Source organism: Choloepus didactylus, chromosome 15, assembly GCF_015220235.1.
Source record: "Choloepus didactylus isolate mChoDid1 chromosome 15, mChoDid1.pri, whole genome shotgun sequence".
In the NCBI taxonomy this organism is placed as follows: domain Eukaryota; kingdom Metazoa; phylum Chordata; class Mammalia; order Pilosa; family Megalonychidae; genus Choloepus; species Choloepus didactylus.
The window spans coordinates 17193449-17481806 of record NC_051321.1 but is presented as its reverse complement, the minus strand read 5'-3'; the positions used below and the strand labels follow the sequence as shown (position 1 = coordinate 17481806).

The 288358-nt window shown below is 43.5% G+C and overlaps 2 protein-coding genes across 8 annotated transcripts; one reads left to right on the top strand and one right to left on the bottom strand.

Annotated features, from left to right (window-relative positions):
• Positions 1 to 77018: 77018 nt before the first annotated feature.
• GFRA1 (GDNF family receptor alpha 1) lies at positions 77019 to 284650 on the bottom strand. 7 transcript variants are annotated; one of them, XM_037804732.1, is made up of 11 exons: positions 284536 to 284650; positions 282664 to 282964; positions 281448 to 281741; positions 280162 to 280245; positions 214344 to 214358; positions 134928 to 135264; positions 109029 to 109138; positions 106161 to 106295; positions 102271 to 102452; positions 80436 to 80489; positions 77019 to 79272 (listed from the first exon to the last, which is right to left on the bottom strand). In XM_037804732.1, exons 2-11 carry the CDS (start codon positions 282785 to 282787, stop codon positions 79117 to 79119), a joined length of 1491 nt encoding a protein of 496 aa, XP_037660660.1. In that variant the 5' UTR covers positions 282788 to 282964; positions 284536 to 284650; the 3' UTR covers positions 77019 to 79116. The 7 variants fall into 7 exon arrangements, with proteins under 7 accessions (XP_037660660.1, XP_037660655.1, XP_037660657.1 ...); XM_037804727.1 differs by lacking the exon at positions 284536 to 284650 and adding an exon at positions 283916 to 284199; XM_037804729.1 differs by lacking the exon at positions 284536 to 284650 and adding an exon at positions 283799 to 283925.
• LOC119510659 (DNA polymerase epsilon subunit 2-like) lies at positions 215814 to 218249 on the top strand. The gene is made up of 3 exons (XM_037805067.1): positions 215814 to 215886; positions 216718 to 216889; positions 216968 to 218249. The coding sequence occupies exons 1-3, from the start codon at positions 215814 to 215816 to the stop codon at positions 218247 to 218249; spliced, it is 1527 nt and encodes a 508-aa protein (XP_037660995.1).
• Positions 284651 to 288358: the final 3708 nt, after the last annotated feature.

Below are 288358 nucleotides of genomic sequence, written 5' to 3'. Positions count from 1 at the left end.
TCCAAACCAGAAACGCTACAAAAACCAAGTGTTAACTCCCCATTCCCCACACTTCCTCTGACTCTGGTAAACTGTATTATAATTTCAGACTCTATAAATTCACAAATTTTAATTATTTCTTATAAGAGAGATCATACCTAGGCAGGTTTTTAACAATAGACACCCAAGTCCCAACCTCAGCCTTGGGAGACGTGGTGGGAGGGGTGGACTGTGTGTGTTGATGGTGAGACCCGCTGGTGAGAGCGATGCAGACACTTGTTCAATGTCTGTGTCTCCTGCTCAAGTCTGTAAACTCTTGGGAGCTTGTTTCTTCCCAGGGCCAGATGTATTCCTTGGCAACACATAGCAGACTCCGGAAACATTTGTAGAATTGAATAGATCAAACTATCATCTTACATCTCATTTTCTCATTTCTACTGCTAAAGAAACAGACCAGGGGAAGAACAATTCTGTAGCCTCTAAACTGTGTGGATTTGATCCATTTAAAATCCAAATTTAAACAACGTAGCCCAAGTTAATCACCCTGAGGCTATTAGTCATTCAAAATCTCTCTCCAATGGGAGGAGAGGGCATGCATTTACAACATATGGATTTTATGAATCATTGTTTCTTCTTCAATGTGAGCTTGGGTTTTCTAAATAAAAAATCCCATGATTTTCCCCCACCTGATTGGAAGCCACTATTCACACTGGGAGAATTCTCAGCTATTTCATTAATAGCTCTGGCTTCTTCGACCTTTCATCTCTGCTCTTGTACTTATTATACCCCTAGACATGGTGGAAAAGTCCAGAGTGACTGTTCATCAAATGGCCTCCAGGAGGACCTGGCTTTTGGGCTCGCTGACTGCATTTTCTAGTGTTCTTGCCTGTTAAATGCTCCTAAGAAAACAGCCAGCACCACTGGTCATTAGGGAAGCTGTGGATGGTGAGCCCGTGCATCAGTCCAATTACAGGGCCATGTCCAGCAGGCTTTGCATTCTGGGCTGAGGCTCACAGCACTCCAAGTGTAATCGGTTCCGCTGGCAGCCCAAGAATTTGTTTTAGACTTAATTGGCCCAAGGCTGGTACATGGTCCCAGCTTTGTCTACTAAAGCGAAGCACGCAGCCTTTCAGTCTGAGAGCACATGAGCTGCTTCAGGGAGGCCCTTTACATCACAAGTAAAGCCTCGGTGTTTGCTGCATCAAAGGCACACAGCAGAGACCACCTGCCTACCAGTACACCTTGGGCTCACTGTGTGACGTGGTGTGCCGAAGTGCCTGAGATGACAAAAACAGGCTGCTTTTCAATCTTCAGCTGCAATCGGCTGCTTTCACTTGATTTTTTTTTCTCCCGTAAATCAGCCTCAATAATACACAAACACTTCTTAGCAGCCTTTCCACTTTGTAGTAAAATAAAGGACAGTGTTCTCCCCACCCTACTGTCCTGTCCATGGGTGAAAGGAGCCCTGGACATGAAATCAGACTGATGGACTGTCGCCCTAGCTCTGCCGCCAGTGTACCATGTGACTTTGGGGTTGATATTTAACCTGCTCGAGCCTCAGTTTACCCATCATAAAAATGCTAACAATACTGCCTGTCCTGGGAGGAATCTAGGCTAATCAGAAAAATTGAGCATAAGCATTTCTGAGAAGCACAAAATTATCCATATGCATCATGTTATTAATTTTACTACTGGACTGGGTGTTTTTTCCTTCAGATGAAGATGTGAGGAACTTGGATGGTGGACCATTTGTCATCATGTACAGAAAGCTTCAGAGGCAGTGTGTCTGGCAGCAGAAGTGCAGCTCACCTTCCTCATCTGTCACCATTTGTTACGTTTTCTAAAGAAGATCTCCCTAGATCATGCGACAATTTGTGGGGGTCAGATATCCATCGAGGCAGAACCTGGATTGTTCATCTTTAGACCTGGCAGCTGCTGCAGACACTGCACCAAAGGGCTATGAAATGACAGAAACATCTCTTCTGAGACCCTGCAACATGTGAAGTGTGCATTCAGGAAAGACTTTCCAAAGAGAGAAGGCATATTTGGGTTACTGCAAAACATAAAACAAAACCCAACCCTTTCCTGTGTATCTCTTGCCCAGGAAGGGTTGGTCTGCGGACATTCTGGTCCCATTGCCAGAGATCCTAAGTGTCGACATTATAGTTAATATCTGGTTCATAGAATTTATGGAAAGTTCAGCTGAGGCTTTGTGTGACAACTCAAAATCTGTGGAATTATAAATAATTTGTGCAGTGCATGTTTGAGTGCCTGCTTGGTTTTGGGGGTGTAATGGTGAATGAGCCAGACAGAGCCTTTGTTCCAGGGACCTGACTCAGTCTGGGGGTAGGTCAAGATGACAAATAACAAGTAATCACTGTATAATATGGCTCTGGGGCATATTGGGGACTTTAGGAGCATCTAGAAAGGACTACTGACCTGGTGGTGGAGAATCAGGGAAGCTGAGAGCAAAGGATGATTAAAAGTTAACCAGGTAGGAGGAGTGTGGGGTAGAGGAGAGCTCAAGGAAAGGGGAGAGCTGGTGTGAGGTCCAAAGTGGAGGGAAAGCATGCAGAGAGCAGTGCTTCTCCAGCTCCTCCGAGTGTGGTTTCCAGATCAGCAGCCTCAGCATCCCCTGGGAATGTGTTAGAAATGCGAATTCTTGGGCCCCACCCCAGACCTACTGAATCAGAAACTCTATGGGTGGAGTCCAACAATGTGTGTTTTCACAGGCCTTCAGGTGATCCTGATCCATCCAAATTTGAGAACCCCAGTAATGGAAGAAACAGAGGCGTTTGGACTAGAGTTTAGCCCAACCAAGTATCTTTCCTTCTAGAAGAGGCATACCCCATCTTCTGCCACTGTGATGAGACCCCCTCCTCACAGCCATGCATCACATTGTTTCTCAAAGCTGCTGTCCTTCCCTGCAGTGTTTAACCTGTGTTTTGTTCATCAGCCCCTGGCCAGGGGGGCAGCATTCAGCCTTCCAGATTCCACACTCCCCTTCCCCAAAGAACAGCAAGTGAAATAGGCACATCCACTATTGTAGTGGGAGATTTCATCACCCTTTTCTCAATAATTGATAGAAAAAAAACAGGAAGTCAGTAAGGACATAGAAGACTTGAATAGCAACTTGACCTAATTGACATTTATAGAACACTTTTCCCAGTATAGCAGAATACACATTCATTTCAGTGCACACAGAACATTTGCCAAGATAGACCATATTCTGGGTTATAAAGCAAGTCTCAAAAAATGCAAAAGGATTTAAATCATACAGAGTGTTTTTCAGACCACAGTGAAATTAAATTAGAGATCAATTTCAGAAAAATATCTGGAAAATCCCCCAAGTATTTGGAAACTAAATAACATACCTCTAAATATCACATGGGTCAAGAAAGAATCAAAAGGAAAATTAGAAAATATTTTGAACTGAATGAAAAGGAAAACACAGCACATCAAAATATGTAGAATGCAACTAAAGCAGTATTTAGAGGGGCATTCACAGCATGAAACACCCATAACAGGAAAGAAGAAAATACTAAAATAAATTACCTCAGTTTCACCTTAAGAAAGTATAAAAATAAAGGCAAATTAAATCAAAAGTAAGCAGAAGGAATGAAAAAATAAAAATGAGTGTAAACCAATGAAATAGGAAACAGAGAAACAATAAAGTCAATGAAACCAAAAGCTAGTTCTTTGAGATATCAATAAACTTTGTTAAGTCTCTAGCCAGACTAGTTAGGAAAAATCAAAGAGAGAGAAAGAGAAAATGTACTAATTACTGATATCAGGAATGAGAGAGGTGATGTTACCACATATTCTACAGGTATTACAAGGATAATAAGGGATTATCATGAAAATGTTAATGCCAATAAATTTGACACCTTGGATGAAATGGACAAATTCCTTTAAAGACACAAACTACCAAAGCTCACTCAAGAAGAAATAGATCACCTAAGTAGCCCTACACCTATTGAATAAATTGAATTTGTAGTTTAAAAATTTCCCACCAAAAATAAATAAATAAATAAATATAAACCACCACCTACATACCCTGAAGTCTTCACTGGTGAATTCTAGCCAAACACTTAAGGAGCAAATAATATTAATTCTACACAAACTCTTCCGGATAATAGAAGAGGAGAGAATCCTTCCCGACTCATTCTGGGGGACCAGTGACCAAAATCAGACAAAGATATTACAAGAAAAGAAAACTACTGACCAATCTGCCTCATAAATATATATGTAAAATTCTTAACAAAATTTTAGCAAAGAGAATTAAATAGCTGTTTTGGTTTGCTAAAGCTAACAAAATGCGTTACACCAGAAATGGACTGGCTTTTAACAATGGGTATTTACTAGCTTGCAAGTTTACAGTTCTAAAGCTGTGAAAATGTCCAAATGAAGGCATCAAAAGGATAATACCTTCTCCCCAAAGACAGGCTGCTGGCAATCCAGAACACCTCTGTCACATGGGAAGGCACATAGTCACATTGGCTAGTCTTTCTCTCCTGGGTTTCCTTGCTTTTGGTTTCTGGCTTCAGTGGCTTCCTCTCTCAGCATCTCTGGCTCTCTTAGCTTCTCTGGGTGTTTCCCTCTGTGTTTTCTGGATATCCTTAATCTTCTTATAAGGAACTCCAGTCAGAGGATTAAGATCCACCTTGAATGAGGTGGGTCACTTCTCAACTGAAATAACATAATCAAAAGGTCCTACCTACAATAGGTCTGCACCCACAGGAATGGATTAAAAGAACAGGATCTTTTCTTGGGTGCGTAACAGCTTCAAACCATCACAATAACATACCACAAATATAATACAACATAAGTGGGGTTTATGCCGGGAATACAAGATTGGTTTGACATTTGAAAATCAATGTAATATACCATAGAAACAGACTAAAAAGGAAAAACTATAAAATCTTCTCAATAGATGCAGAAAAAACATTTTACAGAAATTCAGTATTTATTTCTAATAAAAATTCTCAGCAAATTAGGAATAGAAGGAAACTTCCTGATCCTGATAAAGAGCATCTAAGAAAAACCTGTAGCTAATATCATACTAAATGGTAATATATTGATTGCTTTACCCCCAACATCTGAACAAGGAGGAGGTTCACTCTCTTCACTTCTGTTCAGTGTTAATACTAGAAGTCCTAGCCAGTGCGGTAACACAAGAGAAAGTTACAAAATGTATCAAGATTGGAAATGAGGAAATGAAACTGAAACTCTCTTTTTTCACAGATATGACTGTCTGCATAAAAATTACTATGGAACCTATACATGCACACAAATAAAACCCTACTAAAACTAATAAATGAGTTCGACAAGGTTGCAGAATACAGGATCAATATTAAAACATCAATTATATTTTATATACTAGAAACAGTCAAAAATTGAAATTTAAAATGCCATTTACAATAGCATCAAAAATAGGGATAAATCTGGCAATAAGATTTGCAAAACCATACACTAAAAATGACAAGCATTACTGAGAGGAATTAAAGAAAATACACCCAAATAAATGGAGAGATATACTTTGTTAAAGGAGTGGAAGACTAAATATTGTTAAGATGTCAATTCTTCCCAGATTGAAATATAGATTCAAAGCAATTTAATCAAAATCTCCACAGGGTTTATTTTATTTTGTTTTGTTTTGTTTTTGTAGAAATTGAATAGATAGAATGGGCCCCCAAAGATGTCCATGCCCTTTTCACATGTAATCAAGGTAATCCTCAGATAGGGAAAATATCCTAGAGTATCTGGCTAGCCCTCCCTAATCACAGGAGTCCTCAAATCAGAGAACTATCTTTAGTTGAAAGGAGAAGAGGAAGCAGAAGAGAGCTATGGCAGAAAGGGGAGTCAGAGAGATTCCAAAGACGAGAAGGATTCAGTGCAACATTACTGGTTCTGAAATGCAGGGACCCAAGTGTAAGGACCAGAAGGAATCTTCTAGAACTTAAAGGTAGCCCCCAAAACTGACAGCCAGCAAGGAAACGGACACCTCAGTCTTACCACTGCGAGGAACTGGATTCTACCAAGAGTTTGAATGAGCTTGGAGGCAGAGTGTCCCCACTGCCTCCAGTAAAGGATACAGTCTTACCAGCACCTTAATTTCAGTCCATTGAAGCCCATGTCAGACATCTAACCTACAGAATTGTGAGATAATAAATGTGTGTTGTTTTAAGCAGCTAAATTTGTGATAATTTGTTACAGCAGCAATAGAGAACTAATACAATTGACAAACTGATTCTAAAATATATCTAGAAATGCAGAGGGCCAGAATAGTGGGGGTGGTGGGTGGGGTGGGGGTGGGAGTAAAAATAAAAACTTTGAAAATAATGTTGCAGGACTTATACTACCTCTCTTCAAGATTTAATCAAGATGGTGGTGTATGGCATCAAGATAGACAAATATATCAACAGAATAGAGTGCAGAAATAGACTCCACGCATATATGGTTAAAGGTACAAAGACGGTTCAGTGGGAAAAGAGCAGTCTCTTCAATAAATGTTGTGGGAAGAATTTGATACTCACATGCGAAAAAAAAAAGTGAACTTTGATTCCCATCTCACATAATCATAATATGATAAAATTAACTCAAACTGGATCATAGACCTAAATGTAAAACCTAAAATTAAAAAACATCTAGAAGACAATATAAGAACAAGTCTTTGTGACTTTGATTATGCAAAGAGTTTTAGATATGACACCAAAAGGATGATCCACCAAAGCAAAAATGGCTACATGGACATCTCCAAACTAGTGCTCTTAAAATGGAACTGTAAGGAAAACGAAAAGATGAGTAACAGGCTGGGAGAAAATATTTGCAAATTATATATCTGAAAAAGGACTTCTATTCCAAACATATAAAGAAATGTCAAACCTCAATACATAAAAGCAAATAATCCAATGAAAAGGCCAAATGATTTAAATAGACACTTCATCAAAGACAATATACAGACAGCAGGTAAAGGTTAAAAGATGCTCAAACATTATAAATCAATAGGAAAATTTAAATTAAATCCACAATGAAATTCCAATTAATAATGAAATGATTAAGCAAATTTATCATTTCATTAGATTGCTTAAATGAAAAAGATTGACCAAGTGTTAGCAAGGATATGGAGCAATTGGAACTCGCATGCATTGCTTGTACAAATGTAAAATGACACAACAACTTTAGAAAATATTTTCTCAGTTTCTTAAAAAGTTAAACGTACTCCTACCATACAACCCAGGTAGTCCATTTATGGGTATTTACCCAAGAAAAATAAAAGCATGTGTCTGTAAAAAGACATGAATGTTCAAAAGAGCTTTATCTGTAAAGGCAAAAATTAGAAATAACTCAAATGTCCATCAACATATGAATGGATAAGGACATTGAGGCATGTCCATACAATGGAAAACTGTTCAGCAACCAAAAGGAATGAACTATTAATAAGCCCAACCGCATGTATTAATCTCAAAATAATTATGCTGAGTGAAATAAGCCAGACTGAAAGGTGCATATTATATGAGTCTACTTATTTAAAATTCCAGAAAATGCAAACTAATCTATAGTGACAGAAGGCAGATCAGTGGTTGCCTGGGGATGAGGCAGGGGTGGGCAGAGCTGAAGGGAGGGATTTTAAAAGGACATGAGAAAACTTTGGGGCGGGTGATGTGCATGTTCATTAACTTGATTATGGTGATGGTTTCATGGGTGAATCAATGTCAGAACTTATTAAACTGTGTACTTTAAACATTTGCAGTTTATTATATGTTGATTATACTTCAATAAAGCTGTTTAGAATGTTTAAAAACATATAAAGACATGGATTCTTGTGAAGTACGCGTGTATTTTTTTAAGTGTTTGAAAAATGTATCTTCAAGTTTACTTGGAAGAATAAACTAATGGACATAGCCCTTCCTATACCTTGTATGCAAGTCACTCTCTTCCTCACAAAAAGCAGCCCAGCACAACCTTTTTCAATACACTTGTTCGTTATTTGTCTCTCTTAACTTTTGAGTTCCCACCACAGCCCACCTGTCATGTTAAGTGGTGGAGCTCCAAAGTGGGGGGAGCACCAGTTACACAAGGAACACAGGAGGAAATGGGGGGAAAACTCCCCCCAGTTCTTCTAGGACTCTTGCAGTAATATTTCACTTAAATCTTGAGAAATGTGTAGGATGTCAGAGGATAAGTGGAGAGGGGATTTTCCAGAGACGTGGACAAAAGCATGAAGATGGGACAATACAGAGTAGTTTGTAGAAAGGCTCTGTAAAGGATGCATCAAGAAATGGGAAGATAGCAAGAAATTAAGCTGGCAATTTAGTTTAGTGCTAAATCAAGCACATCCTCAAACACCGGGCCAAAGGTTTGGGTTTGTTCTAAAGGCAATGGGATACCCGTTCATGTTTCTAAACAAAGGAGAGAGGGGTTCAGATCAGTGCCTTTAGAAACTGTGTAGTATCCACATGGTAGATAAATTCAGAGGGAAGAGATTGCACTGAGGACCCCAAATCTGGAGCTATTGTAACTGCCCAGGTAAGATGTAAGGAGTGAGAGCCCAGAGGGAGGGACGGGGCATGGCTGAATTTCGAGGAGGTGCCCTGCTTGGATGACTGGTTGGAAGAATTGAAGATGAACCTGAGGTTTTGAGCTTGGCTTACAGAAGGTATAGTGATGATATTAACCAACAGAGAAAGCAAACAGAGCAGCTGGTTGTTTTAGGGGCTCGGGCCTCAGAATGTGGGAATTGAATGTGGCTGTAAAAATCGAATTCTGTTATGAGTCATATGGAACACCCCAATTGTTTCAGAGAGGTTAAGGGACAGCAGCTCTCCTGGAGGCCAGCCTGGCACTTTTACCGCAGCTCTGCGCTGATTCCTGTGGGCAGCTGTCAACAGGGAGCTGGAAACCAGGAAAGAAACTGAGACTGCACATGTGGGTTTGGGGATCAGTTCCATATCAGGGATCCTTGGCTGGGCCGGGATGGGGACTTGGATGCGCTAATGAATGCAGAAAGGCAACTGCTTTCTTTTTCCCTTACATTTTGTTGGACTGGGCTGCACGCCTGTTCCTGAAACAGTCAACAGCAAGGGGATGGAATTTGTGTGTTGGTCTCAGACCAACCCGGCAGTGGAAGTCAACACTCCACCCGGTGCATGTCTGCGCCAATGGGACTTGTGGGTCGCCGAGAGAAGGCACAGAGTGCCCGTTCCCCAATCTGGCTGAAACACAGAACAAATTTTATACACCCAATTTGGGGAAGGCTGCCCTTCAGAGGCAGTAGCAAAGTTGTCTCTAGGTAAATGATTGAGAAGGAATCCAGAGCCCACAATTTCAGGCATGTCAGGCCCAGAAGGAGTTTTAAAGAAACAGACACTTTCTCTAAAGACTCTATTTAACCTTCACCCAAAAGGAAGTTGCACGTGTTAGCCTCAGGTAATGAATATCTGTGTTATAAAAAGCCCTCAACTCCTTCCCACTGGCTCCTCCCCACCCCATCTATGTCCCATCTGTCTGCCTTAAGAGATCCCACAGGCCAGGAGATTGCACTACATTGCACTGGCCAGAAGAAAAACAGCATCCAAAGTCCTGGGCCTCAATGGTCTGAGTGGCTGTGTTCTGGAGGAGGAGCATGCATGCACGCATTACCCATCACAGATGCAGGTCTTTTGCAGAATAGGAGAGAGGCAGAATTGCCATGAAGCAAGTTAATGGCCAAGGTTGGCACTATTCCTGTTCCCACAGAGAGTGCACAGAGCTCAGCAAAGTTCACAGATGGAGCTCACTTAAGCAAAATGGCACCTCCTAAAACCCAGTCTGGCAGGCATGCTAATTGGCAATCGGGTGGGAGCGTTGAGGCAGACAGCGAGGCTGTTATAGAGCCAGAGGGACCCATGGTGGTCTCCTGACTCTGAAGGAGGGCTGCTCCCGGACCTGCTCAACTGCAGACACACACAGAAGGAGATCATGCTCCTTGGAGCGGCTATTCCAGGCCTGATACTCCCTGCCCATTGCTTCTCCAACCCAGGTGTCCTCCCTTGGCCTACAGCAAGTGGCCCAGTCGCAGTCCACAAGGCTCGTCTGTTTTCTCAGTCAGCTGCCTTGTTTTAGAAACCTGAGGGGGTTAATGATGGGAAAATGTGCTTGGTGTGTGCACTTCTGATAGGTGCGGGGTCTCTTGCCTGCACATACACAAACTGCATTGTTGCTAAATGGGTTTTTCTCCCAATGAGACAGAGATTAATTACAGGAGGCAAGTGAAGAATCCCATTCATGAATTTGGGGCTGTGCAGTGGCAAAGACAGAGACAAATTAGGTGGGCCTACACCCGTGATGCCTGTCAGAAGACAACGCCAACAGATGGGGCTTTAAATGCATGTACTTCAGAGGGTTATTTCCTCCTCCTTGGCAGAAAGTGCATCCACCAGACTTTCTAAGGAGCCTGTACCTGGATACAGGACAATAATGTCCACCATCTGCATTCCAAAGTCTCTACAGATGATGGCTCAGGAATTGAAAGAGACGTTTGCATAACTCTCTCATGGAAGTCACTTTCAATCATTGCTCTTGAAGACTGGCTCATCAGTCAAAGCAACAACTGTTCCTGACACACAGCTTGCATAAATCCGGTACTAAAATATAGCCAAGAGACCCCATCCCTCTGAATTCACTTCAGCCCATTAAGCTACTTCCAGTGAAAGGGAGCTGGTGACCTTGGACAGGGAGCATGATGAAGCTAATGAAAAGACTGCACTGACCTTGTAAGAAGTGGGGTGCTGGGACACTGGCATGGCAGTGCCTCTCTGAGGCAAGTCTCCTCCATGATACATGGCTGAGTATTGACAAAGACCCATCCCTTTCTAAGGCACATGTCTCTAGAGACTGCTGGGATTCTGGAGTCAGAGGTTCCTGTTCTCCCCAACTCCTAGAGCAAGAAAACGGAGGGGTCAAAAGGGCAGAGCAGGCCCCTTGTACCCACACCTGGACTGGGCCTTAGCTCCAATGAACCACAAGCCAAGGGGAGCCCTTGGCCCCCTGGGAAGATGGATCCAGCTGTCCTCTGGGGAGGAAGGATCATATAGTGAAGTTGGATGAGGCTAGAGTAGGGGTGAGTAAGGGGGGCCTGGGAAAGGGAGAACCAGCTAGGTTTTAATGTATCTTCTCCCCACTAAATCCTAAGCTCTGCATCTGTTTTGTTTATCAGTTTCTCCAACACACTGAACAGTAGCTGGCCCACAGTAGGTTGTTACATGAACAACTGTGCTCCTCTCCCCAAAGTCTTTCCGTAGAGCTCAGTTCTTAAACCCCAGAACTCGTCCATAGACTCTACCACAGATCTATTGGATTGGAGTCCGGGGGTGGGGATGGGAAATGGGACTAAAATCTACGTTTTAACAAAAGCTCCAAAGGCTAGTCTGCAGTGCCCTTTTCGAGGAACATTGTGTAGGTTAAGACAAGCTTTGTTTCTGGAATGCAAAAGGTAATGAGACACTCAGGAGCTGGGACATTTACAGAGAACTGCAAAGCATAGCATTTTGTTCTTGATTTTGATTTATCTCCACAAGCCAGTCAGTCATTATTCACTCATCAAAACAGACAGTTAGAAGGAAGGGAGGCATTAGGCTGTCTCTCTATCTTGTACTGTGAATAAGCTCTTGTATATTCTCTTTAACAACACTGTTCAAATTAATCAAAGTGAGAATGTCCTGTTTGATTACAGGAGCCTTTCTTGAATGAGAGCCCTTACACGAAACATTGGCTCCAAGCAGTGGTGTGCTTGGGCTGAACTGACTGAGGTTCAGTGAAGTTCTGTTGGTAGCTTGAAATCAGCCATGGCAGGAGTGTTTACACCACAGAAATTGGCAAGCAAGCACTGCCAAATCAGGGTTTTAGCTAATCATCTAAATTTAGCTAATCATCTAAATTAGCTAATCATCTAAATGTGCTGGCCGGCCACATCTGTTCATAAGGTACAAATACTTACTTGGAAGCTCAAGCTTCTAGAATTCCACACCATCTCTGGTCAGGGCTAAAAGCACAGCCTGGTGTGTCCCTACAGGATGTGGGAAGGGCCAACTTGACTTGTGCTGTCCCGTGGAGCCTTCTGGGCACCCCTCACACATTTCTGCCCAGTGTTCCCCCCTTGAACCCATCCACACTTACCCTCTCTGTTCATCCTGTTAATCAGCACCATCTGCTAACAAGCCTTTCCTGAATGCTTGTGTGCCTATCCCATGCCTGACCCAGTTCTCAAAGAAATTAGAGTAGGAGTAGAAAGTAGAACTAAAACCTGTGAACTAATTCACAAACAATGAGGTGAGAAACATCCTGAAGTGCAAAACCCATGGAAATCATGATGCACTAGAGCCCCTGAATTAGGCCCCTGATCCTCTAGGATCCATGGACACTTTTGCCTTCCTCCTTATGCCACCAACCTCACCATTCTAAGCTCTGTTCCCTCCTGCTTCCTCCGCTCCAGCTCCTGGGAGTGTCACAAAACAGCACTGGGGTCTCACTGTCTTTTTACCTGCTCTGTACATCATGGGGTCTGGCAAGATGCCTTACACCCAGCAAGCAGTGGTGGATGGAGGGGGCAGTGGATGGGGCCTGAAGAATGTGCAGGGCTCAAAAGTCAGCAATGAGCTGGAATTCCAGGCAGGAAAGCAGCATAAACAAAGTACCTGGAAAAGAATTAACTCTCAGCTGGAGCCAGAGACACTGAAGCTGGAAGAGCAGGTTGGGAGAGAGAGGGTGCAGGGGAGGGCACGGGGGAGGGTGCGGGGAGAGGGCCTTGCAGAGGGGAATGAGATTGAAGGAGCAAGTGAGATGCCAATGAGCTTGGATCTGACCAAGCAGGCCAGAGATTTCCCAATTATGTTCTTCGAAAGAACCCCAGGGCACTGCAGAAGAGCTTCAGGGGCTCTGTGAATAATTTAAATTTAATTTTCCGAGTTACATATTTTACACAGTAATACGATTACACCGGCACTCACAAATTTGCTTTACACTAAATTTTAACACACTGTCAACCTCCAGTGGGTTAACTTGTGCTAGCTACCAGATCAATTCTCTGAATAAAGCTCTGGCCACGGTTGTTTAATTGAAGACTATCCTGAGATTGCAGTATGTGCTATTAAGCTGTAAATGGTATCAGTTTCACTGATGTGAAACAAGGTTTTCTCCATTTTATGCAACTTAAATCAAGTGCAGAAATAAATTACATGCTGAGGCTGATATAAGATTGCCATTTTCTTCCATAAACCCAGATTTCAAATTTTTATGTTCATCAAAACAGCCTCATTATTCTCATTGACTGACTTCCTTGTATTCACAGTGTTTAATAATTTGAACTCATGAATTAAATTTATATTAATGTTGCAAAGTACCTCAGCAAAACAAAGACTCTCCCAAATTTTGAAATCATATTAGGTTGAAGAGAAACAGCAACCAAAAAACCCAACCTGCCCTTTAAAAGTCAAAAAGTGGTTATCTTGTCAAAACTCCTTTGGAGTAAACAGTTTCTTGTTTTAGGGAACGCACCCAACTGGGGTCTTTAATCGTGGAAATTTAGAGACTCTCTTCCTAAATGGAGATGTTTGAGACCTAAGCTGTAGCTTTAAGAAGGTAAAAACAGTTTCTGGAGTAGAGAAGGAAGTTGGGTGGGGGTGGGGGTTAGGCCAGGGCTGCTCTTGGAGAAGAGGATGGAGGGTGTGGGGGTATCTGTTGCCCAACTAGGCCCATGGCAGGAGTGGAGCCCCTGGGGCTGGAAGGAGAGGGGCAGCGCCTGGGGGGAAGGCCTGAGGTTCTCAGAGCACAGGGCAGTGCTTCAGACTCAGCTTCATCATATATTGAGATCCTACCCGAAATTGGCTGAAAAAGGCATTCTGATATTGAAAAGAACTCATGTGGTAGACCATAGGGAAGTTTCCGGCTTTAGGGTCGTGAAACAAAAGTGGCATTTTAGGAAATCCATCTGCTGGTGTGATGCAGTGCGGCTGGAGTGAGAAGAGAAGAAGGCCGAAATCAACTTAGGAGCTGGGGGGACACAGACCTGGGCCATGGGTGATGCCCCCGAAATACATGCTCTTGGGTTGAATAGTTAGTGCTTGGGGTGAGTTGGCGGTGGTGGAGTGAGAGGGTCCAATGCAGGGCACCTTTAGTGGCTTGGGCATGCTTAGCCCGGAGCACAGAATTGCGTAGAAAAGCATTCTGGACGCCAGGCAGGGGACAGAGTCAAGCCTGCCCCTTGCTGCTGAGCTCTTGAGACCATCAGTAAAATGAAGGGTGGTTCCCCCCTAGGCGGGACTCCCAGGGGTGCAAATTTCCCTGGCAATGCAGGATATGACTCCCAGGGATGAATCTGGACCCGGCATCGTGGGATGGAGAACATCTTCTTGACCAAAAGAGGGCTGTGAAATGAAACAAAATAAAGATTCATTGGCTGAGAGATTCCATATGGAGTTGAGAGGTCACTCTGGTGGACATTCTTATGCTTTATATAGATAACCCTTTTTAAGTTTTAATGCATTGGAATAGCTAGAAGTAAATACTTGAAACTGTCAAACTGCAACCCAGTAGCCTTGACTCCTGAAGACGATTGTATAACAATGTAGATTACAAAGGGTGACAGTGTGATTGTGAAAACCTTGTGGATCACACTCCCTTTATCCAGTTTATGGATGGATGAGTAGAAAAATGGGGACAAAAAACTAAATGAAAAATAGGGTGGAGGGGGTGATTTGGGTGTTCTTTTTTACTTTAATTTTTTATTCTTATTTTTACTTTTTCCGGTATAAGGAAAACGTTCAAAAAAATAGATTGGGGTGATGAATGCACAACTACATGATGGTACTGAGAACAGGTGATTGTATGGTATGTGAACATATCTCAATAAAACTGAATTTTTAAAAAAATGAAGGGTGTAGCGACTGGAGAGGGTGTCTGCTCAGGGCTGCTCGGGCTTTTCTGTTCAGGATTCTCTCCAGCTGGTAACCTTGACAAAGGGGGGGCCTCTGGGTCCTGGGTGTCCTGTCCCTGACACGGGCTCTTCTCTTTAATCCACAGACAGCAAGGGCAGGGCCGGGCTGGAGAGTGAATCTGAAAGGGTGACTGTGCTGATGGCTTCTGAGGACCCCTTCCCAGGGATCTGGGTCCCCCTGAGTAGCAACGGTTACTTTAACCTGGGCTCAGGGAGGCCCCCTTTAAATGGATATGAGGTCGCCAGGCTCCTGGTCAGCACTGCTGGCTGCTGGCTGCTGAGTCTGGGCACCCCTTGGTGTCACAGAAACAGTCACACAGCCTAGGTGTTATAGCACAGTCCTGACCTTAGGTCAGTCTTACTCTTTACTGAAAGAAAGTTTAAGATGTGCACAATTCCATGTGATTTCATGTTTATACTTTATAGGGCTTTGCATGAAGCTTCATACACAAACATCCTTTGTCAGTCCTGGTGTCTCAAATCTGGTTCAAAAACAAAATCGGTGTGTGTTAGTCTCGTGGCCAGAGCACTGGAAGTCAGAGCCAGAAGATGTGGTGTTAGAAAGGAGTTCATGAGACTTCTGCATCATCAGACAGAGTTTTGCGGGGCTCAAAGGCAACACTTTGCAACTTACAAAGTGTTGTGCCCACGTAAGGATTTGCTGTTCGGCAGACACGCCATTACTAGGCAGCTTCATAAACGACCTGCACACCCTTTAGTGCATTGGGTTTCGCCTGGTGGTTTTGCTTGATTTCCACACTTGACTTCCTCCCTGCACATCTATGCCTGGTCCTTGCGATTGCTCACTGGTGAGGCAACATTATCTATTCAGACTTAAATAAATTCAAGAGAACACAGATCCCCAAAGAAGGAAGGTGGTGCTTATGCTGCTAGGTATGGGCAGGTCACCTACCTGGTGGCTTCTTAGGGCTGGACAGAGTGGCAGCCCATAGGTGAGATTTGAGGGTCTCCCCATTCTAGAGCATCTGACCCATGGACCAGCGCCAGGACCAGAATTCCCACCAACGTGGTGAGACTTTAGGTTAATGAATTGGCTTATCGAGTTTGTGGAGAGGGCAGATCTGTTTTCTTGGATCTGGGGTAGCTGCTGAAGTTGTTGGTTCTTCACCCTTCACTGCTAAGCATGCACACACACACACACACACACACACACACACCCTACACACACACATACTCATGGGGCTGGGACAGGTGAACTTGAACCAAAGGAGAGAGGATGGCAAGGGGCACCCAACACAGGTGTCAGGCATTTAAGGTTCTTCCTGCCCAGCCTTGCCCCATCTCCAGACCTGAGGGGTGAACTGGGTGCCCCCAGCCCTACCCTCTCCTGCCCTCTCCTGCTTACAGCCCTTAGCCTTTGACCAAGCACTTAATTATGTGCTGATTGTTGCACACGTAAAGGGCATTGGCCTTGGGCTCTCTTAGCCCCCTTACTTTAGTTCCATCCTTTTCCTGTGGGAAGGGGTAGGAATGTGCGAGCATGGGGGATAGGCTTTAATTTGTCTCGGTGCAGCCAGAACCATGAAAGAAGAAAGTCCTGAATCCCTTGGCCCCATTTTCCTGAGCAGACCTGCTAGTCAGTCACAGTGACCTCTGTTCCCCACGTGCTTCCTGTGTCTGGGCTGTTCTAAGAGTTCATTAATTTGACTCCCAGAGTATGCAGTGCAATATGGTAACCACTAGCCACATGTGGTAGCGAGCATTTGAAATGTGGCCAGTCTGATCTGTGATGTGCTGTAAGTATAAAATCCATACCAGAATTTGAAGGCTTGGTACGAAAAAAGCATCTCATTAATAATTTTTTTTATATTTATTACCAATTGAAAGTCTATTTTGGATCTGTTGGGCTAAATAAAATGTAATTAAAATAATTTCACCTGTTTTCTTTTTACCTTTTTTTGATGTTGCTACTAGAAAACTACAAATTACACGCGTGGCTTGTATTTGTGGCTGTCATTGTGTTTCTGTCAGACAGCGCTGCTGTAGCGCAATTATCACAGGTGCCGGTATTTGCATTTTACCGGTGAGGACAGTCTGCTCAGAGAGATTAATAAATGACCCAAGGTCACATGGGCTGTAATTGGAGGAGCTGGGATTAGACCCCAGGACTGGCTGGCTCTGGACATCATATTCACAACCACAGTGTTTCACTGCCTTCTAAATTTATAACTCACTAAGGGTGTTTTCTTTTTAAGCGAGAGCTTAAAGCCCACCCATGGCCAGTGAATGGGGGGTATTTACACTCTTTCACACGTCAGTATCATGTGCCATGAAAATCTCATCACTCCCTGGGCCAGCCTCAGCCAAGTCCAACCCCTGGGTCTGAGGCGGCTCTCGGCAGCTCACCCCACCGTGGAGATTTGTTCATTTCCCTCTCCCAGCAGCAGCAAATGGAGCACTGAATATAGTAGTCGCTCCATGCATATCTGTTGATTGATGAAGCAATGAGTGGAGTGAATTTTGCATTGAAATATTCATGAGGTCAGACAGAGGTCAGAGTGACAACTGTCCTGGGCAGACAAAACGACCAGGCCAGGGACACACTTAGACTGGGAATCCTGTTAAGACCTTCCAGCCTATCATTCCAATTCATCAGCCTTTAATCAAAGGCGTTTCCTGCTCCCTGATGGTGGAGGAGCAATAGATATAAAATATCTGTGGTTTGGGATCTGACGGGAAATTAGTATTTCCCCAGGGAGTCTGGCTGGGGGAAAAGGAGAGAGAATGAATCACCACCTGAAATCTGCCAGCATTTTCTAGATGTTTTCCAGAGCACCTTTATTTCTAGAAAAGGCAAGAACGATCCAGCCTTTGAAGGCAGAGCTTTTACTGCTCGCTTCAAATATATCGAAATGCAGTGAGTATACATGTGTCGCAGAAGAGATTAGATTTCTCTTTTTCCCCTGCAAGAACAAATGTTTATAAGTGTGTCATTTGCTAGGTCCCATGGTAAGGAACATAAAGAAAAGGTTTTGCTTTCTTTCCACACAGAGCAAAAAATGAGTGAAAACTGGGGAGCATGTGTATTTTGGGAGTTGGGGCCTAGACGTGGCTTATGGGGGAGTACAAAAGAAAAGCTCCCCCTTTCCCCTTTTATCTGCCTGGCTAAAAAACCAGTCAAAATTTCCTGCCCATTTGTGGGGCTGCTGACAGCAGCCTCCATGTCGCTGAACTTTGGCTGCTGTCCTACTCCCAGGAGAACCATGGGACTTCTACACTGGCCGGGGTCTTATAAGGGCCTCGGGGGATGGAGCTGTACAGGTTGCCAGGGGCTCTGATCCACTGTGTTCATTCATTTTTCTTGGTTTTCCCTGACATGTTTGCTGTCAGCAGCGGAGCTAAATACTGAGGCATTCTGAGGTGGTTAACTTCTGCTGAAGCTGAGAAAATAGCTTCTGGAGCCCCTTATCACCAAATCAATCTCTCTGGTAAATCCCTGAAACTAAAATAATCTGTTTTCACAAATTCCCTTCTGGTGTTTGATGGCCAGGGAAGTTATTTTTTCAATTTAGTGTTATTTTTTTCTCTCTCTCCCTCTGTCTCTCTCATTCTCTTTCTCTTTTATTTTTGCAAATTGAATTCTTATTTCCCTTGTCCATTATTCAAAACTCCTTTGGAGCCTCGTGTGGATTTTTCTTGGTGTTAGCCCAATGCTGCCCTGCCCCTGACTCCCCTCTGGCCTTGTGTACTGAGAGGGAAACAGCTTCCAGGAGACCCAAGCTCAGAGAACCTGGGGGCTGTCCCTCCAGGGTGCTTTGGTTAGACTCCCCAGCCCTAGGGACCTGTCACCTTGGGCAGTCAGTGCTGGAGAGCTGCCAGGGTAGGGGACAACTGAGTCAGACAACTGACTCACACTCACAGAGTAGGGGAGGGGAGCTAGAAACTCACAGGATGTTGCAAGGGGCTGGGTGGGGTATGGAGACCTGAGTCAGTGCTGTCCAGGAGGAAAATAACAGAGCCATATGGGTAACCACAAATGTTTTCATAGCCTCATTAGAAAATGTAAAAAGAAACATGTGACATTAATTTTAATAATATATTTTATTTAACCCAATTATTCAAAATATTATTTCAACATGGGATAAGTAAAAACAAATCTTGAGTGAGATATTTGGCATTCCTTTTTTAAAATTAAGTCTGTGAAACCCATTGTGTCTGACACTTAAAATGCATCTCAGTTCAGACTAGCCATATTTCCAGTGCTCATTCACCACAGGTGTCTGGAAGCTACATCTGGCATCTCAGGTCTAAATGCCCAGGGCTCTGCCCTCTCAGTGCCAACTGGCTGGTTGAGAAGAGCCACGCAATGGTTTAAGGCAGATTGTGCCGCGTCAGCATGTGATATGGATGATACGTCCTCACTGAATTACAAGGGAGGGATGCATAGGGTGTCGGGCATTGGAGGCTGGAGTTGCCCAGAAAGGTTCCCCGGAGGAGGCAGGACACAGAAGATACCATGAGTTAACCAGGGACAGCAGAATCTGTCAGCTGGGCTCACAGCAACAGTGTCGGGATCCCGAGGCAGAGAAAAAGGGCCTGGACTCCCCCACCCCACCCCACTTCTCAACCCAAGTCTCAGCCCCCAGGGAAGGCCTCCCTCACACACTGCATGACCAGGGTCATCCCCTTCGTCCAGGGTGGTGCCGAGGACCTAGCAGGTCTGGCAATGGCACCCAAGACAGTCATGGGTGCCCGACCTGCACTTTGAGGCCAGCTGTCCTGAGGACAAATCTTGGCTTTGCCACTTTGTCACTAACCTTTCTGAGTTTCCATGAAGAGGACAACAGTGGTACCTATATCAGAGGGTAGTTGTGGGTGTTAAATGGAGACCTTGGCCCAGGGCCCGGCCCCCAGCATGGTAACGCTACTGTATTGTTCAGAACTGTGTCACCGGAGGCGAGCGTTGGTTTCTGTTGGGGGCAGCCTTAGCAGGCAGCATATATGCTTCTGGCTGCAGGGGAGATGTCCTCAAGTTCCTGAATGATAGGAGAGAAGAAGCGAGCCCCACTAGAGGTGGCTCTGTTGCTTCCTTTTTGTGGTTTGGATGGAAAGGTCCAGGGCTATACTCCATTCATGCATGCTTTGCTGCCTTTCAGGCTACATTTTCTTCCCATACCACATTTCTGATCAGTTCTGCTCATGTGCTTGTCCTCTTCAGAACCAAGGACCAAAAAGAGAGAGGAAAGTATTTCCTCCTTTTAGAAGGGGAAAGCGATGCTGGGAATGATCAGTCTGGTATAATCGGTGTGACTGTGTGAGTATGTTCGTGTCTGAGAAATGGGAACTGACCCCATAGGGGTTATGATTTTTTTCACAGTACCTGCGTTACTTCTGTATTTCTTAGAATTTAGTTTCTGCTTCCCTTACGTAGTTGTGTTTCCAGCTCGATCCGGCCTCCAGGTCCCCTCTGCACCTTCGTGAATCCGCAGGCAGGAGGAAGATTGGGTAGGCCACCTCTCCATTGCTTGGCCCTTGCCCCCTAGGACTGCGACACAGTGTCATGAGGCCAGCTTGGCAAAGCCCCTCAAAGTCAAGAAACCAGGCCCACTTCCCCAGGTCAGAGGCTGCAAAGGCTTTTATCTCCACTTGGCAAGTCCCTGTAGTCATCCTTAGCTTTATCATCTCCACCACGAAGCTCTTACTATGTGCCAAGCAGTTACATGCATTTTCTTAAATTCTCATAATAGTTGTACAAGGTGGTTATGATTATGCCTATTACATAGGTCTCTAACCACATGACCAACCCATGACTCTCATGGGGTCACTCACCACACGCTTCTAAGCCTTTGAGTGATGTCTGTAACCTCCAGCGAGAAATCAGCTTTGTTAAGATATGATTCTGTGGCGAAATTGACTGCTTCCCTGCTTTTGTCTGCTCTGGGCACCACAATTTTGACTGCAAAGTCAGGCAGGGTCTGCTCAGTTCAGATACTTTCCTGTAGCAGCATGCAGAATGTGCTTTTCCTGGGGACTTCGTAAAGACAGCCCGGCAAATTAATTGAGAACAACCGAAAACATAGTGTGCTGGAAAAGCCACATGCTTTTTACCATCATCAACAATGATAGTTACTATGACTACTCTTCTTTTTTTTTTTTTTTTTTTTTTTACTTTCCATAACCTTTTATTAAGAACAAACTAATAATTTAAGAAAGTTTCATTATTATAATAGAAAGAAAACTAAATTTTAGTTTTACATGAATACATGTTTGATATAACAGCTTTTTATCAAATCCTAGTTAGCATTGACAACAACAAATAAAATTCATTTCTATAAACCTTTTATAGCCTTTTTTTTTTTCATTTTTATTGAGATTGTTCAGATACCATACAATTATCCAAAGATCCAAAGTGTACAATCACTTGCCCCTGGGTACCCTCATACAGCTGTGCATCCATCACCACACTTAATTTTTGTTCAATTTTTAGAAACTTTTCATTACTCCAGACAAGAAATAAAGTGAAAGATGAAAAAAGAAAAAAAGAAAAGGAAACTCTAAACCTCCCCTATCCCTAACCAACCCCCCTCAATTGTTGACTCCTAGTATTGATATAGTACATTTGTTACTGTTTATGAAAAAATGTTGAAATACTACTAACTGTAGTATATAGTTTGTAATAGGTATATAGTTCTTCCCTATATGCCCCTCTATTATTAACTTCTAATTGTATTGTCATACATTTGTTCTGGTTCACGAAGTGATTTCTAGTATTTGTACAGTTGATCATGGACATTGCCCACCATAGGATTCAGTTTTATACATTCCCATCTTTTGACTTCCAACTTTCCTTCCAGTGACATATATGTCTCTGAGCTTCCCCTTTCTACCTCATTCACACACCATTCGGCGCTGTTAGTTATTCTCACATCTTGCTACCAACACCCCTGTTCATTTCCAAACATTTAAGTTCATCCTAGTTGAAAATTCAGCTCATATTAAGCAAGAGCATCTACATTTCTTCCACAAGGCAGGAGGGAGAGTCAAGGAAGGTAGAGAGGCAAAAGGAAGAGGAAACAAACAAACAAAAATGACAGCTAGGAAGCAGCAAAAGGAAAAATAACTTTAAATCAAAGTAGAATAAAGAATCAGACAATACCACCAATGTCAAGTGTCTAACATGCCTCCCCTATCCCCCCCTCTTATCTGCATTTAACTTGGTATATCACCTTTGTTACATTAAAGGAGCATAATACAATGATTCTATTAGTTACAGTCTCTAGTTTATGCTGATTGCATCCCTCCCCCAATGCCTCCCCATTTTTAACACCTTGCAAGGTTGACATTTGCTTGTTCTCCCTTGTAAAAGAACATATTTGTACATTTTATCACAATTGTTGAATACTCTAGATTTCACCAAGTTACACAGCCCCAGTCTTTATCTTTCCTCCTCTCTTGTGGTGTCTCACATGCTCCCCACCTTCCTCTCTCGACCATATTCATAGTTACCTTTGTTCAGTGTACTTACATTGTTGTGCTACCATCTCCCAAAATTGTGTTCCAAACCACGCACTCCTGTCTTCTATCACCCTGTAGTGCTCCCTGTAGTATTTCCTGTAGGGCAGGTGTCTTGTTCACAAAGTCTCTCATTGTCTGTTTGTATGACTACACTTCTTAATATTCATCTTCCTCTTTCTCCTTCTTTTCCTTCTCCTCCTCCCCTTTCTTCTTCTTCTCTTCCACCTTCTCCTTCCTCCTCCTTGTCCTTCTCATTAATATCAGCTTTGGTATTTATGAGGCTCTGATTAATTTCTAGTTCTTTTTTGCTAAAGAACTAGTAAAACTCACAACAAAAGTGGCTAAAAAGAAGAGAGACTTCATGGCAAAAGCCTTTTATGCCTTTTCAGGCACTAAGTTCTGAGATTCTCTGTGTGTGTGTCTCACCCTTTTCTTATCTTCTCTCACTGACACTCAAATTTTACTTCATTGTATGAAGCATCTTACTCTCAGCCTCTGCTTTTGAACTTGCTCACATTTAAGTACAGATTTTATCAATCCCATCACACAGGAGGCTCTGCCTTCCTTCAAAACAGCCCACTGAAATCCTGCCGCCACTTTTCTCATTTCCCCAAGCCTGGCTGCTCACACTCCCAGCTCCATGCACAGCTCATCTGAGTGCCCTGGACCTGTATTTGTTTTCTTTACATACTGCCTGGTCTTGGTTTCCTTGCTCCTGTGACAAATGCCACACGATGTGTTGGCTTCAACAATGGGACTATATTGGCTCACATTTTTGAGGCTAGGAGAAGTCTAAAATCAAGGCATCAGCAAGGCGGTGCTTTTTCCTCAAAGTCTATAATATTCTGGTGCTGGCTGCCTGTGATCCTTGGGGTTCCCTGGCTTGATATCTGCCTTGCACCAAATGGTGATGTCCTATCCTTTCTCTTCTGGGTTCCATTGACTTCCAGCTTCCAGCTCCTCCATGGTTTTCTCTTTTTATGGCCTTCAGTAACCTTGACTAAGACCTACCCTCATTCAGTTGGGCCACACTTTAAATAAAAATAGGTCCTATTTACAATGAGTTCATACCCACAGGGACTAGGATTAAGATTAAGAACACTGTCTAAATTGGGGTACATAATTCAATCTACCACACGGCCCAATGTCATGATGTGAGGACATGTTAAAGATCTTTTGGGATTTAAACTGAAAATTATATCTCCCACTGGACAAAAATATAAAGACCCTATGTGACACTATTAAACATTTTTCCTCCTAGATGCAGAAGCTCAGGGGGTCTTCTTGCCTTAAAATTTTATGCTCACTTGCACATCAGAGCGGTCAGCATGAGTGGAGGGTGGACATAGAGTCTCACTGTTGTCACCCATTCACTTTGTGGCTGGTAAGGCATTGGATGAACTGAGGGTAGAGGAAAGAGACTAGTACACAGTGTTCTCAATCAAAAGCTCACAATCTAGACAAGCCAGAGGATACCATATGTTCAAGAGCAGCATTTCATCCAGCACCAGTGAGCACCACAGATGAGCATCTTCTGGGAAACAAGTAAGGTGGAAGCACCATTGACTGGACTATCAGTAAAGCTTCTGGAAAGAGGTGGGATAAGGATTGGACCTAGGGTGGTGGGTAGGCTTTGGATTAGTAGAGGAGTGCAGTAAGGGCAGCCAGAGGAAAGGAATAAGTGAAGAATGACAATCTTCAGTGACAAGCCCCATTCCAAAAAGAGGGAAGCAATCAGGCTGGCTGGGGAAGAGGGTTCACACTAAGGACAAGCAGCAGAAATGGTTGGAAAGACAGACCAGGGCCCATCAGGACTGTGCTGCCCAATACAGCAGTCAGTAGCCACATAGAGGTATTTAAATTAATTAAATTAAAGCTTCACTTCCTTGGTTGCACTAGCCACACTGCAAGTGCTCTATACTCACATGTGTTATTCTGGACAGTGCAGACGCAGGAAGTTCTAATGGGCATCCCTGGATACTGAATACCAAGCTGAGAAATCTAGACTTTTTCCTGAGGCCGTTGGGGAAAGATTTAAGGTGTTTATACAGGTAACATGAGGGTAAAGTAGCTTAATTTTTAAAAACAAACGTGTTGAAGATTTTATTTAGCTCATTAATTCATGAAGACACCAGTAAGATGCTACAGCCATTCAGTAATTGATTTTTTAATTGAGACGAAATTCACATAACATAAAATCTACCATTTTAAAATGAGGAGTGCAATTTTTAATTGTTGCTGAGAAATAGTTTTAAAATATTAGCATGATGACCCTGTGAAGGATGCACTGGTGGGATGAAGACAGAAAAGCCAGCTGGAGGTTGGCTGCAGGGCATCCAGGGCTGAGGGGCTGAGGCTTGTACCAAGGAGGCCAAGTGGGGAGAAGTGAGTGAGAAAAGAGAGGGCAGCGTTTAAAGAACGGGCCACCCAGAACTATTGCCTGGGTGGAGGAAAAAGTGAGACTCAAGAGTCAAATATTCCTGGGAGGGAGGAGATGGCTGGTTTGGAGGAGAAGATGAGTTCAGACAAGCTCTCGCTGCGGCAGTGATGGTGGGTCATCCAAGGAACAGTTTCCACAAAACATGGGAGGTGGAGTGGGAGGGTGAGCAGCCTGTGGGTCAGGCACGGGGGAGAGGTACATGGCTGTGACCACGCGGAGAAGGATAGAACAGCAGAACCTGAGAGTTAAGGAACATCCACAGCCAAGGGGAAGAGGAGAAGAGGGTGCTGAAGAAAAGGAGCAGGTGGAGAAGTGGGAGGGAGGAGTAGAGCTTGGTTCGTTCAGTAAAAATGTCTCAAGCACCTGCTGGATGCCAAGGATGTGCTGGTGCTGAGGATAGGGTTGTGGTGAGCAAAAACCAGACAGGGAAGAGGTCAGCACTCCCCAAGGCTGCAAGCAGCCAATGAGGAATAGGAACACCCAGTCAAGCCTTTGGGCTTGGCGAGAAGACGGCGTCTCGCCAGGGCTGTGGAGAAGTGACAATCCTGATCCCTGGAGAGTGTGAAGGCAGAGGCCAGATTTCAGAGGAGTGACTGGTGGGCTGGGAAATGGACACAGCCGGCGTTCCTCCCTACCGTTCCAGGAGGTTAATCAGTGAGAAGAGAAGGAGAAAAGTGATCTCTGCAGGAGGGAGCAGATCTGAGCAGGGGCTTTGAGGGGGGCTGTGATCTTCTGAGGGCTGAGGGGAAGAGGCTGGTGAGGAAGAAGCAGTGGAAATACTAGAGAGGGAGGAGCTAAGTGTGGTGGTGATATTATTGGAGTTGGGAAAGGATGAAATCTAGTGTGCATGGGAAAAGTTTTTTTTTTTTTTTTTTTTAGTGAAAATTCTATGCATGCTCACAGTAAAAAGTCAGAGAATAAAAAGGCGTGTCACTTCCACCTTTCCCAGAAGCAACTGTATCCTGCCAGAAACGCTCTACTGCTCTATGCATATATGTGCATCCAGGTGGATGTGTACAATCCCAGTAGCTTTTTCATTAACAAACTTAGGAGCACACGCTGTTTTGCATCTGGCTTTTTTCCAGTTTACAGGTAAGCTTTGGGGATCATCTCCTTTCAGTACCTAGGGAGTACCTAATTACTTGTAATGACTGCATAGATTTTTAATGTGCTGTAAGTTTTGTACCAGCCCCAAATTTACAGACACTTAGGCTATTTCTGGTCTTTGAGTATTACACACAGACATTGCAAGGAATATCTTATAAGAATATTTTAAAAGATAGGATAAATCCCTGTCTGTAGAATTGCCAGGTCAAAGGACCTGGATGCATTTGAATTTTTTACACATACACAAGTTGCCCTCAAGAGGTGAGGTGGTATTGGTTCTATCAATGCGTGCTCCCACTAGTGGTTCATTAGACATTTTGAAAACTATTGAAGTATTAAATATATATAGAATATTAAATATTAAATATATATAAATCAATCCTTTAATTTTGATTTTTTTTACAGTTTATATATTCATATTCATTTTTCTTTTTATATTAATAATTGGTATAATATAAACTGTACATATTTAAAAGAAAATTTTGTTGAATTTGACATATGACATATGTCCAAGATAATGCTTGAACACTTGCTATGGTCAGGCTTTAATCATCCCAGTGGGTGTTTAGTGGTATCCCAATGTGTTTGTTTTTCCCTAATCACTAATGATGTCGAGCATCTTTTCATAAGCTTATTTGCCATCCATATATATTCTCTGGTGAAGTAGCTTGTCTGTCCTCTTGATATTGAATATTAAGAGTTCTTTATATAATTGAGATACAAGTCCTTTTTTGGATGTTAGTTATATAAATATTTTCTCCCATGCTGTGGGTTGCCTTTCTGTTTTCATAACAGTGTTTTTTGAAAAGCCAAAGGTTTAATTTTTGATGAAATCCAATTTGTTGATTTCATTTCTTTTTTCGATTGTGCTTTGTGTGTCTTATTTAAGGAATCCTTGTGAAACCCAAAGTCACTTAGATTTTCTCGTATCTTTACTTTTAAAAGTTCTAGCATTTACATTTAGGTCTATGATCTATTTTGAGTTTTTTTTTGTAAATGGTGTGAGACAAGGGTCATGTAAGGTTCATTTTTTTGCATACAGCTATCCAGTGGGTCTAGCACCATTTGTTAAAAAGATTATTCTTTCTCCATCGAATTGGCTTGGCACTTTTGTCAGAATCAAATAGAAATAGTAGGTCTATTTCTATGCCATATATTCTGTTACATTAACCTGTAAGTATATCTTACACCAATACAACACTGTCTTCACTACTGTAGCTTTATAATAATTCTTGAGATCATTTAGTGTTAAGTCCTCCAACTTTGTTCTTCTTGGTCGATTTTTTTTTTTTTTTTTTTTTTTTTTTTGGCTGTTCTAGGTCTTCTGCAATGCACAATACTGTTAGCAATGTTGAAAAGAAGTGATGAGAGCAGACATGCTTGCTTTATTCCTGAATGTGGGGGAAGAATTTAGTCTTTCACCATTAAGTGTGATATTAGCTATAGGTTTTCATAGATGCCCTTTATTATGTTGAGGATGTTCTCTTTTATTCATAGTTTGTTGGAAGTTTTTTTTAACCAGTAATGATGTTGAAGTTTTTCAAATATTTTTCCTACATCTATCAAGATGATCATTTTTTCCCTCTGTTAACATGGTGACTTACAGTGACTGATTTTCAATTATTAAACCAACAATATAATCCTGGGTTAAACCCAACTTGGTCATATTTCTTTTATTTGTGGGACTTGATTTGCTAAAATTTTGTTTAGAATTTTTGTATCTGTTGTGCATGAGGGATATTGATCTATAGTTTTCTTATTTTGTAAAATTAGGCTTAGTTCTGATATCAGGGTAATGCTGGCTTCACAGAATGAGTTGGAAAGTAGTCTCTCCTCTTGAATTTTCTAGAAAAATTTATGTACAATTAGTATTATTTTTTTCTTACATGTTTGGTATAATTCCTCCAGTGGAGCTGTCTGGGTCTAAAATTTTCTTGTGGGAAAAAATTTAAGTACAAATTCAAATCCTTTATTATCTGTAGGGCTTTTCAATTATGTATACATTCTTGAATGTCCTTCGGTGATTTGTGTCTTTAAGAGAATTTGTCCATTTCATCTAAGTTGTCAAATTTATTAGCATTAAGTTGGTCATCATATCCATTATTATCCTCTGTATGTCTTCATGACCGATAGTAATATGCTCTCTCTCGTTCCTCATATTGGTAATTTGTGTTTTTTTTCCTTTTTCCTGCTCAGTCTGACAAGAGGCTTAAGATTTTATTAATCTTCTCAAAGAACCAGTTTTTGGTTTTATTGATGTTCTCTGTCATTTTTCTCTTTCTATTTCATTGTTTTATGCTCTTTCTTTATTATTTCCTTTGTTCTGCTTACTTTTGGCTTAATTTGCTGTTCTTTTTGTAACTTTTTTAGATGGATGCTTAGGTCATTGATTTAAGTCTTGTCTTCTAATACAGGCACATAGTGTTGTAAGTTTCCTTCTAAGCACTGCTTTAACAGCATCCTACAAATTTTGATTTGTTGTTTCCCATTTTGTTAGTTCAAATGCTTTCTGATTTCCTCTTTCATTTCCTCTTTGTGCCTGGGTTATTCAGACATATGTTATTTAGTTTCCAAATATTGGAGATTTTCCAGATAACTTTCTGTTATCGATTTCTATTTTAATTCCATTGTAGAATAAAAATATACTTTGTATGACTTGCATAATTGTGTGGCCTTGAAAAGAAAGTATATTCTGATGTTGTTGAGTAGAGTGCTTTATAATTGGCAATTAGGTCAGTTTGGTTGATAGTGTTTTCCTGTTTTCTAAATGCTTACTGATTTCCCATCTATTTGCTCTATCAAATATTTAGAGAAATCTCAGACTATAATTAGAGTTGTCTGTTTCATTTTTCAGTTCTACCAGTTTTTCATTTATGTGCTGTGAAACTCTTATTAGGTGCATAATCATTTAGGATTGTTGTGTCCTTTTCATAAATAAACTCTGTATCATTATAAAATGTCCCTCTTTATCCTTGGAAATTTTTTTTTTTTTCAGAAATCTACTTAGTCTGACATTTATGTAGCTCTGCCAGGTTTCTTCTGATTACTGTTAGCATGATCTCTGTAATTTTATTTTATTTTTTTTTGCATTTATAAATTTTATTTTTGCACTTCCATCGAGAAATAATTCACCTTTTTGAAGCTTTCAATTTAGTGGGACTTGGTATATTTCCAAAGTTGAGCAGCCATCACCACTATGTAGTTCCAGAAAATTTTCTCTGTCCACTCCACCTTGCAAAAAAATAACTGTACCCATTGGTAGTCACTCTCCATTCCCTCATCCCTCTAGCCACTGGCAACTGCTAATCTACTTTCTGTCTCCGGCTTCTTTCACTTAGCATAATGTTTTCAAAGTTCATCCATGTTGTGGCATGTATCAGTACTTCATTCCTTTTTTATAGCCAAATAATATTCTGTTTTATAGATCTACCACATTTTGTTTATCCATTCATCAGTTGACGGACATTTGGATGGACATTTTGCTATTATGAACAATGGTTTTATGAATATTTATGTACCAGTTTTAGCGTGGATATATGATTTAAATTCTCTTGACACAGGTACCTAGGAGTAGAATTGCAGATCATTCTACTTTATGTTTAACCTTTTGAGAAACTGCCAAGCTGTTTTCCAAAACAGCTGCATATTTTTACATTGCCACCATTAATCTGTGAATGTCCTGATTTCTCCACATCCTCATCAACACTTGCTATTGGCTGTCTTTGTTTATTACGTTCATATTAGTGAGTATGAAGTGCTATCAATTTGCATTTTCCTAATGACTAAAAATGTTGAGCTTCTTTTCATGTGCTTATTGGCCATTTGTATATCTTCTTTGGAGAAATGTGTACTCAAATCCTTTGCCCATTTCTGAATTTGATTCTTTTCTCTTTTTGTTGTTGTGTTATGAGTCCTTTATATATTCTGGATACTAGACCCTCATCAATTAAATGATTTGCAAATATTTTCTTCCATTTTATGGGTTGTCTTCTTACTTTCTTGACAGTATTCCTGGAAGTGCAAAGGTTTTTAATTTTGATGAAGTCCAATTTTTCTATTTTTTTCTTTGCTTACTTGAGCTTTTGGTGTCATGTCTATGTAATCAGTGCCTAATATAAGGTCAAAAAATTTACACCTATGTTTTTTTCTAAGTGTTTTATAGTTTTAGCTCTTACCTTTATATCTTTGCTCCATTTTGAGTCAATTTTTGTATACGATATCGGGTAGGGGTCCAATTTCATTCTTTCGCATTTGGTTATCTAGTTATTGCACCATTTGTTGAAAAGACCAGTCTTTCTTTACTATATTCTTTTGGCACCCTGTCAAAACTCAATTGACCATAAATATATGGGGTTATATCTAGACTCCCAATTATATTCTGTTGATTTATATGTCTATCCTTATACCAGTATGACACAGTCTCTACTACTATGGCTTTTTAATAAATTTTAAAATCTGAAATGTGAGTTCTCCAACTTTGTATTTTTTACCAAAATTGTTTTGGCTATTCATGTATAATTCATACATTATTCTTATGAATTGTAGGATCAACTTATCAACCTCTGCCAAAAAAAAAAAAAAAAATCAGTTGCGATTTTGATAGAGGTTGCATTGAACCTGTAGATCAGTTTGGAGGTTATTGTCATCTTAATAACTTTGCCTTCCATTCCATGAGCATGTGGTATCTTTCAATTTATTTAGGTCTTTTAAAATTTCAGTGATGTTTTATGGTTTTCAGTGTATGAGTCATGTACTTCTTTTGTTAAATATATTCCCAAGAATTTATTGTTTTTAGCTTTAATAGTTTTGTTTTTTGGGGTGGACTCTTTAACATCTTCTATATATAGAAAATCAGGTCATCTGCAAATAGAGGTAGTTTTACTTCTTTCTTTCCAGTTTGGATAATTTGTATTTCTTATTTCTAAGGGGTGTTGATCTGTAGATTTTTTTACTTATAATGTCTTTGGTTTTGGTATCAGGGTAATAATTGCCTCATAAAATGAGTTTTAAAATGTTTTGTCTCATTTTTTGGAAGATTTTTGAAGTATTGGCATTAATTCTTCTTTAAATTTTTGGTAGAATTCACTAGTGAAGCTATTTGTTCCTGAACTTTTCTTTGTAGGAAGCTTTTTGTTTACTAACTCAATCTCTTGTCATAGGTCTATTCAGATATTTTTCTTCTTCATGAATCAATTTTGGTAGCTTGTGTATCTCTAGGTTATCTACTTTCTTGTAATACAATTAATCATAATGTTCCTTTTTAATCCTTTTTTGTTTATGTAAGGTTGTTGGTAATATCTCCTCTTTCCTTAATTTAACAACTTGAATCTTATTTTTATCTTGGTCAGGCTAGCTAGAATTTTGTCAATTTTGTTGTTCTTTTAAAAGAGCAAACTTTTGTTTCATTTATTTTCTCTGTTGTTTTTATTCTCTATTTCATTAATTTCTACTCTAACCAGTATTGGGTTGGGTTTGGTTTTCTCTATCTAGTGTCATTTATTTTATTTTGCAGTATTTTCTAATTTCCCTTGTGAATTTTTCTTTGACCCATTGGTCAAAGAAAAGAATTTTTGACCAAGAAAAGAATTTTTCTTTTGACCCATGCAAGAGTATGTTGGTTATTAACATAATTTTGAATTTCTGCAATTTCCTTGTCTTAGTGATTTCTAATTTAATTCCATTGTGATTGGAGAACATATTTTGTATAATTTTAATCTTTTAAAATTTATTATGACCCAAAATATTATTTTTCCTGGAGAATGTTCCATGTGCACTTGAGAAGAATATGTATTCTGCTGTAGTTGGATGGCGTGTTCTATAAATATCTGTCAGGTCTAGTTGGTTTATAGTGTTGTTCAAGTCTTCTACTTCCTTGTTGATACTCTGTCTAGTTGTTATGTCCATTATTGAAATTGGAATGTTGAAGTCTCCTAATATTGCTGTTGATTTGTTGATTTCACCCTTCAATTCTGTCAGGTTTTGCTCATGTATTCCAGAGTTCTTTTGTTAGGGACATATATGTTTATAATTCTTATCTTCTTCCTTTATTGGGCCTTTTCTCACTAATAACAATTTTTGTCTTACAATCTACTTTTTCTTTTTTTTGGTTACTGTTTGCATTGAATATCTTTTGCCATCCTTTCATTCTCAATCTATTTGTGTCTTTGAATCTAAAGTGACTTTCTTGTTGACAGCATGTAGTTGAATCATGATTTTTTTATATCCATTCTACCTTTTAATTGGTGTGTCTAATCCTTTTAAGATACTTACTGATCAATTAGGATGAATAGCTGCCATTTTTCTTTTCCGTATTTCTTATGTCTTTTTGTTATTCTATTCCTCCATTACTGCCTTCTTTTGTGTGAAATAGCTGTTTTCTAGTTTACCATTTTAATTTCCTTGTTTCTTTGACTATATATTTTTGTGTTGTTAGTGGTTACACTGTAGGTTACAATTAACATCGTAATTTATAACAATCTAGTTTGTATTAATAGCAACTTAGTTTCCATAATACACAAATAATTGCTCCTGCATAGCTTCATTTCCTCCCCCTCCTTCGTGCTGTTATTTTCATACAAATACATCCTTATACATTTTATGGTGCTCAACCTAGATTTATAATTATTGCTTTATTGTGTTGTCTTATCTCCCCTCCCTGTCACTCTCTGTGCTCTGGGGACACCATTCTTCTTTCCATTCCTTGTGGGGGCCACATACTCTCACCACAGCCTAACTGCACAATTTGAAGCATCCCGTTCCTTTGTTCAGGCTTTTCCTATTCATCCTTCGGAGCTCAGAATTACCTTCTTTCCCCATGAATGCCTTCCCTTAGCCTCTGGACTGGGTAGGTTCTCTGTACACTCTCCCACAGCATCATGCCCTTTCCTTCCTATGACACCATCATGGTTACAATTGCTTGTTGGATGGCCACGGCTCTCTACTGCTGAGCTGGAGGCTCCAAGTGAACAGAAACCAGGAGTGCTGTGCCTCTGCTGGCTACCCAGCACCTAGTGGACTACTTGGTGAGTTGCAGGTGCTCAGAAAGTACTTGTCAAGTGAATAAGCAAATGGATGAACCAATGAACAGATGAACAGGACAACACTCAGATGACCTTGTTTCAGTTATACATTTCTGTGTACCCCAAGAGTTGATGGCTTAAAACAACAACCATTGTATTACATCACATAATTCTATTGATTACTAAATTCCACCTGATGGTTCTTTTGCTGTTTTCACTTGGGTCTCTCAAGTGGTTACAGTCAAAAGGCAATTGGGTCTGGAGCAACCTGGAGATCTATTGGAATGCCTGGGTGTCTGGGTCTCACTCCATCCCCAGGTATCCTTAGGGCGTCTCCTTTCTGCATGGCCTCTGCATGTTCTCTCTAGCAGGGTAGTCAGACGTCTTACGTGGTAGTTCAGTCCCCCCCCCCCAAAAACACTCAGTATAGGAGGGAAGAATCCAAAGTTGCCAGCCCTCCTAAAGGCTACAGCCAGACATGGCTCAGGGTGACTTCCACAGCCTTCTGTTGGTTAGGTTGTCACAGGAACAGCCCAGATTCAAGGGAGAGGAAAGGAACTGTACCTTTGATATAGCACCTTTAATGCACTTCACCCTTCAAAAAGGCCCTGATCTCAAATGTTCTTTGTCTTTGATGGACTCATCTGTTTTAGATTTAGCTACACTCTCAGTAGGAAGGCCAGGAGGGCCTCTAGTCTTAGCACTTTCTCCTCTGGGTAGCCTTACTGGGGGATGCCTGCAGCCATGGCTTCAGGGCTAGACACAGAGTTCCAGCTCAACATTCCAAACAAGGGCTGACCTTACCCTGTGTTCTAAGTGGAGTGCTGGTTTGCTACACACCCTGGACAATGATTAGTTTGCATGCCGTTGCTTTTAGAAATCCTGGCATTTGGAACCAATTTCTTTCTTTCTTTGTTGACCTTTCATCTGACTTATGAATTTGCCTTGAATCTGGTATAGTTCTCATTTTTGTGAAAAATGCCCTTCGTTTTCTTTTTTTTAAATATATTTTTTATTGTAAATTTCAACATATATACATAACAGTGATAACTTTCAAAGTACGATTCAACAAGTAGACAGAGAGCAAATTTCTAAGAATGTCATGGGTCACAATTCTACAACTTCAGCTACTTTCATTGTTGTAAAATATATCATACACAGACAAAGGTGTTAACCTATTTTTCTTGACTAGTGTTTACTTCTTAAATCTTCACATGATTTGGATAGTATACTAGATAATTAAAAATAATAATAATAATAACATATTTAGGACTGCTAGGATTGGAAGGGTCTTGGAAAAAGTCCTTTCCTAGCTCTTTGCCAAATCTTAATTCAGGGAGAAAAAAAACCCCAATGAAAAACCAAGTTTTTCTCCAATACCATAACACCATGCAGGCAAGGATAAGGGCCGTGAAGCCCACAGCACCTCCTACCACAAGCATTTAAGAACTTGAGGTTCGCTTGTCAGAGCTGATGTTAACCAGAGACCTGACGGCCTCCAGGAGTTTTCTTTGGTTTCATTTCCTCACTGGAAAACGAGAATCACAGTCCCTCAGACCCAGATGTCCTGATCCTCAGCCTTTCTCTCTGAGGTCACCAGAAGTTCAACTGAACTGACTAGAAAATACACCTTTACAGAGGTTTACATTTATTCCACAGGAGATATTTTCTGGAAGAGCTGGGCTTTTCAAGTTGTATTATTTTTCTACCTGAAAATTCTGGCTCCATACAGTCAGTAACGGAGATGCATGCTTGCTTTCTATTAGATGTAAAAAGAAAGCCACTTTTTCATCTGTAGAGATTTATACCCCATCAGTCAAGTCCTCTTCCCTGGAGAGATTATCTGATGAATAAATTAGCCTTCTACAAATATATGTTGCAAGCATTCTTGCACCATTCAGAGCTATTATTATAATTCATCAATGCAAGTACATAAATGGGGCAACTGCATTAAGAAGGGAAGAATTAAAAATAAGGGTTTTTTTTGTCTACATGTTTGAGCAGATCTCTGCCTTCAAATTGGTACCTGCCGAAGTGGGAGCTTAACAGCATCCTTGAAAAATATAGAGATCCCATACCTGGCCACCTTCCCACTTTCTTGACCTTTTACCTGGGATTGCATACGATGGGTGATATTTTCTGTTAGCTAATGCCTTGAGCAATTTTTTAAACTGAGCACTTAAGCTGATAAGAGTCATATTTTTCCCATCTGTATTTCCAACATATTGCCAGAGGTTCTGGGCAATAGATATGTTTTTGAGTAAACAGAATATGAAATGGAGGCAATAGATCATAAGTTTAAGGCAACAAGGTTCTCTCTTCCCATCCAATAAAAAAGGTCACTGGACAATGAGAAAGAAATGGAATGGTGGGAGACAAAAAGGTTTAATAATGCAGTCATTGGAAAGATCAGTCAAGCTTTTCTTCCTCCTCCTGGACCAGGGAAGATAAAGTCCTCGTCAGAGCACAGGAAATATGCCTATTACCATCCCAGACGACGGGTGGTTCTGGGGTATAGATCACAGCAGTCTCTGCTCTCATCTGAAATCCATCAAACTTGTCTCTCCTGGGTTCGCGGCTGGAGTCATTGCCTTGAAGAGGTACGGGGATGCACCCATATTGGCCTTTTTATGTGCATGTAAAACAAATGGGACCCACTCAATCTTACCGGGCAGGCCTACTTTCTGTCAGCTGTGGGGCTTTCACTTGTATCTCTTTGCCTTTGGGGGAGGACTTGGAACAGAACAGAATAAAGGAAGTGCCCTATCTTATGTGGCTGCATCGGTGAAAATCGGGTGTAGAAACGAGAGAAGAGGCCAGAAAACGTCCTCACCCCACTTCTGTCCTGACTACACGCCCAGCCTCTGTGCATGGTCTGCATTTAGATGCCAGGAAGGACCCAGGTGAAGAAAACTCTTGGTCAGGAGGGGCCAGAGGGATCGATGGGAGAGAAGGAAAAAACCACCAGATGCAGGTGCTCTCCCTGCCTTTTCCTCTTTTGGCTGCCATTATCACCCCACCTCACAAGCTTAAAATTCTGAACTCTGGCTTTGTTTTCTCCAAAGACATTGTTAAAAAGAGTAGTTGATTTTTTTTTTTAAATAAATTCAGCAACAGTGGCAAATGATGGTGATTGTGAATGACCTTTTGCAGTGCAGATGCTGCTGTTAGAGAGTTCTGTTGATCAAATAAACAAATAACTTTTTCCTGTAATAGTTCCTAGCTCTATGGTGGCTTAATTCTACTTGTTGTTTATGCATTTATTTTTAGAAGCAATAGGCCGTAATACACTGTCTTGAGAAGTTAGCTTCTGTCCTGAGTTTAACTGGCGTCTGTAGTTTAATTCTGCTAATTTTTTTCAAACTTTCTTTTTCTCCATCCTACTGCTTCTAAGCTTTACGTGATGTTTTATTTAATGTGGCATGCAAGATTTTGGTCTTCAGTCCAAATTGCAATTTCACATCAAAACTGAGTCTCCTGACAGTTGGACATGGATGGTCTGTGTGTGAAGTTTACATGCTGTCCTGGTTCTTGAGGGGGAAATGGAGCATCTCAGCTACCTGGTGGCTTTGTACATAATAAAAACAGATTTTCTCCCTAACCAGTGTGATGCAATTTACTAGTATCCTTTAATTGCTTTGGTGTAATAAAGATCATGTTAAAATACTGCAGATATTTCCCAAGAAACAGGTCAATCAGCATCCCTAATGTTAGCAAGAATCTGGGGTAACTGAAGCAATTATCTATGAATTTCTGAGTTTCTTCCTTGCAAGATCTGGGTCCTGCATCACCTCCCATTTCTTTGTGGAGAGTGCCACTTGATCAGAGTTTCATTGATCAGTCTTGTTAGTGACAGTTGGGCCAAAGACAATGAAAGAAAAATTTAAAACTTGCTTGCTGGGTATCTTTTCAGCTCTAATAGTAGCCTATCAAATGTGTTCCAAAATGGTTGATTATGAAAAATAAAATTGCACTTTACATAGCGCATGAATCATTGTTCTTAAGGTCAAAATGAACACAAATGCCCTAATTCTCTACAGAACACTATGGGAAGGCATTCAGTTCTCTCTAAGGTGTGACCCCAATTAGCCTCCCATTTTTTTATCTCCCTGTGTCCCAATTTGTTGATTTATTTATTCATTCTGTGACAACCAATATGCATTGAGTACCAGACAACATGCTGTGTGCTGAACAAAACCTTTCTACCTATTTGAATCCACCTTTCTTCAAGGCCAAAGATCATTTCCACTTCTTCTTGTACCTTGTTGGATGCCTCCAGGCTATGGGGTCGGGGCATGTGGGGTCTCTCCTGCCTGCTCTGAATTCCCTCGTGGCTGATTTTGCATGTATTCTCCCTTGTCCTATGTAAGTCATCCATGTTTTTATATTCTGAGTCACCTACAAGATTGTTAACTCCTTAAAAGCTAGGGTTTCTTCTTTGTGTCTCTCACATGTAGGGGCTCAGCATGTGTTTAAGTGATTTGTTGTTAGCATCCCATTGTCCCTACTCCCAACCATCCTTGATGTCCCTCCAAGCACACTCCTGCTCAGAGGCTTTGCGCTCTCTGTTCCCACTGTCTGAATGCTCTTCCCTTCATTATCTGCCGCCCTTCCTTCAAGTCTCTTCCCACTGTCACCTCATCAGAGACACATCCTCTAACACTAACCACATTAATCATATTATTTATTTGTTAGTCTGTCTGTCACCCCTCACTAGAATGTAAGCTCCTTGGTGTAATGGAAATTGCCTCTTCTCTTCACTGCTGTATCTTGAGCACCTAGAACAGAGTCTGGTTCATGGGAGGTGCTCGTAAATACTTGTTGAGTGAATGAATGAAAAAGCATTTTTCAGGACACTTTTGGCTCTTGGTGTGGCTCCCTCCTAAAGGACTTGAAAGGTAACATGGTGATTGTCAGCACCCACCCTTGGGTGCCCAGCTTCAGCTGGACTTGAACCTAGCCAGTATTGTCAGCTGAGCTTCAGAGTCTGCTAACCTGCCCAAGTCCCACATCTGGTCCATCGATGTGTTCTCTGGCAAATTAACTTCTCCCGTCCTCAGAGTCCTTGCCTGCAAAATGGGAATCCTCACTGTTGTAAAGAAGAAATAAGGAACTGCATGCAAAGTTGCTAGCACAGTGCCTGACATACAGTAAATGCTTGTCAATGGTAGTTATTACTATAGTAAGCAGAGGAGCTCAGGTAAGTTCTCATTACATGTTAATTGCTAGAGGACAGTGTTGGCTCTGGAATGTTCTTCCTTTGTGAGTTTTTGAAAATATGGAGGTAAAGTGTTGTTAATGTTCCAAAACTCTACCCAGAATGGGGGCAGGTCTTTTAATGATAAGTCTGTGGATTGTCAGTCCGCTGCACTAATAAGAAGCATCAGAGCCATAAATTTGGCTGTGCCCTTCAAGGAGAGTCATCGTTCTCATCGACCCTGAAAACCCAAGTTTTGGGGGGTGGAAAGTTCTGGGTTTGTCATTGGTTGCTACTGGTATGACAGAGATAGTAGAAGAGGAGTTGGAAGAAAATGCCAATGTCAAAGGTGATACAAATTTTTGAACTGATTGATTTTGGGACATTCTCTGTCTATTTTAACTACACAGACAATTCAATTAAAAAAACAAAAGTTCCTGTCATTGCTTTTGTTCAGAAGAGGCAAGGGAGACAAGATCTAGTTTTTTCCTCATGACAGCTTTCTGTCTTGTTCTCATATAAGTGCAAGTCTATCTTCTTGCAACATAACTTAACAGAGTTTATTATAACCTGAAAACGCACCCAGGACCTTTGGTCTAGCAGTACCTGCATGTGCATGTCAAAAACTTGGCATTAACCATGTTAAGGATTGAATCATGTCTCCTGTAAAGACATGTTTAAGTCTTAATCCATGTTCCTGTTGGTGTAAACCTATTTATAAATAGGATTTTTGAAGATGTTAGTTAAGGTGAGGACTCCTCATATGTGGATTGGATCTTTGAAGATCCTATTTAGATGAGGCCAAATTGAATCAGGGTGGTCCTTAATCCATACAACTAAATTCAGACACAGTCAATCAAAGAAAGCTGCAAGAGGAGATCAAGGAGATACATCACCATGTGATGGAGGCAGAGATGCAAACCAAGGGACTCCAGGGATTGCAGCAAACCAGCTCCAGAATACCACAGACGTCAGGGAATAAGCATGGCCTGATGAGACCTTGATTTTGGACTTCTAAACTCCCAGACCTTGATTGTTTGTTATTTATCACATTGTATTTGTACCCATTGTATGCTATTTTTCATAGCAGCCCTGGTGAACTAAGACAAACCAGCATAGGCATCAAAGCAGAACTAACTCAGAGCCCTCCCGTTGTGTCAAATAGTGTGTGTATCTCTTCACACAGTGCTTATTTTTGTCATTAGCTAAGTTTAGCAATTGGCTAATTCTCCTAATAACTCTAAAAAAAGATTGAAGTTCTTTTTTCTATTGCCTAGCATTAGAATGCCGAAAAGTCATTTTCCTTTAGTGATTCAAATATTCTTCAAAGACTAATTTGACCTTGAGAAGAGTCATTTTCATAGACAATTTGATAGTAGATTTGAAAAATCACCTCTGTGTGTTCTAACACAGGCAGTACCTTTGGGAAAAGCCAAGAAAAGCTGAGAAATGATATGTAGACTCTCTTCAATCATGTTTTCTCTTAAGGCATATCTAATCTTGATGTGACGGAGCCTGGGGAAGAAGATCAAGTTTAAAACAACAAAATGAAAGGCTAACGGTGTTTTATTTCTCTGGTCAAGTTGAGACATGGTGGTCAGACTTCTCTCTGCCATGCTACTATGTGGGCATTATTTCATACTTAGCAGGAATTTAAATAAAAAAGAAAGAAAACCATCAACTATCAGTTTCTTGCAGCAACTCATGTCTTATGGACACTCACTTTTCTCTCAAATTTGGATGACCAGCCAGAGCTATGGCACACTGGAGAGGCAAACGATTGATTGCTGACGCTTTGGCAACCTCCGTGTTCTCAGTCTGTATTGACTTGCGCTTCACTGAGAATCTCCAGATTTCAGAGAATTTTATGAGATGAGATCACTGAATAATAGAAAGTGTGAGGCAGTAATATTTGTAGATGTGAAGAGGGCAGGCTCTGGAAACTGATGGCCTGTGTTTAAATGCAGGTTTTTCCAAGCAGTTTGTTCTTTCTGTTTCTGTGTCTTCCCCATTAAAGCGGAGATGGTGATTCCTCCTACAGGAGTATGAGAGGCTGAAATGAGATAATATGACCATGGCCCTAGGATAGGGCCTGACCGTTTACAGTTCAGATGTTGCTGGAACTGCTGTCGTTGCAGATCCCAGTGGTTTTAACAACAGATTTGATCTCGGGGAATCTGGGATGGCAGGATTCTTGGAAGCAGCGCTTTGACCAATGGAGGCTACTTTTAAGGCATAAATTCAAAGACACACACACATTGTTTGGCTTCTACTTTTCATATTTCCATGCTAGAGTTAAAGTCTGGATTATGATTTTGAAGACCACACATTGACAATCCTGGGAACGCTAATGTTGGAGACCACAGAGCTATCTGAATTGAATTTGAATGTTTGACACAGGCCGTCTAAACACCCTCCCCACATCCCAGCACTCTCTCCCCAGGGAAAGGAATCAGGGCTTCCGTCCCCTCTGTCTGGGAAGTCAAGGCTTCATGGTCATGATTTTGCAAACTTCAAGTCATTTTCAACCATCCTCATGCTCCCGCCGCGTTATTACCTGTGCTGCTATTTGCTTATTGTTATTCTTTACATTTCCTTAAACACACTCACTTGTATTACTTTTGCCTCATCATAAGTAATCCTACCTCTGAAATTGCACTTGGATGCACTAATTATATTTTTAATAATACACAAGAAAGCAACTACATAGCGATTAAAATAAAATCCACATCTGTTTTCACCTAAAATGATCTCGCACACCACACAAAGCACCCTTTGGGGGGACCCAGCCTCAAGGATCCAGGGGACAATGAGTTTCTACAAAAGGAATGTTCTATTTGAGGCAAAGGTTCCCCACAAAACCGAGTGTCGGGGCCCATTGGTTTTGCTGTACTGTCAGCCCAGAGCCGGGGACTTGGGAAGGACAAACTTGGAGGGGCCGTTTGCTGTCAGTGACAAGAAAGTGCGCCTCAGACAGCTGTCACTGAGCAACTAATCTTCAGAATGAGAGCCCAATTACCAAGCATGTGTTCTCATGAGCAAGGCCCTATTCCCATCATCCAGAGCCGCTGTGAGACAAAAAATAATATATACGCTTTCCATTCATAATTATCTCCTCTTAATGCAGTTTCAATGATTATGATGTATGCCATCTCTGTTGACTCCTCACAGTTGGAATTGTTAACATATTGTGAAAATATGCAGAAAATCACTCTTTCCAAGCTGACTTTTACTGTTAAAATTAGAAAGACCAATATGAGTTTGAACAGCATGAATAGACATGGTAGACGATCAATTCTTGTGCTTGGAAATGCAATTGCATCTCTGGTGCCAGGATTTCTTGCTTTCACATCTTCTATCTTCTTGTGCTTATTATAATAAAGACAATAAAATAAAATGAAAGAGGGTGGAGGCTGAGAGGAAGTAATGGAATATTTTAGTATAAAATGATTTTGATTTTAATATCTTTCTATTTGTATTAACAAATAGACTTTGCTGTTAGAAACTTGACACAAATGAAATGCATTTGGTTTTTCTGGGGGTTTTGAAGTGAATTTTAATTCTAATATCCATTGATTTGTTGCTCATCCAGCTGCAAATTAGTAGAGGGTAGCAGTATTGAAAATTAAAAGGAAAATCCAGACACTGTGCACATTTAAAAAAAAAATTGTCACTAAAATTAAGCACATATCTATTGAACTGACAAAGGCCAAACCCATTTGTTCAGATCTGCAACTTGGCAGTGGTGTCTACCCAGAGACTAAAGAGCCCTTTGATTTGTTAATACCAATTAGGATTTCTGTTTTAACAATAGAAACTGGATGAAAACCACTTTCTTGCCCCATTAGGAAAATAACCAATTTCCGTTCTTTCTCCCATCCTCATTAAGAATCTCAATGGTTTCCTGCCTGGGATTGTTTTTCTTTTCTCCACCATTCCACGGACATTTTGTTCTGTGTACAATTAGGGGAACAGGTCAGTCATTCACAGATGCTGCAGTCAAGTTTGTTTTGAGCTTTTCATTCAGGGAACGTTCTGTGACCCTCAAATCCCAGGACTGAGGTCCAAAAGCCACCCCCTACTCGCCACCAGGGTGAAAGCTCAAGTCATTCCTTCCCAACAGCTGACCCTAATAAGACCCTATGAAGAGGGGCAATGATGCCATCTTCCCTGCGGGGGGCTCCAGTGTTGACAGAGCACCTTGTCCCAAGAGTCTATTGGGCCTGACATCTGGAAATTAGAAGCCTGCCTTGGAGAACCCCCAGACTTGCTCTGAAATATCAATGCTTTCCTTGTTTTAAATCACAAGAACAGATCAGCAGAGAGCTGACTGCACTCCCTGCCTCAAAGTGGTATTTTAAAACATGAGTTTTTACTCATACCCAGCACGAAGGAGAACTGGAGAATTACAGGGAGAGAGAGAGTTCACGTATGCACATATTATGCAAAATTATTGTCATCCAAACCAGACCACCCAGGCAGGAAACATGTCTCCTACAACAAATGAGGGGTGGGGTGAGGTGCTTCTACTCGATGTTTCAATTCTCCACCCAGATCTGCATTAAAGCATTGAGTAATTAAAAAAAAAAGCAAAAAAATTTGATTTTCCTATGGGTATTTTGCAAAGACAACATGATGTTTTGCTTAACATCAGGGTCTGCATCAATAATTAGTTTCACAGAGGCTGGGTTTAGGGCTTGGAGCTCTGTACGGGAAAGGAGCTACCAAATCTCAACTACAGTCATTCTCTTTGGAAGACTTTTTAAATTGCATAGAAGAATATATTACTTAAAATTGCACATAGTGTTTTAAGAAAACATACTTTCAAAGTTAGGATAATCTAGTTATAAACATTTGTGTCTATGTTTCACTAAAAATCTCTGCAGAATAGGACTTTCGGGACTAGAGACCTGAAGATCAAGAAAGTTCTTAAGAGAGCGCTCAGGTTTGATCTGATGTTGGTGCGTGGGACATCTTTGCTGAAGCACTTCCCTTGGTGGGATATTGATTAGAAGCTGCCTACGTGTTTTTACTTGATGTTCTGACCATTACAATGGATTAAATGTATTTCAAATAGATAAACGGGAAGATGGGTTTTTAAATATGCAGAACAACAGAGCAGGAAGTCCATATGGCAGGGAATAAAGATACACACACTTCTGAAAACTTAAAAGGCTGTCATCTGCTAAACCAGCCCGTAATAGCCACTCTCAAAGATAATTGCCACCCATGTGTCCTTGATAAAAGTGCATCGTGATGCCCAGGAAATTGGCTTAAACGGCAACAGGAAAGATTTAGAGCAGCCAAGGAGAACTTCCTGCCTGTGTGCTCTAGGGCTAGGAGAGTGACCCAGCCCCGGGCCTCAATCAGAGAGGAGCAGGGCGTGGATCGTAGATGAGCCGTGTCCTCAGATTCCATCCCTCCTCCTTCTCTTTGGCCTTAAACTCCTCCCTGAGCTGTGGACACAACGGGGTCATTACTGTCTCCAGCTAGTTGGACATGTGGGACAAATAATTTTAAGGCCCTTGGCTTATTTCCTCACTTCCCACTTGTCCAACTGTGACAGATGCTGATGCAGTCCACGCACAAACACGGACTGAGACCTGCTCAAAGATGCTGGGCACTGTTTTGGGGGCTGGGTGCCCCCGACAGCTCATCATCTGGCTGAGGAGGCAAGCCAGGGGCAACAGGCAACCTCACACCACAGGCAGAGCTGCAAAAGTTCAGCGAAGGGACGGTGAAGGCCACGGGGACCAACCAGGAAAAGGTTCCACCCACAGAGTAGGTCACTCTCAGGAAGTGTAGACAGGAGCCCAGGTAAGGCTAAAGGGGACCAGTGGATGAATGGCGAGACTTGAACTCAGGAGTTTCCCATCCGTGCCTGCAGGAGCGGGGGCTGGGGCCAGGTTACCCAGAGGGAAGCAGCCCGGGTGTAAGAGCCCACATCCTCAGCGGGGTCGGGCACTCAGCCAGCACGCAGCCCCAAGAACTAGGATTACCAGGTAGACCAGAGATGTGCATTTTTAGGTGAAAGCTTTTGATTTTTAAGTGTTTTCCTGAATCACTTGAACCTGTAAGACAAACAAAACCCATCTGTGGCCCGGCCACCCACAGCTTTGCCACTTCTGTTCATAGTTAACGTCCCGTTAAACCTATTCCAGGATCCCCTAAAAATACGGGCGGGCAGACCAGATGCTGGTGACTTTTGTCGATGCCTGGGGTTGCTTCTGAGCTCAGAGCACTTTCATCCTGGGAGCCCTGCCATCTGCTCCAGTAGTTCACAGAGGGCTAAGAGGGGACTCTTCGGGAAGCGGGGTGCCACCAGGCCCCATACCTGGAGGTCTGGGGCAGTCACAGCAGCTCATTCTCCTCCATGAGCCACACTGGCTTTTCCTGCCCAGCATTCCTGGGCACCCGTCCAGGTCTTCCAGGGTGGGGCGTGCCAGGGCAGCCCCAGTGCCAGACCCTTCCCTGGCCCCGCATCCCGTCCCAGTGCAGGGTACAGGCAGTGGATGCAGATGGAGCTCAGCCGCATCCTGCCAGCCGGGCACCGGGATTTGCCCGCCAGGCCCCGGGAGTGGGCTGGGCAGTCCTGGCAAATGCCCTTGAGGTGTTTAATTTGCACTCCTGCTTCAGAGACCACAGGATTAGAATTATAAACACCCCTCTCTGGCCATTCTGAGTTATTTTGCCTATTTGGGATAATAATTCTCATTATGCTTTGTGGTTCTTTTTAATAAAAATGACATTCCCCTTATCTTTAAAGGTTGAAATCTCAGCCTAATGTATGACCCACACCATCCTTGGAGAGTTATAAAAATTAGATTATATAACCTCACATTTCCCGCTAATGAACATGGCGATGCTTTGGCCCAATGAGAGGAAGACAAGAGATGGGAATTTATGCTTTAATAATCCTGCTTAGATTGGTGTGCGTGGCTGCGGGCAGCCGGCCTCCGGCAGGCGCAGCAGGCACTGCGGCTCTCCTGGCCAGCAGGGCAATATTTTTTATGGCTGTAAATCTCTCTGCACTGAGGGCTTCTTACATTGCACCAGGGGACAGCTGCCGCAGTGGTTTAGTGTATGAAATTGCTTTGAAAATAAGACTATTCTTATCATTGAGAAAAATAATGCCTGGACCTATGTTCTTGGGGTCTTAATGTGTTGATGCTTCCAGGGGCTCCCACTGAAGCTGGGCTCGATGCTGGCTGCCATGCATACATTTATTCCCCACAATCTCCCTATAAGGTAGGCACTGTTAGCGTTTTAGACTGGGACCCAGGCCCTCAAGAAGTGTTCCCTGCAGACAGGCTGATGCTGCCCTGGCCCAGCTGCCACCTCCCTCGTGGGCTGAGTACACAAGATCTCAGATGGGGGTAAACAGGTCCTTTCCTTATTATGTGCCTCAAAGTCATGCAGATTCTGAAGACGAGGGACTGGTGGTTGGGACTCTGTGTAGCCCAACACCAGGGAGAGCCATGTGAATGAAGAGCACGTCTTCATTTCAGTATCCACAGTGCTCGGGACAGTGCTGGGGTCACAGCAGGTGGTTAATAAATGCTGCTGAATGAGTGACGTGAATGAGTGAGTTACCCAATATGTTCTCAGGTGTGGACTGCATGCGAAGCACCAGGGGAGTTTTTTAAAAAAATACTGAGTCTCTGGGACCCTATCTACAGATAGTCTAATATAATTGTTCAGGGTGTAGGTAGGAGATCAGTATTTTTAAAACTCCCCAGGTAGCTAATCAAAACCACAATGAGATACCACTTCACATCCACTAGGGTGGCTATACCAAAAGAGACAGATAATAAGTATTGTGGAGGAGATGGAGAAATTGGAGCCCTTCTCCATTAATGGTGGGAATATAAAATGATGCAGCTGTGGAAAACAGTCTGGCAGTTCCTGAAAGAGTTAACATGAGCTGGCATTTGACTCAGCAATTCCACTCACAGGTATACAGTCTATACCTGAGAAAGCTGAAAACATATATTCAGTCAAAAACTTGGACACCAGTGCTCTTAACAGTATTCTTCGTAAGAGCCAAAAGGTGGAAACAACCCACATGTTCATTCACTGATGAATGGATGAACAAAATGTGAAGTAGCTACACAATGGAATGTTATTTGGCCATGAAAAGGAATAAAATACTGATACATGCTACAACATGGCTGAACCTTGAAACCTTATGCTAAGTCAAAGAAGCCAGTCACAAAGGACCACATAGAATGTGATTCCATTTATATGACATATCCAGAATAGGCAAATCCATCGTGACAGAAAGGAGAGTATTGGTTGCCTTCGAGATGGGGGAAGAGGGGAATGGGAAGTGAGTGCTACAAGATGTGAAGTTTCTTTTTTGAGATGATAAAATTATTCTAAAATTAATTATGGTGAAGGACACACAATTCTGTGAATATACTAAAAAACCATTGAAATTTATAGTGTAAATGGGTAAATTATGTGGTATATTGAATTATATCACAATAAAGCTGATAAGAGAAAAAAAACTCTCCAACTGATTCTCATGTAGCCTTGATTTGAAAGGCACTTGCTACTCAAAGCCTGGTCTACAGATGAGCGACACTGGCCTCACCTGGGAGCTTGTTAGAAATGCAGATTCTCAGGCTCCACCCTAGACCTGCTGGCTCAGAGCCTGCATTTTTTAACAGAACTGCAGGTGATTCCTGTGCACATTCAAGTTTGAAAGGCATCTACTGAAATAGGCTTTCCCAGGCCTCTGGAGCCTCCCCCTCCTCTGTCATCTTGACAGCCTCATCCGTCTCCTGCTGAGTGTTCTGGATGTTTTGGAAAAATTCTCCAAGGGGGAGGAAGTCACTGGGCCGGCTTCTCGGGAGTATAATTTGCTGGAAATGTCTATATTATATTTGGGCAATTTTTGGTTATAAAAAGTGATGACCCTTCTTCTGCCAGTTTTCAACTCTTGAGGGGATAAACAGTGAGAGGGCAAAGAAGAAAGTCAGAGAAGCCCCCTAGGAGGGGTCCACCTGCTCTCTCTGCCTCTGGGAAACAGGGGAGCTCATGCTTGGATTCAGAGGCCAGCCCCTCCACTCATTGCCCTCCTGGGGCTCTGAAGGTGAGGAGCTCTAGTCCAGACAGGTGTTGGGTAAGTCATTCATTCATTCAGGTGAGCCTTTCGTGAGTAGGAAACACCTGATGGCTCCCGACCACCTGGCCCCAGACCTGGGGAGTGTTTGAATGATGAAAATGTCCGTGGCATTTCCACAGAGGGTTTCCTCTGTGCCAAGCCCTGTGCTGAGTGCGTCACATCAGCCCTCCCCCTTACACTTCACCACGGTGCCCGGAGGTGGAGGGGCTGCCACCTTCAAATCTGTTTGGCAGATGAGAAAAACAGAGGCTCAGAAGTTGTCCAGTGACACTCAGCTAATACATGGCAGGACCAAGATTCAAATCCAGTCTTTCTGACTGCAGTGGGTAAGAGGATGGTAGGTTAATTTGGTTGGTTTGGGTTTCTTGGTGTCTGAGAGTGGGGCAGGGGTTAGGAAAGAGTAATTCCTTAGGGGCTATCCACAGGGGATTCTGTGAGAGCTGGAAAGCTGAGGCTGGTACCAGGGGAGGTTGGCCAGTTCCACCCATACCCCATCCCCAGTGCCCATTGGCTGGGGACAAATGAGGAAGCTGGTCTGTCCTTCCACCCACTCGTCAGGGCAATGCCTGGTCCCCACCACTTCCCCCAAGGAAATCCCAGTAACTCCTGATGTCCCCTACACAGACAAATACACACACACACACACATACACACTATACTAGATCATAAGCATGTTGAAAGTTAAATCCCACACAGATCCTTGTTCTTTGCAGTTCTGTTTGTTGGAACGCTGAGCCCCTGACAAGAGAGGCCAGTGCAGCAGATGGTATTTTAGAGGAGCACCTGCAAAGTGCAAACCTCCTGCTTTGATCCTGCTGATTGTTAGCAGCAGATTTCCATCCCACTAATTGAAGGAAAAGTGCCCCTGAATGAGTGACTGGTGGTGTCCCTGGTTTTCTGCAGCCTCCACTTAGCAAAGTCATTCCACAGGCTCTGTGCTCAGGGTTTTGATCTGGTAGGACTCAGCAGTCAGGGGTCGAGTCTGAGTTGGCTGCCCCAAGCCCGGCTGGGAAGTGGGGGTGGCAAACCTGGCCCGCCCACCCTCCTCTGGGCACCCTGTGCGTAACCTGCCCCCGATCCCTGCCCAAAGTACTGCTGTTTCCTGAAAATTACATTCCAGCACATGAGCTGGTTCTGTGCATCTCAGAGGATTTCCAGGCCTTGAAGTCTGTCCAGTTGAAAGAAAAGTGACCACAGATGCTGGGATTGTCCCTCCGCTACTTTTCCCTGTACCTCAGGCAGCCCCAACACGAGCAGGGGCTGGGTCCCCGCCTTCCACAGGTCCTCAGCCTGTGCCTGTTCCACTGGGCTTCCAGCCTTGCCCCTCACCAATTGAATCAAATAACAGTTGCTCCATTCTTAGCGGCTGAAAACAACCACCATTAATTTGGATCACAACGCTAGGGCTTGGTACTTCGGGCTGGTCTGGCTGGATGGCTGTTCGGTCTTGTCTGGGCGAATGATGTGATTAGCTGCTGGACCTGCTGCGGAAGGCCTCAGTGGTGACCCCTGGTCTCTGCTGGGCGTGATCTCCCACCCTCCATCGAGCCAGCCAGGCTCGTTAGCGGCTGCCAGGCTCCCGAGAGGTGCAGAGGGCTCCGAGCCTCCTGAAGCCTGAGCTCAGGTCCAGCCCGGCTGGCGGGTCCCTCTCACTGCTGTGCTGGCCACAGTGTGACACGAGGCCAGGCCTGATTCAAGGAGGGGCAGGAGGGGGCTGGTTGGATACCACTCTTGAAGGGAGAAGCTGCAAAATCCCTCTAACAGGTGGGGAGACAGGGAGGTGTGGCCCTTGAGTGACAAAAAGCAGGTTACTTAAACCTGCATGGGTACCAACTTAATAGAAATAAACTTACTTAGAAGTCAACATCTATAAATTTTTAAAAGACCCTGTAGGGAGAGGAGTCTAAAACCACATTTGCTAATAGTAAAATTGCAGGCACAGTGAAGAAGTTAAAAGCACAGGCTCTTGACTAGTCAGAGGGCCTGGGTCTGAATCTTGTATTCTTCACTTCTTGGCTGTGGGAACGTTGCTTCCCCTCCCCGTGCCTCAGTTTCCTCTCCTATGAACTGGGATAAACTAGTTCCTAGGATTGTGGGGAGGGTGGCATGAGCTAGTATTTGTGACTTGCTTAGGATACTGCAGGGTACCTGGAACAAGCTCACCTAGTGCTGTGGATGAGGCATCTGGCTGGGGAGCTGCAGGGCAGGGGTGTGCAGAGGGAAGGGTTTCCCCAGGAATCTTCAGATCTAACCCTGCAACTTATTCACTGATTGATGATTTCACCTGTCTGTGGTGAGGGATACACCAAGGCAGTTGCAGACTAAGCCCACAGAGACCTCCTCTCCCAGGAGGACCAGGCCCTTCTGAAATGCACCCCGTGGGGCTGGCCCCTGGTTTCACATTTCCCTGTGCTGAGGAGCCCCTAGGGCACTCAGGCTGGAGGGTCATCCCTGTGGACCAGCTGGGGCTGCCCTGGCCCAGCTGACACCTCCTGCATGTGCTCTAGGCCAAGCGCACCTGGATCTCACCTGGTGGGCGAGCAGCTCCTTTCCTTAGGTACCTGAAAGTGGTGTCGAGTCTGAAAACCAGGGGCTGGGGCTGGGACTTTATGGAGCCCCCTCTCCTTCAGCTACACTGGCCTCCTTTCTGTTTCTCATGCACACCTAAGCCCATCTTTGGGCCTTCACCCAAGCTGAGCCCCCTGCCTGGGATGATCTTCCCTGAGATCTTGTCACTTGGGTCTTGGCTTAAATGTCCCCTCCTCAGGGAAGCCACACAACCTAAAGCAGTTCCCTAGGTTCTCTAGCATCTTTCCCTATTTTAAGATTCTGCATAGCACTTATCATAATCTTATTTCTTCTTATGTTTTTATTCCTTTATGGGGTTGGTTGTGTCCCTGCTGCCCCCACCTCCCTCACAGGAATGTCAACTCCGAGATGGCAGGGATCTTGTCCTGTTCATCACCTGGTGTCTAGAACTTGAATAGATGCTCATTAAATATCTGCTGGCTGGGTGGGTGGGTGGACAGATAAATGCAGAGCATTTTAAGCAGGGCAGTGATAGGCTCTTATCTTTGAAACGAGGTCCAGGATGAGGGAATAAAGTTTTCCTTATTTAAATGATCACTGTGGCTGCAATGCTGTAGCCAGTTTTACTCCCAGTAACATACTTTGTCTCTAGGAATTTAATTTGGTCCAAAGTCCACAGTGCTTATTCTACAAGAGTAACGTATAGTTCTCTTATTTCCAAGATTTGCAGAACACGATAACCTCAGCTGTGTTCTGCTAGAATCACTGTTGCCACCTGCCTGCCAGGCTCTCATTAAACTGAGACTCCAAGTGGACAGAAAAGTCCTTTCTAGAGCCATCCCTCAAATTCCTCCTGGAAAGTGGGGCTCGCAGTGGGGAGGGGGAGGTTCAAATTACCTGTTTACGGAATAACCAAAATACGAGAGGCAGGTGGATCATGGTATCACTAAAGAGGCTACTCATCCAGAAAGAATTTCCCGTGGACCACAGCACAGTTATTGGGGGGGGGGGGTATTCCCCATTACTGTGAATCAGCTCCCTTTTATCATCTACCAATTTAGAATTAAAAGGATAGATTATAAATGTTTGTTAAGTGAGTGGGAAGGAATTGACGAAGCACCTTCACATGCTCTTGTTGCCCTGTCCCCAGCAGGGAACCCTCTAAAAATATCTCGTGTCTAAAGATTTCTTCTGTCATTGCTTACCGATGGCTTGCGGATGACTTAAAACCAGTCCTCTCTGCAATGCTTCCCAGAAAATATGCATCCTCTCAGCATGTACCTGATTTCGCAAGGACTGCCAAATACAGTCGAAATAACGAAAAACAAACAAGCTAATACAAACCAAAACAACAACAAAAGTGCCACGTTTCTGTTTTAACAAGTGAAATGAAAACCAGGATCTCATTAAAATTTAAAGCTTCACATAGATTTCTCATTCCCTCCAAGAACTTAGATGAAATTAACCTCTATGGGAAGGCTGAGGTTGGCAGTCAGATTCGGTTATGAGAGAGCTTTCTGGAATGCAGTTAACTGATGTAAACCTGTTGAGAGGATTGTAGGTGGCCCAGATTTTGAATGATACCTGGGAGGCATGTTCACAGCTTAAGAAAACAAAGTTAAGTTATTGCTTCAGAAGTAGTCCTAGACAAGTAATATTGCCTTTTATTGTGTAATTGGCCAAAAAACTCAAGCTCTATAAATGCTCCAGGTGTGATTTCTAGTCCTTACAGCTCATCAAAGACAACTCTGAACTGTGGACTCCTGTTCTTTCTAACTTACCTTTACCAACCCCTCAAGTATGGTCCCACCTTACTGTTTCATTATTTTTAACAAAGGGCATTTTTTTTCCTTTATTTAAATTGTGAATTATTTCATACTTTTCAGAAGAGGATATAAACATATATGTACAGTTTAAAGACTAATAATGAAAAACGCTTGAGTGCTCCCACCTAGGTTAAGACGCTTACCTGTGCCTTGGCATTTACTTCATTGTTCACATCCCTCTCCTTCTCGGACCCCAGAGGAAACCAGCATCTTGGTTTTTATATCAACGCTTCTCCTATTCCTCTCTACTTTTATCACTTATATTTGTTTTGAACTTCTTCATTAGTGGGACCAGTGGATTTATGGTGTTTATATTATTCTGGGACTTGCTTCTTTCAACTGGGATGATTTCTGAGACTCATTTATGTTGATCTATGTAGCCATAGTTCTTTCCTTTTCACTACTGTATAGTCTTCCATTGTTTGACTATAGCATAATTTACGTATTCATTCTACTGTTGAGGGGCACTTGGGTTATCCCCAGCTTTTATGATTTTTTTGTTTTTTTCTATTATGAATAATGACAGAAATATTTATTCATCATAAATAAAATATTATTTATTTTATAATAATAAACAAGAATTGAGAATATTCTTTTACATGTGCTCTTAATATATGTGTGCTAGAATTTCTGTAAGTGAAGTGTTATCCAGTAGCAATAGAATGTGAGCCACAAATGTGAGCCACACATGTAATTTTAAATTTTCTAACAGCAACACTAAAAAAAAGTACCAGAAACAAAATCAATTTTTAAAATGTCTGTAATTTAGTCCAATGTCAAAAATATTATTTCAGCATGTAACTAATATAAAAATTATTGAGATACTTTACACTAATTTTTTACCATACTATGTCTTTGAAATTCAATGTGTAGTATGCACTTCCAACACATCTCTACTCAGATTAGCCACATTTCATGGGTTCAGTTGTCACACTAGGGTATAAACATAAAAGTAGAATTGTGGGATCATAGAGCATTTACATGTTCAACTTTACTCGACAATGCCAAACTATTTCCAAAATAGTAACTCTATTCCCACTGATGTGTTTGTTCCCAATGGACCGCATCCTTGGTGATACTTTAACATTTTTGCTTGTGTTGTGTGTTGTAATGGTATTTCATTGCGATTTTTATGTGCATTTCCCATTTACTAATGAAGTTAACTCTCTTCTCATATGTTTGTGTTCTACAGGTTTTCAGTGAGGAGGCTATAGAATTTTTCTTTTGCTATATTTTTCTACTGAATTCTTTGTCTTTTCATTATGTATTTTTTTATATTATTTTTATTAATCACATTTGATGTAAATATCTTTTTTCCATTCTGTGACTTGTCTTTTTACTTTTTGAATGGGGTCTTTTTGTTGTTGTTTTTTATTTATTTACTTTTATTTTTTAACAGCCATATGGATATAATTCATATACCAAAGAATTCATCAATTTAAAATGTGCAATTTAATGGTTTTTAGTATATCCACAAAGTTGTGCCACCATTACCACAATAAATTATAGCACATTTTCATCAAAAGAAATGCCACACCTATAAGTAGTCAGTCACTTCCCAGTTTTACAGAGATTGTTAACCACTACAAGTAAAGCGTCCATAATCTTGGAAACTGCTAGTTGTTCACTCAGGATGGCTCATCCATAGGTTGCAAATGGAGAGTGATGCTGGTGAGGTTAGCAAAAGTCAGATCTTGAAGAGACTTGCATGGCCTGGGATTTTTGAGGAGGTGCTGAAGAATTCTAAACAGAGAAGTAATTTCCCAATATTTTCATAAATTTTCACTCTAATATTTATTATTTCCTTCCTTCTTCCTGCCTTGGATTTAGTTTGCTCTTCTTTTCCCAGTGTCTGGGAGGTACAAGGTTACATTATTGATTTGAGATCTTTTTTAATTTAAGCATTTAAAGCTATAAATTTACCTCTAAGCACTGCTTATAGCTGCATCACATAAGTTTTGTTGTGTTTTGCTTTCATTCGCATTTATCATAAAGTATTTCTAATTTCTCTTGTGATTTATTCTTTGACACACTGGTTATTTAGGAGTGTGTTGTTTGATTTCCACATGTTTATGAATTTCCCAAATTTCTTTCTGTTACTGATTTCTAAATTTATTCTACGTGATTGAGAACATACTTTGTATTGTTGAATTTATTGAGATTTGTCTTATGACCTAGGATATGGTCTATCCTGGAAAATGCTCCTGGAAAATACACATTCTGTTGTTGTGAGTGGAGTTTTCTGTAGCTGTCTGTTAAATCTAATTGGTTTATAGTATTATTCCTGGTTATTCTATGCATTATTAAAGGTGGGGGGGTATTGATGCCTCCAACTATTATTGTCGAATCATTGATTTCTCCCTTTCATTCTGTCAGTTTTTGTTTCATGTGTTTTGGGGCTCTTTTGTTGGGTGCATATATATCTATAACAATTACATGTTCCTGACGGATTGACCCTTTTGTCTTGTTTCATTTACCTAATACTCTCCCCACCATATTATTTTGAACCAAATCACAGATATCACATCATTTATCCAAAAATATTTAATATGAAGCTTTAAAACTTTATAAAGACATAAAAGAAACATAACCACAATGCCATTATAACATCTAAAAATTTAAAAATATTCCTTAATATCAAATATCCTCTGATGTGTTGCAGTTTCATCGTGATTTGTCTAGGTGTGACTTTCTAAAAAGAAATATCTTTTGGGAGGATTTATTGGGATTGGTTTCATCATTGCTTCAATATTACTCCTGCCTACCATTCTTCGTAAACTCTAAATCTGTACTCCATGTAGACCAGGGTTTCCCAGCCTGAACACTAATGACATAATTCTTTGTTGTGCGGGGCTGTCCACATTGTAGGATGTTTAGCAGCATCGCTTCCCTCTATCTACTGGTGGCACAACCTTCCCTTCCCCCCACAGATAGGACAACCAAAAATATCTCCAGATATTATCAAATGTCCCTGGGAGGGTAGAGTGGGGGGAGGTTCCCTGGTTGAGGACCAGTGATTTTGACATATGCTAAATCTTGTTTCTCCATCTTCCATGTTTTTTAATATCTCTTTTATATATTCCAAATCTTTTCTATCTCTGGACATCAATTGAGATAATGTTTTCATGAATTCTCTGTTCCATCCATATAGTAATTTTATAGTTTATTATATGCTTATATTAAAGCTTATATTTTATTTCTATAAACATAATCAGTTAATGTTCTGCTCCTGAAATTTCCAGTATCTGAAGTCATTGTTACTGACTTTTGTTTCTGCTGATTCTTACTTATGATATCTTATTTTCTTGTGTGCTCAGCAAGTGAGTTTTTCAGTTCCTTTGGGACTTTATGGATGGGAATGGGATAGAGGGGGTTTCTCCAGGGGGGATTTACTATGGGTGTGAGGTTTTTCAGACTGCCAGGTCATAAGAGTTTTGGCTGCAAAGTTGAGCGAGGGCCAGTTTCTGAGTAATAATTTTCAGAGCTCTTTTTCTCTTTCCCTCTGTTCCATGGTTCAAGAGAGACAATGTTTCCAGCGATTCCACTGGTGTAAGAAGTCATGGAATTATTTCAAGTTCCCCCTTACAACTGAGCGTCTAGCCCTTGGTACCCTGGTTTTATTAGTCAGGGTCTCCTATTCAACTTCCTCCTCCCAGATGCACCTCCCTGGTGCCCTGTGAGGTTGTGAAAAACCAAGCTCAATATATCTGGTTCTGCAAATGCCCCCAGGGTGAAAGCTGTTCAGTTTTCTGCTTACTTCTGGGGTTCACACCATCACTGTGTTTTGCCTTAGTGTTCCTTACTTTGTTGCCAGCTCATCAATGCACTTCAGAAGGTGTTTACAATTTTTTTGGTCAGCATTTAAAGCTACTTTCAGTGGGAAAATTGGTCAAGGTAACTAGTTAGCTATTTTGCAGGCAATGGATATGGGGTTACCCTTTTTCTTTCCCTAGTTACAGACCAATTAGTTTATTGGGCGTGTCATTTAAAAACAACACCCGTTGTCTCCTCAGTGCACTACTAGCCTCAATGTCTTAGGTCTGTTTTACAGGTGTTGCACTTGGGGAAATAAACCAGGCGCACTATTAGATGCCGTTTTCACAGAACTTTCCTTCACCTTTGACTCTGGCTGGAACCAATTATAGGCCAACATGTGTGAACTTAATGCAGTCCCCAGGTTACTGGAGATTGCCCAGAACATACACCGGGATACCCCTGAGTAAATCACCATCTCATCACAAATGGTCTCTGGGCTCATCAGTTAATAATCTCCAGCATTATGGAAACAATTTCTGGCACCCGTGTCTTTTTAAGTTGTCCCAGAGAGACTACATGCCACTTTTGAATGAATTTGGAGTGTGTCCACCTGCAATGAAGAATAGAAAAGTATTCCAGGGAGACAGTTTTCTGTTATTAGCTAGGAATAACCGATGGCAATAATAATAATGATCATAATGAGCCTGATGATGGTGACAGTAGAGTTTACTCTGTGCCATGAACCATGCTTGGAGACTTACCTGGATTAATCAATTCAAATAATCTCATCTAATTAGTCTCATGAACACACGGTCTTGCTCTTTAGTCATTGCCAGAATCAAAACTGATTATTAACTGCTTTACAGCTAATAAACCACATCAGTGACTCACCTCATTCACTCATTTTGTAGTAATTTTTGCAACTGGCTCACATAGATGGGATCCTCAGCACATAGCATTGACCCTTGAGGACTCTCAATTATGCATTTTTATGGATGAGGTGGGTATTTAGATTTCCTACGTCAAAAGCATCCTAAGATAAGAATATTGCTGTACTGTATGACATGTAACTTTAAGTTTTGATTCTGTATTTGTCTGTAAGAGAAAATGTTTTGGGGCATGCTGTAAGGAAAACATTGACTCCATCTACAAGTGTGTCTTGGATCATCTCTGGGTGGAAATAGAATAGCCTCTTCTTCCAGCTACAGATCCTCAATTTGCAGTCCACCAATCTGCTAGATTAGAGAATTTTCAACTTCTTGTGAAACGATCACAAACTTAACCAAAAAAGTTTGGCAAGTCCAGTGCAAATAACATTTTTTTATCCTGAAGTAGCTGGGAGCAAGTTGCTGATGTGATGCCCCATCATCCCTGAATACTTTTTTTGTATATTTCCTCTACATAATGACATTTCCCCACATTATCACAGTACAAGCAACAAAATCAGGAAGTTAGCCTTGATATATTACTAATCCTTAGACTTTCTTCAAATTTCATGAATCATCCCAATAATGTCTTTTATACTGAAAAGATCCTGTTCAGAATCACATATTGCATTTGTTGTCATGACATTTAATGTCTTTCTCCTTAGTCTTTCCTAAACTTTTAGGACTTTGACATTTTGAAAATTAGAGACCAGATATTTTATAGAATGTGTCTAAATTTGGGTTAGTCTGATGTTTCCTCGTGATTAGATTTGTGCTACGCATCTTTGGCAAGAACGTCACAGAAGTGACCCCGAGTTCTTCCTATGCTCCCCATCAGGTGATATGTAACATTGATTCATCCCAGACCCATTAATGTCAACTTTCGTCACTGCGTCAAGGGGTTGCATGTCAAGTTTCTACACAGTAAAGTTACTTTTCCCCCACTTTGTAATTAAAAAGTGTTTTATGGGGTGGTATTTGAGACAATGTAAATATTCCATTTCTCATCAAACTTTCAAGTTATCCATGTGTTTATATCAATACAGTTCCATGGCTTCCTATTTTATTCTTATTTATATATTTGCTGTTCACATTTGCCAGGGTTGGCCCATAGGAGCCTCTCCAAGTTGGCGTCTGTATCCTTTTGATATGCCCCTTCAGTCTCTGGGCACTTCCTTTCTGACACAACAAGATATTCCAGGCTCATCTTGTACTTTCCTTGCCCCAGTCCTAGAATCAGCTGTTTATCCAAGGAGCCCCGATTTCTTTTGGTGGAGAATGGTATTTAGAAACCAAGATGTGAGCAGTGTGTTCCTGTTATTGGCGTGTTGCTGTGCCCAGGCTCTCTGATGGGACAGAGCAAGGGATTATGTTATGTGTATCTATATACACACATTTACACTTACATTTATTTTAATCTCTGTATGAATATTATATTAATATCTATATATTGAAAACCATGAGTTTACTGACAATTCCAATTCCAATCAAACACCACGAAGTTCATTCTAATGTTCTCCCTTTCCATATTTATAACTCCCTACTCTGACAACGACACACGTGACTCCTGTGGACTTATTTGATGAGTTACCTCTATGAAACCAACCTCCTGTTGCCCTGTCTCTGCTCCCTATCCACACACGGCCTCCGTCCTCATCCCACCCCTGCTTCAGCACCCTGCACCATGGTGCCCTGCCACACAAAAGCCCTCCTCGCTCTGCCCAGGCCCTGACACCCTGTGCCAGGCTGACCTCTAGTAGGGTTTCCCGGCTCCCCCGATTAGGCTCTGACTGCCAACTCTGGGCTGCCCCCGACGCCGAAGCTCCCCTCACCCTCCTTGGGCTCTGATTCCCAATGCCAGGCCGTCACTTCCCCATTCAATTCAATTTAGATTATTCAATAGATAAATTCTATTTATCCTTGAAATATTTTTTCTTTTCAATTTATTTACATTTTTCACCTATTCAAACTCAATCTTGTCCTTAATGAATTTTGGTTAATGAGGTTTTCCTATAGCTGATTTTTCTCTCGGCACACTTACTATGGAGTTGGCTTATTTCCATTTTGGTTTCTGAACTGTTTCATTCACAAGCTCCTAGCCCTGTTCTGTTATGTGAATGCTGAAAGACTCCTATAAAACTTTGTACGTTGAACAATTACATAAAACCAAAAAAACAAAAAAAAAAAAAAAGGAAGGTATTCCAGTTTTTTAATGCTGCTATTACGCAAAATACCAGAAATGGACTGACTTTTATAAAAGGAGGTTTATTTGGTTAAACAGTTACAATCTTAAAGGCCATAAAGTGTCCAAGGTAAGGCATCAACAATCAGGTACCTTCACTGGAGGATGGCCAGTGGTGTCTGGAAAACCTCTGTTAGCTGGGAAGGGACGTGGTTGGCGTCTGCTCCAGAGTTCTGGTTTCAAAATGGCTTTCTCCTACAATGTTCCTCTCTAGGCATCTGCTTGCTCCTGGGTTGCATTCTTCAAAATGTCTCTGTAAGCTGCAGCTCCTCTCTCAGCTCCTGTGCATTCTCCAAAGTGTTCCTCTTAGCTGTAGCAAGCTCACTCCTTCTGTCTGAGCTTATATTGTGCTCTAGTAAACTAATCAAGGCCAATTCAGCATGGGGGGTGGGGTGGGGGGCTGTGGTTTGTGCCTTTAAGGGAAAGCCCCAGGAGAAGCACAGCTGATGGCACTGAGGACATTGATCGTTATTAGTCACCTGCGGGAGGCACTATATAATCTCAGCACTATATAATCTCTAGTAAACTAGATTTCCTCCATGGAAATTATCTAATCAGAGTTATCACCTACAGTTGGGTGGATTGCACCTCCATGGAAACACTCAAAGAATTACAATCTAATCAACACTAATACATCTGCCCACAAAAGACTGCATCAAAGATAATGGAGTTTTGGGGGCCCTAATACATTCAAACTGGCACAGAAGGCAATCGATAGATTGGACAGGTGGGAGAAGAAAGTAGCTGGAAGGACTTCAGCAACTCCTGAATGCATGTCCCAAACTGTAGTGGAAAACTCAGGGCCTTCCCCTCTAGAGTTGTTCAGCGATCCAACTTGGTGGCAAAGCCTTACCCACCGTGGGTGTCCCTATTATTGCTGATAAGTTTATAAAGTGATAAATTTTTTGAAACATAGTTTGATGTTTTTTAAATTATATAAACTGTTCAATATGGAACATTTAAAACTTATAGAAAAGTAGAAACCACACACAGTCCTGACTCTTGGACAGAACCAGTATGATGCTGTGCCACTTCTGGAGACTTCCAGGGCAAAATCCATCAGAGACTGCGGCACTGAGGACTGTGCGGGGAGGCTCCTTGTTCTGATGGACGTGGACCCACCTGGACCCCACTGGTGTGCCCAGGCTCCAAAAGAGCTTTGGTTTTTGTTTGTTTTTTAAAATTCAGTTTTATTGAGATATGTTCACATGCCATACAATCATCCATGGTGTATAATCAACTGTTCACAGTACCATCATATAGTTGTGCATTCAGAGCTTTGGGTTTGATCAGCTCAGGCTGAGTCCTGTGTGTGCTCCAGGGCCTCTGCCTTCGGCCCCGGCCTGGGCTGCGGCTTTCCCTCCAGTCTCACCCTAGGGGCTTCCTGATTTGGACTTTGATAACAGAAAAGGCTGTGCCACTGAGAAGCAGCCCCATGATGAAGGAGGTGGGAGAGAGGGAACCCTCCTCCTCTGTCTGTGTTAAGATCCCTGCCGGCTCTATCTTTTGCTGCCAGTGCGGCAGCAGGAATAAAACAATCCCTCTAAACCAGGCTGGAAAATGGACATAACTGCGCCTCCATCAGAGGGCATGGCTCTAGTAGCAGCATCCATCGTGCACAGTTAGCACTCAAGAAAGAGTAGCTTTTAATTGTTGTTTTTGCCATTTAACGTGAAGTCAGGGGCTGGTATAGTTTGTAGAACTAAACATGTCAGGGGCCTCAGCCTGAGAGGGGTACCCCCTCGTCAAAGCCCTCCCACCTGGGGCTCGGGCAGTAGGTCAGCTCAGCTCCTCTGTCTTTGGAAACATGTTTCCCTGCAGCTATTTGCAGATTTTACCTTCTCATTATTTTTGTTTCTCCACTGGCAGATTCTTTTTTTTTTTTTTAAATTGAGTTTTATTGAAATATATTCACATACCATACAATCATCCATGGTATACAATCAACTGTTCACAGTATGATCATATAGTTATGCATTCATCACCACAATCTATTTCTGAACATTTTCCTTACATCAGAAAGAATCAGGATAAGAATAAAAAATAAAAGTAAAAAAAGAACACTCAAACCATCCCCCATCCCACCCTATTTGTCATTTAGTTTTTGTCCCCATTTTTCTGCTCATCCATTCATATACTAGATAAAGGGAGTGTGATCCACACGGTTTTCACAGTCACACTGTCACCCCTTGTAATCTACATTATCATACAATCATCTTCAGGGGTCCAGACTACTGGGTTGGAGTTGGTAGTTTCAAGTATTTACTTCTAGCTATTCCAATACATTAAAACCTAAGAGGTGTTATCTATATAGTGCATAAGAATGTCCACCAGAGTGACTTCTCGACTCCATTTGAAATCTCTCAACCACTGAAACTATATCATCTCATTTTGCATCCCCCTTTTGGTCAAGAAGATATTCTCAATCCCACGATGCCGGGTGCAGATTCATCCCTGGGAGTCATATCCTGCATTGCCAGGGAGATTTACACCCCTGGGAGTCGGGTCCCACATAGGGGGGAGGGCAGTGAGTTCACCTGCTGAGGTGGCTCAGTTAGAGACAGAGAGAGAGAGGGCCACATCTGAGCAACAAAGAGGTACTCAGGGCGAGACTCTTAGGCACAATTATATGCAAGTTTAGCCTCTCCTTTACAGTAACAAGCTTCATAAGGGCAAGTTCCACGATAGAGGGCTCGGCACATCAAACCGCCAGTCCCAATGTTTGTGACAACATCAACACCAGTCCAGGTGAGGAAGTCCAACACTTCTGCACCTTCCCCCAGCTCCTTGGTGTATGTGTGTGTGTGTGTGGGGGGGGTGCTGTAAATATATTTTTTATTCTCTGCCCAAATTAATTTGGGATGTGCCACTATTTCACTCTAACCTATACTAACCCACCATATCTCACTTCCTATCCAAAGTTCCATGTAATTGTGGTGTTTGAACAAACTGACTGTAGAGTTATGCTGTTTAGAAACTATAGATCCTGCACCAAATAGACATCTCTTCCCTTTGTTTCACATAGAAGTTGAAGTTTTAAAACACAGTCAGTTTCGACCTTTACCCTTTGGCCCAGTTTGCCCTAGTCTTAACCAGATCTGCTTCATTCATATCACTAATTGAAGTCTGGGCTCTTTTTCAGCTTTTTTAAAACAGTTGCTGTATGCACTAATACCGACATTCATATCTGCCAAGCGCTAGCTCTGGGTTTTGGGTGTCTCAGAGATATGCATTGTTCCAGAGACCCATCAGGTTATACACTAAGGGATTAGCATCTCAAAGTTTAGAGATAGGCATTACAATTCAGGGATAGAGTTGACTGCTGTAAGAGCTTACAATCTAAGGACTATTACAATAATCATGTCCACATTAGGCTATGTTCTAAGATTCAATTCTGAGTTTACAAATTGTAGTTAGTCCATATTGGTGAGGCATTATAGTGTTTGCCTTTATTTCTGTTATACTTCACTCAAATAGTGTGTACAGGATCCATTCACTTCGTTGTGTGTCTCACAGCTTCACTCCTTCTCGTAGTTGCTCAATATTCTATCGTATGCATACAGCACAGTTCACCATTCTGTTCCTCAGTCTATGTACCCTTAGGTCACCTCCACCCATTGCAAATCATGATTACTGCCTCCATGAACACCAGTTTGCAAACGTCCATTCACGTCTCTGCTCTCAGATCTTCAAATGACATACCCCATAAAGAGGTTGCAAGACCTTATGATCCCCACATACTTAACTTTTTGTGGAACCACCTCACTGACCTTCAGAAAGGCTACACCATTCTACCTGCTCATCAACAGTAGATAGGTACATCCCTCTCACCATGTTTTCTCCAACACTTTTACTCCTATATATATTTTTTCCTACAATTTTATAGAGTTATATTCATATGCCATACATTTATCCACAGTGTACAATCAGTTGTTCATGGTATCATCATAAAGTTGTACATTTATCACCACAATCAGCACTTGAACATACTGATTACTACAAGAAAAATTGTTTTTTGTCTTCTAGTCACTTATCACTTTTGCCTCCCATGTGGTGAAAGATCAAGGAAAACTTAGTGAGGGAAAGGCCAGATGACACCAGTCTTGCCAGAATAAGGGGAATGACCGTATCTGAACTCAGCAGCGTTTTCCATTGGGGTTTGGCTCTTCTCCCGTCCTTCGCAAGCACAGATGAGGCTCCAGGTGGGTATTTGAGGGGCAAGGATACTGCAGGCCAGTTGTAAGGTCTGAGACGTGGTAGTGAAAAGCTTTTCAGAAAGCTCTGGGAATACTCACAGCTTCACATTGAATAATGCGATGATTAAGGAGAAAGTTACCTTTCTTAGGTATGTTTTCCAGTGAAGGTGTTTGGTAAGAAATGAGAAATGCCTTGCCCATTTTCAGATTCCATATCCTTTCCCTGTTTCTCCAACCATCTTGGGTATGACTTCTGCTTCCTGGACCTTTTTCATCTACTCTTGTATTCTGAGAACCTGCCTCTCTGCAGGAGGGGTGACCCTGAGCTAGAGTAGACTTTGAGAAGTGCCCAAATGTCCCAGCTGTGTTGTTGTAAAGTAGCATAATGGGCAGGTCCCATCTGTCCGGTGTATTATGTGTTACTGAAGCTGCTCTACCTTTTGTTGCCTGATTCTTAAGACATATTTGGGTCTGATCTGTGTCATCATGGGTAGAGACGAAAGAACATGAGCTTTGGAATCTCATTTCCTAACATGCTCACTTAGGACAAAGGGGGGAATAATTGTGTGTTCCTCATGGGCTGCCCGAAGGAGTTAATGAGATGCTCTTAAAGGGCTTTGCCAGTGCTTGGCACATGGTGGGTGCCCAGTGTGTGTGAGTTGAGCCATGGATGGTGGTACTTGAACTCAACGAGCCTTCTCTGCCAAGTGGGCACAGTACAGACCTCCTGGGGCTGGGGAGATGATGATGGTCCCTGGAACAATACCCAGCTCAGAGCAGGCACTTGGGTCCTTCTCAGCCTCACTCAGAAACTGGTTGCCTTCTAGAGCAGTGATTACCTGGCTGCAGGGGATTCCAAAATAAATGCCCACCCCCCACCCCAACTCCCAACTTCTCTTCTTATCTTCAAATGTACTTTCCCACCCCAAATCCCTCGCCAGCAGATTAAACACCCTGGGCCTGACATCCTAGTGCCCCTTTCCTTGCTTGCCCTGAGCCAGGGATTTTCGAATGTTTTATCACAAGACAGTGTTCACAGTTTGTCACATGGCAGTGTTCACAAAAAGTGAATAAGAGAAAGAGAGAGAGAGAGTGAGTGTAGTGGAAGGACAATCGAATGACGGACCCTACCTAACTCTCCATCTTCTGCATTGACCCTGGAGCACACCCCAAAGTCTCCAGGTCCCTGGGGAGCATTGGAAAGCCACTGCCATGGACAGTTGAAACTGTCTCCTGAAGATCCCCCCGGTCCGTCCCCTACCTTGCTGCACACCGCTGTTACTGGAGACATCTTTAGCACTCTGCTCCTGTCCCTCCCCTCCCTACAGCCTGCCTCCACAGAGCCCACTTCTTACCCTGGCATTGCCACTTGCTGGCTGCCTGTCCTTGGACGAGTTACTTAATCTGTAATTCAGTTCCCACATCTGAAAATGGGGTTGTAGTGAGTTTAATTTCAATTGTGCATGTAAAATGCCCAGCTCTGTGTCAGGAAATCTTAGGTGATGATGTTATATTTGTTATTTATATACATATCATACATTTCTTACTTGACTGTAAACTTAATTTAGAAAATGTACAATCTAGTGCTTAACATAAGTATTTGCTCAGTGAGAATTTTGCCTCCTACATAGTTTTGCTGAATGATGGCTTGGGACTTTTAGATCATTATTTCTCAAAGCATGGCCACAGCCCACCTACATCCGAATAAGTCTGAGTGCATGCAGATGCCCAGGCCCTATTCCAGATCTAAAGAGCTAATGGATCTAAATTTCTGGGGGCAGGGTCCAGGAATCTGCATTTTTAACATAATCCCCTAGTGATTCAGATGTGCCCTGCAGGTTGAGAACCCAATGAGATTCTTAAGCCACTGTCCCTCTGGTTCCCTTCCAAGCTCACAGCTCAGCCTTGAGTTGGTAATTCTTTGGCCCGATCCCCACCAATCCATCTGCATCAACATTTAATCGTATTTCAAAAGCCTCCACCCATCCCACACTGTCATAAAGTCAACCCTGTGCTAGAAATATTGATGTCAACCCAGCAAATTCTTGCAGTTAGTTCTCCTCTGGCTTAAGTCAAGATGTTTTTTTTTGAGATCGGTGCTGTTTGAGTGCCCAGGTCTCACTATTTAACAGTTCACTAATATTAACAAAAGGCTCTTCATTTTTCATTCATTTACTTTCATGGTGAAGGGTTAGTTTGGTTGTACAGCATCAACTAATTAATTATCTGCTATTCTTTTGTGTTTTTACCATTAGGTCAAATTTATGTTGCAGAAGAAGCCATCCATACAAAATGTGTCATAATTACTGTTTTGCAATTTCACACCAGCAAAAATTTATTAAAACTTCATGACTCATTAATAGTAAGTGATCATAATCGCTTAATAGAAAAGGAAACTGTGCTAATGACAGCAGCTTTGATTAACGTATTTGACCTTAAGTCACTAAGTCAAGTGAAATTAATATTGCTGAGTGTTGAACATAAGGTTATTTACAGTGCACATCATTTCAATCTTCATAAAAGGCAAACTAGTTTTGAGTTTGGCTAGATTTGAAAGCCTTTTAACTGTTCACAACAAATTAAGGGAACATAATGAACTCCTCTACAGTGCCAATTAAGTGATAGGATGTGAATAGACACAAAAATGGTTCTTGTCTGCCAAGTTCCAGAGCAATGTCATTCAGCCGGCTGGGTAAACACGCAGAGATGTTACTCGGGTCTGTCTCAAAAGAATTCAGTATGGTAGGCAGGGGCTTGCCAATCTTTTGACAACTTTAACCTATCCTAATAAGATAAATGGATGGGAGTATATGAGGCATTACAATCCAGAAGAATCTTAATTCCACTTATAAGAGCCAGCTACTCCTCTGGATGTCACAGACTCTGTCATATGTCCTGGATGTAGATCCAAGCATGGGCTGTTCCCCTGCCTGCAGTGCTGTCTCCCCACTTCTGGCACCTTCTCAACATATAGACTTCACAGCCGACAATACCTCCTCAGAGAGTCTTTCTCTGGTCAACAAACCAAAGCCACCCCCAGCTCCTCCCCATCCTGGCACCCTGTTTATTTCACAATAGTGATCACCTCCAGCTATTGAGTCCTTCACCATTCGCCCCACGTGGTGGGTTCCTTACCTGTATTATTGCATGTAATCCTCAGAATCACTCAATGGTGGGTGCTGTTGTCCTCTCCCTTTTACAGGTGAGGAAACAGAGCACTTGTCACTGTCAAATTTTCTTTGTTTATGACCCTAAATGTCACCCCCCCCCCATTGCTAGGTAAACTCAATGAGAGGAAAGACTTGTTCTCTTTTATCCATTGTATCCTCTGAGCTCCCCAAAGATGCTTCTCACTGGGTAGGTATTAATGCATGTTAGAGAAGCAGGCAGAGGGATGAGGGGAGCTGGCTTTGTGCAGGAAGGTGGGAAACATGGGTCCGGAAGCCGGGAGGGGGCACACTGAAGGCTGCACTCGTGTCAGCTGGTCTAGTTGACAAAAGCAGCTGGGGAGCTGAGGAATCAACAAGCTCTACCAAGGGGAGAGGAAAGTGAGAAAAGAGCAGAGGTCCAGGAATGGAACCTTCCAGAGTGAGCTGTATGAGAAGATATACAGGCAAAGATTGAAGTCAGAACTCATTAAACTGTTGCCAATGAGATGGCTGCCTAAAGGACCGTTCTTTTGTGCTGCCAATAAATCCCAAATTAAGAAAGAAATCCAAATATATATGTCGGCTATTTATATTGCAAACGGATTGCCAATTTAAAACCTCAGGTGTTCTTAAAGATCTAATTCCTTCATGGCTTTGGAAAGTGGTGTGATTTGTGGGAAGCCCCTTCTGGAGCTGGGCTGTGGCAGGATAACATCGACGCCACAAGGCAGACGCTGGGATCAGACTGCCTGGGTTCGAAGTCTGGGGTCACCTCTGACTCATGGGACTTCAGACAAGTTACTTAATCTCTGAACTTATTTTCTCATCTGCAAAATGAGGTTGCTGTGAGGAGCAAACAAAGTCATGGATGTTACTTAGCAAGCACTCCATAAATGAGGGTGCCCAGGGGAAATGAAAGTCTTCGACTCCAGATGTGACTAGACAGGGGCCAAGCAGGGACCAGAACAGAAGCAGACTCGGTGATGGGCAGACCTGATGGGACCTGAGTCACCTGGGCTTTGCTGGCTCTGGGCTAGGTCTGCGGGTGAAGCAAAGCTGAATGCAGGGCCCCCGGGGGGCAGGGCGAGGCCAGCTCTCCCAGCGCCTGGAGGGAACGTGGGCACCCAGAAACAGCGCGGGCGCCTGCCTCCTTGCCCCTCCCCCACACCTTGGCTTCCAGCCTTGGGGCATTTTAGTATCCAGTGAGGAAGTGGAAGCTGCTCTCCCTTCCCTCTGCATCGTTTTTCCTTTTTTTTTTTTTTTTTTTTAATTCACAAGGGCTGAGCCTTATCAGCAAGTGACCGCCCGGCAGCCTCACCATGTGTGGCTGAAGTTGGCTATCCTCTAAATTACAGAAGGTGTTATTCAAAGAACACTTAACACCCTGTAAAAATTGCCTGAAAAAACTCAGTGGAATAGAAAAATAGAGTATATGAGTATATGGATGTGCTTGGCTAAAGCTGAAATAGTCTGCAATCCCCCTGTGCATGGGAGGACTCGAGAGGAGGAAGACGGGAAGCGGAAGAAGGTCACGTCTTGGAAGGGCTAGAGGAAAACTGCTGGGCTGCAGGGACCCTCTGGCCTGGACGGGACAGAGGTGCTTTGGGCCTCTTTGTGCATTCGTAAAATGGAGGTGATCAAGTAGCTCCCCACCCATCAGTGCAAGGATCAAAGGAGAACGTGTGTGAAAGTGCTCTGTCAACTGTGACGCACGTCTAGATTCAGGGGACATTACATGAATACTTGACACATCCTCCAGGGACAGAAATTATCTGGAAGAAATCAGCTTTGTGCTAGAGTGTGGTTGCTTTTATGTTGAGTACTTACGGATGATGGATGTGTCAGGGATTCATTTTCAGTTGACTAGAGAGGGGAGCAAGCTTAGATTAGAAACATATCACAGAAGCAACCGTTTTCTTATTACCTCTTTTGCATTTTCTTCTCAATTTGGGTAGTATTTCTGAAAATCCTTTCCCGAAGTTGGAATGAAATGCTTGCAAATCAAGGAATGAGACTCACATTCCGTTCACTGATTGCAGTTGGCCCCAGTCCTGCTGTAACAGGGATAGAAACTGCTTCTACTGTTTGATAAAGTCCCTCAAAGGTAGGGTTCCCTAAACTGTAATGCTCTCTTCTCCTTACGTTTTGGAGGTGTGGAGCAGAAGTGGGCACTGCCAAAATTTGGAGAGAGAGAGAAAAACTAGGGACTGAAAGGTTTTCCCGAACCAGCCATTCTGCTAGGGGTCTGGTCTCTCGAGGCGAAAACACAAGCCTGGGCCTCCCCTCTCCACGATGACAAGAGCTCTGCTGTTATCCCACTGATGCCAGAAAGGGCAAGGAGGGTGACAGCTAGACGGGGGTCAGGCAAGGGCCACAGGGTGCACTGCAAAGTCAGAGCTGGCTAAGGTGCTTCCAAGGTTGTCCATAACAGGCAAGCTCTGTTTTTCTGGGCACGGTTCTGTGGGTAAATTGGATCTCGAAAACGCGAAGGCAGGCTTTTGTCACTTGGTGTTAACTGTGTACGTTGCTACTACTTTAATTGGCATCATGTCTGAATGAGGGACTGGAAGTGAGACTCCTAAGGGAGCAGTCCTGGCACTCAGATGTGTTGTCATCCTTCTTTTATAATCTGTTGTTCTTTTCCTTAAGGCGAGGGAAGTAATCTAATTATCTTTTGAAGACAAGTTCATGCCGCAGTATGTCAGCTTGGGCTGCTCTGGTAACATGGCTGCAAGCATTGGTGGGAGGGAAACAGGGCAGGGATGCGTGTGTACCTGGGAGCTCTCCTGGCCAGAAGCCAGGAGACTTTCTTTCCACGAGGACTGAGAGCCAAGCAAACTAGCTTAAATTGTTGCTGGCATCAGAAAATTGAATTTAAGTTGTGCTCTGCCTCCACTGCCTGTGTGACTTTGCATCACTCGCTTGCCCTCTCTGAGCTTCAGTCTCCATTGCAAACTCAGGTTAATTCTATTTCAGAGCTGCTGTGAGGACTGAATGAGATCATGCACAGGGGGCCCATCCATTCCTGTGCTTCACTAATGATGTGCACCCAAAAGCCAGCAGCCTTCATTATCAGGAATCCCCTAAGGGCACCCTCTGAAGGCAAGGCTGACCCTTGACACTTTTGTCATTGAAACAGCTGATCCAGACTCCCCTTGGGCTGGGCAGGCCCTGCATGGAGACAGCTCACCCGTGTTGCCAACCACAGGGTGAGGAATTATTTAAAAACCCTCCTGCACACGCAGTGGACCGCAGGTGACCAGAAGCTGTTTCTTCCCCAAATTGAGACAATTAGTCTAGCAAGAGGTTCTGTGGGGGTTCCTTGGGCCGTGTAGGGTTTTCCTGGTGACAGCAGGAAGCTCCAGGTGGGGGTGTGCTCTGTGCCAGGGCCGTGACACCCTCTTTCCTCCAAAGAGCAGGGCTCTGAATCAGAGGCTGGGCTCCAGGACTTCCACAGCTCATCCTCGCTTTGCTTTTTATTTTTAAAAATACAGTTGGCAAGAATAATATATGGATATAATAAAAAATAAATATATCTCCAGGTACTATTCATATTACATACGCATGTATGTATGTATATATAACTTCTTAAAATATATACAAATGGGACATTTTCTTTTGCCCTGGACTGTGCCTTTTCAAGGTTAATATACCTTATACCACTTTCAATTTCAGTGGATGTCCATCTACTTTTTTAAAAACAGTTGCATACTATTCCCTTATCTAGATGCATTGTTCTTTAACCAGTTCTCTTTTGATGGACATTCAGGTTGCTTCAAGTTTGTTCCTGGGTTTTTTGTTTTGTTTTGTCTTGTTTTTTTGCTGTTAAAAATTATTCTGTGATGAAAATCCTGCTGCATGATGGATCTGGGCTAACTATGCAAGAATGTGGGTGAATTACTGGCAGTTGGCATTATTGGTTCAAAGGATAAGTGGATTTCAACTTCTGACACATATTGTCAAACAGTTTTTGTGAAAACGATTCTTCCTCTTTCTACACCCACCCAAGATGTACTATGTAAGAGCGCCGGTTTCTCAGGCCAATCGTGTGCCTTCTAAACTTGGTGAATTCATTGTCTACCGGCTTGGGTGAGAGAAGCCAATCTTCCTGGGGATAAAACCTATCGGTGCAGCGGCTCTCTGGGTTTATATGACTTTTATGAATACTTCTGCTTATATCTTTCACATCACTGCGTTTTCATTTATGCTTTACTTATATCACCAAACGCAAGCAGTCTTGTATCTGTTCCTGTCACGGTTTTTATTCACTTTCTTGGTATTTCTCTCAGGGTTTTATTAGTTGTTTTTTGTTCCAGCTCCTAAAATCCCTACCACCTGCGTCCTGGGGACTGGGTCGTGTTCAGAAGGTGACTGGAGCATGACGGGCGCCCTCCCCATTTCTGTCGGGTCAATCAGGGGACAGCCTAGTTCTGCTCCTCCCACTGGCCCAGCCCTGCTGGTGCTGACATGGTGGAGACGTCCTTTCTCTGTAAATGAAAACTTGGGATTTCTGCAAAGTTCCCAAACACATACCCTCACCCCCACCCCTGGAGAAGCCCAGAGCTAGGTGAGCTTCCGGGATCTGGGTTTCGTTATACCTTAAAATGCCAAGTCCAGATCCAAACACTTTCAAACTTTTATCCAAATCAACTTGGGGATTCTGTGGATTCTGACCAAAATCATTCTAAACTTGGTCATTTGAAAGTAGGCCCAGGAAGCAAAGGAGTAGGAAAATCCAGCTGCATGAAAAATCACAAAGAGAACAAAAGCTTGTCCTGCAGAATCCCAAGTAAAGTACAGGCTTCTGTCTTACAGACTGTCGGTTCTTTCTTGCTGTCGAGCAGACCGTAAGTTGCACACTGAAGCAAACAACAGTGGTGAAATTACCCTTTTGTGTTTTAGTATTTTGCCTTAAAAATAAGTCCTGGTGGTGACAAAGATTTAGAGATTATAACTTCCCCCAGGGATGTGGGGGAATAAACTTTTAAGCAACAGGATCATGACAAATTCAAAGGGATAAAATCTGGCCTCATGTGATGTCAAGTGACTTCTTTCCCAGGCAGCAGCCTAGATGCTCAAGTAAGAAAAGCAGCCCATTCTGAGCCAACCTTTTGTCAAAGCACTTACTATTTGTAAGTTTATACAAATAGGTCAATAAAAGTGTGATGGTAACTGCAGAATTCACCAACCTAACCATTAATCAAAAATTGCACTTTAAGGACATAAAATAAATATTAGATGTGGCCCATACACTGGAAACTGATTGTGTGAGGTACTCAGAAGTGAGCTATTAGGTTGGGTCTAAAACAGGGATCTCAACCTGGGGTGGTTTTAACTTTCAGGGGACACTTGGCAGATTCTAGAGATTCTTTTGGTCTCACTGGTTAGGGGGCGGGGAAGAAGCCAGGGGGAAATTGCTACTGGCTTCTACTAGGGAAGAGGCCAGGGAGCTGCCAAACAGCCCACCATACACAGGACAGCCCTCACGACAGAGTCATCTGGCTCTGAGAATCCCTGACTTAAAGAAAAACATCCAGGCCAGCCACCTCAGTGGTCCTTACAAATCTTACCTCCTCTACTGTCACAAAATCCCAATATCTTGACACTGGAGCTCTTCATGTGTTTGTAGAGGGAAGTTTATTTTCCAATTGATTAGCATAAAAAAAAAAAAAACAGACACCACGATAATCTTTATTTTTTTTTTTTTAATAAAGAAAACAATGTTTATTAGGATATTCTCGAGTGGGAGGATGGTCAAGGGATGGCGTACATTCTGTAGTGCTCAAGCAATATGCTAACAGAGAATTCAAACATCACAAAACCACTTCCAAAGTCCAAATAGCAAAACTTGTATTTCTGCACACAGAGGTTCTTTCTGCACACACGGGTGCTAGAAATCAAGTGCTTTGCAAGACAGCTGAGCGAGGGTTTTGTGGGGGACTGACCCCAGGAGAGTGTGCAGGTTTCTTTGGAAAAGCAGATACACAAGACAATGAGATAAATGTATTGTCTTCCACAAGTGGAAAACTAGGTAAACCCACAATATAAAATGGAGACCAGAGGGAAAGTCGCTCATCTGCAGCCTCCTCTTAATTGGAGGCTTCAACAAAGCTCATTCTACCCCTGGTGAGGCTGGGTGTCTGAACCCCTATCCCAGGACAGAATTCTAAAAATAAACTAAAAGCAGAAACCTTATTCTATTCCACCTGTACCGTTAACCTGCATGAAACAGAATGAATGTAAGCTGAGACATACCTTTGGGTTAAGAGTAAAAAATGCAACATCATCCAAAAGAGTTAAAAAAAAAAAATCCCAGATCCTAAATCTCACACAGCTTTCTCAGCAGGAGTTGGATTAAACAGAAAAAACAATTTCAATATCAAGGGATAAAGCACCCAAGATGGTAAAATGCTTTAAAGAAAACTCCATGGTGAAAAGTGTTTCCCCTGATCCCTTGAGGGGAGGCAGGGAGAAAAGAGAAAAGATAGCTAATTGGGAAAAGTATAAGGCCCTGGATTTCAGGCTTCTGAAGACATATCTTCAACCCTCTGAGGACAATCAGCTATTTCAGAATCCAGTAAAGCACATCAGAAATGTCTGATTACAGTAAGACCACAGCCAAATAAGGCAGGGCAATCTGTGATTTGGTTCTATGGTTTCCATTCCTCTTTTTTTCCACATTTCAGAAATGCCTTCAGCTAAAGCTAAAACATAAAAAAATTCCAGATCAAGCACGCTTTGCATGCCAGAAACATAATGCTGGATCACACAGCCCTGCAGCCATTGCGACACAGAGAGAGCGTTATTGATCAAGCCTCGGGTGCCAGCGAGCCAAGAGGCCCAGGCTGCCTTCTCCTGTACCTGCAGCAGACACTCTGGGTAGCCCCTCAGCCGATCTTTACCCACTTCTAATACCCCTGGGCTTCCTATATCCAGGGCATCCACTGGGTTTTCCAATTCTTCATCCTACTCCACTCTAGTTCTGTGATATACAGTGTGTTTGACAGGCATCAGGGTCACTGTGCACATTCAAAGTCTTGCTATTTTGAACAAGCTCTGCTGACTGCCTTCCTTGGTTAGAGCAGCCCTGGTGTCTCACCGGGCCAAGTTCAGGGTCCTCTGAGCCTCAGTGGTGTGACCCCACTGGGTTCTACGTGGTGGCCTTCAGGCTGAAGTTGATAGTGGATATGTTTGCCTTGTCATAATGGGTGGGCTGGGTGGGTGGGTAGGTGGCTAAACGCAGGTGGGCTTGAACTTACTTCTCCAAGACTGAGTCTGGAGAAGAGCCTCATGGGCTATTTATAAAGCAAGCTTAGTTTCTCGGAAAGATGTTAAGCCATAGGATTCTGCCAATCTGGAAAAGATAGGTGTTTCCCTCGGCTGCTGTCAGAGAGTCTTATATTCTCAAGAAACTGGTCAGGGAGCTTCAGTCCAAAAGATGGTTCATTCATCCAGAGTAAGTGTCCAATCAATGTGTGGAATTGGTAAGCACTTGACCTTGCGTCTCAGGATGCTGATAGGGGGATGCCATCCTGGGACGGTGGAGTGATCGACCTTCCTTGCTAGCCTCCTGCACTTGAGGCACATTGAAATCTCAAGTCCTTCAGAAGATCCACTGGCTAATTTCCCACAAAGCTCACCCCATTTCGGGTCCTCTTCTTTCTGGTGAATGTGGTGACCTTGCTGGGACTGGCCAGTCATGCTCAGCTCCTTGTAGGGACAAGTGCTATTTTTTCATCTCTCAGCAGGACACACAGCGGGCAGACTTAAAGCTTCTTTGATTCTAATGCTTTATTAGACCTTTATTCTTCAAGGTCACCTTCAATAACCTCAGGGAGACACATTCAATGTCAATATATAACAGCTCAATGCCAATATGACTAGGCAGATAGGTCAGTTCTTGCTACCACAAATGAAGCCTTTTGAAGTCCCCAAGCTTCTCATTCAACCATTGTTTATTAAGTACCTGCTATGTAGCATGCTTCCTGGGAGCAAAAGGCTGGCTGAGCAGGAGGAAATGTCACAGCCAAGGGACAGACTCATGGGGTCTGTGTCCAGTCTCCTGGCACAACTGGGGGTGGAGGGACATTTGATAAGAAAGTGCCACCTGGGGTGGGAGGAAGAGAAGAAAATTGGGGGAAGCCTTCTATTAATGCTGGTGCTGGGCTTGGCAGCTGCCCTTGAGCAAAAATGAACTCCTCATGGCAGTGGGACAAGATGCTGATATTGGCACCTGCAAAGAGGCAAACAGCCGAAGTTGCAGCTGTGCTGGTCAAATGAGCTTGGAGACCTTAGGGGGCTGGGACCTCGATGACTATCAGCCGGCTGCGGTCCTCTGCAGGCGGTTTATTGAAGTGGGGCTGGGAGGCCTTCCCCGCCACTCTGGGCTGGGTCTCAGCTCAATCAGAAGTGCAGGTGGCACGTCCTGCTGAGCAGCCGATCCTCCACCCCCACCTCCTTGCAACCCCCATCTCCCCGACCCCGTGTTGCCTTGGGAGGGAGGAGAAGCTCATCAGAGAGCACTGGGAGCCAACAAAGGGATTCTTGGCAAGGATGTGGCAGACAAGACAATCCCAAAGCTAAGAGGAAGGAGCTCAAGGGAGGATTAGGTAGACAAACCTCCAACTTGGGGATTAGCATCATCTGCAGATCTGGCTCCTGAGGGAAGTTTCTGCCTCTTCAAAAAGCTGTAGTTAAGTGTACTGGCATCAGATGGAACAGAATTCATTTGGGCAGGCCTAATTTAGAGTGGTTAGGATGAAGAATTGACGGGAAGGGACACTGTTACATATTTAGGCAATAAAGAACAAGGCAAGGGTGGGGGCATCAATAACTGATACAAAAGAGAACTGACTATCTTAAGACAACTAGCCTTGCAAAACAGCCCACCAAATATATCCCAGGATGGACGTGGTGGCAAAACCGACAGATTTAAGGCCTCTCCAGGGAGAACATGCTTCAGAAGTACAGTTCTCACAAAGAATTCCAGACAACAGATGAAAACAAACCGCCACTTGAGAAGAACGCTGTGTCAGAGTCAAGAGCTGTCAGGTATATACACAAGGTGCCTATCTTAGGCATAAGAGAAAAACTTAGCTTCTAAGGGTATCCAACCAAATCCCTAGCTGTTTTATTTCCTTTTCAGAATTTCTAAAGAGGAATTCCTTTTTCTGTCATCCAGATACTAGCTCTGACTTCCTTCCAGGGTGCCAAGGAACTGCTTATCTAATTCAAGGGACTCTGGGTGTTCTGTTTGGAAAAGTTGCCTGTTCTGATCAACAAGGCACATCAACAGCCTGTGTGACCCATTCACCCACGACATGTGGTTTCTTGTCGCACCTTGATTTCACTTCATCTCTCAAAACTCCCGGAGCTCAGTGAATCCAGGACTTTCTGCTATAACTGTGCCTGGGTCGCTGGTAATTCACTTGCGTCTGTTACCATTGCTTTTAGGTATTGTTTGAATACTACCGAAGCCCCTGATCTTTACTCATTATGACCCCAGAACATGGGTCTCACATGGTCCCCTCTTCTTTATCAAAGAGCAGAAGCAAGAGCAATAGAAGTCACAGGGTAAGAATCTAGGTGATCAACAAGAGCGTTGATGGAGAATTAGAAAATGTGAACTCATGTAAGCATCCCTTTTCTGGTGCACGATTTATTGACTCCAATAAGTGGTGCATGTCTGACTGCAGAATGGAAACTTGTTTTCCAAAATATGACTCCAAGGCCACTATTTTGTAAATAATAACCACAGTAATACATTCTAAGCTGGATTCTAAGAAACGGATTTGCTAATTATATAAACTCCCACTGCTCTTACATCTTTTTTTTTCCCCCAAGTAGTTTACACTGATTCAAAAATGCTTCTGCTCTCCCACTTACCTAGTTCAGCAGACAGAGTGTTTGGGTGTCTCTGCTTTAGAGTACAAAGAGGCATGTGGGAAATATGAAGCAAATGCAGACGAGGCAGCCTGGGATTGTACGCAAGGGTGCACAGAGCAAACCCAAGCCATGGCGGCTCTGAAGGAACCCTCTCCTTTGTTGGAAGAACTCAAAGACACAGCTTCTAATACATTTTTTTTTCATTACAGGATAAAGAATTTTAAAAAACTAACAAATAGAAACTACACTCCTATCACACTTTGGGTACGTCTTTTATACTTAAAAAATAACCTCTGTGAGTCTCAACTTATACTTTTTCTTTTTCTGTTAGAGGCTTGAAAAAACTCTGATATGGAAAAATAAGTACTCAGTAGGCATTCTGCATTCCCTCTTTATGTTGTGCATGCCTTCCTTCGTGTGCTCTATCAAAAAGAAGCTCAAACATATACTGGTCAAAAATATTCAACATCAAGGTGGAATGAATGTGCTTCTAATCAGTTTGGCAAAATTGCCCCTTTGATTTCTTTTTCTGAAATAAGTAGGGCATGGCAGGGCTTATCTGGGAAGTCATGGTCTCCATGGACGTAAGTTACTGTTTTTGTTTTGTTAAAATCACCTACAAAGATGAGAGGCTTTTTCTGAGAAGCCCAAACCTCAGCAGATTGCCCCTGTGTTTGGTTTCACCCTAAATGCAGGGACTTGAGGACAGGAAGTAACGAATCGTTTTGCTTTCTTAGCACTCCAAGGAGGAAGCCAGATAGGTAAGAGATTTAAACATCTGTCTACTCCAGTCCTGTGCACACGATGGTGTCTCAAGTTTGCCATGTTAAAGGGACATCACACTGAATGGCAGAAATGTTTGTCTTGATTTTATGAGAATCATAAACCTCCTTCCTCCTGTTTATTTAATAAGCAATTTATTTTCAAACTGAGGATTTGGTAACCCTAGTATGCTTTTATCGCTGAAGAAAACCGAGGTCTTTGTTGATGATAGACGAGGCTTTTCAAAATTTACTTTATGTGTTGCACACCCATGAGTTCTTCATCGAAAGCTACTCTTGTTAGCGCTGATAACTTCCATTTCCTCTCTGGTCAGCTGAAGCTAATTAGAGCTGCTGTTTACTGCAGAAGTAATCAATAGCTGTCCAGAGTGGATCACACGGAATCAGACCCCTATGGAATTAGTCCAGTTTAGATACAGAGAGATACTTTAATTTAAACAAAATATGCTCAGTGACAGATATATTCTCATAGCTGACACATTCCAAATATTCCAACACACATAATGTGTTTTTCAACCCAAGAGTCTTGATGAAACTTTTCACTTATCAAACACTGTTTGGCGTTTGATGAATTTCCCTTGAAAATATTTGGAAGTGAAAAAAGTCAGTACTTAGTATTATATATTTGTGTTTATTAACATTTGAATATAAATGCACTTCAAATACCAAGAGAGCTAAAAGACTACGCCTTTAACTTGGATTTAATAGATTTCCCCCCAGTAATCTGATTGATTCTTACAAGGAAAGCATCAGTGGGCAAAGGGGATCGGTATGAAATGTGCACAGGGGACTCCTCCTCCAACCCCTCCACTGATGTGGAAAGAAAGCTAATGTTCCTTTCCTTTATTCAGTTTTGGAGAAACGTGACACTAGCACTCAATCATTGTTGATTCCGAATCTTGCCACCGAGACCCAGACTCCGAAAGTGCACTTTAGTGTAAGGAAGAGGACCAGGGAAGATGTTCAGCTACCAAAGCCCGAGGTCCGATAACAAGGATCCTGTTTCAGTTCTGTTTATCTGGGCCCACTAACTAGTCTCTACAGACCTAATGCTGAACCTCTTGATCCACACACCTTCCTTCTTTTTTGCATAGTCACAGTACATCCTGGAGGACATGCAACAAGATGCAAGTAGATTCCTGATGATCTTCAGACCAAACAGCTCTAAACAGCGACCAAGCCATCACAGTTGGGAGTAATAACAATCCTTAGGGAAAGAACTGTGTACCCTGGGATGGAATTGTTTGAAAAGAGAAGGTGGGACACTCCCCCTGCCCCCCCCCCCCATTCCAACCAGCACTGCCTTTGTCAGTAACATGAAAACCAAAGTACTGGATTCCGTTACCTGGCAATGTGCCATTAGATGCTGCGGAACATTTACAAGTGGCCGCTGGTTTCCTCACAGGTGTATGTACTTGCTTTTCAAGAAATTATAGAAGACCAAGCCAGGTTGCTCTGCTTCCTCCTGCCTGTCCACAATAACATGATGCAGAACTTTCTGCTAAAGCACAAGGCTGCTCGGGGTCAGCTTTTGAAGAGTTGTATTTGTGAAGTAAATACTGGGGATAACACTGTTGCATGTGAGGAAAACGAGCTCCATGAATTTTGTATTAAACCATCAGTAAAAAATGAAGACAATATCATTACTTTCAAAATATAGAAAGCCAATAGTTGAAATCATTTAGTAGTAAAATTTTTTTCTACATATAACCTCATAGGTGTAAAGAGTATGACGGTGAAGCTTGAGCTATATGTGACTCTTGTTAGTTTAAGGGCTTCTCACTAAGGTAAGGCTTAGGATAGTGCCATTCAATGACCAAGATACTGTGAGGTTTCAAGCTCACACTCACCATTGTGACTCAAAGACACATACTACATTTGGAGGTGACAGGTGTTTTTTGTTTTGTGGGAGAGTGCAGGACTGTTTACGATACACAACTATGAGCAAGGAAAATGCTAGTACATATAGAAAGGTGAGCATCTGTACAAGCTTATTTTCACAAAGTCTACCCTTGGCGAGAATCTTCACTTTGTGACAAAAAAGCTTGGCATCCAAGTCTGTGTCATTAGAAATCAAAGCCATTACATGAGAGATGGAAGATTCTTTAGAAATACTAACTCATTCTCTGGCTAGTACAGGCCAGAGTTAAAATTGTTAAAACCATTATCATCCTTATCACCATCATCATCATCCCCGTCATGACAAACATGACCCCGGTTTGTTTTACAGCCATTTCAATTATAGCATGCCCCAATGCCTTTTGAGTTTAGAATGAAGCACTGCATCAACTATTCCACAGAAGCTCCTAAGTACCACAGGAAGTTTTCTTTAAACAAACAAACAAACAAACAACAAAATTCCAGTTGAATGAAACCGTTTTTGCAGTGTCTCAAACTGAGCTCCTAAAACTGGAATTTCAGAGAAACAAGAGAACAGGAAACAGATAACTTGTTTTTTTTTTTTTTTTTTGTCTTTTTACATGTCCATAGTGGTTTGTAAATGCAGCTACGATGCTTCTGCTGAAGTTAAAGATAAGAGGGTGGACAGGGCTGGGACCACCAGAACCAGCAGTGAGCTCGGATTGCAGCCTGGGGAAGCAGCCACTGATTTTATGGTTATGTGGCTGGAAGCACCAGCGAGACCATCCTTCTCATAGTCACGCTGTAAGAAAGAATGTTTCCATTATCATCCACTACGTGTATTTCTTTCATCACAGTTACATTTTAACCGCAGTCTCTCTCCTCCACCCCTCACCCTCACTGGCTGTATCACTCCCCAAAGCTGAGCCAAGATTTTCCCCCTGGAACTTCAATTCACTGACTTGTAGTTTTTATGGAACGGAACCACAAAACTGGGTAATTTTGATAATCTGTCTGGCCAATGCTTACTTTTCACTCCAGTTATGGATTATTTAAATCCACCAGGGGATAAGATTTGAGCTCAGGTATCCATGCCATTCTCTACTCCCACTCCCTAGATCCCCCGGTGACTGTGTAACATGAACGCTTCTCCTTCTGGATACCATCACTTGAGAAGGAATGCTCCCAGTCCCTCCCATTAGGGAAGGAGGACAGGAAGAATCACCTCGGAAAACATGCCCAGGCAGAGATGTATGTCAAATAGCATCCAGGACAGGCTGCGCAGGCAGGAGCCTTTCCCTCCATCAGCCAGTTCAACCCCAGATTTTACGGATGAGGACTCAGACAGGGCAAGGAGCGTGCTCTGCTTGTCAGTGGGAGAGCCCAGCCCAGAACCCGGGCTTCTGGACTCCCAGCCAGCACGACCATCTGGCCCCGGGACTGTCTCTTCCATCTCCCCTTCGCCGGCGCCTGCTCCATCCCATAGTGTCACATCCCCACACAGTGACCTAGAATGGTCACTTAATGGAATAATCGATCTTCTCACCTGTAACTGGGAGAGTGCTGGGACCAGCCCTATCTACATCTGGAAGGCTCTGGATGGTCAAAGGAACTGTGGCTACAGGACAGCTGGGCGAACACTGAGAGCTTCCTGCATCTTCTCTGTGCCAATGTTTTTGCCTGACTGTGATCACAGAGTCTTGGGGCATTGGAAGGATGGTGTTTGAACTCGGCCCAGCTCAGAGGTGAAGATCTGGGGACCCCCACTAGGTTCCCACCTTTTGCACTGTGATCTGGAGTCTGTGCCTTGCTCAAAGGGCAGAGGGACATGGAGGGCAGCAGCTTAGCTTTATTCTGGACCTTAAACCTTGGTGTCTCTGAGCCCTTCACAGACTACCTTACCCTAGCAGCTCAAAGGCTATGTCTCTATAAATGAAGAGAGACCCAGAAAGAAACATAACTTACGTCAGAAAGACAGAGGTGCGTACTGCCCGACACATTGGATTTCAGCTTCTGAGCCTGAGAGAGAGAGAGAGAAAAAAAAAGCTCATACATATAATGTGGAAGAGTAATTACTGATGATCCATTAACTGTCTAGGGCACTGCCATCCAACAGAAATACATGAACCACAAGTGTCAGCCACAAGGGTAATTTTAAATTTTAGGAGCCACAGAAGTAAAAGTCAGGTTAATATTTATTTAACCCAGTATATGATCATTTCAATAGGTAATAAAAATAAAAATTATTAATGAGATACTTCGCATTCCTTTTTTCATATTCAGTCTTCAAAATCCGGTGCGTCTGACACAGCACATCTCAATTTGGACTGGCCCCATTTAAAGGGCTCCAAAGCTACCTGTGGCCAGTGGTTAACTGTAGATGCAGGTCACTAAAGAACATTTTTTAAATGATCACTCATTTATATTTCTGAATGCTGATTTTTGAGAACAGTCTTCTTGTAAGTAAAAATGTTGCAACAAAAATTCCCATTCATCAGTACTACAGAGCTAGGTCTTCCTGAAGCTTGTTTGTTCACTCATTTATTTCTTGCTCCATTTGAAAATTACTTCTCAAGTGCCTACTATTTTCTAGGGCTGAGCAAGCAATGAGGAACAAAAATGATGTGTCCCTGAGTTTCTGGGGTTCCCCTCTAGTGAGTAAATCACTCCCTGCCTGGGAGCTGAGGCACAAGGCAGGGACTCTACGAGATGAGTACCCTCAAGAAATTGTGCAAGGCATTCCAGATCTTCAATCCTAAAATTTGAAAACTGCTCCCAGGGTGGTCGCAAGGAAGTTGAACTGTGAAGACCATAAGCTCCCTATTTCCCCTCAACTAGAACAATTCTATGCTGGGCTTCTATCTGAGACTTTAATTGAAGGACAGGATCTGTTGCTCAAACAACTATGCTGGAAACACTTCTGAAGGCTACTGACTCAATACAACCCTCTCCTGTTATAAAGGAGTACAATTAGAGCCCAGAGAAGTTAAGTGATTTGTTCAAGGTCACACAGCAATTTATAGAGTAAGGCCAGGTCTCTTCAACTCTTGATTGAAAACGTGCTTTTTCCTGCTTTACAGTGTTCCTCCCAGGCAAACTCAGTGTGCTTGATGCTTCACTCCCCATCCTCTCCAAAATCCACATGAAGAAACTCTCCCCAAATCCCTCCAAGTTAGGAGTCCTTTGGCAATGACAGAGATCATTTTCCAACAGGGTGAGCCCTGGTGAAGCAGCACACCTAAGTCAAGGAATATCCAGGTGACCAGCTCTGTGTGAACAGCACTGGTAGACTAGACTTCCTGTTGCAGGAAGACTTTTTCTGCAACTAGCATGTTCACCCAAGGAGTAATTTACTGACCACAGTGCTACTAGGGGGGCATCATAATCGTTGTCTATATATGCATATGCCAGCTGTGAATATGAAATAGAAACCTTTAAACAGGCATCAAGAATAAGACACTGTAAAGCATCCCTGGGCTGTTAAAAGGTCACTAAATGTTATTTATAAGAAGATCAAAAAGGGAATTGGAAGAGAAATTGAACCTTACTCAAAAGTCTACTTTTAATCTATATTAATAGCAAATATGGTCCATTGACTTGTTAACCTACAGAAAATCACACACAGAACTTTACATGTTTTATTTCTGTTCCAGACTGGAATTGTGCCCAGATACCAAAGGGGCCCTAAAACATCACATTCTGCCTTTCTTTTCTAGGACATAATCTACAAAGGCTAAGGGCCTTTGCATAAATAGGTTCACTAAATTGTGCAGAGAAGGCAGCATGCCTTCAAGTTGTTTCTATGCTGAGGTCACAGCTCAGCTGCCCTCACCACCCCAGATCACAGTGGCCTCTGGGGGCCCTAAGGGCTGGGTAGGCCTCCTTCCTCTTTGTTCTGTCTGATTAGTACCAGAATGCGATTTTACCTGTCATATATAGAATCGGGGCTACTCACTAGCTACACTTCTCGGTCTCCCAGGAACCTGTTGAAACACTAGTATAATACCCACCATGATTAAATGACCTCAGCAGGGGCTTCCATCAACAGACTAGAAAAGGCCTCTATCCACAGATTTTCTTAAGTGGACTCTGTATCTGTAGAGATAGATTTCCAACCCTTGGTGGTCACTGGGAGTTTCTTGTTGTGTACAGGATTTAGAAGCATGCAACCAGGTACACATGCATGGGTCTAAATTCCCATGCTCTGCCCCTCCCTCTGGGACTGGCTGGGATCACTGTGCAATCACACAGGAAAATGCATCTGTGCCAGCTCTCAGTGTACAAAGACACTGGGCTCTTCTTCCCACAGAGCGGGTATCCCATTAGCCTCTCTATAAAGGAAATGTTAACATCTGGCCTTGCCACCCTGCAGCATCCTTGGTCCTGAAGATAGCTGGAGGCAGCAGCCCCCAGGCTCATCAAGCCCTGAGGACTGTTCTGGTTGGCACCATGGGATGAGCTGCTGAGCAGAAATCATGATGTGCAACCAGGCCCCCATGCACGCTCTGAGAAAACTGGTCTCTTCTGTCGAACCCCTTCCTAACCCACAGAAGTGCTCAGAACTCCCGAGGCTGAGCAGTCCATACTCGGGCCTTTTAGTACTCAACTTACATGGTGTGTTAACCCACCTTCCTAGGGGGATGTCTGGGAGCCCGGGAAGCCACTGTGGCTGCAGAACGGAGGTCCACAGCAACCCTGGAGTTCTGCCTAAACCTAGTGCCGACCCCAGTAAGGTCTGTGAGACTGATTCGAAGGTGAAGGGCAAGGGTACCGGTTATTGGAGTGGCAGGGGAGGGTAGAACGGCACAGGGCTAACAGAATCAAAGGATGGCATGTAGACGTTGAGATCTCTTTAAATCCCACGCCAGGCCTATGCTGCCTTTTAAGAGACGAGGGGCAGCCTATGCTGCCAAGACTGAAGGGCAGCAACTGCGGGCAGAGCAACCTCCTGCTGGGCGTCCAGGGCTTCCAACGGTGCGCGAGCTGCAGATGGAGGGGCAGGGCTTGCGAATTTACCCGATGCACATCTACCTGGCTGCATGCTTATAAATCCTTAACATGGGTGAGACTCGCAGTGACCATCAAGGGTCAGAAACCTACCTCTGCAGATAAAAAGTCCACTTAAAATCTGGTTCTTACAGCTCATTTTAGAAGCTTTAGCCACCTGTTATTTCCATATTCTAAGGGCTTTTATCCTGAGTATTTTTGAAAATATCATCAAGCTATCACGGTCTGGCTAGCTAGGAATGACAAATGCAAGCAGATAAAATTACAGGGCTTTCCCCCCACTTTCAACAATCACAGAGAGTACGTACATGCTTTAAACGATGCCTTTTAAGATGAAAATTGGGAAGGCCCCAGAAAAATAAGAAAAAGGAAATAAAACCTTCTAAGCTGAAACCTTGTAAGGTATAAGGCACGTCAGAAATTGGAAGACCACATTTGAATCTCTAACCCAGGGTATTATAATGGAATAATAATGCTGAGCCCTGCGGCCTGCTGATGGGATGGACGCACAGGAGCACAACACGGAGCTTAGCCAGCCTGTCTATCTGGACACCAAACCTTATGTTTGTGGTTTTAGAGTACAATGTCTCTTTAAAAAGAGAGATTAAGAGAAGAAAAGGGAACATAAATTTGATTTTCCCCAGTCAATTTGAAACACTGGTACAGGTTGAAAAAAATGAATTATTTAATCTCTTTTATGAAAGAGTGTTTCATAACAGCTAATTTATGGTTCCAGGGTATAGGGGAGGCCGCCTGATTCCGCATCAGCGGAAACAACAACAAAACGCAGCACTGCAGGGTTTGCCATCTTGGGAATGGGAAGATGAAAAGGATCCTGGAGAATCCTGCGAGCCTGGTCCCAAGCCATTAGCCCTCCCCTTCCCCTGGAAAACCGGGGAACCCCGCTCTTTAGGCACTCCGTAACCCTCGACTCTCCACCAGTTGTTGCTCTTGTGTTATAAAATTGTCACCGGTGGTCATCCAGAAGTCTAGGCACGTCACGTAATAGAATCTCCACTGCACTGTAATTGCAGGGCCAGACCTCACCAGTCCCTGGCACCAGAGGGTTAATAAATGCATTAAATGCTGTTAACCTTTGCTACCTGGAGTCAGAGCAGTGACTCTCCTGCCTTTTACTCCAGTGATTAGCATTTGAAAAGCCTGCCACGGTGCCAAAGGCTTTCCTGTACAAAACACACGGGTGTACACTTAATTTATAGCTCTCGGTCGAGCCCGCGCTTCGGCCACCACTTCTGCACACGGCTTCTGCTTGCAGCAGGAGCTCCCTCCCCGAGCCTCGAGGACGGGTCAGGCTGGCAGGCAGCACACTCGCTCTGTGTACGGTATTAGAGACTTAAAAGCGCACCCGCTTGCAGCCCGGCCTTTGTGGCCCCAGGACTCCATTTCTGTATAGAAGCCAGCGTTTAATCTCAGGTTTTTAGGCAGCTGTCAGCCGGCAGGACATGGAACATTTCTCTACTCTCCTCCCTGCATAAGAAAAGCCCATTTCTGCTCTACCTCCAGAAAATGAAACCAGCGGAAGTTGCCCAATCCAATAGCAACAGACTGTCCAGGCTGTAGCCAAATAGTCATAATTAATGATGCTTCTGGTTCTTTTCTCCCTTGCTTTACTGATTAGAGAGATTTGCTATATTAGGAACCTGTTTGCTTAATGACAGAATACAAGCAATAAACAGAAATATACAGACTGTAAAACGCAATCAACTTTGCTCTCCAGCACTCTGTAAGTACCTAGCCACATCTATCACAGTTGTCAATACCAGTTTATTAGCATACTAGTCTCTTCTGCACGATAAATCAGACTGGCGCTGGGGAAAACCAATGTACAAGTTCTTCCCCAAATAGTCCAGAAACGAAAGTCCAGAATTCAAAGCCACTTCTCAACACAAATCCACACAGCTTACATTTTCCCAGAAGGGAAAACATAGGAAGGGAGGTGTCCATCTAATTCTGAAGCAAAGTAATGTGCGTCAGAATTTGCATTTTTCACACTTCAATAAAATAGCTTCACCTGATTATAGACTTTTATGGGTAGTACTTACCATATAACAATTCTATTGCATAATTGATATGTATTTGCCCAAGTTAATTTCTGCCCATAAAAAAAGACAGAAAATAGAAGCTGCCCATTCGTGACTCCAAGCTGAGTAATGGTGGTCTGCCAAGTGCCCTGCGGCCTTATAATCTTTTCAACTTTTCTGACTTGGCCTGTTGACTTTGGGAGAAACAGGGGAGGTTTTATTACTGGTCTGGTCATAAGCAGTTAGCCAGCCTTTCTAAAACCCCCGTGACTCTATTTTGAAACTCACCTTTCTGGTGATTTGCTTTTCTTACAAACTTGGTAAGAACCACTTGCAACCACTGGCCTGAATGATGTGCAGTTAAGTCAGCTGCGGAAAACAAGTGGACACATAAATAAGGCCTGCTCTGAGCCCCTGGGCTTCGGTGTTTGTCTTCCAGAGCCTGTCCTCCACAGGGGAGGGATCCATTTTCTCGAAACTGATTTCTGCCAAGCCCCAAAGGACAAGGGTACAGGCCAGGGCAGCAGACGAGGGGTTGAGAGGAGAGCGAGAAGGGGTGGGGAAGTTAGTTCTTGGGCAGATTTTCTACCACCAAGCCTGGAACTGTCTCGTTCCTCTACCTACTCCCTCGCCAAGGCACCCTGCATACATTTTGCCTGCATACAAGGTCATAGATTCCTGGCACCGTTGGGATGTTCAGAGTCTGTACAATTTAGGTTGAGCTTAGGGCCAAACCTCTAGCAGAAACCCTCTTAGTGGACAGGATTGGACATTGGGCCTGTAGGTGACTGGCCAATTGAGAAAGTAAGTTAAAGCAGAGAATCATTTAACATTTTATTTTAAATCTAAATGCTACTTATTCCCAATTTTTACATACCTGACCAAGGCTGCTTTTTTTTTCCCCCAAAGAAGGGGTCTGTCCTTTGGAGTTCCTGCTCTTAAGTTTTGCATCAATTACACTACAGAGCATGGTTTCCAATTTCTGGTTGCAGTGTTTTCCAACTGGGAGTGAGGTTTGTTAGACACTTGCAGAGGGGTTTAAGTGCAGAATCTCTTTCCATTTTTATAATTTTTCCCAGTCTTTTACAATTGTGTCACTCACATCCAATCCAACAGCATTTTTTAAAAAGGAATTTGCCTTAAGCCTTTTCTAACGATTCAACTTTGTTTTCATTGAAACGACTATGTTTTCTTTTGCACTCATATTTCAACCATTCAAGTAATATTTCATTAAATTATATATGCAAAATAACAAATACAAATGGCATAAAAAGGTCTGAGAATGAACATACTTCACCCTGGGTAAGCCTGCATCTTACCAGGCGAGGGCAGAAGGCTGAGGGCTCCAAGTGTGCAGAGCAAGAGGCCCTGCTAGCTGGCAGCACTCAGTGTGCCTTTAATATTACAGGCGACTAGAGAGGTTGGCTTCTCTGGTGAGTTAATTAAATGAGGGTCAGCAGGGGGAGCTTCTACCATAACTTAAACCTGCTCCTGGTGCGGGCTGGGCTGGCAGGTACGGTAAAAAAAACACAGATGAAAAGGCTTCTAGTCCTGGCTTCTCCAGTATCCAAGCCGTAGTTATGATCCCTGTCCTGCTGTCTGCCTCAAGGACTTGCTATGAGAATCAAATGTGATACTCTCCACGGAAATACTTTTAAAATTCAAATCGCAGTTGATGTTCTCTTAGACTCTCGGTTGGTTTGTCTACATCAACTGCAGTTCTTATGCGATGGGGGGCAGGAATGGGAAAAACGCAAAAACCCTCAAGCTATTTTGTTTGTGAAGATTATACTGGATGTAACTGGTTCAGGATCTTCCACAATCCCTTGGATTTAAAAATGAATGCAATGAAAGAGATACAGTCCAGTAAGATACATCAACAGTCCTCCATTAGCTAAGCAGTCCCTGGGGCTTCCCAGTCAGTCTCCAGCACACCATAAAAAGGATGCCTGCAGCCTGGCACTTGTAATTTAACACTAATGGCAAGATGGCAAGGAGCGCTGTGTGCAGACATGGTCTACAGCAGGCAGATAAATGCAGTGCTCTAGCTGAGTTTTCCTCTTCTTTTCATAACTTCCCAGGATCATTTTACACTTTTCCCTAAGTTGGGGCAAATGCAGTTTGCAAAATGTATCAGAGAACTGTGTGTTTTTGTTCATAGTTAACTTGCGTGATTAGTAAAATATTCATATAAGAAGCAATTATGGGCAGTATTTTAGAATATTACGCCCAATTAACAATATCTGAAAGACATTTTGGGTTGGGGTAAGGCAGTGTTTTGTAGAGCACACATTCAGTAATCAAGGTATAAAGGCAACTAGGGGGACGGCTCTAAAAAGAAACATTTGTTTTCTCAAAATGTGCAGTTGGAAATGTAAATGGGCAAGAGCAACAGAGAAGATTCATTGATGTCCCTGATGAGAAGTGCATGAAGCCTAGCTCATCCGACACGCATCCTCATCACCATCAGATAATATTTATTAAGCCTCCCATTCTCCTGTGCATTTATGTGCAGCTGAGTGCAGCCCTGTAATGACTCAGTGACTTATGATTGCAACTAAGGTTTGATATAAAATGCCATATCTGGAGACAAAACAGACCCGGGGCTTTTGTTCTCCTCTGGTTCAGAAGATAGAGCATGCTCTTGGTGCTGTAAAAAACAAGGTAAAAGGAAAAAATTAAAAAATCTTTTAAAAAACTGTTTTTAGTAGACAGAGGAAGGCAGTCCAGAAAATACAGGAAAAGCAAGTAGACTTATAATGACGATGATTGTGATGATGACTAGTAATAACAGCCTCCATTGATAATGACATCACACTTAGACTTCCCATCAGGCATTTTATTGAATACTCAACAATGACTCTCATAGGGACACCTATTGTTCTCCCCTTCCGTACAGATCAGGAAATAGGGGTTTCATCTGCGAGGCTGTGACTTGCCCAAGTCTCCCCAGCCTGGAGTGGCTGCACTGGGATTTGAACCTGGTTCCTTTGGCACTAAAGCCCATGCAATATTCACTCCGTGCCTGATGCTGCATATCTTAACCTCACATAATCCTTAGAAATCTCTCATTATCCTGCTGACAGCTGAGGAAGGGTCTGAGAGGTGCAGTAACAAGCCTGGGGTAGCAAGGCCAGCCCAGAACAGAGCCAGCTCAGGCAGCCCAGAAGCCAGGGCTGGCTGGGCACAAACCACTAAGGGGTCCTTCCAAGTTTCACCCCAGAAACCAGAGGCAACTCGTGCAACTGCGGCTTCTGCCAGAAGTCAGAGGTCAAGCTGGGCAGCCAAGGCCAGTGGTTTCTGCTACCCCAAGAGCACCCAGAGGTGAGAGCCTGTCATATCATATCTGAGGCCCCTGCAGCCAAGAAGCAGGCAGTGAACCATCACTCTGGAGAAAAGTCCCACATGGTTGGCCCAATCCACACCATCCCAAGCTTCTTTAGCCATGATGAGGGTAAAGGGGAGGGAAGTCCTTTGCTCTTCATCAAGCCTCACCCCCTATGATAACCAGAACCTTCTCCCCCATACACCTGAGCTCCAGGTTTCCAGCACAAGGCAGAGTCTATTATTCAGGGGAGGCATGGTTGATTAGAAGTCCTAAAGATAAAAGGTCAGTAGGGGATACAGGGAATTGGATTTATTTATAGTAAGTGATAGAAGTGTGTTCAGAGGTATTCTCGTAGGTTGCCTGAATGAGAGAGCATATTTACGGCCAAGACAGTGCAGACGTCCTACTCCTTTTTATTAAGCATGTTTATTACCCAGCAATTGGGTTAAGCAATTGTCCAACTGCTGAGTTATTGTCCCTCAGAAGGGCCAGCCTCCCTGCCCTCTAGACCCCAGGTGCAGGAGCCTTAATAGCTCTTTCCAGAATGCCCTGAGTGGGGCCTCCTCTTCCCCATTGCCATCCTTAAGTTGCTCCTCTAATGTTTTGGAGAAAAGTGGTCAAAAAGATGCTTGAGAGAAGGCATTATAAGTGGATTATTATAACAAATTGGCTCAATCTAAGACCCACTTCTGCAGGATTACACAGCCCGAATGATGCCCACGTTCACTGCCAGATGAATTTTGGGGGCAAGGGCACCAGAGGCCCCTCTGCATGTGCTCCTCCTCTCTCACAGAACACCTAGGAGGATAAAATAATGATAGAAATAGCTACTGTGCTAGAGCCTCTGTAGGTTTTAATTTGATTAATTATTACAACCCTCTTATGTGGTGATGTTCATTATTCCCATATTACAGATGATAAATCCAAGGATTCAGGAGATTAAACTACTCTCCATCTTAGTCCACAGGACGGTTCGATTTTCACTGTGGCAAGAACCTGCCCCTCAGTATCCTATAATCCTAAACACAATTGCCTCCTTTTCTTGAAATAACAACTCCGAGAACGAACCATCCCATTATTAGCCTGTGTATTGTTTGCATGATCCTTCGTCAAACATTGGCACAGTCAACACTGTATTTTGCTTGAGCTAAATAGTAAAGTGGGTTTGGTTTTGGAGTAAAATGAATGACGGTGTTGCCTTCACAACCCCCCATTCCAACCCCACCCCCTGTTATAACATAGTGGGGGTCCCGTGTGCGGGGGAAGAAAATCGGTGGAAACAGCAGCTAAAGCAATGAACAGACGCCTGTCCCTGGGAAGCAAGAGTGGCTTCCAGCTTTGGCACCTCTGCTGAGATGACCATGCCCTGCCAAAGGATGCCCAAACGCAGACATGGGCAGCCTGAAGTTGTGCCCAAGCAAACCAAATTTCAGCCAGAAACACCCTGGGGCCCAGCTGACAAAGAAGGGCAAGGCAAGCAGAGAGCTGAGCGAGACCCAGAGTAAAGGAGGCCCATTATCAAGTCAGGGTGCTGAAACCTGCTGCCCGTGACTTCTCCTACCCCACTGTCCACACATGGGGCATCCTAGTTTACGACCGAGAGCGGTAAGGGGCTGTGAGCTCCAGGCCCCTGCACTGCACCCCAGAGGAAGGAGCTCAGCCACACGGGACTTGCCCTGACTGATGCCATCTTGGTGTAACAGAAACGAGGCTCCAAACCACAGCTTCTGTGCCTCAGAGCCACGCTGCACCCAGGGCTCCCGGGACATATTTCCCACGGCGAGCTCCACGTGCTTCGCCAAACCATGTTTGCCTGCCTGGCCCGAGGACACCTCTTTTATTTACTGTAATTGTCTGACAACGTAGCCTTGGCAAATCCCATAAAAATAATAACAAACTGTAATTCCAGTGACAATATGAGTGAGTGCCTCCTCCCCAATGCTATATGCTAACACTTTTTATTACTCGCAATGATAGTATAAAATTAAATTATAATGTAGGGCTCCCCATTTTGCCACTCACTTCACAGGATGGTGAAGTATGGGTTCTTCGGAGGAGTTAATAAGTGACTTTATTAAAGTGAGGAGCTGGCAACAAGGCTGTGGGGCCATCTGTAAAACAAAGAACCTTCTCAAGAGAGAACCAAGTTCACTCCTGACTGCACAGAAGCTCTTCTGACCGAGCTGGTTTTCACCTTGGGCTTGGCAACTCCGCTTATTCTAGCTACAGAAGATTGGGGATTAAAAAAGAAAACTTAGAACTCAGAGATACTGTACTCTGTGTGCTTAATTTGTAGGGCATCTGGCTCCTTTGTATTTGGGAACAATAGATTCCACAAACTTGCCTTTGTCGGAAAGGTGAAATCTGGATTCATTACAGGGGTGCAACAGATTCTGATGAATGCTGTTTTTCTAAGCCATTAAATTGGTTTTTAGGAACTTTACACCCTCCTTCATTTAAACAATTATTAACCTATAAAATAGAATTGCACAATTGCTAAAACTGTAATCTGAAATTTTACAGCCAACTATAAAATGTTGTATTATTAAAATATACTGAAGATGCTCAAGACCATTACAACTTTTTAAATGAATTACAGAATCCTTTACTGCTGATAAAATAATCTTAAATTACAGTATTATGTATTCTAACAACACATTGAACCAAAGTTTGCTACAATGCAAACATGCCAATCACAAAGAAACCGTTACCTGAATGAAGTTTGCAGAAGTGTGTGATCTGATGGCAGCACTTCAGCCTGGCAGCCCAGCGCTTCTAGTGCCTTCCCCCAGGTCCTTCCACCACAGGACTGGCCAAAAGCCACAGCCTCTCATGTTTAAAGGCTGCACAAATGACACTTAGTAGGACCCCGGGGAATGAGGACAGGCTGTGGCAAATTTTTTTTCCTGCCTTAAGTCTCCCCATAAATGAGATTTTATAAACATGAAATGCTTGGTTGCTGGGTACCTACCTACCACTTCTGTGCATGATTCCACACTCTGATGGAAGCTGATCCATACGCGTAGCTTCCATGAAGCCCGGCCCCCAAATGCTTTCCCAGTTGGTATCTTATCCTCAGTTTAAATTCCTATTTTTTTTTTTTTTTTTTTTTTTTTTTTTTTTTTTGGTGCCAGTTATACCCTGCAAGCTTCCCTTTCCAATGGGGTCCGAAGAGACAACTGAAAATACATTCCAGCATGCTGGATTGCATGGCCGCCTTAACGGAGTAAGATCCAATTGTTGAGCTCCGAATTCAAGCACTCTCCTGGATCAAGGGCTTTGAAAACGCTCTATAAGCAGTTATTTCAGAAAATGTTTTTACAACAGGCTCTTTCCTCCCAGAGCTAAGGTGGGTGGATTCTGGGGTGCAGGCTCCCTCTGAGCCCATCTCCTGGAGCCTGGAATTAGGAATATTAAGTCCAAAGAGGCCAGCGGCAGCCTCTCCATGCTGGGAGCTGCCAGGCCCCTCACCCAGGGCCCCCGGGCCACCTGGCACCTGGTCCAGTGCGCCACTGTGAGGCTCCCAAGGGAGCCCTGAAGCAGCCTGGGTGGGGCCCTGAGGCTTAGCACACTGACAGGAGAGGCTCCCCCCCAGCTCATTCTTCCCAGAGTGAGGAAATAAATTCACTCTGAGCAGGAATGCATTACGCAAAACAAAACGCTAAGTGTAGCCAAGGTTTGAATTGCTGTTTTTTTGTTTGTTTGTTTGTTATCTGTTTATTTTTATGAGACAAAAACAACAGTGGGTGCTAGAAAGCACTTTGCTTTATACAGAAATGATGGAAACCTCCCAAAGACCACAAATAACATGTTGCGCAAAGACCATTTTCTCAAACAAAAGGCCTAGAAATTGGTGTCCGTGTTGCCACGGTCATTTAGGTTCAGCCCTGATACTAAGAGCTCAACACTGATATGCCTGGTGCCGGCGTTACAACCCAACTCAGCCCCCACCGCTCCCGGGGCTCATCCATCCTCAAACCCATGAGCAAGGAGCCCACGTGCGGTTTGCTGTAAACACCGCCATCCGCTGTGGTTGAGTGACAGATGTCTCCTTTAAATGTCATCTGCAGATTACACATCTGAGGGCTGGATGGGTGAAAATGTCACTCAGAAGAGGGCAATGGGGTGAGGCCCTGGAAGGTTCTGGACTCTGCAGGTCTTTGAATGATGAGAACCGGCTCAAGAGCCTAAGTTAACTCATTCCTCTTTGAGGGGAGAGATGCCGTGGGAGACTTAATGATTTCCCAAAGTGGGTTTTTGGTGGCTCCCTTTCCTTGTTCTTGCCCACACCACCTAGGGAAGATGGGTCAGAAGTACCGGTTCACACTTACATACGCTCACTATATAAGAAGGGGGCAGCCTGTGAGGACTCTCAAACATTTCCCTTTTCCATGCTAGGATAAAGGAAAGAGGGGGTCTTTGAGACCCTAGCTTCCTGGGCAGTGGTTCTCAACCAAGTGGAGGTGCCCCACCTCCACAGGGACATATGACAATTTCGAGGGACATTTTTTATTGTCATATTGGGGGAATGTATTATTGGCATCTAGAGGGTAATGGCCAGGGAAGCTGCCAAACATCCAACAATGCATGGGACAGCCCCCCCACCTCCACCTCATAACAGAGAATTACCTGGCCTAAAATGTCTGTAGTGCCAATGCTGAGCAAGCCTGGCCTTGGGGAACTGTTTTCAATTCATGGCAAATAAGTTACTACACCATCCTCATCTAAGTTTCCCAGGTTGGCACAGGGATGTGCAGCCCACCCGCAGCAAAGAATGCCAAGAGAAGGAAGTGACTTCCCCTGGTCAAGCAGCTGACTCTAAGTTACATTTCAAAGCCACCACTCTGGGAAGGCCTCCTCATCTTTTCTTAACCATAGGGAGTCTACTCTACACATGCAACTCTCCTCAGACCACCTGCAGGAAGGCAGGACCCCGAACGCAATGCATAGCTCAGCCTGGGCCCTGAGAGTACCTTCCTGCTACTAAAGGTGGGCAGACGGGAAGTGATAACCGAGTGCCAAAAGCCCACTGAAACTGAGAACTAATGAAACCTTACACACTACTCTCTCTGTGGGGTGCTGTGCTGAGAGGGCCTTATGTGCAGAAGCACAGTTAACCCCAAAGCAATCCCATGATTGCTCTGCTACTGTCAGCCCTTCATTACAGATGTGGAAACTGAGGCGGGGAGGATAAGTAATGTGCCCAAATGTCACAGCTGATAAGTGATGATGTGAACCCATGCTCAAACTTCCAACTCTGGTTCCCTTATAAGAAGCTTCACAGTGTAATTAAAATTGCATTTCCAAACAACCCTTTTTGCTGGTTTGTGAACCAGTCTAACAACTCATCTGCCAGATATTCAAGAACTTAGGGACTGATTTAACTTACGGTGATGAAAAACATAACCCAGAACAAAATGCTAAAGTGCTCTGATTTAGGTAACACAGTGCAGCCACTTAAATGCCAGAGAGGGAAGGAAAAAATAAAAAGCCTGCTTTGCTATTTCTCTGCTCTTGATCAAGCCTCTCTGTATCACAGGTTTCTTGTCTGAAAAATGAGAATAATAATAGTACTGCCTTCATGAGGTTATTGTGAGGATCCAATGAGTTAATATATATAATGCGCTTAAAACAGCGTTTGACTCCTGGGAAGTGTTTTATGTATGCCAGCTTTATTAATGCCGAACTTAAAGAGCAGAGGTGACAGAAGTTATCAAAGCAATTAGTTCTTGGTTCTGTCACATGATTAGATTGTTTATACTGTTTCCCAAAGTAGGGTCTGGGGACCACTGGTGGCATAGGAAATTATTTTAGGTGGCACCCCAAGTTTTTGTTGTTTTAATTTTAATATTTATACTATTATTTTAATATACAGAGAGCTAGCACACTGAACCCATGATTTCACATATGTTATTAACAGCTTGGGATGAGTTTAAAAGGCAATTATATATAAATAAGTATACACAGCAATTGAGTTTAAAGAAAAGTGTAAAGTAAATAACAGTACAGGAGGAATGCAGACATGCCAAGTACTGGTCTTTAAAGCTATGCAGCAGGGCTAGCTCTCATGCACCATGTATTCTGCAGCTAGGAGCTTGCTCCTGTTTACAAATGTGTCACCTCGTCCCAAGGCCTATGATGATTAAAAAGATGTGGCCACGGTTCCCGGCAAACAGTCCCACACTGGTTACCAGGCTGGACCAAGTTCTGACTACTGTTTGGCTCCAAGTCACAGCTCCAAGAAGCAACTGGTTAGGATGAAGCCCCCATAGAAAAACAGGATTTGGAACAGTTCTAAGACCTAACAGCCTGTTTCTTTTCTTTCTTTTCTTTTTAGTTTCCTTTCCTTCCTAGCCTGATGACCAGATAAAGGACATGTCCTCCCTGAGTCTTTTTGTCAGCGACCACATCAGAGAACTGGAAGGATATCATTTGGTTTAAACCCTTATTATAAATTAAAAAATCCAGACCTAGAGAGCTCCATCTTTCTTCTCCCGTTGCCCCCCAGCCCCTTGGAAGCGGCTCCCCCTTTATAGTCTCAGTGTCTGGAATCAGAGCTCTAAGGCCACCACATCTCACCAGTCATGACACTGTGGCAGCCGCTTCCTGAGTGCCGAGGGTTAGCCAGTCGTTGTGTGTAATGGCATTAACCCTTTAATCCTCCTAACAGGCCCGAGAGACTGGTGGCATCCTTGGAATGTTACAGCTGAGGTTCAGAGAGGGTAAGGAACATGCCCAGGTCACAGAGCAATAGGTAGCGAGTCAGGATTCTCACGCAGGTCCAACTAACTCCAAAGCTCATGTTCTCCCTAGCAAGCCAAGTCCTCAGCTACCAACCACAGGTTCAAAAGGAAGCTTAGGAAGTGCCCTTTGGGTAGCAACACCCCACTGGGAGGGCTGGGATGTGTACAGGGGATGACCTTCCCCACGCCAGGGCCCTGGTGGGGGAGTAAGGCCCCTCTCCCTCTCAGCCTCCATCTTCCAAGGGCTTGTCCTCCAACAAGCCATCCTGTGCAAAATCCTCACCACCCTGGCCTTGCTCTAAGTACCTCTTCTCTGGTGGAAGATTAACGGGACACCAATGCACCCCATTGCTCTGCTAGCATAAATTGCAAGAAAAACATTTAGAATATTGATTAAGTGCTTCATGCTAGAAGATTTAAATTTACCTCCTGTATTTCCAGGATTAGCTGACATAATGGGGTCAGTCTGCTGGCACAAATGATTTACAGAACACCCATTGGCAGCTTTCCTTTTAAAACTCAACACTTACAATTTTCACTTGGTCACAGCCAGCGGAGTCCTGGATACTTAGCAGGTTTGGGTAATTGCCTTCCTGCCACATCTAGACTTTGGGGGTTTGGCTCTCAGGAAGAGTTACAAAATTGTTTCTGGCCTGGCCCTGTCAGGCACACGTGGACTTTTGCATCTGATGAAGCACTGGGGCAGGGAGGGGAAGGGGAAAGCGAACTGGGATGTCGTTGTTCCCAGATGGAAAGCCCAGGCTGGGATATCAATTATTTTCAATATTCGAATATGCAATATGCAGGAATTAAATGGATTATGAGGCGGTGTTAGAGACGGGCAAATCCTGCCCAACTTCTGCTCCCTACCCCCTCATCAACCTGTAGACACTGTGCTACATCTCACCAGTGCCAACCTGCACTCTGGAAAGAGAAGGAAACATTGAGGATTTCCTGGGAGTCCAGGGAGGTGTGAACCTAGACTGAAATCCAGAGTTTGTTCAGGTCCTCAGCATCAGGCAAGATGCCCACCCATGGCCTCTACCTCTCCTGCCCACAGAGAGACCAGTGGGGTCCCTGCTGTCACGCCTGACCCTGGGTGGACCCCTCAGGGCTGGGGCAGTCTGACAACCAAAGGAGAAGATTTGATCTGGGGGGATGGGGTGCAGGTGGCTCCTCCATTGCTGATTTTAGAAGTAAGCATTCTCACAAAGCCTAATGTCTATTTTATGATTATCTGCTTTGCTGGTTCCTTTCTAGAATGCCTTAAAATTTCTAACAGGGTGAGGAGAGGAGCCCTGAAGCTGAGATCTACAACTGCTGGCCCCCCATGTCTCACCCCCAGATGTGCTTTCTTTGGCTCATAAAACCTGACTTGGATAAGACTTGCATTGTCCACAAGAGCTCCCAGCACCTGCCCATGGCAATCCCACACACATCCCACTGGCCCCTGGTTCTGCACATGTGGCCCCTGACCCATCAGACTTTCTCCTCCCAACCAGCCATCATGTCACTTTCAGGGGAGAGGGGCAGAGGCAGTGAAACCTTCTCAGGGGCTCCTGAGCTCTGTATTTCTCAATCACTATGACTCTATTCAACCACAAAATCAGAGGTCTACAAAAACCACATTAAGAGGGCTTCACTTTAAGCCTCCCGAGTTAAGTAATGCACAATGATGCAAAATAGAAATGTTTCAAACACTTACTTACATCTCTCAAAGATATTTACTTTAAATAAGCGACAAGTACAGTCCATTTTGTTTAAATATCCTCAGCTTTTTCCAGCTACCAGACCACTCAAGTGCACAGAAGATTAAGTAACTGGTAGAATTATTAATGTTTCTGTGTTTTTCATTTGGCCACTTTGTACGAGCCCCAGGAATATGCCAACAATAGCACAGCCTACATCATGTTTATTACTGATGTGACTGCCAATTAATCCTGACATGGGAGCTTGGCAGGTTACCCAAAACCCTGTATTTTATCACCTCAGGGGGTTATGGCACTTGGACATTTCTATGACATTTTATGCTAATCAATCAATTTTCCTTTTTTAAAGCAGAGTCCTTTCTTAGGAACCACAGATGAGCCCTAGACACCCCACCCCCAGGGCCGCCCATATCCCCAAACATAATTGAACAGACTTTTGAAAATGTTTGTTCTTATTTCTTCTCTTCCAAGGGGGAAATATATCTCAAATGTTAAGACAGAAACTCCAAGTCCCTGAGAGTTTTCTCATATTATTGTATATTTTAAAATATTACAGGAGGGTGCTTCTCGAGGGAAGTGAACTTTAGAGCTGCCAACGATGGTTGACTTTCTCCAAATCTGTTACCAAAGAATCCCAAGCTGATTTCAGTCAGTTCTATTCTGAGTAATGACACACACGGCTGGGATGAACGCCATTCTAAGATATTTCTAGGACCCCCTGGCAAATGTAATTCATCTGGAGACAGGCAGGCAGGCAAAGGAAGGACAGATGGAGACAGAATGAGTCTCCTGGGGCAGAGGCAGGAGTCCTAAATCAGCATGAGGAACAAGTTCTCAGGGGAAAGGCCTTCCTCATTGCACCTTCATCCCCCCAATACTCTGGCCTCAAGTGATGCTTTCAACCATTCTTAATACAGTGTTACCCCAAAAGACTGTCAAGCTGCAAAAAGGTTTACTGGCAAAGTGTCAGTCCTTCCTCTATACCCTGCCTCCTGGAATCGAGGCAGCCAGTCCGAAGTGGTGTGAGCTTTTTTATTTGTCCCCTTCATTCACGTCACTGATCTTCAGGAAGAACGAGGATATCTGATGCCTCCAAACCCAGCTCTGCCTTTCCACCTTTTCTGTTTTCTTCTCTCTGCTCATTCCTAACTCAAGGAAGGAGCCCAGGACATCCATGGATCATGCAGCAAGGCAAAAGTACAATGGACTTGGAATCAGAGATCCCAGCCCATCAGAGAATTACTGGGTGATCTCCGTTGTCACTAGCTGTCCCTGCCTCCATTGCTTCCATTGTAAAAGGGAAGGATGCCTACCAGGCCTGGCTCATGGGGAGGAGTAAAGGGGACAAAGCGCGGGAATGTCTTAAAGAATATACTGCACTGTACACTTACTGGTGCGACCTCACATTAATGTTCCTTAGCAACCCTCAACATCCACTCCCAAGTAAGCCACCTCGCTACCAGCCATCTGCTGTAAAGAATCAATAGGCCAACAAATTTGGGACCGGGCTCCACACATGACGTTTTAAAGTACCATTCTAGAGCGTTCACTCTTCATCAAGTACTTGAAGCATCACTTTATTGAATCCACCCAACTCTACCAGGAAGGCCATGCCATGTTCTGTGGATGAGACACCAAGCCTTGGAGAGGTTAGCACAGCTAGGGTCCGAGCACAAAGCCTTTCCCCATGCCTCATGTCACAAAAATGGCTCACGCAGGTAGTCGCCTTAGGAGCAAAGGTAAGGCTCCGTGGAACCCTGAAGAACTTCCTGGACGCGAGATACTATTTAGCTCCAAAGTACGTGGGTCCTGTGTGAGTGTGTACGCGTGTGTGTGTGTGTGTGTGTGTGTGTGTGTCGTGGGCAAGTGAGGCAGGGCTATTACTAGGGAATAGAGCTCAGGTGTTCTTTTGTGTTGCCAGGGCAACCCTGAGGGGAGGGGTGGTCAGGCAGGTTTGTGTTGGAGGCAAAATGTGTCGGAGGTTGTCTGTGTGGCCGAACCACACACTTTGCCACTGGAAGCCAGAGTTCGGTGCTGCAACCGAGCTGGGGGAAACGCCTCCTGACAGCTGACAGACGCCTCTCCTGCTCGGTGGGGGATATTCTAATTTTGTGTGTTTCCAATGATGGCTATTCCCATGATGAGATGTCACACGGTATCTTAGTCTGACCTTTCAAAAATGTTGACAAGCTGCATGTTGGCAACTATACTGTAAATTCACTGAGAGAATTCACTTTGAATGCTCATCTCCACCAAGTTTCCAGAACTCGGAAGGGACTTAATAAAAGGCTGAATGCTGGCTCTGCAGTCACATTCTTTCTGTGCACTTAAGCATGGGCAGCAAAGAACCTGGTTTTGCTGCAGCCAGAGCTCACTTTTTCTACCATCCAGGAACCATCAATGACCCAACTTTATCACCTTATGATAACAGGCTCCCATTCCTCATCCAGCCTCTTGTCTTTCCAGACATGGAAATCTGAGTGGACCCAAAGAGAATGGAAAGCTGGCCTAAGAGGAAGCAGGATGCTGAGAAACCACTGACCGGAGATGAAGATGAGCCCCTAGCCCTGTTAGAGCTGTGTCTGACCCTCCATCTACCTCTGACTGGCTGGACTTTCCCTCTCTGAACCTCAGAGACCTGCTACAAGATAGAGGAGTTAGGTGCCATGGGATTCCACAACCCTCTTCCTAGTTCTAGCATTCTTTGCCTAGCACTTTGGAGATGGTGAATGCTCAGGAAGTGCTTTTGAAATATGGCGAATATTTGGTCAACCTTAGACTGTGGTTTCCCCATCTACCTTCTCCTTAGTGTTGTGTGTGTGTGTCTAAGGGTGAGTGTTGTTGTGTGGAAGCCCAGAAGGACAGAGGACAGAGATCAAAGCTCAGATGGATGGCATGTAAGATATCCAAGCAGAAGTGGTGACACACTGGGAGTGAGAAGCAATCAAACAAATCAGAGAGGGTAGAAAAACTGCCCCAACAATTCCTAGGGAACAAAATCAGTCATGGTCAGGGTAGTATGTGGCCAAAGAAGGCTTCTGGTGAGCATTCTAGTGAGGCTGATCTTAAGGCGCAGTGAAGGAGGGGAAGATACACTCCAGCAACAAGTGTGAAGCATCTGGCATGTGCTTAGCACATGAGCCATGCAAGTGTCACCTGCCTTAGCATCATTGGGGGGTGGTGGTGGTGACCCGAATTTATCGTGTGACCACCAACGCCACCGGGTCCAAGAATAACTGTGAGAAGAATGAGGCTCCTGGATTCCCAGCCCTGGTTCTGTGAGTCACCGGCTCTGCAGCCTCCAGCAAAACTGTTAACCTCTCTGAGCCCATTTCCTCAAATTCAAGAACAAGGCTAACTACTCTAAAATAACAGCATCAGAAGAATGCTACCCAAAGAGGTAAAGTATATGAAAATAAGTTGTGAACATACAGATATATATTGCTTTGTCAAATAATGGAATATGCAATTCTATGAAAAATCAAATAATTAGGCAGTATAAATGCTCTACTCTTACTCAAAGAAGGAAATCACCATTTGTATATTGGGACTCTGCCCCTGGAGACCCAGCTTAACCCCAAAGAAGTTTCTTGGTCATTCTCATTGGCCTCTATTTATGTGAGGGGTTTTCTAGGCAACACAGCGCCTTACAACTCTGCTGACTGCCCAGGAACATTTGCTTTACCTTCCTAAAGAACGAATCCACCTGGGACTTTAAATCTGAGTTAACACTTAATGAGTAATGCCATCTCTGGTTTACCTTTAGGAACTGTTAAATACTCCTCTTTTTGTTTAAATGGCAGTGATGGCAACAACCCCATGAGCTCTTCTAATACGTTGCTGCTTTACAGATAGCATAGAATGAGTATAATACATAAATAAAGAGCCAACCCAACCCTAAACTCCCCAAAAAAGAAACCTTAAGAATTTCTGCCCAGCTCAGATGTGGCCCTCTCTCTCTCTCTCTCTCTCTCTCTAACTAAGCCACCTTGGCAGGTGAACTTACTGCCCTCCCCCTATGTGGGACCCGACTCCCAGGGATGTAAATCTCCCTGGCAATGCAGGATATGACTCCCGGGGATGAATGCGGACCCGGCATCCTGGGACTGAGAACATCTTCTTGACTGAAAGGGTGATGTAAAATGAAACGAAATAAAGTTTCAGTGGCTGAGAGACTTCAGATGGGAGTCAAGCGGTCACTCTGGTGGACATTCTTATGCACTGTATAGATAACACCTCTTAGGTTTCAATGTATTGGAATAACTAGAAGTAAATACCTGAAACTATCAAACTCCAACCTAGTAGTCTGGACTTCTGAAGATGATTGTATAACAATGTAGCTCACAAGGGGTGACAGTGTGATTGTGGAAACCTTGTGGATCACACCCCCTTTACCCAGTGTATAGATGGATGAGTAGAAAAATGGGGACAAAAATGAAATGAAAAATAGGGTGGGATGGGGGGGATGATTGGGTGTTTTTTTTTCACTTTTATTTTTTATTCTGATTCTGATTCTTTCGGATGTAAGGAAAATGTTCAAAAATAGATCGGGGTGATGAATGCACAACTATATAATGGTATTGTGAACAGCTGACTGTACACCTACACCATGGATGATTGTATGGTATGTGAATATATTTCAATAACACTGAATTTAACTAAAAAAAAAAAAAAAGGCAAAAAAAAAAGAATTTCTGCCCAGCTTCCTCATTTTACAGGTGAAGAAAACAAGGCCATATACATCAAGTGACTGGATCAAAGCTACACCCCTAGTAAATGGCAAGGTCAAGTTCCAAAGTCTGTCTTTCTCCCCAGTACATGGCACTTCACAGCTTCCAAATGTTTAAAATGGAGTTTTAAGATTCAAACCTGAGCAGCAGTCACCATCTATCTATAAATGTAGACTGGACAATGGGTTGCTGTTCTCCCCCAGAAGAGAGTTCCGACAGGGAGGACAGACCCAGTTCTTACCTGTAAATTTGCACAAGGTGGTAAAACATGAGTGGGGATTTCATTCTCGGACCCTGCTGGCTCCAGGGGCTTGTTCTTGATCCGGAAGGCTGTGGTGGCGGTGGCAGTGGTGGTCTGTACTGGGAGGGCTGGCTGCCACACAGTCACGTCGGAGCCATTGCCGAAGGCTTGAATTGCATTTTCTGCAGTAAAACAGGAGGAAATCCAATTTCAAAGTCAAGCAGCAAATGTAACAGACAGGATACACACAGCCAGAGAGACACATTAGAAATTCTGATTATAGCATTGGACTTCTCTGAACAAAACCCATCCATCCATCCACCCTATACTTGCTGAGGGCAAGTCCTTAGGTCAGGTGATCAAAAATCAATTCATTGGTTAAACACTGAGCTAAACACTTAGCTGTGCTCCAGATGCAACAAATATTCATTGTGTTCCTATTTTTGTGCCATGTGCTGAGCTAGATCCATCCCTTGAAATACTCATCGGTCCAGCCCTTTGAAACTCAGCCTCAGACTCGTTACTTGGACTCATAATTACTATCCCATCTTCCAAGAAAATCTTTGTGCCCTGTCAAAATTCTACACTAAAAGCAAACTAATTGGGGCTTCTTTTTTTCTGAGTACAGCATCCCTAACTATAAGACTGAGACAATTCACCTTCTAATTTGGCAGGCAGTAAAAGAAAACAGCAAAAAAAAGTCAGTCATTACAAAAAAGCATCTACTATGTGCCAGGCTTTGCCCAAAGTACAACCAGTTTCTTGAGAAGAAAAATCTACCCCAAACCTCATCAGAACATGGTGCAAGTTTAAGTAAGATTATTTTTCCCCTTTCTGCTCCAATCTTCCAAACAAACCCTGCATAATTTGGTAGGAGCAGTCCTGCTTAAATGAAAAGTCTAAAATGTAGAACTTCAAAAGCATATTACAATTTCATGGGATTAGATTGTTTTTATGGCAAGAGTAAATTGGTTGTGTGTTGCTCCCCTCCCCAAAATGAATAAAAAACAGTTTTTAATCAGGTCTTTGGGGATTTGGCCTGGATTTAGGAATTTTTTTATCTCATATTCATTGTATAAGAAATCAAACTCCTCCATGTGGGACCTGAATGTGCAAATTGTTAATATATGACTCTTAGCTGGCATTTCTCGATATGCAAGACAGAATAATTTAAGCCTAATCTTCCTCTTAGAAGTGACATTTTGCTATAAAATTGTTATCCTTTAAGGTCTAACAAATTGGAAGCTTGTTTTTGAAAACTTTACATTTTTTTTTTTAGGATGCGAGAAATGGCTGCAAATTAATACAAATGCTCCATATGCTCCTAGCCATGTTACATGGCTTCAAGGGTTAGTGGTATGTAAAGGAAGAGGTACACAGGGGACCAGTTTCCTTAAATGAATCCAGAACAAAAATAAAGCCTTCCTTTTTCTTGTTAAGACAAGTAGATTCAAGAGATCCTTGACATTTATTGAAACTATCCGTGCTTTCCGGCCGTGTTTGCTCTGCCAGTTCGGGAGTTCATTTCATCTGTCCACCTGTTCATTCATGCATTCATTCATTCATTCATTCAAATGTCAACAGACTACCTACTATGTGCCACACATTGCTCCCTGTGCTGAATAACAACAGCAACGAGACAAAAGTCCCTACCCTTCATGGAGGTCACATTCTGTTTGGGAAGCAAATAAGTAAAACATAATATATAAGGTGATGAGAAATGCCTTGGAGAAAATGAAGCAAAGTGGGGCTCAGGGTTTGCAGGTGGGAACAGGGAGCTGCAATTTAGATAAAGTGATTAGGGGAGGGTGACGTCTGAACACAGAATTGAATAGCAGCAACTGTCATTCTCCCTCCACCTCCACTCATTCTTCTCTTTTCTCCCTTCTATCTGCCATTCACTTGGCTTAAAAATATTTGTTTCCTACCCAAGAACCAGAAGTAAACATTTAGTTGAAGTGGTGTTGACGACAGGGGAATCAGGGAGCGGTTCGGCTTCATCTGAAGGGAGTAGAATTGGGTTACTGCATTTGGGTTGGGATCAACAAATTCCAATTCCTTCTACTCCAGGGTCTTTTGCAAGAGACTGAATCTATAGCCCCATGTATTGGTAGGCTGTACACCTTCTAATGAAAGTACAAATGGAATGACTGTGAAAAATTCTGGCTGGCTTTGGCCTCTGTTGCAGACCAAATGCATTTATTTTTATTGAAAAGTCGTTAGCAATAAGATACCAGACTATTCTTCCCTTCACCAAAATGTTATTAAGCAAGGACAACTTTAATTCCTCATGAAGGAAGGGTTTTCCAGCCAGTGTGAGTACAATCTTTTCTCACACTGACCTCTAGAGTCATTGCTTTATCTCCATTAAAACTTGTATTCTACCAGAAGAGCACAGGATGTGAAAAAGAGGGGCTATATCGCTTTGTTTTGTCGTTTAACCAAAGATCCAAGGTAGAGTTCTTTGCTTTAGTATCAGCCCAATGTCTTGGTGAATGCCTCCACACTCGAGTCTGGTTTCATGAGTTTGAATTTCACACAGAAAGGTCCAGAAAACAAGTTGGCCAAAGGAATTGGGTACAGTCATATTATCTCAAGTACCCAGTGAACAAATGACTTAGATGTTTCTTTTCAACAAAGAAAACAGTGAGGAGGATTTAGAAGCGTAAAAGCTTTTTCATGTGTACATAGTGAATTGTTAGCTTATCCTTTAAAAAATTAGCCACCATAGAGCAAAACATCATGGGGAAACTTTCGCTTGAGGACCTGGCTCTCAGAGGGGTGGCTCAACTTTGATTCCTAGAAACTTGATCCACACTTCCCACCAGGAAGTCATACCTGATCCTTGATGTTAGGGCCTATGTTCTTGTCCATTGGGCCCTTCAATATCAGGCATGAAACAAAAGCCTCAGGGAAACAAGACGGCTGCAGGGGAAGGAATTTGGGCTTTGGATCCTAACTCGGGCACAAATGGTCTTTGTGAATACCAGCCCTTTACGCAACAGTAAAACAGAGATAATAATACTTACATCTCCAAGGGCCCTCATACAGATCCTAGTAAGTGAGTAATGCATATATGACACTCTCTATACTCCATAAATGGTAGGTGCACAAGCTCTAAGTGCAGGGACTGAAATGTCCCAGCTGGATTTTGAAATGGAGCATGCACATCTTAGTGGTCAGAAGGAAGATCTGGCATGGTGCATTTGTAGTGTGATGAAAGCCCATTGTTCATATCCATATATTTCTCTCCATCCTCCTCCCTTTGGGAAAAATGTTTCCAGGTTGCCTAAAGGACACTGCAAGCATAATCAGTACTGTTTCCAATCCAGAGCCCCACACTGCTCATCATGTCTCCTGAGATACCCGGTGGCCTGAGTCTGCTGGCTGTGTCACCAGCTTGTCCCACTCAAGAATTGTTGCTTCTCCTTTGAGCCAACCCTGAACATCCAAGGGGTATTGATGTTAACATTCTAATTTTTCTCTGCGAGTCCTTGGAGGCTCTCCATCTAATTTGTCTGAACTTCCTGCATTGTATATTCCACCCAGGTTTTAAGAACCTTTGGAACAGACTCTCTTGTGTTTGCCAAGATCAGAATTTGATCTGCGGGTAGGAGAGTTCTTTCCCACATAATGTGCCCTCAGTTACATGAATCTCTTGCTCTCTCAGGCCTTTGAATTCACAGCCTTGGCAGCACCCAGTTCATCACTTGCCCTGTTCTCTGCTGCATTCCCCAGTGTGGCCAAAAAGGAGATGGATTCGTCGTCAGTGCTCAGGAAAAAAAGGCATTGCAACAGAGAGACAGAGTAAGCAGACACAAGAAACAAGAAGGTACAGCTGGAGCTCAGGGAGGGGAAAAAAATTGCATTTAAAAAAAAAAACAACTCACTAAGACATGTATTGTCCTTGAAGAAGTTCAAAAATTTCAAGCACTCATCTAGGTCATTCCCACTGTTGTTGCAGTCGCACCAGGGAGCCACGCTGAGGCTACTGGAGTCTATGTAGTTAGGGGTCATGACTGTACCTAAAGGAATGAAAACAAGGCATTTCAGTTTTGTGTGATGATATTGACTTTTCTCCAGCCTGAAAAGAAACAAATGTTCCTCCAATGACGGATGTGCCACAGATAATTACAAACATTGTGTTTGCTGACTGAGAAATCATGTTCAGCAATGCATTTTCTTGGCAATTTATCTTGAGCACATAAAATATTTTATATGTCTACTTTAAAAAGTATAACCTAACTCCTTGAGCTGTACTCGGTGCATTTTTTTTTCCTGCACAAATGGTATGGATGACATGGAGTAGGAGAGAATTAACTTAGATCGCATGAGTTGCCAAATCCCTTGCATTTTCTTGAAAATGTCATTAATCTTCATAAATAGAGCTGGTTTTACATACCTTAAAAATCCTTTTAGGATTTTGAATCCACTTTCCTCAGAAGCAAATGGCTTCCTTGGAGTAACACAGAGAAGCTTGGAAGCTCTCCTTGTGGGCCACCCCATGTCCTGAAAGCATGTAACAGGGACCCTGCTCATCAGCCTCTTGGCTGATTTAAATAAAGTCTTCCAAGTTGTGAAGGAATTGGAAACAAATGGTGGAAATTCTCTAAGCCAGTGGCTTCTGCATATTGTCAGTGGATCCTCAAAAGTCTTCAAAGAAATGCTTGGTGGTCTGTCCTGCCTGCAACTTCCGGTATCTGTGGTTTTTCTGATGAGTTCTCTACTGGCACAAATAAACAATACATTTATACTTAATACAAACCAAATGTCTTCTCCTGGGTGGCTCACACCAAGCAACGCCCACTGATGTCAAGTAACCTTCTGTTTTTAATATATTTTTCAGAAGTAATAGGTGATCAGTGATCCACAGGGCGTACTTGGTATACAAACAGGAAAATATTCATAAGCTCCCATGGGTCAAGGGCATATCTTCTTTGCCCTGTATTGCTCACTGACTTGAACAAAACATACTCCATTACACCTTGGGATGAGAGCTGCATCCCACAACACAGGGGAAACCTCTATCTTTTCTCCAGAAAGGTCTTCTAAGGAGCAGCCACCCCAAACATAGTTGGGGAAAGACATGTCTACTAAGCACCCACCGAATGCCTGGCACCATAGTGGACCCTGGTCTATGCAAGAAGTAAGAGCAACCTCTGCTCTGAAAGTTAGAATCCAATGACCAGGTATCAGAGCTGAAGAAGAGGTCCATACCCAAGAGGGAAATAAATTTGGGGTTGGACACTGCATTTCCTTCACCCAGTTCCCTTGATTTCATAATCCTCAGCCATGTAAGGATTTGCCATGCCTGGGCACAATCTCATTGGAATGCCTGGCCATGAATGGATGACTGGAGGAGTCGACAAATATACATGCCTGGAAAGACACAAACTAAAGTGTTAGAAATGGTTGCATGTGAGGAGCGGGGCTGTAGATCTTTAACATTTACTCCTTTGGATGTCCCTCTCTCTCTTTATATAAAAAAAAATATATATACTTAACCTTTTACAATGAGCATGCCTTAGTTTTGCAATTAGAACAAACACACAGTGTTGTTTCTTAAACCTGTAATTCCATAGTTGATAAGTAATCCCTGATAAAATTTACCATATTTAAGAAAGGGAAAGAGGAGAGCGAATGCAAATTTAGCATATTGACTGAAGAAAGATACAGTCATTGGAAATACCAGTGGAAATGGCACATAACTGGTGACAGGTATTATCCAAGAGAACACAGGTATTCTTTCAAAACAGTTGGAGTAGCAAGTGTGCCAGGGACCTGCAATATCCCTTCATTAAATCCTGCTGATTTTCTCAATGGGTCTTGCTGAAGAAACTCCAGTGTGAAAGGATTCTTGCTGGGAAGTTCTTCCTCCCACCAAACCTGGTGACTTGTGTGATGCTCACACAGACACTGGTGGGAACACACAGCCTGGCAGAGCCATCACGCTCCTGAAAACTGTGATTTCCCTCACCCTTCCACAGCCTTCACTACGTATTCCTTCTCAGATGCCAAATGTGGCAGAACCTTGAACCAAGACTTCTGCAGTCCCTGCCTTTTCTCCTGCCTGCCCCATTATCCACGGGCACAAATTATCTCCCTTCTGGCTCTCTTCCCACTCACTAGCATCTTATTTAATTGTGCTTGTCTTGAATGCTCAGAACCTTGTTCTTCCAAAGCCTCAAGTCTTGAAAAACAGCAAATAAACCCTCTACTATGTCTGTTTTCAGGAAAAAATTTAGCCTAAATCCCTGCCTGCATTCCAGGAGTTGAATTACCAAGAATACCAAGGGAGAGAAGGAGCCCAGTTATCTAGGGTTTTTATTTCCAAAGGGCCATTCCTGGGAAACAGGCTTTTTGATTTCCCCACACTGAATGACATCCTGGTCATCTTTCTCCGAAGTTCCCTAACTCAATTAACTTTGTTTGACTTGCTCTCTTCTTCCATAACTGCTCTTTTTCTCCTACTCTCGTTCTTTGCAATCAGTTTGCCAACTGAGACGCTTCACGTCTTCACCCTTGCAGCCTTCCTGCTCTTTAATAATCCCTGCTTCCTGCCTTTGGCTTTTGCACATCCGTTATCCTTTTCTTTTTTTTTAAACAGGCAAGTCCTAACGGACTTAACATCAAAACTTGAAACCAGAAGGTTACTGGGAGATTTTTACTTTTACAGACATCTGGCAGGTTGCAACGGAAAGTCCATGGGTATTTGCAAACCAGACTTTTCTCCCATCCCCACTTCTCCCCCATCTTACCAATAAGCCCCGAATAGGCGAGGAGGCAGTCAGCGTAGTTTTCCTTTAGACAGCTGCTGACAGACCTCAACTCTGGCTGGCAGTTGGTAAAAAAATCCGCAAGGCGAGATCTGCAACGTGAAGAAAAGAGAGAAATGTGCTTTAAAGAAGCCTGAGCCTCTGGACAGATGTAATTTTTCTTCGCTCCTTTGTTGATATGTCTTTCTCCACCAAAAAATACAGAAAACATGAAATATTAAAATATTAGCATCCTTTCTTATTTACTTCTCTCCCCACAACAGTTCCCTCCTCTGGGCTCTCACCCACCTGTGTGTCTGCTTATTTGGAGAGAAGTCTTCAGGGCCTCTAACTGTGGAGAGCTTGATGCTTTGAAGTTTCCATTCAATATTTATTTCTGACTAGGCTTATTTGCATCTTTAGGAAATAAGCTTCTCCACACACTCACCGGAGATCCACACTGGGAAAATATTTACTTTATACAGAAACATGTCCCTGGCATCAAAACAGGATCCTACAGCCCATCTGTTCCCGTAATCCCTACTGGCTCTAAAAATACGTGTATCTGTCTTGGAAGTCATCTCTCTTCTACCAGCCCGGGAGGCAGTGATTTATTCCAGTCAAGTCACGATGAGGGGGCTCACCCTTCCAGGGTAGATGGGAAAGGCAGGAGGGCTCGGCAAAGCTCTCCCTAGGTGGGGTTCACCAACGTTGACCAGAGCGAAGGGCCTATGGTTCGGGGCAGGGCCTAGAGAGTCCACTGATGGACAGCGCAGTGTCTAGAACTATCTGGGAACTCTCCAGGGCCAGCTCCGGACAATCAGTTGGAAACCCTGGGTGGCAGTGAGGTTGCAGAGACCCAGACAGGGAGACGTGCCACAAACAGGCAGCTTGGGGGAAGAAGAGGGCTCCTTGCGGCCAGCTGGCTGTTTTCAAATCTGAAGAGGATATTGTCAGAGAAATTCTCAATGAGAGTTGGGCACCTCTGAGGTCATCTCAGCAGACAACAGGCTCTGTTTCTATGTGAAGAGCACAATGGACTTCAAGAGAATTTAAATTATCTGGCAATTACTGGAGACAATGGAAGGTTGTCCCAGCTTTCTCCTGTCTTTAGCTCACTGAGTTGGCAGCTGACATACCCAGAGCTGTTTTTTACTTCTTTCCACCCAAGAAACTAGTATTTACTTAGCACACTTTATGATGAAAACAGCTTGGGTTTGGTGGAGCAGAGTGGGGAAGGATGAGAAGGGATCACAAAGACACATTCCGCATCCCTTTACTGCAGTTTTAATTTGAAGGGGGATTAAAAGGCCTGATGAAGCTTGTGAAGTTCGTGGTGCACTGCCAAGCTGCACGGCATCTGTGTGGTTGGCTATCTCCACGAACCCTTGTGAACAAGGCGTGCCCCCCGTATGCCCCAGGTGCCTGGCTCGACTGCCGTGAATCCCCCTGGAGATGCTGGGGTCCGCTTTATTTTCTTTGCAGAGCACCTGACACTCCTTGGAGAGGCCCTTTATAACAGTTCCAGAGCAAGGCCACATTCTGACGCTAAGTGGCTTGGCAGTGCCCTCCAGGCCAGATGCATGTGTGTGCATGTGTGTGCCACAGCCCGTGCCTCGCTGGTTCTCCCCGATTCTAATTGAACACACTCAAGGGTATAAAACCTGGCCATTTTCTGTAGCCCGGTGAGAGGATTTATTTTTCAGAGGAAATCCCTGAAGGTAGTTCAGGCTTACTCAACTGGCTCCAATCACATCCAGCTTGGATAGTCTGTTAATTTTCATGGTCATGAAAGTTAATGATCTCGTGGTAACTGGGCTTCTAGCTCTGTACATGCCAAATGTGGCCCAGGCAGCTGGGTTCTGGTTCTGCACACGGCCTGGCTGCTGAGCAGCTCCCTGACCTGGCAGCCCAGGCTCCTGGCCCCCGGGGCCCACCAAAGGTCGCACTGTCTCCTGTCTCCTGTTCCTCCCAGTCTCCGGAGCAGACTATTAACTGAACAACACCGAGACGTAGATGACTGTCCTTCGGCGTGAGGCTAATGCCACCAGGCTCATTTTGCTTAACAACCTCAGAATTGACTCACAATTGGACTCTGGAATGAAAGGCTAATTGAGTCAGTCTGCTGCAGAACACAGCCCTGATTGGAAGGATAAAATGAAATTTACTGCTCCGAGCAGAACCCCGGGCAGGCTGCTTTTTGAGAGAAGATTGTCAGCACAGATCCCGGCCCGAAGAGAAGCTCAGCCAGAGGATGGCAAGAGGGTTTCAAAATGTATGGAGCACATGGGGTATCACCAAAGGACTGAAGTTTCCAGAGTTCCTGCACATTTGATCCACCTCTCCCTGATGTTTGTGCTTGGAGATGGGATGATCACATTATGGGATTCTCATTTTACAGGTGGAAAAAACTGAAGTAAGATCTTTCTACAGGGGTGTCCAGGGGCCAGCCCATAACTGGCTGATTGGTAAATTTTCAGGAATTTTGCGAGTTGTTTAACATCCCAGGGGTTGCTTGAAATTGGCCATGGTGGGAATATTTACTCCATGAAAAGCAGCAAAATGCTACAAATCAGTGCTGTGTGTCATTCTGGGAGAACCAGTTGTTAAATGTTTACCAGCACACTCCAGTTCAAGGTGTATGTTTTCATAGTCAACCCCACTGATGAAGAATACAACATGTCCCAAAGTCGAGTCCCAGCCCCTCTGGAACGGGCTTCCTCTCCCATCCCCATTACCTTTGTGCCAGACAGAAGTGTGTAGGATCAATTAAGCCATCGTCTGTATTTCTTGCAGAGAAAGGAAACAGTCCCCTCCTCCTCCAAGATTCTTCTTAGCTAACATCTACTTGTCTTACCATCACAGTCTCCTAAAACCTCTTAGTGTTTGCAAATGTTTACATGTATTGACAAAGCAGCTGAATTGTAGTCCATTCCACTGACAGAATGTAGTAGCAAGTGCTTGTGATATAACAATGAATAAGACCCTGTTCCTGAACTTAAGTAACCAGCAGTCTAGAAGTAGAGACAAACAGGTAAAAAGATTACAGTAATTTCATGGCTAGTTCATGATAAAAGGTAAGAAAGGCTGCTAATAAAACTAATACCTAACATGAATTAAGGAGTTAGTATATATTGCTATGTTTTAAGCACTGTATATTTTTTCTTGGTAATTCTAATGAGGTAGGTACTATTATTATCCTAATTTTACAAATGGGGAAACCACGGCTTACAGAGGTTAGACTAGAGAGCCCAAGTGGCAATAGAACCAGGAGTTAAAACCATACATTCTGACTCTACAACTTAAGCTGTTAACTTCTCCACTAAATAGCTTCAGGAACTGGTTTCAGAGAGGCTATGATATTGGGACAGAGACTTGGAAGATGGGTAGGATATGTCAGGAAGAAGTGGGAGAGGGTATTGCAGGTAGAAGGAAGCAGCACATGACAAAATAACCATGCTCATAATAATCTTGGAGTAACCTTCGTGGAGTATTTGTTTGTACATGCCAAGAACTGATTTGAGTCCTTGACAAGTATCTACACATTTAATCCTCACAACAAGCTTCCTAGATGATACTATTAGCCCCATTCTACAGATGAAGAAACTGAGGCACAGAGAGGTTAACTCCCTTCAGGTCATAGAGCTGGAAAGTGACCCTATTCAATCTGACTCCAGAGCCATAGATGGTTCTTAACCCTGAGGCTTAAAATGTGCGGCATCTGGAAAACCGCTGGTTGTTCTAGTAGGGGTGGCTGGGCCACGTGATGCAAATGGGGAGTGACAGGAGGTGATGCTGATGAGGTGCACAAAGGTCAGATCGCGAAGAACCTGGATGACCTGGGAGTTTGGCTTTTATCCCACAAGCAGTGGGAGCCATTAAAGGATTTTAAACCCAGAGGTAACATGATCAGATCTGCATGGAAGGAAGGCTCTTCTGTCTCATTTATTCAGCAAAGCTCTGCTTAAGACCTGCTCTGTGCTCCCAACTGTTCTAGCGGTGATGGGGAGAGGGCCTGAAGCAGGAAACAGGCCAAAGCGGGGAGGAATGGTTACCTAGGAGACTGCAGTGGTGAGCCAGAGGAAAGCACCGAGGGCTTGTGGGGGAGAAAGAAAGGACGGTGCGCCGAGCAGTGGGTGCCACTAAATGGACATAAAGACTGCAGAAAGGCAGGGGTAGAGTCAGGGTTCAGGCGCTCAGCACACAGGGATGTTGTCATAGGAGTCAGAGGGGAGATCAGGTTTGCAAAGACAGTGACGTCGTTGTGGCTGTACTGAGTTCACAGTACCCAGGGGGAGCCATGAGTCCGGAAGGATCCTGCGTCTGCCCAACTGCCACCTGAGCATCTACTACCTGCCCCACCCGGCTGGCACGTCCCACGTCAGCATCCCAGGCCAGCCCAGTACCCACACACTCCCGCCACCCACCCCGGTTTTGAATGGTGCTGTGATATTTTTCAACAGCTTCCCGGCCTGGTCTGTAGTGATCCAAACAAGACGGCGAAAACGTCCAGCATGGGATTAACAGAGAAACTCATAATTGGATTTCTTTTGGAGATACGAAATCGCCATGACTACAGTTCATGATGAACCCTGATTGTTTTTCTCTGGGAAAATGAAAAGGAAATGAATAGGCACTAATGTCGAAATGTATTTCCCTCAGAAAGAGACAATCTTCCCCCCTTAAAGAGGAGGAAAATGCTGGCAAGTGCCACGTTGGCCTTAGGAAATGTGCTGAAGAGAAAAACAGTGGTTTATGCAGTAAATATCGCATTAAAGTAAGCATGCTGCTAACTGGAAATAGAAAAATGATTACAATGACAAAATCCAGGAAAGTCTTCTCAAACAGCAGATGGTCTTTTGACAGTGGGAAGAAAATCATTTACCTAATTTTTCTGTAACAGATTAAGAAAATAGTTTCATGGCAAAAAGGTAAAGAACATACGAGTCATGCCCGGTTTAACTCCTTTTGGATTGTCATAATCCTTTAAATGATTTTCCAAGACAAATCTCATCCTTGGACCCAAGCCATGTGGTTGGTGGAACTGAGCCCTGGAGGAGGGACTGTGAGATCCTGACTGAGATTAGCTCGAGTCCCTGAGCATTTTGCTAAACTCCTTAGCTCTTGGATTCCCTTCCTTCCTCCTATGCAATCTATGGTGCACTTGGAAAAAACATTTCTTTTCAAAGCATTATTATTTTTACCCATGACTCCATTCTGTCAGTACTCATGATTTTGGTGTCAAAGCACTTGGCTTCTTTGAGTCCGGAGACCAAGATTTTTCTGGTGCATTCCTTCATCTCACACACAAGAAAACCGAGGGCCTAAGAGGTTAAGTGCCTGCTCGGTCGCATGGTGTGTGGTGGCATAAGGCATTCACCGGGCAAAGAATTACCCACCACCTGTACAAGCCCCAGAGGGGAGAAGTATATAGGTCTTTGACTTTAGTTTCCCTGAGATTTTCTTTAAATCATCAGGTGTTTAGCTGCTCTCCATGCCATCACTGGGCAGAAATATTCTTCAGTTTCTCCCTAACGTGCCACTGACTTGACACATGCAGTGAGCACTCTGAACGCAATGCATGAGCACCAAGGAGTGAAAGGATGCAGGATGGATTCTGAACCGAGGGTGGTGATTTGATCAATGAATTGGGCTCCCACTGTGAAAGGGTCTTTTGGACCCCACCAACATGGCAAGTAGAAACCCAGAAACTTGCAGCACGATCCCTTTATTAATCTGCTTGTGTTAAAAGAAATAGCTGGGATTTTTTCTGAACCAGGTGTGAACATAAAGATTTCAAAGTCTTGGTTATCATTTCAAGACATTTAGTTTCTGAAAAGTTTCTTATTGGGTCAATTAGAGACAGCAAAGTATGAAGATACGAAAGAGCAGGGGCTTGGGAGAGACACACCAGTCTCTAATCCCAGTTCTGCCTTTTATACTCTTACACCATAGCTGCTTGTTTAATTCCTCCAACCCTCAGTCTCTCCACGTGGAAAAGGGGCCCACTGCTACCTCCAGTTTTTTTAAATGGCTATGGTAAGAGTTAAATGACCATTCTAGAAAGTGCCTCACCCAGAACCCAGAATCTACCAGTTGTCCGATGCATATTTTACTTCCTGTCCCTTCATCTTTTCTCTCTAATTTTTGGCTCATTCGAATGCTAAGCCCTTGCAGCAAAAACACAAAACAAATTCAACACAGAGAAACGTATGTCTTATTCCAGCTTCTGCTGGATGTTACTTTACACACTTAGAACCGGCTTCATCTGTAGCCATTGAAGGCAGCAACTTCGACCAAAACCAATAAGGTAAATCCAAGGCTAAGGTCCTGTGGTGTTACTTGAAACCTCTCAGTCATGTGAGTGAGCTCATAGAATAAAGTCATTTGAAGAAAGGCTACCTTTTCCCAGGGACTTAGGGGAAAAATATACGTATTTTTTACATGATGAAATGTCACTAAGTTTTGTTAATATTGCTAATCTCTTATACAGAATAAAAACAATTTGCAAAACATGCTGCTAATATTAGATGCAGGACGACAAGCCAGGAGCACTGGAATGGTAATTTTCAATAGAGTGACACAAAACAGATCTTTTCTCTGTTTTTAGAAAATTACTTTATCCTTTATTTTCCAAAAACCTACTCACTGGAGAGCACATCTGGAAAGCATCCTTCAGGAAATCAGAACCTACATAGAATATGTTCTGGAGGGAGTGTTTCCCTGCATTGCCGTTGTTTGCTTTGTACAGTAGATTCTGGGTTCTGGGAACAAAGGCCCAGCATTGGCCTGTGGAGCTGGAGGTCTGACTCCACCCTTCAGAAAGCCCAGATGCCATCCCACCGCCCTTGCCGGGAGTGGGTGTGGGAGCAAGCAAATCAGTGTGGCTGCCCTGGAGCAAAGGCCCTGGGGCAGGTTCACACGCACCCGCACATCTTGTGTTCATCAGCCCTTTAAAACGGGTCCCCACCCAAGGTGGGATCATGAAAGCCTCAGCCAACTGAGATACTTCGAGGTGAGTTTGCCAGACCACATGTTGTTGGGAAAGAGCGCTACAAGGTCCAAGAAGCCTTTCCTAATACCCTTGTTTCTTGGGAGAGAAGGCTTCTCTGACCAAGGGGAAATCAATGCCTGTTCCTGAAAATTCCCTGCCTAGCCTCATCCTGATATTTGGGAGGCTACAATTAGTTTGCCCCAGAGGCCCTGATCACTGATGCTCATCTAGCTCAAGTTCTCCTTGCAGGGTGTCCAGCACACGGTGTACAAGACGCTGCAGCCTCTGCTCTCTGAGCTTGCCCCACAGGAGCTCCAATCACACATCACCACTGAAGAAGTAGTTCAGGGAGTGCAGGCGCAGCATGCATGGTTTTAGTTCCTTCATCCAGCCTCAGGTATCTCTCCATAATGAGGGTGAAGGGAGAGCAGGTTACATGGCAGAGATGAGAAGCTTCCTTAGCTTTTCTGCTCCCATGAGGCTGCTATGCAGCCCTTTGACTGCAGCAGTCCCCAGAGGGAAGTCTGGGTCAGTGTCTGATCAGTGTCGGCATCTCTCATGAAGCCACCTTGCATGGACACTGACAGCCATCAATCAGCATCTGCAGTGTGGCTGACAGGTCTTGACAGCTAATCTCTACCCAGCAAATTCAAAGCTAGTTATGGCAGCTGGTAAGGGAATCCATTCCAACCAGAAGGGGCTTTAGGCAACTTCTCATCCCATGCCCCAGAGCGGCCCCTCTCCAGGTCTCCCCTTCCATCACCCTCAGCCAATTTCTCCAAATGCACAAACTGATGCTCACGGTATAAGCAAACTCTAACTAGTAATGGGAACACAGAAAAATCACAAACAACCTATAATGCATTGCCGAGTCAAAAAAAGTTGTTTTGTATTACCCAGGCTAGGCTAGGTCCATTAGTACAGAAAATCTAGCTTTGACAGTACTTATTTTTAGGGGAAGAAAATGAGGGAGAAAAGAAATTAGAGGTTTTCTGGATGATAAAACGATCATAAAGCTCTCAGATATCCAACAGTTGCCTCCTGGGATAAATGCAGTTGACAAATACGCTGAAACTATTTAAGAATAAATCTTATCCACTAAGTCTTTAAGATTTCTGCAGGGAAACTGAGAAATCAGCTTTGTGGTTTCTGCCCACAAGGAGAAATAGAAATTTGGATGCTCAGCGAGTCTTGTCCCAGTAGAGTTTCACCTTAAAACTACAGACCAACGTGGTGTGAATTTGCTTTATGTGGAATTCTGCAGGCACCTCCAATTTCAGGAGGAAATTGCAGAAGTTGCCTTGTATTCATCTTGGAACTCAAAGAAATGCCCGCTCAACTGCCTGGGAACCCTGGCAATAAAGGTCACTCACCATGGCTTAATTTAATGATGTATTCCTACCCTTGCTTCAGAAAGAATTTTGAGAATAGTCAGATATAGCTGTAACGCAACATAATAAAAGTAAAAACCAGTGCGAGAATTAGCAAAAAAGGCAAGATGGAGGTAGAGGTGCAGCTGGTACAAAATGCAGACCTACCCCTGGCTAAATGAAAGCTATGTATTTGGCTCTGAGCTTTCTAGCAATCACAGGGAAGAGGGGGAAAGTAAGTAGTTACAAAATTCATGACATTTATAAAATTACAAACAAGGTAAATCTCATAAGGAAACTATTTATCATAAGCAAAGATATCGACACTCTATCCCTGGGACCGGTGAATAGGTTACCTTTCATGGCAAAAGACACTTTGCAGATGAGATTAAGGTTAAAGACCCTGGGATAGGGAAGGTTAACCTGGATTTCCCAGGTGGGCTCAATGTGATCACAAGGGTCCTTAGAGTGGAAGAGGGAGGCAGAAGAGTAAGGCCATGTGATGTGAGTAACACAGAGTGAGAAAGGCTCGACTGGCCACGGCTGGCCTTGAGGAAGACAGCAGAGACCACGAGCGAGGAAAGCCAGCACCTCTAGAAGCTGGAAAAGGCAAGGAAATGGATTCTCCCTCAAGCCTCCAGAAAGGAATGCGAACCGGTGCTGGACTTCCAAGGTCCAGATCTGTGAGATAAGTGTGTGTTGTTTTAAGCCACTGGGTATGTGGTAACTTGTTATAAAAAGCAACAGAAAAGTAAAATACAAATGAAAAGCAGTATACAGTAGGGGTTTTCATCACAGAATTGGAAGATGGGCCAGGAGTTAAATTTCAATTCAACCACTTAACTAACCATGAAATTTTGGGCAAGTCCCTTAACTTCTCTGAAGCTTAATTTACTCAGATTGAGTAATAGTGAGTCCCTCCAAGAGGGACTGGGAGGGTCAGATGGGCCTGGACCTGGCACTTGTTGGCAGCTGCTGCTGATTCCCGGATGAGGACAATCCCTCATCAGTGACAGTGTCGTCCACTCTGCTCTGGACCAACCTGGGTCTGAGATGACCAAACTGACATTTTCCCTAGAATTCACCTGCTAATCAACTTGGCATATGAAATGCTTTTTTCTGAGGTTATTGATCCATGTGTTCAAGGTCTGTACATGGTCAATAAGCTCCCAATTATTATCAAGTTTATGCCTATCATTAAGATCAAAGAGAGATTTCTCCCGAGAGTCCTCAACATATTCCGTAGAACAACGCATGTCATAGGCCAATGGAATCACACCCATGGAAAGAGGTCAAGGCAATCCACAGGTCACTCACTATGTGTGGTCGGGGCACACTGCCCTTTGCTGGCCTGACAACTGGGGTGTCAGACCCATGTTAAGTGAAGGAGATGCTGTCTGCACCCTCGAGAGGAAATGCTTGAGCTAGGCAACTCAGCATTGCAATGCTTACAGCCAGAGGAATCAAGTTCTCATTAGTGTAGGGAAAGGCAGGTAAATCCTAGAAACTATCCCAAAGGCTGCCTGGCCTCCTTCAGTCCAACCTTGCCCTCTTTGGGAGTTCCCAGAAGATGAAAAATTAATCAAATTGCACAGTCTCTTGACTTTAATATTTTGAAAATTTCTTCCCCGTACTCAAGTACCACCTCCAAAGGACAAGCACTACATATCTCTGAGGTGCTCTGCTCAGCAGAATATTAATTTACCTTCAGCAAATTAAAGGAGCCTAGTTTCTAGGTTCCCTGGGACAGGGTGGAGAAAGACGAAAGGAAATGGATGTCTGAATGGCTAACAACCCACATATGAACAAACAGACTTTAAGTAGAAACATATGAAAATAAGATCCCCCATTAATCTTTAATAGGGTTGAAGACTTCCTAAGGAAAATGATATTCAATAGTAAATACACACTAGGTCATTTTTCTTCCAGGCAAGTTGTTTTAAGGTCAACAGAGACTTCGAGCTTAGCAAACAGCACGTCCCTAATATCTTCCTTCTTAGATAGAGCACGAAGAATATCACTATTGCTCCAGAGTTGGGGAATTGTGGTGTTACATGTCAAAAGGGACCATAATAAATCACTTATTCTATTGCCATCAGATGATAATTCCTCATTTTTCAGGAAATCCGTCCTCTTAGTAACCATTCTCATGTCTGACATCCTCCTTTCAACAGCCTCTCTGCCAATTTTCTACATTTTACCTAAAGTGCTCATGGCTGAATTGAAAACTAATTTTTTCCCCTTTTTCCTTCCAGGCAGAGGATCTGATTTCTATGGTCTATATAAGCCAATAAACTGTCTCCTCAGCCTACTCCCTCCCCTCCAAGCAAGTCATCCCACGACTGACTTCAACCCACCCAGAGTGATCTTCAGGGTCTCCTTTGAGCCCCCCCACCAACTACCCCTCACTGCTCTGAGTCTCAGGCAGGGCGGGAGCTTCAGCCTTCTTGCTCACATGACCTCCTGCCCATTGCTTTCTAATTCACCTCTTTACATTGTTTATAGTCTGAATCCACTAAGAGAACATAAGCTCCCAGAATTATGTCTGGCACAAATACTTGGATGAATGAATGAATGAATGAATGAATGAATGAACATGAGTACCACACCTGCAGACCAAAACTCATCTCTGTAACAGATGCCAATGAGGAGAAACAGCAGCACAAGTCTCAGTGCTCCAGGGACTGTACTGAGAACAATTCCATTTACTTAGGGCCGGCACTGAGCCCACTGCTGCCCAGGCCGGTGTCATTTAACCCACAGTAACTCATGAGCCAGGCCAGCCTTATTTTACATTATATTACAGATGAGGACAACTGAGGCCCAGAAAGATCAACAACCAGTCCAAAGCCATGGTGCTGAGACTGAAAACAAGCCCACAGATTCCCAACCTCACACTCAACCCTCTAGCTCCGGGAGAAGAAATCATATTCCATCTCTTAACTTAGTTCTTGGACTTTCGAGATGTTGCTGTGAATTGTGTGCTCAAGAAGCCAAAATCTGATTTAGGTGGATATAAGTGATCTTTACGAGGCCCAATAAAGTGTAATGACAGAATTAGCCGACATTCTTTGGTATAATACTGCTTGCGGTTTGAAAACGTAATAAAGTAGTATCTGTTGTTACTGTTCAGTAGGCCTCAAAAGCAATTCCACCCTGCAGAATTTGCCAACTTGTGTTAGACTAGGCCTTCTCCTCGCTGACCACCCCTTCCCGGGCCGTGTACCTCGTCACTCCCAGAGGGTGTCACAGAAGTCAAGAAATGAGAGGCACACAAGTCCATCTGCACACTGGGAATCCGAACCCCCCAAGCACACCTGGTGAGACCAGAAGCCCCCGGCCCACTCCTTTCCTTGCTGCAGGGACCACTCCTGGGGGTCCTGACCCTGGTGCCTCCCCCAACCCACAGAGCAGACCCTCCCCAGAGCTGGCGGGTGCTGTGTGCAGTGGGGGAAGGAGGCTGAGCACTGACGTCAGACCATCCTGTTCCGATCCCAATTTCCCCTGCAGCTGTGCCGCCCCTACTCCTTGGTCTCCCCGGCAATCAAATGTGGACACTGACAGCACTGCCTCCAGGGGAGTGTGGGGAGCTTCAGTCCTTAACCCTGTGCCTGGTGCAGAGTGAAGTGCTCACAAAGGGCTGGAGTGAAGGCTACTATTAGGGCTCTTAGGTGTTTTCACGCCAGCTGCATCTCTCCCAACCACAGCCCTGTGAGGTAGGTAACCAGGCAGGTGCTAGGCCTCCGTCACATGAGGCAACAGGTGCAGAGGAATCTAGTGGATTCCCAAGGATCCTCAGCCCAGGGGGGACAGACCTGGGATGGGAGCGAGACTTCAGCTGGGACCCAGAGGCCCCTGAGGCCAGCACACTCTGTCCCCCAGGTGAACAAGGGACACTTGGTGTGGCTTCCTTCAGAGGGTGCTCTCCCATGCACGTTGGTAACAGTTCCAGGGACAGGCATTGTTTGGTGGCACCTCTTACATACCCAAAAAACACCCCTTCCTGCTTTCTCAGAATCTCGGAATGCAGCCTACAGAGGGCTGTGGGGCTAGGCTTTCGGGGTGTACTCTAAAAAGTGCCTCAGCCCCCAGGCACCCGGGACAGAGACTGGCCCTTCTTCAGCTTTGTAGTCCAGCACACAACACAGGGCCTGACATGTACTGCACAGGGGTTCAACAAAGGCAACCCACCTTTCAATCACCAAGGTTCCTAGGCACTTACAATGCAAGACGCTGTGTGTGAAGTGGAGGACGGTGGGGCAGGAATAAAGATGAAGGACATACAGTCCCCTTGGCATGCTGCTTCTGACTTCCCACCACCTGCATCCCATCACCTGCATCCAACCTGCACACCTGCAACCAACCTCCCACCATTTGCACCCGACTTGCGCCACCTGCATCCAACCCCCAGTGAACTGAGAGATGAGACACAGCACCATTGACTTATACAGGTCAAGTTTCCTGGAAACCTGGCTCATGGAATCAGTGCTTTTGATTCTCAAGCCTCCATGAGTGTCTGTGTGAGCAATGTGGGTGACAGCCCCACTGAGGCCCTGCTTCCAGACCTTGCCCATCCCACGTTCCCTCCTGACAGCCAAGAATGTGTCCACATGGAAAAAGTAACAAGAAGAGAATGGCAAAAATTGTCAGCCTTCCTTATTTGTATAGCCCAGCTCAGAGACTGCGCTGAAGGCCATTGTGGAAGGAGAATTTATTTTCAAACAATTGCCTTAAAACCGTCTGTTTTGCTTCGCATTTTCAGGCATCATTCAGCCAAACAGACTCCAATCTCAGGCTGTGCTCAGGGTATGGACAGGTGATTGGCTTGTGCGTAACGAGGGACATGAGAGCCTTTACAGTGACACCCCACACCTTTCCAAATGGAGCAACTTTCCTACGACAAAGATCTCCTATCTGCTATGCCACCCTCCTGGGGCAACACCCTATACCCAGCCACAGCGCCGTGCTGTCCTCTCCTAAGTCTCAATGCCTGTGCGAGGCCCATCTGGCTGTCCACTCCTCTGCATCCTCAGCTCTGCAGACCCCTTTGAGAGCCAGGGAGGCCCATCAGCCTAGGTCACCTGTCAGATTCCCTAAGGTAGTGGTTCTCCACACGTGGGCCCCAGATAAGCAGCAGCAGCACCACGGAATGCTCTAGAAAGGCACATCCTCAGGCCCACTCCAGACCTCAGGAATCAGAAACTGATCCCGCTGCAGGGCTCAGCTTGAGGACCTCTGCCCAAGCTATGCCTCCTCCGAGAAGTCTCCCCTGACCCCATCCTCCTCCCGAGGCTCTGCTAGCACAGCACCCATGAATGTCCCCATGCCAAGGGTGCCTCACTCAGCAACGTGCCCTCAGTGCCCAGGAAAGCACCTGGCACTTTAGACTTGTTATATCCCTGAATGAACCGATTACCAACAGTGACAAAACCACTAGCCAGTACAGTAAGCAGAAAGCAAACTTCCCCAAATCATATACCTACTGTTCCAACTTGAATTTTTTTGAATATGGAAGAGGCATTTTCCCCTTGCTTTCTAAGAGGACCATGTCAGGATCCACTGCTGGAGTAAACATTCTTGGAGAGATGGCATTCTCTCTCCCAGTCTAAGAAGTTCAAAGCTGTTAGATGAAGCCAGCTAACTCCATCAGACCATCCTGCTCCGATCCCAATTGCCCCTGCAGCTGTGCCGCCCCTGCTCCTCGGTCTCCCCGGCAATCAAATGTGGACACTGACAGCACAGGAAGTCCAACTGCTGGGTGCCCATGGGAAACCTGGAGCTTCCTGGCATGTCCGATGCTAAGGGTTAGCCCAGGTCCCAAGTCACGGCCATCCTCCAGTTCACACTGGGGCAAATGACCAAGAGCAGGAAGCACAGCGAGGGACTGCACCCGAGTGGCCAGCACCAAGGCACACCCCACAACCCAGCACCCCAAGGTGCGAGGTTTACCTGTGGCCTCTCCCCAAAGCCAAGAGAAAAGCTCCACTGGGTCTTTCGGGACAATTCAGCCCGAAGTTCAACCTGACTGAGTTGCACAGAATGATGAAATCCTTTGGAGTGCTAGGAAGGAGAAGAGCCGTATGTGAAGGCGTTGCCCGTCGGGAGGGGAGGACATCTCTCACGGCAAGAAGCCAAGCTGTGTGGCAGTCTCCGAGGAAGGCCAGTGGATGGCAGAGGCTCAGCAGTTCCCTGATCACCTGGACCCATTTCCACCCGGAAGAGCTCCAGCGTCCGGGCTCTGACAGACCCCCCAGCCCCTGCAGAGCTGAGCTGGCTGGACCCGAGCCAGGCGCACACACTCAGCCCGTCTCAGTTCAAGGAGTCGCAAGACTGCAGGTGCACACACACGGCCCCAGCCCAGCACGGTTCTGCTCCTTCCAGGGCATCGGATCTCAAAGTGAGAGCTAGGACCCTGGCAGTCTCAGAGAGCCTTTTCAGGGGGTTCGCAAAGTCAAAACTATTTTCATAATGATATTAGGATCTTATTTACCTTTTTCATTCTCATTCTCTCACAAGCACAGCCAAGTCTTTCCAGAGTCTGCATGACACGGGATATTACCATGAATTAAATACAGAAGCAGATACGAGAATCCAGCCATCTTCCAGCCAGACATTAAACAGATGGGCAAAAATGTAAAACAATGCCACACTTCTTACTACTTTTTTTTGTAGTTGTTTGGGAAAACAAAGTTTTTTTTAATACATAAAAATATGTCTCTCATGGTAACTAATGGGGTTTATTTTTAAGTGAATTAATCATTATGTAAACATTTCTTCAGCTTTAATTTCTAATATCAACATAGATTTAAGCCACAAAAACCAAAGCCCTCTGGGATGCCTAATAAGTTTTAAAAGTGTAAAGGAGTCCTGAAACCAAATAGTTTAAGGATTGCTATTTTAATGGGAAAATGAAACACGTTTGGTGAGAGGCACTTAAACCCCTATTGTGACAAAATTCAGAAGCCTGTTATTTTACAAATTTCATTTAAAAATAAATAGATAAAAAGAGAAGACAAAGTCACCTCCAGTAACCAATTCCACACACCCTGAGAGTCTCTGGAAAATTACGTAGGTGGTTTACGAGACACACACACTGTACAAGGAGCAGGTGGCACAGCAGAAGAAAACATGGGCCAATCAGGCTCTCTAGGTCCGGGCTGCCACGTCCCCCGGATGACTCTGTGGAAGTTGTCCAAGATCTCACCTCCTCATCCGAGAACAAGGAGCACAGTATCAGACCCCACTTGCGAGGCTGTTGTGAAGGGCTTGGCATGGTGACTGGCACTCACTAAATGTCAAGTAAATGTTGCTCTCCTTGTCATCATCCTCATCAGCATCACCATCACCCACAAATTCCTGCAATGATGCCCCCTGCCCCGCTGTGGCTTGCTTCCTAAGTGCATGATCTGATGATTCAGAGCACAGAATCATCTAGAAGAGAAGGAGGTTCAGATCAGTCACCCTGAGTCAGTGACTGCCCTTTGCAGGATCCCTCATGTCACTGACTCAGACACTAGCACCTCTGAGAATACTGTATTCCTGGGTACTCAGGGTCACAGAACTGACACGTGTCCCAGGAGGCAGCCTGCCAGCAACCCCCACTCACGATTCAGTTAAAACAATAGTGAATCTCACCAGTCCATGCCCAACAGTCTCGGGGCCAGCACCACTCACTCTTACCGTGGATCTTTGCAGATCGGTAATTATATATTCTGGACAGGAATGTTCTCGAGATGACACATGCTCCAAACACCTCTGGACTCTGTCCCCTGCTCCCCAACTCCCAGCGTTCCCTAATGATACCAAGTCTGAAAGCTGATGATGTACAAAACTTAGCAATGTGGCCTTACACGACGGCGTTGGCATTTCCTCATTCTGCTCAAAGCTGTGGGTGCGTAAAAGTGTAAAGCAATAAGAATCTGCTCCCCCACCCGTTCCCCACCCCACACACAAATCCTACTTTAAAGGTCTCTTTGTCTGCTACTGGAGAGAAAAAAGGTTACATCTTGAATCTTAAGCTTTCTTTGTCCTCTTCGATAAAAACTTGTGCAAAAAGCCAGGGAGGAGGAGGGATATATTTATTGCTTGTTTTTGGTGCCCATGCAGGTGCATGGCCAACACCCCCTCCCAGGTATCTCATTCGATCCTCCCAGTAGCCCTGGGAAGATGGGGTCACCACCTCCACTGTACAGATGTGAAAACTGAGGCCTTGGGCCGCCCAATTCTTAGAATTACCAAAGCCACGATGTGAGCCCAGGTCTGTCTCACTCGCAAACATTTACAGTGACAGGAATCAAGGAAAGAAGAAAGGGTAAATCCCAAGATTCTGCTCAGTGTGGTACTTTTCACACTGATGATTCTTTTAAATTCTTGTTTATCTTGGGTGCAAAATTTTCTGCATAATTAAATGCTTTTGGAAATTACAGAGTGATTTCCCATTCACTGGGTTGGAAATGTCCTGTAGAAATGTAATTGCCAAGCTGACTGCAGGATATATCACTTGGGGTAATGCCTAGGATGGGGGCGAGGGTCTGGGGCTCCTTGGGTGGAGCAGGACTCGTAGCCTGGCTGTGGGAGCCAGGCCCACACTGGCCTTGGAGGTGGGGAGAGGGTGGGAGGAGTGACTCCCAACTCCCTGCCACGTGGAGGAGAGCCCAGGCTGGTTTCCCAGGCTGGTGGACACAGGGTGAGAAGAGATCATTTGCAGCTAGTCAGCTGTGGCTGAGCAGGCACTGTGGGGTTCAGAGAGCCTGGCCCAGCCCTGGCCTCCAGGGGACCCTTCTGAAGCCAGTGGGTTCTAATTCAACACAGAACATGATCCCCTTCTTCCATATAAGACAACGCCCAGCAAATGACGGGGCAGGTCTCCACACACAAAGATGCGACTGCACTGGTTCCAAGGCTGTGGGTGCTTTAGTCAACTGCAAACCATAAACCAGGACCCAAAAGAGGAGTCCTGCCCCTGGCCGGGACGTGGGCAGCTCCCTAGGAAGGCTGGAGGCCCCCGTCTCCCCATTCTTGTCTATCCCATTCTTTGCTCAGTGGATGAAACACATTTGAAGAAAGAGCTACACAAAACGGAAGCATCCCCTTCCCATGGAATTAAACAGAAAAGAGAGAGTGAAATCTCTCTGGTTGGGTTTAGGTATGGGTTTCAGAGGAGGATGCTAGTTTTTCTCTGTGAACTTCACGGTTCCTAGTACAAGAAATTGCCAGTGGGCAGATCCGAAAGGGGCCCCTTTGAAGAGGAGCAGTCGAGGGCATCAGTCCAGCCCTGCCTCAGTTGCCCAACATCTCAGATGAGGTCGTCTGGGTAAGAGGAGCCCAGAGACCTGCTTCGCCCCACCCCCACCTCATCACTTCCAGGAATGATTCCAAGGTCTCATCCCTGCACTCTGACCAGGACTGTAGTCAAGATGCAATCCACACACCTGACGTTTCTCCTAATGATTAATGAAATGGCCACAGGGCAGAGAGAAGGCAGAAGCAAAACACCTGGCTGACCCCAACCTGCTAGCAAAACCACAGATTATTTAGAGCCGGTTGTCACTCTGTGACAGCCAAGAATCCATCTAGCCCGTGACACATGCAGCCAAGTCGCAGATACCCACCGCCTCTGGGCAGGTGAGGGCCAAGGACTTGGACTTGAGTGACTGTTCGGCAGGGCACGAAGGAAGCCAAGCCAGGGGAGGGGAGCTCCTGGGAGATGGACACATGACTTGCACATCTTGGTACCCTGGATGTCAAGCAGACTGTGCCCAATAAATGTGCCCTGAGTGAAGGATTGAATTAAAAATTAAAAAAAAAAAAAAAAAAATGTGATCTGGGAGTATTTTTCCTATTTGTAGAAACGATTCCTTTGAAATCAGTAAGCTGTCACAGAAAAACCACTCCATAATAAGCAATGAATGCTTGGAAGGAAATTAGATAAAGAACTTAATGACCATGTATTACCTGAGTGTTTTTTTTTTCTTTTTAATGATGCTAAGAGGCTCTGATGGACATTAGGTTCTAACTCGCTATGAAAACTGTCTTTAAAACTGATGCTGTCTGGATTCAGAAGCTGGCAGGATGATTATGCTGGTTGTCTGGAACTAAAGGTAGTCAGGCTGAACAGGTAAGAACATTGTATTCTTGTCCTGAAAGACAGTTTTGGGTAACAGTGACAGAAATCAGGTTGCAGAGTTAGCAAGAGGATTAAATGCCACCTCTTCCACTTGGGAAGGTGATCCCTGGGCTAGTCACTCCCCTGGCCGACCCCTCCCAGGGCGGCTGGGCTGATCAGAAAGCACATTTGTGAGGTGTGTAGCCTGGCACTGTTCACCATCAATGCCCAGCAAATGGGTCGTCGTCGTACCTCCCACACTTCATTCAAACCCACAGCCCTACGCCTCTCCCGATGAGACCACAGCTGCTCTCTTCCGCACCATCACCCTTCCAGCCCCAGTTCTGATGTCAGCTCTTCTAGGGAGTCTTGAGGACTCACCGGCTGGGTTAGTTGTTCTCACCTCTGTTCTCCCATAGCACCGTGCACCTTCCCCACCACAGACTAGCTGTAACAACCGCGTATCTGCCTGCCTTCCTCTCTGCACTGTAGGAGAAAACCAGGTCTTAATTCTTGGCACAGCACATGCAGGCCAGATGGATAGATCGATGGACAGACAGACGGACTCCCTATGAGCTAAATCCAGGGTCACTCTGAGTTCTCTCTCTGATTGCATAGTTGATATCAATGGCCATACCCCCTTCTTCTCCAGACTAACAGGTTCATTGGGTAGAGTCCCTTTACCTCTTTGATCAGAAGGTGGTAGGATGTGTGTGTGGACTTGCTGGTGAGTAGGCTCACTGAAGAGGAGGAAACAGACAAGCAGAAAGAAGGAGCAAGTGAGAGTGGGTTGCAGTGGCACTGAGCCCTCGGTCCTGGCTGCCTCTCTCCCTCCCTCCCCAGGAATAAGAGTCAGTAAATGCCCTCTTGTATGCCTACACAAGTTTAAACTAGGTTTCTCTCACGGATCAAAAGAGTCCTGATGAACACACCCCTCAAATGCAGCCTGGCCAAAACAATGTATAATCTTCTCCCCCTGCCTCCTACCCCCAAGTGACAACTCTGCCTCTCTTTCCTCTGGACCCCTTCCTGGCTCCCAGCACCATCATCTGCCCAGTCACTGGGTAAGAAATGGCCACAATATCCTCCTTCTATCCCAGGCATGGAATACATCACATCCTCCTTCCAAGGTGCCTCCTGAGGTTCCCCACTTCCCATCCTGCTCTCTCTGGCCACTGTCTTCATCACCTCTCAGTCTGCTGCAAGAGCCTCCTCACTGGCCTGCTGGCTACCAACTTCAGTCCCGCTCTCCACACGGTTACCTGGGGACTCTCTCATGCCCAGCTGATCAGGTCTCTCTCTTGAAAGCCTTACACCTTGAGCATGGCACTCGAGGCCTCCAATGTCTTGCTTTTAGAGAATGCTGAGTTTCTCCCTTTGCCTCCAAGATAATCCCCAAAGTTCCTACCTGGAAAGTTCCAACCCCACACTGCATCCACCCAAATTTTCCTTCTACTTGACTGTCCCTATTTTTCAGCCACAGAGGCCTGACCTGAAAATGGTTCCCAAGACCCTCTACTATGAAACCTCCTACGCTCAAGAAAAATGGGACTCTCCAGGCTTCCTGGGTGGAATTAATTCCATTTCTTTCCTATCCAATTTCAAACTCAAAGACTGTAAAAGGCAATTCTGGCCGCCAAGACTCCATTTGTCCACATGGACCCGATAACTGACAACATATGCAAATGCAGAAGAAAGGGAGTCCCAGGTTCTTTCCATCTCAGAGCCAAGAGTGTCAAAAAGTGTCTTGGGTGAGGACGTGGTGAAAGAAGGGGCGAGAGAAATGAGGCAGAGATCTACGCCTGCGCAGGCACAGGGAGGGGGCTGGATGGAGAGAGGGAGAACGTGGAGTAAAGCTAGATAGGCATTTTTTAGAGACAGGCTCCAACAGGAACAGACAAATGGCTTCACATCGCCTCTGCCAAAAGAGAGATAAGGAAAGAGATACAAGGCGACAAGACAGGGTGAGCACGTTGTAGCTGGCTCCCGTCTGATTCATGGCTCAGGTTACCCCTGATGGGAAGATGGGCTCTGACTGTTTAGCTGATGCTGAGCAGCTGCGCATCCAGAGGTGCAGGCTGGGAGTGGAGGCCCTGGAAGATCCAACAAGAAGGATGCTCATCCCCACCTGGAGCAGTCAAAGAAGAAGATAAGCAAGAGATGTCAGGGGACATCCTTGCAATGTTCGCCACCCACAGGCCTCCAGCACAGTGACAAGGTGGCAGGGGCACACACAAGTGGGATGCATTAGAAGCCAGCCATTCAGTGCTCTGAGCCCGGTGCTAAAGACACCCATGTAATCATTTGAAATGAAAACTGCTCAAACGAACTGGAAAATGTTTTACTTGTATGTTCTCATATTCCCAAACCTTTCTTTCCATGGTTCAGAAGTTTGCATTGTCTAATTGCTGATTTCCATTTGTGAATGAATCGGCATAAAATAAAATTAAGTGCCAAATTAATCTACCCATCTAGTTTTAGGCATTAATTATCCTCTGAGCCATTTTCTCCTGCGCTTGCCACATGTCAAGACAAGCCTGGGTACGGTGATGCAGAATCCAGCTTTCTACCCAGAAATTTAGCCCCAGCAGTCAAGGATGTCCTTGATCTCTAACATCAGCAGTTAGCTGTGCAAAAAGGATCTGGTTCCAGAACAAGGAAACATGTCTCTCAGGTGTAAGCCACATTTTCTTGTGTTTCTCACTGATAAACCAAGTGAGTTACTAGAGCAGTAACATGCTACATGGTTTTCTCACATATTTCCTCAATAGCCCCAGTTAACACATTAAAAACTATATATTTCCTCTAAATATAACAGATTCATCCCCAGTGTGGAAAATGTGATGCTGGCTAGGGCAGAATTTTGAAAATTGCATGTGCTGTTCTTCTGGAGCTGTACCAAGGGAGGGCTTCTTGGTTCTGCCAAAAGTCCCTGAGTCTCTAGGATACAATATAAGACACTTGGTCCCTGGAGAAGGGTAGAGCCAGCTGGTGTGTATCTTGATCAAAGCCACCACTCTTGGAGACGATGGGAATTCAGAGGCTGGGACCAGCAGGAGTGAGTATATCTCCAGGGGGATTAAGAAGGCCTTGGGGACAAAGGATGTAGGGACCCTGATCCCTTCCCTTTCAGTGTTCAGCATTATCAGAACCTTTCTAAAAGGAATCAGGTAGGCCTTGATCAAACACCGTTGGCAAGAAAGAATGCAAAAGCAATGCTGAATTCCACCGAGGAATGCACTCCGGGGAAAAGGGGAGTCTAGCCTATTGGTCTTCAAGGAGAGGGAAGCCTCTGGCTGGAGCCCCATAGGGTCCAGCCCACTAGGTAAAGGTTCTGCCTTGGGCAACAGTGGCTGCATCCATGAGTGTGGACCAGGAGTTGTAACTCTGGTGCCCCAGGATGCAGCACGTCTGCTGCGTGTGCAGAATGGGCCAAGAAGGCACAGCCAACTACCCACAATGCTACCTCTGGGTCATGCTCAGCAGCGACACCAGGTAGTAGCAGCTAAAGCAACAAGGCTGCCCCTCTCTGCCTGGCACTGGAAGCCACGTGGATTTTGAAGTACACACCTGTGACTCTTAGATGAAAAGAGGAGGGGGCATGCTCAAGAGGAAGATTCTAGATCTCCTGCTAATTAAGAAAGCTGGGGTGCCTGAATGATTCATTAGGGAAAAAAAAAAAAGAGATGAACATATTTGTGAGACCCTGAGCCAGTGCTCATGTGCTATTATTTTAGATGTCAGAGTTTGGGGGAAAGGAGGTAAGGTGTAAATTTAAATTATGTACATACAACAACTTGCATCAGGAATGAAAGCATCTGCTTTCAAAATGGCCAAACACAGTCCTGACATTCTTCTAGGCACTACGGAGAGCAAGCAGAAGAAAACTAGCAAGGGAGATGCTGCGCTTCAGGGGAAGAATGGGAGGCTGTTAAATTCCATCACACTCCTCTAATACTACCTTTCATTTGTTTTTCTGTAGACAAGCTTGGAAGCCCAAACAGGCCAGCTATCGCCTCCCCCCAATCACCCCAAGAGGAAAGAAAGCTGTCAGCATCCCTAAAAGGGAAAAGGAAAATGAAAAACAAAGTCAAAAAGGAAACCTAGAGTTGATTCTCATCTGTTTGAAGGCACAAGGAAAAGAGAGACAGGCTTTGGGCAGAGGCACAGTCGGAGCCTGGGGAAAGCAAACTTGGATGCCATGAGTTGGAAAACATTAAGTGCGGGGAAGGTTTAATGAGCTTGAGCAGATCTTTGATAGTCGCCGATGTTGAGATGGAAATGCGGCATCTGAAAGTGTGATCTTCCCCAAAATATTTTTTAGGGAGCAATTTTCCCTCTTGCCATTGCTTCCCTTTGGGAATACTCAAGTTAGGCCTTAAGGCATCATGTCAGCCGGTGCCAGTGCCTCCCCCTGGAGGTGTGGGCTTAGAGCTCCTGTAACATGGGACCTGCAGAAGCCTCTGCTCCAGCTAGTACCAGCTGCCGCCCTGGACAGGAATATCAACAACCGCCTCCAACCGAGATGGATGGAGAAAGGCTGGAATAAAAGGCATAAAATTAAAGACAAGATTAATAAAATCTGATGAACAAAAATGCCATTAGCCAACCTAGCTACTCAAATTACATTTACTGCATCTGATGGGGAAGGGGTAATCATGAGTCATAAATCCAGGCTCTGGAAAGAAATTATGATCTAAATAACTTAACAATGGGGGCAACACCAAGGGGAGGCACTGACTCACCTTCCCAGGAAAAGACTCAAGATAGGGTATAAAAGCCATAATCACACTGAGCTAAATTTCACGGGGTAGGGCCCTTGGCTCATCTAGGATGTGGATTCCTTAATAGCCCCCAGGTTCTACCCAGAGCCAAACCTGGGACAGCAGCATAAACATCACCTCCAGCCTCCCTTCCAGTCCAGCTGGCCATCACCCCACAGCACGGTGGCCATTGTGCACTACATCCAGTCCTTGGTATGATCAGGAAGAATCAGTTATTAGGCAAGCACTGTCCCGTGGCCTGCTGTATATTTCTGTCCCTTCAGCTGAGTCCACTCTCTGCTCTTGGGGAAATCTCAGCAGAAAGGGTCCCTGGAACTTGTCCTTCCTACAAGGTCACTCTGAGCCCCAAATAGCATTCAAATCGCCCTGTGATCTGCAGGTTATGTTCCTCCTGCCTACCACCCTCAGAGCACCCGAGTTCCCAAATTCCCAGCTATTTTTCACTATTGCTTAGCAGGAAAAATTAGGACTTAACTAATTCATTACAATCCTCCAAGGAGTCTCTCTCTTTAGAAGAGTAGGCCAGGTAATGCAAATTAACCACTAGGGTGGGCTTTCTGCCCATGTAGGAGAGGTCACGGACCTTCTCTGGACCCCTACATGTAAGATGAACCTTGTGAGAAGAGAAGACAAAGCCTTCTCCCACGCCCCAGCAATGGCTCAATTGAGGGAGGGCTCATTCACTGCTCCTCCCTGAAAGCTCCCATTCTCAAGGCAGGACCAAAAGCCCAAGTTTCTTGGCCTGGACCCACCAGTGAACAGGATGACATCTTTTTGTAGAGGTTTGGAGGGGCTGCGTGGCCTTACACCAAGTAAGACTCTGGAACCCCAGTCCTGCTCCTGGAAGAAGGAGCTCTTCTGCCTCAAGACTACAGGGGAACAGGAATCCATGCTTCAGATCCAGGGTCTTCAGAGGAGGGCCCAGAATATCCGCTCCATCCCATCCCCACACCTTGAGTGCAGCTTCTCCCCTGTACCCAGCTTTCCCCCGGTGCCTTCACCTGCAGGAGCAGGGATGACTTTGACTCACTGGCTGAGTGGCTACCCCAGTTACTGGCTGTGGTGGGGCCCTGAATTCATCCTCAAGACCTTTCAAGACCCCTCTACACAACCATCCCTGGCTCTTGCCCACAGTTAAAAGGGTTTCAATGGAGCATGGACTTGGAAGTGAGGAAGATTATTCAGAAGAAGTGTTGTTGGAACCCTTGACTCCTCCCAAGACACAAAGTCCACACAGAGAACGCTTGATCAACTGAGTTCTTCCTCATATCCCAGGTCACCTGCTTCCAACTTAAAAAGAACAAGGTGAAAGGACATTACGCCCAGAAAAATCTCAATGTGAGAGGGTTACACAGATAATGAAAATTTTTATTTTTCTTTGGTTAGTATTAGAGCTGGTTTAAGGAAAGAATGGGATCCCATTCCACCAGAATAAAACTTAAATTGACCAGAAATCCAACTAGCCAGAATTCTCAAGATATTAGATATTTTTTCCTTCTCTCTAGGGAACCTATAAGATAACAAGCACATAGTCACACCCTTCTCCAATTTATGTGTCCATCTGTCCAGCATTTACTGAGTACATGGAATTTTGTCAGAGATGGACACTTGAAGGCTCCTGGCTTCCATCCGGGGGACAAAGCACAGGTGTCGTCTGATAGGAGGTCACGTCTGAAACTCCAGCCTGGGATCTACCTGCTTTTCTGAATGAGGCATCAGTGCAACCTCCATCTCCAAAGATGCACGTCTCGGCTCACCAAAGTCCACCTGCTTTGTTCAGCGACTGAACTCAGCCCTCAGTTCCAGAAGGATACACATCCCACTGTTAGTTGTAGTCACTGTGCTCGGGCTTTTATTGGGATCTTAGCATTTACCCAGCAATGCTGGGAGCCCTGATCAACTCTCTGATTTGAGGCTAATAATCTTATGAGTTCATGACAAGAAGAAAGGGATGGGGACTTTTTTATTTTACTCTATATAACCTTACATTGCTTATTTTTTTTTACACAGAGAATGTATTCATGGACTACTTCCAACATTAAAATAATTCAATAAATGGCCAAAAAGAAAAAGGAAGTAATGTTTTTAACAGCACAGTCGTGGCTCTGCAGGGTTTCTGATGGATGCTGAGTTACCTGGAAGCATGGCTGAGTGGGAAGGTACCCATTCTTCTTAGCCAGAAGAGACCTAGGATGCTCAAAGTTCTCCTCGGCAGGGCTGCACACAGCTCCCTGCTGTGGTCATGAACCTCCGTATCTCCAGCCAACTCCTCTCTTGATTTACCCCCTGGCAACCACTGCCAGCCACTCAGGGCGTGAGAAGGGGGCACCTGCCTTCCAGCTCACCTCGCCTCAGGTGATGCTCTAGGCTTACTAAGTGCAGTCATCTTTTATTTCCTCCCAGCACTGCCCAAAGCATCCTCCGTGTTAAAGGCTGGGACCTTCCTCCGCATGAGGGCCAGAACCATTTCTGCAGGACCGTGTGGCAAATGCAGAGGTCAGCTTTTGCCAATCCATCCAAATCAGCGGCCCTCCCCCTCTCCCCTCTCCCCTGGTAGAAATACAGAAAACCGGTGCTTGGCAACTGAAGCAGTGGCGAAGGTTCTCCCCGCCACCTCATTAATCACCCCTCTGCCGGGCTCCCACTTACCTGCAGATGTAATTCGTCTTGCAGGAGTCCTGCAAGTTCAAACAGTTGGGCTTCTCTCTCTCTTCATAGGAGCACACGGGCACGATGGTCTGCCGCCTGCGCTCCGTGCAGGCAACGTCCCTGCAGGAGCAGAACAGCATCCCGTAGCTGTGCTTGGCGGGGACCTTGTCAAAGAACTGCCGGAGGGCCTTGTGGCACTTGCGTCGGTTGCAGACGTCGTTGGACATGCTGCTGGTACATGGAGTGATGTACGCAGACCTGTACTTCTTGCACGTGTCGTCGAGGTTGCAGGCCTTGGCAGCGTCCAGGCAGTTGTTGCCTTTGGGGATGTGCTCCACTGCAAAAGGAGAGAAAGGCAGCCGTGATCACCAGGCGCAGGCTCCGGGTCTGCTCACGCCAACTTGGCTTTAACTGAGATCTCGCCATTTACCTGGCAATGCTGGGACAGATAATCAACTCTCTGTTCTGAGGCTAATAACAAGTTCATGAGAAGGAGAAAGCATTAGTAGTGCAAAGGCTGGGATCCAGGGCAGCACCCAAGCTGCTAGTATTCTTTTGTATTAGGAGGAATTGAGTGAGGCAAAGGGAGCTCAGGCACCTGCCTGACTACGTGCATATGGGGCAACAGGAGAGTAAGTTTCCAGCTCCTGGTTTGTAAACTGAAAGTGGGATAAAAGGGAAAAGCAACAAATTATATACTTGTTCATTATACAGTATATAAAATGATATGCTGAATCCAAGTATAATTACCATGCAATCCTCTAGGAATATAATTATGTAATAAATGCATATAGTGCATGCGAATTACTATATGATTACAGAGTAATTACATGGTTATTTGAGCCCAGAAGACAAAATATTATGCCAGTCTCTCTAAACAGGAAGAAGCAACTACAATGAAGCTGTATTTAAGTTCTAGCTCACAGGCCATTGGAAGAAAACAAGAATACATTACACAGAAATTTGCAAACCTCAATTCCCATTTAACACACCACATACAAAATGTGGGCTCAACAAGTCGTGAGGCTTCAGATTTAAAAAATTCAGCTAGTATTCTGGATAGAATTTCAGTGATCTTAAATAAAAGCCATAGGCTTTAGGAATTTTACAAAACCTAGGCTGCCTTCTGCCCAGCCCCTCTGTTCTCAGGCTCTCAGAGGAATCAGAAGTGATGGAAAATCCTTCCAGAGCCAAGTTATAAGGTGATCCCTGAAAGAATGATAATTAGGTGTGCCAGTGACCCTCAGGAGATGGCAGGGACGTGGCAGACAAGCACCACCCCAGCGAGTTCCTACACAGGCCTCAGCCCCTCCGTGGATTTGTGACTCCCTTTGATTCTGCCTGTGTGCCCCCCGTAGAGGGGGACCAGGAAGGCCTCCAAGCAATTACAGGAGGATTGACAAGAGAGGGGGAAGCACGGGTGGACTGGGCGGAACTGAAGGATGAGGCAGTGCATTTAGTATATAGGTTTGAAGGGCACACAAAGCGAAACCAACACTTCAGGAAAAGAAAATTCTCCCTGGTCTACTGAAGATGCACCTTGCTTTTAAAAAATTCAATGTGCAAACATCTGAAATGATAAAATTATACCCTGGCACCATAAGCAATATTTTGTCATGCCCTAGGTTCGTGTTTCTGCCTACGACACCTGAGTCTCACAAATTTAACGTCGAAGGCAATAACCACAACACGCAAGCCCTTCTCAGGCGATCAGTGCAGAAACCGAGCAGCCGCCCACACCTCCCTGCTGGTTTGACAAGCACACCTGGTACTACTTTCCCATCACCCTATTGACTTCATGCTCAGGCTCCTCAAGACTTGAGGGTGAAGATGATGGCCACGGGCCCTGAAGTGGGGGTCCAGGCTTTGATAACCCCCTAGGCTTCTCCACTTCTGAGACGTCTGATGTTGCTAGGGCAGTGATTTCCATTCTTGAAGGTTTACGGTTCTTTAGCAGATTCCTAAATTGTGCATTTTCATTTAGATGAGAATCTAAAGTAAATGAATATGGTCATATTCTGGATCATCCGGATTAGCATCTTGAGGCTGGGTTTTGGTACAAAATTTCACTACCTGAATTTACACTTGCATTGATGTCAAGTGGTACTTTATAATTCCTGGTTAAAAAGAAAGAATAGAGAAACAGAGGTGGACTTAAATGATATAGACAGTAATAGATGAACAAATACTTGATGTTAGTGCAAATGGAGGAAAATGGCAGGCAAACTAAGTCAATCGCATGCCATCCAGTAATACAGGCTTGCCAAATTCAAAAGTATCTGAGCGGAAGCAGAGTAATACATTCCGATTTAGTTTCAGCAAAACAATACCATCCTTTTCATTAAATTAATGTTACTAAATTACATTTCATTGTTTTCAAAGTTTTGTTCATAGTTAATTTATGTATGCTGCTTTTATAGTTTTATAAAAACAGAATATGAGCTTATAGTTTTGTTTATAAATGTCAAATAACATTATAATAAAAACAATAAAAGTCAACACATGATGTCCAGGAATTTTTTCCCTCTCTCTCTCTGACAGTAGTCCATAAAATACAGAAAATTTTTAAAAAATTGGCCAGGGTACGTTCTTTGTACTAATAATGATAGTTTTCTTTTAAAGTTGTTAAAACTATATAAGCTAGTAATCAAGTATTTCTTATTAATATTAGAAAATAAATAAATAAAAATATTTTAAAGGAAAGGCTTTGTATTAAGTGGGAACAGGGTCCCAACCAACTGCTCCAAGTTTACCCTTTAACCAATGGCTGTGACATAGCCTTGCTTTGTGCTGATTTCACTTTCATCAATATATAACTCTCTGCACAACCTGGCACATTCTGAAAGGTAAAAATTATTAATTCATTCCCACCTCACAAATCAGTGTCAGCTTCCATTTTGTTTCTGACTCCCATTCACCAAGACATTCACATGACCCTTTGCAACTTGATATATGAGACCAGTATAACCCAAATACCAGAAAATTACAGACCATTATTATTCATGAATATAGATGCAAAGGTTGGATTGACATTTAAAAATTGATGCACTTTACCATATTAATAGAATACAGGGGGAAAACAATATGATTTTCTAATAAACAAAGAAAAAACATTCAACAACTTTCAACACACAATCATGATTAAAACTCTTAGAAAACTAGGAATAGAAAAGAACTTGCTCAATCTGATAAAGTACATCTATGAAAACCCTAAAGCTAAAATCATATTTTATGGTGAAATATTGACTGTTTCCCCCTAAGATCAAAAGAAGGATGTCCATTCTTACTACTTGTAGTCAACACTGTAATAGAGGTCTGAGCCATTGCAATAAAGCAATGGAAGGAAATAAAAGGCATAAAGATTGACAAGGAATACATAAAACTATCTATTTTAAGATGGCTTGAAAATTCCCAAGGAATATACAAAACAACTACCAGAACTAATAAGTGAATTTAGCAAGGTCGCAAAAGACACAAGATTATACAAAATTCAACAAAAAAAAATTTAGAAATTGATATTTACAGCCATGATTCTACTTACAATAGCACCACAAAAACATAAACCATTTAGGAATCAATTTAACAAAATACATGCAAGACCTCTACACTGAAAACTACAAAACATTACAGAGAACAATTAAATAAAACTAAACAGGGTACATACCATGTTCATGGATTGGAAGACTCAAAATTTTTGAGATGTCAATTATCCCCCCGCAAAAAAAAAGAACAGCCAGAGCAATTTGAAAAAACAACAAAGTTGAAGGACTTGCTAACTGACTTCAGGCTTTCTGTAAAGACGTAGTTGTCAAGATAGGGTAGTATGGCATAGGCATAGAAAAACTGAACAATAAAAGAGAAGACAGAACTCAGAAACACACACACACATATATAGCCATTTGATTTTTGATAAAGGTGCTACGACAAGCCAATGGGAAAAAAAGTCTTTTCAACAAACAAGGCCAGAATCACTAAATAACAATGTCGAAAAAAATAAACCTCAACCTTTACTTCACCCCATCTACAAAAATTACTATAAGATGTATCACAGACATAAACATAAAATCTAAAATCATAACATTTTTAGAAGAAAATATAAGAGAATTTGGGGGGGTAAGCAAAGGTTTCTTAGGACATAGAAAGCGATAACCATAAAAGAAAAATTGGTAAGGTCGATTTCATCAAAATAAAAACTTCTGCTCATCAAAAGACAGTTAAGAAAATGAAAAGACAAACCACAGACTAGGAGAAAATATTTGCAAAACATGTATACGACAAAGGACTGGGACCTAAAATATAGAGAGAATACCTAAAACTCAATAATAAAAGAGAAAAGCAATATAAAAACAGGCCAAATATTTGAACAGATACTTGTAAAAGAAGATATATGAATGATCAGTAAGCACACTGAACAACCTTATCAAAGAAACAAAAATTAAAATCACAATGAGATACTGGTACACAAGAACCACAATGGTTAAAATTAAAGACAGATAACACCAAAGACAAGGATGTGGAGCTCCTGGATTCCTCATACTGTTGATGGGAATGTAAAATGATCCAACCACTTTGGGAAAAATGTCTGTCAGTATCTTATAAAAGTACACATATACCTACCCTATGACAAAGAAGTCCAGTCCTAGGTATTTACCCAAAAGAAATGAGAACATATATGAATAAGAAGACTCATGCAAGAATGTCGTATCAGCCATATTGACAATGGCCCCAAACCAAAAACAGCCCACATATGCATCTACAGGTAAGCTGGGTCCTCCTACACAAAGCGATACCACTCAGCAATAAAAGCAGATGAACTCCTGTTACACACAATAGTATGGATGAACTCAAAAGCATTATGTTGAGTGAAAAAAAAAGCCTTTCTCAAAATAAAAGAGAGTATGCACCATATGATTCCATATATGTGGAGTTCTAGAATAGGAAAAACTAATTTATGATGAAAAAAATCAGAACAGTAGTTGCTTATAAGGGATTGGGGGTGGGGACTGGCTGGGAAACTATAAGAGGGGACTTTCTGGAGTGACGATAATGTTCTCTTCTTGCTGAAGGTTTGCGTTGCACAGGTGCAAGTATTTGCCAAAACTCAGAGAATGGTATACTTACATAGGCGTATGTAAAATTTACCTCCAAAGGAAAAAATTGTAAACAAATATGGAACACTGGTTAATGATTTGCATGCTGAAGTATTTAAGGAAAGTATACCTATGTAGTAATTTACTAAGATGCGCATAAGAAAACTTAAATGGATTAACAGATAAACAGAGGGATGGATAAATGGATAGATAGTTGATAAATGGACAGATAAGTGATAAGGCATTCAAATGCTAATGGTAGACTCTAGGTGGTGGGAATATGGGTTCAATGTAGAGTTTTTTCCACTTTTCTGTATGTTCGACAATGTTCATAATAAAATATTGGAAAAAATATTTTCACGTATACCCATATTATTGCTGTTTTAAAAACGGAGTTTCACATGGACAATTACACACAGCATTGGCAACTCGTAGGCTCCTCTTTTGCTTCCCTCCTCAGTCCCCTCACAAAGCCCCCTCCAACTCTCTCTGGCTCCAAAGCTGCATATCCTGCTGCAAAGAAGTCCAAGAAGCCCTGCTGAAATTACAAGATGTTTAAGTTAGAGTTGATTTTTCACCTGGTAGTTAGACTGATTCCACACATCTATTAAATGCATCTCTCAGTGCACAAAAACAAGGCCACCTTGCTCCCTTGCTGACTCGAAGGGGTGAAGGAGGGAAGGGGAGAAGGAACCTACATAAACCACTCGAGCCACACCCAATCCTCCTTCCACTCAGGCGCTGCGCCCACCAGCAGGTGTGCGCCTGTATTACACTTTGGGCACAAGCCCTTGCTTGCCTGTGTGGGAAGGCTTCTGAACAGCTTTGCCATAACTCTTTAGTGCCATCCTAGCCCCAGTTCATTTTAGAGCTGTGCATGAAAATGCTGCTCTCCCTCCCCTCCCCCTCTAATCTCTCCCTCCATCTGCTGTTACTCATTCTTTAACTTGGTAGAATGATGTCTGGGATGCTGTCTGAATGGGAAGCACTCTCAGAAGGAAGGCTGTTTACTAGAAATCCTTTCTTCTTGGAGGGAAGGCAGAAGTGTGTCTTGACTCATGCTCTCCTCTCTAGCATCAGCACCAGGATCACACTACGGAGAATTTCATTTAGCCAGCTTCTCGTTTCAAAGTTAGATATAACCACGTCGTTACTTTGCAGGTTACACACTGAATATCCTGCTGCTTTCTTTATCATTTGAAGCCTCTCTGGCTGTGATCACATCTGATTGTGACATGTTTTCTGTTTTCCTGGGCATGGGAGGTAGAACCCCAGGGGCCAGATCCCAGAATATGGAATAAACAGAGTCAGAGGCGGCTGAAGGAGCAACGAATTAGGATCAGGGGGATTAAGGTTTTAAATTTAGTCCCATCATCTGCGTATCTGTACAAGTCAGCTTTCACCCTGTGGGCCTCAGTTTCCCCATTTGTGAGATAATGTAACTACATTTCCTTCATACTTTACGGTTTTCTGATTCGGTGCTTACACTATCATTTGCCTTTTCTGATTATAACTTCAAGTATTTAGGATGAAACTTAATGTAAAGCCTCAGCCAGAGGTTTACCCACTTGAAGGCACTGGCCTGTGGGCTGTGTGCTGCTTCAAGAAGACATGGACCAATGATTTTAATCCAAACCTGCAGGCAGAGCCAATGGAAAAGGTCCATCCAACACAGGCAGACATGGAGATGTCAGGGATGAGTTATGCCCTGGGTGAAGCTTTCATAGTCTAAATTCCTCTGGGGCAAGGAACTGCCTTTATCCCCAATACAGTCCTCACTCTGTCCCAAATCAAAGAGGCTATCACTGCGGCCGGCAGCCCCTCATTATTTATAGTTAGAAAATGCCACCATTATTGGCAAATGCCAAGGCCGGCTAACCAGTTGAAATAATTCAGAATGAAACACAGATGCATGCAACTAGAAATCCATTTCTATAGATTATGAGGTAGAAGAAAACAGTAAATATATTAAATCTGCGTGGCTTGCATGAGATGTGAGTTACTAAGCAGAAAGTTCACAAGACATAGTGCAAGAACATTGTGTACAAAAGCTTGCCAATTTCCGGGAGTCTTTCCGCCTTTCTTTTCAGGGCTATAGAATTGAATTCACAACTTGTTTCCTCTTTCTTTCTGACTTGATTAATTACCATGTTAGCAAACTACCGATCGTCTTCTAATAGGCTCCTCTAACATGTAATCCCAGCAATAAAAAATGGGTGAAACCCTCCAAGGTCTTCAGGGGAGATGGCAGGTTTTTCTGGAAACTCACATTTACAGTCTGGTCTTTCTGATGCCCACGTGGATCAGGTGGCAAATCTGATCACACAAGGTTGTGACCCTTGCAATCAATCTTTCAAGAGTTTGGCCTTTTCCAGCTGGGGTGCTAAAAAATTACATTTAAAAAGCACATGTAGGTTCTTTGGAACCCATTTTGTCATTCACACACCGTTTCAGACATATCGTATTACAAGATGATGAATTTCCTCCTACTCTCGTTTTTTTTTTCATACCTTACACAACTACATTAAAGCTTCAAGTCTTATCCCAGTTTCCTCTGGGGTTCACAAGTGACTGAATTACTTTGAATCCCAGTGAATTTGAAAAGAATCCATTTGTCTACTAAAGACAGTTCCCGATGTTAACCGCAAGTCATGGGCTAGCCTCATCTTTTAGAGCTTCCATTTCCTTAATACACACACTGTTGGGGCCACCCCATACCTTAAAAAATTAGATGTCTCCTGTAAGTGCTGTGCAAATCACACGCTTGCCACTGCACAGTGATTAATAGTGATGTCTCAGCAAATGGGATCATTACATTTTTAATTAACCTTTCCAACCTCCTTCACCTTTTCCTTTTGTTAGACATTGGATCTCTGAAGTTTTATACTTGTTTATGTTCAACTAGGTTTAAAACAAAGGCATGAAAAACGACGACAGGTGATGCAGGATTCGAGGCCCCTATAGGCAGCCAGGTGAAGATGCCTGGCTGGTCTCATTGTACATCGGATATGGAGACAGGCACTCAGAACTTGGTGGCTGGGTTCCCACCTAATTTTTGCTTTGGCAGCTTAGTGTTATTTAATGGCCTTGGCTACCAGGAAACTGGCTTTTTAGAATCTCTTTCAACCTAATTATAATTACTGTGTATAAATCATACAATGATCAATTATAAAAATCTCAGGTTCATAAATATTTAACTTAGCATTTAAATCCACACTGCAGGAGTGCATGAAATTTCTGAGCCCATCTCTCTGCAAACAACTGCTTTATTACAGTTCCAATGCAATTACGGAAAACTGAACCAAGTTTGTCTTGCAACACACCCAAGCACATATTTGAGCGTAATGTCTTTTCCATATAATAAGATGGCACACTTTATTTATTTCTAAAATATGCATGCCTCCCATTAAAAAGATATTTTGCAAAGTCTTCCAACGCCATCTTTTCATTCGTCAAGTATGGAGAGGCACAATTATGATATTAGACATAAAACACTCATTAAAATATATTTTATCTAATGTAAGATTGATTTGGAGATAATTGAGGCCAGATTTGTTTGGAAAATGTATTGTGACATGTGCGAATGCTAATGCAAAGAGGAAATGATCATCTACAAGGACTCCAGTAAAACAGCTAAATATTTTTCAGCAAAATCATAAAGCCGTAATTGGATTTCAATTTAGTAATAGTCGGCCTAAGACAGGCCATTTTTAATAATCTAATTATGTGTTCAGGGTCTACCCCAGAACTCGACTGCTTCGGATCTATTAATTGTACTCAATCCTGTCGCATCTTCAACCATGAAATTTGCTATTACATGTAGGACTGCCTCTCAGTTATGGGTATTTTTTTTTTCCAATCTCAGATAATGTTTATAACTTCCAAAAAATGCCTAGTCCTTTAATTTCCGAAAAGCAAAATCTTTTAATGACTTTTTCTAGACCAGAACACTTGATCCCTAGGAGCTCAGATTCATGGTCCTTTTATAGACAAAATACACAATGAGATCTACAAACATTTTCCCTATTTTTATGAACACACAGTGAGCAGCCCTTGCTTTTGTCTGATATTCGTTAATTAAAGGTATTTAATTGCTAACATCTCATTAGGAGTAAAATTAATGAGCACTTCAACTACAGAAAAGATCTGCATGATAATATAAACCTAATTCATTTTATGGGGTAGAAACTATACCTCCACTTATATTTAGCCATTTCAATGGTAAAAGATTAAATTAGTCTTCAAAACCAGTGCTCACTCTCCCCAGAGGAAACAACAAGCGTGGACCCAGCAAGTGATGAAGAATCAGAGTCCTCCCCACCCCCCACTTTCCCACCACCATATTGCCATGGGAGAGGACTAATTGAAAGGGGGATATGGAGTGGTTTGTTTTTTAGTATTTTCTAAGATACCATTAAATAAAAAGGCATCCTTAATGTGCCTGAGCTTTTGAAATAGCACACCCAAACTTAGGAATATCTAAGTGTGTGCTTTGCAAAGTCATTGCTTTGGGATGCTGGACACCCACTCCAAGGAGGCTGCCAGCACTCAGGCCATTTCATGGAACTCTTCCCTGGGAGCCTGAGACATGTTCTTTGGAATACCCTGAACAACAGTGAATCCAAATGCTATTTAGCATCAAGCATGGTGAATGAAGTAGGTGATGCTTTGGGTCAATGCTTTGAGATATAAAATAAGGGGTGAATATACGTAAGGAGTTTTTTGTATGGGTGACTTATAAATCTGTTCTGAAAATAATCACTGAAGTGGTTTTCCTGAAAGGGGTGTGAGCCAAAACTGGCATTGGTATATGTGTTTTGCTTTTCAAAGGACAATATTCACTTGGCTGTATATGTTCTTGGTAGCTCATTGTCCACAGTCACATGGCATTTGCTGTGTTCTCCAACTGGATGGCACAAAAGGAAGCCACTTGGAAGACGGGAGGCCTGGATGCCACTTCTCCTACTCAATCTACCAAAATTGTTCTGGTCTCCAGTATCATAGAGAGATGAAAAGTATGGATTCTAAAGCCAAAGAATCAGCTGAAACAATGAAAAGTGAAGAGGCTGAAAACCTATTAAGTAGCCTGGATGACGCTGAGATAATAATGAATCATTGATGATGTTGGTGGTTGTCAGGGCCCTCACAGTGCAGATTTCAGCAAAGATAAGCTAAATATCAAGTCTTTATTTTTAGCTAAAGAGCATAAAATTCAATGCTTTTCCTCCCATGAGCCTATTTACATACCTGCTGGGATACCTATTTGCCTTCACCTGCTTCCCAATTAATACCCCATTAAGCCGCTCCACCTGCAGTGGCTTTTACCTTAGCCACAGCTCTGCAACCATCACTCATCTGCTACAGCTCAATTGTTTCCTTTGGGAAGATAAACAAAAACTGTGTGAATAACAATGGCAGCGCTTTGCATTTACAGAGTGCACATTCTCCAAAGACAGTAGCCAAAAGCTTAGACCACTTTCAGGGAGAGAGAGCCCCTAGCTGGTGGCTGGGCTGAATGTCTAGAATAAGTATAGCCATATTCCAGAAGATTGGGGGGAGGGAACAAGGAATGTTAATTTTAATTAGGTGTGAACTCAGGAATATATACATATATATGTAATATGTATAATACATATTATGTCATAAATAGACAGAAATATATAAATAATGTATATTAAATTTATAATGATAGTTCAATGATATTTTGCTTCATTCAAGAAGGTGCTGCCGGTCAAACCGGGTTAATAAAATTTCGTTTGGTTAAGGGCTTTTAGGTGACCTATTTTCATGAAGAATAGAACATTATTTTGCTTTTATACAAACAGGTTGTAAGTGTTTGAAAAGTTGGTTCCTTCAAGCGGTAGCAACAGAAGGCCCTGGAGAACAAACATTAAAAAAACAAACAGAAAACAACAACAGATTCCTGGGTTCCACAACACCCACTGAGAATCTCCGATAATTTTTAAAAACTCTCAGGTACTTATGATCAGACTTGGAATTTGCTGATCTTTGGTAGGTTAAACCCCTCAGTTTTAGTACTCCTGACCCCCACTTTTTTTGTTTTTTTTAAAATAAATCCTGGCATTCTGTTCAAATTCTCATGAACTCAGTCCTTAGGAGTTGCCGTCTAGTGGGAAGCTCATACAGCCCTCATTCCATAGCATTTTCTTTGCCCATGTTTCCGGTGTAACTTCTAAGTCCAGACTAGATTTATCAGGTGGCCCTAGCACATAGATTTCCAAGATGGGCTAAAACAAAGCAGAATAGTAGGACCCCTCCCAGTCTCCTATGGGTGCGGGAGGAAGAAGGCAACAGAAAGGGGGTGCGTGCCCCCCATGGACATGCCTCACTGAGCTTTCATGGTTTATTTTAATGGTGCGTTGGCAAGTCTTTCTGCTCATTTCATTTCTAGCTTTAAATTGGTTCCAAATGCATTCCCACATTTGAGCCCTGGTATAACTTGTTATTTCCCCATTCGAAGAATTACATCAAGGATTAAGTTAAAATCCCAGAATTTTTACATTAAAATTCCTTAGTCGGGACCTCCATTGGTCATAATCCGCACTTGAGGCTCCCGCAGGAATTGCGGAGTAAACGTGGCTCTGTCCTTCTGGTGCCTCGGGCACCCAGCCCCCTCAGCGGAGACACTCTCTCCTGGCTCCGGTTCGCGGATGACTCTGCTGAGGAAGGTCTAGAGGCAGGGGAGAACCCAGCACTTTGGGGCTGCTTCTGGAATCTGACTTTCCTCAGCTGGTCGCACAAGCGTGTCAGTCAAGGGGATGTTGTGTCCCTGATGTGCACGGGTACCCCATAAATTAGGAACCCTGGGTTTCAGTGAGATCAGTCCCAGCACCTAGAGCCTGATAATCCCACCTAACAATTTGCACAGCAAAAAGGCAGGCCTAATTTAGGCCAAAATGCACATGTTCCACCCCAAAACTCCCTCAATCTTCAAAGTGTGCTTTTTCTGATAGAAATTTGGACTTGCACACTAGCCAATTTTTTTGAGAAGCAGATACTTGAACAGCTACATTTAGCCCTGGGTGAGGCTGACGTGTGACTGTGAGTGCTGGGGTCAGCCTTACTTGGAGAGATCAGGGTGACATTCTGCACCAGGGCCAGGGTTCAGGTCGACAGGAGTTGTCCTTTGGCCAAGGGCATTCAAGGTCAACAGAACTGAGAAAGGTGTGTTTGTTTGTTTGTTTTATTGTCCTGCCAGGCTGCACTTTGGTTGGGAAGGGATGGAGGGGTGAAAAGCAGCAGTGAATTTCTGCCTTGTAAGGGGATGGCCTGGGTCCCCGAACACCCCAGCACTAATGGAGAGGCTCTGTGTTGCAGAAAATCCTGCTTTAAGACACAGGAAGAATCACAAGGAGCCAGACCTTGTATCTCTGTGACTTAGCAGTCTTACCATGATACTGCCAAACACAGGTATTAGCCTTTTACCTTCTGACCTTAAAAAGTGAGAAATGAATGGACCCTGAGAATGTGCCCTGATGTGCCTAGGCTAGGGCTGCCCGCTATTATCAGGGAAGACTGGACAGTTTCCTCTCTGTGGCATTAGCTAATGAACTGTCCCCAGAGAACCGTGGAAGTGCCTAAGGTAGACAATACAACAGAAATATGGTTCCTAACGCAGAAACATGGAGGTGGAAGTGGGGACTGGTTTAATTCAGTAAGGAAGCTAGCATCCCCATGGGATTCAACGTGCCCTCGAGGTACTGCTTGAATTAAAAAAAAAAAAAAAAAAAAGGAAGTCCAGTTGGCTTTTTGGTGGGAAACAATTTCACAAAGTTTGGATTTTATTTATTGTGGGGAACAGATGCTATTCACTGCCAGACTTAAGAGTTCTTAGTTTTCTTGAAAGGAAACCCATCCCCTCAAGTCAAGTCCTTCAAGTATTTCACGTGAGATATTCTGTTAAATACCATCAGTGGGACCATATTTAATGAAGTTTGGGGTTGTCATGGTGATAGTAGTGGAGGTTTTATGCAATCCAGAGATTTTGGCTTAGGAATACATTTGTAAGAACCTGAAACTTAAGTGTGGCTTTAGGAAAGATAAGCCAAATAGCACAGTAACAGAGAGCCAAAGTTTGGAAATCTAACATATACCCTGAAATGGGGGAATTTATTGCTGATCTGGTGTCTGTGTGCCAGGAAAAAAAAAAAAAGAAGCAAACATCTAAATCTCTTTTTTTGACATGAACACGAGGTCCTCTTTGTGCACTCTATCAAGTGCCAATAACTCAGGAGTGCTTCTGCATTTTGAGAGAGAACAGAAAGGAAACTCTGAATGTAATTACAAGCCCCACACAGTCTTGTAGGAAAGGGATCACACTCACTTGCTAAAACCGAACACTGCAGAAGGTGGAAAAGGTATCTGCAGGAAATTAGTGTGTCAGTAAATACATAAAGTACAAAAGTCCCACATATTTGACATCTGAAGAACAAAGCTATCCATCAATGCCCTGGCCCAGATCGATCAAACAGAATGCTGCTGCTGAAAACCTAAGAGTCTGATGGTAATAATGTAACCATAAAATCTCTAGTCTATAATTGACTGCTTCCACTTGAAGCTAACGTGTCTAAAACAGTGACTAATGTTCACCTAAAGATTCCACTTGTGTTGAATGACTATCGGTTACACCTCACACTATTCTCAGTGGAGGCCTCGTGCTGGGTAAGGCCCAGGGAGACACAGGCTGGGAATGGCGGGAGAGTCTACCCTGAAAGGAGCCATGGAGGTAAGGGATGCTGAAATGTGGTTCTCAGGTACATCTCCTCTTGGCCGCCTCCTTTAGATGTGATGAGGTCCATCACTTTCTGACAAAGTATCCAATTAGCAATGCACGAGGCTGTGAGTCTACTACCATTACAGCAGCCTCCTTAGGGCTTCTACATCTTAGTGGTAGTCAAATTTTGTTTAGTGAGCATATTACTGTAAATCACATGCCCAGACCCTAAGAGCTTATGCTCTATCTCCTTGAAATGAGTAAGTAAACACACGGAACCCAGGGGTGGGGGCAGGGGGTGGCAGTGGTACAGCGTACACAAGTCTTAGCTATTGACCCTCTGACTTTTTTTTTTTTTTTTTGAGCTCCTGGACCACGTGTGGGTGTTGGCTGACATTCTGACAAATAGTTTGGTTAGGTGTGTCTTCCTTGACTAGAGGTGTGGCTGGGCTGTTGGTGGTGAGAACTGAAGTTTGAAAGGGAAGCTTATTGCTGCTTGATGACCAAACAAAACATCGTTACTTATCTCTCAGTACAAAGTCAGAACCTTCCATTAATGTGAATGGCTGCTCAGTGGGCAGGGACCATGCAGTGTGTGATTATTCACTGCGGACAACTGCCTGCAACCATTACACACATTGTGGTTGTATGCTTTTTGTTTTATTAAAATTTCAAGTGGTGTTATACCTGCACTACCTGAAATCTCTACCATTTAAGTAATACTCAATTTCAAAATATAACAATTCTTCCCTTTCTATCAACACACACACACACACACACACACACACACACACACACACACACACACAGGAGAGAAGTTCTCTGAATCTCAGAGTTCACAGTCCTGAGTAAAAGCCCTTTATGTACCAAATGCAAGTAATATGAAATCATCCTGGGATTTCAGTATGGCTAAAATTGCCATGACGTTCCTGTACCCCAAAATGCATTTGCAACATTCAGCTTCTCAGTTCACCAGTCGCTATTTGTTGCCAAAGCAGAAATTTTTATGCCCAATGAAAGGTTCATTGTAACAAAAAATTTTAATTAATATGTCTGGTGGCTTCTAATGGGCTTTCAAGTATATGTCAGATTGCTTTGGGCCCTTTGATATATATACTTAAAGGTAATTGGGCAGTCTTACTGATGTATTTTTAAAGAGCAAACTATTGATTAATAATGTTTCAGTATTAATATAACCACTTTGTGTGGATCAGAAGCATCAATGGTAGAAAACCCATATTTATCTACAAATTAACAATTATATATGGATCTCTTACTTGAAGTTAAATGGGGTGCATCCACTCATTACAGTCCAACAGGGACTAGACTCCTCAGGGAAAAGATTAAAGCTGAAGTTTGCCTTATTCTTCCACTGCTTGAAATGAATGTTATCCACCACTTCATGCCTTAGTGGAGCTGAACAATAGCCACAGTAAAGCCCAGGTCCACTTCCCCCTCCGACAGGCCGATATATTTAATGCCTTACTCGATGAAAACATTTTATACTTTGGGGGTTTTCATTGCTGCCACTGCTGAACAGGCTGAAATAAATAATGACTGTGCCTTACAGGATGGAGGTGGGGATGATCCCAGCTTTATCCCTACTTCAAACCAGTTGTATGGTTCATATATTCTAAGTGTATGTTCATTCAATTTGAATTACTGCAAAGAGTAAACAGCTGGAGTATTCTGGGCAAGGATCTCCCCAAACAAACTGAATTGTCAGTTCTGTTTTGTTTTGTGATACCTAGAAGGCTTACTAACTGCTCTAAAGAGAACGGCTTGAATAAAATGCCTTGGTTGTCTTTAGAGTAGGACGGTGGGTCGACTCACCCTCAGGAGGTCTGTGTCAACAGCTGGTCAGGCAGCCAAGACAACCCGCAAACAGCAGCAATGACAACTGCTAGGATTCCAAGCCAAATTTCTGAAAGGGTCACTCTGCTCTGAGTTGATAGCAAAATTCCATACATTGCCACTGCTACCTGAATGTTATTTAGATTTACGGAGAGAGAAAAAGATAACAGTTGGCGGGGTTTCCTGTCCTAGTTTAATTCTCTCTCATCCCCTACAACAAATATAGCAAATTTATCTGTATTCTAACAAGCTGGAAGAGCCACAGATGGGAAATTAACATATGATAACTAAGGAGCTTGCACCAGGTCACACGATAAGTTAACAGCATCCTCAGAAGAGGACTGGAATATCAGACTCAAGTGTTCTGATCCCAGGCCAAAGTTCTCTCCACTCTAAGGTGTTATGATCAGCAAGTATTGATGACTTTGCTAAAGGTGGGGTGCTGGCATAAACGTCCCTCGTCACTGCTCCATTTGGCAGCACATCTGAATGGGAGGGCTGAATGACATCCCATTAAACCAGTGGTTCTTAATTGTGTGTGTGTGTGTGTGAGTGTAAGAAACTGCTGAGGAGCCTGGCGCCCAGTCCCATAGACTCTGACTCTGTGGGTCTGGGGTGAGACCAAGATATCTGCATTTTTAAATACTTCTCAAGTGATTCTGTTAGACCATATTTGGAGAAACCACGCCTTTCTAAAAGAAAATGGCTTCCTAGAAAGCTACATCCATTGATGAGATACATTTTCTCCATCTAAAAGTATAAGAAAATCTAATAATAATCTAAGTTATAGCAAGTGTTTTTAATAATTCTACCACATCATTCATGTCTTCATAGTGTTTACACTAACATTTATGGTGTTTCCTATCAAGCCAGGCCACATAAATATTCATCTTATTATTCCAAGACCAACCTACTCATTCAAATCCAGGTCGAGTTAGTGGATACTCTAAACAAATGGCATAGTGTAGTATGTTATGTTGTGCTGATTACCTATAAAGAATGCAAGATATGTCAGTGTGGTGGTTTGAAGCTGTACGTACCTCAGAAAAACACGTTCCTAAATCTAATCCATTCCTGTGGGTGTAAACCCACTGTAAGTAGGATCTTTGATGAGGCTACTTTAGTTAATGTGTGACCCCCTCATTCAGGATGGGGCTTAATCCTACTACTGGAGCCCTTTTTTAAGAGAGTGAAATTCAGACACACAGAGAGAAAGCCACGGAAGCAAGAAGCTGAAATCAACGAAACCCAGAAGAAAAGGGAGAGACCGGTAGATGCACCACGTGCCTTGCCATGTGACACAGGAGCCGAGGATCGCCGGCAGCCAGTCTTCAGGGAGAAGGCACTGCCTTGACGACGCCTTGATCTGGACATTTTCCTGGCCTCAAAACTGTACGCAAATAAATTCCAATTGTTTCACCCGACCTATTTCATGGAATTGGCTTTGAGCAGCCTAGAAAACTAAAACATCCACTAAACTGAAACTAAATGTATCCCCAACTCAACTTCCCCTTAGCCAAATCCTCAAATATCAGAGGCCTCTTCAATGCCAATGATAAAAGAGGAAATGTGTGAGGGAGGAAAAGTCAGAGTGGAAAGAGAAGGTGGTCTTCACCAATTTCAGCTACAGTGTCTTACTTTTGCAAATTTTACAGAAACATGTAATTTCATAAACACAGCTAGGGCCCCTCCTAGACCTGGAAGCGAGGTTGCAAGGAGGGGGGGGCACAGAATCTTACACTTCGTTAGCTTCACAGTAAATCCACCCCTCTAGAGGATGAAGGGGTTTGTGTGTGTGTGTGTGTGTGTGTGTGTATGTGAGAGGGGTGGGGTTAAAGAGAGAGAGAAGTCAGATGATAAAGCTGGGTTCTTGGGTAATAGTACGTACATTTACATTATTGTTTACACTTATTTATGTATTTGAAATATTCCATTAAAAGACAGATCCCGTGACAGCTGTCAATCACCAAAGGTCAAAGCCATCTGCGGCACTGGTCGGAGCTGGTGGCTCATAGGGCACCATCTCGCCTAAAAATGTATGTGGTGACACATCCTTTTTTCCTAAGAGAGACCGGCTTATGCCCCCACCCCTGAGTCCCCACCAAAAAGGCTACCTGTTTTACCAAGACAAAAGAAATCTCTAGCGCCAAGTGTGACTCTGTCATCACATGTCACTTCACATTGGCTGGCACATGTCAAAGAATGACACAAAAATCTGCCACCTGCCATCCTCTCACCAAGCACATCAAACTTCTTTTTGCGAAACCCTTCAACAGCAACTGAGAGAAAATTTTCTTTATGTGCCAGATGTCATTTCTGTGAATGAGAGCGAGGTGAAATCTCATTTCCTAGAAGTGGAGACAACAGAGGAAGCAACGCTGCAAAGTTAAAAATAGGTACTTTATGAATCCTACCCACAAAATTTCCCCCCTTGATATTTACTTCCTGGGGATCACAGCAAAGGTGTCAACAAACCACATGTAGCCTTTTCTGCCCAAAATGCAGGATATCATAGGATGCAACAGTTGAGATTATTTCCACTGTGGCTTCACTGGGTATGGATAACAAAGAAAATGGTTTGGGCTGGGGTGTGGTGGGGGGTGGAGAGCTGGTAGAGGAGGAGTTGTTTTGAAAATTTTGACTTTTGCCTTCTGTTTTAATCCTGGAACACTTTAAGAATAACTAATAAGAAGTATAAAATTTTAGAGCCAAATGTGACCTAAGAGATAAGCTAGCCCAATATTCTAATTTAAAAGTGAGGGAAAGCAGCCACACACCTGAAGCCACACAGCTAGCCAATGGCAGAGGCAGGAGAAGAACCCAAGTCTTCCCACAACCAGTAAACATCAACAGTGCAGAGCAGTTATTTTTTGCACAGACTCTCAAAGCAGACTCCTGGGGCTGCACCCCAACTCTGACCACTAAAATCACATGTGACCTTAGGCAAGTTGCTTTACCGCTGTGTCATCATGTCCTCATCTGTTAAATGGGGGTCTGGTAACAATAGTATGAACCTTGTAAGGTTGTTTTGGGGATTAAATGAGATGATATATGTCTAGTACATAGCAAGCGTTAATAATCCACTTCCTACATCCACTCCATCATGACGCCTACAGGCACAGACATTGTTCCAGAAAGAGATTTTCTGAGGGTCCTTGTTGACAACCTAATAAATGCATAATGACCATTTCCATATGATGACTTTTGTAAAATAACTGGCTTTGATCTTAAGAAAAAGAATCATTAAACATGAGGATGAAGTTTGTTCCAGGATAAAAGAGAGGAAGGAGGAGAGAATGAGTTGTGAGAATTAGAAATGTGATGAGTGAAAAAAATGTGTCTGTGTTCTAATGGGATCAATTTTAACTTGATTCAAATTAAATTTGAAACATATCATTTTTTAAAGGAAAGAAATTGTTGTAATAACAAGAACACACTGGTGGTTTGATGGGTTGAACCCTCTACCACAGGACTTGCCCTTGGGAAGACTGTTGCTACAAAGGAGAGGCTAGGCCTCCCTATAATTGTGCCTAAGAGCTTCCTCCCAAATGCCTCTTTGTTGCTCAGATGTGGCCCTCTCTCTCTAGCGAAGCCAACTTGAAAGGTGAAATCACTGCCCTCCCCTCTATGTGGGATCTGACACCCGGGGGAGTGGATCTGCCTGGCAACGTGGAATATGACTCCCGGAGAGGAACGTAGACCTGGTGTCGTGGGACGGAGAACATCTTCTTGACCAAAAGGGGGATGTGAAAGGAAATGAAATAAGCTTCAGTGGCAGAGAGATTCCAAAAGGAGCCGAGAGGTCACTCTGGTGGGCACTCTTACGCACAATTTAGACAACCCTTTTTAGGTTCTAAAGAATTGGGGTAGCTGGTGGTGGATACCTGAAACTATCAAACTACAACCCAGAACCCATGAATCTCGAAGACAATTGTATAAAAATGTAGCTTATAAGGGGTGACAATGGGATTGGGAAAGCCATAAGGACCACACTCCACTTTGTCTAGTTTATGGATGGATGAGTAGAAAAATAGGGGAAGGAAACAAACAAACAAACAGACAAAGGTACCCAGTGTTCTTTTTTACTTCAATTGCTCTTTTTCACTTTAATTATTATTCTTGTTATTTTTGTGTGTGTGCTAATGAAGGTGTCAGGGATTGATTTAGGTGATGAATGTACAACTATGTAAAGGTACTGTGAACAATCGAATGTACGATTTGTTTTGTAAGACTGCGTGGTATGTGAATATATCTCAATAAAATGAAGATTAAAAAAAAAAAAAAAAAAAAAAAGAACACACCGGGTCTAAGGATTGCTGTATACATCCAGACAAGGGGCTGGCTGCGCCCCATTGCCACACATGTTCCCACAAGCCTAGGGGATCACCAGCAAATTATATGGATCAACTACCTCTAACATTTTGCATGTCTTTAAAATATGCTTCCTAGATGGTCCTGCAAGACAGAGGTACCGTTGGAGAAACTACAACAAATTAATAAGGATTGCTACATACTTGGCATAGAACAGAGAAGTCACTATTTATCTCTTCAAGTTCTGAGAAAGCAAGTAATAGCACAATAAAAAAATCTTTCATAATAGTTGATTAGAAAATATGGCCTGCGGAAAATCCAGCTCTGCGGAAAATCCAGCTCTCACCTCACTTTTGCACATTAAAAATCCAAATACATTAGAGAAACTTGGATTTTTAGCCCCCTGCAGCTTTAACACAAAGGATCAAATTAATAAGGTACAATTTAGATTTGCATGTTTTTAATAAGCTGGGGATCAAAGGGGAAGCATAGCTCAAGGGGTGTTAAGCTGTGTGCACACAAACTGCTCATCACCCACTGAAGGAAGACACATTTCCCCCCTGCAGGAAGACACCTATAATTTTAGAAATAAAAAATGTATTCTTTCTGTGGTGCATCATTACAACTGAACAATTTCCAGAAATTTCTAATAGGTCCAGGTAGAATTCATGTGCAGATCTACTTAATGGACTCAGTCTGTTCTAACGTCAGATTCCAACATGTTTTAATTGAGGACGTCAATGGATGAATTAATTTAGGACTTCTCTTCTTATGTACATTTCCAGCTATGTAAAGACAAGAATCAGTGTCTTAATTCCTCAGGTCAGATAGGATACGACTGTGGTTTACTACTTTGCCGCCCATTTCATTATCATTAAAAAGCAAAACCACTACCATTTTAAAGCTTGAAATCAGGACCCCAGGGGCCAGGAGAGACTCACATGGAGACCTCCTTCTTCATGTGTTTCAAGATTAATGATTATATTAGTTAATATTTACTGAGGGCTTATTATGTGTCCAGCATGGTACCAATCAAGCACACTACAGGCATTATCTTATTCTATTTTTCCGCTCATTTTAAAGATGAGGAGGCAGACGAATACCAGGGCCTCACCTCTGAACCCACTGTCTTCCTGAAAGCCTACATTTTCTCCTACCCACTCGTGCACCTGCCACCCCGCCCCAGCCCATCATATTCCAAGCCATCTCAATGGTGGTGATTTTCAGAGTCTGGATGGCTCCTGCTTCCTAGTGGGGAATGAGCTTCCTACAACCTCCTTAGTTATCCCTCTGCTCTTCATTAAAGAGAAACCCTAACCACACTGAATTTCTTTCAGGAACCTTCCCAGATCAAGGCTGGCCATCCTTTCTTGATGATGCTCCTGCCCCAGACTGTGGTCTCTTAGGCAAGGGACATAGAAACGGCTCTGATGGGTTCCACAGGAGGTCCCCTACTGAATGTCTACAAAGCCTACACCTCCCAAAGAACTATTCTGCCCATTCAAAAAGCAACCCCCTTGCAGCATCTCAACTATCCCAGCCCCATCTGATTAAGCCAGGGGTCACCACCTGGGATCAAATACTCCTTCCCAGAAACCTGGTGTCAGCACTGTGTGCCAACCGTGTCAGCTGAATCAGGCAAGTCAAGGCCCCTTATGAGGCCCAGATGTGCTCCCTGCTCTTAGCTTTCCATAACACACCCATGGGTCCTTATAATAAATTCTTCTCTGTCAGTTGAGTGAGTTCAGTTGGTGTCTGTCATCTGCAACGAGACCACTAACTAAGAAACATTCCAAAGGGAAGCCCTAGTAGTAAAATAAGCTGAGCTGATGCCATGAGGTCCCCATCTGCTGCAAGGTCAGATGTGGAGGGGACACAACCCCAGAACCACGAGCTCTTCTTTGGGAGGAGAAGGTTGGCAAAGGGATCATTGACATGAGATTGGAGCAGGGATTTTTGTCACTGGATAAAATGGGATTTAAGGAGAGACTTGTGCGGAAACAGTGGATCTGCTAGGGAGGTGAGAGGCTTCAGGTTCCTATAGCAAGATGAAAGGAAGAGGGACCATCTGGGACTTGAGAACGACATTGAATGGGGCAGAGAGCAGGGCCTGGTGGTTAGTAAGGGAAGGAGGTGGAGGAGATATACAACCCAATGAAGACCTGGCAGGCTGATGGTCCTCAAAATCCAGGATAAGGAGAGGCTGAGAACAGTCATTCATTTACTCATTTATTGAGCATCTCCATGCTAGAAGTGAGCTAGAGAGTTGAAATTCCAGTGGGAGAGAGAAAAACAAGGAAAACAAGCAAATAGATAAACAAGATACGTATTATGGAGGGAGTAACATCACAATATGATGAGGACTCAACTCTACCACTCAAGGTTAGGGAGAGTAGTCAGGGAGGAGCTCTCAGAGAAGGCAAGTGTTGAGCCAAGCCCTGGGGCAGGGAAAAACTGAGAGATTGGGAGAAACCAGGAAGGGTACTATTGCGTCTGGAGTGGAGGGACAGTGGTAGGACATGCTGTTGCAAAGGCTGGCCAGGGCTAGATCAGGCACAGACTCATAAGCAGGGAATGGAATTTAGGTATTATCCTAAGTGCAATGAGAAATCATTTCAGGGTTCTGAGCAGGGAAGTGACCTGATACGATTCATGTTTTTAAAAGAGATCATTTTGTGTGCTGGGTAGAGTATGCATGGGTGTGGCAGTGTAAGATGGACCAGAAAAGGCAGGGGTCCCAGTTGGAGGTTACTGCAGCAATTCAGTACTCCATGCTGGGTAATCACACAGTATCATCTTCACAAACCCCCAATTAAAAATGTTCACCAAAAGACACCTCTCTACTATGCATTCATCCACTCAGCAGCAGGCAGGTATACTCCAATTCAAAAAACAAAAAACAAAAAACAAAACGTAATGCAGTGTCTGTGTGTGTGTGTGTGTGTGTGTGTGTGTATTTCAAAATGACACACATTTTGCTACACTGATCATAAGACAATGCAGCACTGCAGTCATCTTAACATAATTTAGATATATTTTAATATCTGTTATACTAGATCCACTAAGCTGATGACATTATGCAGCAAGTAATTACTACATGTTAGGAATCAAGTGGAAGAGAAATACTTTTCTTGAGCACTGAATTACGTGCCAGGCACTGGACTAAGTGTTTTATAAACTTAAGAGTTACTCAATGGTCATCACAATCAACCAAGCAACCAGCCATCCACTGGGTCCATCTATTCAACAAATAGATACTCCAGGCAGTCTTCTTTATTGACCCAATTTTACAAAGAGTCAGGCTCAGAACAGTTAAGTGGTTTACTTAACACTACAAAGCCTGTGATCTGCAGGGTTCTCAAAAGATGCAGAGAAAAGGGTGAGCCAGGGGGCTGCTGAACAAGGGATGCAGAAGCCTTTCCCACATGCCCCCCTCCCTTTACACGTATTTCTAGAATTCCTGGAGCAGGCACAGGTTTGTATAGAGGAGGACTAGGGCACTTCTGAAAAGTGAGCAGTCTCCTATGGTTACCTGGTCAGGGGAACTGAAGAACATCAGAACTTTGTCAAATACATGCCACTTAAACAACTCTAGAGTTCCTGACAGGTTGGAAGTTAAACCTCCATCACCTCAAGACATTAATTTGAATAGCTTTCCATTTATTTGAGAGCTCTTTATAAAACACCGATTCCACTAACTGTGAAATGTAAATAATAAAGCACCTAAAAAACAGGAAAATGTATTCATAATCTTATGGTAAGTAAACATTTCTAAAATAAAACAAAAAGGTTACAAAACATAATGGAAAAATTTGTAAGTTGGACTACATTAAATAAACAAACTTGTTCATCAAAAGATATTACTGAAAAAGTAAAAGGCAAGCTATAGTGTGGGAATAGATATTAGATATTTACAATACATATACCTGCCAAAGGACTTGTATTCAGATTTTAAAAAGCACTCTGACAAATCAGTAAGAAAAAGACAGATAAGCCAATAGAACAGCAAAAACAACAACAACAACAACAAGAACATTTCACAAAAGAGGACATTTAGATGGCCAAAAAAACATACGGAGAGGTGTTTATCATCATTAGTCACTGTGATAAATGCAAGATAAAACCAGGAGATACGATAACACACTCATCAAGATGGCTAAAATGAGAAATAATGACAAAGCAGACATGAGTGAAAGTAGGAAGCACCCAGCACTCCTGTAGCCTGCTGGTGGGAGCAACAACTGGTACAATTACTTTGGAAAACTAAGCTGTTTGCTAGTACTAAAGCTGAAAATGAATATTCTTTATTTCCCAACAATTTTGCTCAACAGAAATGTGTGTATATATATATGTATATATATACATATATTTAACAAACATGTGTGCAATAATTTTCATTGTAGCATTACTCATTGCTCCAAACTGGATACAAAGAAATGCTCAGCAGCAGAATGGATAAATTGTGAGACAGTCACACGATGGAATACTATACAGGAATGAACATGAACAATTATTATATGCAACAATGTGGCTGAATCTCATGAATACAATAAGGTTGAGGAAAAATAAAAAAGCACCAGTTTCAAAAAATACATACTGTATGGTTCTATTTATGTAAAACTGAAATAAGCAAACCTAATCCACGGTGACCTAAGTCAGAATGGCAATTGTCTTTGCAGGTGTCAGTGACTAGAGAGAGCTAGCAAGGAACTTCTGGATCCTGGTAATGTCATGTTTCTTGGTTGGGTGATACTTCCGTGGCTGTATTCACTTGGTCAAATTGCACCTAGCCATATAGTTATGATTTGTTGACTCTTCTGTATGTAGTTTATTTCCGTAAAAGAAACTCACTTAAAAAAACAATGATTCCTAACACCTCCATCAGAAGCACTTATTGAGTACTGATGATATACATGTCCTGGGCTGGGCAGAGGGGAGAGGGGATCTGCAGACATCTAAATCATGTCCCGGTCCCTGTGGACTTCCAAACTTTGAATCCTTGGGCCTCTCCACCCTCAGCTATTGCTTTCTAATCCACAGAAACTGTGGCGTGCACAGGGGAAGACCTACTCATATGACTAACCACCCGGGACCTTGTTTGGTTTCTAGAAAGGTACTTATGTATCAGATATAGTAAAGATGAAAACACGTGCCAATTCTTGGCCCATTTTAAAGTAACAGTAAAACTGCTGTTAATAGCTTCTTAGAACACTTACATGTCAAGAATGTTATCTCATTTAATGCTCACAGCAATCCTATGAGGAATGTATTATTAGTTCCATATTTAAAATAGGAAAATTGATTTAAAACCGGTGAAACAACTTGCTCAAGGTCATGGAGCTAGTGACTGGCAGAGCACAATGGAGCAAACCCAGTTCCTCTGGGCTCCCATGGCCTTTTACCAAACGGTGGCACTGCTCCCAACACAGAGACACTCTGTCCCCCTAAATCTTTCACCCTATGGTGGAGGGAGGGGAGAAGCAGGCAACACACAGCAGCTGCCACCTGCATCTCACCAACCGGGTACCGACGGGAAGTCCCAAGACGAGCATGATTTGCTTCAAGTCAACTGCTAACATCTAGAGAAGGCCCCAGTGAAAACAGAGATCTTTCCCCCAGAACCTAGAAACTGATAAAACATAAATGGAATAAAAAAATTATAGAATATGATTTTACATTTCACCTCCAATTCTCCGATTTGCCGATCAGTTTGTATCCTTAAAGCTGTTAGGTTCAGCGACACATGGTCACAAAGGCAAATCTCTGAAAGCAATGTGTAGAGGAAAAACAAAATTAGTCCTCCAGCACTCCATGAAAAATTGAAGGTTTGGCTGTTGGGGTGTAAACAGCCCTGCGTTTGTGCCACCAAATCATCCCGCTACACGCATGCAATGATGGCAGGCAGTGCCAGGGCCATCGAGGTTTATTAACTTGGTAACGAATATATGGTTGTAAAAACCAACTCTGGTTTATGAATTTAGTGGGTTGGAAAGGGAGGGGGTCTCTGTCGATTTGGTCTCTGCAGCACACCCGCTGAAAGCAAATTCTAGAAAACAAAGAAGGCCACCCTCCCACACAGGCCTGAGCAGCCCAGATAAATCAGCTCCCCTGAAGCAGGTACCAAATTAGCGGCCATTTCCACTCACAAATGCTTCTCTTTAGCCACCCAAAGAAGCAAGGCAGGACCCCACATCAAACCAAACAGAGCAAAGTGTGCTCCTAAAAAAAAGGAAGGATCCATAGCTTTCTGAATGATTCCTGGTTAGCCATTATAGATGGCAGAAGGGTAAAGACAACAAAAGAATATTCCTTTTAATGAGAATAATCTATCACCACTACATCAATCTGATTAATGTAATGGGACCATTTCAAAGGGAGGAAATTGCAGGTCATTAGAAGTAATTTCAAATTAAGTTATGGGTTTAAATGATTTTCTTCAGTTTTCTGGGGAATTTACCCAGAATTTTATTTTGCATGTTTCACCCAGAGAACAAGTAATGTTTCCATGATTTTACAAACTACACACGCACAAAGAACTGTGCGGAGGCCAGAATGTTAGAAAACAACTAGAACGGTTTCAAAACTCTGTCTCGCCCCTCCACATCTCCTATGCGTTTTTCTGGTTCGCTCTAACATCTCTATATATTCTTTATTTTATTCAGTGATAAAACAAACACCTCACTTTCCAGGTTGTTTACAAAACAGTTTGATAATCTGATTTCAATTAAATGGCTAAGAACTACAATAAGAACAAAAGCATAAATCATGTTAACCATCTGTTTTTGGCTGACAAAAGGCGGCGAACGGAAAGGTTAAGTTGATATTCCGCATTTAATCTCTGTTATTGTGAAAGGCAAACCCAATTAGGATGGTATTTCAATGCAGGCTTTACACTGTTTCCTTTTTGTTCTTTAATTTGAGTTATACCTATTGTGTTACCAAACCAGGGGGAGGGTTCATTATCTCCTCCCCCTCCCCTTGGCAAGGGGCTCCCTGATTATAAATTTAACAATACAAATGCCGGCTATTTATAAGCAGCTACTCTCCACTGCAGAATAAGTCCTTCTCAGAGCTTAGCAGCATAACTGTTTCACTTGCCTTGAAAAAATCAGACTACAGTGGACTCAACTGTAACCCAGATTCCTCAACCAGGTAGAATGAATAAGGTGGGAACTCAGTGAAAAGGTACTTTTCAACATTAAAAATGTAACTGAAAGGTTCATCCAAATATTCTCTCTGGCATTAGCTTTCTGGGTGCCATTTGCAAGGGGACAATGAATTCTGGAGGTAGAACATTTGGAAGGAGCTTTTTGAGGAAATGCTGCTAGATGGCTTGAATTCAAATAGTCCTCAATGTGAATTCCAAAGTCAAATTTTAGTGATTTCTTCTCAGGGTCCCAGGAAGCTATTAGGTCCACGGAGCAAAGGTCCAGAGGGCAGATGTGCCGTTTCTTGCACCTCTCCGAGTCAGCGGCACGGCGGCACTGGTGCACACCCAGCAGGCAGCTGGCCGGTGACTGGCAGCGGGAGGCGCCTCTGCCCACAGCCCTCCGCCTGCCAGCGCCACGGAAAGGTTTAGAGCTTCTGCGTGTCCCAGCCTCCACACTCCGTGCACGCTGTCTCTATGCCTTAAGAGCCTCCTTGTCATCCTTCAAAAAAAGCCCTCCCTGCCCTCCTCACCATCCTGCCCTCTCCACCCACGGGGGTCTCCCTCCTTTGGCACCACCAATGGCACTGATGCCACTTGTCACAATATCTGCTCATTAAGTCTGTCTCTTCTGCTCAACTGGAAATTCCTTGCCACAGAACTACCTTATTAAGCTTTATATTCCTGGCTCCAAATACGATGGATGACTGCCTGATGAAGAAATGAATGAAGGAATGAAGGAATGAACAAACTTCAATAGTCCAGATTCTTGACTCAAATCCCAAGGATGAGGTTGAGTTGGCATCTCTGAAATGCTCTCATGTGCTCCTGGCTTTGCACAGATACTGCAGCTGAACAGACAAGGGCCTGCGATTCCTGACTTGGTTAAATGTGGCGGGTCTGAAAATCTTCATTACAGCAAGGCCCCTTGTCTCGGGGTTACTCCCACTAACTAGTCCTGGTGGCATAAGACTTGTCTTCCCTCCTTCGTCGGAGATTGCCCTAGGGTTGTGTTGACACAGAGCTCCCACCAGATCCATCCCTGCCACCAGTGGAAGCAGCAAGATGGACTCTGAAAGGGTGAATGGCCATGGGACCGGATGGAAGGAGTCAGCGTGCTGTCCAGAAAGCAATTCAGTGAGTTACTTTATAATCGAGGTCTCCCTTCCTCACAGTGATCACTAAGCGCCTCTGGAAACTACAGGATCAGATCGCTGGACTGTAAGGTCTGCGAGGCTGGGACATGGCTGGACAGAGAGCCTGGCTCAAAAAATGATTTGATGAATAAACAAATGACTCAGGCAGAAAACTTGGAGGGTGAACTGAAAAGGTGGTTTTCTCTCCATTTTATTCATGAGAAAACTCTGCAGGCCCAAAGAGGTTGCCCTGTGGTAGCTGGAGTTAAACCTCAGGAACACCAGTGGCAAGGCTCGAGGGTGTCTGAAGGCCCTGGAATAAGGCCAGTCCACCAGAATGAAGACCGATATTCCAGAGAAAAGGCAAGAGGAGGTGCTAGGAGGAGGCGGCAGCATAAGCAAGTGGTGTCTATCCACTGCTCCGAGGATGCTGGGGCCACCGAAAGTAAGGAAGCCAGAGAGATCCCCCCCTCCAAGGGCACCCAGAGTGAGCAAAAGAACAAGGTCTTCAGCAGAAAGCTGGAGCCCTGGGTCAGAGGGGTCACTGTTGAGGCAAACGCAGTAGGTGCCGAGGGAGCCCGAGGCTCTCCCAACAGTGCCGAAGCCACTGACAGTGGCACAAGACCTCCGGCCCCGTGAGCAGTGCACAAGGCCCTTCCAACTTTGGCTCGCACACGGACCCTGGTCCCACCCGGCCTGCCTGTCCTCTGCAGCAGAGGCTCTGCTCTTGGTGGAAAAATGCACTGTCACCCTGGGATTCGGAGGTTGTACTGGTTCTTTAGGGCTGCCGTAACAAATACCATAAACTGGGTGGCCTGAATCAACAAAATTTATTCTCTCATGGTTCTAGAGGCTGAAAGTCTGAAATCAAGGTGTCAGAAGGGCTGATTCCTTCTGGAGGCACCACACCTTTCTCCTGTCTTCTAGCATCTGGGGTTGCTGGCAGTCCTGGGTGTTCCTCGGCCTGTAGGTACATCCCTCCGATCTCTGCCTCCATCTTCACAAGGCGCTCTCTTCTGTGTCTAAATGCACCTCTTCTTATGAGGACACCAGGCACTGCAGCAGGGCCCACCCTAATCCAGGATGACCTCTTAACTTGATCATACCTGCAAAAACCCTAGTTCCTAATAAGGTCACATGCACAGGTACTAGGGCTTAGGATTTGGACATGTCTTTTGGGGGGATACAATCAACCCATGACAGAGTGTGATATGGCTACATACAAAAACAGCCAACATGTATCCTGGCCATATTCAAGCATGGATGGTTCAACCAGGGATGAAGAATAAATGTACCAAAATGGTGGAGGGAAAACAAACTGGTTTCTAACACAACTTCAAGGTCACTAATATGAGAATCCCAAAGAGGCAACATTAGTTACCTTTTTCCCCTGCCTCGGCATGCAAGAAGAGGAGCCAGAACCCCAGCTGTGTCCCAGCTCAACCTAGACTCATCTATCCTCTAACCCAACAGTTCCTGGGTATGCTCCTCAGAATTGGATATTAAGGAGTCATGTGAAAAAGGTTTTCTGGTCATATAAACTTGGGAAGTCCTGGTTTAAAGAAAGTTAAGCATATTTCATTCCTGCAGAACTTGTCAGAGCCTTTATATATGCTACCACATCACGGATCCCCAAGGCAGCAACACTGTGTACTATGCTGTGTCCCCCACCTCAAGCTGCTCTAACCCCATGTGCAGAGCTCTGTGTCCCGAGAACCTTCTTTGCAGTAGGAGGCTCATTTCAGAGTATAAAGCTCTGTGAGCCCTGGGTCCGGTGTCTGGCTGTGGACTTCAAGGGCTGGCCTGAAGCAAGCACTCTTATCTTGCAATGCACACTGCACTGCTGTAGCACCCACCCCTCCAGGGACAAATGATGTGAGAGACTTTGGTTGTGGGGGAGGCTAGAGAAGGAAGCCTGTTCCACTGACCTCCAGGCTCCCCATGTGACATGTAGGTGACCACACACGGGGGTCCAAAGGGACAGCATGTCCTCCCCTTCCTCCTCCCACCAGCACTGACTGCTCTTAGGTCAATTCAGAAAACCAAAAAGTAAAGACCACCTACAATATTACAACTTGCAAATCATGTAAGTTAGTAATTCTATCTCCCACTGACGACTGATTTAAGATTCTGATGTGCAGAAATTTTTTTCTTTAGCAAAACAGAATCACATGAAACTTAGTTTTTCTTACTGGCCAGTGTATCGGGACATCTCTCCTGGCTGACACATGGAACTGCCTCGTCTAAGCGATCAGCTTCATTCCACTTCATTGTAAGAACTGTCACTTTATTCCCCAGTCCCTTATTGCTGGACAGAAAAGGCTTTTGATTTTTGTTGTTGCAAATAATGTTGGAGCAAATATTCTGGAATTTATGTCTTTGGGTATTACATTTCTGTAAACTAAATTCCTAGAAATTGGATAGCAGAGTCAAAGGTAAGGATATTTTTTAATTTTAATAGACAGGGTCCAAAACCGTTATAACCGTTTTACATTCTCACCAATGTTAGAGAAGGAGGGTGCTTGGCACTTTCTTGTCCTAGTTACCTGGGTATCCATCTTATTTCTGTGACCAGTCAGAAAATACCTGGAAGGCAGCAAACATCCCTTATCCATCCCTGTGTATTCATGTGCCTGGCATTTCATCTCACTCACTGTAGATACTCAAGGAATATTTGCTGGATGAATGTCAGTAAGAAATCATTAGCCATCATTCAAGTGCCTGGGATGAAACCATAATCCACAAGCAATAAACTAAGATCCAGTGTTATACAACATGACAAAGGCATACAATTATCTCTAAGAATAACTGTCCTAAATGGGCTTGAGATCAATGACCAATTAATGGGCAATATAAGTTTCACAAAAGGATGTACTGCCTTTAACAAATCATGCATTTAGACAACCCCCAAGTGGGGGGGGGGGTCCACCAGGCACACAGCCACAAATAGATCGGGATATCCACTGATATGCCACATTCAATTCTACACAAGCCGTGTGGGTTCCTGAACTACTTGGAAGGAGGGTACCTGTCAATAACAACAATGAATTATTAATTCTTTGGTTATAGGATCTTAATTTACTGCTCACCTTCTCATAGGAAATCCATGCACAAGTAGAAACCAGGACATACCCGGGTTTGTGTCTCCTTCTCAGGGGAATTCTGGGCAAGATGCCTCAGGTAACCAGAGGGACCAGACGGGCTCCTTCCTGGAGGCTGGGCCTGGGAGGCAGAGCTCAAGCTGCAGGCCTAGGAGCCATGATGCTAACTGGGAGCTGGGAGGTGAGCATGGATGCCTGATGCTTCCTCTATAAGGCCGACTGGATGGAGCGGAGGGATGGGACAGGCATCTTTAAGCACAGGCTGGGGAAGTTTCAACTAGGGACAGGCTATCCACGATCTTCTCAAACCCCAGGTTTTCCCCGGTGTGGTCAATGGATTGTCAGTTCCCCAGCCTGGCACTCCTGCCTTCAGTAGTTGATGTGCTTATGTTTATTCTGCTGGATTCTGAACCTAAGACCCTCACTTTCTAACTCAAGAACATAAAGGTTCTCATTTATGATGAATCCTAACATGTCCTACAAGAACCAATTTGGAAACAGCGGAATTTCTGCAATTAAACCATGAGACTGGCGGTGATGCGAAACAGTGCAGCTGCTGTGGAAGACAGTTTGATGGTTCCTCAGAAAGTTAAGTAGAGCATTACATATGACCAGACAATCCCACTACTACCCAAAGAATTGAAAGCAGGGACTTCAGATATTTACACATTGATGTCCATAGCGGCATTATTCACAATTGCCAAAAGATGGAAGCAACCGAAGTGTCTATCAACTGATGAATGGATAAACAAAATGCAGTATATACATACAGTGGAGTATTATTCAGCCACAAAAAATGAATGAAGTCCTGATACATTCAACAACATGGATGAACCTTGAAGACATCATACTGTATGACAAATATTGTATGATCTCACTGCTTTGAAACAATTAGAATAAGGAAACTCATGGAGACAGAATCTAGAATATAGGTTACCAGGGCATGGGGTGGGGATAGGGAATGGGAAGTCAAGACTTAAAATGTACAGGGTTTCTATTTTGAATGATGGGAATGTTTTGGCAACAGATGGTGATGATGGTAGCACAACACTGTGAACACAATTAATAACACTGAAATATATATCTGAACATGATTAAAAGGGAAAATGTTAGATTGTATATATGGTAACAGAACAAAAAATTAAAAAAAAAAATCCATGTAACAATACTACAGAAACAATGAACCTAAGTTAAATGAACTTTAATAGTACAATTATAAAAATGTGTTATCATAAATTGTAACAAATGTTCCATACCAATGCAAGGTGTTGGTGGTGGGGTAGATATGGGAATCTTGTATTTTATTCATGATTGTTCTGTAAACCCACAAATTCTCTAATAAGAGGAGGGAGGAGGGCATGAGAAACCACTGACATCAAGAAAGAAATTGATTACAACTATGTCATGAAAATGCGTATCCTATACATTACTCGTGAAAAAAAAGTGACAGGCCAATCTGCAAATGGGTCACTTGGCCATGTTCAAACAAGAAGCAGCATTTAGGGCCATTTAAAATATTTAGCATAATTTTAGACTTCAATCTCAGATAATACTGCAATGGCTAGGAAAGGGCTAGTCTCCCTGGCTGTTTTCTGTTTACCAACTCTTTCTCAAACTGTCGGGATTATCTTTCCTGCCTTTGTTTCCTGGGATTAATCTCAAGTGTGACCACATCATGTTTTATCAGCATTCCCAGATTCCAGAAGGCACCACGACTGTCTTAAGCAGCAAGAGTTGGAGCTGGAGTCATCTGGCCCACATCATGGTTTGAGCAAGAAGACGTCAAGCCAGGCCAGTGCAAGGACCCGGGCCTAGGGAGAGATGCCAGACGCCCGAGAGCAGTTATGAGAGCTGTCTTAACTCTGGTCTCAGCCCAGGGGGTGTATTTCTCCACCAGCTGAGCGCTGCATCAACTGTGGTCAGAAGGTGGCTGGTGGGGTGAGGCTGCCCTGACAGCCTCCCTGCAGTGCTGGCCTCCAGGCAGGACTTCTCCACCCCAGCTGGCTCTGGGCTCCCCTCTTGCCAAGCTCATGTGATCAAGTTTCACAGCTTATTCTGAAGAGGCTCCTCTGCAAGGGCTCTGGGGGAGCACGTGCACACACATGCAAACAAATGCACACCCACATGCACAGGCGTGCACACACACAGGCATGCATAGGTACAGGCACTTCACTTAATAGGAAAAGCTCACAGCAAAAAACCCATGTTGAAAACGTTCAACGAACATAATCGATTTTAAAAAGGCAATTATTCTATTGTTCAAAAGGACTCTGGGTGATGACGGCTGCACAATCTTGTGAATATACTAAAACCCACTGAACTGTACACTTTTTAAAAGGGTGTATTCTGTGGTGTATGGATTAAATCTCACTTTAAAAACACAAAAGGACCCTGACTTAGAAAAGATTTCCTTGCAAGGCTCCTTTTGGTGGTGCATGCCTTTAGTAGGTGGACAATATGATTAGATTCACAAAGACAGACTTGGGATCTGAATTGCTTCTCTACAAAAAGTAATATATACCTGCATGTGGAATGGGGGGGAAGGACGGCCACTTCCCCCATGCTGATGGCCACAAGCTGCAGACCCCACAGCTGTCCGTGCTGGCAAGTGACCCACGGTACACAGTATGGAAAGGCCAAGTGCCTCACTCTTAATCTCCCAGGGCCTGGATGAGGAAAATCAATGTAATGACCCATAAGAGGAAACCACTCATAAAGAAGGTCACTAAACACCTCTAGTTATTCCCTGACTCTCTAGGAAAGAAAATACCATAAAAATCTATGAGTAGGGCATAACCCCAAGCTGCAATAACAAATGTGATTTGGGGAGGAGAAAGACCCACGGGCTTTTGTGCAAACATTTTCTTCCAGATTTCTGTCCAAACCAGCTGTCCTTGCTTGTAGTCACCCAGCACTCACTAAGAGTCCACACACCAGGCACTTGCTTGAGAAAGACCAGAGGCCAAAGCACAGCACAATGCTGCAAACAAGCCTATCTGTTCTCAATACATTGAAGTCATTGTTGGAAAACAATTTATCCAGAGACCCAGATTTCCAGCGTCACTGTGGTGCCTTCAAGGTTGTCAGCTGCTAAGTGCAAACTTCAAGTAGTGTCTTGAAATTCATGTGAATTCAAGAATAAATTGACTTGCTCATTAGAAACGTGCCTGTCTTTCCCACAAGGCCTCCTTCCCTTCTGGGCTATGCAACCTCAGAGTCTGGTATCAGCTCGCCTGGGGCAGGGCCACAGAGCCCAGAACACATGGTCCCCACTGGGTGTCCTAACCCTTTCATCTTCCTATTTCAGAGTGGAACAGACCGGGCAAGGTTGTAAGCGGAGAAGGAAGAGGGGTCTAGGAGAATTGTGATATCACACTCCTCTCAAATATTGCCAAAGATTTCCTTCATGTTTCCCTACTCATTCAGAGAGTCTAACTCACATGAACCCCCAAAGGTCTATGTCCCTGAGTTTAGTATGTTTCTCCTGGCACCAGGAGATTGTAGACACAATGCCACTATACCTTGTGCAGTGTCAACAAGTCCTTGCTGCAGATATCCACTAAAGTGCCCCTGATGATGCATCTGAGCCTTCACCACTCCTCTTCCTGGAGAGTCTGCAGCAGCATTAGGTCAAGAGAGCTTGTTTCCCCAGAGGGAGCCAACAAAGGACAGCCACTCTCCTCAGCCCTTCTTACCACTCTGCTCCTGCTCACCATGCGTGGCACACTGGCCGATTCAGACTGACAAGCCCAAAAAATAGACTCTACTGGGCCTACTATGCCCTCGGCTCCTCATTCCTGGGTGCCCGATGCACCATGCCAATTAATAGCAAATGGAGCTCAGTACCGTTTGCTGGGCTTTAAAATCAGCAGTTGCGTGAGTTCTGCGTTCTCCTTTAAAAAAAAAAAGCCAGCACTGACTCAAAGATGTCAGATTGTTTGGGTTTTCAGTAGTTTCGTGTAACCAGTTAGTGTCTTTTGTGCTCTTGGTCCTGCTTTGGTTTGGGGAAGAGGGAACAGTATTTAAAATGAAGGCATCATTTATTCACAAATCAAATAAGCTCCCGACAGCTGCCCCAATGGCTTCCTCATTCAGTTCAATTAATGCCCAAGGCCTCAGGGAGAATGGTCTTCCGGGGAGACTACGGGCGTTTATTTTCAGATTCCCATTCAGTGTTGGGTCCTTTAATGCCAAATTCTATTTAATGTACTCGTGTTATGTTGAGCTGTCTGCAAATTTTATTCTATGGACTACTTGACAGAATGCATACTAGTAGTCACATATGATTTGCCCTTCAAAAATAAGGCCTTCCCTTTCAAAGAAGCAACCCAGTCTCCGTTGAGCTGTCTGCAAATTTATTCTACGGACTACTTGACAGAATGCATACTAGTAGTCACATATGATTTGCCCTTCAAAAATAAGGCCTTCCCTTTCAAAGAAGCAACCCAGTCTCCTTAAAGCAGAGTTTAAAGCCCAATCAAACCTACTCATCCCTCAGAATCCAGCCCTCATTTTCTTCCAAAATGGCCACTGTTGGAAAGGCCATTTAAAAGTATCACAGGCATTTTGTTCCTCATACATGAAACCATTTATAAAAAATTTGTTTCTTATAAAAACTATTGTTCTTTTTAAGTATGTGACCAGAACCGCCTTCCAAGATTGTGCTTTACCATTCCAGTTGGCAAAAGACAGACAGTTCTTAATAACATGTTATTGAATTTTATAGCTCTCCTTCAGACTTGGTGTTCTCTGGAAACAATGCACTTCTAAGAGCTTCTGGTCATGAAATCTGAGTCTGAGGTGAGTTTTGAATAAACCAGAGTCTGAGTTTCTTTAGTGGTTCTATATGAAGTATCTTGGTCCACCCTCAACACTTCTAGCCCCTCCAAACATCTCAGGAATGTTCACAATAGCAGATTTATGGAGACTCTGAGTTGCAATATTTTCTTTCTACCACTCAACTAACCTTCTCCTATAATGGATAATAAGAAATCACTTCAAATATTCCTGAAATATTTGGCTCATTTCTCTCCTTAAAACATTAAGGATGTCCTAAGAGAGAAACTCTTAATCACAGTGCCAAGCTGTAAGTCATACAAAATTGTACTTTCTGCTCTTTCACATACTAATTCAGATGCATTATCCAATGGAAGCTTTAACACTTTCCTTGGTCCCTGAAGTCACTCTGACCAGGATAAGCATAGTAGCTTGTTGTTAACACTCTCAGCCCATGAAACAACTCTGAAGCTCACTGTGCACTTGTGAGGTTTCAATTACTACCTTCGTCTCATCTGCTTGCACACGCGCACAAACACACACACACACTCCACATGATACAGGATCAGGGAGAGAGAGAGAATGAGAAACAAAACAAAAGAAATCAAAACATGAACTTGTAGCTATTTAAACCCACTACACTAAGGGTGTCAAGTCCATAACTGTTCTCCAGGACCATTTCACTTCTCTCTAACATCTTTTATCTCAATCTCCCTCTCTCTCTCTCTTTTTCTCTCTCTCTCTCTGCAAAGAGTCCTCTTCATGCATAAACACATTCAGCTCTCTGTCTCCTAAAACTATCTCCCCTCTTCCCCCTCAAGCTGCCATCCCACTGCAGACTATCCATCATCAAACTCTGGAGAGAGAAACCCACACGTCCAGGCTCTGCTATTTCCTCCCATTCCTTAAACTCTGGTTTCAGCCAAAATGTTCTGCTGAATTTCCTCTCTAGAAGGATCTCAACGACCTCCTAAACCACAAGTTCAACCGCTTTGCCTCAGAATATACTTTCTTTAAACTTTAAATAGCAGAAGACTGCTAACTTCCCACTTCTTCATGAACTCTTCCCCTCCCTGACATCGGACTCTCCATGTTTTCCTAATTTGCCAACTGTTCCTCAAGGATTTCTCCTAGCAATACTTTTGCTAAGAAATCCCCAAGACTTGAAGTTGTCCTCCCCGCCATCATCGACTGTTCAAACCCCACCCACCACTTCAGGCCTGGCTCCATCAGGACTGCCCTTTGCCCTTCTCAGCCTTTTGTCCTCTGAACAACGCTGACACATTCTCCAAAATAGCGCTCTTACTTTATGGTTATCTCTATTTTATCTTCTCTCCCTGGACAGATCCTAAACTTGTGGTGGGAGGAGACCGAACAAAGACTCTCAAAATCCCTGTAGGTTTGGCCCAATGCCTGGTACACAATGCCTACTAAATGCCAACTGAGTTCATATACAAAATTAGTTGTAATCAATTATGACCATCCCTTCCCAATTGCTTTGGTAGACTCTCAACTGCCACAGCTGTGAGACCAAGGCTCTCAGTCTTCACTGTGCAGAACAATCTGGAGATCCTGAGATTAAAATGGAGATTCCCAGCCTCTACCCGCAGATAATGTGAAGCAGTGGGTCTGGGCTGGATCCCAAGAATCTGCACTTTTAAAAAGCCTTCCAGGTGACCAGGCCACACTTGGAAGAATGCTGCTACACCTCGTGATCGTGTTAGAACCACTGCCACAAAATATTCACGAGACTTAACCTTCAGGTCAAGGTGCAAAATTCAGCCTCAATTTATGAAATGCTTACATTATTATGATCTTATGAACATCGTGGATTTTTTTTTTAGGCAGGCAAGTGTGACTGTCATTCAACAATTATTTATTGAGAGCCTACTAAGTGCAAGGCACTGTTTTACACACTTAGAATATGGCAGTGAATTAAACAGACAAAGCAAAAGTCCCTGCCCTCCCAGAGCTTGCCTTCTGGATGTTAGCCTGGTGGTCACCACACCTTCTGTCATATTTGTCATTTACATGGGTCTGCAGAGAGGACTGAGGACAAGGCAAGGGAAACTGGCTCCTGAAGTTCTCAGTATGGTCAAAACACATGTGTTTCCATAGCGTTATGTAACCAACTCCCACATCAGGCAGCCCTAGCCCAGTGTTCTGAGTCAGCTCTTTCCTTCCCCAAATGTCCACCCGCTGCTGTATCACACCTTCCTTCTCAAGTTCCCTTCAGGTCCTGGCAACTATGGCCAGTGGGGAGGAAGGGCAGATCTGAGGGGGCGGGGCAAGGAGCTCTTTTTCAGGTCCTCAAGGAGTCTTCCCTTCCTGCTGTCTGTCAGGCAGACGCTGTGCCAGTGCTGTGGGGCTGCTGCTGAATCTTTCATGGGTATTGGCTGCTGCTAGGGCTGTTTTATTCATCATTACTTTTATTTGATCCAACTGTTTCTTGAAGTCATCCACATCCAGCATGCAGATTACATGCGTACCAGATTTTCTTTCAAAAATAAAACCCACAATGACTCTGCTATGTAAACAATCTCTCAGTACTTTGGAGCACTTCAATAGCTTCCCTTTGAAAACAAAACCCTAAGTGATATTTAGAGGTGGGTTCCAGATGGGATATAAGTGGCAGCTCCACCACGGCAGGCGCAGTAGGCTGCACCTCCTTCTCTTGGTCACCTTGCACCCCATTCCCTGCACTGGCTGTCCTCACCACCTCTCAGTCCTGACTCCAGCTCCACGGCACAGGACTAACTCCACTGTCTAATGGGACAAAAACCAGGCAAACTCATCCAGTGGCCCTGAGATCAAGAATCTTCTTGACTTGACAGACTAGTGCACTCTTTACCTTCCAAAGGCTATCTTGGATCCTAAACTTTACAAAGTGAAATGAAAGCGCTCCTTTCCCCCAGAGCTGATCTTATTCATCTGCTATTGAAGGCTTCCAGTGAATTCAAGGTAAGGACAGGGACAGGAAGAAACCCACCAGGGCCATCCACCATGTGATACTGGGCTTCCTTCTGTCTTGCTATGGATTCCACTAAGGAAATGGGGTGAATCTGGTGAGAATCTTGAAGAGCCTTTTTTTTTTCTTTGCACTACAGTGCGTTCAGCATTGAAAAGGAAGGGCTGATCTCCTCTCTCTGGGTTATACTGCTCTCAGGTGCCTCTCTCTGTCAAGTTTTCTATTGAGATGATTCATATAAAATGCCTAAAATATTACCTAGATATTGTAATTACTTAACAGATGGTGGCTGTGATCACCCTTCTGAACCCGTCTTTTGGAACAAATCAAAAGAAACCTACTCTGTTACTGAGTGCGTTAGCAGAAGTCTCTTTGCTGCTCCCCCACCCCCACTTTTTTTTTAAATTCGGTTTTATTGAGATATAGTCACATACCATACAATCACCCATAGCGTACAATCAACTGTTCACATTGCCGTCATATAGTCGTGCATTCATCACCCCAATCTATTTTTGAACATTCTCTTTACACCAGAAAGAATAAAAATAAGAATGAAAAATAAAAGTAAAAAAGAACACACACATCATCCTCCCCATCCCACCCTATTTTTCATTTAGTTTCTGTCCTCATTTTTCTACTCATCCATCCATACCCTGGATAAAGGGAGTGTGATCCACAAGGTTTTCACAATCACACTGTCACCCCTTGTAAGCTACACAGTTATACAATCATCTTCAAGAGTCAAAGCTACTGCCTACCCCTACTTTTAAACATTTGAAGTTCAGGCTCCCTGCCCCGCCGTGACTTTTGGGAGCTCAGTGAATGTTTGATGGCAACTCATCCATATTCACTGAGGCCCTGGGAATTCTGGTTAGACTCAAGGAAGCTCAGAATTCTATCTCCATAGGACTCCTCTTTTTCTAACCTGAACTTAATAAATCAAACGAGACTAACCACACTGTTCATGTAAATTTAAACCTATGAGTTGATAAAACTGGACTCAGAAAAGAAAGCAAAACCCCAAGAGTTTAGACAAAAAGGCACCAGACAAAGCGCTTTCCCTGAAATCTCATCTGTTCCCCTGGGGCCCTGATTTCAACAGCTGCTATAACCTCATGTCTAAAAATCCTGGAAGAATTCATTCTAAATTTCCAATACTCACAGGACATTTCCTTTTGCTAACATACCATGGCCAGGACTCCAAAGTCATCATCACAGTATTTGCAGGCTAATCTTTCTATGTTTACAAGTAAAAGCTGTCAATTAGGAACTGCATCCTATTTTCATGTACATGGACACACAATGAATCACAGGCTTCACTAATCCTTTAAGAGTGTTAGAGGTCTCAAGGGACTGCTAGAATGAAGGCAAAACCTGCCTGTACTATGCTATTTCCTACTAATCCTAGGAAAATGAATGTTAATTTATCATGAAAAAGGGTTAATTATGCATTTATTTCCGACATAGGTACATGAGATCGGGCTCAGAAATAATGCTGAGTATAATTCTCTTTTAAATGAGGATTCCATTTTAAGCATTTTTATCAAATGGACGTTAAACCCTGAGCTATTGCTCAGAAGAAAAAGAGTGGCTGGATAATGACAAGACCCAACTATAATTTTAATTAACCTTCTGATCCTGCTTAAATATATTTGGCCTTGTAAAAATCGGTAATAACATCTTTTTCCATCTCCTGCTATTAGTTATTAAATTGAAAATGGATGCTGAGACTGATTTGGCAAAGATATTCAAGAAATTTTTCTTTATTCTCTCTGGTTTATTAAAGTAATAATTTGCAGCATAAAAATTTCTCTGATTAAGAAATTTACTGTAATTAAATCACTAGATTTATTAGGCTTCCTGAAATGGCACACACACACACAGCTGGAATGATCTGTGACTGTTAGCAGCTGCTGAACCACAAGCACATCTTTCGGTGGTTTTCCTTGAACTTCCCTCCTGCACAGACCAAGGATTCATTGGTTTCTCCTGCCCTCTCCCACGGTTTCTAAGGTCTCTGAAGGCCTCTATCTATTGACTCACTCTGCCCAGAATTAAAGAGGAAGGTTCAATCTACAGGTATCAGTGTGGAAAGAAGCAGAGGGAGCTGTGGGAAGATCGCCACTTAGATTAGCCCAGACACAATCATTTCATGCCCCAGTTTGTTAGTTTGTCATCTTCCCTCTACCGTATCCATTTGGATTCCCCAACAGCTCCATTCTGCATGCCTTCCTTCTCCTGAGGTTATACTTCAAACACTTTAGCCTGTCTACACTCAGGCCTAAAAACCCCTCAGATGGTAGGACCAGGTTAAATGTTCCTGAACCAGATTCTGTCATTTTTACAAAGCCTTTGGAAGTTTTGCTGGAAGAAGAGCAAAATCTGAGATTACTCACAAATCTCAATAAAATATGCAATAACTAATCCCTTTGCAGTGCCAGTCCCTCCTAATGATTCATACACCGCATGTTAAAAGGGGAGACATAGCAGCTAACATATATCCACCTGTCTGTCCCCCCGCTCACCACCCAACAAAACTGCTTCCTGAGAGCCTCAGATGTGTTTCCCACTGAGGTGGTGCTGGGGAGAAAAGAAGCCCCAGTGACCACACTCTCAGTATGTTCAGAGTCCATCAAGGAAGGCTGACCCAGAGATCAAAATGATAGTCCAGTACAGTAAGGTTGTCAACAGGAAACGAGGAGAAACTCTCAATTCAGTTAAGAGGGAATGGTGGTTTCCAGGAGGTAACACTCAACTTGCTTTTTGAAGGAAGCACGGGCTGGGGAACAGCGGGTTCAGAGAGGGCATGCAGGGCAGAGGGGAGAGCAGGTGGGAAAGAAAGCAGGAAGGCTCAGGGGGACCGGCACATTTCGGAAATTCAAACAGTTCCAGCTGCCGGGAATGAAGGGTGGCTGTGAGGAGAAGCCTGGAGAGTTGGCAAAAGTCAGAAAACAGAGGGCCTTGTGTCCCACGCCAAGGAGTGGGGACCTTATTTTGACAGAGCTGGGGAGTTGATACCTGCAGATTTCAATACCCCACTTGACCCAAAGCAGGCTGACTTGCTCAGATATGCACCTCAGGAAGGTCTCTCTGGCAGCTGAGACAAGAAGGGTTTAAGAAAAAGGCACACTTGGAGGCCAAGAGCCCTTTGGGAAGTCACTGCAGACACCCAAGTGTGAGGATAAAAACCTGACAGGAAAACATCCTTAATGGGATGTGAGTAGTATCTTCCAGGGGACTACTGGGAAAGAAACAATATTAATTTTGATACATACATTCTTCATTCACTCACAGAGCCAACATTTGCTAAATACATTCTTACATTTCTGGTATTATTTTGAATACAAATATTTATTTATTGGAAATCGTTATATTCTAAGTTTCTTACACCTATACACTTTTTAAAGAACTTCCACTGTATGGCTCTCTTCTCAGCCTCGCCCAAGCAGCAGTGGGTGCCGAGCACACCTCAGTTCCTGGGAAGGGTTACTGTGGAGCTGGCTGTTATGGGTATGGGCTTTCCCTGGTGGCTGAGCTCATGCTGCCTGGGATCCCCATCTAGGAGAGGCCAATTGCAGTCCTGAGGATGTGCCCGATGGAGGCATGCTGTGTGTAGGCTCCCATTTTAAAGATGAAGAAAACGAGGTTCAGAATGTTGACGAACTTGCCCAGTGTCACGCTGATTACTGAGTAATGGCACTGGGACAAGATGCCCCCTTCTAACTTTCTGAGCCCCCTGATTTCCCTTGTACTACAATGTCTCTGGCAAAAGGTGCATTTTATTCTTTAACCTATACATGATAAAGAGTATATCTACTGCTTTCACAGAACTGTCATTTCTAATTAACTCCCCACATTCCCTCTGAAGGGAACTCATCCTGAAGGGACCGAGAAGCCTGCTCAATGAGAACAGAATCTGATCTAAAACAAAACAAAACATTGCATTAAGCACCAACCGGAACTACAGAAAGCTCTGGAATATGTCTCTCTAGTTTGTGCTGAACAGTTTTGGTTTTTTTTTCAAGGTTAAAAAAAACTCAGCCGGTGGCCAAATCTGCCAACCCTGATCTTTTCAATGAATTAGGCTTCTCAAAAAAAAATCGTTTTGCCCTTTCTTTACAAACCTCCAAAAAGCGATTGTGTCCTTGTGTGCTAAAATATGACTCCAGTATATTTCTGGTCTCTATAAATTTACCATGTCACAAAGAAGTACTTTTCAGCCTCAGATGTATCTATATTTCAGGAAAGGGTGCTAAGCAGATTCTAATGAACAAAACGATCCAATTTTGTGGATGTTTCAACTAGTCTGTTCCCAGCATTCTTCTCCTTAATAACCTATAAATTTTAGTCATTGGAATCATTCTTCAGTGTCTTGGGCAGTAAAACTCCTGCTAAAAATCAATAGTCCACCTAGTTTTAAGACTTCAATGTGCTGTTAGGCAGGCACGGTCCTTTCTTTATAAAACTCCATAATGACCTAAAACAGATTTGATTCTAGAAATCAGAATTCTCACACTAACAGGCTTTCATTTAAGAAGGCTCTTGTAGCTAAGAACAGACTACCAAACGGGTTAGATTTTTCAATTTTATACCTTAGTCCATAAGTGCTAATTTCTCAGTGGAACAGTCAGATAATATACTACCAGAGATTACTGAAATCTCTACTCACAGTTCTGAATTATTAATTTAAAAGGTTATGCGCCAGTGCTAATATAAATTATCTTTAAAAACTATCTATATGGGTAACATTTTAATAAGCTTTAAAACATTTTTCTCTCTCAATGTTGAAAGCAAAATACAATATAAAATGACTCTGGGTGAGCTGTGGATTTATTGCATTTTTTCCAAAAGATCTGCGCAGCCATTCGCCATAACTGATGAGAAAGCCCAAGCTCTGGGTCCTTCCTGTAAATGCACTGCCCTAATCAATTCAAGGTGGCAGGTGCAAGCTCCTCTCTCTCTCTATCCTAGGACTCTAAATGAAATCTCACTCATGCACACCCCACATAAGGGCCTCTTTCTTCCACAACCGGTTAGAAAACCTGTACGCGGCATTCAAGCTTCACCTGAGCACATCACGGAGAAGAGACAGGATACTGTCAGGCCCCAAGGGAAGCAAATGAAATACCAACACTGCTGCAGCCTGCAGAAATGTCAGCTTTCCTCTGGGTTAATAGCATTTGTTCGATGCCTGGCACGGAATGTGTATTGGGCTTTATCCTCAACGTGAAGCCATATCCTTGGGAAAGAGGATGACTTGGAGGAAATATGTGACTACTTAGCTGTATAACTATACGCCAGCTCCAAAAGATGGCTTGACATTTATCAGGAAGCCTGAGCAAGCTGGAGCCCAGCAGGTTGCCTTCCACCAAGGACAGAAGAAGAAGAAAATGCAATATTAAATTACCATGCATAGATCATTAAAGGATGAGATTAATGCTGGCTGATTTTATTCTCGTTACAATCCTCGCCTGGGAACCTCATCCAGAATTTCCGTGCGAGCTTTGTTTTGTCAGCTAAATTAGAAACTTCAGAAAAAATCGGTAAAGGTAGCGGCCCAGACCTCTACCAGCCTCAGGGCGCCTTTGTTTTGGCACTGCTGGACCACGGGGAGCTGTTTACCCATCACCCCTCACAACAGGGCTGCCCATTACCATAGTTACAAGATGTAAACGTCAATATGGTAATGAAAGGAAACAAAGAATTGAGTCCCACTGCTCTTCAAATTCAAGAGGAAATGAAGTCTACTTGGTATTTCTCTTGTTATGTCCAGTGCCTTATTTTCCAGAGAGACCTGCTCCTTTCAACTTTGCAGGGCCTAAGTATTAAGTCAAAAAGCAAGCCTGCATGTGACATGGAGTTCCCAGCTGGTTACCAAATGACCTTCCTTTAGCTTTTTCCTAAGTGGATGTTTTCAAACATAGGGGCTACTAATGTCTGGTGCAGGCAGATTGTTTCCACCACAAATAACCTAGCAAGTGCTCTGTTTTTCTTTTAACAAAGAAGAAAAACAAAATCTTCAGTCTATAAGCCAACAATATCATCCAGTTGCCTGTTTTTTCACAACCCGAGAATTTTAAAGCATGTTCTCCACAAACGTGTGAATCTGCAAATATTTACTAAGAACCTACTATATACTAATGCTTAAGGTTAGATTTGGAACTGGAAACAAACAAGTACGTGGCATCCTTAGGCATCAGGGAGACTGGGCAGAAGTGCCTACCTGGAGAATACTGTAGGATTCTCAAAGGAATTCGTTCATTTCTTCTTTCCCTCCTACCCTTCTTCTCTCCTCCCTCCCTTTCCTCCTTCCATCCATCCATTCATCCATCTCTCCTTCACAGCTTCTTTGTATCCTTCTAGGTACCCATACATCCATCCATCTATCCATCCTCAGTTAATGCTGGGCCTACCATGAACCAGGCCCTGAAGATACAAAAATAAGACTCAGTGTTAGCCCTCATGAAGATAACTTCCACTAGTTGGCAAATAATCAAACAGGAGACTGCTGTGCAGTGTTGCAGGTATTTAAGTCAGAGCTTCACCGAAAAAGGACTTTGGTGCTAGGTCTTGAAGGATAAACTGGCATTCACTAAGGAACCAAGGTGGAGAGAGATCAAAGAGCAACATGCAAAAGCACAGAGGTTGGAATATATCTGACTTGCTGGGGAATGGTAAGAAGTCAAGAATATCTAGAACATAGGAGGCACAACAGAAGATGAGGCTGCAAAGAAAGGTGGTTGCCTAACTATGAAAAATATTGTGGGCTCTGATGAGAAATGTAGGATTCCTCCTCATTGAGGAGTCTTGGAGAGTTCTCAAAATAGGCAATTACAGGAGCACATCTACATTTTTTGAGGGTGGCTGTGTTTCCCAAGTGTTAAAACACATACCACACAATGGGTTGGCTTAACAACAGGAATTCATTGGCTCATGGTATCGGAAGCTAGAAGGCTTGCTTCTTCCCAGGATTGGGATCTTCCAGCTGGCTGGCAATCTTGGGGTTCCTTGGCTTTTCTGTCACATGGAAATGCACATGGTGGCATCTTCTCCTTTCTCTTCTGGGTTCCACTGACATCCAGTTTCTGGATTCCCCCCATAGCTTCTCTCTGTGTCCAATTTCCTTTGCTTATGAGGACTTCATATTGGATTAAGACCCACTCTCATTCAATTTGGGCACCTTAACTGATAGCATCTTCAAAGATCCTATTTACAAACAGGTTCACACCCACAGGACCAGGGATTGGGACTTAACATGCCTTTTGTAGGGGACATAATTCAATCCCCAACAGTGGTACCAGAGACACTGTGGAGGACAGGATGCAGGAGAAATGTCCGATGGTCCAGGCTAGGACCAGAAGACAAGGGAATGGATTTGAGGGGAAAGGTCCAAGATGGACCCAGAAGGTGGAACCCCAGATGTGCTGAGTGGAGGGGGGGAGGGGCAGGATGGAGCAGACTCACTCCAGGCTCCTGGCCAAGGTGGTGCCACCATCTATAACAGGGAACTCGGGAAGAGCGAAGGCCTAGGGTTGGGATGATGATGAATCTGAGGCGGCTCCGGGAGAAACATCAGAAATAAGGATCTGAGGGTTCAGGCCAGAGGTGGCAATTTTCAGAACACATGTGGGTAACAGATGAAACTACAGACCACAGGAGTAGATGAGCCCATGTAAAGGTAGAAAAGAAGGCACCAAGCAAGTGTTCGCTCCCATTCTCCAAGAGAAAACCAGGTACCTGCCCTCCGGAAGATGGTAACGTAGTTGGGATAATGAAACATCAGCAGGAGAAACAATAAAAACAATAAAATTACTTGCTGAATATCTGAGTGGTATCATCATAAATGAATAAAAGAGCATCTCTGCCCACTTCCTGCTATTTCCTCTTACTGATACATAAGTACACAAACCTGTAGGTCTGGGCCCACTGAGGACAAAGCCTTGACACTGACATCAAAGCCAAAATGCCCCAGATCCTGAGCTGGAAAGGGGATCTGCCATGAAACAGGATCCTCGAAAGAGCCCAAGTTCATAGCAGCCAGAAGCAGGAGGCCCCGAACTCCCCAGACCGCTGGGGTCCATCCTGCCATATCCACTATCAGGGTCCAACAGCTACAGCCATGGTTGCATTTTCAAATCTGCACTTTGACACCTCTTTACAAGTATGTGCATTTGACTTATGAAATGCACATTTTCAAAAATAGAAGAAGTTCTGCTTAGAGTAGACCTGAGGTTTAACTGCATGCAAACCTTATTTGATCTTGGCTTCCTCTCAACTGGTAAACCATGAAGTTTTCAAATACAAGTGAAATATAAACTATTTGTTTTGCATCCCCTAAACACAGGGATCTACAGGGATCTTAGCTGTGCCAGGAATCCTTCCTTGGAGAACTGCAGGCCCCTGGGTGGAGGTGGATTTCACTCCCCCGAAGCTTCTACAGCATTACTGTCTGTACAGTCTTGTAATGTTAACTAACTACTTATTGAGTTTATTATTATTTAATCATCACTTGGCCAGATGTCAGGCTTTGTGAGTACACACTTGTCTGTGTGCTATTAAGCAGGTACTCACTTTGAGAATCTAATCCAGCAGTTTAAGGAAGAGATTCAGGGCTCTAAAACTGAGTGCAGGGGACAGATTCCCAACCAATGGGTATCTGAACAAGACAAACTGCACTGCAAGATCTAGATGAGGTAACTCAGTCTGCAGTGAACACCCAGAAGAGAGCAGAGATTAATTCCCACCTCTCATCTGACTGGGATCACCCAGGGACATGTCTCATCAGCAAATAAACTCAAACCAAGGGAGCTCTGAATGAGAGAGAAAGAACACTGTCCCAATAAGATAGAGAAAAACATCATCCTGTTTCTTCCACAGACTGAGGACTTCCTCTCTCTCATTTCGCGCTGCGGTTCTCTGCTGGGGTCCGCGTCTCCGCGTCCCTCGGAGAAGGATCTCGGGTCCAGCTGTTGGAGTCCCTGTGGAACATTCCATCCTGTAGGTGGAAAGCACCTGTGTTCAGGAGCCAGGTGCCCTTCTCCAGGGCTCCTCCTCAGCCAATTCTCCCGTCTCCACCTTGCCCCTCCCTTAACGACTGCTGGGGTGAGCTGTGCAACATTAGACACAAGTGCGAGGCGTTCACACAGACGCATGAGGCTGGCCAGCGCAGGTGAGAAAACTAGATACAACCAAGAGCTACATACCCTCAGCATCAAATGACCACATCCTCAAGACTTCATTTAACAAACACTTAGATCAAGCCTATGATATGCCAGGCACTGATCTAAGCACTTCACAAGGAGTAATCATTAACTCCTCATAACCACTCTATAAGATAAGCACTTACAGTGCCGTTTTATTAATGAGGAAACTGAGGCATGGAGAGATTATGACTCGCCCAAGGTCACACGGCTGGTAAGCAGCCAAGCCAACATTTGAACTCAGGCAGTCTGGCTCCATGACCCAAGCTTTTTACTATCACAACACACTGCCTTTTACTCATGCAAACTCCTGAGCTGGATGCTGGAGACAGATGTGGTGGCCCTTTGGGTTCAGTGGTCTGAGAGGGAGAGATGTGAGTTGGGCCTGGAATAATGAATAGGATTTAAGTAGGAAAAGAGGGTTAGGAAAAGGCCAGTCCTTGCAAAAGAGATGTCAGCAAGAGAACCAGAAGAACACACAGCAGGGGCTGGGGACAGCGAGCATACAGGCTTGGCCCCAGGCTGGAAACATGGGGCAAGACAGTGGGAAAGAGGCTGCATTACATGCTGGCCACAGATAGCCAAGGGCCAGCTCTGAATTGTAGCCGAAGATGGCTCGTCCCACCTCCAGGAGGAGCCACCTCAGGTTTGGAAGTGAGCAGATGCTGTAGAGAGACAGAGGAACCTGTTTTGTGCCTACAGAATGGCAGGATGCAGATTCTGGAGTTCCAGGGGTATCAGCCCAGAGAGGCTGGCTCGATGTACCGTCCATTAGAGAAGAAGCCACAGTTGCTGGGTCTCCCCCACCGAGCAGACCTTGCAAAGAAGACGTTTTGTTTCCTACACTGCGAATCTTGTAACTCTGGCAATCAACTATTTGTCAAATGAATTAGATTCTTTAATAACCATTATTACAATCCATGCCAGTCAGCAAATATTTCTTTCCGAAGAAATGCATAATTAATTCAGACACCACCTTTTTGACTCAAAGGTTTTAAAGTGCCTAGCTGAGGTGAACATTCAGGAGAAATAATGGCATTTCCAAAGGAAAATTCAAACATAGTTCAATTTACAATATTGTAATAAGACTCTGCAGCATAAATTCCAACACACTGGACAGAAAACCTATTTGTGTAGCGTGTGAGGACATAAATAAAAGCCAAATACTTATACTGTCCTCACAAATATGAAGTTTTCTTTTGTGAATCTATGCTCTCTGACACATATTTCTTGGAATACCAAGAAAGTTTGGTTTTGTGATAAATATCTTCACTTGAAGGTCTTCATCAATATCAACTTTCTCATTATTCAGTTACTAAATAAAAAGGGTGGTAATAATAGAGTAACAAATAACAGAATGATATAATTAAAGTTGTGTATCAACCTCCATTCCATATTCACTCACTACAAATTTTGTTGCCAATTTCTTAACTTTTTCTCCTAACAAAACTAATCATCTCACCCTTACTTTCCATCTCCTACACCCACCAATGACCAAGTATCCTCTTCTCTTTGCCTGTTCTCAGCTCCTTCCACCCCCTTCTGTTATAGTCTCTTTCTAAGTGCTCTGTTTGGATTTTGAATCTGGGGTTAGAACTTCCTTTTTTGTTCCAATTGGAAGCTCCATTCATTCTGGGCCTCCACACCCCCCCCCACCACCACCATCCCCCCCCTCTAAATAATGTTCTTTGAAAACCCTTCCATATAACTGCATCTGCAGTCTCTTTTTCTAGAAAGTATCCCTTTTCTGAAACCTTTATTTCATTTCTGGAGTTTTTGTAAGCCTTTTACATATCCACATTTGTAGTGAGGAAGGGCTTTGGGTTCAGAAGCTCAACCTTCCCCTCCTTCTAAATCATCACATGCAACTACCGTAGTCCATAAATAATGTGTTTCCTGGTAGAGATCCAATTTTGATGAAGCTCTTGAGGTAGACGATAATAATGAACTGAAACCTATGGGACTCCATTCGTGAGAAGCTAGGAACAATGACATTATTATTCTTATGCCTATAAGAGTAATAGGGTGCTTGTGACAATATTTTTTGTTCTAGTGTGTGGGAGGTGCCGCTGGCTCTTGTTGAGCAGCAAAGAGCAGGAAACACGAGTAGAAATGGTGTGTGGGCACTGTCCTGTGCAAAGAACAAGAAGACAGGGTGAGGAGGGATCAGGGTCCTGAGGGTTGGAAGGACGCAACACGAAGACCATCAAGGTCAGATTCTTTTACAGGCTCAGGTCACTTATGGGGCTTAAGAAAACTAAGGTCCTCAAATTTAGCAGTGGAAAGAGCACTGGGCCGGGAGTCAGAAGAAGGCTCAGCTCTGCCATTCACCTTAACATGTATGTGTTCTCAGGCTGGAAACCTTGGTTTAGTTTTCTGTAAAATGGTCATGACAACATCTCACCAAGATATTCACTCATTGTTTCTTTTTCTCAAGAATGTATTTAAAATCTCCTGCAACAGAAACTGTGAACTCAGATGAAGATATGAAAACATGGGTTGATCTTTTAAAACAAATCACAAACCAAAGATGACTAGCTCACCTAATGATAATATTAATAATAATAGCAACCCAACAACAACTGCTTCCTGCTGATGCTGTTTTATTTAGAAATTATGAAGAGAAAACATGTCTTAAATGCTTAAATGAGTGACATATCTCCTGTGGCCGAGTTTGGATTTGAATACCACTCTTTTAGAAATCCCTCTCTCCCCTGCCTCCCACCCTCAGAAGGCAGAAGCCTAATTAAACCAATGCTTCAGAAAGCTGCTGAGCGAGCAGATCTGGAGGGGCCCTGATTCTCTGGCTGACAGCACTGAACTGCATTCAGGAATCCCCCAGACACTGAGGCCACTTCCAAAACAGTTCCAGCTGTTTCCAATCTTCTGAATCGGAGATGACCTGGAAGCAACCCAGTGACGCAGGAGCCAACAGAGCCATTTGCCTCATGTCACATTTCTGAAAGCATTGGAAACCCTGCTCATCCCATCCCCAAGTAACACAAAAGGAGAGGACCATAAAGGCTCCACCCCCCGTCTTTGTCCTGAGAGGCACCCAGGCCCAGGTTTAGAGGGGCAACAGGGGAGCTGGCAAGCCCAGGTCAGAAGGTCACAGTCCTGGAGACGTCAAACAATGAGCATCCACCTTCAAGTCTCACCTGCAACATCCAAGGAGACATTTCACAAGAATCACGAGCCCCTGGTTTCCCCACGCTTCCAGCTAAAGGCAACCAAGGAGCTTGTGAAGACCAAGCACTGCTCTTTACCTTTTGGAATCAAGGCCACCCATGAGTCTTCCCAAATGTCTGGCTGGACACATTTTGTCCTCTTTATTTTTCCTTACTCTCCTGACTTTTTCCAAGTCTTGAGTATTGAAGGGGAAAGTGTGTTTATTCTGCATGAGGGAACAATCATGGTATTTGTTGATAAATTTCGTTTTTACTTTCACCATTGCAAAACCAGTTCACAAGTGCAGGAAGCTTTACTCAGTGGGCCTGGGGTTCAAGGCCAATCCCCCTTGGATCAGACGGCCTGGGGTTCAAGGCCAATCCCTTGGATCAGTTAAAGTCTAATGAGAAAGGACAGCACTTACTCCCACCATTTAAGGAGCTACCACAATGTGTCCAAATCAGTTCTAACAGCTAATATTCACTTGGTGTGTGGTCATGGGCCAATGTCCACCCAGGACCTAAATGCAGTACACCATGTACTCATCTCAAGAGCCCCGTAAGCTGCCGTTTATTATACTCGTTCCATGACTTGAGGCTCAGAGAGGTTGACTTGCTCAAGATCAAGAGGATGGATTTGGATGCTGGTAAGTCTGAAGTGACGATATTTTCATCCCATTCCCACCCCTGACTTGTTTTCCACACCAAGCAAGTGAGAACCGGTAAATGGAGAGCCAAAGAGCTTAACATGGTCCATGGCCAAAGGCGTGAAAGGAGGGAGGGATCACACAGCCCCCTCCTCTCTGGGAAGGACCACAGGGTCAACCTGGGCTGAGACACCCAGCTTTCTGTCCCCCTCCTCCTTCATCCTCTCAGCTCACTCATCTACTGTTTCCCTCCACCCACCAGCCTCTTACTCAGAGAGGACTGCAGAGGCAGATGGCCTTGGCTCAGCATTTTGCTACCAGGCTCCTCTGTGTTTGGTTACACACCAGGGGTGCTGACCTCAGCAACCCCACCTGCCTACCGGACTCTACTCCTGCTCCCTGAAGGCCGGGAAAGAGTTTGATCCATCACAGCATCCCCAGGGACAGCTCCAATCTCACTATCAAGACCCAAATCAGGCCTCCAGATCCCCAGATGGATGCTTTTCCTTTCACCCCACTGCCTCTCCAGGTAGCTTTACCAGAGTGAAAGTCACTGCCATGGCCAGCTAACCCAGACATCAGCACTTGGGAGCACTCCCAGGTGCTGGCTGCTAGAAATGCTTCCCAAGCTTGCAGGGAGCATTTTCCCAAAACATGGTGCCCATCCTTCCAGAAGCTTCTAAGGAACGCTTTTGCCTTTGCACCAGCCCAACTGTTTGTGACATACATGATGCTAACCAGATCCTTTGATTCTCCTTATACTAAAGACTGGCCCAGAGCACAGCTTTTCTGACCATCTAGTAACTGGTTCATGGAATCTCCAGGCATGCAGAGGAACTGCCCGCCAAAGCCCCCAGATGGCTCAGGGGAGCCCCCACAAATCATGGACTGCCAGGGCCAGTCATGTTCCTGGCCGGCTGTCCGGGGAGAGGTCCACACAGCAAGAGGATGGATGGCAGCATCCCCTCTGGGTCCCGCATGCCAGCATCCACCAGCTTCCCCAAATCTCAGAAATGGCCTCACTCACCAAGCTGACAGATTGAATGACTGCTCTTCCCTGGAGGAGCAACGTGTCATCCTCTACGAGACCTGGCCGGGAACTGCAGGTCTGGTACAGTACCCAACCAACCAACCAACAGCCTGGTGGTGGCTCTGGGCCACCAGAGAAGGCCTGCCTCGCTCACCAGGCTGTTGTCCGAGAGGAAGGTGGTCCTGCAGCTGGGCTTCCTGGCCAGCTGCTTCAGCTCTAATTGAAATGTCTCATCAGAGAATCAGAGCAGAGATGCGAGGCCCCCTCAATGCATCTTCCCTGCCCAGACCATGAGGCTGGATCAATTTACGAGAGCAGGCAGCCCAGGGAAAACTGGCTTCATCAGTCACCCTGGGTCCCTGGCTGTTTAACCGGCATGCAGCCAGGTGCTTCTTGCCCCTTAGCCCAGGAACAGGGCAGAAAATCTTCTCGGTGGGACACCTCTTTCCCCAATACATGCTGTCCATCTGCAGGGCATAGCCTTGGCCACGGCCCCTTTCCAGGCCCTCAGGCAGTTACAAAGGTGAGTCCATAAATCCAGTATCTTTGGGCATCAGATACAAGTGTTTCCATTTGTTTTCCCACTGAATTAATTATCTTTGAGGCTTTTACAGTCCTCAGAGTTTAGCTTCTCTGACTTTAAGGAAATTTGATCCTTGTTCTAATGAAGGCTTATAATTACTGTAATGTAACATGTAACATGGTGCTATGAGAATGGGTACGCAGAGGAGTTAAAAAATCAAACCAAACAAAAACCCTGGGTCCGAATCCCAGCTCTGCTGCTTCCTAGCTTTGTGACCTTGGGCACTTTCCATAACCTCTTTGCCTCAATATCCTCCTCTGGAACATGGGCTAATAACAGCCCCACATTAACTGTGATAACAGCTATGACTGCACACTCTGAGGGAGCCCTGGCCAAATCCCCTCAGAACTCCTTTACCAGTTCTTTGCACCCACTCCCAGCTTCTGTGCATATTGCTTCTCAGAGCCTGCACCCTGGCCTTTAAAGTCTAGTCCCTGGCACTGGAGCCAACTGAGCCTGTACGGGGCTGGAAATGTCTGTGACTTTACACCTCTTACCCCTGCCTAGGCTGGGTGCCCTGTCACCAGTTACTGTCCAGTGTGGACGTCCAACAGCCCAGTTTTTTGCCTCAAGGCAGGACAAACTCTGAGGTGCAGTTCTGCTTCGGAGCTCCTCTCTGGATCAGGCCAGGAATTTGCACCCTTGCTTGGCTTCTTCCCCTTCCCTGCTTTCCCCCTCCCTTATCAGTTTCTTCAGGAAGCATTTCCTTAATAAACTATTTGCTCACAGATTCTCATCTCAGAGTCTGCTGAACATTAGCCTGTGTCAGTCTTTGGAGTGCAGGGAAAATCAAAGGATCCGTCAGCAGTGTGCACCTCTTGAACAAATGGACTGGCACAAAAGCAATAAGAGATGTGCAATAAAGCCAGGGGGCATTATTGTTTTTGCAATTTTAATTATTACTATGCCTCTCACAGTGCTCCATAGGATTGAACTCCCCTAGCTGATATTTAGGCATGGACTCTGGTGTAGCTCCAGGAAAGCTGTGGTTGTGATTCTTTATTTTATTATGTTTTTTGGGGGAAATGGGGCACAGGAAGAAAGTCCCAAAGGGACTTCTTTCCAGGGCCTTGGAATACAAGATTCCAAGCAACATAGGATTGAAAGCTTCCTTGCCAACCCGAGATGTCAGCAGGAGTCACTGCTACAGTGATAGTCTCTGGAAAAAGGAGATACTTCAGATGGTTAAAATGTAGTTTAAAAAAAAAAATGTAGTTAAAACAGTCCTGGATCACTTTGCTGCTTCCAAATAGGTTTGTATTTCACCAGTGATGAAATATGACTCTCCTGCAACCCCCCAAGGAACAAAAGGAAAAGAGAAAAAAGCCCCATTACTTCATGCACAGGTGGTGGCAATTCCTAATTACTGAGGCATCACTAAGCAAGGTTTTGCCAACAGCCAAATGAGCTGGGTGCACTTACAAAATGAGGACAAGGGGCAGCACTGATTGGTTCACATGTCTGTCTATGGCATGACATAATTCTGAAATGCCAATCTCTATTTATATAAGTAAAAGAGGAAAGGCTCTAACTTTTTTCTTTTTGTTTAAAAAATCCATATTTAAATGCCATATTATTTCCCATCCAATTATCTCAGTATTCTGCATAGAGACAGGGGAAAATGCTGAATGTTCATTTTAAGTGCCATCTATCAGCTGCTTAATTAATCACGAGCAAACTCTTATTTGCATTTCAGGTGAACTGAATATAAAAGAAATGAGCTTCTCCTGACAAATGAAAGAACTGTACTAATAAAGAATATGACTTTTCCCCCAAAGAAATGGAACGATTTTAACTGCAATTCCTATCAAAAGTCCCTGCGGGCTTTAAGCAAACTAGAAATCCTTCTCCCTCAGCACAAGCCAACGGCCCCTCAAGCTGTTACACTAGAAGCTGGATGACCTCTTCACACAGGGTCACATCCTGGTCCTTTTCTCAAGAACTAGTAATGTTCTTGGAAACTTTAATGTTAAAACTCATTGAAGGAGTAACTCAAGGTTTTTCACAGGTACGTTCAGATAACTGTGCTATTTAAATGATCAAAGCATTGCATTTGAATGGAAGATAGGGTTTTAAAAGCAATGAGGCATAAAAAATGATGACTGCCATATATGCATTAGTTAATAAACGACCGAGTATTCTAGAAGAAGACTTAACTCTCCTTGAATGCAAATATTCAGTGAATAGTGAATATTTATATATAATTTTTTCTTTCAAAAATGCCCATTTGGGGCCATGAGGCTGGAGCCTGGGTTCCAGTGCCCACTCAGCCAAGCATCTCTCTAAGGGATCCAGAGTGGCCCCTGATCTCACCTGCCTGGAATTCTCTCCTTTATACAGTAAGGAAATCGGGCCATGTGCTCAGAAAGCCCCCTCTAGAATAAAACATTTTAAGTCTTCAGCTGTATTCAAGGAGTTACGTTCTAATTCCTTAATGACTACCTTATTTTTAATATCAATAAAGTCTCATTAACATAATCTAGGAGTTAGGGGCTTGGACAATCCAATGGAGTTGCTCATCCAAAAAGCCATTTCATCTGGCACAAGAACACAGTGGTTGACTTTTCTGTAACACAAAACTTGTGTTTTATTTAGATTGGTATTAAATTGTTTTTACTGTCTCTGAGCACACTTCCATGGAGGGAACAGAGCAAAGCAGTCCAGAATTTTGGCAGCCTGGGAGAGAGGAGTGGTTTGAAATCTAAAAATCGGTCATGGAAAACCTACATGAAGGCAGTGAAGACTCTAAGAAGCAGGGCAGCACTAGGTTAGCCTTCTATCTCGGAGCACTCAAAGCCCAGCCTGTAAGGACCCATGATGGTCCCTGGCGATGGCTAGAGGCAGGGATGTGGCCTCCACCCGGCAGCGAGCACTTGCTGTGTGATAATCACTGTGTCATGCACCACATGCAACCCAAACAATAGACATCCCCATCCTCTTAGACCTTATAACCTGGTGAATCAGCCAGTGAGGAAGAAACCCTTTGCCTATGTATAATTACATACCACAAAGAGTCAACGAAGGGAAACAACAGGATACCGGGACAGAGAGGAGGGGGAAAGGGCCCTCTTCAGACGGGATGGTTGGATTGGGCCTCTGTGAGGCAGCACTATGTAAGCTGAGAGCTGCAGGGCAAGGAGACCAGGCCTGTGCAGAAGTGCCCAGGAGAGCTGAGGCTCCGAGAAACGAACACCGGGGCCCCTGCCACCAACAGAGTCTCCTGACTATGATAAACCAGTCTTCAAACAGCTCAGCAAGCAATCGGGCACTTTGGTGCACCTAAAGCATGCTCCCTGGGCCAGTTACTGAGTCTACCTGCAGGCAGAGAGGGGTGCTGCCTCTTTGCCAATGAGAAAAGAGGAATAAATCTCCTTCCCCACAAGCTGGACAATAAGGGGGTGGGTCTCATTAGGAGACACAAGACACCACAGTGCTTCTGTTCATTCAGATTACAGCTCAAGAAACACTTCCTCCAAGGAGCATCCTTGATTAGCACATCTCTTCCAAAGGAATAGCATCCCCTCAGCTGTGTCCCACCATGTGTGTTAGTGCGTTCATTTTTAAGGTTTTCAGTTTTTCTAACTGTCCTAAAGAGCAGCCTTTATCCCTCCCTCTTTCTTTCGCTTCCCCCCTTTCTCCAGCTATATTCCAAGTCCATTTTACCCTTTGGTAGAACATTCACATTTCTAACTAGATAAATTAATTATCTTAAGTTTAATTCTCTTCAAGTGCTAATCACAGCAGAATTATTATAAAAACAATTCATCTATCCATCCATCCATTCATTCATACACTTAATAAAACATCTCTTGTGCAACAGACATAAGGAAAGGAGGTTGAAACCACTGACTTCCACAATTTTATTCAATGCTTTGACTTTGATTTTCTATTACAGTTTACATTTCCAATTTTATCCGGTACAATGCTTTTTTCCAAGCCAAAGATAGAATTTTCTATGAACCATGGATATATAGTAGTTATCTACTTCTACAATTATAGCACTCATCATTTTGGAAGGTCAAGGAGAAAGTATTAGGCCAGAGGTTTTTATAAGGTCTCTTTTCCTGATGAAGGTGAGATGGGTGCAGCTCTCTGTGAGAAGATAAATGTCCTCCAGGGAGGCATTTTGAGCTAAATGGGAGTCCTGGGCAAAGCAGAAAGTGGACCAGAGCTCGGGAAGAACACCAGCGGACAACAACTGAGATGCAGCCGGGCTCCAGCTGTGAGTCAAGCCATCTTCCCCCAGAATGAGAGATCATTCATTCGACACATTGACTGAGCTCCTCCATACTGAACACTGTGCCAGATGCTGGAGATACTCCCCATGCTCATAAAGCCACACTTATAGAAGGCTTGGTGCTCCACACAACACAGAGCAGATGTACTTGAAATTTAGGTGGGATTTGATGGGTGTTTGAAGTTAAACTTCTAGGACTTATTCTCAGGGGACTTCTCCTTTCTCTACCTTGACAAGGAGCTGATTGACGTCTTCCTCTCGGTGGAGTTCAAGAAGAGCAACGGACTTCCAGAAAGTCAGAAATATCCCGAGCCCATGCCCTGCTGAAAGGAGATAGGAGGAAGCCAGAATTCACACCCTCTCCCAGAGCAGAGCCCCTAGAAAGGTGCCTGGGCCCAGGAACTAAATTCCTGCAGAGACCCCAAGAAGAGTGCCCAGAGCCCACCCTCTGGCTAACATCTTGTGCAGGGAAACTGCAGCTTCCAGCCAAAGGCCTGGGGTTTCATTCAGTTCTTCTACAGAAGTGTCATCAACAAAGCCTTCAGAAAAACACATGATCACAATCTACCAATCCCCGAAAGCCATTTACAAGATGTTCTGAAAAACAGGAGGGGGGAGGGAGGAGGAAAGAAGAAAGAAGTAAGGCAGCTAGATTTGTCTTTGCCTAAGAGGAAAAAAGTCCCATTCGTGCCATCCATGTGAGTCATTCATTTGGTGACAAAGCTCTGAATGTTAATTGAATGTATTAAAGGCATAAGAACACAATCCCAAGAACTGTTTTGCTGGATTTTTAAACTTCCAGTATGCCTGGCTACATACAGCTGAACAAGAACAGGTAAAAGATCTCCCTGAAATAAAAACAAGGGAGGGCAAGGCGGGAGCCCGCGACTACTTGAGAGTTCACTGGGTGCCCACGGAGAAAAGGGCAACTGCCTGGTACATGGCAGTTTGGTATCAATGCAATAATTTCTGGATAGCTGCCAATGCTAAGGTTAAAAAGCAATATTACAAGGCTTCTATGATGACAGCCTACTGGGAGACATTTGTTGAAAATTGCTTTGCCTATCATTTAGTCAGCAGAAAAAACCCACAGTACTAGTTATGTTAGAACTCTGTTGAGTGTGCATCTATAAATGATTCAAATTGTAAGCACATAAAGCCCCCATACAGGTAAATGTAATCACCATAAAAGCCTGGAGCCTCAGCTCTGTTCTTCTACATTGATAGGCCATATAAATTTTCACCATATGTTGCCAAATAAGAAGCATAATTATAAAGAAAGTATATTCTGAGTTTTAAATTCAACTTTTGAAAACGAAATCAAAATGCCTTTTTTTGGCACCAGGCAATAAACTTTTCAGCAGCCACCTTGTGAAAACCTGATATTCTAAACCATACAGCATCGTACAGACTTTGTTTTAACTATACCCCCTTCACTCACCAAGAAAGGGTAACTTATCATTGCTGGGAGGAAATTAGAAGGTTTTAACCAGGCTGTCTCCTAAAGTCTCCAAATACCTGAAAACATTTTAAAGTGAGCTAAAGCATTCAAAAGGAAAATAAAGGCCAAGCACTTCAGTGATCATGAACGTGTGGACCACTGCAACAAATCTGTTAGCTGTGGACCAGTTAACGGGACTGACTAACACTACAGAGGCCAAATGAACGTTTTCTTTCGTTCCTCACAATGATTTAAAGAGTAACTGAATTTCTTAGTGGTCTGAGGCTTTTGGCACTGATATCAAATGCTCTTGGTTTCAGTTGACACCTCCATTTCTCACCACCACGGGCTGAGAACATCCACCTTAAAGCAAACAAACAAGTCATCATTCCTACCAGGGACCAAGAATTTGGACTTGCAGGTCGGGTGTACACATGAAGCCTCTTGACTGTGGAAAGGTTGGGGGAGGCTTCTGTTGTATTCCTGTCCTGGACCCCCAGACGGTAGGGGCAGGCCAGCCCAGGAACCACCCTTCCCCAGACCTGCCCTCGACACCCCCACCAGCCTCTGAAAATCATGCCATCCAAGACAGCTTTCCCTGAGAGCCCCGACTTCCAGGGTCATTCCAAATTGGATCAGCTCCGTGGTCTGGTGATGGGAGAATGAATTGTCAAAGGTGAGCACAGGGGTAGACTGGGTGGAGACCAAATCCACAAAGAGTCAAACTGTAGCATCTGAGAATCAGAATCGGAAGAGGCTGCCTGGTGCATCTTCATCCAGGCAGGAGGCTCCTCTCCCAGAGCCAACAAGCCCCTGTCCTCGCAGCCTCAGCCTCGGTACATCCTCTTAGAAGTGGGGTTCAGAAAAACATGGGAAACTCCAAACGTGTCTGCCCTCCACATACTGAAAATCCAGACTGGCTAGCCCAGCAAGCAGTTACGGGTACCAAGAAGAGGCGGAGAAAGCAGCTTTCCCCTCATGCCCAACTAAGCCTGGCCAAATGGAGCCAGCCCCAGGGGAGTGTTTCCAGGTTGGAAGGTGTGTTTTCTTGATTGACGCATCGTTTTAAAGTGGTCAAGAGAAGGCAGAAACGGCTGCCATCTAGCACTCCAATCCTAACCGCCTTTTACAACTCCCCCTCTTCCTCCTCCAACCCCCCCCAGCACATACACACACACTACATGCACATACACACACACACTACACACACATACACACACACTGCCAACCCTGCTGATCAAGAGCTGTTTGGTCAAGCTGGGAAACCACATTTGTCAGACTAATTTCCAGAAGTTACTAAAGTGCCCTGGAAAAATGGAAGCCAAGGAGCCTTGAGATTACAAAATATAAATAGATTTTTTTTTTTATTATTGAGGCATTTTAAGAGCAATTACGTTGCTACATTCATAACAGCCACTTGTGCAAACAGCAGGTTTAGAAAGTACAAAAGATCCCTGCCACCTCTACACCCACTCCAAGGGCTATTAAAGTTTGGGGAGGGGAAGGAAACAGAAAAGATTTTTAAGACTTTGGGGTTTTTTGAGTTGATTCTTAAAAACCGATTAACATATATTTTTACCATGCAAAGGAAAATAAAACCAAACACACTTTGAGGAGATTGGAGGGGGGACAGGGGAGACCTGCACATTGGCGATTAAGATAATGGGTATGTCATCAAGTTCCAAATTCACAGAAATGTGACCCGTCCTTCACTACCAGTCACATCTGTTTGATATTTTCTGTCATAGCCAGCAGAGAAGGACCAGTCTCCTAAGAGACACAAATCCTGCTTTATTGGGGAAAATTCTGTGCCCACTATTTGAGAAGACAGGCAGAGGGACACAGACCATCTCTAAGACAACCCCGCTGGAGGGACTCTTGCATTTGGACCCGCTTCCAGATTCCCCCTCTCACCCACCAGTTACCTGTGCCAGCCCTATAGCAAAGCCAAGGAGAGTCAGGTATCTGTAAAGCCTTGAATGAGGAACCTTACGATGGCCTGCAGGTTACTAATAATTTCCTGCCTTGGGACCTGCTGTACATTGTAGAAAGGAGTTTCTAAATAGTCCCAGGAATTTGTTTTACTATTTACAAACTGTGTCTGTTAGGTAAATCGATGTTGCCAAAGTTGACTGATAAATGAGAAGAGAATATCTAAAAACAACCACATGAATGCTTTCCCAGTGGCAAGCCAAGCAAACAAAGCCATTTCCAATGAATCATTCCTGACCCAATTCACCTTTCTGGGTCAACTTTAAACTATCCCTCACTACAGATGAATCCACTAGCCATTCTGCGTTTCCTAATTTATCCTGAAGAAATAAAAAAGGGAGTTTGAAAGGTTAATTAAAATTTCTGGTATAGCCCCTATCAACATATAGCTAAGTACACAATATTTAGCTGGATCAAGGACTGAGTTTCTGAATAGTTAAGTATTCAGTTGATACAGAATTACCATACCATCCACAGATACTAGCACTCAATAATTGGAAGAGAAACAAAACCAGTGAGCAACTTCAATTATTTTGATGATTCAATCCTTGGTTTTTGATTCACACAGAGCAGGTCATCAATAATTATTTGATGCATGATTGAATTAAGTAGACACTTCAGCATTTAGGAGCCCCTTTGAGCCACTGGTAGGCTTGTTTCATCACTATCAATAACTTCATCCCAATTCCCTAATCAGACCTAGAACTGTTTCTGAAACTTCTAATTCCTTATGGTTTCTGATTTTAAAAAACCTGCTATGGAGACATAGGAAAGCAGTGGTCAGTAAACCCATTCTTATGAAGGGTCAGAAAGTAAAATTTTCAGTTTGCGGGCCATATGGTCTCTGTCAAAACTATTCAGCTCTGCAGTGGCAGTGCAAAAGCAGCCATAAACAATAAACAAATGAATGGGCATGGCTATGAGCCAAGAAAATTTTATGTACAAAAATAGGTAGTCAGCCTTGGGCCAGAGTTGGGCCACCACTGCACTTAAGTAGTGTTTTCTTTTCCTCCACAGTCAAGCTTAGGAAACTTCTGCCCCATGGAGCCTTCTTCAATGCCTTTGCTGAAGAACTCTCTCCTTATTCTAATTTGCCTCACAAATTTAACTCTATCTTTTTTGCTATACTTTCACAGAAAGACTGAGTAACATAGCACATCAGGCAGACTAACTTTGTGCCCCTTCAAACTGATGACCTTCAAGTATCTGTTCAACATGCTTGTAAAGGGTAGACTGAGCACTATGTCAGGCAAAGATAAGAGGGACCATCAGTGGAGCAGCCTTAGATTCTCCTGCCCAGTTCCCAGCAATTCAGCTCAGGCCCAAACTTGCAAACCTATGCAGGGAAACCAAAGCCTCCAGAAGATGGTTCTTTGGGGATTTACTTCACATCCCTAATTGCTTGTTAAACTACTTTTTCCATACACATCATATATTCTTTCCAAGAGTTTATATAGTCTTTTGTAAGTCACATTTGATGATGTTTTAGTTCCCTTTATAGATGGGTATCTTGAGCAAGACACTAACCAAAGTTTTTATCCTTGTGGAATTATTTTTCCACATATCTTATCTTCCTAATTGAACTATAAGCTCCTGAAGGCCAAGTGTTATCTGATTTTATTTTTATTTCAAGCATGCCCACATTGTGCCAACTAGTGCCTAATATACTGATTCTTCATAAATGTTTACTGAATGAATGCATGCATCATCATCCAGCCGAAGTGGCCCTCCTTCCCTCAGTATTTTTAATCGAATGGTATCATCATCCTTACTCCTTTTCTTTCAAATGTAAGAGAATGGGAAGAGTGAGCACAAGGGACAAGCATTGAAGTTCCTGAAGGAGCAGTGTGCTGCCAGCTGAACCCCTCTCCACTGGGAATCCTAGCCAGTCAAAAAGAAGGGCATGGATTGGGACACTTAACTTGGAAATCTTTAGGCTGGGTAAGGCTTCAAAATCTCTGCAAAATTCTGATGGACTTTTTGGAAACCACATATTATCTCAGAAAAGAAGCAAGTTTACAGAAATTATGCAGTCCTCAGACACCCCAAAAATCATGGCACAGTCTTGGAACCACTGTTTTATCCCGAGTGAGGTTAAATACACATGCCAACCTCAACTAACCATGCTATGATTATTAAGTTTATCTTCTGTGCATGAGGCAGCATAGGGGATGTAGTGATAGAAGAGAAGCTTCAAATCTAGTTAAGAAGGAAAAACACAAATGAGGGAAAAGATACAAGATAAAACAATTCAGAGTATCAGTTCAGATGTGATTGACTTGAGCGAAAAGATACAAGATAAAACAATTCAGAGTATCAGTTCAGATGTGATTGAAAGTCATCATTTCATAGAATCCTAGACTGTACAGGATGAGCCTTTAGGATGATATCCAATGCCCCCACTTTGCAAATGAGAAAATTCAAATCTCAAAAGTATTTCCCCATATCACACAGTTGTTAGTTATGGTGCCTAAAACTGTTCCCTGTCCTCTGAATCCAATTCTACTATCCCATTCATTTTCTATTTCGCATCTACAGTTTTTCTAGATTTTAGGACAACTACAAAACTAAGAAGCACAGAATCACAGTACTGGGTAGCACCAATAGCTGGTCTATCAATAGTTCAAAGGAAGATCTTTAAACTGACTCCCAACACAAGAACCTGTTCATTGTTTTGCTGTCTACACACACCAGGCATGAAGATGACATTCTCTGTCCACAGCATTGTCTACTCCAAACAAGACTTAAGAAGTCCTCAATCATCTGTGTGACTTATTTTAAAATTCAATTTCAGTAGAAGCATCTCAATGTCAAAGCAGATGACGAAAATGGCATCTCTGAAGCTGTACAGAACAATGGGTATTTGAAATCCTTTCCCACTGGGGGAGATGTAGGCACAGAGACAAAACATGTTAAGCTTGCAATGTGCCTAGCACGTAAAAAGGACTCAATAGGTAGTGGTTGAATTAGTGAATGAACGAAGCAGATGTTGGATATTTGAGAGAAAGGACTAATATGCATACATTAATTCATTCAACAAACATTTATGAAGAACTTTAAGGCCCATGGAAAACATAAGAAAGAATAAGGCCCTAGCACCAAGGATTTTAATATACCATTGATCCACTCAAACACCGAAGCCATGGCACAAAGTAGAGGTCCTCCTTTAGAAGAGTAGAATGCTGGCATGTACCTTCTAAGTGACCACTGTGTCTTGGAGGAGGTGTACATAGTCCTTTTTCTAAACTCTATAGAGCAAGTTCTTTTTCAGAATTGCCCTGTCAGTCTCTAAACCATTCATTCATCCTGCCAGCCATTCATAGCTACTGTGTTCCAGACCCTGGAGATAAAAAGATGCTTAAGTCATTGTCCTCCCATAGGAGCTTGTAGTCCTGTGGAGTTAACCCAGAAAAACCAGCCTCATTATCTTAAAGCCACATTCTATATCTGATCTAGATTCGTGGGACCAAGCCTGATGAATTGCTCATGCCTACTGAATTTATTTAACAGAATGAACTTTAGCCTATTTCCAAAATCCAGATTCATCTTCACATAACCAAGATATGCACTAGGAGAGGATATTAGAAAACCTGCATTAAAGATATTAAGAAAAATTAAAGACCAAAAAGTTCCTGTGATGCAGTGGAATAAACCTGAACTCGAGGATCAGAAGACCTGAGTTTGAATCCTGACTCTGCCCGATGACTTAGTGTGACCCTCGGCAAATCAGTAAACCTCTCTGGAGTGTCAGCTTCATCAACCAGAAATAGAGACAGTGATTCTTATCCCACAGGGTCCACTCATTTGACCAATACTTATTGGGAACTTACCATGAGCCTGCTCTAGACACAAGGATATAGAGATGAGAAACACAGCAGGGTCCTTGTGTCCAGGTAGCTTTTACACCAGCTGGGGAAATGGGCAATGAACAAGTAAACTGAAATGGAACAAAGCCACTTCAGACACTGTTGAGTGCTGTATTAGTTTCCTGGGGCTGCCAAAACAAATTACCACAAATTTGATGGTTTAAAACAACAGTTACTCTCTCCCCATTCTGGACACCAGAAGTCCAAACTCAAGGCATCATCAGGGCCCGGCTCCCGCTGAGGGCTCTCGGGGAGGGTCTTCCCCGCAGCCTCCAACTTCTGGTCATCCCATGCATTGCCGGTGGCCGCATCGCTCCCCTCCACCTCTGTCCATGTCCTCACATCACCTTCTTCTCTGCGTGTCTCTCTGTGTCCTCTCCTCCTCTCAGGACAACAGTCACTGGATTTAGGGCCCATTCTAAATCCAGAATGATTTCATTCTGATATCCTTAACTAATCACACCTCAAAGACTGTTTCCAAGTAAAGTCACATTCTGAGGTTCCGAGCACTTGAACTTGAACTTTGGGGGGACACAAGTCAACTCGCTGCAAGTGCTATAAAGAAATTAAACAGAGAAATGGGACAGAGTGCCTTGAGGATAAAACTTTACCCAAGATGGTCAGGGAAGGCTTCTCTGAGGAGGTGACTGCCTGACAAAGAGTCTCCAGCTAAAGGAGGAATGTCCTGGGGCCCTGTGGCCAGAGCAAGATTGGTCAACAGGTCTGAGGAGGCGACTGAGCCAGTGAGGGAGGGAGACGCAGAAGGAAGTCAAGGTCAGTGAGGCTGGGGCCAGCTCAGGCCACCAGCCTGGAGAACTGACTATAATAAAAGATCTCAAGAACCAGGTTGCATTAACTCTTTCTTCAAAAGGGCTGAGCTTGTAAATCCATCCACCAAAGAGAGTGGGTGGCCCAACCCGGGGAAGCCCCAGACCACAGCAGGCTTCGAAGGCTTCCTGCTGTTCGAAAAGTGCATTAATTTACAGTCTCCCTCACCCACGGCCCCAACACAATGCAGATGGTTTCCTGGTGCAGGATATTAACTTTCAGCTGTTGGAGGTCCCTAACCTCCACACCGGCCTAAAAGGTTTCATCAGGTTTGGATAAGCCTCAGATAAGGAGTTGAACTTTTGCAGGTTTATGAGAACTGTACCTCTAATCCTTCAGAGATTCGCTCATCACAAACCTTAATCCATCTCAAATAAAACCTGTGCATACAGACGTGGTTTCCCACCCGTGGCTGTTTAACAAGGAAAAAGAACAGCTTTGTCTGCTCGGCAACAGACTCCTCTGTTTACACTGTACCCATGGATTTAATTTCTGAGATTTACATTTTAATTCTTTAGAATATTCAGGAGATAAATGGATAGAGAGGCCCATGGTTGAGGAATGGCCCCTTCCTCTCAAACCCGCTGGCCTTGTGCTCTTCTCTCACAAGCCCTCGTTTCTTTTTCTTGCCGATTTTAAACAGATTTCCTTCTCCACCCTCCTTGGGATGGCCTCCCTATTTTCTGGCCCCCTCCTCTCTCGATGTTCTTCCCTCATTATGGGCCCCACAATGGTTGCGTATCTGTGGTGGGTTGAATAATGTACCCCAAAAATTCATGTCCACCTGGAACCTCAGAAAGCGAACGTATTTGGAAAAAGTCTTTACAGATTTAATTAAGTTAATGTGAGCGCATTCTGAATTAGGATGACCCCAAAATACAATGGTCAGTGTTCTTAGAAAAAAAGGAGAGGACACAGGGAGACCCAGAGAGCACGGCCATTTGAAGATGGAGGCAGAAACTGGAGTGACCCAGCCACGAGCCAAGGGGCCCCAAGGACTTCCAGGAGCCACCAGAAGCCAGAAAAGACAAGAAACGATTCACCCATAGACCCCTCAAAGGGAACAGGGCCCTGCCAAAACCTTGATTTTAGACTTCCGGCCTCTAAAACTAAGAGAGAATAAATTTCTCTTGTTGTAAGCCAACAAGTTTCTGGAAATTTGTTGCGGCAACCCTAGGAAACTAATACCACACCTGCGCCCAGAATCTGCTCTCCACCCACCCCTCACGCATTTTGGCCCTTGGCCTCCACCTCACCTGAAGCCCTGCAAACAGACGCCAAGCCCTGCTGGCCTCCTCCGGGGGGGTGGGTCGGCCTCTGCCTGACATCTGCACTCATGGTTACCGAGGCCACACGACCACCATTTATAGAAAGGACTCCAGCTGGGTTCTTTTTTTCTCAACATCTTATTATAATAATTTTCAAACCTATAGAAAAGCTGAAGGAAGTTTAAAACAAATGCCCACACACCTACCACTTAGATTCTACCATTGACACTTTGCTATATTTGCTTTGGCACATAACTATCCATCTGCTGACTCCTCTATCCATCTATCAATTCATCTATCCATCTTATTTTTTTTTATACATTTCAAAACAAATTGCAGACACCAACTTAGCAGTTATACACATCACCTAAAACCATACTTTATCTCTAAGTAGATAACAATAACAGACATATATTTTGCCTAACAATACTCCGCTATGCAGCATACATAGACACTTGCCCCTAAATACTTCAGTATACAAATCATTAGCCAGAGTTCAAGATTTGTTTACAGGGTTTTTAAAAATATATATATTTTTGCCTTTTAAGGTAAAATTTCCACATAGTAAATTGTACAGAACTTAAGTGTACATTCTCTGAGTTCTGACAAATGCATGCACCTGTAAAGGCCAAATCCCTATCAAGATAGAGGACATTTCCATTATCCCAGAAAGCACCCTCTAGTCTTTTCCAAGTCAATCTTCATTCCATGTCCCCAGAACCAACCAATGTTCTAATTTTTTCCCATCATAGGTTAGCTTTAAGAATCTCATATAAATGGAATTCTACAGTGTTCTCTTTTGTGAAAGGGTTCTTTCACTCGGCATATGAGTTTTGAGAGTCACCATGTTGTTATGGCTATCGATATTTTATTTCTTTTTATTTTTGAGTAGTATTCCAATGTCTGAGTATTCTGCTGTTTGTCCGCAGTTTGTCCTTTCTCCTACTGATGGATACCTGGGCTATTTCTCGGTTTTGGCCATTAGGAATAAACCTGCCGTGAAGACATCTATACGAGTCTTCTTGTTGATAAGCTTTCATTTCTCTGGGCTTGGCTGGGACCTCTTGCCTGACCACTGCACTGTCTATCCTGACCCACTGGAGAGCCCAACTCGAGTCTCCCACCCCTTCAAGACTACTGTGTGATGAGCCATTAGGAACTCAGACTAAACCTGATGGCCTGAGTCTGAACTCACGCTTGGCACTTCACAAGCTGTGAGACCTTCTGCAAATGAAAACTACTTAACCTTTCTGAACTTATTTCAGCATCTGAAAAATGGGGATAAAAATGAAAATAAACTGAGTATGTGCAAATCTTATAGGGTTATTTCTGGGGAGGAAGTCAGTTAATGTATGTGGAGCCTGTCACATGCTAAGCACTTAGTAAGTGGCAGCAATCTTTATCCACTGCCATCCAACACACATCACGGAGAGCTTTACCATGTGCAGGGTGCATGCTAGTTTTCTGCTCAGAAATTACAGTGGCTTTCTTGGGCTTCCTAGAAGAAGTCTAAACTTTGCTGCCAAAATTTTTAAATAACCAAGAAAACCAGTGCTGTTTTTTCTATGGATGGGAATTTCTCAACTCAGGTACACAGCAATGATCATTATGCTGATCAGGAATGCTGACTGATAGTTCTTAAGTGATAAAAACTCAACTGGTACTATGCATTTGGCAGAAAAACATTTTAAATCATAGTGGAAATGTTGCAAGAAAACAGGAAGTCTACTGCAGTAAACAGGCTGAGAAGGTGCCATAATCTAGCCAAATCCAATCCCAACTCAGAGCCCTCAGGCTCTCGCCATCTCCACATCCCATGAAGGCAGCACTAAGCTCATCTCTGCCCCTCCTTCCATGCAGACCTTCTTCCCCACCCACCCCCAGGCTGACCATTGCCCTGTCCATTCAGATCTTCCCCTTCTTCAAAACCAGCCAGCCTTGCCACTCTCAAACCTCAGTGGGGCAAGGAAGGAGTCCCTACCCTCTGTGACTTCCCCCAGCACTGGGAGGGGACAGCACCCATCTGCCCACAGACTATCTAGCAGCGAGTCTCCAAATGACACAGTCCAGTCTAGGAAAGCAGGGAAGTGTCTGCCACATCTCCACACTCCTGCTTATACCTGTGCAAAGCTGAACTGGCAAATACTTGCTCATTCATTCTAGATCCCATCTAGCCCCAAAAATGCTGGTTGGAGGGCAGAACAGGGAAAGATATTTGGACACAAGGGTGAGAAATAATTTGGCTTGACTGTCAGTGTGACCATCTATTACACTGCCAGGCATTCTGCCTCAACCTCAAGCATAAAAGATGCATGTGTGCACAGGTGCACGCACACACACCACAGCCATACACAGAACATCAACTCCTTTGAGCTCTGTTATCTCTTATCCACTTTCATTCATCAAACATTTATCGAGCACCTACTACATGCTAAACACTGCATTCCGTGCTAGGGATTAAAACAAAAGTGCCATCCCATCTCTGTAGGTGTGGGAAGACAGGTATTTAGACAGATTGTTACACAATGTGCAAGAAATCCTAGTTGAGGCTTAGGAAACTGATGGGCAACTCCAGAATGGAAGGCGGAATTCCACAGAAGCATTCCAGAATTCCACAAGCATGCAAGCAGAGAGGACATTTAGGCTGAGGTCTGAAGAGTTAAGCAGGAGAGAGGTAGATATAGGATAGGAGCTGGGTGGCACATTCTCAATTATTTCAAGGTAAAATGTCACAATGGTAGCGAATATTGTGAAAATAGAACATTATAGGAAGCCACATGAAAATAAGAGTCCGTCTCTCTTGCACACACTGGAAACATCAGTGGTCAGGCTAGAAACTCACAAGCATCCCACCCTGGGCCAGCTAACCATGAAGAAAGAACCAGGGTACTTGTCTAAGGGTGGGGTGCAGAACAGGACAAGGGCTGCTAAAAAGAGAAGAAAAGCATCCCAGCTGTCGAGGAATCAATAGGTTCAAAGGCACAGAGGCAGGGGCAAGCATTTTGAAGAAAAAGGATCAATCTGGTGGAACCTGACGGAGACGAAAGGGGTAAGATGGGGCAGAAGTGCTAGAAATGAAGGGTGGCCACAGCCCAAAGAGGTCTGGCCAAGTGCTCCCAAGAAAATAGCTGCTCCTCGAGGAGCTCCCACATCCCACCATCAGCAAAGGGAACACATCAATGAGCCTGCTGTCAAGTATAAGAATTCCATTTCTAACAACTTGTAAAATGCTTCCCCAAAGCAAATAAACAAAAAGAATGAATCAACCACAGTTGTTTGTAATGCACTGTGGCTTCCAGCAATCCAGACTCCAAAAACAACAGGGGTGGGGCTCCCTGACATCATGGGGTTCAAGCAGCACCCCTCCCTGACTGGTGCACTGGAGGCAGAGGGAATTGGGAAATGGGCACCACCTGTCTCCACAGGTGTCCATCTGCCAGCTGATTAATGCGGCCGTCACCACAGGCCTCCAAGTCACAACCTCCGCTCTGACTGGAGGGGACAGTGCACCAGCATCTGGGAAGGAACACCAGAGAGAAAAAGCTGGGGGGAATTGGCTGGCGGGTGCTGGCCCAAACAGATAAACAGGCTCAACCACTCATGCACATGACCATTCTGCCTAACCGGAAAACACCACATGACCTCATAATCTGGCTCCAGGATAAATGGGGTGACTTAAAGAATGAGTCTATCATGGTTCCCAAAGAGCAGCAATCACTCTAAGGAAGGTACAGGGGGCTTTAAGCACTCAACAGCTGGAATACTATAAACAGACCAGTTGTTTCATCCCTGGTTCCCACATGTGGCTTGACCAGGCTATGGGATAAAGTACAAATGTCTTCAGTCAGAAACAGGGCACTCTGAAATTGGCCTCTGTTTCAGTTAAGGATAGAAAAACTATTTAGATGCTTGTGAAACATGAAGAGATTGGAGGGTCAGAAGTACAAGTCTGGGTCTGGCGTAGAAACAGAGGGACATGCAAAAAACTTGCCTTCTGCATCATGAGTCATGCTGGGCCTGCAGAAGGGTCAAGGACCTGTGACTGTGACCACCAGGAGTGGACAAAAGCATTTCTGGAGAAGCCAAGATAGCACACTGCAGGACCTCAAGTCACACTACTTGAGTTCAAAATCCTGGCTCAAAGGTGAAATCACTGCCCTCCCCACTACGTGGGATCAGACACCCAAGGGAGTGAATCTCCCTGGCAACATGGAAAATGACTCCCAAGGAGGAATGCAGACCCGGCATCGTGGGATGGAGAACATCTTCTTGACCAAAAGGGGGAAATGAAAGGAAATGAAATAAGCTTCAGTGGCAGAGAGATTCCAAAAGGAGCCAAGAGGTCACTCTGGTGGGCACTCTTAAGCACACTTTAGACAACCCTTTTTAGGTTCTAATGAATTGGGGTAGCTGGTGGTAGATACCTGAAACTATCAAACTACAACCCAGAACCCATGAATCTTGAAGACAATTGTATAAAAATGTAGCTTATGAGGGGTGACAATGGGATTGGGAAAGCCATAAGGACCACACCAAAAAAAAAAAAAAAAAAAAAATCCTGGCTCAAGTGTCCCACTGTTGGAGTGGGAATTTACAGAGAAGCAAGGGGAGGAGGCTGGAACAGCCCACATGGTAATTAATTTACCATTGGAAATGTCTGAAACAATGCATGCTTAATTTATATATAACTTGGGTTACAAACAGAAACATTTATAGATGTGCATATATACAAGTCAGTATACACACTTGTATTTCTGTGTTCTGTCAACGGAGAGGGCCTAAAAGAAATGACACTCCAGTAGCAATGAGCACACCTAGCACCCAGATCTTGGTCTCCAATACCATTCTCCAAGAAAAGGAACCAGGGCTCCTTGGAGAAATGGCTGAATCTAGAACTGGGGCAGGAGATACACAAGATGAGCCTGGAGCATCTTGTGCCAGAAAGTATGGAAATGTTTAAAAAAAAAATTGGTGTCAAAGGGGTACAGGAGCTAACTGAAAGAGCTTTCAATGGCCAAACCCAGAACAATTTGAGCAATAAAATAAGGTGGTAATGGACCATAGCCCAAAGTATAAAATAAATATCTATGAGTCTACATGGATATAAATAAATGATTGAATAAATTTTAAAATGGGGGAGAAGAGACAAATCTCCCTACAGAAGAATTCCAAATAAATTATGTAAATACTCCACCCTTAAGGATACTCCCACTCCTACGTGCAGGCTATACAGAGTGACTTCCTTCCAAAGACGACAATATGAAAAAGAGGGGGAGAGGAGGAAGAGTAACTTTACAATGGAGAAACTTGACAGACACTACCTCAGCCAGAGAATCAAGGTCAACATCAATAGTCATGAATCATACTGAAATTATCAGGTCAGCAAAGGGGGAAATCTTTAGACTCCTCTGTTGAGATGGTTGCTAATAATAAAAACGAGTAGTTTGTCCTATTTTTATACTATTGGAATAATAATAGCAATAATGATGATGATGATGATGAAGACAATGATGATGATAATGCCAACATCTGTGTACTGCCTGAATTCCAAGCTTTGGGCTAGGCAGATAACACCATTTTATTGAACACCTCTTTAAACTTAATGAGGTAGGTATTTAACCAGCAATCCCATTTTACAGAGGCGGAAATTGAGGCACAGGGTGGAACCAACCTAGGGATAATTAAATAACTAGTGAACGGTACAACCAAGAATTATTTTTAATTAATGGACTTTACTTTTTAGAAATGTGTTAGATTTATAGAAAATTTGAGCATGTCATACTGAGTTCTCATACTACCCACGCCTGCCCCATGCACACATGCAGTTTCCCCTATTACTATTACTACCATCTTGCAATTAATGAACCAATATTGATACATTATTACAAACCAAAGTCTACAGTTTATTCATATTTCCTTAGTTTTAACCTATCCTGATCCAGGATGCCATCCAGTACACCACATGACATTTAGTAGTCAGGTCTCTTCAGGCTCCTTTTTTCTGAGATGGTTTCTTAGACTTTCCTTGTTTTTGATGGCCTGCACAGTTGGGAGGAGTACTGGTGAGATATACTGTAGGACACCCCTCTCTTGGAATGTGTCTAATTTTTTTCTCATGATTAGACTGGGGTTATGGGTTTCAGGGATGAAGATCACAGAGGGAGCATGTCATTTCCATCACATCATATCAGGAATTCAATAAGAAAATGTGCATTAAATGCCGAGCCTAATGCCTGGCATACAGAAGGCATGGCAAATGTTGGCATTATCATTATTATTACTGTTGTTATTATTACTATCACTATTTCAATAGGATAAAAATAGGACAAACTATTCTTATTAGCAAACATCTCAACAGAAGAATCTAAAAGTATCCCCCCCTTTACTGATCTGACAATTTTGAAACACAAGATACTGGAAGGGGAAGCCCTAAAACCATCCCAAGATCATGGCCTCAGATTGGAGTGGGGACATGATGAATCTTCAAAGCATAAAAACCTCCCCCTCCCCAACAAGGTCACCTGGCAGGGAAGAGGCAGCTCTGTACAACCCACACTGCATGTGATAAAGCACCCCCGAGAATGTGATTATTTAAATATGGTTAGCGTTTTCCTCATACTTTACACACACACACACACAAAGTGAATCTATGTGAAATTAAATGATAATGTTGTTCAGTGTGCGCTGGAAAGATGGATGCATTTCCTAAGTGACTCAGAATATTCTGATTCTGCACAGAAAGGGAAGATGACATACATGGACAGCAACTGTTAGCATATAGGCAGTGTGACCAGGGAACCAACCACTTTCCACCATTAAAATATTAATACATTTTTTCCAATTACTAGTTAACCATCATATGACAACTGGAGCCTTTTATCTGGAAAAGGTAAAAATAGATTTAATTTATTCACCCAAATCCCACACTCATAAAGAAAACGATATTTCATAGTGTATAACAATACCAGGGGGGGCATAATTCATGACTAAGGGGTCACAGCTTTATAATAGATGGGCTTCCTGAAGTAGCTGGAAAAGCCTAACATGCAGTCCCAGCACTTGGCCAATACATTTGAAATTTGCAAAAGAGCTCAAGTCAAGAGCATTATAAATGGCTGCGGTCCCCTGTCACCACAAGCCCACCCGAACAATTAACAGGCTGGGCTCTGCTGCCAGAAACCAAACTATGATTTACTGTCTTCTTCAAATTAATAAAAGCAATGCCATCCATTGTGGAATCCAGTATTAATCCATGTGGGAAAGAGTCGATGTTTGAAAATGGCCACGTGAGTAGCTTACACTTCTAAAACCACATTTCTTTTAACCTTCATTCTCAGCTGCTAGGGAAGCCTCTGTTTTCACCCAAGTTCTCTACAACAGACAAAACAGACACAACTTGTAGCATGATAATTTCACACTGTAGATATTTGTTCTGTTAACTTAAATCCACTTAAAACTTCTCAAGATACAGCAGCGGTACAAAGCCAAACTGGGTCAGGGATCTGTCCAACTTATTTTCCAGATGGGAAAGCTGAGACCAGAGGGCAAAGCCACTGGCCCAAGCCCCCCTCTTCCCCCTCCGAGCCACCCTGCTGGGGGCAAAACCGAGATCTCCTACTCATTGGCCACCAGCTTTCCTGAGATCAGAGCCTATTCTGGCCACAGACAGGCTTAGTTGGTTTGGTCAGGCTTTAATTAAAAGTTTTGCATATAATCCCAGATTCCTAGATTCTCCTGACAATCCTGATGATCTGGCAATTCTGGGCCCAAATTCCTGCCCGGCCTCAATGTATGGAGCTGGGGAGTGGCTGCCTGTAGCAGATGGGGTTGCAGTTCTGGGGGCCTACAGCCTAATGGCCCCTTTCCCTTATAACACTACCCGACTCGGCAGACCTTGGGATTTGCTACCCTTCTTCTGCATTGTACTCAGCTGAGGTTCTGTATTATATATGAGATACAATACAAACACACACACACATATTTGTATTAGAAAGTGGCTATTTTAAATCTGAAGACATACATAAGAATATTTTAATGATGTCCTCGATGAGCATAATCTGCCAGGAGAGGAGGCATGAGCCCCGGGCATAAGACTCAACACAGGCAAAGGGAGCAGAAAGAGGGCACTCTGCAGAGGCGAGCTGGCTGGGAACGAGCCGCCTGTTTACCCTGCCCAGGAGAGCAGAGAGGCTCGCTCACCCATGGCGGCACTTAGGGTCTGTGGGCAGCCCCGGTCCGGACTAACTTTCCATGGACCGTGCTTGTGCATTTTCACGGCAGCCAGAGTGGTAACTGTTAAATATAAATGCCATCATATCACTTCCATGCCTCAACTCCACCACTGAGTTCCTCCCACCCCAAGGCTACAATCCTGCCTTCCTTTCCTTGTGCGTTTCATACAATTCTCACCTTCACTCAGGAGCTCCAACCACAACTGCTCCTTCTCATGCTGGAGCCTTTGGCTGTTCTTACCTACCTGGCTTTTCACTTGCTGCTCCTTCTGCTGTTTCTCCAGATCCTCTAACAGCTGGCCCTTCTTGTCATTCTCTGGCCATCCCATCTAATGTGGCCCTTGAGCCACTCTCACATCACCTTGAGATATTTCTCTACTGCACGTATCCCTCTCTGGGTTACACTATTTTTTTGCATACTTAGCTACCAAATGCCTCCTCAAGTGAGACTGAAGGGCCATAAGAACAGGGGACTTTGCTATCTTGTTGTCTCCCTTGTCTCCAAGTCCTAGAAAGTACCCAGCACATATATCTCAGTTGTGGAATAAATAACTGCACTGCAGTTGAGAGGCATATCAAATATTACTTGAGCTAGAGAAAAATCTGTTAGCAAGATTCCAGTGCCAGGTGAGAGGTGAGGAGGAGGAAAGATGTACCTCTCTGGGCTCCGAGTCTTTAAAGGACTTCGGTTCCAGCACAGAGCTGAAATTTAACTCAATGATGAAATCTTTATACAGTGCCCACTTAGGCTTCAAAACAGCCTGCTGAGTGGCACTGCTCTCATTTCCAAGCCACTCACTCAGGTTTCTGCTCAATTTCAGCAGCAAGGATGAGCCCATGGATGAGCATTCAAAAGGTGCTTCAAATAACTTCAAATCAGACGTGTGTGTGTGCGTGTGTGTGGTCCTGACTTCATCATTATTAAACGATTGGTATAAAAGGGCTCTAAAGCTTGAGATTCTAAACACGTGTGCACATATAGCATTTTCAATTGCATCTGATGTTCTGAAGAGCAATTCTACAGCACTTCAGAATTTCTGAGAGCCATCCAATGGCTCACGGGCTCTGTGGACAACAGGAAATGTGGGTCAATTAAGGCGCCTTGCCTGGAACTCACACGTACAAAAGACCCAGCTGCAGACTCACTAGTTCTCGACTGTCCTCCTACCCAATGGTCAAAGCACCACAGTATGTGGCATTTACAGAAGAAAGAACTGAAACAAGCTGTTAAAATGGCACAGGAGTGGAGTAAAACACTCCCAGATGCACACACCACGAATCTAGTGGAGAATACCCAGCAGTAGCCGCTGCGCTGTCACCTTCTCTGACAAGATTGGTCTTTAGTAAAATAAAAGATAATGCAATCCAGAGGACACCACTTCTGTTTCCTCTGAGAATGTCTGATGTGGCCAACGAACGACAAGCCTGCTTCCCTCTTCTGCCTGCTACAGTGCACAGCACCCAAACACGCAGGGCCTCCTCTGGGCAAAACGGCCTCGGTTGGTCACTATCAGAAACACACATTTGCCAAGCAGCTTCCCATGAGTCCTTGGCCAACACAAGCAGGGCCTGGATGCCCAAGGTGCGGTCAGGGAGGCAGAACCACTCAGTCACCACCGTGCGGATGGACTGCAAGACGCAACCCGTGGCATCTCTTCATGTGAAGGTGCGTTGTTTTCTGCTTGTTTAGTTTCTAGCACAATTCATCACTCCCACGTTTCAAGTTAATGGCACAATTCTTGCACCAGGTTTCAACCCCAGTAGATGCTGCAGAGAACACATTTTAGACTGTTGGTAAGATGTAGAACATTCTGTCTGGGTTCGAGGTGGCTGCAATGGCTGAATGTTGCACTGAGCTTTAGTTCAAAGGTAGCATGGCCAGAAACAAAGGGAAGGATGGGTACTGGATGGTGATTTCCTTGCCATCATTTTAGAGAACATGTCTCCATATGAAATGGTCCTGTAAGACCAGAGCTGTGTAAATAATTTACAAAAGTGAGTTCAGTTCCCTCCATTTGAAATTCCAGTGAAATCTTACAAAGGAGCTGCCACCGCACCATTTTACGGGCTAACGGGCAGCTAGCGGATTCTGTCTCAGGCAGATGCTATTAAGTCTCGATAGCCAGTGATTTGTAGATGATTACAACTTTTGCTCTGCATATCACTGTTCCTCACAGGCAAATCCCATCAATCGAACGGCATGACTGATTAAAAAAGGAGGCAAACTTGACAGGGGCAGACTGATAAGCCATTTTTATACCGACTCCAACAACCGTGAGCGCTCACCATCGTGCATTAGAAAAGGCAGCTCTAACACAAGCCTCCTCTCTCCCCGACTCTCCAGGAGCCCCAGCCTGCATGCCCCGGAAAGGCTTTCCGAACTCAAGAGTTTTATATTTCAGGAGGAAAAATGCACCTCAGCACTGGGTGGTGCTTGCTTTCTAGCTCATCGGAAAAAAAAAATTTGCCTCCCAGAGTGTCCTACTGAACCCCCAATTTGTCAAGGAAGAAAACTCACTGCATGTCTCTGACAGCAGCACTTTTATTACATGAACAGGCGCGGCACCTTTTCAATTTTGCTCATCTTAGTCTCTAGCCAAATGGAACTTATTACTTATAGCTTGTTGGGATTTATGAATTATTTATAAAAGTAGGTCCAATAACTACAGACTCTTAAAAGACAACACAGCACTACCTGCACTGTTACCCACAACCACACCTCCATCAGAGAGCGCAAGTAGATATTCTCCATAACAGTCGCTGCATGTTTAGGGTGAAACAACAGTTGTGAAAACATCGAGCCTGTAAGATTATCTGGAAGCTCTTTATGGAATGCCTGGATGCCAGTCTCTTTTATTCTAAGCCAGACTTGGATTGAAGAAAGATGTAGAATACATGTGCTCCAAACCTATTTCCCAGCTTGAGCACAAATAGTTATGCCCTGTCACTTTTATCCAGTCATTTCAAACTGATGAAAAAAGAAAAAAGTCAGTCCCCCCATAACGTGCGTCTAGCCGGTCAAAGTGCTGTAACCTACGAGTCTCCTTCTGCATCCCAGAGAGCAGCGGCTGTGCATCCTAAGTGGGAGACCAAAACACAGCCAGATTTTAAAACCAATCATGCAGTCTTTTAAAGCCAAAGGATGCAGTCTGGGTTTAGGCTTTCCGGCTCCAGGTCCCCGGAACACATGACCTTGGCTGGTAATACAAATGAGACATGGCACAACCTTGCCTGGACCCATATCTGTCACAGGTCCAGCTGGGGGGATGTGGGGCAGGCCTGGCTGAAGTGGACAAAGTGACCGGCCAGCCATGGCCTCGCCCACACCTCCACAGGAGCAACATGTCTGCTTGGCACGTTAACCTGTGCATGGCACCAGCATCTGGAGCCTGGACTGAAGCAGCCACTCTTCCAGCCACAGGAGCCCCGAGGGACGGCTCAGGAGGGGGCTCCTGCCAAGAGGCCTTCAACCTGACCCGCCTTCAGAGACACCTGCTCTTCAGTCGTCTCATGATCCCACCCCACCCCCTCCAGGGACCCTGCTCCCCAGTCATTCCTGGCCCGATCATCTGGTTCCCCACCTACCCCTAAGCATGGTCCAGAGGAAGAAGCAGAGAGGGATGCCAGAGGCCAGGGAGGAGGGTGGGACTCAGGCCACCTCCAGCCACTGTCCCCATGGTTCCCCCATAAGCCCACGTGACATGTCCACAGAGAATGCAAAACCCCAAAACCCTCTGCACACCAACTATCCCCTTTTCCCCCAAAGAGCACAGTCCGTGGAAAAAGAGGCAGCAGGCAATGGAACTTACCTTGCTGGAAAACATCTGCCAGGAGAGAGCAAAACAGGAAGAGGGGGATGGGTGAGAGAGAGAGGAGAAAAATATATTAGTAACGATGTTGTAAGTGACAATGATGATAATCACAGATAACACACTGCTGCGGGCTCCACACACAACGCTCCCTTTAACACAGAGGCAGTCAGGCTGCCTGGGCTTAAATCCTCACGCTACACTTGCTAACGGCCACTTACAGCTCCCCAAGCTATAAAATAGGTAGGAGCCTTGGAAGATTGAACAAATTATGTCATATATTTTAAGGGCTTAGAACAGCACCTGGCACACAGCAATCATACAAAAATCGGGAGGTACTATTAAAATTAGCATTATAATTATTCAGAGCAATGCTATAAAGTAAGTTCTATTGTCATCCTCATTTTAGAGATGGGGAAACGGAGGTTCCAGAAGGTTAAATTACTCATCCAACCCACAGAGATGTAAGGGATGGATCCAGGATTGAACCCAGGTCTATCTGATCCCCAAACCATCTATCTCCTTTCCCACTGTTAAGCTGCTGGACTAGTTTATAAATAAACAACAAAAATAGCAATGACAAACAAGAGAACCAGAAAAGTCTGCAAATATACTGATGTTCCATATTTAAATCATGTAAACAAAATAGTCATATGAATTCGCTACATTATAATCCACAACCAACAATAGGTCTCCATACTAAATCTTTGGTAAAATTCTGTTAAAAAAGATAAAAAAAAATATTAATTTATTTTTTCAACAAACATTGAGAGTTTACTGTATGCCCAGCACCGTGTCTGGCACCAAACACACATCTAGAGAAGATCACCAACAAACAAGCAGGCAGAGAGAGCACAGCTTGAGAAGGAGCACAGGGTCGGTGAGGCACAGGGCTGGTGGCTGAACCAGACTGGGGGAGTCAGGGAGGACTTCCCGGAGAAGTGACTTCTAAACTGAGTCCTCAAGAATGAAAGAATTCATCTGGTAAAAACCGGAGCAACACATGGCTCCAAAAAGTAAGAAAGAACAAGGATCCCAGCACAACCCAGGAGACTTGCCCTGGCAACCTGGCCTACCAGTTACTCATTTTATGTATAGTTTTTATTTTATCCTATTCAGGAAAAGTGCACAAACTACAGTTATAGAGTTGAGTGAACACGCCTGTGTGACGAGTACCCAGCTCAAGAAACATTCCATCTTCTAGAACCCCACTTTTGCTCCTCCAGGCACTAACACCCCAAGAGTGACCACTATCATGGCTTCTAACACCATGGATTATTTTCATCTATTTTTGAACTTTATATATACACATACATATATATATACACACACATATATATATACACACACATATATATATACACATACATATATATACACACACACTCACATATATATAGGCTTTTTTTTAATGTTTGGTTTCTTTGCTCAAAAGCAATTGTGGGACGGCCGTGGCGCCAAAACACGAACATGGCGCCAGAACGAGTGCGGAGCCGAGCGCTCTCAGCATTCAAGCTGCGCGGCTTGCTGCTCCGGGGTTGCTGTGAGCCAGGAATCCAGGCGTAACCTAGCTGGGTCCTCAGCTTCACTGTCTCTCACAAGGCTGCAATCAAGATGGGCCACAGTCATCTCAAATTACAGCCACTCAGAACCCAAGCTCCTTCAGTAGTTGGCAGGATTCAATTCCTCCTGAATTGTTCACCTAAGTCTCAGTTCCTTGCTGGCTGTTGACTGGAGGCCACCCTCGGTTTGTTGCCATGTGGGCCTCTTCAACATGGCAGTTTGCTTCATCATACCAGCAAGAGAGTATCTACTGGCAAGATGGAAGTCATAGTCTTTTGTAGTCTAATCAAGGAATTGACATCTCTACTATGAAAAATTCTATTTTTAAAGTCATCACACAGTAGAATATTGTCATTTTTGCTATATTCTGTTAGCTAGAGGCAGGTCACTGGATTCAGCCAACATTCAAGGGCAGCAGTTACACAAGTATGTGAATACTAGAAGGCAAGGATCATTTGATGCCATCCAAGAAGTCTGCCTACTGTGGATAGTAAACAGCTAATTCACAATTATTTAATTTCAATTGTGAAAAGGATCCCTGGAAAGAAGTGCTATGAAAGTGTATGACAAGGTGCATAACCTTCATTGAAGAAATGGTTTGAGCTGAGTGTTAAAAGATGAACAAGACTTAACTAGGGGAAGAGAATAGTGGGAAGAAATGGCTGTATGAAGACCCTGAGGTGGTGAAAGCACTAGGAAGACCAGAAGCACTGGATGAGCCTAATGAGATTTAGGAGGGGCGGGATCCTGCATGGCTTTGCAGGCGTTGGTCTATCCTGGGAGCGGTCGCAAGATTCACCCCAAATTGAAGCCATTAAGTGTCTCACAGATGCTCTTCAATCTATCAGTGAACTGGAGCTAGAAGATGCACTGGAAAAGATCATCGATGCTGTTGAAAAGCAACCTTTGACATCAAACATGATTGAACGATCTGTAGTGGAAGCAGCAGTCCAGGAATGCAGTCAGTCAGTAGATGAAACTATAGAACAGATTTTCAATATCATAGGAGCATTTGATATTCCACGCTTTGTGTACAATTCAGAAAGAAAAAAATTTCTTCCTATATTAATGACCAACCACCCTGAACCAAATTTATTTGGAACAGCAAGAGATAAAGCGGAGCTGTTTCGTGAGCGATATACCATTTTGCACCAGAGGACCCACAGGCATGAATTATTCACTCCTCCAGTGATAGGTTCTCACCCTGATGAAAGTGGAAGCAAATTCCAGCTTAAGACAATAGAAACCTTATTAGGTAGTACAACCAAAATTGGAGATGTGATTGTTCTTGGAATGATAACCCAGTTAAAAGAGGGAAAATTTTTTCTGGAAGATCCTACTGGAACAGTACAACTGGATCTTAGTAAAGCTCAGTTCCATAGTGGTTTATATACAGAAGCGTGCTTTGTCTTAGCAGAAGGTTGGTTTGAAGATCGAGTGTTTCATGTCAATGCCTTTGGATTTCCACCCACTGAACCCTCTAGTACTACTAGGGCATACTATGGAAATATTAATTTTTTTGGAGGGCCTTCTAATACATCTGTGAAATCTTCTGCAAAACTAAAACAATTAGAAGATGAGAACAAAGATGCAATGTTTGTGTTTATATCTGATGTTTGGTTGGACCAAGTAGAAGTATTGGAAAAACCTCACACCATGTTTTCTGGTTATTCACCAGCACCTCCCACCTGCTTTATCCTGTGTGGTGATTTTTCATCTGCACTGTATGGAAAAAATCAAGTCCAGTCTTTGAAAGATTCCCTAAAAACTTTGGCAGATATAATATGTGAATACCCAAATATTCACCAAAGTAGTCGTTTTGTATTTGTACCCGGACCAGAGGATCCCGGGTTTGGTTCCATCCTGCCAAGGCCTCCACTTGCTGAAAGCATCACTAATGAATTCAGACAAAGAGTACCATTTTCAGTTTTTACTACTAATCCTTGCAGAATTCAACATTGTACACAAGAAATTATTGTTTTTCGTGAAAACTTAGTGAATAAAATGTGCAGAAACTGTGTCCGTTTTCCTAGTAACAATTTGGATATTCCTAATCATTTTACAAAGACTATTTTATCCCAAGGACATCTGACTCCTCTACCCCTTTATGTCTGCCCAGTGTATTGGGCATATGACTATGCTTTGAGAGTGTATCCTGTGCCTGATCTACTTGTCATTGCAGACAAATACGATCCTTTCACTATGACCAATACTGAATGCCTCTGCATAAACCCTGGCTCCTTTCCAAGAAGTGGATTTTCATTCAAAGTTTTTTATCCTTCTAATAAGACAGTAGAAGATAGCAAACTTCAAGGCTTTTTGAGATTCTTAAAGACTGTGTGAAGAAAACAAAGTTCATCAGTTTTCTGCTTAATTTTATATTTTATGTAATTTTGGTATTAAGTTACAATAAAATTATATAAGCATTAAAAAAAAAAAAGCAATTGTGGGAGTTATCTGTGCCATAATACACAGTACAACATTATTCCCACTGCTGTATGATTATACCGTAGTTTATTTCTTCATTCTAATGTTGATGCACATTTGGACTGTTTTCAGTGTTTGTCAATTAGGAACTTGGATGAACATTCTTGTACATATCTTTCAGTGAACATACACACATGCCTGGCACTTTCTGACATTTCTCATGTGCATTCACACTTGTCCTGCTTCTCCTGCCTCCCAATCACTGAGAAAGTCTTCTTGTCTACTCACACTTTCTCAATCCACAATTTAGAGATGGAAGAGAGCACAGAGAGGGATGCAGACGGACCACACAGTGGGAGCCAGTTCCAGACCTGCTGGTGGGATCGTACACAGGTTTGAAACTTCCGAGAGACAGTGTGACAGTATGTATAGAAATGTTAACACTGAAATTCTTGACTCAACAATACACTTCTAGGAATTTAATCCAATGAAATACCTAAAGGTACAAAAGAAGCCTACAAGGACACCTTGGCATTGTTTATGCAAAACCCCAAAACACTGAATATTACATAATTACTTGTCAGTAGAGAATCAAACAAAAAATAATATATGGGGACAGAATGGATTATGTGCAGCTATTAAAAATGATGACTTAAGAAAGACAAATAAAAAAAAGAAAATAAAAATGATGACTTAAAGACTTTAATTACCGCTGAATGAAAAAAGCAGATGCTGAAATGGAGCACACAGCCTGAGCCCATCTGTGTGCAGTTGTGCATGTGGGGTCACATGGAGTGGGACCTGTGGTCACGGAAAGGTTGCTTATCTTCAGGTGATGGGATTGGGGCTCATTTTTTTAAAAACCTTACATAAGTATTTCTGGGTCAGTTGTTTTTAACAATGAACACGCCTCAAATTTATAATCCAAATTCTAAAACTAAAGTTATGTTTGTCTTGAAAAACTAAATTAGAGCTCTATCATCAACATCTCATTCTGCTGTCAGTTGTCAGCTGAAACATCAGCTCCTCAAAGTCACAAAGACCATGGTGATGAAACACTCACCCGGTGGCTCAACAGACTTCAAGGAGAGAGTATCTACAGAAGTTTTTACCCTCGGGGACACATGTGACCCCACAAGGGGTATCATTCACAGGCAACACTCAAGCTCCCAAGGGCATACCCAAGCCAGTGACTGGGGCACAGGTAAGACAAACTGCAGGTGCAAAATTCCTGGGTTGTTGGTTAAAACACCACCCTTTCTCTCACACTCAGGAAAGCCAACTGGGCCATGTAAATGGTCCACACTGGTGGCATTATAGGACAACATTGGCTCTACTCTAATTTATACCTGACACAGCAGTGTGTGGAATGCCACTGACCTCCAATCCCCTGGCACTGCCCAGAGACAGTGGGAAGGACTGTGTGCACCATTTTCATAAGCATTTGCTTCCTTTAATGCAGTCTGAACCACCCCCGCCTCTGACCAGTCTGCACACCTGGAGGAGCCCTCCTACATAGCCTTCAAATGTCACTGCCACTGTGAAGCCTATCCCCACAGAGAGAACTCACTGCTTCCATCACTGTGCTCCTAATTTGTGCATGTGGCAATTAGAGCTCATATTATAATTAGTTATTTATGCAGATCATGAGCTCCTGAGAATAAGAGCTGTGGCCTTAATTACCATGTGGGTCCTACCACACAAAAGGGAGGGGAAGAGGGCTGGTCTGTCTCCACACTCATCTGGTCCAAACGCCTCATTTTACAGATGAAGAAACTGAGTCCCAGAGAATTGAGAGATTTTTTCCCAAGGTCACACATGGAGTTAAAGGCTGAGCCAGGACTATGCGAGATCCATTTAACCTTAATGAAGCACAAAAGCTCATTCCTATTATTAGCAAAGTACAAGTTAGAGATTATCATTCTCCTCTAATAAACACAGACAAAAATTTCCAGCCTTGAAAACATCAGTGAAATAAGATTAGTCTTCCAAATACAGACCCAGTCTCGACATCTGTCCAGAATCCTCAGTCTCCTCTCCATGGCTTTTGACAGGGAGAACTTCCTTCAAAATTCAGTACTGATTTGAAACACTGGAAAGCATCAGTGGACGGGGAGGAAGGAAATTCGGGCAAGGATTTAATGACCTTATTCCTTCTAATGCTATTGTGTAGTTCATGCATTAGCAGACAACTCTTCATAGAGAAGTACTCATATCTTCTATTCCAAAACACTCTCCTGATTTTCATGTAAGCTATTGTAGATTTTTTAAACACCAGTATGAATATTGCAATAATCAGCACATGACTCATCTTGTAATTTACACTCTAAATTTATGTATTTTGTTGTCTGGGCATAAATCATTCCATTCTTAGCATCAATTTGCTCTTTTGCTCCATATGATAGCAACTTGGGTACCTTCTTTAAAAGTTCACTTTTCCCAACTGAAAAAGCCACCCAGACTCAAGCTCAAGTGATTCATGGCCAGAAGGAAAAGAAGTGAGAAAAAGGCAGTTTCTGTACCGTTTGGCTACATTTTACTCCCCCAAAATTGTGGACCGCAGAGGATATTAGCCATAGAAATACTCTTCCCATTCTCGACTCTGTTGTTTGCATCCTCTGCCCCCATAACTCTCTAGAATAACCGCTTATAAGAAGCAACAGGTCTCAAATTTGAGTGTGAGATTCTCCTTTCAGTTTAACTAACCACAAATAATATTTTGGGGTCAGTCACACTCTCTGAGCTTGAGTTTCCTCAGTGATGACATAGAGATATTCTAATACCTAGGCTTTAGTGTTGGGAAGGTTAGTTAGATAATTCATACAAACATTTTCCCATTATCTGCTGTGGGGAATCAGCTGAGTGTGAGACCCAGCAGCATCTTCCCCATTCTCACGGGCACTGGAAATCACAGAAGGGCGGCAGGGAGTTGCCAAAGTCTACTGGAGCCACAACCCATTTGAGCTCAGAGGACGGCAGGGACATTTGTGCAGAGGAAATGAACTCTTTCAGACAAGCCTCTGCTCATACCCGCTTCCCAGGGGACAAAACCTCAACCCCAGCCATTACAGTGAACAAAGAAAGCCTGTTCTCCAGCCCCCACCCCCACCCCTACCCCCTGGGGCCATTCTGGTCCTATAGATAGATGAAAGGGCATGTATAAGTTGATGATTCAGATGTGGGAACAAGAAAATAAGAAAGAAGGAACTCAGTTTTGCCTTTCTTAGCCCTAATGTCCAACTTCGTCCGTTAAGAATGAGCATCAAGGATATCTGCTCCCCTCCTTCATAGCTACTGAGAGATTCGCACCCCCAAGGTCTTTAATGCACTGAGTCCTCCAGGGACAGGGGCCGTAAAAAAAGACTAGATTATTTATTATTATTAATAAGTTATAGCAATTAGACTGGGTGATTCCTAAACGTTGCTGATTAAAAACTTTCTTGAGTGCTACTCATCCACATGGCTACTGTTTACCTCTATTAAAAATGATTTAACTACACTCTGGGTGAACCCCTCTCTTATGCCTGGGTTAATAATTAGCAGTACACAGAGCCACGCGGGTTAAGTGAGTTGGTTTTCCTTTATTTATCTATTGCTTTGTTTTATGAGGAGAACTGGATGGCAGTCTTATTGCCCATTCAGTCTACTAGGAATAATTTACTATTTTAATCCACAGTCCATAACTATGGTTAGAGAAACCCTCACTATTATTACAATATCACACTTAGCCCACTTCCTCCAGCACGAAAGATACGCCAAACAGTGAGTGTGCGTGACTTCCAGGAGGCTGGGGGAGGTAACGCTACTAGTTCTCAAACAATGTAATCATACTACTCTCTCAATTTTGCTTTCTTTTCTAGGCTAAATTATAGATGAGGGGAGTTTAGTTTCTTGAAAATGAATGCACTTAACTTCCATTTAAGAAGTTTCACCTGGGGAGACAGCTGTCTTGCGAGTCCTCCTGTGGGTTGAGCTACAGAAAGAAAATTCTCTTTCAAGTCCAAGTGCTTTTATAGTAAAGCACTGTAAATTTTACTGGGACTCCACTAGCCCAGGGCCAAGAAAGAGATCTAGAGAGAAGCCGGAATGGCGGCCGCTTCCTTGACGAAGGGTCAGGTTCCTCATTAACCCAACTCAATTTCATGATCGGCTGAGCTGCCCCCCACCAGATTTTCAAAAACCAGCAAGTTCATATGTGGATATGAAACTAGAATTCAGCCTGTATAACTTCCCCAGCAAACCTCAGTGAATGAAGTGAATTACTATTTTTCTAAATTGAAAAGTGGGGCCCACCAATGCCTCCCCTCTTGTTGAAATAGCACTCCAGAGAAGTTCTGCTTCAGAATGACAAAGCCCAAGTCCAAAAATGGCAAGTGGCTTCCCAAGGAAGGCAGGGGTTAACTCATCCTCTCCCACATATGGCCCAGTGCCACGTCACCACGTGGCTGTGGCCACTGAAAGTCTGATGACCCAGGATTGGGTCCTAGTACCTTACAAGGTGGAAACGTGGGATAGGTAAACCCACTCAACCTCTTCTAGCCAGTGAACTGATCTATCAGATGGAGATGGTAGGAATAAGCTTTTTACCTACTTAGGGATATCAAGAGGATAATTAGATAATTCAATCAGCATAGAGCACTTGGACTTTGGAGTCAAAGAATACTAGGTTCAAATCCTAACTAGGCCACCTTCCAGTCTTATGATCTTAGAATAGTTATTTAAACTTTCTGAGTCTCCGTTTCCTCATTTATAAAATGGGGATAATAACACTTAATTTCAGAGCTCCTGTGAGACTAACCAAAGACCATATATGTTAAGCACTTGGTGGTGGCTGGTTTATGGTGCATGTTCAATAAATGAAAGTTAAGGTTATTTTAATAACAAGCAATAGAGCGGGGCTGGTAAAGAGCTCAGGTCCTGCACGCAGAGTTGGTTCCTTGTCTGACTAGCTGTGTGATCTTGAAGCAAATCACTCAACTTCCCCAAGACTCGGTTTTCTCATCAGTCAGATAATAACGATAGTTAATTTTTGTGCTGCCTCACAAATGGCTATGAAGATTAAATGAGGTGATACAGATAAAAGAGCACAATGTCAACAACTATTTATTGATTGCTACCATGTGAAAAACTTTTGTGAACTGTACAGGCCATAAAAGGATCATGAGAAGAAAAGCCATTAAAATAAAATGTTCATTTGAATTCCTTCCTGTCATCATGGGGCTACAATCCCTTTAAGAAGCTCCAAAGCAATTCCCAAATTTTACCATAGTCTTGTGAAATGAGGGACGAGAGTGAACTATTTTTAACCTTTTAGATCAAAGATCCAGCGACACCTTACTTCAATCACCAAATAATCTGAGAGACTGAGATTAGAACCCTGAAGTCCCAGAAACCCTGTCTTAGGAATTACCCTATGTTTTCAGGACCACTCACCCCCTGACATGCTCTCTTCTCTGAACCTGTCGTTGTTTCCAAAGGCCACCATTTAAGGGGCTCATCCAGCCCCATGCTGGGCTTTGATCAGTGTTTCAACCTCCTGCTCCCTGGAAGCTAAGGGTTCAAAAGAGGTAGGGGCTGCAGGGGGCAGCTGAAATGGCATGTTTCAAAGAGAGCATGGGGTTCTATGAAGACTTTGGCTGAGAAAAGAGTTTCACTGTTTTATTCAATAAATTTGTTAGTTTGAGCACAACAAACCACTTGCACAGAGCCCCTTCCTGCCCAGGTGCAGGCCTGTGCTCTCCTGGGTCAAGGGCTCCGGAGCACCGCCCCGCCCCGGGCCTCAGTGGCACCACACTGGGGCTGTGATTAGTTTTCTGTGTCTCCAAAGCCACACAGCTCAGGCAGCCCTGCAGCCGCACGGCCCGTATCCGTGACCCTCAGCTTCCTCCAGGCACACTCGGGCAGCTCAGACTGAACAGAGCCCAGGTGAGTCCTGGTAATGGCTTTAAGGACTAAGTAGAAAGCCTCGGTGTCTTGGTCACCAGGCCTCCACGCCAAAAGAACCCCGTTCTCTAATGCTGGAAGGCCGTCTATCTCTCCTTTTTCCTGTCTGTCTCTTTTTGGATGCAGGCTGGGTAACGTTCTGTCATTTTTCTTGCTGGCCTCCCCTCATCATTTATAGTATAAGAAATGAAGACCATACTTTGCCTGTCATTGTCCTACCTCTGAAGACACACAGAGCTCAATAAATGTTTTTTATTTGTGGATGAAAAAAGAAAAAAAGCCCTGAAGATCTTCCTGATACATTTTCTAGGCAATGTGCTACCAACATCAATCTCAGGCCATATGCTTATAACTTCTCAGCCTACACTAACTCGGGAAGGCAGTGCCAAGGAGTAAGTCCCTAATGTTTTTATGGCCTTCTATCCCTAGTATATCTCATTCCTAGCACAGAGGAATAAAGCTCTTAACTACTGAAAGAACATAAAAAAAAACAGATTTAGGAATAATACTTTTTATGATTGCATTCTGTATACTGTGAAAGTTATGTTCAAATCTGCTTGTACTTTATGGAGCTGATAAAGTAGAACAGTATGGCTTCCTAGCTAACAGTGTATTTTATACTCATTTAAGATGTTTTCTCTTAAATTGAATTACTTTTTGAGTAATTATAATAAGACTAATCTGAGCTTAATGAATTCATGTACAAATACTTTAGACTGCATTATTAAAACCTTTATGATATGAAACTATATTAAACTCAATCCCTCTAGCAACCAGTATTTTTCTTTGGAAAGAACAGCATTTATGACTTTCTCTGAATTCTTTTAAATCAGCTAACAGAAAATTTGAAGAAACCACATTAATAATCCAAAAGAAAGAAAAGCTTGACAAATAATATTGTTTAAATTTCCCTAAATTTACCCAACTGACTATTAATTAAGAATCTGAGAAACTATTTTTATTAAGCATACACATAAGCAAAGGGCTGAAAGGCTGGCCCATTTCCAGAAATCATGTTATAGCTCTAAGTAGTAATGACATAAAATCACTATTATTGAAAGATTAGAAGTGAGCCCATGGACAGCAAACTTTGTGTTCTAAAAAGTCTCCAAAAGCAGCTACCTAAATATCTGATTCTAGTTCTCTCTGTAGGCCAAGACACTCACCTTCTCTGGGATTCAGCACCAACATCTGCAAAACGATTTGTATGAAATGATCTCTAAGGTACCCTCCAGTTCTAAAACGTAATGGTTTTAAGTTTAAAATTGCAGACATTATATCAAATGGGTTCTTACTGCATATAGCGTATTCATCATCTTATCCACACCAAATTACATTCACAGAAAAAATTTCATTCCCTACAATTCACATCCATCCACAAACACATCCATAATATGACTGGTGATTTCAAACTTATCCCAAGATATTATCTCAGTGGTAAAGTATTTTTCCCATTACAGATAAATTATAAACTATCAAAAACCTTTAAGGATATAGTGCCGTCTTGAACAAATTTTTCTCCCTCTCCCACTCCAACACACACTTCCTGAAAGATGTTCTTTCATCTCCATTTCCAAGTCAACTGATTAATTTCATCACATACGTGTTCCTCAGGCAGGTCTGTGGGTTCCAGGTTAAGCGAATTGGTTACTCAGTCTCCTATATTCAAACTGGATGTTTATAAATGTCCACAGCAGAATGAATGTCTCTCTTTGCCAGGTGATCATTATCAGGATGGACGACTTACAAGTAAACATAAGACAATGGCCATCATCGTTATTCTGATGGCTTGGCACAAATTACCATCAGGAGAGCTCCCAGGAGCCAGAGACAAGTAAAGTCTGAGTTCTGAGAAGCTGCCCACAACATCAGGCCTTACTGATCAGAATGATTTGGGAGTAAATGTTTTGGCAAATTGACCCAAGTCTTCAAGGAGGAGGTTTGGCCCTGTGATATGTTCTAGTCTGACCTCAGTTTCAGCAGGCACAGATTCTGGCCTGGCTCTACCATAAATCACCTGAATAATCCTGGACAAATCATTTAAGCACTCTGGGTTCCAAAGGGAGTTCAACCAGAAAATCTCTGCAATTCCTTCCAGCTCTAAAGTTCTATAATGAACATTCTCAGAATATTTCATTAGGACCCTCTGCTATATGCTCCCAAATCACCCTGCGCATCTCTTGGGTGCACTAATATAGCCTTGCAATTTTCTCTCTGTCTTTCCCTCTAAGCTGATGCCACAGACCATGTTTTGTTCATTGTAGTCCCAAAGTCCAGAGTCAAGTATTAGAGCATTCTCGGCACAAAGTAATATTAATAATAATTAGTATGTTTTCAGAGCGCTTGATACATCAGACACTATTTTAAGTACTTTGCATAGATTGCTTTACTCCTCTCAATTATCCTAGAAGGTAGCAATCAGCAGTATCCTCATTTTACAGGTAAGAACAAAGAGGCCCAGACAGTTGCCAAAGGTCACAGGGAAGCAAGTGAGCTGGGATTCAACCCAGGGGTCTGGCTTCAGAGCCCAGACTCTACACCGCTGTCTCTCAGTGATATCCGATGAAGAGATGGATGGAAGGAAGAACTGACAGACAAATATGCCTCCACCCTTCCAAAACACTCCAGAGAGAGTTAACTACAGCCATATCCATAATATCTTTAATATTATGATCATCCCTGTATTTCTAGAACCCCAAGCACACTTTATTCTGTAACTTCATTAGCCGTGGAGTCTGGGTCTAACGGCAGAAAGCAACTGGATGCATATTTACTTTTCAAAACTTTACATGTCCTCTTTAAAAAACACAGTTATTTCAGTAGGTCTGTGACAGTGGCTAAGGGAGAAGGACATGGGGAAAGGACATGGAGCTGGGTGAAAAGATGACAGTTCCAAGAAGAGAGACAGGAAAGGAAGGAGAACACCACAACACAGGAAGCACACGGGAGCTACAAAGCTTTGTGTCACCTTCCCCGATCCAGCTGCCATCCTACCGGGAGTCGTGAAAGGAGGGTGGGAGAGATGGTGGGAGGGGTAAAAATGAGGGTAAGAGGCAACGCAGTGCCGCAGTATACACTTGGCTCTGAAGTCAGAGAGCTGGAGTCTTCATCTTGGCTCTCTGAGCCTCAGAGTCTCCAGGTGATCTACCGGGATAATGGAGTATAGGGTGGTTCTTAGAATTAAATAAGATCAAGCTCATAAAGACTTAACACAGTGCCTGGCACAAAGAAGGCACTTAATAAATGGTTACCATCATTACAACTCACTCCTCTGCACAAGTAACAAGTCACATGGGTTCTTTTGTGGTAGCAGCAGGTAATTAGGGATTTGTAAGAATTTAAGTTTCAGAATATCAAGATAGACAAAACTATTTGGCCTCCAGGCAACTATGCATGTTGTGATGAATGAAATGTACTTGCATGAATTCTAAAACCAGAAAATCAGCAGGTATCCAGCAGAATATCCCAGAGTCTATGCCCCATGTCCACCTGCCTCCAGCTTAAAATGGAACAGATATGAGAAAACATCTCTAGTAAGGGAGTATTCATTCTCTCCTGGTCATATTCTTTCTTTGGAAGTAAGATCCTGATTAATTTTTACCATGTGAATACACATTAAAACCTAGAGGTTTCACCAAAGCTCGACATCAGATGAGTGCAAGTATTTGTCCGCAGTAGTTGGAAGCAAATAATTAAATGTAAATGATAGCTACTGCATGAATCTTTCAGAGCACAGATCTTTTTTCTTCTTGAAAGTGGTCCATTTGCTAAAGTCACCCACTCTCAGGCTCTAGTAGCTCTCTCCATCAGTCCCACTTCACGGCTGACTGTGGCCGGGCAGTACACAGAGCTGAGCCCTTCTACGATGAAGCCAGGTATTTCAGAGGGAGATCAGTGACAGACCGGAGGACCCCTTACAAACAGCCTCTGCAGCTGTAAATGAGGAGGACCACAGCCTGAGACATTTTACCCTTGTGAGGGGCAGCAAGCAGCAAATGTGATTACCACAGATCACACCCCACTGAATACCTTTTCAAAAAAGAAGGGGAAGTTCATCTGGCAGTTTAAGATTCTTTTAAACCTATATGATACTATTCACTGGCTCAGTCATGAAGTGTAAATGTCATTTTCATAAAGGATTTGTGCAACTGGTTTGCCAGGAGCTCCCTGAAAAAGGGATTCCAACATCTAACAGAGTTTTAACATATTGTAATCATGCTTTAGTCGCTTTTTTCAAGCATCATTGTCTGTGAACACAAACTTGATTAAATTATTCAAGTCCAGAGAACTGGGTTCTAGTCATAGCTCTCCCCTTAAGTGCCTATGGTTAGTGGCTTAGCCTCTCTTGGGGTTCCTTAGTTTCCCCATCTGTAATGGAGGATAAAACCTGCCTCAACAAATTCTTAGAGTAAAAAATAAGGCTGTAGCTATGATCACACTCAGAAAAATTAAACTTCCAATTTCTGAATCCAGAGATGATTTTTAAGGTCCACTGGAAATGATGCTATATAATAAGCAATTAACAGACTCCAAAGCAGCTAAAATTAAGTACCTCCAATCAAGTTGCTTATAACAGAAAGGAGGAGTCAGATGCACTCAGGCAAAGGTGCTATGTTCTACACAGAAAGGAAAACAGCACAGTAATGTCAGGCACTGGGCTCTGAGCAAGCTTTGTGGATGACGTACAATCTGAGCTAGACAATGAAGGGCAAGTCCTAAAAAAAGCCAACATTTATTAAGCTCCCACTCAATGCCAAGCCCTGTTATAAGAGCTTTACTTAAATACTTCATATAATGCTCCACAGAACTCTATGAAGTGAAAATCATTCTCATCCTCATTTTCCCAATAAGCAGAATAATTTGTCCAAGATCCCCCAGGTCCCCTGACTCTAGGGGACACCCTCTTCATCACCGAACTGCAGGACTTTATAAGGCAGAAACGAGAGGAAAGGGAACAATGGGACAGAATAACAGTGAGTCAGAAAAAGAAAATGAGCTCATGAGACAGTAGAGGAGACCCAAACAGATGGAGAGATACTCACCCTGTTCACAGACTGGAAGACTCAGTATTGTTAAGGTATCAATTCTGCTCAAATTCAACCCAATCCCAATCATAATTTCACCAATATTTTTATATAAAAAGATAAGTTAACTCTAAAATCTATAAGAAACATAAGAACCTAGAATAAAGTAATGCAAAGGACCTGAAACAGCTAAAGAAATATTGAAAAAGAAGAGGATTTGGAGGACTTATACTACCTGACTTCAAGATACATTATAAAGTTACAGCAATAATGACAGTGTGGTATTGGCATAAAACAGGCAAACATATCAATGGAACAGAATAGAGAGCTCAGAGTTAGCACTGCAGTTTACAATCATTTGATTTTTTTATAAAGGAGCCACAGCAATCCAGTGAGGAAAGGAAAGGCTCTTCAACAAATGGTAGTGATACATCAGCATCAAATGGTATTGGAACATTGAGAAAAACAAATCTAGCCCCCTAGCTCACACCATACACAAAAATTAATCCATGACAGATCACAGACCTATGGATAAAAGCTAAAACTATAAAATTTCTAGAAGAAATTATAGGAAAATACCTTTGTGACTTGGGGATAAGTAAAGACTTCTTAAACAGTATACTGAAAATGGTAACAATAATAAAAAATGAAAATTTAACCTTCATCAAAACTAAAAACTTCTTCTCAAGAAGAAACCATTAAAAAGAAATGAATTAACAATCCACATCTGGGAGGAAATATTTACAACACCTACATCTAAAACAGGTCTAGGATACAGGATATGTAAAGAACTCCTTTAACTTTTTATTTGATCAATAACAAAAGACAAACGACCCAACTTTAAAAACAGGTATTATGTTTCAACACACATTTCACAAAGACAGAAATACAAATGGCCAATTAGCATATAAAAACGTGCTCAAGATGATTAGCTTTAAGGGAAATGCAAATTGTAACTCAACAAGATACCACTATGTACCCACCAAAATTGCTAAAATTAAAAAGACGGACAGACAACACTAAATGTTGGTGAAGATAAACGGAAACTGAAACTCTTGTGCATTGTCAGTGGGAGTGTAAAATGCTATTATTTGGGAAAAAAGTGTAGCAGTTTTTCATAAAATTAAATATATACCTATCCCATTACCCAACAATTCCACTTCCAGGTATATGCCCAAAAGAAATGAAAGTATTTATCCATAAACTGACTTGTACAATGTGCTAGTTTATATATATTATGTCCCCCAGAAAAAGCCATATTCTTTAATGCAATCCTGTGGTAGTAGATTGATTAATCTTTCTGATGAGGTATGACCTCTTGATTGGATGTTTCCATGGAGATTTGACCCTGCCTGTTCAGGGTAGGTCTTGATTAGTTTACAGGAGTCCTTTAAAGGGAGCTCACACAGAGAGCAGAGAGATAAAAATGCCCCCTGTGCTAAGCCAAGGCCCAGACGCTTGCTGACTATGCTAGCCCAGAGTTTGCTCCAGAGAAGCTAAGAGAGGACAAAACACCCCAAGAGCAGCTGAAAGAGACTTTTGGAGAGATGCTTGGGAGCTGACAGAGATGCTCAGAAATGCTTGGAGTTGCAGACAGAAGGACACTTGGAGATGCTAAGCTAAGGATGCACAGGAGCTGAGGGAGGAGCTGAAACACAATCCCGGACCAGCAGACGCCAGCCATGTGCCTTCCTAGCTGACAAGAGGTGTTCCAGATGCCATCAGCCTTTCTTCAGTGAAGTTATCCTCTTGTTGATGCCTTAGTTTGGATACACTTATGGCCTTAAGACTATAAATTAGTAACCAAATAAACCCCCTTTATAAAAGCCAATCCATTTCTGGTATTTTGCATAACAGCAGCATTAGCAAACCAGAACATACAAGAATGTTCGTAATAACAAAAAATAGCCCAGGGATCCATCAATATGAGAATGGATAAAGAAAATTAAGTACATTCACACAACAGAATACTACTCAGCAATATGAGTGAAGAGAAGTAGTGACACAGACAAGATCATGGATGAATCTCATTAATATTTTGCTGAGTTAAAGAAGGCTTTCTAAAAAGAGTACATAATGTGTTGCTTCATCTATGGTGAAAACAAAACAGAGTAACAGTTGCCTCTTTGTGTGGGGCGGGGAGTGGAAACTGACTGAAAAGGGAAAGAAGGAAACTTTATGGGGCAATGGCACTCTTGATAATGTTTTGGGTTATACAGGTATATACATTTGCCAAAACTCACAAATGGTACACTCAAGATTTGTACATTTCACCGTAAGTAAAATTTTTTAACAAATTGTAAACTTTAATTAATGATACAAATGTGGAACTGCTTAGAAGTGAAGTGTACTAATATCTGTACCATACTTTGAACTCAAAGATAACACAAATTGATGGAGAGGCAGATGGGTAGATATGTGATAAAGGAGATATAGAAAAATGCTATTTGCAGAATCCAGGTCATAGGTATTTGGGTGTCCACTATATAATTCTTTTATTTTTACTGTATGTTTGAAATTTTTCAAAATAAAATATTGGGAAAAATGAGCTTATGGAATTGGATATTAATAATATATAATAGCCACACTGTAATAAATCCTACACACACACACACACAGACACACAGACATACACACACATAAATACACATCATTAGGGTTTTTAAATTGCTTCATTTTAGGTACCTAATTCATGAATGTATGTCCCTCACATCCAATTATTCTAGCTCCTCAGAAGTGATTTAACTCTTCTCTCGGTCTCCCTACGGACTTAACAATCTACTATTCTCTGAATTATCACACAAATAAGAAAGCTTTTTGTAAAGGTTTGTAAAGTTTTACAGAGCAGAATGATGCCTTCCATTGGCAGAATAGAAAGTGTTCTAGTTTGCTAATGCTGCCGGGATACAAAACACCAGAAATGGATCAGCTTTGATAAAAGAGGTTTATTTGGTTACACAGGTACAGTCTTAAGGCCATAAAGTGTCTAAGGTAACACATCAACAATCTGATACCTCCACTGAAAGATGGCCAATGGTGTCCAGAAAACCTCTGTTAGCTGGGAAGGCAAGTGGCTGGCGTCTGCTCCAGAATTCTGCTTTCAAAATGGCTTTCTCCCAGAACATTCCTCTCTAGGCTTCAGCTCCTCAAAAATGTCACTCTTAGTTGCTCTTGGGGTGTTTGTCCTCTCTTAGCTTCTCCAGAGCAAAAGTCTGCTTTCAAAGGCTGTCTCCAAAATGTCTCTGTAAGCTGAAGCTCCTCTCTCAGTTTCAGTGCATTCTTCAAAGTGTCCCTCTTGGCTGCAGCTCCTCTTCAAAATGTCACTCTCAGCTGCACTGAGTTCCTTCTGTTTGTCATTTCACTTATATGGCTCCAGTGATTTAATTTAGACTCACCCTGAATGGGTGGGGTAACACCTCCATGGAAATTATCCAAAGTCATCACCCACATTTGGCTGGGGCACATCTCCATGGAAACACTCAAAGAATTACAACCTAATCAACACTGATAGGTCTGCCCACACAAGATTACATCAAAGATAATGGCATTTGGTGGGACAGAATACACTCAAACCGGCATAAAAGGACTAAATTAGGACTCAGGAGTCCTGGATTCTTCCCATGTTCACCGATCAGAATACCTAATAATGCTATAATGGCCGTATTTCCCCCAGTGGATCTACAGATTCAAGGCAATCCCTATCAAAACCCAAGTTGACAGGGAGAAAGAAGATGGCAGCATAGAGAGGAATGGAAGTTAGTTAGTCCTCCTGGAACAACTAATAAACAACCAGGAACAACTAGTAAATAATCTGGAATAACTGCTGGGGGGAAACCATGACTGTCCACACATCATACACCAACCTGGATTGGGAGGAATGCCTGAGATCACAGCATAAAATCTCTAAGTAAAGACTGCGGACCTACGCCGAAGGCTCCTTCCCCACGGCATGCTGAACTGCAAAGCCTTGCAGTGATAGAGAGCAGACACTCTGAACAAGCGAATATTCCTCAGCCCAGCTCTAATTGGGGTTTTAATTGGCAAATGTGGACTGCTCAATACAAGCTACAAATCCCCAACAAGCAGACAGAGGCTTTTAGTGATGACTCATCTTAAAGAGCTGGAGGACTTCTCTGTGCTGAGAGGGGGAGCCCAGAGGGCCGGGTGTTATCTCTGGACAGTGGGTGAAGCTGGGGGGACCATGGACTGGCCCTGAAGGGGGGCTTTCTATCCCTTTATCTCTCTCTCAAGCTGGGCGGCTCAGTGGAGAAAGCCATAGCCATTTTCAGTTCCCTGCTCTCTGACCCAGACAAGGGTGGAAATAGCAGAGTCTGAGAGACAAAGAGCATATTTAAATGCAAATGAAACTCCCTAGGGGCTGTATCTTCCCTAGGAAGACGAAGTGGTGCCCAGTCCTACTACCAGCCTCCCATTCAGAACCAGACCCCAGAGCCTGGGGGAAAACAGCCAAAACAGAAACTAAGGACTAATGGGGCCACACCTCCTTACACCTCCTTACTCCTACAGGCTGACAGGTGCCACCTGCTGGGCAGGTTAGGAAAAGCACAGTGGCTTGAGGCCTCATAGCATGAGATCTGAGCCTATTCTGGTCTGGGAAAACCTGATTGGGGTAACCAAGGAAACCAGAGGCCAAAGCAACAGAAAACTACAACCTACACTAAGAAATATGAAGTTGTGGCCCAGTAAAAGGAAAAAACTTACACTGACACTGAGATACAGGAATTAAACAACTAATGCTAAATCAATTCAAAAAGTTTAGGGAAGATACGGCAAAAGAAATGAAGTGTATAATGAAAACACTGGGTGAATATAAGGTAGAAATCGAAAGTTCAAAAAAACAACTGGTAGAATCTATGGAAATGAAAGGCACAAAACAAGAGATGAAAGATACAATGGAGACATATAACAGAAGATCTCAAGAGGAGAAGAAAACACTCAGGAACTGGAGAACAAGACACCTGAAATCCTACACACAAAAGAACAGATAGAGAAAAGAATGGAAAAATATGAGCAACGGTTCAGGGAACTGAATGACAACATGAAATGCATGAATGTACATGTCATGGGTGTTCCAGAAGGAGAAGAGAAGGGAAAAGGGGCAGAAGCAATAATAGAAGAAATAATCAATGAAACTTTCCCATCTTTTATGAAAGACATAAAATCACATATCCAAGAAGCGCAGCATACCCCAAACAGAATAGATCTGAAGAGATCTACATAAAGACACTTAATAATCAGATTATCAAACGTCAAAGACAAAGAGAGAATCCTGAAAGCAGCAAGAGGAAAGCGATCCATCACATACAAAGGAAGCTTGACAAGACTATGTGTGGATTTCTCAGTAGAAATCATGGAGGCAAGAAAGAAGTGGTGTGATATAGTTGTATTAATTAGGGTTCTCTAGGGAAACAGAATCAATGAGAGGTATCTATGAATATAAGATAAAAGTGACTCACGCAACTGCAGGCATGCACAAGTCCAAATTCTATAGGGCAGTCAGCAAACTGTCAGCTCTAACGAAGATGTCCAATGAACTCCTCAGGAAACAAATCGGCAACTTTGATGAACTCCCCAGGAAATGAACTGGGATCTTCGATGAACATGTTTGATGAACTCCTCAGGAAACAAACTGGCAACTTCAACAGACTCCTCAGGAAATGCTTCGCTGGTCAGTCGAAGAAGTGAAGGTCCACTATCTGTCTCACTTATAAGTCTTCAACTGATTAATTGGATTAAATCCAGCCAACTGCATTCTCTCATTGTGGAAGACACATCCTTTGGTGAGTCATCAGTCACAGCTGTAGCCAATTGACTGATGATTTAATAAACCAGCCTGTTCGTTTATTAACCAGCCGCAAACGTCCTCACAGCAATTGTTAGGCCAGTGTTTGCTTGACCAAACAGTTGGGTACCATCACCTGGCCAAGTTGGCACATGAACCTAACCATCACACCTTCCTATCTATGAACATGGAATATTTTTGCATCTTTTAAGGTCCCCTTCTATTTCTTTTAGTAGAGTTATGTAGTTTTCTTTGTACTGGTCTTTTACAGCTTTTGTTATGTTTATTCCTAGGTGCTTGTCAACTTGGCAGTTAACACATCACCTAAAACCATAATTTATCTCTAAGTAGATAACAATAACAGACATATATTAGGCCTAACAATACTCTGCTGTGTAGCGTACAACTGGAAATGCACTAAATCTCTCCAGATTAGGGTGCAAGTCCTTGGGCGACATTAGCTCTTAAAATTGATTTTCTTTAGCTTAAATACAGCAAAATGAACAGTACAGCTTATGCCATATGATAAGTGGATAAGACAGAGAAGAAAGCAAAGATATTTGCTTTACAGACAAATACAAACATACTCATAACAAAACAAGGAGGAAATATCAATGCCATCATAGTCCTCATTTCTGTAACTCGTCACATGGCCATAGTTCATATTTATCACTACCTTCTTCCGCTACCCATTCCATGTTCCCTTTAACCTCAGCAAGCACTTCAGCTGGCCGTGGTTCTTTGCCTGGTGGGGTGACCCAAACCTTCATTCCTGAAGTTTCTTGGGTACTGGTAGCCCTGCCTGGATTGGGCTGTTGCAGTCTTCCATTGATTTTAATCACAAGGCATGGTAGTACTAAGAGATGCCCTAGGGGATCTCCCATATTCCAGGAAAACTCTTCTTTACTTCCCATTGTGTAGTTGCAGTGCTATTTCCCCTTGATACTCAGGATCAATCACCCCAGCCAGTACAGTAATCCCCTTCCTTGCCTGTTGATTCAGAGGCATGAGAAGCCCAAAGTGGCCAGGTGGCAGTCTTAACTTCCAGTTCAATGGGATTATTGTTGTGTTTCCTGGTGGAAGCACTCCTCCTTTTGGAAGAAAGATTTGTAGACCAGTAAAGCTTAAGCTTGCAGGGACAGGAAGCAAAAATTTACCTAGTGGAGCACTCGGAAGTGATAGTGAGTGGTGCCACTCCTGTTTCCAACCCTTGATTCCTGGACCCATGAATTCTGGCTATGGGAGAAACAGCACCATAGAGTGGACGCTGATTCAGAGCATCCACAGCCTCCTGGAGAACACTGCCCCAGCTCTGCAAGGTATTGCCACCTAGTTGAACAGTAGCTCTTTGTGAGAATAACTAACAGTGCTGAATGGGGTGTGAATGTGGTGGAATGGGGAAGCTCAGAGTTATGTATGTCATCAGAAGGAAAGTTAGAGGTTAAAAGATGGAAACATATAAAGCAGTGAATCCTGAGGTGGGCAATGTCCTTGATTAACTGTACAAATATTAGGAATCTCTTTCACGAACTAGAACAAATGTATGACACTATAACTAGAAGTTAATAACAGAGGGGCATATAGGAAGAAAAGTATACCTATTGCAAACTATATACTACAGTTAATAGTATTTTAACATTCTTTCATCAACAGAAACAAAAGTACTATACCAATACTATCAGTCAATAATGGAGGGAGGGTGGTTAGGGGTATGGGAGGATTTAAGTTTCCTTTTTTTTTTTTTTTTTTTTTGCCTTTATTTCTTTTCTGGAGTAATGAAAATATTCTAAAAATTCAAAAAAAATTAATTGTGGTGATGGATGCACAGCTGTATGATGGTACCATGGGCAACTGATTGTACACCTTGGATTTTTGGATAATTGTATGGAATGTGAACAATCTCAATTAAAAAAAAAACAAAAAAAAAACAAAAAACCCAAGCTGACTTCTTTGCAGAAATTGACAAACTGATCCTAAAATTTAATTGGAAATTCAAGAGACTTCTTGCTGAGGTTACTTCAATTAAGGTGTGGCCCACCTAGCTCTGGATGGGTCTCAATCCTATTACTGGAGTCCTTTATAAATGGAGTGAAATTCAGGCAGACAGAGGGAGAAAGCCATGGAAGCAAGAAGCTGAAATTCAATGGAACCCAGAAGAGAACAGAGAGGCCACCATTTCATGGGACAGAAGAGCCAAGGACCGAGGATTGGGGCAGGCAGCCCCAGAAAACCCACCTTCTGGGGAGAAGGCATTGCCTTGATGCCTTGATTGAGACTTTCTTTTAGCCTCAAAATCATAAGCAAATAAATTCCCATTGTTTAAGCAGACCCACTGCATGGTATTTGCTTGAGCAGCCTAGGCTATAATAAAAAACATAATAAGACCGTTGGCGATTCCAGGAACAAGACGTGCGGGGCCAGTGTGGCTGCAGCAGAGTGAGTGAGGGGGAGAAAAATGGAATCTGAAAGTTACCCGGGGGCAGGGGGTGAAGATGACAACTGAATAGGGCTTTGGAAGCTGTCTTAGTTATCTATTGCTGGCAAGCCACTCTCTGAAGCCAGGACAGAGGCATGGAGCACATTCTTCCCTGGAAAGTCTCTAACTTCAGAGGAAGCACAGCCCTGCTGACACCTTGATTTTGGACATCCAGCCTCCAGAACTGCGAAACAATAAATTTCTGTTGTTTTAAGCCTAAAGAAAAAAAAAAGTGTTGCTGAGGATGTGGGGAAACTGGATCCCTCATTCACTGACGGTGGTAATGTAAAGGGGTACAGCTGCTTTGGAAAACAGCTGGCAGTTCCTCAAACATTGAAACAGAAAGTGACCATATGATCCAGCAATTAAAATCCTAGGTATATACCCAAGAGAAGCAGAAACATACGTCCACACAGAAATGTGAAATGCAGCATTATTCACACCAGCTAAAAAGTGGAAAGAATCCAAATGTCCATCAACTGATGGATGAATAATATGTGGTGTATCATTCAATGAAACATTAGTCACAGTAAAAAGAAATGAAGTATTGATAATGCTACAACATGGATAAACCCTGAAATTATTGTGCTAAGTGAAAGAAGCCAGTCACTAAAGACCACATATTGTATGGTTTCGTTTATATGTAATGTCCAGAACAGGCATACCCATAGAGACAGAAAGTAGATTCATGGTTGTCTAGAGGAGGTGGGATGGTGGAGCTTCTTTTGGGGGTGTGCCAGTTTGTATATATTATGTCCCCCAGAAAAAGTCATATTCTTTAATGCAATCTTGTGGGGGCAGACATATTAGTGTGGATTAGTTTTGTTCAGTATTTCCATGGAGGTGTGGCCACACCCACTCAATGTAGTCCTTGATTAGTTTACTAGAGCCTTACGTAAGCTCAGAGAGAAGGAGCTCATACAGAGCTGGAGCTGAGAAAGACATTTAAAGACAGCCCTTGGAAGCTGATGCAGACATTTTGGAGAATGCCATTTTGAAACACAACCTGGGAGCATGAAGACGCCAGCCACATGCCTTCCCAGCTAACAGAGGTTTTCTGGATGCCATCAGACATCTTTAATGAAGGTACCCCATTGTAGATGCCTTACCTTGGACACTTTATGGCCTCAAGACTGTAACTGTGTAACCAAATAAACCCCCTTTATAAAAGCCAATCCATTTCTGGTATTTTGCATTCCGGCAGCATTAGCAAACCAGAACAGGGGGTAATGAAAATGTTCTAAAATTGATTATGTTGGTGGCTGCACCATTCTGTGAATATACTAAAACCCACTGAACTGTACACTTTAAAAGGGTGAATTGTATGGTGTGTGAATTATATCTCAACGAAGCCATTACAAAATGAGTCCTGGGTTCTGCATACATTTCTTATGACAAGCAATGTTACCCTTTTCTCTGGGCCACAGGTGGGCCAGCCAATCTCTCCAAGCTGTGCGCCAGCACTTCATCCCATGAACACATCTAAAAGAGCAAGACTCACATGCCAGGCTCTGTGCTAGGCACAGAAAAAGCACCCTGTCTTCGAAGGCTCCCCACCTCATGCCTCAGTCTACACCCGAGTTGTCCAATACAGTAACCCTTAACCATATGTGGCTACAGAACACTTGAAACATGGAGAGTCTGAATTGAGATATGCCCTAATTGTAAAAGACATACTGGATTTCAAAGACTTAGCCAAAAGAATAAAATAGCTCATTAACAACTGCTTACATTGAATTACAGACCAAAACGATACTTTGATAAACTGGGTTAAATGAAATATTATTAAAATTAATTTCACCTCTGCCTTTTTATATTTTTTTTAATGTGATACTAGAAAACTTTAAATTACATATGTGGTTCACATCATATTTCTGTTAAACAGCACTGGTCAAGATCTTTAAAAATAAATAAATCGCTGAAACTCTTCTGATCCCCAGTGTTGAGGGAGGACTATTTTATTCAGATTTCTAAATGATAATTAACTTAGAAGTATTCTCGGCAGTCATAAAATGCCTGCTGCTCTGTAATTACCGAGGCACAAATGGTTCCTTGTCTGCTGCCCTCCGCCAATTGGTTCCTTGAACTAGGGTAGAAGAGGCTCATGCTCAGCAGAGACTTTTAAATATTGGCATGCCCAAGTCTTCACAAAGCACAAATGTTTCCCAAATAAGGCAGGCCCAGAAACCTTCATCTGAACCCTTTAAGAGTCAAGATCAAAAGGGTTGCCGGTTGAAAATGATTAAAGATTAGACTGAGATGACAGGCCACTTGTCACAGAAAGGAAATCTCTCAAAGGGATTTCATCTAGGAGGGGCTCTGAGTGTAATCTGTGAGGACCCTCCCCCCTTCACTCCACACTTGTGAGCCTGAATTGTTTAGGAGACTTTTTGCTTCTCTTCCCTGTGTGCCCCTTTGATGCCCATGCCCAGGGCAGTGAGGACAGGGCCTGTGAGACAGAGGCAAGTTTGTAACTTCTACTCTGCTGAAACGTCATAAAAAAATCCATAGGTTCATGTGTGCCCTAAAAAAAGGACACAGAAATGGGCCTTAGATGCAGCAGGCTCTATTGATGAAGATGTCATCACACTGGATGAGTAGAAAAATGGGGACAAAAATTAATGAAAAATACAGAGGGATGCAGGGGATGATTTGAGTGTTCTTTTTTATTTTTATTTTTATTTTTTATTCTTATCCTGATTCTTTGTCGTATAAGGAAAATGTTCAAAGATACATTGGGGTGATGAATGCACAACTATATGATGGTACTGTGAACAGCTGATTGTACACCATGGAGGACTGTATGGTATGTGAATATATCTCAATAAAACCAAATTTCAAAATATATATATATAAGCCCCCCCCCACAAAAAAAGATGTCATCACACAACAGCAGAGCCAAGACCCCACCAACACCTCCTGTTGCTTCTTCATGACCCAGCCAATTCCCAAAGAACTGTGTCAACTGACCCTTTGATTCCCCACTGACTGGAGTTAAGAAAGCAGGTTTGGAGGTGAAGTAATTTCCCCAGAGTTACAACGCTGGTAAGTGGCACAGCCATGAACCAAGCACCAGCCTTCCAAATTCCAAAGCTAATGCCCCTTCTTGATAAGCACTGAGTTATACTGTCATTCATTCATTCCACTGTGTACTGTGTGTATGGAGGCTAGGGTGACTTTTAAAAAGATACATGAACTAAAATCCTGCATCCTGCAATGAGACACTTTTCAATTTCAAGATCTACTTCTTGTAATCTACTTTTGTTCAGAATCTGTTCTGTACATTATGGAAGCAGAGCCTATATTTCTCAGGGTTTTTAATCTCTTCTGGGCATGCAATGGGTATGGGTGGGAAACATAGTCTACATCCTGTCACATTCGGCTCGTTTCCTCTACACACTCATAAATGGGAGAGTGTACCATCATGCAGTACCTAGAACAGGTACTGCATGGTGCTAAGTACTGAGCAGATACAGAGATAAATATACCAACAATCTCTGCTCTCTAGGCTATTTCTCAGTTAGAGCCTATCAAGTTATTTTAAAGGGCTGTGCTTCGAGCAAAGTGTGCTATAAAGAACAAAGCTCATTTCTGGGGCCAGTTTGTAGCCTGACATATCTTCGAATTATAGCAGTTGTTACAAAATGTACCTGACTTAGAGTTTCAAAAGGACAGGCTGTAACTATTTATTTCTAGACAGCTATTTCTAGATGGACTTTTTCAGGGCCTGGGTAATCAAAGCTCTCATTTTCCACTCTCCTCCCACCATGGTCAGTAAGCAAATGGCTGATTTAGAAACCCCTGGGCGGTGTGATTCGGAAAGTTAAGAAAATTACGATGGAAATGTTGATGCAGGCCCTAAGAAGTCTGGAGGCTCCTGATAAAGAGTTAGTTTAAAGGCATCTCAATCATCTCTCAGCTACAGAGTACTAGGAAGCCAGGGGTATAAACCTCATCCTCCATTTCTGTCTGTGGTGAGAAGAATAATGCCCCACCTCACCCAACCCCACCCCTGCCAAAGATGTCCATACCCTAATCTCCGAAACCCATGAATCTGTTACCTGACATGGAAAAATGGACTTTGCATGTGATTAAATTAAGAATCTTCCAATGGGGAAATTACCTTGGATTATCCATGGGGGCCCAATCTAATCATGTGTCCTTAAAAGCGAAAAACCTTTCCTAAGAGAGATGTGACCACAGAAGAAGGGTCAGAGAGATTAGATGTTGCTGACTTTGAAGACGGAGGAAGGGGATCCCAAGTAAGAAATGCAGGCAGCTTCTAGAAGCTGGAAAAGGCAAGGAAACAGATTCTCCCTGGGATCTACCAAAGCAAATGCAGCCCTGCTGGCACTTTGATTTTAGCTCAGAAAGCCCATAATGGACTTCTGACCAAGACAAGTGGAAGACACTAGATCTGTATTGGTTCAGCCACTAAGTTTGTAGTAATTTGTTATGTCAGCAACAGGAAACTAACACACTGGTCACATACAACCAAACAGTAGGATGCTCAGTCAGAGTGGCCAAGTGACAAAGGCAGTGATTTCACAGGGTTAACCAACCAGTTAGTTTTGTCCAAAAGAAAGCTCAAGTATTTCTACAGAATAACCCAGTCTAATAAGGGACTGTTAGTATAAATCGTGTTAAACCCCATCAAAGCACTGGGCCATACAGAAAGAGCCCAAAGTCATTCTATTTACTCACCTGCTCTCATTTGCCTGACCAATCTTCCTTCATCTGGGGCTTGCCCAGCACCAACAATATCCTAAGATACACCTCATCTCATAAAGAGATGAGGGAAGGAAAGATAGTGTTCCCAGAGTCTTGTTCCTACCTAAGACCCTGACCCTCCCTATCCCCAACTCAAGAGCCACGTGTGTATGTGTGTGTTCAATGAAGGACAGATACCTGGAGTGACTCATGACGATGAGGAGGTGGTTCCTCTCCTAGGGGAGAAACAGACCTATGATGCTTCCACACCTATAATCAGCTGTGGGCGTAGGGCAGCGTTCCTCCAATACACAGACCTTTTAAGAAAATATGTTAGTGCCTGGTCAATGTTGGGGCTCAATTAATGATGGAAGGTTGGGTGCTTGCAGGTGTAGGTGGTTGGGAGGCTACACAGTTGGAGGGATGGGTGGGCATCCTTCTCCCACTTCTTTTCTCCTTAAGGATGAGATGATAGTTTACCTTAACCAGTTCTCACCTGATAAGACTGTATTGGCGGGGAGGCTGTGCCAGGGTGTCGTGTATCTCTATTGGCACCTATTAGCAAGCTGCCCTGGTTGCTCCCCTGAGCAAATCCCAGCTATGTCTTTGACTCAGGATTACCCAAGATGCTCTCTTTGGCCTCTTTTTAATTTACCAAACCATCCATCCAACAAAGCAGGCATCCACTCATCTGACAACTTTCTGGATGTCTCAGACAGTGTTTAACCCCATCAACTCAAGAGTATCATCAAAGAGCAAATAGGGTATCTGAAGACTTATAAACTGGCTAACATATGGTTCCTAGCCAAAGAGATTCCTGATACATTATGAGGACTCTTAGCAACAACCATTTCCTGCTATTCTAACCACCACACATATTTTCCAATTGAATCTACACAGCATCCCTGAAATGAGTATTACCCTATTTTAGAGCTGAGAAAACTGAGACTGACAACTTCTCTAGGGTGTAGATAGATTAAAAAGCAGGTCTCTCTCCCTCCAAAGTCCAAACTCTTTCCAGTTTGTTCCATGATCCCCCAAGATGGAAACTATCTGCTCCCCAGAAGTTTCTGAAAATGTACTACAGTGAAGACACATATATAGCGAGGCTACTACATGTCAATTCTCAGTAGAAATCTAGTTTCTCTAGCTAGTGTAGTAGCTAGTGTAGGGGAGAGTTTTTGATGTTAGAAACAAGACTGGATTCAATGCTAGAAAATATGTATTGAGCAACTACTAGACAAAGGTCGTGCATTTAAATAGGCCAGAGCCTCTACCCTCTTCTAAAGAAAACAGACACATGCATAACACACACAATTAACATGAGAAAGAGAATAAGAACTTTATCAAAGCTATCAACAAAGTGTTATAGAAATAAAACAGCAGCAATTAATTCAGCCAGTTTCAGAGAGGAGACTTACTGGAAGCAGAAGGAAAACATGGGATGATTTCTTCAGGCAGAAGAGAATGAAGAGGAAGCTAGAAAAGTAGGACAGGGCTAGATTGCAGATTGGGAAAGATCTTGAATATGATGCTAAGGAAAGTGTGGATTTTTTTTCATTTTTAATATTCATATATATATATATTTTAAAAATTCATCTCATGGGGAGCCGTGAAGATTTCTGACCAGGAAAGCAAAATGTTCACAGCTGTGCTTTAAGCAGATTCCTGAAAAGCGTAGAGAGTGGGTAAGGAAATGGGTCAGTGCGAGGGTGACCAACCAGCACAAGACCGAGAGACAGTTCTCGTGAGTTTGTACCACGCGTCAGTGAGGTCTGGCAAAGAGCCAAGCCTTCTTGTCCCAGTTTTTTCACTAGCTGGCTCTGCGACAAGAGTCAAGTTACATAAACTCTCTGAGCCTCAGTTTCTTCAAATGATGAGGTTGAACTAAATACTTGCTAAAGACACATCTACCTTTAACACGTTAGGATTCAAAGTTATAAATTTATATACACCATAGCAAATGTGCCTTTGCATGATTTAGGTTATGGAGATAGGTATTCCTATGATTATCGTCCAATCAGATTATATAACTTACATAAAGTATTTTAACAAATAAATACTTTATTTAAATAACTAAATAGGTAACAAATAATTTATTTAAATTCAGTAAATTCAGGTTAAAGCTTCTTGTTCTGAATGCTATGCTGATTAATTCCTTCCTTTCCCAGTCTTGAAAAAGTAATCCCCTTTTTCTTTTCCCAAATTCTAGACCTTTCTCTTTTGTCTTAACTAAGAACAGCCCCCAACCTTTTCCCAAATCACCTGCTTAGCGAAGAAAAATAATCTGTTGGAATATACCCATAAATTTAAATTCTAACTGCAATATAAAAACTAATGCTCTGTGACAGCCATTACTTCATATTTCCACAACACCTAAATCAAGAACTGGGCACACAAGCTTATTTAAAACGAATCCAACCAAAGCTGTGAATCAACTCCACTTCCTTCTGAAAACAAGACCATTTTGGAAGGATTTCCTTCCGTTGCAATCGTGGCTACAGTGGCCAAGTAGATGGGATCAAATTGGAAGCTCGTTATGGAGATGTGTACAGACAAGGAGGAAAGAGGAGAAGGAAAACCTGACTCTTTCTTCCTCAACTGCTCACTTTCTCTTCTCTCCAACAGATAATCAGAGAATTCAACACTCTTGGGAGTTTCACACAAAGAATGCTGTCCTATCATGTCAATTTCAAACCTGCTGTTGGACTCTGGAACCTGCTAAAATAAACAAGTTAAAAATCAAACATTTTCTCCATACTCCTCAGAAATAATGTGAGCAAGAAACAACAGAGATTTCATCCTCCCGGGGAATATACATTACAGAGTATAATTTGGCAGCCCTCCAGGATCTTGTCTTAAATAGCTGTTGGGTGATTTAAAGAGATGAGTATTTTAGTGGCTTGACTTCTCTTTAAAAATACACCATTTGAATGAATCCATTTATTGTAAATATCAAGGCATTGTGTTTAAAATTCCATACCCCCCCACCAAAAAAAAAGTTCTCTACTGGTTTTCTTCAAACCTTTTAAGATATTTAAATAATTCCTAATTTTACAAAAATACTAATCCTGGTGTTTAATGATGATAAAAGACTTGTCTATTTTCCTAACAAATCACCAGAACAAAAAGCTATTATGGAGTAATTAAACACCACATTCACATAGATATGGAGAAAGGGAGAATTGCAAATTACTTTTTACAGCTTGTTCTGAAGTTTTCCGAAGTGGAACACATTTTAATCATTAAACTCCTCAAAGGTGCTAAAAAGTAATCAGGAGCTATGTGATCACCTCCAATTCTGGGGCTCCAAAGTCTCAGCTCTTCCCAGGGTCCATCCGAGAGCTGTCACCAGTCTGAGGCACCATCTCTGCTAAGGCCATTACCAGCAAACCGCTGGGGAGCCCACTTTTCCTGTGGTTTCCGGCCTTGGAGGCCCTTAAGGGGGCCGCAGAGATCCCTGTCCTCCAATTAAATATACTTTGTGAGTTCAGGCCAAAGGACAAGTTGTTTTAAGCTTGGGCCTAAACCAGGATTCTAAAAAGCCACCTTCAGTTCTTTCTTGTTATTATTTTAAAAGGTGTAATTATTTTTAATTGAGTTAGTCAGCTTTCTGAGTATACCTGGCTGTGTGTAAGCATATTAAAATACAAGGATTCCCTGCCCCAGGGAGTTCCCACAATTAATTCCCAGCATCTCAGAGCATGCTGGCTAATGGCTTAACCACACAGACACACTGGGAAGATGCTAAACCCTGTCCTGGTCCAGCCCAGATGCCAAGTCTTGGTTTAAGCATCCACGGCACACCACCGTCTCTCTAACACTCCCCCGGGTCTGCCCTAGGTGGCCAGAAGCTCCTTGGTGGTGGGTTTGCCTGCTACCCTGTCAGCTGCTCCCCCTCAGCACCCCAGTCTGGACTGTCACGTGACCATCAGCATCCTCCTCCTTCCAGGGCATCTGTCCTGCACAACTGGCCTACTCTTTCCAAGCTCTACCATCTAAGGACCATGTTTTCTTTTAACAAACACATTTTGTTTTCCAGTTTTCCTGCAACACATACAAGCCAATCTTACATGAAAGGGAAAAAATATAGAATGATTTTCCTCCGACTCCAGTGAGCATGGCTTTGGGGAAGAGCCTGTCATTTACTATAATCAATGCTCCTTGCCATGGACGACAGGATCGGGCAACCAGGTATCGATTCATTTTTGGATATGGCTCCTTTTGTCTCCTTCTTCAGCCTCTGGGTTGAATGAGCATTTTAAATCTCCCCACTGTCTGGGAGAAGGAAAAACTGTACTTCTATTTCCAACTCTGATGAATGCAGGCACTTTGTGCTAAACCAGAACAGAGTTCTGATCTTCCCACTGCCATTTATTTCTGTTCCCTTTCTAGGAAAATGCCTACAACTGGGTCACCTTTTTACCCTCCAGAGAAACTTTTAAAAGACCTGCAAAGAACCTCTCGTTATGGGAACCCATTCAATTCTCACTGGACTGGAGTAAAGCCTATTTCTAGCCACACAGCCTCCTCAGAGAACTAGAGAAATTAAGAGACGTGTAAGGAAGGAAAAAGCTGGAGATGATATAGGGAAAGAGGGCCTAGGACCCTAAAATTCAGCCAGGCTTTTTTCTCCCCGAGACAGGGATTTCTGAATCCTCCCAGCATAACTTAAACTTAAGATACACAGCAAACGAGACCTGGCTCAAAGGAGGTTCAGGTGGGTCCAATTTCACTAATTCTTCTCAGGCATGGGTCTGTGAGGCTAGTTGTGGCCTTCCATTTAATCACTTGGCGACCTTGGGCAATGCAATTGGCCTCTTAATGTCCCTTCCAACATACACAAACATTCTGTAATTCTGTACTACTCAGGGCCCCTGCATGGAGCCCTGGGGTGCAGCAAGGACCTCACTGGACACAGCCATGCTGGGTAAAACTGGAAAAAAAAATCTCAATACTCAAGCACCAGACCTACTGTACTGAGCCAGGGTCATCTGTACCTCTTTCGGAGAGCAGAGAATCCATGCCAACCGATACCCCTGGAGCTGGTTTGCAAAGGTCAGTCAAAGGGAAGAGACATGCAGCTAAAACAGCCTCTTGGCGCTTGCCCAAAAGCTTATGGTCAGTTTAGAGTATCTCTGAGGTGTTAGAACTTCTTTGTCTGATACACAAGTTTCCTTTAGTAAAAAATGGGCCTCAGGGGGCAAATTCCCTCTTTCCCTAACAATGAGTGAAATGGTGTTGGCCAAACCCCTGGCTAAAGCCCTGTATCAAAGGTCACTGTTCCTCTCAGTACTGAGAAACGCTCCACCACCAACACCCCACTCCCTTCCCAGAACCTGGAAGCCTAGTCCAAAGCCAAAGAAATGGATCTGGCTAGTGGCTGCCCGCATAATGGGTGAGCGGGGAGTCTACCCAAACTCAGCTCCCACAACTGCTCTCACCTATCTCTGCGAGCTTTGTCACTGCCCAGTGCAGTGACAGGGGAGGTGTCCTAGGAGGATGGTGCAGGTCCCTCTGTCCTCACCAGAATCTACCTGTGCTTTGGCATTTGTTAGGAGCACATAACCAGCAGGCCACGAACATGGGCGCCCCCTGGTGCCCTCCTGGGATAACAACCCCAGCCCACCGTCCCCAAGGGGCACCTGTCCCATGAGGGTGGGGCCAGCGCTCCCTTCCTTGTCCCTGCTTCACCCAAAGCACCTCCCATGGGCCCTGAAGTCAACACCTTTGCTAGGAACCACAGAACTGAGAACAACAATTCCCTTACTAGAGAGAGGAGTTTGGTGCAGAAAACTTCCCCTACATTCCCAAGACAAAATGTTGTCAGTAGCTTCTCAGATACAAAAGGAGAAAAGTGTATCCATTCCCTGTTTATAAAAATTACCGGGTTAGCACAAATCATTTTGAGGAAAACAAACTAAATTAATATGGCCCCTGCCTTCCAGAAGGCCCATGATCTGAGAACAGACAAGGGAAAAAAAAAAAAAAAGATTCAGAACAGGCAACAGACAAAAAATACTGACTAAATCCCCAATCCATACACAAATTAACATACCCCACAAGTAGCCCATTTGAGGGACAGGGTGATGGTTAGGATTGAATAACCCATTTATTTAATCAAAAAAAAAAGATGAAAAAGGAAAATACAGTCTTAAGTTCAGTGTAGTCACCACCTCTGCCAGGCTCCCTGTCTTCCCTGAAAAGATTGAGCTAAAACCTCATCTATGAGGTTGTAACCCTCTCCCGCTGTGAACCTCCTTCAGTCACAGCCCAGGATGTTAGACAGAGCCTGTGACCATCTGTCTTTACCACCAAACTGGAAACGTTTACTTCTTACATGTAACTTTGTCTCAACACCAGCACCACAACAATAATGCAGTTAAAAAACATAATCTGAGGGCTTATTTTGAGCCAGGATTGGGATGAAAACGTTAAGTGTATTATCTCATTTAATCCAACAAATTTACAAAACTGTACTATTAGTGTTTTATAATAGGCAATATATTTATAAGGCTAAAAAATATAAAAGGACAAAAGAAGTAAACAGCGAAAAGTCTCCCCACACTTTTATCCCATGCATGCCAAGTTCCCACACCTCCCCTCATATACAAACTATTATTAGTGTCTTATGTATCTACCCAGAGTATTTTTTATGTATATATAAGCCTCTTTTTGATTCAAAAGGTAGCATAGTATACAAACTGCTCTGCACTTTGAAATTTGTACTTATTTCAGCAAACTTTTACAAAGAAAGCTGCCACATGCTTTTTTACAGCTGTATAGTATTCCACTTTGTGCTTGAACCATAAAATATTTAACCATACTTCCATTAATGGACACATGGGTGCTTCCATTATTACATTTTACAGATGGGAAAGCAGGCTCAGATAGGTAGGTGAGTTGTCCAAAATCACACAGTCACACAACATCCTCTGGTATGCTGGCAGAGGAAGGACTCCATCCGAAGTTTTTTACTGTCAAGTCTGAGCTCTTAAGCAATTGGCTGCAATTACAGCCTGGCACAATGTCTGGTATGCAGGAAATACTCAGTAAATCTTTGGTGAATAGCTTAATGAAGCAAAGTGATTCTGCTCTTTCTTTCCTCCATCCTTCACAGCTCTGATTGCTCTTTTTCCCTCCCTACATCTCTGCATCCACATGCATCCACCCCTGAATATTATCAGAGTAGCAGAACAAAGTTTTCAGCCATTCAACGTCCTGCAAAGAACTGGGTCCCTGCCTGATCCCTACATGTTTATTTAATTCTACCCAAGCCCTGGATTAAAGGACATGCTAGAATGGATGTAAGCCTCACCACTTCTGGCCAAAAGCCCCAAAGCTCTGCTCAGCAAGGTCACAAGAGAGTGGGAATAAAGGGCTCCTGGGGACAAACAACACATGAGCCTAGATCCCCAAGCATCGGACACATCTGAGCATCAGCATGGATTAGACAGCCAACTCTCACTTCTCACTCCAGGGCTTTGCAGCGCCGGTTTTCCTCCACAAAGCAGACATCCTGAAAACCTTAAACTCTTTCCAAATGCACCATAAAGCTGACACATGTAGTCTTGTTTTTTTCACTGTGTTTTACATTAGGCTCAGCCTTCCAATAAATTTAACACCGGAATTATATACAACATTAAGTGCATTCAAACACAGCTGATTTCTTCAAGGCTCTTTTGTGAGCAGCTGCTGGGAAGGTGCAGCATTTGACAACGGGAAAGCTATGTGTTTCTCTGTTCCAGGCCCTGGGGAATGCCCTCCTGAAAGTTAACCTCTTTGTGACCTCGCAAGGTATCAGAAGGGTTTACTTCATCTGACTTTTAAGTGTTAGAAAAACACTGCTAACTTCACTGTCTGCATTCAGCCTTCAAGGCCCTAAAACGGTGTGGAATTCCTGCCTTCTGAAGGGTCAGACTTCAATTTGTTCAGTGTGCATGCCATATTTATTTACCCATGTGACATATACCATTCCCTGTCCACATTCCCTATGTATGTTCTGTATACATATGGAATTTATGGGGAGAGAACAAATGTACCGGAAAACACAACACTCGCCTTTCCTCTGACACTTTGTTGTCATGATTGATAAGAGATATTTACTTAACAAGAGCTAAGAATTACAACTTAATTGCTTGTGATCTGCTCAATGAAGGTATAATATCCTCTGCAATTATTCTAATCTAATCCATTTGATGTAAAATCTATGCGACATTACAGATTTTTCACAGACAATACTTAAATCTCTTCATCTACATTTAATTTTAACTGTTGATGTGCAAAACAAATGGTCATTCTTTTTAAAGGCTGCCAAACAAATCTATAATTTTGCCCATGTTAAGGTCAGCTTGTTAGCTGTAGGATTACCATTTGCAATCCCTCTAAAATGAGAAACTTTTAAAACTTACATGTTTGCTTTTAAGTTCCCTCAACTAGGGTTGCATTGAAATATATGGACTGGAAATCACTAAGTAGAAATATCATGAACCATGTCTGGCTATATTAGGATCAAATGGGAAAATGTATTTGACCAAGATGACCACAGAAAGAGAGAAAAACAAAGATTAGCTAGACAGCGAATGAACAAACATGTTCAAGTTCATTTGTGAGTTCCTATTAAAATTGTTTATATTCATGGTTCTTCCTAACACAACATGTTGATAAATTTTGTTCAAATAACCTTGTGTCTAAACACCATTATGCTTTGTATGCCTTGTATTTCTCAGGTTTCATTTATAGTCAACATGCAGATCATGATGGAACAATTTCTTAACATTTTTGTTTTATAATTATTATTATCACAGTGCAATTCTGGTGGGACTTTGCCGGAAATATATCAGAGGTGAAAATCTTTTTAAAGTAAATCATTATAAAATCCTTTTCCTTTACACTATGCTGGAAATGCAGTGTCTAAAGGTCTTTGGGGAAAATAATGGAAATTTTGTTATTGATCTCATGCAGAGGCAGTGAATCTAAAGAGTTATTGTTATTTTACCCACAGCAAATATTATGAGGTCCAAAATAATAACATTCAATTAAAGAAAGAAAGCCAGATAGAATGCGAGATAAAAACATAATTTAACAATGAATTCCTTTCAGTACTTCCTAAATACTAATTTAGTCTGCCATACATTTAGAATGAATTTCTTTTTCTAAAGTACTTCCCCATGCCACAATGATAAGTAAAATTATTACTTATCTTGTGATGGAAAAGTATCATCTTCAACAAAAGAAGGTTACTGATCTTCATTAAAAGATAATTTATATTTGGGTTTAAAAAAAAACAAGCCTAAAACAACAAAACAAGCCTTAAGCTAGTAGTCAAGTCTCTAGAATTTACCAAATTTTTGAAAAGTTAAATTTGAACAAAACTAAAACAGCAATTTTGAAAGTGCTGCACAGTAGAGTCCTGACACAGCTCACTGCATGATGTGAAGGTCATCAGACTGAAAGGTCACAACGGGGTCCCCTTAGAGCTTAACCAGATTCAGGAAATCACAGCATCATAGAGGGCAAAAGTACAGTCTACAAACAGGGGTTCGTCTCATTTCCCTCTGCTGTATTACAAAAAAATGGGAAACCATTGTATTTTAAAATTCTGTATCTGGTTCATCAAATCCCCAAGAAAACCACGTTACTTTTGAGTTTTAGAGAGCAGCTGGTGTAATCATAGGTCTCCAGGACAAAGCTCCCACTGTTTCCCCAAGGCTGACCCAAGGCATCCACCCGCCTTTGACTCCCATCTGCCCCACTTGGGTTCTAGCAGGATGGTGAGACCTCCCCACACCACGCTAGATGGCTCCACTCTGGGCCTCATCTCTACGTCACCCGTCTTACAGTTCCCACAGTGCCCCACTCACACCCCTATAGAGCAGAAGCTGAGACTGAATCCTTAGCATCAAGGACTTGGTTCTTTCTTATAAGAAACTAATTAGTTATAAACAATAACAAGCCATATTTACAAGGAGCCATTTTCTAGAGATGGATTTCTCTTCTCAAAAATCAAAGGAGCTAAAGAGTAAATGAATCACTTTGAACTTCTGCCCTTCGTAGGCACCTAATAAAACACTTGCAGAGCATAAAGGAGGCCCTCAAATGCATGGGTCATGGCTATAAAGGGTATGTCTAAAGAACCCAAGCACTACCTAACCTCCACTCACCACGTGGTATCACAGTTAACTTTTACATGCTTTTCTAACCCATTAGCCCCTGATCTGCTTGCCAAAGGACAGAGACTAAATCTCGCACTTCTCTGCAACCTGGCATCCCACACAGTGCTTGGCATGCAGTGGGCACTCAACAAGTGTCTGCAGACTAAAAGAATGAATAAATGAATGAAAAACAGCTAACATACAGAGTGCTCACTCTATGTCAAAGGGTAATAATAAACATTTTAATCTTCATGACACTCCAGGAAGGTAGAAAAAACTAAAATCATACCCATATTACAGATAGTGAAACTGAGATTGCGAGAGGTTAAGATTATCCATCTACAACTTGTGGAGTTGGTATTTGAAACCAAACCATCTGTTCCAAATCTTACGCTCTCAACCACTGTGCTAAAAGTGCTAAACAGATTAATGAAATAGCCCTCAATCTTCAAAAACAAGCCCTTATTAAGACAACTTAGTTTCACATAATGAATCATTTATAATTTCAAAATACATTGGATTTCCAAAACGTGGTTTTGTACAACAATAGTCTAAGATATTGAGGTGACAGGGTTTCTTTTGCCAGAAGAACTTAAAGAATTTTTAAAACCAACAACAGGGGGAAAAAAACAATTCACATATTCATTTCCAAGAATCTGTCACCAAGAGGTTCATGGTCCCCATGCTTTTGTCCAACTATCTTGAGAGCATTTCAAATTGCCTGGAAGAGATGGAAAAACAGAGAGGCTTTGGAGAACAAACTCTGTCAAAACAAATCTCAACCATACAATTTCCCAGCTCTTCTTAGACGGCCTTCATTCTGATGCAAAAATGTGGAGTCTCTGAAGGCACCCAGATGAGGTCTCTGTATGGTTTCCCATCTTCACATTAGCATCCTCGGCTGATCCAAACAGCAGCTCAACGGGTATTAATACATATTGCCACATGATGCTGATGAATTTGGGAACGGAATTAAAATGCATTGGCTGAGGTTCCTCTTTGGCTGTAAACAGAGGCTCATCAGAAACAGGTACCATCTGGAACTGATGGAGATGGTAAAATTGGATTTTTCTCCAAACATGGACATGTTTGCTTGCATTCTGACTTTCTGTTTGTGATTTTTAGACCTGGATTGAGACTGAAGCTTTTGTTATGTGCAGGATTTGTTAGCACTAGCTGGACTCCTGCTCTGTTTTCTCTAGAGGCTAGCTAGAAATATCACTTGATCCAGAAAAAAGTGTCTTCAACACTAAGAATAGGAGAACCAACTTCTTACCCAGCTGTTTTTGCTGGGAGGCACTGAGTAATTTCTAAGGATCCTAAAAGTGAGCTCAAGAGCAAAAGCTGTGTGTGAAAAATGGTTATTTCCAAAGGGAGACTTAAAAAAAAAAAAAAACTGTTGTCAATCATACAACAGCTGTGTTTACATATATAGAGTGAAGTAGAAAACTGAGGCAATTACCCAGATGACTCCAATCAAAACATCCGCTTGACTGAAATATCCAGAATATTAAAGATATAATATGGGAGATTCTTATTTGTTAGCATGAAATATCCAGATAATTGCTCCACCGTTCTTGTTGAGACATAGCCTAAAACCCATCCTGCAGGTTGACGTTCAGAAGTACAATTATTTGCAGATGTACATACTCAGGGGCACAAGTGCCTATGGTTACAATTATGTGCAGATGTAACTCAGCACAGACCAGGGTTAAGACTGAAATTTTGGAAGCCTATTTTGAATATCTGGCTATAAACTGTGATAACTCCTTTTAAACCCCACCTCCTGCCAAAATCATTTAAGCATATAATATCACATTTATCCCCCAAAGACTGATTCATAGACAATAAAACATGTTTTTAAAACTGTCTTAATTTGATTCCTTCATTATCTAAGGAGACAAGATAGTCATATGCAAAAGTTTTCAATAACAGAAGCCCTTCAAAAACTACCCCCTTTTCACTTCAGAAACAAATTTACATCAAATATGTTTTCTTAAATTAACAAAAAATCTGCCACCCCTCTAAATAATACATATTTTCACCCTGATTTTGGAAAGTGCTACTTTATTCCCCAAGAAAAAAAACAAAAAACAAAAAACAACTCCAATCATTTTTACATGGTATTTTAAATCTCACCACATTTATATCTCCCAAATTTAATTTATTTTGGGACATACGCTCTAACTACAAAATATATTCAAATATTTTTATCACAAAGGGAAAACAGAGAATGCCACTAATTCAAATTGAGCCCCAAACTATAAATTCATTTTAATTAAAGATATTTGATAAGCACGCATGCTGAAAGGAATGAAGGGGGAAAGGCACCAGAAAAGATATTGTTTGCAGAGAAATTAAAAATCACAAGAAAAATTTAATAACGCAGGGAAGCTTCTGGAAACCTTCTGTTTGAGTCCTTTTCTCTAACACTGGTTAAAATTTGGTGCTTCTCAATTCTGGTCAGTATGGTAGAGGTATATAGATAACTCGCACTCCAACCAACAAACAAAAGCACACAAAAAACAGAAAATACTAAATGTAATAAAAAAAATTCTTGAAAGTAAGAAAAACTAGAGAACAGGACACAAACCTGTAGGGCAATGATTTTCAACAAAGACTAGGAACATTTAGAATAATCTGGGGGATTTAAAAACTCTCTGGGGGTGGGTCCTGGGCATCGGGATACATTAAAGCCCCCAGGTGATTTCAATGCACAGCCATTCTTGAGCACCCCTGGGACCGGGTCCTGGGAGAGCAGCCAGTGTGGCCACAATCCCTGCCCAGGAAGGTCTCAGAAGCTCCCTGCGTGAAACCAGTGGCCCAGCAGGATCAGATCTTGAAAACAAGCCCAGAGTCACTCAGATCACTGGCCTGGAAACAAGACACAGAAAGAAGCCCAACCCTCCTAAGAGTGCGGAAACCCAAGGACATTCCTCACATGCTGTGAAAATTCCAAAGCAAGGAATTAACTTAAAAATGGCCCAGAACCCATGAACTCTAGAGTTCAGCCAAGCAAAGACAGATTACTTCGTAGCATTGCCTTCAAGCTCATATGTAGAACTTTCAGGGAAAGCTACTGTCAGTAAAGATGAACTTAATAGTCAAAGTATTAAAACATCTCTCCCAAAACAAAACAAACAAACAAACCAAAAAACCAGTTATGATAGAGTCCACAGAAGCAACATATGGGAGAATTAGATTGGAAAGGAGGCTTTAAAATAAATATGTTCTGTGAGAGAGAGGAAGGAATAGAAACCACAAGAACACATCTCAGAAAAAAGAATACGACGATCTGTGAAAAAAATAAAATAGTAACTATAAAGTTAAAATATATTGCTGTTGAAATAAAAACTCCATATATGGATTCAAATGAAACCCAGAAGAAGAAAGGATTAATGAGTAAGAAGACAGGCCTGTAGAAACCACCCAGAGCACAGGACAGAGAGATAAAGAAATGGAAAATACAAATCCAAAGTTATGATAAATGGAAGAAAGAATAAGAAATTCTACCTGACAGACGTACCGAAGGAAGACAACTGAGAGAATAGAGGAGTACCAGAAGACATAATCATAGAATTTGCCAGAATTAAAGACATGAGTACTTAGATGGAAAAAAAAAAAAAATCATACCTAATGCCAACATGAGAAATTAAAATGAAAACCACACGCAAATATCAATGAAACCAGTGAACAAAGACAGCAGAGAAATCAAACCATTAGAAAGAAAATTTTATAAAAAGATAGCTCAAAAGAATATATCAGCAACAAGAGATGTCAGAAGACAGCAGCATAATACTGTAAAAATGCTGAAAGAAAATAATTACCAAATTAGAATTTTATAGCCAGGTAAATTATTATTCAAGTATGGGTATTAAATAAAGATATTTATTTGGTTTTTAATTGGACTGATAAAGGTCTTGTATCCAAAATATAAAAAGAACTCTCAAAACTCAACAATAAGAAGACAAACAATCCAATTTAAAAATGGGCAAAAGATCTGAACAGACATTTCAAAGAAGTTATACATAAAAAACAAATAAGTATAAGAAAAGATGACCAACATTGTATGTCATCAAGGAATTGCAAATTAAAAGAACGAGATACTTCTAACACCTATTAGAATGGCTAAAGTTCAAAACACTGGCAACACCAAATGCTGGCAAGGTTTTGGAGCAACAGGGAGTCTCATTCTTTGCTGGTGGGAATGCAAAATGGTACAGCCACTTTGGAAAACAGTTTGGCAGGTTCTTACAAAGCTGAACATCATCTTACCATTTGATTTAACAATCATGCTCCCAAGGATATACCCAAATGAGTTGAAAACTTATGTCCATACAAAAACTTGCACTCAAATATTTACAGAAGCTCTATTCAAAATCACCAAAAACTGGAAGCAACCAAGATGTCCTTCAATAGGTGATAATAGGTGATAAATTGTGGTACATCTATACAATGGAATATTATTCAGCCATGAGAAGATATGAGCTCTTAAGCCACAAAAAAGACATGGAGGGACCTTAAATTCATATTGCTAAATGAAAAAAAGCCAATCTGAAAAAGCCACATACTATATGATTCCAACTATATGACATTCTGGAAGAGGTAAAACTATAAAAACTTTAGAAGATCAGTGGTTGACAGTGTTTTGGGGAGGAATGAGGTTGGGATGATGTGGTGGTTTGAAGCTGTATCTATCCCAGAAACACATATTCTTAAATTTAATCCATTTCTGTGGGTCTGAACCAATTGTAACCAGGGTCTTCTGATGAGGTTCCTTCAGTTAAGGTGAGACCCACCTCATTCAGGATGGGTCTTAATCCTCTAACTGGAGTCCTTTATAAACAGAATAAATAGAGAGAGATAGAGAAAGCCACAGAAACAAAAAGCTGAAAGCAACAAAACCAGGACGAGAAGGCAGAGACCAACAGACACTGCCACGTGTCTTGCCATATGGCGGAGACCACCATAGGATCACCGGCAGCCAGTCTTGAGGAAGAAAGCATCATCTTGATGTTGCCTTGATTCGTACATTTTCTCAGCCTCAAACTGTAAGCTAATAAATTCCCATTGCTTTAAGCCAACCTATTTCATGGTATCTTGTTTTAAGCAGCCTAGAAAACTAAAACAGATGAACAGGTGAAACACGGGGTTTTCAGGTAGGTGAAACTATTCTGCATGATCCTGTGATAGTAGATCCATGACTACGCATTTGTCAAAACTCAGAGAACTGTATAATACAAAGAATGAACCTTAATGTAAACTATGAACTTTACATAATAACAATGTATATAGTTTATTATTTGTAACAAATGTACTACACTAATGCAAGATGTAAATAATAGAGGAAGCTGTGGCAGGGGGGTTATATGGGAACTCTCTGTAGTATCTAATCAATTTTTCTGTAAACCTAAAACTTCTAAAAAATAAAATCTATTAATTAAAAAAAAGGAAAAGAAAAAAGACATTACTATGCATAGACACTGGATGATATAACTATTAAAAGATAATGCTTCAACAAAGAGAACACTCAACGCAGATAGGTAAACAAAGGAACTGCTTAAATATGTTGATAAATGAAAAAACACACTATTTAAAAACAAAAACTAACCTTGCACAATATACAAAAATCAACTCAAAATGGAAAAAGGCCTAAATATAAGAACCAGAACTATCAAACTCCTAAAAAAAAGTGTAGGGAAGCATCTTGAGGACTTTGTCAAGGCAATGGTTTCTTAGACTTTACACCCAAAGCACAGGCAACAACAGAGAAAAAAATAGGTAAATGGGACCTCATCGAAGTTAAAAACATTTGTGCCTCACAGGATTTTATTATGAAAGTAAAACAACCCAACAGAAGAAAATATTTGAAAACCACATATCTGATAAGGGTTTAATATCCAGAATATATAAAGAAATCCATCAACTCAACAACAAAAAAACAAACAACCCAATTTAAAACTAATCAAAATACTTGAATAGACATTTCTCCAAAGAAGATACACAAAAGGCCAAAATGCACAAGGAAAGATGTTCAAACTGATTAGCCATTAGGGAAATGCAAATGAAAAACCACAAAGAGATACCGTTTCATACCTACTAGAATGGCTGCTATTTAAAAAAGGAAAATAAGAGGATGTGGAGAAATAGTAACACTCATTCATTGCTGGTGACAATGTAAAACGGAGCACCCACTGTGGAAGACAGTTTGGCGGTTCCTCAGAAAGCTTAGTAAAGAACTACCATATGACCCGGCAATCCCACTACTAGGTATATACCCCAAGGAATTGAAAGCAGGAATTCAAACAGATATCTGCAAACTGATGTTCATAGCAGCATTGTTCACAATTGCCAAAAGATGGAAGCAACTGAAGTGTCCACCAACTGATGAAATTGGGTAAACAAAATGTGGTATACACACAATGCAATGTTATTTAGCTGTAAAAAGGAATGAAGCTCTGATACACGTGACAATATGGATGAAATGTGAGAACATCATGTTGAGTGAAATAAGCCAGACACAAAAGGACAAATATTGTATGAGCTCAGTGATGAAGAATAATTAGAATAAGCAAACTCAGAGTCAGAATCTAGAATACAGGTTACCAGGGGACAGGGTGGGGATAGGGAATGGGAAGTTAAGGCTTAAAATGTACAAAGTTTCTATGTGCAAAGATGGAAATGTTTTGGTAATGGATGGTGGTGATGGTAGCATCACACTGTGAATGTAATTAACAACATTATCTGAATGTGGTTTAAAAGGGGAAATGTTAGATTGTGTATATGGAACTAGAATAAACATTTAAAAAAAAAATCCATGCAACTGCACAACACACAGAGAACTTGAAAATAAACCATGGACTGCAGTTAATTTACAATTATCAAAATGTGCTTTCATCAATTTTAACAAATATATCACACCAAAGCAAGGTGTTAATAATAGGGTGGTATATAAGAATCCTCTTATTTTATGCATGACTGTTCTGTAAACCCACAACTCCCCTAAAAAAAAAATTAGAAAAACACAAAAACAAAAACTAATTCAGGAGGACTTAAAAACAGGGTGAAAATGTGCATTCCCTTGTTTGATATGTGAATTATATCTCAATAAAGCTGTGTATAAAAGGTGCATGCTCCATAACCCACTAACTCTATTTCTAAGTACACTTTCTTCCACATACATACAGAGAGTACAGAGTAAAAAGTCACTGCACCATTTTTTGTCATTTCAAATACAAGGAAACACATTAAATGTCCATCTAAAGTTGAATATTGTTTATGGAAACACAATGTGATAAAAGCATAAAACATAAACAGGACGGACAACAGCTCCATGAACACCGAATTCCAGAGAAGCAGAGGGGATGACATCTGCTCAGATGGACAACAGACATCTCAAAGTGTACATGACCAAACTGAGCTCTCGAGCCACTCCTCCCAAAGCAAAAATATCACGCCACTCCCAGTGTTTCCCAAACCAGAAAATGACGCTACCATTCACCAGGTGAATGAAAACACCAAAAATGCTTAAAAGTCATCCCTGATCTCTATATCCCACATCCCCTATTCTCAATCCATCAGCACAGGCTGTGGATCCCGAGTGTAACTGCTTTTCATAAGCCTAGTGCAAGCCCCTGCCGGGTCTCAAGTGGACATTACAACAGCCTCCTAACCTGTTTCCCTACTTCTCCTCTTGGCCACCTAGAGCCACACAATCTACATAAATAAGACATTTATGTTTATCCTGCTCAAAACCCTCTACTACAGGTTGAACTGCGTCCCCCCCTCCAAAAAAAAGATGTTGAAGTCTTAATCCCAGTACTTCAGAATGCACCCTTACTTAGAAATGGGGTCATTTCCAATAGAACTAGTTAAGATGAGGTGACACTGAAGCAGGGTGGGCCACTAACCCCAAACGACTGGTATCCTTACAAGAAGGGGGGACACAGAGAGACAGCCACGTGAAAATGGAGGCAGCAGAGATGAGACTGACGCATCTACAAGCCAAGAACACCGAGAAGTGTCGGCAAACACCAGAAGCTGGAAGGGGCGAGGCAGGGTTCTCCCCCACAGGTTTCCAATGGAGTACGGCCCTGAAGAGACCTTGATTTTAGACCCCTGGCCTCCAGAACTATGAGACAATACATTTCTGTTGTTTTAAGACATCTGGTTTGTGGTACTTTGTTACGACAGCTCTAAGACACTCTCCAAGAGCTTCCCATCACACTTGGAACAAAATCCAAAATTCTTATCATGGCCTGTGCGGCCCCGCAACCATGTGTTCAGGTCCCTGGCTACCTCTCCTAACCCCCACTCACTCAGTTTCACACCCATCTGTCATCTCGTTCCCTAGATACACCAGCCCTTCCCCAATTCTGGGTCTTTGCACTGGCTTGTTCCCCAATCCCAAAGGTTCTTTGCCAGATTTCACATGGCTTGTTCCCTCCTATCACTGTGATTTTTGGTCAAATTCATCTCACAAGAGAGGGCATTCTCTATCTACAGCAGTACCCACCCCCTATTACTCTCTACCCCTACTCGCCCCTATTTGTTTTCATTATGTGTTTATCATCTATCTCCCGAGCCAGAATGTGGGCGCCACAGGACTTTTCCTGGCCTTCAGATACATCCCTGCCTCTGTCTCCACATGATCTTCTTTCTTGTCTCCATCATCACATGGCCTTCTCTCCAGGTCTCTCTGTCTGTGTCCAATTCTCCCCTTTTTATAAGGTCACCCACTCGTCATATTGGCTTAGGATCCACCCTTAACTAATAACATCTCAGACACTCTGTTTCCAAACAAAGTCACATTCAACAGGGCCAGGGATTAGGACTTCAACGTGTTTTTTGTGGGGGACACAATTCGACTCAGAGTTCTTGGGGAACCAACTGTGTGTTCCACAGGCTGGATCAAACTAATCAAGTGATCTTGCATTTCTTCCAGAAAGACTAATCTAGCCTTGATGGGGTGAGAAGGATGGAGGGGGGATTTGGGGAGCTCATTTGGGCTTTGCCTTTCACTGAGGCTGTGGGCAAGACTCCTACAATCTCTAGAGCTGAGCTTCATCTGCAACATGACAGGTTTACACCCATCAGGGCAGGAAGAGTTGCAGCTGCTCCTTTGCCTGCAGCCTTAAAGGGCCGTGACAGGGATGCACTGCCTACAGGGGCTGGAAGAGCATGGGGTGTGGCGGGAGAGCGACCCCACATCCCCTTCAGGAAGACCGCCCCATCAAGTCACACCTCAACCTCAGCAGTTTAACCAAGAAGAAAGTTCTAGGAATCGTTGTTCAAACTGTCTTGAATCCACAGCTCTTTCGTGGATTCAACTGTGAGTTGAAGGGAAATCAACATAACTGAAAACTACTTAACTCCTGAACTTTGGAGTTTTCAAAGCATTTAGTTTTGCAAAATCTACGAAGTACCTAGGCCATATATGAACATTACCTCCCATTTCACAGCTGAGAAAACTGAGGCTGGGAGGGTTAAGGGGCCTGCCTAAGAGAATCAGTTTGAAAAGCAAGTGGATTAAATCCCTAGCATGCCAGCACTTGTGCTCCAGGGGCCTCTATTCCCAGATGGGTGTAGTTGGTACTTCTAAAATGTGACAATGACAACAATGGGCTGAAAAAACAAAGCAGGCCCCTGAGTTCCTTCCCCGGTGGGTTCTGACACTGAGGCCTGCAGGCTGAGGTCTGCCGGCCTGCTCCAAGGCTGCCACGTGTCCCCACACACCCTGTGGATTTCCAACCAACCCAAGATGGCGTCTCTAGGCTCATCTCACCCACATCATCTTTCCCACCTGCTCCCTCACACCACGACACCTTTCCTGCTCTCCTCTCTCACTTTATCTTGCTTCTGGCTTCCTTGGGGAAGCCCTCCTGGAATGGGACTCCCCCAAAAAAATCTGATCCCCAGGACAGGCACTCAGGGCACCACCAGCCTCTCCTTTCAAGCCCTTTTTACACTTGTAATTTTCATTTATTTGTGTGTGGTTATTTAACTGTCTCTCTCCCCTGCTAGTCTATGAACTCCGTGAGGACAGGGGACAAGTCTGTCTGACCCTGACACCGCCAGGTACCCAGCCCATGTTGGTGGGTGCGAGGCTGTGTGCTGTTTGTCATCATGAGCGAAGAGCATGGAGCTGTTGGAGGCATCACTCTGTTGACAATGAAGATGACATCCCATCACAAAGGGCAGGTCAAGAAGTCCTGCTCTTGGTGACAGCATTTGCTAGAAACCTGACCTACCTCTGGGCCTCTTAGTTCATAAGCTAATACATTCTCTTTATCACCCAAGCCTGTTTGAGGTCAATGTGATGGTTAGTTTTATGTGTCAACTTGGCTAGGCTACAGTAACTACTTATTTAATCACACACTAATCTAGGTGTTGCTGGGAAGGTATTTTGTAGATGAGATTAGCATCACAAACTGTTGACTTCAGGTCAAGGAGATTATCCTTTGATAATGTGGGCAGGCCTCATCCAGCCAGTTGAAAGGCCTTAAAAGCAAAAACAGATTTCCTAGAGAAGAATAAATTCTCAAGGCTGCAGCATCAACTCCTGCCTGAGTTACCAGCCTACAGATTTCAGATTTGCCAGCCCCCACAATTGTGGGAGCCAGTTCTTTCAAATAAAGCTAGCAGCTCCCTAACTCCTGTCCTAGTACTTAATTCATTTTCACCTACCTGACTCACACTCACCGTATATCCATTCATTCATTTATTCATTCAACAAACATTTACTAAGTGGTTTTCTAGAAATAGGGACAGAAAGATGAACAAACCAGATGAGGTCCTCACTTTTATGCAACTTAGCATTCCAGTGAGAGAAACAGGCAAATAAGTAAATCAACAAAATAACTGTGGATAATGGTAAGTTCTGTGGAGATAGTGACCTGGGGAAATGTAGTAGAGAATGGAGAAATGTTTAGCTAGGTGGTTATGGAAGACCTCCGTGTTGGAAATAACAAGGAACAGTCAGCCAGGTGAAGATCCCAGGGAAGAACATTCCACACGATGGGAAAAAGCAAGAGCAACAGATCCAAGACAGAAAGGAGCTAGACGTGTTTGAGAAGCAGAAAAAAGGCTGAGTGGCTTAAGAGCCGATGGGCCTTCAGAGGGAGACTGGAACAAGATGACACCAGAGAAGTGGACAGGGACATGATTATCTACGAATTTTTCCCTGAGGATAGTAAAAATGGACCCAGGGTCTTCATCTCTTTGGGTCACATCCTTCACGCCTGTCTTAGTAGGACATTTCTGGGAGATGGGGGAGAGGATGGGGAATAAAGGTCAAGTTAGGGGAATGGGGAAAGTACAGAAATGAGCAGGCCTGCTGGCCAAGAGTGGCAACTGCTTTGCCGTCATTCCCATGTTGTAAAAAAGAAATGTAAAATAACAGTAGGCTTTTTTTTTTTAATTACCAAATAAAAAACCCTAAGTGTAAATTCTTCTATTTTAGGGTTTCCTAAACAATATTTAACTTTGTGTTTTACATCTAGAGTAAACATGTCAGGCATTTCTGGCCCATGTCAGAGTGTGTATCTGAAAACCTGTTTTGTTCTGCTTTTAAGAGGAAAATTCTACACTCATCTCAGGATACTCATCCTGCCTGTGGATCCACAAGCACTCTCCTTGTATCAGTCTCTAAGGTACACCTACCATATGAGCAGCAGGTTAGAGCAGCATAAGAGCAATTTCTGAAAGGTCTAACTGCAGATGCTGTACTTTTTCTTAAATAAGGGTAAGGGCATGGAAAAGCCAGCCAGCAACTGCCCCCGTGCTCGGGTACCAGCATGTCAGCTCTGCATGGCTGCGGGAATATTTGGAAAAATTAAGTAACCATAAGGCAGGACTGCAGATTCTAACATGTGAGGAGCATTGCTGTGGGGGTGAGGTGGGGACAGCAGGCTGTGGCTGCTTTGTTTTATAGGCAAACCAGGGAACGGGGTGTTGTGCATCTCAGGAGGGTAACTAGCAAATGCACACAGAGGTCTCCAGATGGCAACAACCCAGGCTGAAATACATCTTCACTGCACCTACTGGGAAAGCCATAAGGACAAGCACGTGGATCATCAGGCCCTGCCTGCTGCAATGAAATTCCTTGAGGCCAATGAATAAGTTCTTCTTTTCTTAATAAGCTCTTCTATCATTTTGAGGCCCCTACACATTGTGTTGTACACTTCAACACATTGTCTCACAACAGAGATCTAATCCTCGCAAGGACCCTGCAGAATAGATAGTGTCCACATTTTACAAATGGGGAAACTGAAGCTTAATGCAGTCAGACATCTGGCCTAAGTTACGAAAAGATGAAGTCAGGATGGTAACCCAGGTCTGATGCGAAAGTCTACATTCTTTCCATTATACTTTTGCTCCCCCTAAAATAAAGTACCTCACCAAGATTGCAACGGACTTCTTTCTCTTTCCCCAGTCTTAGGAGAGAAAGCGAGTTCAACACAGAACACACTTGAACTATGTCCTGGAGAGCTGGGTGGAACAGCCCAGCAGGCTGCTAGAAGGATCTATTCCAAAGGAGGGCTCCTCAAATTTGAGAGTTCAGAGACTCCAGGGAACACATCCATCAATTCCCAGGAGTCCTCTGCTACTCAAATTGGAAACACAGATCTAAATCATCTCAGAGCTAGGGACTCAGCAGAAACTTCAGAAGTGGGGGGTCATTGGCAGAGGCTACAAGAGAGCCGAGATCCCTGGAGGCTGTGCACCCCAACCAGGACAGGGTCTAGACAAATTAAACGAGAGTCAAGGGCAGGGAGGCATCCACAAAAACTTCTGGCCAAGTCCAGGGCCTTCTTTCCAAGCCTCTCTAAAATAAGAAAGATGCCATTTTTGTTGTTGTTCAAATAACATGGTGCTTGGACCAGAGATAGCAGAAAATCTGTCTTTCACTTAGTGGCTTTTTTCCTTGACCTAACAACCCAGAGAGGCAACAAGAAAGACAGTATACAAGGAGTTAGGTCTTTGGCATTGGACAAACCTGGCTCAAACTCAGGGATCTGTTACTAGCTGTGTAGCCTTTGGCAGGTCACTCGACTTCTCTGAGCTTGGGTTTCCTCTTCTGTAAAATGTGAATAATTCCTCCCATCCCAGGTCAACACTCAGGGCTTTTATGTGGATTAACTGAAATGACCTTTGAAGGCATCCAGTATCCTACTGCTGAGCACCCAGCAGGCATTTCACAATGAATGTTATTTTATAATTGCTCTCTGGCAACCACAGCTAGCTCTGCCTCTGACCTCGGGACCAGGACTTGGCTTGGATGCATCCCAAAAATGTTCCTGGCGACCACCACAGCTAAAGCATCAAGCCTGAAGAGGCTTCCCACTGGAAGCTCGATCCTTGCGGGCAATGTGCATTTTCCCAAGGAGAAACAGTCACAGGAAGGGTGTTCCAGAACCAGAGCCTTGGAAAAGGCACATATGGCCAACCTGTCAGGAAGCACTGCCACAAAACCCAACGGAAGGCATTTCCCAGACAGTGCCCCTCTAAGAGAGGATTCCAGAGGGATCTCACACCCAGGCAAAGGGGATCAAGAGGAGTGGGTGGTGCTCGAGAATCCTGATCCTCTCCTGACCTCCCCACAGTGTAGTCTCGGTAAGTTCACTTTCTCTGCAGAGTGACGGAGCCACCAACAGCTGTGGATGTCAAAATGAGGCTGTCTAGGTCTAAAGTTACCCCCTCCCCGCCCCCATCCTGCTCCACTGTGAGAGGAAATAAAACACATTTCTGGGTCTCTGCTTCTTTACGTTTCACTTATGAGGAACAAATGTCGACAAGATATAGGATACAATGCTCTGTGTGCCACTGAAAAGCACAGAACATAATTTTATATGAAGCTACACCCGCTTAATTGTGATGCATTAAGTATTATGTTCATTGTTTCTGAGACTGGGTAGAAATGAATAATTTATTTCAGACAAAGGAAACTCTTGAATATGAAATGGCTCATCTTTTAAAATTACAATATGGAAGGCAAGAATGAAAAAATACCCAGAGCCAGTGAACTTTATACTGCTAATAGAAAACAATGCTTCAACTGTTTCTAATTTGTTTGCAAACATTATGTTTTTTAAACATTCTTGAGAATAATCTGGGAGTGGGGGTGGGCAGAGCTTTTGCCACGTTCACATCCACTTAACAAAGGGCTAGCACATCCAGTGTGCATCTTCCGGGCTGGAGAACACTCTTTCCATTCGCACCTCCACGCCCAGGCTCACCTGGAGTCCACTCTCCACATCCCTCAGCTCCCTGCCACCTGCTTCCCGAAGCCTTTCTCTGCATCCCGGTTCCCGTCCTCTCTCCTCCATGGCACTTCCCTCTACTCTGCACTTTCTCCCTGATTTACCACCAGCTCCCCAGCAATTAGCCCAATGCCTGGTATAGAGCAAGCTCTCAAAGAGCGCTACCAACTGGCATTTTTAGAGTAGATAATCAATGTTTTGGGTTGAACTGAATTGATGATTGCCATTTCAGGGACTTACTGTTGCAGGAGAGACCCACATCCACTGAAATAACTTACTATTCCCGTTTCCTGCTAGTAAATTGAGGGAGGAGGAGAAGCCTGTAAAAGGAAGGGAAGGGCAGTCACTCACCTACCACTGCCTGAGCACTTCCTCTGTCACCTCCAACAACCCTATGAGCTGGACACTATTATTATCCCCATTTTCAGATAGAGGACTTAGAACAGAATAAGTGACCACTTACTCATGGTCGTATAGTTCGTAAGTATTGAAAGATGGAGTTCAAATCAAATGTGCTTAATTCCAAGACCTTCGCCCTTTACCACTGAGCTACTCTGCATTTTGTAATCTCCTAGAATCACCAGAAGCTCATTCCCTGCCTCTCCCCTTCTCCACCCTGATCTCTGGAATGAATGCGGATGGTCTGCCTTGTCGTTCCTGAGTAGGAAAGGGCTGCCCAGCAGAGATCACCAGCAGTCAAAAAGGGCAGCACCACCTCTCCCCATCCCCACCCCAACCATGCCATTAAAACAATGTCATACACACACCCGGGCTCAAGAAAGGACACAGAGAGAGAGAGAAAGTTCAGACACTTCTTAGTAACCAATTCTATGTGTTGCGATAATTACTGGCTGCAATCCCAACGGCCCTCTTTCCTCATCCCTCCCTCCCCAGGCGTGCCCTGGGGTTAGCAGGCATCTCTTTCAATTAAGACAACTTCCTGCATTGAGCATCTTTTGAGTTTTTATCCAGGCACTGTCTTGTGAAATGTTCTGAATCAAGTTGAGGATTCAGTACAAAAAACAGCCAAGTGAAGTAGAGGACTGGGGAGCCACAAGAACAAAATAGTCAATTAAAAAGTAAATGAAAAAACAAGCCTGTGTGACAGTTTCTCCAAACAGATGCTACCATCGAAGGTCCCAAAGGTCCACAGAGAAGCTGAGCAGTGCCGCCTCTCCCAGCCAGGGGGTCGGTGCTGCCTGGGGAGCCAAATGCCCCTAGCTGAGCCACTGCCCCCAAGTGAAATAGCAGAAGCCCAATGGGAGCCCAGGAGAGAGTGTGGGGTGGGGTGGGGATGCTTGGGGCCTCCGACTGTCATGCAACCACTGCCCACCAGAGGCAGCCTCCTTTTGCCAGCCCATCACTCAAGGTCTATGGGCCCCCATTTAACACTTTTCTGTGACCTCCTTTCTCCTACCAGAAGTCAAAATGATTCTTGATCTCAAGGCCCCTCATGCTAGGCTCCAGGCCACTAGGATTAGCTACTGGCCCCTCGCTGCTCTGTTGTCCATCTACCCTACATGTGCCCCGCCCCTCACCTTCTCCAGGACCACCTTGTACGGCCCAGGTGGCCTCACTCACTCCCTCTCCTCTGTCCCCACCCCCTCTGCACCTTAATGATGAGCACCGCGGAACTGGTGCCCATTCTCCGGAGCTTTGTGCATCTTTTCTCCCCAAAGAGAATGTAAGTCTGGGAGGGAGGAGCTTAAACTTGATCTAGACTTGCTCATCTCCATCAGGAGCTGGGGATAATAGCATGGCACTCCTGGCCTCATTTTTTGTTTTTTTTGTTTTTTTTAACTTCCCCAGAAGGTAACTTCTGTGATGATGTGTTACTCATCCATAACTGGCCGTATGGCATTCTCCAGTCTGGATGCATCCAGGAGCCCTGTAAGTGCTTTTATGTACACAACTACATTACGTTGAACTGTATGAAATGTTTCCTGTTCTACCATGTTGACCTACAAAAATGACGACTTCATATGATTCAACCTAAAAATTCCAGCAATGCCATCACCATTAAATTAGCCATCATCCTTTCCCAGTTCTTCTAAGACAAAGGCCAAGTCCCCAAGTGTGGTAAACCTTTCTGCCCAGCTCCTCTCCCCCCATGTGTGGTAAACCTTTCTGCCCAGCTCCTCTCCCACCTCTCCCATGATGCACCAGCCATAGAAAACTGCTTATTACTAGCAACCTGGACACTCCATGCCTTTGCCCATGCTGTTTCTTCTGCATGAAATGCCCTCCCCAACCATTTCTATTTACCAAACTCCTATTCATCCCTCAAAACCCAGCTCAAAAGTCACCCTCAGCAAGCTTTTTCTGATTCACAGCTCCATCTACTTATTGCCTCCTTAGGACTACATCTGAGTCCTGTTTAGAGTGCTACTCATGCACCTACCATTTTGCATCATAATTTATTTTGCTTATTTGTATCCCTAAAACAAAAAAAAAGGCTTTTAGAAGACAAAGGCAGGGTCCTATTTACCTCTGAATCACCTAGGCCTTGTTCCCAGTTATTAATAAGTAACTGATGGATGAATGTGACAGGAAAGGCATTCCATCACACTGAAATGCTGAAAAATGTTAGAAATCACAGAAACTGACAGTCTAAAATGGTTGCAGTATAAACTGTATAAAAACCCTTCACTGTAATGTGTATACTTAATGAGTGTCATAGCATGGGTTCTAGAGCAGACTGCCCGGGTGGAGAATGTTGGCTCCACCACTTCTTAGATGTGTGATCTCAGATGAGTTTCTTACTTGGACCTCAGTTTCCTCATCCATCAAGGGGGGCTAAGAGTATCTACTAGTAAACAAGGACTAACCAAATTATTGCCTGCAAAACACTTAGCTCACTACCTCCCACAGCTGTTGTAAACACTGTTTTTATTTTTTGGGGGTTATCATGGGGAGGGGAGGTCATCTCTAATTGGGACTACGTTTAGAATTTCAACCCAGCATTCCTTTTCCCATTCCAAGTACCACTTGCCATTCCTAAGCTTGTAAGTGTACAATCAAGGACTCTTGGAATTCCCTGATCCCCTGATATTTTCTTCATCAAGTGCGGTCGGGGTTACTGCTTCTAGGGGGAGTGGCGGCCGGTAGCCGAGCCCTCAGCTCTCGGGGCTGCTTAAAGGGTACCGGCGGCGGGGGCTCTTTCCCGGAGGCGAGGGCGAGGCGGAGGACGTGGCCAGGGTCCTCGGCGAGAGGCGTGCAAGGTGTGGAGGGTGGCGATAAGGACAAAAACACTCTTCATCCAGTAGGAGTATGCGCCAAAGAGATTTATTCAGGGGTGATTACAGGTTATATAGGCTGGTAAGAAGGGCAGGGCTGGAAAGGAGGTGAAGCAGCCTTAAATGGCAATACTGAAGGGAGAGGGGCTAGGATTGGTTCTGAGAGGACGCAGGAGCCGTTGCAGCGGGCGGGGGTTGTTCTGGCCACGGTGCATGCGCGCTGGCGGTGGCAGGAGTGGCCTTGGCACAAGGGAGTATGTGGGTAAGATAAGGAAGTGGGGAAAGGGCAGTTGGGAGAAAGGCGGTTTCCTCCGGCAAGCCTCCCCTGCCAGTGGCATTTTGGGTGAGGAAAAGGGAGCTGCCTTGACCTCGCTCCCCAGGCTCGGGGGGGCTGCAGAGGGCACTCACGCCCGTACCTACTACCCTCCCCAGGGGGTGATATCAGGTCCCCTGGCCCAGGCCTGGTAAGTCGAGGCACAAGCTCAGCTACCCGCAATCAAGAGTTTATTTGAAAATGTGTAGTAACAAGGAACAGTGAAACATTTCATAAACAAGGGCTCTAAGAAATCTACTAGCCTATTCCTACAAAGAATGCAATCAATACTTATTTTCATACATTATTAACTGTACACAAAATGATACTGAACAAAGGGCAACAGAAATAGCAGGCAGCATGGTGCTTCTTGGGCAATTCACAGGGACATAAAGAAAAGTGGTACCAGCATGGTAGAAGACAAATGAATAGCATATGAGGTCACCTTAAAGTGGGACTTAACTATGTATTCCTTTCTTTACTACTGTGTAATGCTACTTATATGACGATATGACAGAAAATGGCCCTAGGCACTCTGCTCTACTTTAGAAGCCTTCCATCTCACACTGAAACAAAAAAAGATACAATCCAGAAATTGCTTCTTTGGTTAATATTTCTGCAGTTCCACAGGAATGGTTTTAATAGCATGCGTGTTCTGGATTTCGGTTGTCAATTAAGACCCCATCAGAATGCAGGGCTAAATATTAAAATAATGGGTATCGGTTTATATTTCAACTTTAAAGGCCCGTGTCAAATGGTATTTAACGTGGAAGACAGAAGAAGAGTAATTGGGAATTGAGGAGGGAGAGAAGAGACTACATATCTCTTTGTTAATAAAGATACAGGTTGTGCTTAAAATTTCATCAGGTAACTGCAGAAGGAGCACAGGCTTTGGAGTCAGGGGAACAACATGGGAAACCAAGTTCTTCCATGTATCAGCTGTGTGTCCCTGAAAAAGCTACTCAACCTCTCTGAGCCCAGGTTTCTTCCTTAGCAATCAAAGGAAGTGTGTCAAGGGGTAGGGGTGGGGGCAGAAATGAAACAATGCCTGCAACCAGGTGCAGTGCAAAGCTGGGCTGCCCAGGGGCAACTCCTTTTCCCTCATCTCCCTCCCCTTTAGGGGAGCACAGGTTGAGATTACACAGCTAAGGGGTGGTCAGAGTCCCACAGGGAATGTGGCTTGACCAAAAATAGGCTATCTGACCAAATGATTAAAAGTCTGTCATATGCTAATGCTTGGATAGGGCGGACCTTTGGCCAATTTAGTAGGAGTAAATTGCAATTGATTTTCGAAGAAATTGCTTGTTCTCTTGCCTTTCTTCAGCTGTGTCACACTCTCTCGCACAGCTGTCTTTGTCACAGCCAGAACCAACTGAAATACATGTCAAGGAAGGTCTTTTGGAGGCAAATGTTTCATAATATACATACATCCACTCTTATACACATGATAAATACACCCATACGTGAGTAGGTAAACAAATGTATATCTGCATGTGTGTATGTTTATGTATACACATCTACACAGATGTTTTAGAGGGCTTGTGTTTAGAAACAATTGTGCCACCACTGCTATAACCTTCTGTGTGTGTTGCAAAGCCCTCTGTGGTTGGAGTCATTTTCATTTCTACAACAACTTCCCTTTGAAGACAGATCATAAAAGAGCAAACCCCTGAAATCCTCTCTCCATACTCTCACAGCCCTATCTATGTAAATCCCTGGGTATGAGACGAAAATGGTTAAAAGAGCACAGAAAATAAAAAAAATAATAATAATAAAGGTTAACAATGGCTGCTTTCACCTCTAATTTCTGATATGGTGATAGACCCTCTCAGAACATTAATTAAAATGGAAAGAGAGATGAAAGAAATGCCCAGGGGACATAATAAATTAGCCCTTTATGCAAATTACCCATTCGTTTTCATCACTGACCCAGCTAGTTGAATCTCTAAATTACTGGAAGTGGTTGGTTTCTTTAACAAAAAATTACAGGTGAAAGACTGATTTTTTTTTTTTTTTAATTCTAGGGGGCTAGGGGGACTTAAAGCAACAAATAATTTCTCGTTTTTCCTGGCAGATGACTCGGAAGGAGACCAAAAGTCATGAAAAGAAAATGTTTCAGCCACTGGTTAAATCCCTCTTGCCAAACAGAGACTTAATTAAGCCTTGTTCCGAAATAATTCCAAAACTGGACAACTCCCTCCTTAATTTTCACCCCGAAGTGTGCACAGACCTGAACAGGTGAAGGACAATTCAAGTGAGACAGAAACCGCCAGGATATGGAGAGTTTCAAACATCAATTTAAAAACAAACACATGTCTAATTTTACTTGTCATCACTGTCCCAGACATTTTATGTTCTACTGTCCTAGAAATTTATGGAACTCTCAGTTTTCTTATCAGGAAAATGAGGGGATTGGACTAGCATGACCTCCAAAAGTCCTACCGCATCTGCAATCCAGTGATTTTATTCATCCCTTTGTAAAACAAGCACAGCACTTCCAATGATTTAATTATACTTAAGTATAATCTTATGGCATGCATTTTGTTGAATGAACTGACTCCTGGCTTCATTTAAGTTTTTCTATTCTCATTTTCTCCATTTATTACGTTTTTTATTTTGTTTTATCTTCTTCTGTGTATTCAAATAAAATGCCTTAAATGCATCCTGGATCAAAGTAAGGTATACATTGAATAAATCATGCCTTGAAAAATGTTATTAATATGAAAAATACATATGCCAAGGTCACAAGTTTTCTTGGTACAAAGAATATGCTAGAGTTGAGTCCCAGAATAAAAGAACATCCGACTCCTCTCCCCTAATTTTACAAAAGGAGCAGATAACTCTCAGAAAGGGCAGATATTGTTCAAGGTCACCCAGCTACTTCGGGCAAAGCTGGAAGCAAAACACATGTTTCCTAACTCCTGAACCGGTGCTCTTTTGACCAAACAATCCTGATTGGATACTGTCTCTTGAGAATTCAGTCCTATATCCCAGAGAACCATAAAAGGACAATCCTTTGGAAGGAACAAGCTTCGACAGCAGAAAAATTAGGAGACGGCAGAAAGAAATACTTCAGAGGACTAAGGAGAAGGAATGAGGACAGACATATTGGCTATAAATAATTTTGCACCTTGTAACAATCTTCAGTTCATGCAATTACCTGTCACTCATTGATGTTTTATCGCCCTCTTCTAGTAACAGGACCACAAGTTACTACAGTAACTCTATGCAAAATATTTGATTGTCTCTACCTTCACAGACTTCACTAGAACACTCAGCCTTTGCCATAAGTAGTTAGATACTAGAAAACTCGGCTTTATTCATGGAACTTCTGAGGTTAATCTAAATAACAAAATTTGCCTTTAGGAACTGGTCAATGACACAGAAAGACATAGATTCTTCAGGTCATCAGGCAGGTAATAAGAGAATATGTGTAGACTAAGACCTCATTTTTGCAAAATTTATTCATTTATGTACATACACACAGAGAGAAACAAATCCAACAAGGTTCCTATCAACATGTTTACAGTGGTTATTTTTAGGGAGTGGGATTATGAGTGATTTAAATTAGCTTTCCAATTGAACCTGTTTGTAATTTCTTATTGTTCTACAATAAAATGGATTACTGAGAAGGGAAGGAGGTGGAGAGAATGAAAACTAAAAGTAGTGATCTGTGAAAGTGAAATGTAGGTGTACTTAGCAGAGCCTGTGAAGACGGAAGCATCTCCCAGGCTGAAGGCCTGCCCTTCTCCTGGAGCAGTAATTCTTTCTGCTATGAGGGGTGCTGGAAAGAAGATTTACAGGGGAGGTTACAGGAATGGGAATCAGTCAAGCTGAGAAGGGAAGGCTGATCACAAGAATCCTTAAGCACAGAAAGAGTGCCTACCTCAAGTGATCATGAGCTACAGCAAACTCACCTTTGACCAAAGAGTGTAAGGATACAGGCCCAAAGGAACAAAAGGGATTCAGAGCAGGAATAAGGAAAACCATCCCCAAAGGGTAGTTGAGCCTCAAACTGGGTTAGTAAGAGACGGGACTTTCCTCAAGGGCCCTTTAACATAGAGGATAGATTTTTCATTTCTTGTCCAAGGTCATTTATGAACAGCCCTCCTGAAGGCTCTGGATTGCTATCTCTTTTGAGATATACTATCATTGTTCCAGGATCAAGGAATGGGGTGTGCTGGAAAGAGTCCTAGCCTTGGAGACAGGAGAAAGCAAATGGCTAACATGACCTTGGCACACCTTTAAAAATAACTGAGATTTATTGTGGACCAAGTATGTTTCAGGCACCATGCTAGGCATTGTACATATAGCATCTTTCAACCACAAGAACCTATAAGGTAGGCATTGTCATCATCCCATTTGACATCCAAGGAACCTGAGGCACAGTGAGCTCAAGTGACCTGCCCAAGACCAAGTGAGTGGCAGAGCTGGGATATGCCCAGGTTGGGGGACCTCCAGAGCCTGTGTTCTTTCTCCAGCATTAGCTTGTACAAAGGCTGCACAGGCCACTGGAGGAACCGCAGCTGATCAACACGGCTCACCTAGTGGCTGGGGAGAGATGGAAGGTTGATTAGTACAAGAGTCTGTGGAGGAAAGCTGAAGCCAGTTCATTCCTGTAAGTCACCAAGGTGCTAAGGTAAGATCTGCCAATGGGGAGACCAAGTTGGATTGGGAGAAACTAGCCAAAGGGCCGTAGTAAGAAAGCCAATGCAAAGTTCCAGTGAGAGATAAGATGGGTGTATTAAGGGAATGGAAAGAGGGGAGCAATTTAAAAGATACATCCAAGGTAATTTCAACAGGACTTGATGACAGGTCCAGCTGAAGGAGTGAGAATGGGAGAGAGGATGGAGATGACCCCAGAGTTTATAGCCTAGTTCATGAGGCAGATGATCATGCCATTATATAAGACAGGGGACGTGGGAAGAGAATGGGTATAGGGAGAAAAGGTGAGACATAATGAGATCTGCATCAGATGTGCCGAATTTGAGGTACTTGAGGTATAGCCAAAGGGAGTCATCCAGGACTCATCTGGAAATACTAGTTTAGTGCTCAGGAGAGGTTGGAATAGGAGGGAAGGCTCTGAGTCATTGATATAAGTGGTAGCAAAAGTCCCAGGAATGGATGAGGTTTCATCCAGAATGTACAAAACAGAAAGAGGCCAACACTGGTTCCCCATGGGGCAATGCTTTTTGTCCTGGCAAACGTCCTGAAGGCGACCCTCAAGCAGTGTGATCCTGGCCAAATCACTTCCCCTTCTGACCTTCGGTTCTATAAAAGCAGAGGGTTGGGCTAGATCTCAAGGCCCTAGAACTCTGACCTTCAACATTCAACAAATCGTCTTTGATGGGATTCCTGCTCAGAAACTGGAAAGAAGCTTGGTTCTGAGCAGGCACCCAGCATTAACAAAAGAGCCCCAATTCTCCAGTGCAAAAGACAGACACATAAGGCCTCGCCTGTGTCTAATGGCTGTCATGAAGACAAGAGCAAAATGCAGCATAAGGGAGTCCTGAATGGAAGTGCCTGTCTCAGGGAATTCAAGCAAGGCCTTCAGAGATGATATATGATCTTGGTCTTGAAGAACTAGTAGAAACTTGCAAGCAGAGGCAAGATCATGTTCAAAGGTAGAGAAATGTGAAGACCCGTGCAATACTTGGGTAATGGTTTAGTTCTGTGAGCCTGAGTGGAGAGGGAGTGATGGGGCTTGGAGAAGTAGGGCAGAGACAATCTGTGAAGAGCCTCCACTAACTGGCTATGAAGTTTACCACGTGCCAGAACAGACAACAGAGAACCAAAGGGGGCTCTCAAATATAGGAACAGCATGGTTACATTTGTTATAGAGAGCAGAGTGGAAAATAATGGAACACCACACACCCCTGGCAGGTGATACTCACCAGCCGGCCCTTGACAAGACAGCAGATGACATTACAAGGCTCTTATCCAACATGTAAATCTTTTAAAGAACATTTTTTAAAAAATGATACAAATATGAAGTACATTAAAGCAGATAGGCTAAGCATGGCTAATTATTTGCAACGTAATTCAAAGAAAGCAGCCAGATGCAACAGAGTTCAGGGGAATCTCACCATGGAGCAAAACATTTCCAATTACTCGGGAATCAATCTCCAGGTCCTAAGGCTTCCTTGGAAGGTCTAAACCACTTCTAGAACTTGGAAGGGAAGTGAGAGAGCCAAAAGGATGAGACTTTGTCTTTCACCAAATCAGACTCAGGATGTTCAAATTCTCGTATCATGCTTTCTGCACAACCTATCCACTTGATTCTTGTTTGCAATTCCATCAACTTGGATTATATTCAAGGCCCAGCATCTCTCGACTCTTCTCTACAAAATCCAATCCCCCAATCAATATTTTTAAACCTTGGAGCCTTCTTTTTCTCTTGCTGCCACACAGTGCTTACATCCTCCCTCTAATCCTCCATCCTTCAGGCTTTCCTTGGCACCCACTTGACTTTCAAAACTTTTTTGCTGCTTTCTTCTCTCCCTCCAGAGGGTCCAAAAAATTGCCAACAGGTTCATCTTCCTTTCAAAGCACTGTTTGCTTCCTACTGCTTCTTGAACTTTTGTGAAGAAGAAAAAGGGAGGCAGAATAGAGATTAAAGAGCAGAGAGTTGTGGCTGGGAGAGACACAGATGTTAAACAGTACATCATGGTTTCAATCTTCGGGGTCTCCAAGCTCACACACAGCTCTCCCTTCTTGGATCTCAAAGCACTTCTGTGTTCTCTCTTCTACTGCAACATCCTCATGTGCTGGCTCAACTTTTCCTTTGAATACTCTCCCTCACAGCTTGACTCTTTTGGTCCAAGACCCCCACACTAGCATCAACCCACAGTAAACACACCTCTTCAAGTTCTTCAAAGTGCCTCAGGGGCCAATGCTCTTGCTTTTTCCACAAGAGTTGCCCCTCCAGCCCCCCAGTACAATTCCTGTCTGATGAGGCTGCTTGATTTCTCTTCTGCAGTTCAGGCTTTGGAATAGAGAAGACAGTTAATGGATTCTACCTTAATTTCTGTTCCCTTCCTTGCTCCCACCAGGCACTGATGGAAACGCTTTACCATGGCTTTTTAATCTGGTTAGCAAGTAAACAATAGCAACTGTGGCTCTGGTTTGAGGAATCCAGAGAAAATGGAAACGCGAGAATGTCAAACATGTCTTGTTCAGTGAGAGGATTCAGCCACACTTAATGTATGTGGATAAATATTCTGTACACATTGGGGAGAGAAATCCAAATATGGAAATTCTGATTACTACCATATCTATAAAAGGCAGAAGCCCTGCGTTGTCCTGGTTTCTTCAGAGATTTTCCAGACAGACAAGATGTTCTAGAAACTCAGATTCAAAGCATGACAAGCTGCATTTATCATCATGCTCCTCTGTCCTACTACAAATGCCAAACTGGACAATATGCATTATTCAACAACTTAAAACCTCTCAAGGCTCCATTTGGCTTTACTATACCCACTTAAGGAACACAGTCATTGTCAGAGGTCAAAGCTCATTAGTGCTGGAACCTAAATTCAATGCCCTTGAGATATAAAATGTAGCTCTAGACAAGGCCTTCCTGCCTCTGGTTAATTCATTATGGCTACTGAGTTCTCGGCAGGACAGGTCTCACAAACTCAGAATCACATTTGTTATGAAAAGATCCCTAGCTGAGGGATGGGTCCAGAAAGAAAGACTGAAACTTGGCCCATGCAGAAGAATTTCCAATATGCGTTAAAAAATAACTCAGACAAACCACTGGTATCCAAGAATGAATGAGCCACTTTAAGTGCAGAAATGAATGCAAGGGACGAAAAGAAAAATGCAAGAGCACAGTGCAGGGAGTGTGGCAGTGACCACAGACCTTAATCTTCCCTCCAAATCATGAACTGTTAGGACTAGAGATTATTTATTCCCATTGTCTCATTACACCAATGAGCAAAGCTTGACCCAGAAAGAGAAAATGAGTCTGCTGGTGTACAACAGCTCATAGCAGATTTGAAATTGACACCCAAATGGCCCTCCTTCCTTGCCTACTGCCTCACTTTTCGCTGTCCATAGGGATGTCTGTACCTTTCCAGGTAGCAGCATGGATTGAAGAGCAATGCTTCCAGGGGGTGGGCAGATTCAAAAGCATCAGAACAGCTAGGTTCACCTCTGGTACCCCATCTGACACACCCCATCCTAGTTGCTACAGGCCTGCTTCTATGAGAGCCCAAACGGTGTCTGTGTGTCCTTCTCCACTGCTTGAGCCACTGTTCTGGCTGGGCTGAGGGGACAGACAGCATTAGTGGGGATTTGGAGTGGAGATTATCATCATTATTCAGGACAATATATGGATGCCTCTGATACAAGATTTTTATCCTTACATTCCATCGCGAAACAGAGACACACATACACACTTTATCCTTGAAAGACAAAATAAGATAGAGCAGGGATTCTCAAGCTTCTTATGCCTACGAAGCATTAGGGATCTTGTTAAAATGTAGATTCTGATTGAGTATCTTTGGGGTGGAATCTGAGATTCTGCACCTCTAATTAGCTCCCAGGTGATGCCCATGCTGCTGGTTTGAGGAATACACTCTGAGTAGCAAGGGGTAGAAGTTACAAGCACAGGCTTGGAATCAAACAAATCTGGGTTTAAACTCAAGCTCTGTGATCTTGAGTTCGTTTCCTACCTTCACTATGTCTCAATATCCTCATCTATAAAATGGAAATAAAACATCTAATAACCACTTGATGATGATCAAATAAATTAATGACGTAAAGCTCTTAACATAGTGTCCAGCACATAATAAGAACTCACTAAATGTTAGCTGCTGGCTGCCTCTAACATTCATGAGAGTAGGGACCATATATGTCTGGCCCATTGACAAAACCCCCAATGCTTAGAACACAGTAGATGCTCAATGTATATTTGCTAAATGAATGAATGAATATATCATATACCCCCACACAATACATTATAGATTACTCTCTTGGTTCTGTGCCTTTTCTGCAGGGAAATATCAAATTCAAAACATCAGAACACTCTCACCAATTAGATGCCATCATTTCATAGCATCAAATTCAACATCAACCACCACATTTAACCACCAAGAAATATATAATTTGGGAGGCTATATACACTTGAGAAAATGTCTTAACTGTAAACAAACACAGACAAACATCGCCTGGAATCTGTATGTCATTAAGAGAAATCACTGCCTTGCTCATTATTTATGAGGCTGTCTGAATGCAGATGTTATGAAAAACTGAATTCTAAAACTAAGTTCACTTCAAAACCACATGTAGAACTGCAAAGAGAGACAAAACAAACCATGGGAAATGAGACTACTTTTTAAAGGGCCATTGGGGCAGAAGTATATTCTCTTATGAAAGCACACACTTGGTCAGGAAAAAATAGAACCAGAAGAATTTTTAACAAGTGGTGGAGATTGATCTTTTAAATCAAAGGCAGACAAGTGAGTCCATACAAAATTCTTCGACGATCCCAAATTATCTTCAGACGTCTCCAAAAGTGGCATCATTTGAACAGATCCCCTTTCCAGGGAGGCTCTGTATAAGGCATATAGCAAGAAGGGAATACGATTGCCACCTACAGACAGAAGTGGCACTCCCTTTGTAAGAGTTGGCCAATCGCATTTTAATGTAAAAGAATAAATTCAACCAAGTAACCTCCTTCCAACCTCCTTCAAACCACCAAATCACATTACTTCATTTAGAATTACTTTCAAGTCATGCAATCATCTCTAGGCATTCTGCCTTTTCATTATCATCATTCTATTTCTAATTTTCCAGAAACACTGCGCCATTCAACTCTCTACTTATACACCATTTGAGAGCCAAAGAGAATGTAAGCCAACGAGCAGGCAAAGGCATCAGAACGGAAGTAAAAATCTGCTTACCTGGTATGAATGGGACCACCCGAAATATATCAGATAATCTGCTATTAACTGGTTCATATGGGGAGTCTTCAAGCAGATCGTTTCCTAAAAACAATAGAAAGATTAAGGTCAGATTTCAAAAACAGATTTTTTTTAATTTCAGGCAGTTTTTCATTACTGAATCTGAATTCTAATTATGATTGCATAACAAAAAGACGCTGAAATTCTCAAAGATCTCAAATGATCTATGTGGTTATTTCTTTTCATTTCCTCTGTCTTTGTTTTCCCTGCTCTCCCCAGAGTGCCATGAAAACACTGGAGAGCAACCCAGCCTGATCTTGCCAGAAAACTCTCACACTCTTTGCAAAGGAACTGAATCAGAGAGGAAAGAGCCAGTGACATCACAAGCCCTCCTTGCCTCCAGGAGCCAATGGAAAAAAGGTGACCCAGAAGAGGTCCCCATTTCGGTTTAGTCCCAAGCATGGCATGAAAGCAGATACCCTGGCTATTAAAGAGTCCCCTCCAAAATATGTCTCCATTAATATGTTCTGGAGGAATTGACTGTAAGAGGTCAAATCTGAATATTACAAATTGTCAGTGAGTCTTGGTGAAGAATGAATGCACCAGATGTTTGTGCCAGATTTACAAATATGAGCCACCTCTGGCACACAAGGACCAGTAAATTCCCACTGGAATGGATGATTGTGACTAGGAGCTCTTTCTCTCCCTGAGCTACTTCTGTGTTAATCAAGGTTGAGCCACACCAGCTGGTACAAGACTCAGTTAATCTAAGATGACAATTTTTTTTTTTTTCCACACATCTGCCTTTGATCAGGTTTAAGGGGAGTAAAGATAGAATGGATTCTACAGGACTTATACATTTATACTTATTTCTTTATCTGTCAGCTTGAGGATAAGAAGAAAGGGGGAAAACTCCAGACAAGATACAGGGCAAGCCTTTATACTGTTATTTTGTGAAGAAAACTAAAGCCTCGGACCAGCTTTCCTTGGAGAGAAGTTGTGGGTTCCTTGGGTGGCCTTTAATAGGTTCCTGCTCAGATGCTCCACCAGGCTTCAGAGTGGTCAGCGAGATCCCCGGGGGTGCCCCCACCCCTCCCTTCATGGATTTTCCGACAACCAGGCAGCAGCAAACACCAGCTGCCGCTGTCCCTGAGGGCCGATGAAAGGTCCTCATTCTGCAGCTGGGGAGAAGTGAGCAGAGGATGAGGTCAGCGCGCCCGGGGGCCGAGGGGCCTGCCGGCCTCGGGGAGGGCCCGAGGTGGGGGGCGTGAACGGTCGGCGCGTACCCTGCAGGCTCTGGTACATGCTCCAGTAGATGCGCAGGCAGTTCTTCTCTTTCTTCATGCCCCGCTTGCAGCGGCAGTTGTAAAGCGACCTCTGCTTGAGGGCCTCCATGGCGCTGCGGCATTCGTCCTTGGCTTCGAGGCCCGATGCCAGGCTGAAGTTGGTCTCTTTGCCCGCCACGCACTGTCTGAGCGTGCGGTACTTGGTGCTGCAACTCTGCTCCTTCAGGCACTGGTCGCTGGCTTTCACGCAGTCCAGCCGGTCCCCGCCGCTCACCTCGGCAGACAGGAGCACGTCTGCGGGGTCGAAGGGAAGGGGCGTGAGTGCGGCAGGGCAAGGACCCCCGACGCCCCTGCCGCGCGGGTGAAGGCGCGTGCCCCGGGCGCATACCCGAGGAGGGAGTGTTTGACCAGCCTTCTGGGGAGCCCTGCACGCGGAGGGAGACCTCCCATCCTCCTGGGGAGTTTCATTTTCCCGCCCGGGTAACTCCGGCCGGACCCCGGGACCTGCGGGGGAGGGTGGCGCCAGCTCCGCCGGCCAGGTTGGCGCGGTTTTCCGGGAGCCTGCGCAGCAGCGCGGTTCACCGCACACGCAGACCCGGTCACCCCGCGGCCGCCTGGCCTGCGCGGGTGCTTGGCCTCCCGGGCCATCCCCAGCTCCTCCCCACTCCCGATCTCGCTGCCCGCTCAGCCTGGCGGGGCTGAAACCCGGGAGCTTCCCGAGTCGCAAAGCTGAGGCGGGAGAGGCACTGGGTGGGCGCTGGGCGGGAGCTGGGCTCTGAGCTGCCGTTCCTTGGTCTGCTGCCAGCCCGGCGGGACCGCGAGACACTATTCGGGGAAAAGTTTCCCCTTGGAAGTTTGCTTTCCGGGATCAATGCTTCAGCACATCCCACCTGCCCGCCGCGCCTCCGCGAGGTTCCCAGGACTCGCAAGCTGCGCGGGGGATGAAGGGCTCGGACCCCTCATTTCCCTGCCAGGAGGGGTCATTGAAAATCACAGAAAATAAAAACCCAGCATTAAAAGCTGGGAGGAAGTGCTGCGCTCCCACCGCCTTCCAAGTCTGGGGTGCTGAACTAAGAGAATTGATGACCCCTTTCTCCGAACCAAACTTCGCCCTCCCACGTCCAACTATACCCGCGCCGCAATATTTGGGGGACTGCCGCGAGTGGCCCTAGTTAGGATTCAGAGGGTAAGAAAGCCAGCGGCGGCCTCGACTTACCCAGGAGCGGCAGCGCGAAATACAGGGTTGCCAGGAACATGTTGCCGGCGCGCAGCTGCTCCCCGCCCCCCCCCCCAAAAAAAATCACCAGCCGCTGCTGGGTCTCGCCGGGAGAGATCAGCATGCAGCAATCTCCAGACCGCCGCGCTGTTCTGTTCGCCCAAAGTTCAGCTCCATCCAGTGCGAGGGGAAACTCCCGGGTCCGTTCGCCGCCACCGCCACCGGCGATTCGGCTCCGGACGAGCTGCTGGCGCGAGGGCCGGAGGCGGTTCGGGTTTTAGGGATTCAGGTCCGACCCAACCTGGATGGGAGAGCGCGCTTTGAAATGAAAGCCGAGAGCGCTGGAGCTTTTCCCCTCCCTTCTCTCCTCCCCCGCTCCCGCCTTGGGGGACTTTACAGCGCCCGGGTGAGGGCCCACCCCCGCCCGGGTCTGGGCGCGGGGAGGAGGCTCAGGGGTGTGCTGTGGGTATTACGGGGATCCACCGGCTCCAGCGGGTTGGGGGGCGGGAGAAGTCCGACGCAGGCTCCCCAAGTCCAAGGGGTGTCTGTCGGGCTCCAACCCAAAAGGCTTAACGCAAGCAAATAAATAACGTTACTTTGCGCCAGCCAAACCGCGGGCTGCCTAGAGTCGCAACCCTCCGCGGCAGCTCCCTAGCCAACGCGGCGCGGAAAAGAGCCTCTTCACCCGGCAAGTTAGCCGCCCCTTCCTCGCGTCCGCTCTCTCGCTCAGCCGCCGGCCTTGCCCACTCAAACCACCAATCGCTTTCCCTAGTCACCGTCCCCCACCCCCGGGGCTCGCCTCTTTCCCGAGGCGGCCGGGAGAGAGGAAGCCGACGCCCGGGCTGGGGCCGAAACCCGCTGGTGCGCTCCTACCCGCCGCGCGTCTTCCGTTCCTTCCCCCTGGCGCCCGCGCGGCACACCCACTCGTCCAGCGATCCCCGCAATCCCCGCCGTCCCCGGCAGGTGCAGCACGGTGCCGCGCACGCCCCTCTCCCTGGCCGAGCGTCCTGTGCCCCCTGGCTCGCCCCAGGCCCCAAAGTTGGGGGTCGTCTGCAAGAGGGGAAGAGGAGGCGGAGGTGGGAGCGGCGATGGGTCCCGGAACAGACAGAATGAGCTCTCTCCAAATGCTACCAACCTGGACTCAACCGGCCGCGTCCAGCTGTAGCGAGGAGCCAATTTGTTTATTTATTATTTATTCTTTGGGGGTGTTCCCGCCCCCGTTCCCGCCCCCTCCTTTCCTTTACGGGCTCACTTTCTCTACGCCAGGAAGAAAGATGCGGTAATCTTCGAGAGCTGGGAGGGCCGAGTTTGGCCAGGACGGTTTCCGAGCAGGAGCAGAGTCCCAGGCTCGGATGCCTCTTAGGGATGTTACTGGTAATTGGAAGCGGTGCGGAGGATGGCGGGTTCCGAGGTCAGAATTCTTCCGGCCAGAAGACCCTCGGCCGGCCTGCTTGTACTCCAGCCGCCATGCAGTGCACCGCCAGCCCCTCCGACGCTCGCAGGCACCGAGCAGCTAATGCACACACTCGCCGACAAGGGGACCCGGGGCCGGACGCCCCCCCCCCCCCCACGCACGCACAGAACTCGGAGCGCTGTACAGCCGGCCGCTGGCACCGCCAGACTCTCTCTCTCTCTCTCTCTCTCTCTCTCAGCACAGTACACAAGGACTCTTTCTTCTATGCTAGTACCATCGAGACAGGCCTGTCTCAAAGTTTTCCCCACGTCACTCGCGGCTGTGACTCAAGACTTGCCGCGTTAAAGATACACTCAGACCCAGGCCCCCGGAGCAGCGATCGCCGGATGCTCCCACCGCTCATCCACGCCAGCGCGCACACACTCACACACACTCATACATACACATGCAATCTTTACCTCTCTCCTCGAGCTTGGACAAGGAGACAAAAGCGGAGTTCTCAGCATTTACACCGGTCAGACAAGGCTTTGGGAAATGTATAAGCTGACCTCCATCTTGGCTGTTTCAAGAGTGAGTCACACACATAACACAGCCCTTGATTCGAACCCTGGGACCAATTTTTCTCAGCTGTGCTGCTGAACTCCCCCTCCTCGCACGCCTGGGGCGGCCCGGGGCTCCAAAGTCTACACTGAGTCCAGGAAGGGAGTCTGGGGGACAGCTCGCAGTGGCGGGCGACCGTCCGACCGCTCAGGACTTGTATTCGGGATATTTGCTTATGTCCAAGTTCATCTCTCAGGGAAACCGAGTTTGAGCCAAGTCTGGGCGAGCCAGCTGTCAAATCTGCAAACCCATCACAGGAGACAATGGGCCACAGAGGAGAGAAGAGAAACGCTCATTTTGATCAAGGGGGGGTAATTGAAAAGGGCACAGGCTTGGGTTGAAGTTTGAGGCCGGGTGTAAGGGCGGGGAGAAGAGGAGGAGGAAGGAGGGGTGGGTAGCTCTCCATTCAACTACACATCATCCAGGCGCGCCCCTCGGCTGCAGCGGCTGCTCCAGTGAGTACTGCGCTTTGTTTGGAGTAGCCAACGTGTGTCTGCGCCTCGGTGCGCGTTCCAAACCCAGCAGTCGTCCCAGGGATCTGTGCTCCTCGAATGCGGTGCACATGGTCCTCAGGGGCAGTTATGAGATTGCCTCCCTGATTCCCAACACACCAGCACACACGCACGCACAGTCACACCACACAGATTTCTAGTTCGGTGTGTCAGTTTACACTTGGTTGTTGAGTAAACAAAGCAAGCATATGTCACGTTTTTGCAACAGATGGTTCAAACCAAGGGCTATTTAAGTTCTCTTTTTCTGAGCAATGGTAACAGTTTAAGTTCCAGGATGGGCTAGGTTTTAATGCAACTAAATCTTCCAATGTGTTTCTTCACCTCAAAGACATTTATCCCTGTATTTCCACACACAAACCAGAGAAATCCTGCAGAGGTGATACTAGTTAGAGGAGGGCCGAATGTTAATTAAGAGTTTATCTGAGGACTGTGTATCTCCACGGAAACCGAAAACATAAAACCATCTTTCATTGATCCAATTTGTACGTGGACGTGAATGTTTCCCCACTCTGGAAAGTAACTGGAATTCCAGTTGTCAATGGATGGACAGTACTAGTCATTTTAATGGCCACTTGGGATGGTTGAACGACCATGAAGTTTCATGTAAGGACATCATCCATATCTTTTTGCAAGTGTTCCTTATTTAGAAATGGTTAGATATTACCCTGTATATTCCAAGATCTCTTTTAAATCAAATTTTAGCAGGAGTGGGGGAAGTGTGTAATAAAAATTCTCCAAATGCAGACTATAAGACTTCTTTAAAATATCTGTAGCTTCAAGAATATTTTGAACCACTCGCTCATACTAGTCCTCATTAAATTCTTGCTGCTGATGAAAAGAGCTTCATTAAATAAATAAATAAACCACCAGCCCCTATAATTGTGCTATCCAATACTAGTCATGTAGCTATTTGAATTTAAATTAATTAAACTTAAATGAAAGAAAAGTGCAGCTGCTCAATCACACACACCAGATTTCAAGTGCTCAATAGCCACATGTAGCTAGTTGCTACCACATTGGTTGCACAGATAGAGAATATTTCCACCGTCCCAGAAAGTTCTGTTGGGCAGCATTGACTTATGGTGCTGGTGTGAAATATTATGGCAGATATAGAACGAGTAGTGTATATGCACTAGCAGTACTAGTTGTCATGTGGATGATGCTGATGATTTGGATGCTGGTGAAGGTGATGATGATTTGTTACTGTCTTGAGGAAGTCAAAGAATTCATGAAGACACAGCCCACTGCTGGTGTGTTGTTCATTCAGGATGAGCTCAGCAGGAAAGAAGCCAAGGAGTAGGGGAATAGATATGTCAGAAGCTGTTCTCCTGAGGAGAGCTGTGAAAGGAACGTCATGCCCTTGCTCTGGCCTGGCACTTCTTGTAGTGGGAGCTAATAATAATAATAATAATAAATCACTCATTAGTGTATCCACTAACTTCTTGAGACAAGAGAAACACAACAGCCAGAAAGCCTTTGGAAAAGGGAAGGAAGATGGAGCTGTAGTGTGACATCTTGTGTTAATATTATCTTTGTTTCCTTGGAGCTTATCTGTTCCCATGTGCATGGGACCGATTTCAGTATGAAAGGTGACTTCAAAATATCAAATATTATTAATAATTATAAAGGTTCATGCTATCCTCTGTGACATGTTTTCTCAGCAGGAAATTAGTTTTAATGCTAGAAAATTAGGTTCAATCCACCCATAAGCTCTGGAAGTGAGCAATTTTCTTGCATTGCTTGATGGAAGTGTATTTTCATATGTTAACAGATGAGTCATGGTGAGAATGGCATTTTGTTTTTCTTTTTAATTTTCATTCTAGTAACATAGATACAACCTGAGATTTCCCCCTTTTAATCACATTCAAATGCACAATTGAGAATGGCAGTTTTATTCCATGCAGCATTTTGTCTCTCACTTTCATTGCCTTGGTCCTGTAGCATATAATGTAAAGTACAATCATTTTGCAAAATTATACTGTTCAAATATCATTCAAATGTCTTTAACTCAAACTAGTCCATCAAAGTATTTGACATTAGACAGTTTGACAGGCTTACCTCTGTAGCTACACGGAACCACTCACTATTGCCTAAATGTTCCATGCATTTTTTGTTTGTTTGTTTCTACACCTTTGCCTGTGCTATTCCATCTGCCTAATATGCCCTTCATCCTGATATTTTTTGGTCCAGCCCTACACTAACACGCCATTAAGGACAGCAAGGACCCTTTGGGTCAGAATTGATAGTTTCCTGTGGTGAACTCCCATGGCCCCACTGGAACTTCTGTTCTAGCTCCTAGGATGTTTCATTGAAGTTAGTTGCTATATCTGTCTCCTCACCTGGAATGTGAGTTCCTTGAAGGCAGTCTGCTGTTCTGTTCATTTTGTTTGTTTGTTTGTTTTTGCATCTCCAGCATTCAGACTGATGCCTGACACATAGTTACCCCCAATAAACATATATTCATGGTATGGGTAATGAGTGATGTTGTTTCTCATTTTCCTCCGATACCCTAATTTTACTGAAAAGTTCACATAAAATCCCTTTGGTATATGAATGATACTAAATATAAGTACCTCATGCAATTAGTGGTAGTGTTCCAATAATAATAATATAAAAAATGTATAATTCCTCTGGGGATTTGACATTTAACTTTTTTTAAACAAAACCCATTATTGTAATAGAATGCTCTTTTTTTTCTGGTTCACTTTAATAGTAACATATGACATATTTCATTTCTGGGAAATGATAGCTTGCCTTAGGTCATATTTTAAGGCATAAAGCCAGAGGCAGAGTAACGTTCCACCTGAAGTTCTAATCATCTAGAAATGTGCCTCCCTCTGGGAGAAAGGGATTTCGAAGGGCCAGATTGCCCTGGAGACTTCATCCTTAAAGACAAATTTTTAAAAGCCAAATTGACTGAAAAATGTTAAAAGCCTTTTATAAACACACAAGTCCTTTTGCAATCTTTTAGGGGAAATGAGAAAATAGGAATCACCCAAACCCAGAATCTGGCTGTTGTAAGGGGCTATATGCTGACACAGATCTCACCTTCTAATGCTGTGTTTCGACATTTGCCCTTTGGCGATACAGAAGAGCAAGTTGCTCTCCTATCTCAGAGCCCTTTTCCAGGCTGACTATATTAAGATGTGTCTTTTGAACATTAAGATGT

What these genes read in the sequence shown, in the direction of transcription:
- LOC119510659 (XM_037805067.1), top strand. Translation starts at nt 215,814, where the DNA reads ATGGCGCCAGAACGAGTGCGGAGCCGAGCGCTCTCAGCATTCAAGCTG. An exon ending in CTTGCTGCTCCGGGGTTGCT is followed by an intron (nt 215,887 to 216,717) that starts GTGAGCCAGGAA and finishes CCCAAATTGAAG; the next exon opens with CCATTAAGTGTCTCACAGAT. An exon ending in CAGTCAGTAGATGAAACTAT is followed by an intron (nt 216,890 to 216,967) that starts AGAACAGATTTT and finishes AAAATTTCTTCC; the next exon opens with TATATTAATGACCAACCACC.
- GFRA1 (XM_037804732.1), bottom strand. Translation starts at nt 282,787, where the DNA reads ATGCTGATCTCTCCCGGCGAGACCCAGCAGCGGCTGGTGATTTTTTTT. An exon ending in TTTCGCGCTGCCGCTCCTGG is followed by an intron (nt 281,742 to 282,663) that starts GTAAGTCGAGGC and finishes TCGACCCCGCAG; the next exon opens with ACGTGCTCCTGTCTGCCGAG. An exon ending in CGCACCTCTGTCTTTCTGAC is followed by an intron (nt 79,273 to 80,435) that starts GTAAGTTATGTT and finishes TCTTTCTTACAG; the next exon opens with CGTGACTATGAGAAGGATGG.